Source organism: Melozone crissalis, unplaced genomic scaffold, assembly GCF_028551555.1.
Source record: "Melozone crissalis strain CALT ecotype California unplaced genomic scaffold, PUWL_Pcris_2 ptg000018l_1, whole genome shotgun sequence".
NCBI classification, from domain to species: domain Eukaryota; kingdom Metazoa; phylum Chordata; class Aves; order Passeriformes; family Passerellidae; genus Melozone; species Melozone crissalis.
This window is the reverse complement of record NW_026535796.1, coordinates 31,570,568-31,814,360: the sequence shown is the minus strand read 5'-3', so window position 1 is coordinate 31,814,360 and position 243,793 is coordinate 31,570,568. Positions and strand designations below refer to the sequence as shown.

Below are 243,793 nucleotides of genomic sequence, written 5' to 3'. Positions count from 1 at the left end.
TAAATTTGACTAACTTGAGAGAGGGTTGCTTTCTAGCCTAAGGAATCTCAGAAAGGATTAAATACCTTATGTTCACAACTCTTCATGCCACTGGGTGTCACAAGAGTCAGTTTTCTGGAGGAGGAAACAAACACAATTTGCTGGCAAAAATTGGAAGTCTTGGCTTGTGTATGCTAATCTGCACTGCATACTACGCTGCTAGAGGCTCAGAGAGAAAACTTCATTCCAGAGGCTTGTGGTCCAATGAATGTATCAGTAAGCCCCAATGACAGGTAGGAGACAGCCATGAAATGCATCTGCAGTGCCAGGAAGCTCAGCCACAGCTGGCAGGTTCTAAAAAGAACCAGGAGAAAAACACTATCCCCAAAAAGTGGAAGCACACACTACTTGGAAGATGACTCAGTTCTGCCAAGCAGTTAGCTGGATTTTGATTTAGTGATATGCTGGCTCTATTTATTCAGTAGGTTTATATTGAAGTACCTAAGAGTTACCACATTTAACACTGCAGCACAGAATTTTCATGGAAGATGATGACGTGGGTAAGACCATTACTACAGAAAAGATGAGTATGCTAAGAACATCTTAGTGAAGAGGAGCAAATACTGCAAATAACTGAGGGGTTTGTCAGTCACTTAAAAATGCAAGTTTATCCATATAGATATACTACAAAGGACTGGTTAAAATGTTTCATGGGGTTTTCTAAAACATGAGAACCACAATAAACAAAGTCCAGACTATTTTAAACAGCTTTGCATAAGCATGTGATGATCCTTGTTTTAGTTTGGGCATGAGAGCTTTACTGTTCCAACAGATCCTGAACTACAGGATGTCTTGCATTGTTTCCAAGTAGTTTGGGTTACAGCAAAACAACAGAACAGAACAAAGTGTTACCAGCAAGAACTGGCTGGAACAAGCTGTGACAGTTCAAAAATTTCCCATCTGAAAAAGCAAAAATTCACTGATTATAAAATAAAAAGCAATGTCCCTACCATTACTATCCTGGTAGCTTTTTTTTCCTAGAAGAAAACATGAATACTGCTATGGATGTGCTTCACAAAACTTGATCTCATGACCCAGTAAGGCTACTGTTTTACAAAACTCAAGATAGTAGGCTTTGCTTCTGTGCCAGGGAGAAAAATGGGAAAGTTATGTACTTCTTTTTCTTCAGATGCTAGAAAACGACAGCTATAGTTCTTTGATCTTACTTCCAACAATGTGTGCTGAACCAAAATACTTCTTATTTGGTAAACCTGGACATTGATTTAATGCAAAACAGGACAGAGAAGGTAAAAAAGAATGCTGCATATAATTCCATGTATTAAAATTGCTGTGATCTGTCTGTATGTACTGGCCCTATCTGAACTACCCATCTACCCTTGCCCTCAGACTGTCATCAGCTTTACAGTGAAAAGGTACAGCCAAACATTGTGCATTACACAGTAGCACGTATTGCTCTTAAGATGTACCTGAAATCCTACAGAAGCTCACTACTGCCTGCCTTACCAGGATTGTGTGTAAAGAGAGACTCTTGTGAGTGGAGATTGGCCACAGTGATCACGAGGCGATCGAGTCTAAAATCTGTGCTGACAGGAGGAAAAGTGCCAGCAAAACTTCAGCTCTAGCCACGAGGAGAGCAGACTTCAGGCTGCTCAGGAAGCTAATGAGTAAAATGGGAAAATGCCTTTGAGCACCTAAAGAATGTGGTCATCAATCCCAGCCAGAACAGCTCTGTGAAGGGAAAGTCCTGCTTATCAAACCTGATTTCCTTTTATGACAAGCTAACCCACCCAGCTGATCAGGGGAAGCCAGCTGATCTAATCCTTCTGGATTTCAGTAAAGCTTTCCATACTGTCTCTCACAGGACCCTTCTGGACAAAATGTCCAGCACACAGCTGGATAAACACATCATGGGATGGGTGAGCAACTGGCTCCCCATTGAGCTACTTCTGTTTATAACACATACCATTACTGTCTTGGGGGCTCCATTTGCATGGAGGGAGGAAAATCATCAGAAATCCAGATGATTTTCAGAGTTAATAAACACTGATTTACCTAAGCTGACTGCATGTACTTGGCACTTGCATCCCTACACTACACCAGAGATAAAGAGCACTGGTAATGTCATGTGGACAGTTACAAGGCCGTGCAGAGCCAGTACAGGCAGCACCATTGTGGGTCTGGTATGCAAATAAAACTCAGTCCTATTCCTGTTTAACTACTTGTGCATTCACACTGTAACCGCATCTGCCAGTCTTCAGCACTGGCACAACAAACCACAAACACATGGAGCAATCCCAAGTCTGGTCTCACTCTTTATAAGCTCTACACAAAGGAAGCACCAGGGTTGTACCACACATACTCCAGCTTCTTTTGAAGTGCCAGGTTTGGAACAGCAGGTGATGCTAGCTACAGCTCAGCACCAGCCACAGCTGTACAGCCTGGCTGCAGGTGATACTTGCTCCAGGGTGTGAAGAATGTAATTATGTGTTATGTGTAATACATGGGGGTTTCCCATTCAGTCAGGTAACCCACCTGCATTGCTGCCTTATCTTCAGAAGCAAAAAGCTTTGACTATAAAAGAAAAATCCCCATTATTAATATGAAAAAAGAACCACGAATTTTCTCAAGGAAAAATACTAGCAAAAATGCCATAAAAAAGGGAACATTCACCATTGCCTTTATAAAAAAATAGGCAACGTTCACAGTTAATATATTGTCGACAGCTTATTTCATCATCTCTGAATACAAGATGCGATGCTCTGCATTGCAAAACAGGCAAGGTATGAACAAACACCCACTGCTCTCAGAACCACCACCTGACCCATACAGGCTCCAAAATTTAGAATTAAAGGACTTGCTGGGAATTTTGGTACTGAATACTATGAAAATGTGCTCTAGTCACATGGGTCCCTGATTGCCATCTTCCCTTTAATTTTTGTTCAAGAAGCCATTAGTAATGTTTTCCATACATTATTAAAGCTGATCAAGAACAAACCATCAATGGATGATATTTTGTGGCAGACTAAATAATGACCCAAGCCTACTCAAATTCCAGGTTGTTGTACAACTGAAGTATTAGGAAGAAAGGCCCTAGGGGTTTTCAGAAACTGAGCTATCGCTGGCAGCTGAAATAACACAGACCTTTCTAAATGTGCCATTAGCTGCACAAACGTGCTGATTGTTGCACAAACCCACACAGAATTCTCAGATAACCAACCCAAAACTAAAAGCAGAGGTGCTTATCTTATCTACACTGCACTATCTGACATGAGGGAAGCTGAAATGTGGAGGCATGAACAGAAATTCAAGAAGCTTTGTGAGCTCCACAATTCACTATACATCTGATTCTCCTCAACTCAGTTATCACACAGGGTTAGCATTATCCTTTACTGAAGCCACCAAACACTGAACTGCAGCTTCTTTACTGCAATGAACTTGAAAAATACATATTCAAGGGGCTTTAACTGTAAAGCGCGAAGAAAAAAATTAACCCAATCTCAATTTCTGACAACTTATGAGGCCTTTCCCAAATGCCTTGAAAAAAATCAAAGAGAATTTTGGAATAATTAAAGCCAGTATGAGAAGTGCACAGCAGAGAATGAAGGTAAGGAGTTATGTTGCATTAACTTGGCATTCTTTCAAGAAGACTTGCGTGCAACAACTAAAACTGTCTGGTAATCTCCCCTTTCTCCTCAGTGCCTCCTCCCTCACAACTTCATCATCTCCCTGTTTACTGCTGATGCTGAAACCTCTTCAACTGAAGTAAAACAAAAAGGTTTTTTTTTCACCTTCAAGTTTTTGCAGTCTCACCTCCAAACCCAAAACCTCTGAAGGAATTGCTCCCCAGAGACCTTCCTGTTCAAGGACTTGGTCTATTGGCCTTTTCTAGCCCCAACACTGTCCAGAGCCTCAAAACCTGGTAGGTGACTAAGCCAAAATCCCAAAGTGCACTACACACAGAGTATTTTCCCTAAATAAATGTCAGCTTCAGAGCTGTTTAATTACAGAAGACATCTTTCAAATCCACTACATGCATCACAAATAAATCAGTCCAAAGGACTGGACTCAGACTCACAGCTCAAGCTTTTTCCTTCTGCTTTTGCCCTATATCCTCATATAAACCTGAGCAAATAAGGTCTTCCTAACTTCCCCACAATTAAACCAGTAATGTTGTAAGGCTTTCAACATCAGGCCATGGAGAGAATGAACATGAATGTAGGAATTATCTCAAGACACACACACCACAAAAACTGATATTAACTTTACGCAAAGAGCCAAATAGCTCAGATGGAAAATACAGCTCAGAGCATAAAATTTCTCTTAAAATACAATTAAAAGGCAGGCAATTACCACAGAAACACTAGAAGTCATCAAGCATTTTGATGACAATTTCATAGAATTGGAAGTTTAAAAAATAACATTGAAAGGAGACACCAAGAATTTCAAAAACCTCTGTTTTATTTGTACAGAGTAAAATACATCATATAGTGAACACTGTTTCCCACCCATAATCTAAAACCATTATTAAGTGTTTTCTTTTCACCAAACATCCTGGCCAGAAGCACAGACAATGGAAATGGGAATGCTAATTAGTCTCTCTCTGCCAGAGCTACAAGGTGCACATCAATCTCTGCTTCTGTAAGGATCCTGAAAGAACAAAAAGAAATCTTAAATAGCTTAAATGATTCTTCCCCTTAAGCTCCAATATTACAACCTAATATCTATACAAATAAGTTTTACAGCAATGCATCTTTCTGCCCTTTAAAGCCTTGCTGCCAGTGCCACAGGCTGACATCCCAATTCTCTTGAAAAATAAAGGAAGAATCAAAGGCACTAGAGAGCAAGGAGATAACAAATGATAGAAAAGTAACAGGTAATTCTTCATGAGTAATGCATTTGCAAGTTGAGACCTAGTGAGAAGGTAGCTTTATCCCTTGAGTGGCAGGAGAAAAGGGCTCATGCAGCTCCTGTGTGTTTTCTCACAAACACTGCTGCTCTGTTGTCCTCAGCACACACCACCAGATACAAAACCACCCACCATCACCATGTCCACCTTAAAAACATTAGGAAGGAAACATTTAAAAGACTGAACCTGTAGGACCCAAAGATTTGAAGACTCTCTTCAGTCCCACTTCCCAAGTAGCTAGACTGAAGTAACAGCAGCCTTTACTCCCAATTTTACTTTGTTCCTCTCTTCTTTTTAAATAAAAAACTCAAAAACCCCCTCAGTTAAAGACTAAAGCAGAAATAACTGAATCCCCTGCAGCAAGCCAGACTTACCTAAATTTTAGGTAAGCCATACCTGGAGGGTTCTTTTTGCATTATAAAAACTCCCCAAAGTTTTTCTCCCACATTTCATGCACACTCCTGCAGCTATACAGTGAGCTGTGAGCAGGTACACAAGTACACTGTATCCCAGTGAAACTTTCCTGCCCTTCCTGGCATTGCCTTGATGCACTGCCCAGCTGATGCTGGTGCACAGAGTGTGCTGCAGGCAATATGGAGGAGGGAAGAAATTGCAGGTGCCTTGCTCTCATGCTAGACGGGACTGCAGAGTACTCACAAAGTAGATAGCTCAGCCATTTTCAAATCACTAGTGATTTTTTTAAATCCATGATCTTTTAATCTTACCAAATTTAAATACAGTTTTTCAAACTGTACAAGTCCATAATCTATTAACTACATATTTTAGATGTTAAGAAATGCTAATAAATAAAAGATAAGCACGAATAATTTAAAGATTCATTTTAGAAAAAGAATAAAGAATTTAAGGGTCTTGTAAATATTCCATAATATAAACCAGACTTTACTGCATTAGTTAGTATGGCTATGATTTGGAAGTGGACTCCAGATACCATTACTATGAAAAATTTTTATAAAGCATGAAAGCATGAAAACATGTCTAGACCAGATGTAACTACATTTCAATCATCACAGAAAGCCATACCCTTTTAAGACATGAAAGAGATCACTTTTCTTTGCTAAATCCCTTAACCATGTCACACATTTTAAAACTGCATTATTCTTTTTACACAATGTTTTCTACCCCTACACATTTTGAAGAGTTACAAGTAAAAAGCCCTTCAAAACTTCAATCTCTTAAATTTATCTCTTTTTCTCAATTTACAATTACACAATAAGGTAAAACTAATTGCACATAATCAGAGAAACACACCAAGTTCTATCAACACTGATTGCTTACCTGAACTTAGGATTTTCCACTGTGACTACACCAACTTCTATTTCTGAAGGTTTGAAATCAATGGATAGTACAGTAGACAGGCATGTTATTGCTGTCTGAAAGATGAAAAAAAACCCTGTCATTAGAAAGAAAGCAAAATTTTTTTTTTTTTTTTCTCTTAATAGACATAGCATTAACAACTATCCTTCCTTCTGGTTTAAAGGTACTTCCTCTCACTTCAAAATCTCAGCTGAGAAATTCCAAATAGTTTCCCCTTGCTACAGAATACAGCCCCTCTCCAGTCCTCTCCCTAAAAGCCCAATCTACAAAAAGCAAAGGGACATGTTTTCATAGCAGAAAAAGACACAACAAAACCAAAACCTTTTATCATGCAAAGATACTGTTTGAAATACCTTCTAATATGAAGATTATTTTAAATGTCACTAAAAGTTAAGTCATACTGGTATCCCTAAAATCAAGCACTGTAGTAACCAAACACCAGCTACAGTGGGAGTGCTACAATTATAGAATCTGCTTCAACTAACATAAAGCAAAACAACAGATTCAAATACTTGCAGAATAGCTTCAAATGATCTTCTGGTTGGAACAGCTGTATTTGCTCTGGCAGCAATACAGAACTGTAGGGAAAGAGGAAATGCCTAACAACATTTCTCTGCATTGCAAGCCTACATGCAGCATATTCATTAAAAATACTTTAAACAAATTTTAATTTCCTTCTGCTGGCCTACCTCTACTGTTTGTTCATATGTCCAATCAAATTTCTTCTTTACTTTCTTTTCAAGGAAACTGGTTGACTCTGTCTGTTTAACTCCTGCAGCTGTGGCCTTGAATCCACAATAGTAACCTGCTGGGTCACACTTGTACACCTGAGGGCCGTGCTCCTCATCAATGCCAATCAAAATCATACCTGGAAGAGAAAATTTGTTAATTGATTTATTTTCCCCATTTTAGCAATTTAATTCAACTGAAGAGCAGAATGGATAGTCCTCTCTGTGACAAAACATGCATGTACAGCAGTACATCTTTGGGAATCAGTCCCCATACCTGGAGCTGTGATTTCCTTTTTATCTCTAATTTGCCATTTCTTGCCAGCATCTCCTTACCAGGTGTACAGCCCAGTTCAGCAGAAACTATATTTCTGTCATTCCCAAAGAAGGCGTTCTCATTGAACATACAAACATTTTTGCCATGCTCAGTGTGTAGAGAACCACAAAGTCAGGAAATACAAAAGTTTTATCCTGATAGAAAGTTTACCAAACCACAGCTCACATCCTGTGTTATGTGACACAAATGTGTAAACAATATTTCAATTACCATGTGCCTTTTACTAGAAAGCAACTTTACAAACATACTGAAATGAATGGAAATATTAAAAAGAAATTTAGATTTCTTGTTTGTAACCTTGAAAAACAGTGCATTACATACCTTTTCATCTTTAAATTAAAAAATAAAATCTGAAATGAAAAGTGGAAATATCAGGACATAACTGAGTCCTTGAAGATCATCTGACTAAGTATTGTGAAGCTGGACAGTTTTCAAGTAACACAAACTGACACATCACTGAAATTCATGTGTTCACCCTCACTTCTTGATTTACAGCTGCATTGTCTCAATATGCATATTAAAAAAAAAGTCAAAACCAATACTTGCAATAAAAACCCAAAACAGAACAAGGTCATGGTTTTCAATTATTTTCCCTTTACACTTGTGTAACTTTTAACTAGTAGTTAGAGATGATAAACTTCTGAGCAGCTATTACTAAAACAGAAAAAAAAGTCCCCTCATATTTTCAAAAAGACTAAGTGAAGTAAAGAAAAATGCATTTTTATTAATGCATTTTTAAAAAGGAATTTCCAGCAGTATCAAGGCATGGGAAATGCCAACGGAAGAAAGAAACAATCTTTCCTGAAAATTACAAGCACACAAGCAGAGGAGAATTGCCCCATCATGGAAACTGTGGTGCAACTCTGAATGCTGCTTCTTTAGTGAGAAGTCTTAGTGCCTACTATGATTACGAGAAGTGATTCATCAATTCTGAAACTATTCTCCTTAAAAAAAAAAAACAAAACCCAAAACCCAACCAATCAAAAAGAAACTCAGAATGTTTAATGAAAAAGTAACTGAGGAAACCTGTTAAGCGTTTTACCTCAGTTCCTGAACAGCCTAACAGTTTGTTTATAATTTGCTTACGGCCAAACGCAAGAGAAAACACAAGTCAGAACACAGAGATCACCAGGAGCATCTACAAAAAATGACTCAACACACAACTTCTTTTTAAGCTGCATTTGCTGTTATAAAACAAGACATGTAGAAATATTTGCAGGGGAAATATTTTAGACACTTTTTCCTCTACATTATAGATACAATAGCTAAGTTAGGAGAAAAATTTTTACCTACTACTTAGATAAAAAAGCCCACAAAACCTGCACAAAGACACCTGCACTCTCCATCTCTCTCTTTTACAGTGCTGTTTACCCAGACACAGTGCACTGGGCTTGCATGGCAAGGTTTTGGTGGTGAGAGGGCTGCAGGGCTGGCTGCTGTGAGAAGCTGCCAGAAGCTTCCCCTGTGTCCAAAGGAGCCCAAGCCAAGACCAACCTGCTGCTGGCTGAGGCCAAGCCCATCCACAGTGGTGGTAGTGCCTCTGGGATAACATATTCAAGAAAGAAAAAAAAAAGAAGGAAATTGCAGACAGAGAAGAGACGAGTGAGAATACGTGAGAGGAACAACTTTGCAGGCACTGAGGCAAATGACAGAGGGAAGGAGCTGCCAGAGCTGAGACTCCCCTGCAGCCTGTGGTGTGAGGCAGCTGTGGCCCTGCAGCCCATGGACATCCATGGTGGAGAGACATCCACCTGCAGCCCCTGGAGGAGCCCACCCTGGAGCATGTGGATGCCTGGAGGAGGCTGTGGCCCCACGTGGGGCCTGTCCTGGGACAGGCTTCTGGTAGGACCAGTGGTGCTGTGGAGAAAGGAGCCCACACTGGAGCAGCCTGTTCCTGCAGGACTGCACCCCACATAAGGTGGGCTCCTTGCTGGAGCAGTTTGTGAAGAACTGCAGCCTGTGAGAAGGACTCACTTTGGAGAAGTTCCTGGAGCACTGTCTCCTGTGGGAGACACACTGGAGCATGGGAGGAGTGTGAGGAGTCCTCCCTCTGAGGAAGATGTAGCAGCAGGAAAACAATGTACTATGTACTGACCACAGACCCCCTTCCTATCTCCCTGTGCCACTGTGGGAGAGGTAGAGAACCAGGAATAAAGTTAAATCTGAAGGAGGTAGGGGGCAAGTGTTTTGAAGATTTGGGTTTGCTTGTCAATAATTCAGGTAATCTCCCCAAGGTGAATCTGTTTTGCCATGGTGGTAATTGGTGAGTGATCCCTCCCTGCCCTTATCTTGACCCAAAGGCTTTCCATGGTATTTTTTCTCTTCTATGTGTAGCTGAGGAAAGGAGCGATGGAGAGACTTTGGCAGACCCTTGGCATCCATCCAGGGTCAAACCACCACAAACAGACACAGTTACAAAGAGCATCTCCTGCTCACAGATACCACTGCACAGTGCAAACACATCAGGACCCCCAAAATCTAAGGTGAAATAGTATCAGAGAGGCTACATTATTTCAAATGCTGAGTAAGTGGTAAAATCAGGGCTCCAGTTCAAGACCTACAGCACTGCTCTCTCATTCAGCTGCTCATCCCCCTTACACCCTCAGTTACCCATTTTGAAAATGGGTGAGGATTTCTTCCATACGAATTTGCAAACTTAGAGAAGAAACAGTAAAGATCATTCTCATACACTGTACTTACAGCAACCAAGGGGCCTCATTTCAGCATTCTGTGTATAGACCTGAGAAATATCTGCAATCCTTTTACACAGCATATCCACAGGGATGTCATATCCATACTTGTACTTCCAGTTAGCAGCCTCATAGCGGGCTCTCTGCACCTGGGATCTGCTGTCAGCTAGACAAAGAGAACTAATATTAATTCCACTGAATATGTGCCATCCTTATTTCTAGCACTGCCTGAGAATATAAATTCCAGGTCCAACTTTACATTGTCTTTAAATATATCCATGAGAACTAGGTAAGTTCTCCAAAACCAGATTGGTGAATGAAATACCTGTCATTCCTGTCATCACACAACCGATATTTTCAGTAATCTTGAATAAATGAGTCACTGTGTTGGAATCCAGTAACTTGTCCTAAAGAGGAAACAGAAATAATGCAATAGCAAACACTGTCCTCGAAGTAAAGAGAAAACAAGCAAACAAAAAAACCCCAAACTCTGAATCCTCTGGTTTTTACAGAAGAGCCCAAAAGGACCCATAACAGCTAAAAATTGTCTTTCAGGCTTCCCAATTTTTACTGCTGTAGGAATGCAAAGGAAGAAACTGGAGAACAGGGAAGAATAAAACCACAGATCTGCAGAAGGAGAACAACAAGAACATGATCAACATCACAGTCCTTTTCCCTCTGAAGAAACTCTGAGAACCCACATACAAAAGCTTGCTCTCTTATTGCATGCTGCCCTTCAAACATAAAAGAATTTCCCCCCTTTTTCAACAGTACATCACCACTGAGCTGAAACACTCTCAAAAACCTATGAAAAGCATGCTCTATGTGCTTTTGGTTTTCTCTCTCAGCAGAAATTCAAGGAATCAGGGAACTGCTTATGGACAACTCAGCCTTTACAAGCCAGAGCAATGAATGCATGCTCAATACAGCAGGGTCAACTTATATTTTAGATTTATCCCTTCAACAACTACAGAGAAAACCAATATAGCACTACTTAGTGAGAAAATGTACAGTTGAGCACTACATGGAGCTAGAACTTGTAATAAGCAGAATGATAATTATATATTCAGTTCAAATAACAATTTATGTCAGTGCTAATAAGAATAATATCAATATTGCTGAGTCTCACTCCATCTTTTTTTCTCCTCTCCTTTCAGCCCTCCCCTCAAAACCAGACTACTTACAGGTACTTTCTTCTGTGTTACAATTACTGCAGAGTCTTTCCCACGAACAGCTACAGATGTAAGTCCACCTTGGTTTATGGCCTTAAATGCATATTCTAGAAAAAGATACAAATGTTAATAAAAGACTTGTGTCAGAGACACTAGTACAAGTAACAATTCACCCCAACACATTATCCCACTAATTTCTGGCCTTTTAATACTTTAATACTTGTGCAACACTTTGTGTCCTTAAACTCTTTAGTACAATGTGCATTGACTCTCTTCACAAAACCACTGTCACTCCTTCCTTCAAATGCTTCTTCTAACTTGACTTTTTGTTCAGTTCAAGCTTAACAGCAACAGAATAAGTTTTAGAACAAAAAGGCTGTTCTGAACTTGACCAAAATTGTCCAACCTGAATCTACAGTAACCATAAACTCTTACAGAAGAATTCTTGACATGAATTTTAGTATTTTAAAGGATGTAAAGCTTCTTTTCTAATTTTTTACTGATATAGATGAAAAGTGGTAAGATGACACAGGAGACAGGTTTTAACTATCATATTTTCTGACTTGACATTCAAACACTGCAATGCTTTTCTTCACTTTTTATAGTGAAAGCTACACAGATGCAAGTTAAAGTGTTGTTCATGTAAGTACAATGGATTAAGAAGCAAACACTAAAGTAACAGTAATGAAATTATCCATGAAATAAATTTCTGCTGATTGATGGTTTCAAAAGCCTTAGGCACAAGAACTTTAAGAACCTGGCAATATTTGATAAACATTCAGAAACTCCTAATATCTGGCTGAGTGGCAAGTTTCACACAGCAGCTAAATGTAGGTGAGTTTTTGTGTTAGCCATGCGCGTGAACCCAGAATTCAGAACATGTCTACAAACAGCACAGTAAATTGCTAAAACTATCCTAAAATAACGGGAGCAAGAAACTTGGCTACTTTAAAAGCTTCAGATCTATAGAAGAGATTGCACAACAGAGGAGTAATAATCTGAAGATGAAAAAAACCCCTCAAACCTTGCACATTAATGCTCAATCTGCAGAGTCATTGCTAGGGAAGGGCTCACTGTGGTGTATTTATGGCACTGTATTTACTACTCTCAGACATCAGAGCATTTACTATTTACTTATTTACTATTTATTTATTTTAGCATTTACTATTTCCCTATTTACTGGTTACCCAAATGTGCCATAAGGGATGTTCCCCCTTTCCCCCTGCACAGCTGTGCCCCCCTGGGATGATGAGTGCCAGCCTGCAGCAGAGCACAAAGCCCAGAAGGCAGGAGCCAGCACTGCCTGCAAAAGGGCAATGCCCAAAGCCCCCACAGGCTCTGCACCACTTGTCTGTTTGTCTGTACAACCCCCTGAAGGCAGGGTGGAAAGCAGATGGACAGAGCCAGCCTTTCTGCACTGATGCCAGTGACAGGACCAAATCAGAGGTGACTGGAACAAACTGAAACAGGAGGGTCCACCCAAACACCTAAAACATGTTTTACTGTGATGGTGACTGAGCCCTGGAACAGGTTGCCTGTAAAACCCATCAGAAAACACTCCTGGGCACCCAGCTCTGGGTGGGCCTCCTTGGGCAGGGCTTGGGGCCAGACAATCTCCAGAGGGCCCACCCAATCTCTGTGCTTCTGTGACACTGAGGTGGCAGTAGGGATCGATGCCTATCACAAACTGGGTTTTGCTCACAACTCCCAACAACCAAGCCTGTGAAACTGCAGCCCCTGATTCCCACCTCCACCGCTCAGTTTTCAAGGAAACAAGCCAAAAGGTGAAGTGGCTCTTACAATGTAACAAATCCGTGCTGTTTTAACACTGTTTATTGCTAGGTAAGTATTTCAGCAGCACTGCAGACATTCCCTCTGAAAAGAGCAGTCCCTTTCTGTTCCCTGAGTACATGGCAACGGCCAGAAATTTTACTGTAGTAATTTTTCTTTTCTCCCAAAACTCCACTGAGAAGAAACATCACCTTTGAAGACTGAAATTAATAGGCAGCAATAGAACACTGATGTTTTGAGGGATTTTAACCACAGTAATGTGAAATAACTGTTAAGTTTTCTAATATGAGATCAAAGGCACACGAGTTTTCTGAGCTTTGGAAGCAGAAGACAGACCTAAGACGAAGTATAGGCATTTCAGTCCAATATCACTATGCTGGAAATCTCTGTTCCCATACTGCCAAATTCCAGAAAAAACTCAAGTTTTAAGGCCATCTTAGAGCAACACATGTTGCCCATCCTTGACAGCCCCTAGCTAACCTTAATCCAGCAAAGAGACAAAGACAAATCAAAACCACCTAGATGTGGACATTTGATTGCAAGCAAGCATGAGATTTCTGCCCCTGCTGTGGGTAGATGCTGGCAAACAGAGACACCCATGTGGCACCATGCCCAAGTTACCAGCCTGGCTCTGAGTAAAGTGAGCTCATTCTTGCTTGAAGTTAACATCTACATATTTTTCTTCCTATAGCACATAGCTCCTTAAAATAGCTTTAAGACAGCTTCAGGCTGTGTGCAGAAGCTCTCAAATACACATGCAGGTACTTGTTTCTAAGACACTGTTAAAAGGTATGGAGGTACCACACATTTCTCATACATCAACCTACTGGCTAAATACACCCCAGAGGCAGAAACCCAAGGCTCAGTTTCCTCTCTGCCACAGAATGCAGAAACCATTCCCAACAAGCAGCACTGTGACAGACAGTGGGAAGTGATGAGGACCAACCAGCCTGTTTTGGTGGCAGCTGAAGGTGGGAGCCCAGGAATCCTCTGCCACAGCACCACTGAAACCCTGTGTGAGGAAGCACTGTCCCTACCATCCCTATGTATAAAGGACAATAAACATTACACGTGCTCCAGATACAAGACAGCATTCACATGTAGGTATCTAGTACAGGCACCTTCCTCATTCTTCCTTGCAGAAGGGACTGCTCAAGACTGGGCCACCTGTCCATGAGGCCTAATCCATACAGGCTTCTTCCTGAGAAAAACCCAAGGGCAGTCACAAAAAAACTACATGGCTGCCACAGGCAATTAATGCAATCTGACCCCAGCAAGCTCCTTTCTGGAGAACAGAGGGATTTATGGACATAACATGCAGTGGATGTGCAGTGAAGGCGCTGCAGCTGGGGAAGGCAGGATCAGGATGATGCTGCAGAACAGTTCATGTGTCCCTGTTGAGAGGCTCCTCCAGGGGCACTCCCCAACTACTGTCCTGGCACACTGTGAGCTGACTGTATCCCGCACAATGGCACCAGGATGTGCTTCTGTACAAATCTGGTGCACTGCAAAAATAGGAATAACAGAACCAGTGGCTTACAGAAGAAGCTGAAGCTTGGCTTCAGGTTATTCCAAGAAACCTGAAAACAAAGGATGGTTCTGCTATCTCACAGGCCACAGAACAAGCGGCATTCAGGTGTAACAAGAAAGTGCATGAGTTACAACCAAGAACTGACTTTGTCACTCCGGCATGCAGGGTTGAGCTGTTCAAATCCCATTTCAAACAGCTATCACAGCTCTCAGATCCCAAAACGCAGCGCTCCGAGGCTTGGCAACATTCACTCAAAGAAACACTTAAGGGAGACCGAACAGCCTCTGGAGAGCGGCAGCTTTGGTGTCCAAGCATGGGAGATGGAACACCGGGGGCTGCGAGCAGGCCCTCCCGGCGGCAGGGGACACTCGACAGAGCCACCCTGGCCCGAGGTTTCCTTATCTCATGCGAGGATCCCCTCCCGGCTCCCCACGCCGGCACGACCGGGACCGCCGCCGCTCCACGCTCCCACCAGGTCTTCCCCCACACACGGCGGCACCAGGCCAGGCGGGAGCCGGGGCTCCCGAGCCGCGACAGGCGCCGCGTCCGCCCCTCCGCGCAGGCCGCCGGCCGCGGCCCCGCTCGGCGGGGAGCGCGGGCAGGCCGGGCCCGTGACGGGGCAGTTCGGCGGCGGCCCCGCGGCCGGACACGCACCGACTTGGTAGAGGCGCCCCTCGGGCGAGAAGATGGTGATGTGCCGGTCGAAGCCGGCGCTGGAGCCGCGGGACATGGCGGGAGCGGCGCGGGCCGGGGGGAGCTGTCCGCGTGCAGGGCCCCGCCGCAGCCGCAGCCTCCGCCGGAGCGCTTCCGGGGCACGCGCACACCCCGCGCAGGCGCGCGCCGCTCCCGCACCGTCACGGTTCGGCACCGGCGCTGCGCATGCGCGGGTCCCGCGGCTGCCGCGCAGCAACGCGTCACGGAGGGCGCGAGCGGAAGGCGGGGCTCTGCCGCGGCGGCGGCTGGGGCTGTGACAGTGGCTCTGACAGTGACCGTGAGGTGAGGCTCGGCACGGCTCGGCTCGGCTCGTGAAACCCTGGAAGCCCGCCGGACGTGCCTGAGGGAATGCGCAGGAAACGGAATAAAAGTATCATCGCGGCATCCATCAACGCTGGGTCAAAGTATCACCAGCCAGCCGCGAAAACAAAACCCCTCCTAAAATTCCGAACGAAGTATTTCCGCCTGTGCTCTTGAATGAGAATAATTTTAAAGCAAGTACCTAAAAAAACCATGTTTAAGGTATTCGTAGGTAATTGCTGCCGCCGCTGCAACAATTATAATGCGTTATAATGCGATGTTTAAAAGACTTTTCATCGGTGTCCAGTCCAAAGGGAAATTCCCCAAATTGAAACTCGTGATTATAAGTTTTTTGCCTTTTAACATCTTGGAATTCCCCTGCTCTTTGTGGGAAGGCATTTTTAAAAGCCGGTCATTAAAAGAGTTGGAAAAGCCGCATTCTGGTATCCACACCTCTACTTTGAAGTTATTATTAGGAGAGCTTATTCTTTGTTGAAATAGCAGAATAAAGGTGGGTTTTGTGTATGCCACGCATTAAAAGTCTGTATTCTCAAATTTTTCAAAATACTTCTTGCTCATTAATACTATGGGAGAATAATGTCCTGCTATGCATTACAAGACTCAGTTTGTCCCTTTTGTTAGGGACACACAGAACATGAACACATATAACTGTGTCTGCTGGCTCAGAAGGGAGCCAGTCCTATCCAGTGTCTGTCTCCAAATGTGGCCAAAAGGGGGATACCCGAGGATTTAAGACTAGAGAGCCTTTCATGATACACTCCCTGAATCCTCTCCCAGCCTCCAGCCATCTGGAGGGACTGCCCAAGGCAGGGATAGTGTCTGGTTATTTAGTAACCCTTGCTGCTTCTCTTTCATGAACTTTCTGGTTTCTCCTTGAACCCACCTGTACTTCTTGAATCCACAACGAGCCATGGCAAAGAGCTGGTCAGCAGAACAGCATGTTGTGTGGTTTTACCTGAAACCTCACCTTTTATCTGAACCTTCTATGTGCCACTTGATGCTTTTGCACTGACACAGCCAATGATAGATCCCTAGGCATTGCTTCCACAACATCATTTGTGATTCTCATGATCTCTGTAAGACCTGTTTCTACAAAATGATGATCCATATCTTTACAGTTCTTCCATCTACAGAACTCTTTGATTCTCTGGAATGATTTTTTTTCTCCTGAGATAAAGGGCATGAGAAAATCTAAGTAAATATCAAGTGTTCAGCCTGACTGCCAAACCAAGAAAATCCTTATGTTTGGAATCAAAGATTCAGTATTTGAATTAGATAAAGGGAAGAGTATAGTTGCTCAATACCATGGACATGATGGAGTGGAAGTTATGCTACTTTCAGGATACAGCTTCCAGAGTACAGCATTGTTCCAGAAGAGCAATCATGCTTTTGGTTTAATGTTAAATCTCTTCTGATGAGTTTGGCTATGGAGTCAAATCCTGTGTTGCTGGATCCTGAGGAAAGCTGTTCCCACTGTCATGTTTTTAACATAGTAAGCAGTAAGTGGGAGATCTTGGAGGTGAAAATAGCTGGAGTACAGGCTGAATCAGTTCTTTCTCAACTCTGTCTTGCCAGTGTGTCTGTCTCCATGTAGTATGCACCTGAAGAAGTCTGTAGGGTCATCACTAATGTTTCCCCTTTGGTTCCACAGAGGCCATTATTTCCTGTAAGGATCTACAGAGAAGTGTTTTAGCAGCAAACACAGAAAAAAGAAGTCACAAATCTGACATCAATGTTGTAATACCTTCCAATTGTAAATTCCATATTCTGTTCCATCATCCCCTAAATATACCAGTAATGTGTATTTAGGAAGTATTATTATTTAGAAGGCATTGCAGTATCTCTCTAAGAACAGTTTTTGAGGTGAAACCCGAGTGATTGATTAGGGACATGTCCTGATTAAAAAGGAAGTAGATAATGCATTTATTACAGTTATATGTGGATATTATGCATGCCTGTTAATGACCAGGGTGAGGTAAAATACAGAATTCAATGGCAATGAAATGGGTACCCACCCTGAAGGTGCAGTTTCTGCTCAGCTAGGGCTGACCTAAGGCAGAGCTGCTGCAGGGACCACCTTCTGCAGGCTGACACTTGAACCGCACCCCACACAGGTACCAGCACTTGTGCCGTGGTGCTAGTTGAGTGCAACAATGCCAGTTCTGACCTAGCCAAAACAGTTTTAAGACACATCTCTGCATTGCTTTGGGCTGCAGGACCATCAGAGCTAGGAGGGCTGTAACAGCACAGAGTGACACCAGCTCAGGCCATGCCCAGCTTCATACAGGGGTGTGGGAGCCTTGTACAGAGCAGCAGCTGCTAACTAAGCCCTCCTGCACAGGAGCAGACACCCAATTTAAAAGCACTATTTCCACTTTCAAGGTGATGTGGCAGTTCTCTAACTTAAAGAATTATAAAAGCAATCTTCTGACAAATTAGAAGTATTGGGGAATGAGAGAAGTATATCCAATCCCTCTGCTTTTGCAGCTGGACTCCATAGGAGCTGTCATGTTCTGTCAGGAAAAGGGTCTGTGATGAACACTACCAGCAATATGATGAATTTAAAGCCAAGGTTTTATGTTACCTTAAGAGGCACCCAGCTCCTCTACACTTTCTGCACAGTGTGAAGGACACTTCTGAAGGACATGACTGTATGCAAATCACACCTGCTGGTTTACAAACTCACACCAGAGGTAGAACATGTGTCAGGACTGTCCTGGAAAAAAATAGCAGGGAACATGCTTGAATGCTGAGTCCTGAGGGAGCCTGTCACGGGGCCCTGCAAGAACTCAGAACTGTGACTTCTATACAAAATATCTTAACATTCCATCTCAGTTTTGACCAGAGGATTTTTGTATGAGACAGATGTGACAAGCCCAGGATATTTCATCTGAGATTTATGTGGCATTTCTACATTTTGGGGGGAGAAAGGTTTGCATTAAAGTTGTAAGTGCAATAAACAAACACATTTACCACACACACACTTACAAATAACTCAGAACACTTTTACTGTAATTTATACTATTGGTTTGCTTTATAACTTAGGCCAGATTTTATAGAAATGTACAAGAATCAATTTTGTCCTATTATTGCCTTTAAGAATTTTTAGCTATCCATTTTCATTTAAAAAATCCACGCATTTCCATCAGGAAACTATTGCAGTAATGCCAAATCCTGTCAGAAATGGCAAATTTAGGAGTGTGGAAGAGCCACAAAAAAAAGCCCTACATTCCACTGGTTCTTTCCTTATTCTTCCAAACAAATGATTGCTATATGTTTCTCTAACCAATCTCTTGCATTCTATGTTATCAAACAAACTCTAATTAGAGTGATGAAGTCTTGAGTCTGTGTGTATCTGGTGAATGGTAAATGCACCATTTATCCCCCTTAGCTCCACTGAATAGAGGCAGACATTGTGCAACACTTGTGCAAGCTCAGCACCACAAACCCTGAAGGTACTTTGCAAGTCTTGCTTAATTTCTTTGATGAACAGAGTTTATTCCAATGTAGATGAAAAGCTTTAGAAAAAATAAAAGATAAAAATGCCCAAACTCTAATTCCAACAGGAAAAAGCAAGTTTTAATTCAAATCACAAAAATTGCCAAAAAAATAGAAATAATGGACATAATTCACCCCCACTGGACCACCACTGATGTTAAGAGATGTATGCAGGAATGATTTTGTCAAAAGCAGTCACTCAATCTTCTTTAGTAACACACCTCACCCCATAACTGTCCTGCTCAATTCTCCTAGCCAGCAACAGAGATAGAAAAAAAAAAAAAAAAAAGGCTGCTTCAGCTTATCCAATTACATTCTTCATCATTTCTGGTGAATGCAGAGCCATTTTCTTGGTATTTGATATGAATATTTTTCCTCAAAAACATCTTTATAGGGAATATGCCATGTATCACCTGTAGTCTGTACCACACAGTCATAACGCAAAGCTGGCTGTTGGGAAAAAACACAGGGAAAACATTTTTTTTAGACTTTGTACAAAGTATTACTGAAATATCACTTACAGGTAGTTAGTTACAACTTCCAATGCTTACCTTAGAAGTCTCCACAGTTTTATCTCTTAACAACTCTCATTTTATTTTCTTATACAAAACAAATTCTAAATTTTAGTACTGGAGGAAAAGCTAACCTATCTTCTAGTATTTTGTGGTCTAGGTGCCATTATAAATTCTGTCTTCAATCTGCACTAGATAATAATGATTTCAGGATAATGCACTCAATTACTAGAAATGACAAAATGATTGTTTTTCTGTTCAGTTAAATGAAATCATATGGGAATTACTCAGGATGTGGAGTTTACAGGCTTGAGTGTAGGATTTAATGACATTAATGACATCTTGCATTTGTTCTCCCAGTGTGTCTATTTACAGAGCTGACTTGCTCTGTCCCAAGGAGAAGTAAGAAAAGGGTTTATCACTAACACTTTCAGAAGCATCTGGTTGAACAAATAGAATAAACAATCTTTCAGGTCTATTACTTTGCAGGTACACTAATTCAACATATATAAGACAAATACAAAAGAAACATTACTGGTTGGTAATTATGGTTCCCAGGACATACTATCACTCTATATGTATAGTCTTGGAAGTCTACTTTACTGTGGTAGCTTCCAGAAAAACTTAGAAGACAGCTATGGCTGGGAATATCAATCACCCAAATCTCTTGTATAGGAATTAAGATTTGAAAATTAGTAGTCCCTTTGTACAAGAGAAAGAAACAGCTAAAGCTGTGTTAGCTTAGCTCAGGTGACCCACCATTCATTATTTGGCTTCATAAGAAGGAATGTATGTATGGCAACAAAGAATGAAAGGCTGTCATTCTTACAAACTGCTATCTCTGTTTGTAATCATGAATGTTATTTTACAATTTTAACCAGCAAAGGAAGAAAATTAATCTGCATAGCTGCAGTATTCCTTTAAGCAGGCAGTAACAATACAGACAGAGCAGATAACAAAAGAACTGCATGTGGAATGTCACATGATGGATTTTTCCCTAGAAAAATCTTAACAGCTGCATTCCTGTTACTGCACTGTTCACAAGGATACATATCTTGCTAGACAAAAGTAGTATTCTGCCAAAACATGACATTCCTGCAGTTTCTGTAGCTGAATACTAACTATAAACCTGACTGTTATGGGCTTTCCCTCATGAAACTTTACACCTACGTTAGGTTACTATTACAGTGAATACTGAAATGCCTGTATTTTCCAGCTTCTTTAAAATAAAGATGAAAGAAACTCTGTAATTGGAAGTACGATATTTTATAATAGTGCTGCAGAGGAGAACATGGGATTTCAAAGTGTAAAATAAATTAAAACATTGGCACTCAGGTTTTACTGAGGCCAGTAATGGTTTCCAGCACTGGAAATATTTGTATACATAAACTTTTATTTCCATTTTAAACATTTAGGCAGCATTTCTTGGCTCTCTTACAGTTTTCTGGTTTGTGGCATGCTTTGTGAATCCAGTGGGTTTTCAGTTAACATGGGAGTTTTGAGTGCACTGCTACAAATCCATTTCTTAGGCTTCAACATGATATTTCGGCTTCTAGGGTTTGAAATAATGTATCTTCAATGAATATGCTCTGTGTGTTTTCTGACTGCAGTGGGAAAACTTACCAAGAAATTGATGCTCCTTCCTGGTGCAGCAGGGAAGAACACAATCTGGTGGCCACGCTGCCACTTGCGGAACAGGTGGCGTGTCACGCTGTCGGACAGACAGGCCTTGTGGTCCCGCAGGAAGTCTCTGCTGACGAACCGGCAGTGCTTGCCCGAGCGGAGAGTGGCATACAGCAAGAAGGGGTCATCTTCAGAGCTTCACAAAACAAATGGAAAGGACAGACATCATTCACAAGGCAGTGAGTGCCTGCAGGAAGTGATTCAAATGCTGATCAAGATTTATTCATCAGCAACACTGAAAATTCCCACCACTACTCTAGTTCCCTGTAAAATAAAAAATGGTTTACCGCAGGGCACCAAAAGCTTGAGTGCAATAAAAATTAATCACGTGCTACTTAGAGCACTTTTTCCCTCTTCTCACAATCTGATAATAGAACAATATAATCTCCTGCCACAAAGTTTAACAATACTGTGCTGTGTAGAACAAAACTGCTAAAACTCAACAGTGTACCCCCACACAGCAGCAGACCACAACTGCACACTGATGCTACCAGAAATTCTGTAGTTCAGGGCACTGTGCTCTTGGCAGTGGTTTTATCAGTCATAAATCCTAATAAACCATACAGCTGTCAATATGATTCTAAGTGATGAAAGTCTTCCCAGTGTAACTTTTTATGTACTTTTAAAGCAAGTGTAGCAAGGGATATGTGTCTTTCACAGACACAGATAAAGATACTAGTAATGGTACTAAAAGCTGGAGAAAAATGTACATCAATCAGGCATTGGTCTCTATTTTTTTGAGCTGTTTTCTTCAACTTACATATTTTCAGCAAAGAAGAAGTCTGCCTTACTCTGCATCTCTTTCATAATTTCTCTTTTCCAATTTGAAGAGTTTGTCAGCATATGTTTGCGGCCCAGCACAAGCAACCGGGCATTCTCCTTTGCCAGGCAGTTGATGGCATCAAACAGCTGCAGAAAACAAAGCAAACCCAAAGATTTTCTTAGCTGTAAAAACTGAGTGACATGGAATACTTTCATGTGTCTCACCTAGAGGGACTTCTAGACTACTCTCATTTCACACAGTTCTTAACTGCAATGTGAATTAAGCAGATAAGTAATTAAATTCCCTAATCACAAAGGAAAAAAGACACAACAAATCAATTCATTGAAGGAAGCTGCTCAACCACACAGCAAATACAGTGCTTTCACACAGCTCTTGCAGTTCAAATGACATGAACGACCTCGGGCAGAGCTGTATGGAGATGTCAGAATTTCCAAGTCAGGCGAGGGAATGAATCACGCTGGATTTACGTGATACCCACGGCGATCACGAAGCCCTGAGCACACCGCCTCTCCAGCCCCACCTGCTGGAGCTGGAGACCTCCCCGGCCCTGCGGGGAGGAGGCAGGACATGGAAATCCGTGACCTCGGGACTAAGGCTTTATGAAAACCACATCCAGACCAGCCGCCCGCCTGTGAACCAACACAGCGGTGGTAAACTCAGAGGGACTTTCAGCGTCGCTCAGGGCTGTGCCTGTTCTGCATGAAGTGCCTCTCAGGACAGGCACTTGTGCCTGGGACTTTCCCTCCCTGCTTCACCCAGACTGAGCTCAGGGAGGGCAAAGGTTCTGCCTTTCAGCATCCACGTTATTGCCGTGGACTGCTCACAAAACAGTGGCATTTCAGTTTGACCCAGAAAGACAGAAGAATTGTTTCTTGAGATTCATGCATCTATTGTATTTGAAAGACTAGGACAGTATGCTCAACGACCAGGGAAAGGTATTTTCTAATTTTTACCTGCATTTGTTACCACTATTTGCCAACATACAATCTCCTGATCATTCTTTAATCATTCCTGCTTTTCTAGCTACTTCCCTCTTCCTTGTTACTTCTTCTCCCTTTAATACCTTCAATTGGCCTTCTCTTTCTCTTACTCTTTACCCTCCTTTCCTCCTATTTGTGATCCTTCTCATTTTTTGTTATAATTTGCTTTTGATTCAGGGGCTAGAAAAAATTATTCATGTAACTTTTGTGTGCCATTTTACAATATATTTAGTTTCATCTACCTGCAAGTACCAGCCCTATAACTACTTCTGTTGTGTCAGATCTATATCACAACTACACACGAGCTCACGGATCCAACAAAAGACTTTTGTAGGGCTGAGCACAACCCAGCAGACAGACTTGAGTCAAGGGTTCAATGACTGATGGGAACACATCGCTGGAGGAGGTAAGACGGGAAATGTGGGACTGCCCTTCACAGGAAAGGACCTGCAGATGGCTCAAATGAAACATGCCATGAATCTGGATCTGAGATCTGGGAGAGGAAGCCAGAAGATTTTCAACATTAATTTTAACTGTTGAGCTGTAAGTTGCTGTTGCCAGTATTGATTCTGAGGGACTAAAGGCTCTGTTTTCATACAGACACAGGACCTTGGTGCTAATGAAAAGCACAAACACCTAACAGTACCTATTGGAACTGACTTCCTGCTTCCAGGAGATCACACTGGATATTGGCTACACATGTGTACAATCTACTTTTCCCTGGTTAAAACAAACAAAACATAATGTGAGCAGGAAAAGGCCAAATGCAATAACTTCTCATGCACTGAACCAGTCCTGCAAATAGCTGGATTCAAATACCAAAGGAGAATTAAGCTGGTTAATCTGAGTTCATTAAAGATAATTAAAGTTAGGAATGTAACTACTGCATCCACATTTCTGCACATTTTCATGTACAGAAGTCAACAGTGAAGAAATAATAACAATGAGTAACTTTAGCAAACACTTAAAAATTCCAAATGAAAATATTTTTTCTTTTTGCCTAACATTTTGCTACATTAAGGAAAGGTTAGCAAAAAATCATGTGAAAAAAAATAAGATAAAAACCAGCAGCTCCACATACAGACTGGTCAATAGTAGCTATTCCCAAGTATTCTTGGATTCAGCTCCTGTAGGTCTTTCTTTCTGGAGGTTGTAACTAGTGGTACTTTGTACCTGTTAGTCATGTGGACTTTCTTGTCCTACATATTTTTAGCATATGAGGTTTCCTAGAGTGAAGTGCTTCTGGGAGAAAGTTGAGAGGTTGGTATAAATTAGCTACAGCAATGGAAAAATTCAAAGGCTTAAAATGTAGTGAAATTAAAGGGAGTCAGTACTTCAAAATTTTGAAACTGCTGCTTACATAACAACCCACTGCCCCTCCTCTACTTAACACACCTTACTTACACAACTAAAATACAAAAGATACAAATTACTTTTGTTTTCATAAGATAAAGATAATTTTGTTCTGCCCAAGTTCACTAAAGAGCCTTTTCTCTCATTTTAAGCTTGGGCATTTAATGGGGGCAGTGTACAAGGAGTCACAGAACTTACATGGGGGGTTTCCTAAGTGTGCCTACTCCCACACCTGGCTGCTTCTCAAGAAAGGAAGATGTGAGACACACTAACACTTGTTTCAGTCACACAGGAAAGTAACTGCACATCATGGTGTTAATACAAAAACAGCAGTAGTGATCTCTCATTTAAAAAGTCAAGGGTATTTTATTAATCTAGTATCTCCAGAAGTTGCATGAGTGTACAATGGAGCACAAGGAAGACAGGTTAATTACTCTAACTCATACCAGGAACTATGAGCAGAGAAGGATACAGATTTCCTAAGACTTCACTGCCAGTCCCTTTCTGATCACCAGATCACACTGCACCATGTGTCCCCAGTTTCAAAGCTTACCTTGAGGTAGCTTTCTCATGAGGTACTACTGGTAGATTCCCACTTGTGCAATGGGAAATCCCTACACACTGCTGCTGGGAGGCACACCATTCAGTGATTCAGCAAAAGGTGACTCACCCATTTACGCACAGAGCATGAAGAAGTAAGTAACCACCAAAAATATTTAAATCACATTTTTTATGAATAAATCATGTTTGACATTGCTTAAACATTTGGGTTCACTAAGTGCCATTTAAAAGCAAAACTCACCTACAGGTCATCTGCTAATAAGAGCAACAAACTGCTCTATTACTGCTCTTTTCACCTATTGTTAGTGCTGTCTCCCATCCAACCAAAGCCATAAAAATGCACAAGAAACCCCAACACAGACCACAGGTTCAGAGCTGCTATTGCTGTACTGTCAGGCAGGGCTGGCCATGATCACTGTCTCCAAAGTTTAGTCAGCAATTGGAGCCAGTCAAAAAAGGTGATTGTCCCACTTTACTTTTCACTAGTGTGGCCTCACCTTGAGTCCTGGGTACAGTTTTGGCTGCCACAATATTAAAAAAAATATTAAGCTGTTAGAGAGCATCCAAAAGAGAGCAATGAAGATGGTGGGCTGGAGGTGAAGCTACATGAGCAGCACGGAGGTCACTTGGTCTGTTCAGCCTGGAGGAGACAGAGAGGAGCCCTCACTGCAGCTACAGCTTCCATGGGAGAGGGGGAAGTGGAGGGGCAGACACTGATCTCTTTGGTGACCAGTGACAGGACCCAAGGAATGGCCTGAAACTGGGTAAGGGAGGTTAAGACTGGACATTGGGAAAAGCTTCTTCACCCAGAGGGTGGTTGAGCACTGGAACAGGCTCCCCACGGAAGTGGTCATAGCACCAAGCCTGACAGAGTCCAAAAAGCATTTGGGCTACACTGTCAGAGACAAGGTGCAGTTCTTGGGGTGTCCTGCACCGGGCCAGGAGTTGGGACTTCGATGATCCTTGTAGGTCCCTTCCAACTCAGGGCATTCTATGACTCTATGAATGAATTCCTGTCATGACTACATTTATTTGACTTAAGAGTTTCACCATTTTTGGTCACTTTTTCCATACTGTAGATCAAGAAAATAAGCTCAATAAAAAGCTGTTTACTTCAGTCCCACATACAGGAGAGAGACACGATGAGAAGCCAGAGATTTCTGCCCCAGCCAGCTACTCAAGGAAGGCATGTGTGCTGCTTGCAAGAAAGGCTGGACTTTCTCACTGAGCCTGGTAATTTCACCAATCCACATTCAAGATCATTACCACAGCACCAAACACAAATGCTTCTTATATTCTCTACATCATTATGGACGACACAGTGTAAATTAGTCTCAAGTCCTCTTAACTCAATACAGGGGCAGTATACATGCTTCTTGATTTCTCTGGAGTTTATCTGTCCCTTACTAGCATGGGCATAGCTACTTCAAAGGGAAAGCAGTGAAGGATGAATAAGTAACAGTCACAGAGATTAATCAGCCTGATTTACTTTCTGCTCTTTAGACAGTCAGCAGGTAACTCCTGGGAATTATCCCTTACAACACCAAGGATCTCTGCAATACTGCAGAAACAATATTGTAGGGAATATTTGTGTCCTGTGTCACAGTAAGAGTATTGAAATTGATGTAACACATCATCATGCAAAACTCTCCCAGTGACAGCTCTTCACACATCAGTGATGGCTATCACACAATGTTTAACATGTTTTAACCTGTCTGCATTGACTCTGCACCTGGAATTGACTTATCCTCTCTTGACACATTCACTAGAGATATGTCTTAACTCCCTATCACAATTCATTAAAATTTGCAGTTCACTTTTAGATGTTAGCTTTTACTCTGAACAGTCAGCACTATTAATCAAAGGCAGATTATTGATTGAGCACGAAAATTAAACCACAGAAGCAGATTCTCAAGTTGATTTAATATAGATTGAGGATGGTACAGTAGCCTCAATTTGCTCAGATGAGGCAATTCCCAACTACAGCTGTGCTACTTGCAGAGTAGTCTGTATTCAGAGACTGAAGATGCTTTTGCAGCCAGGTGCAAACTGACTGGTACCAAGTGTGTACCAAGACACCTGGTGCTCCTGCACAATCCAGTGTTCCCACTGCCTGGAGGACTTGGCTCAGTTGTAACACTGGCTGAATGTAAACACATTACTTTCAGGTCAAACTGACTAGAGCAATACTCCATGGACTGTGACCAAGCTAATGAACCATCTTGAATCCTGAGTAGTGGGGAGAATGAACCAAAGTAACTGCAAATATATTCAGGTCAGATACAGAAGCAATAGCACAATTTATATTTTTCTGTATTCATGATACCCTGGCTGTTATGCCAGTAATGGGGATATCTTTAATTACAATTCCATTTGAATTCAATTGAAAATGCAATTTGCTCAAGACAATCCCTGAAACAATTCTGAATGCAGGAGTAACATGTTTGTAAATAGTCCCTGACACTGCATTTTGCTATATTATAAACTGTAGGCAAAGTTTCCGATTTCAAACAATCTTGAAGAGCCACCCCTGTCTTTTACTCTACTCAGAGAACATCACAATACAAACCAAAACTGTGTAAATCAATCTCAGATTTGGTAGGAGTTTTATGAATTTCTCCTGTGCAGATAGGGCGGGATAGGTGCCTATCCTTCCCAGCAGAGCCATATAAAAAAGAAGGCTTTGAAATAGGTATTTTCTATTTAATTACAGTCATATTCTGCTCAGTCTTATTCCCAAAAGGCACAAGAAGTAATCTGATGGACAGTGAAGCAGTATTTCCTAAGAGAATTAACAGAATCACAGTGGGATGCATGCAGAGAGTGAAGACATATACACACAACTTTAACATGGAATTAAAGTGTGTGTATGATATGATGGATGGGGAGGTAGGCAGGGGATCATCATGTGGAAGAGCCATTGGATTTTTGGAATCTGGCATTTTAGAAAGGACTGTCATCTTAAAAAGATCTCAGCCACTATGTCAGACCTTACACCTGAGAAACCTTTTAGTGTGAATATTCTTGCTCACACTTTTTGAATGTCTCTGCTTTTGAATGGTAATATTTTTAACATCATGATGTACAGACAAATGAAGTTCATCCACAAATAAAAAAAGAAAAATGGGTAGTGACAATAGTTAGCATGCTGTTAAATGAATAATGCAAAGAGCTCTAGAAATGATGATTAAGAAGATATGGACATTTGAGGAATTGCTGAATTTCACAGTACAAGTTGCAAAAGAGAAGAACAAGTAATTTTTTCTGACTCTTACAATTCAAGAAATAAACAAATATTCTTCAGTTGAATACTGAAGAAGTTGAATACTGCATTTTTGGAAGTTGAATACTGCAAGTTACTTCAGTGCCAGTGAAGTTTCTAAATCCAAAAGTTTTGTTAAGCAACTACAATACCTTTTTCTTTCCCAATCACTGACTGAAAAAGGTAATGTTGATTTAAATGTACAAGCAGACCCTTTGATGCTGTGTCAGCAATTATGAAGTAGGAATAATGACGGAAGAGAAGGGTGAATCTGAAATCCAAAGCAGCATTTCTCTGGGGTAGCGAGTGGGAAATGTCCAATTCACCATTAACTACAGCCCAGTGCTAACAACTAACTTTTTATATTTTAATTAAAATTTAACTTTTTCTGTTGCAGTTGTGGGTTGGCACTAAAGCATTTTTGTTTATAAATTTGAATTTTCTGAATGTCTTCCTTTCTAGAGTCATGTAAAAGGACAAAGGTATTTGTCATTTTCTGATCTTTGAGATATTTTTTCTCCATAGCTGATTAACACTGTATATACTTTTACCTCTCCTTTTGCTCATCTTCTTTCTTGTAAAAAAGAATAAATACCAAGATCTTGACAATACATAAGGGGCAGCTTATGTGGATTTGATTTTACCCAGATATCTCCTGAGAGACGACTATTTTGTACCAAAACCTGAAGATTTACAAAATATTAAAAGGTCTTAACCCCCCCACACCAAGGAGAGGAGTTAGGTGATACTGCCTACCAGCGATTATACAAAAGTAGGAAAAGAAACATGTAAAACCTGAAAGTGTTCCCTTTGCATTTCCACATATCTATACTATCCTTTGTTCCCATCCTTGAATTCTTTCTGCTTGCACTGCTGTTTCTTTTACAGTATTTTCTTACTGATCACTACACATTGTTTCATTGCACCAATATTACACATACATCATCTCTATATTCTTGAAGAAGAAAGTCAAATAAAAATGAAAAGCTATGAGGTTTTACTTATTCTTGCGTAAGATTCAGATGTGGAACTTTACCTGTCAGAGCCACTGACTGTAAATGGAATAATTTTCCCAACTGAAGTCACAGCTTCAGGGGTCTGCCTTCTTTCACTGGAAATGCAGTGTTTGCAATGACATTGGTACTCTTGCTTTTCTACAATTATCAGAACAGTGTACACAAAGACTTTAAGGAAATAAGGGAGTTTCTCCCAGCATGTTTCATTTTAGAAACAATGTTAAAATGTAGCCATAGGAAATGAACTAGAAACAATGTAGATGTTTAAAGGAACGTTTGTAAGCCCAATGGAGCTGTGCCAGTTTTAAGATTTTCAGCGTGGGTCAGAAGCTGTATTTAAGTGCTGAAAATCCAAAATGTGAGCAGCATCTCTGGGTGGCGGTGGTGGCAGTGGTAATGGGATGTTGCAAAAATGAAAGCACAAGCTTGACTGATCCTTTCCATAGATAGGAAATAACTCGGGGCAGGACTGAAATGGCTTTGTCAGACTGAAACTGACAGTTTAAAAGGTACTAACACTGCAGCTCTCACCACTGTCCTATGCACATGTCTGTACAGAGTGACAGATCTTGTCTGATGCTAAGTGTTTTCCCCATGTCCTAAAGTCCCAGACAATACTTTTGTCCTTTGAGGAAAGTCCTGCAGCAGCTGGGGACATCGCTGTTACAGCAGGCACAGGCATGATGCTGTTATGGTATATTAAACCTGTGCTTCTGCAGAGACATCCCACATTTTAATAAACTTGACAGCTCCAGAAACACTGTAACATAAGGACTATTTCTAAGCTCACAGGACAACAGACATCCAGGTAGAATGACATGATAACCAAGGAAACATCAGTAAACTGACAAGTTGCAGTTGCAAAAAAGCATCAGAGTACAACATGCAGCAAATATTTATAACACAATTTTCACACTATCTTTCTGCTGTTTCTCAGTATTATTTTCCAGTTTCCTGCTGCTGATTATTATACAGAGGTTACCTTCAAAACTTCTATACACCTTTGAAAACAATTGTTTCAATAAGAACCTTTGCAGCTCTTAGCACATAAATACATTAACAAACACTACTGAAATGAGTGGTGATTTCTCTGTGAAGGTCAGAAAGAGGAAAATGTTCTTTAATATGAAAGAGAACATATAAAATGTTATTCTTCAACACTACAAAAATCAGCAGAAGCAAACTAAAGCACAAAGGTCTGAGATGGAGGAGCAGCTGCGTGGTCAGAGTCAGACCTATCTGTCCTGGGCCAACCACGAAAGCAAGGCTTTCAGCAAGGAGGAACCCAGGAGGGAATCTGTTTAATATTGCTGAGAGCATAACTGGTATTTAGCAGACTGGAAAAACCCCAGGGGACGTTCACATCCATCAGCACACCTTGCACTGCCAGTACCATGAGAGAGAAATTCAACTGTCTCAGCTGGATCAAGGCTTACCCTGGCAAGAAACTCACTGTTCCTACAAAACCAACAAAAATCTGATGCAGTGTAATGCAGCTGATGTAAAATGAGGGTCAGCATTATTTATCTTACACAGCCATTAATTTTGATCATTGCAGACTCATGCCATTTTACTACTAGTAGCACTGCCAGCAGTGTCCATGCCTGGACATCCTAGGCAGTGAAGTCTGTGAAAGCCCACCATGATAGCTAAAATTCACAAGATCTAATTTTTGTACTTTGATGCTTTTCATGTAAGTATATTGGCAGCAGTCTGCAATACTCAATAGCTAGACACTGGGCAGGTCACTGTTTTATCTGAAGCATTTTTTGTTAACTTTAAAGATACAGCAATTTGACAAATAGATGATATTGTCAGCTCCCATAAATTAATTATAGATTATCCTTGACATTTGTCAAAAGGCTTGGCCTCCTAGGAACAACGAATTATATGAAAAACTTTGTGTACTTATCCATTTTTTCCCCTTGTCAAGAGAAACAAGCTTGTGAATATGAAAATATGAAAGGCTTGGGCAACAGAAGCCAAGTAGGAACCACTCCCAAGCCCCAGCCCTATTTCATAAAAGGATCTATTTTTCAAAGCAACTTTTAGCTTGGGGACACAGAATTACAGTTTCCAGAATTGCAGTTTTCATCTATGTGACTATATCAGGCAGCACTTTTGAGGAATTATGTTGCATCTTGCCCTCTTTTGTCCATTTCCATGGAAAAGATGCAGATACCCAGCTAACAACTCTGGAGCATCCCCCCAGAACTGAACATCAGTGCTCAAGTTCAAAACAGAACTATAATTTCAGAAGTGTTTTGTTTACCAAATTTATCAGATGGCAAATGGTTAAAATTGTGTTTTATTACTGGTTATGTTAAGGTTATGTTAATTAGGCTGGTAGACTAAATAGGCTTGTGGAAATGAGAGTGGGTGGGATGACAAAAAAGAAATCCCTAACCTATAGCATTCAAATTTCTGAAAGCCCATTTGGGAATGCCCATTCAATGGAAAGTTAAGAGATTTCACTCTTAAAGGCATGATATGCAGATACATACATATAAACTAGAAGTGAAAATGTCAAAACCCTCCAATTCTTTAGGACACTTCCTCTCCCTATTGAGATGTATGGCCATTCCCCACCAACAGATTTACACAGCTCAGTGCAGTGTTTTACAGGGACATGGAGGATGTGACTTCTGATGATGAAAGCAGAGTAGTGACATTAATGATGGACGAGCCCAGGGTAACTGCTCCTCACAGGGAGCATGGCAAAACACCACCAAATCACCTCACTAGGACTGTCTGGTGCTGCTCTATGATTACTTGCAACCCTCTTACTACTACTTCATTTTATTTATCCAAATGTGTGACAACTTAGGGCTGTGGTGGAAGAAAACTCCTATCAACCAAACAATCAATCAATCAAGTAGTAGTACAGGCAGTAGTCAAGAAACAGGTATTCCAGTGTCCTTTTCTTAAGCTTGCACTGAGTGTAGAAGCTCAAACTCCAGAGAACCACAGCTTTAACAAACACCTGCATCATACTTCTTTTTTTTTAGTGTATAGTGTAAGCACTATCTGGTTTACCAAAGTATCACAGAATTAGGAAATAAAAAAGGAGAGAAGGCACCAACAAGATCAGTATTACCACACTGGTAAACCACATAAGTCAGGAAAAATTAATGAATAACAACTACTTCAGAAGCAGTGGAACTGAACAGGCTTTTAGCTGCTGTTAGAGAGCTTAAGGCACACACTGTACACAGCTTGCTCAGACATGTCAACTGGACTCCTTAAAAGCTCAAGAGTCAAAAATTCAAAATATTAGAGGCAGAAGAAATATTACTGCCAACTCACTGCTTCCTTTTTGCCAAGCATAGAAGCGAGCAGGTAAGTGGATAAATGCTGGACAATAAGGACAGGCAAAATCATCACTAATATTTTCTGATTTATCTAAGAGGTAAGTTGGTATTAACCATGTGACAAGCACAGGTTCAGTTTTAACAGTCACTACAGGAAGCACTGTGCAATGAGAGGACAATACAGCAGCTGGAAATGGTAGAAACTATTCAAAAAAATTAGAAGAAGGAATTAATTCTTCATTAAACTGGTTGGAAATAGAGTACCTAATGATTACATAATTTTGACAACCTCTTTAGCTTTTGACTCACTATAATTCAATGCATATATCCAGCTAGAACTGTGAAAAGAACTATTCAGATCATTAAAGAACTGACCAATGAATAACAAATCAGGAAGAAACAGCATCACAAGCTAGCATCTCTGGGTGGAAAGGAAAAATCAGTAGATGCATGTAAAGATTAGCAGTAAATATGTAAAATACTTGAAATAGAGAATTTCTCATTAAGAAAAAGGTTTCCTAACAATGATATGGGGCAAATAACTACAATGCCAGAGATAAAATATTCCAAATGATTTTAAAATGTAATTTTGGGGCATCATATTTAGGAAATAATAACAGTATTATTACTATTATCTTCTACAGAATAGAAGATTTGAATGTTTGCCTTATGGAGATCTACAGAAAAATGAGAACACCAACACAAATTATGCCTTAAAAGGTTGTTCCTTCATCTAATGGTTTTAAGATCTTCAGTTAGGCATTTTTCTTGAAGGATGGGAGTGAAGATTTCTATTGTACAAGAGTTACTTTGTGAAGAACAGCAGCAGCAAAGGTAGCCATAGTCATCTTACTATGTCCCTGGTACTGGTGCTCTTACTGCATCACTCCTGTTCCTCACATGATACCTAGCAACAACACTGTTTCAAGTCTCAGCATGTACAATACCAGTTTAATGGCACAGCTCTGGTAGCAGTCCTCAGAGAAGAGACAGATACCTGAATGAGATCTCCTCCTTATATTAGCACAAGTGAACATATGAGTTTAATCTCATTTGATCTAATTTAGATTAACACCACAGATAAAGGCATAAGCCTGAATTAGCATGGGGACTATTTTATTTTGACCCTAAGGTTTTTTGCCTTGCCTCGTTTCCCCTCCCTTATTTGGAAGAACTGCACAAATGTACCCTGAAACAAAATAAGTAAAAAGTAGAATAGGCATAGCCTCTTCCCTTTTATGTCTGTATCTGATGTACAAAATCAATACCAGCAAAAGGTGAGGTCTACATTAAGAAGTGTTTGATACAGAATGTCACCTCTAATGGGCAATGGTATTTTGAGTAAGAAGAGCTCTTACCATTTTTCAGAAATTGTTTGAAACAGGAATTCTTGTGAATTGGTTTCAAGCAAGAATACTGCCAGCACGATTGTCATCCCTAGAATGGAATTTTAATTCTGGTGAAATCAGTCTCCTAGATTCAAATAGGAGTTCCTATTTCCATGTTCCAGACAACACAAAACAATCAGTTTATGAAGAGATTTAGATTAAAAGCTGTTTACAATTGTACTTGATTTTCTATGAGTCTAGATTAAAAAAATAAAATTACTTTAACCGCAGTTTTAAACTTCATTGCAGGTTATAATAATTTAATAATCTCAATTTAAGTATATTTACTTATACATAAATGTCTCTTCCAATCCTGCTTTACAAATAGAATGTAACTAGAGAAAAAACAACAAATGTAGCTTAATGGAATGTTAGATCATTAAACATCATGTCAATATGTGAAGATCCTTTGGAATAACATACTGTTCAAAAAACTAGGCTTTCACAGCTTCATAGATAATTCCAAATGGACTTTAGGCTTTTGTACCTTTTCACTTTCAGATAACACAACTTTCAAATATGTTTTCTTTCCTACTTTTACTAGAAATAGCTTATTAAATGTGAAAGTCAAGTGTGTACCAAAATTGGTAGCTTTTCAAGTACACAAATAAACCCAGGTGTACATGAATGAACACAATCATCGTCCTGAGGATTACCTATGCTGCTTTTAAGATGACAGTGAAACCAGCACTTCTCACATTCAAATCAAATATTTGTTCTCACAGAGGACTGGACTATAGTAACTCAGCCTTTACATTTTCTGGCCTGCTTCCCATAGCCTCTCACTACTATGGAGATTTTTCATATGAAAATCACTTCTAAAGAAGCAGTTCAGTTCCCCAAAGATCAGGTTTCCAATTTGGAGGCCCAGCACACCTCTTACTGCCACACTAACAATTCATGATTATGTGAAGCAGTTGAGCTGCCCAGAGAAAAGCCCCATCTTGAGGTTTCTAAGGGACAAAGTGAAAACAGCAAGATAGAAACTCATCCAGTTCAGAAGACATGTTCATTTGATTTTATCATCCAGATTTTAGACTTCTCTACAACATACAACAACCAACCTGTTTGCCAGTTACTAAGTTCACTGGGACATGAATCATCAAGGCAGGTTCACTCTGCCCTGCTGAATTTCAAGTTTATATTCCTAGTGATTAGAAGAATCTTATTATGAAAGATGTGATGCAAATTCACTTGGTAAAAAAAGATATGATTGGTGCTTGGGTGCTCCTGTACTACCATTAACTTTTGATTTCTATTATCACCAAATACAAAGGTAAAAATCATAAACACCAGATGGAAACCAATAGAGATAATTAATTTAGCCACATGGGTTTTTATTAATCTTATAGACAGAAACAAATGCTGCAAATAGTAACAGGAGGCAACACCAAGAAGAATCTGACTCTGAGAGAAGGTAACAGGCAGAACCTGTCAAATTGTCTGATAGTCAGATTTCTTTAACTTGATCAATTTCTGCTGCTCTATTCTCACCAGGAAATGGAAAACTAGAGCAGAAACCTCTGAAAAGAAAAATAATTGTTTACAGCCAATTGATGAGGCATTTACTCAGGGAATCCTGTCAGCTTCCCCTCTCCCATTTCACAACGTTGGAAATTTAAAAGTTTTGAGAAAGTTTTCCCTGTATTCACAAGTCTGACCTTGTGTTTCCCTTCTTAAGATGTCCCACCTACCCCCTACTCTCCTGTGGCAGTGCTGCAGAGGCAGTGAGGGACAGTGCTATGGGAAGAGCCAGAGTTGGTGGCTCAAGGTGTGTGGGCAACACAGGCATTTCCTGGGTGGAAGCATCCATGCCAACCAACTGCAGGATACTTCTGGAACCTCTGACACCCTGATGTCCAATACATCTGCACTTACAGTGTACAGGTATACAAAGCTGAATATATTAAATGCCCTCTTATTTCTCTTCTAGCCACAACCAGGAGCTGCCAGGTTTCAGAAGAGCTGCAGGGAGAGGAGAACTTGCAGGCCAGGCCTTCCCTCGAGGTTCCACTGGCAACTGAGTCTATCTCCTTCAGCTCTCTTGGAACAGCCTTGTTCTTCTGCATCTGGTGACCCCAATTCTTGAGCTTGAGCTATGCTATTTTAGGATGGCCCCAACATAGAAGGGACAGATTTCAGCAGGTTAGTATTGATCTCTGAGACGTGCCTTCAGAGAAGAACTGATTTCTTCTGCTGGGATATCCAAGGAACCCTCAGAAAGTAACTGATGAGATATGGATGCAATGCTGAATATTTCACTCATGAATCTCCACCACTAAAAATAGGAGAAGTTTCAAGAATATCCCTTACTGCTTGATCTTCTTTCTCTTCTAAGATCATGTTACACAAACAGCGAAGGTGATTTTCAATGAAAACACCAAAACATCTTTATGGTTTGTGCAGTACTTACAGGAAATGAAAGTACAGGTCTAAAGAATGAAACACATGTTGCAAAGATAAAAATCTCTCCAGTCATGAACAACAGGCCAAATGTTTTGTTATCATGGAAATGCAAACTTGAACCACCAGTAGAAGACAGGGGGAAAAAAAAGAGATGGAAAAGGCAGAGAGCAAGTGAACAAACACGTCTGACTGCTTTGTTGAGTGGTAAGACAAGAGGTGGTCGGAGGCAGAATTGATGAACTGTCACAGTGTGACAAATAAGACCTCTGTTGGATGTATTGATTCTGAACAGAGAATGACTCATGGATCTACTTCATTCTTGCTTCATTTACAGACAGTAAAGTACTTGAACAAATCACAGATGCTGACAAAGGAGTCAGAGAAGAAAAAAATTCTTTCCCATGGATGAGTTTTTGGAGTTAAATTTATTAATAACTGCTTGTTTTGTAGGACAGCTCATGGAGTGGAGCTAATGTTTTGTACAAAGCATCACTCTCTCAATAACTGTACAGATGATTTTTTAGGCATGTTGCACAGTTAAGTCTGACTTGAAGACTCAAAGATTATCTCATGAAAACCTGAGCATACCAGTATGTGTATCTGTCAGCTATAGTTGTGTGCACAGGAGCTGATTTTTTTGCGTGTCTCACGGCCTCAAAAATGGTTTAGTAACTGGAACTCAGGAGAGAAAGTTGTATTCACTATTCTTCTCAAACACTACAAGCTCCAGTATGTTTTTTGTTGTCCTTGTTTCATCACATTATAGGCATTATGCAGAGATTTCAAAGAAGAAAAATTATGTTTTAAAATTGATCTGGGTTATTAAGCTAAGAGAATTTTAAGAGAATTGTGGGTCACAGATGTCCTGTTTTTATTTTTTTCTTCTTTTTAAAATTTTTGCCTTTATTTGAAGAGTTGAGGTTTTCTTGTATTAATAATTGTCCTTATACTTGGAAAATAAGCCTTGCAAATTGAATACAGTACATACCAGAGCAATGGCTCTGAGCTGAATTCACAAAGTGTAATTCATCAAGGTTCTTTAATTCTGTGGCCAAAGCTGGGTTTTTTCAAGAATTTAACAGGACCATTCACCATTTTCCTGTAGACTACTATCCTATGTCCTATTTTTCTTCCTTATCTTGATGGAACTTTTTTTCCACTACCAGCTTTCCTGTCAGAACTGCAACCTCTCTCTACCCACTCTCTTCTCTACTGCTAATGTAGCCAGGAGTCCAGCAATAACTACTACAGAACTACTAGAATAACTAAAAGTAGAATGTGAGTTTTAAACCTTGAATCCTCCTGTTAAATATAATTTTAGATCTTTAACATACAGAAAAAGAAAATGCAGTAATGTTTAGACACATGTATTATTACTGAAAAATTCCCTTCCCCAGTTCAGAGGGCAATCTCCACTCAACAAGCCTGCTGCTCTTTCCCAGGAGGAGACAAGAAAGAGGAACAAAACATGAGGTGTTCCCTGCCCCTGCCACAGAGCACTCCCATTCCAGCAGCCACAGCCTGGCTTTCTGTGCCAGCCTGTGAGGGGTGCAGGGGGCAGCTCTGGTGCCTTTCCTGGCAGGAGCTGACTGCTGCTTCAGGGCAGAGATGTGGAGTGCTGGCCGCTGCCAGCAGACTGGGATGGGAAGGAACAGCAAGGACCTGGCTTCCTCAGCTATTCTACAGGCCTATTGCAATTTATATGGGAATTATAAAAACTCATGTAGTCCATTTATAGATGTGCTGATTAAGTTTAGAAGAGATCACTTTAAATTATCTGGCAAGAGCAAAAACTATTCCTTTGTGCATTGTCAGCCTTGAGTAACTCAGTCTGGAACTATTTCACCAATCATTAGATGTCTGGATTTAATACAGAGATTAGAGAGGGTAAAGTTAGGACAGAGCTGACCCCAACTGCCAAACTGTTTGCAGAAGGGAATAGTGAGTTAGCTTTGATCCAACACACATTTGAAATAAATATTCAGTTACTTCTAACACCAGATGGGCACAGCTAAAAACAAGGGCCTGGCTGCATACTTAATTTAAAACATACCAAACTCATTGTAAATTAAGAATAGCAAAATGCTCTTCAGTCTGTTCCTGCAGATCATGCTCCCTCACCCCTCTTTCACCTCCCACCCTGCTCCTCCACAGCTCAGGGGTAGCTGAAGCAGAGCAAAATGTCTTCACTCCCCTCCTGCAATCCAAGAGCAGTCTCTAGAGCCTAGCTCTCCTGCTTGTACTGGGACTCCCTCTCATTTCAAAGGAATACTTCTGCAGAAAATTGTCATAAACAGGAAAACATCCACTTAAGAACTATGTAACAGTTTGTTCAGCAGGAGAAACGGACAGTTAGTGTGTGGAAATTCCCTCTCTTGACCTTTACAAGGTGAAAGGTGAGAGCACTACAGAGAGTACCAAATGTGATTGTGTTGGGTAAGGATTTATGTAATTAGATACATCTGGAGGAAAGGATAACACGTCATGACACAGCCTGAACCAACCTTGCTTACTTAAACTGCCAGGACAGCTCTGTTTACAAGCCACAAGTTTGCAGAACAGTGACTGACTCAGTCAGGCAAAACCCATCAGGTACAGCAGCAGCAGATGACAAGGCTGAACCATTTTAGACTTTAGGGAGATTTGGAATTTTTTTCTATTGACAATATGGCAAAAATACTTTCCATTCTACAATATCTTTTAATATGGAGTCAACTTTAATGTCTAATTTAAAATGCTATAGTAAGGAAGCAATGGATTGAAAGGAGGTGCTGTCTGGTGTTGCAGTTTTACAGTCACTATCTGTGCAGTGCCTTCAAATCAAATGGGCTCACCATTCCCTAGACCTCAAAAAAATCTTTCTTCTTATCTTCATGCTGCCTCCTTATTTATTTTTTTTTTCAGGAATTGAGTAATTTATGCAGCCACATCATAATTTCTACCAGGAAACAGGCCAAGAATAAAACCCACCTGGACAAAAGGGCAACTGGGGATTATATTTACAAACCAAGAGTGTCGTAAATCAGAGAAACTGCCACAGGATGTTCCAGTACATCTGTCAAGTCAATAATATTCGTAATTATTTGCTAAGTGCTGGCTATGAGGACTGAAGTTGCCTGGGAAGTCACATATCTAGCTTTCTAGAATGTCAGAACACTTTGGGAATTAAATGAGTAAAAATTTTACCTTCAACTTTTGCTTTTTTTTCTGTCTCCTCTTATCCCTCAAGATACCTGTGCCTTGCCACTCCCCAAGATGCCTAAGACATGGAATTACCAATGTTAGGCTGTTTGAAACAGAGAGGAAAATTTCATCAATGTATTCTTATTCTAATCATATGACTAAGAGTTAGCTAGAGTCTTGTTCTTCAGCAGAACAGCTGCAGTTCTGGAAGCTAAGTCATGAAGTTGAACAGCACTTTTTGTTACATTTAAATTTAGACCAGAATGCATTTAAATTACTGTGTTTTTGTCACATAAATCTTAGGCCTTCTCTTGTGTTCAACAACACCCTCTATTTTGCCATTCTCTCTAAATCCCATAAGGGACAGGTTTCAAAGAAACTAATAATTTGCAAATAGTAACACTTCAAAGTGTGTTAGAAACACAGCAACAATCTCATTTTCTCTTTCAACCACACTGCATACTAACTACATCCTCTAACAGAAAAGTTTATAAAACAATATCCTGACTGGGTCTAATAGATGCAGTAATCAACCCTTGAAAAGGACACAGACTGACCCACACTTGGAGACTCAAAATAATTTAGCTTTTTGACAAGTTAAATAATTCAGCTTCTGGCAGGCTGGACAGCTTTAACATAGGTCCTCAGAAACACTGCTCATTTACCACCTCTCTAGTCAAGCAGGAGAAGTCACAGCACACCTCTCTTCAAAATGTTACTCTCATGCTACCCCAGCCAGCTTGACCTCAGTAGCCTTCACTCTTGGCTTTTTCCATCCTTTGTGCTCTGCCTCCCACTTCTCTCACGTTATTTCTGTTCTCCATCTTCTCAGTTCAGCACTGTGCTTCCCTGTGCAGACTGAGGAGCCTCACAAGGCAGGCTGTAAATGCCCCATGTGTGCCACTCCACATTTTCCATCTGGCTGTCACGGTGTGAGGACAGGAGCCTCCAGAAAAGGATGTTTTGTGGCAGAGCCAGCCTCAAAGGACAGACTACAGCATTCAGGGAGGTCAGCATTCACAGAAGGGAGACTGCCTGGCAGCAACACCATAACCAGGAAAGCAACACATCAACAGATCACTGTGGCCTTCCCCTCCCTCGTCTGAAAAGAGTTTGGAGACAGAAGAAAGGATTGCTCTGCTCTGCTTTGTGGGTTTCTTTCTGTTTTTAGCAGTCTTGAAAAAAAAGTCAGAAAACAAGAATGCATGCTTCTTGTTAGAAGGATCCAAAATAAGAACAAAACCAGCCCTTTTTTGACATATTACAACAAAGAAGTTCAGAGTCATGAAGAAATAAAACAGGATCGGCCAGCATCCAGAATGATCTCGCATTTAAACTATGTTTCCACTTGGAAAAACTATAAACTCAGTAGTTAACACTGTTATTGTGTATAATGACATCTAGCATTAAAAAAATTAAAAAGATCCCAGTTAGTTGAGAGGATCAATGCAGGGAAAAGTCTTTAGTAGTCCATGTGTCTAGAAGATTATTTCTTTTGGGTAGTGAAGCAGCTATTTTGTTGTTTAGAGTGCAAATATAAACTTCCCATGCCAAAACAGGAACTATTCAGCCCGTGAGTATCTACAGGTCTATGGCAGAAATAATGGGCTTCTCCAATCTCTCATGTAATGACTCCATACTCCCAAAAAACAGGATCCAGAAAACAGGAGCAGAAAAAGACTGGCAGAAACCCTAATGATTAACATTTTTGGTGCATGACAAAATGTAATAATCATTCACAGCAACTTAACTCATAGGACAAGTAAATTTTAGCTAAGAGAACCCTCTTCTAGATAAGCTGGGGTGAGCCCAAGTTACTGTTCTTTGTGTAGGAAGGAAAGGCAGGTCTTCCCAAAATCCTCCTAATCAGTAAACAGCTGGGATTCAAGAGAAATTTGGCCTGCACCTATATGGAACAACCTAAATGAAAGCTGATGCCTCCACTGAATCCTCCTGGAGCTCTTTGGCATCATGGATCCCAAAGTGCTTCCACTGCAGCCCAAGTTAAGGAGAAACTGAAAGGCAATTTATGCTGTTCAGCATGCTAATACCTCCTAGCAAGATTTCTGATCAGAAATCAGGAGTAATTATCTGCCAAAATCAGGTTGGCTCTTTGTTTGATTGCCTCCAGTTTCCATTCAGAATCCTGTTTCAAGCTCCCACAGCGGGAAAGGCATGCACTGAGCAAGGACATTCTTTTCCCCTCCTCATCTTTGGCAGCACAGATCTGTCTTTCTACATGTTAAAACATTGTGCCACTATGTTCTGCCTGGAATTCTTCTCAGATAATTAAAACTTCCTCCCTGATCCCACCCGAACAAATTGTGAACTTTTTTTGCTATTTTTGTAGTAAGTAAAGTGCTCTCTTTGCGAGACAGTATCTCATGCAACTACACTGCCACTGTGACACACTTTTCAGCAAGTTTTATCTAACCTCCTCAGCTCACTTTTATCTACATAGATCAGTATATATTACTTCCTAACAATAGCTTTAAAGTAATTCTTAGAACTAAAATGTATTTCTTGTAATGAACAAAAGTGAATTTCTTCTTTTATTAACAAGCTCATCTATAAATTAATTTTAATTTTGAGAGTGTGAAAATTTAAATTCTTTGGCTTTGAAATATGTGTGAGCAGCTACTTTGCTACTCCTAATTTAGAGTAAATTTGATTGACAAAAAAACCCAATAATCTTAAGCCAATTCTTAGTGAAGTGCTACAAGGGAGTATCAAGAAGTCTCAAACATAGGTTTCTCACTGACAAAGGAGCAGGATTTTTCTTCTACAAATCAAATGGAAAGAATTGAAACCAGTTTGAGCCACCCTTGTTAAACAGGACTCAAGTCTCAAAGCAATAGGAAATGAAATAATTTTTAAATGTGTACAGGATGTGGTTTGAACTAAGCAAGGGGTTATTTTAATGACAACTTTTACCAGCATAACTATATTAGACTAAATTTTCTACACAGCAGATTTACCCAATTCCCCCAAATCCCTATTACTATGAAAACTTACACAATCACATAGTTTCTGTAATTATGTTATTATTGACACCTTAGCTGTAACTATAAACACTGAATATATGAGGAAATGTATGACATTTTACAGCTAATACAGGCAAATATCTAGAAGAACCATCTTCCCACTAGTAATTTTTAATTTGTGAAACTCAGATAACTCTTTGAACTTCATTGTGAATGTGCGACAAAGTATTTGCTCATTTTCTCTAGAGGATAACTAATAACGAGGCACTCACTGTTTTACAATCAGTATACACAAAACAATGAATATTTAATCAGCACTTACATTTTCACACTGCATCTTTCTGGGTTTTATGTGGGAAACATTGAGTCCATCAATAACAATATCAAACGGAAGTCGATTTTCAACAAATGTTTGAAAGGCCTCCAATTCCTGAAATAAATAAATAAATAAACACAAGGGAATAATATACTGAGTTTAATAGAAATAAATTCCATTCAATTTTTATTTAAAAAGGAAACAAAGCCCAAATGTCTCACTTTTCCTTTGTTGGCTACACTTCACATCATTAACAACCACACCAAAAAAAATCCACCCCATCTTTTAAGCCATAAGTCTTACATTGGATACGTCCCATAAAACCATTACAACCAAAAATTACATTACAACCGAAACCCAAAACCTTGCAGTTATCCAAATTTTCAAAATTACAATCTGAGCTGTGCACTTCCATAAAGTTACATGCTATAGTCACTGTCCCACAGCAGCTGCTGACAAAGCAACTTTACAGTCCAGTAGACAGCTTCACCACTACTAGCTCTTAACATATCCAAATGAAAAATAATGATCATACTTAGGTTCTCTGAAAGAATGATGAAATCTCTGAATGCCAGTCAATATTTAAATAAACATCCATTTAGAAAGACAGTACTCTATCTGTGAGAAACACGTGGCTTTAAGGCTAAAACCATGAACTTTCATACTAGGTCAGAAATGTAATGCACTGATTGAGCAAAACATCCAGTTTTTCCTTCATAAGGAAATCACAACTGCTTTAGGTTTGAGAGTCCATAAAAGAAGAACAGACTACAGAGCTATAATAAAATCCTCAGGAATTTCTCCCTTGATTTTTGGGGAAAGATTTAGTAGCTTTTTTGCAGACACTTGCATAGGAGTTGTACTGTTTGCTTCTGACTGTTTTTCATAAGACCAAGAACTCTGAATTATCCTGATGGGCAGTGACCTAATTGCATAAATTACCTTTCTAGTAACAAGTAAGATTTATTTATCACTGACAGAGCCTTCACAATCCAGGCTATAAATTAACTTTCACAGGAACTCAAGACAATATTTCATGCCTTCTGCAAAGGATTCAAGAAGTATTCTTCTAATCTTGCCTTCTTCCATGTAGCAATATGGCAACATACATCTAAATAAAAGCCACTGCCTCAGCACCCAAAAACATACAGAGCATATACAATTCTTCCTTGGAGAAAGAAATGAAAGAAAGCATTTTTCCAGATATACAATGCTGTCAGGCAGTAACAAATGATCACTTCAAATTTCGTTGGAATGCTTATGACAAATTATACTAGGAAAAGGGCTACTAGTACTAAGAGTACAAACCAAGCAAGATAAGATGGCTCACTCAGCTGATAAAATTTCAGGAATACTTTCCAGGTGAACAGAGGTGCACCAGTCAAAAGCACAGTGGTAAGAACATGGACAACACAGGCCTCAGTCTAGCACCCTGGAAATCAATCACCTGTTATGTATTCTTTCATTTCTCCACAGCTTAAATAAATGTTACTACTGAGAAAGTATAAAACACTGGACAAGGAAATTATCATCTAAAACAAAAATAAGTTGTTGGCACTTGTGAAGCATTTTCCCCACTCCTCTGCCCTAATCTCAATGTATTTTCCATAGATGAATAAAAATTCTCATTGCCATCTGACAGGGACACCAAGACATAGAAGGAAGTCACTAGGAAAGGCAGTGGCAGGGATAGCAAGTACAAACAAGTGCAAAACCAAACAACATGGATTCCTGACTTCTGGGCTTACACCACCCATGGAACTCCATGGTTCAAAATCTGGTGAGCCATCACTGCAATACTGGATGGCTGTCTGAAATGTGGGAGATGAAAAGAAGCAGAACACATGCAGCCTAAATGAAATTAAGATAGAAAAGCTCTGAGGCAAAGATGAGTGAAAACAGAAAAAACAAAAAGTGGAAGCAGGAGAAACATGTGGTAAACATTCCAACACAGCATTATTTTCTCAGTGCTAACAACTGGCAATATTATTTGAAGTAACATAGTTCCAGTCAAGACATTTTTAAGAAGCAAACTGTACAAGTAATCCTGTCTTTATGGACTCAGTTCAATACAAACCAAGCACTTTGCAGAGAGTTTTTCAGGTGGTATTTTGCTTCAAGTGACAATGGTTATAGAGCAGTTCCTGAAAAGGTGGTTTTCCCTGATGGGCAGAGTAGACTGTTTTGTTCAGGGAATACTACAGCATGAGCTGGGGAAGCAGCAGAGGGGTTCAGTAGGTCTGCACTCTCCTCTGCCCACTCTTGGCTTGGATCCCTCTCATCTTCCAGAAGAGCAGATGGTGCAGGGCTGCCAGAAGGGTCCTGCTGAGAGGCACCAGGATAGGCTCGGCACTCCCCAGAAAGCATCTCCGGGCTCTCTGGGGTTTACTCCTGGAGCTGGGTGATGCTGCAGCTTTTTCAGTGTCATTCCCTTGGCCACTGCATGTTCCTGCACCATCTCCTCCTGTCCATGTCTCCCAACATTCTGAACAGATGCCTGCCAGCCAGCGTGCCCTGGCAGCCTCCCAGATCAGCTCAATGCTTTGCTTCTCTAGGCACAATCTGTGCAAAACAGGCAGGGAAGGTTTGCTGGTGGCAAGGAGACTTAATCAGGCAGGGAAGTGAGGAGTTAATAGCAAAGTGCAGAAGACAAATGGCCAACTTTAATTCATGTCACCAACTACAGAAGACTCCAATAAAAAGCCTCAGACAGACTAAAACTCCCAAGGGTCAGTTTATTTTCTCCTCACCACCCATATTTCCCCAGCTGCGCGTGAGAGTGTGTTCTTTCTTTTTTCCAGAAAAAAAAAATACATCAAGAATGACAGAGAAGGTCTCCTCCCCTGAGAGACAGTTTTTGAGCTGCCTTATTTCTCATCCTCTCTGGACACAGGGAAGGAAAAGGGCAAAGCCTGGCAATAAGCAGCAGGCTACCTCATCCAGACACAATATAAATACCCAAAGACTTTCATGGTGTGAGTGTACTGGGTCTGGCTGAGCTGGAGTTAATGCTCCCCACAGCACTAAGGCTGTGTCTCCAACATTCCCCCTCATCAGTAGGCTGGTGGTGGGCAAAATCTTGGGAGGGGACATCCCCAGGACAGCTGACTCAACCTGACCAAAGGGATATTCCATCCATGTGACACCTCCTCAAGGAACACCCAGGAGAAAGAAGGGGGCAAGGGGGGGTGTTTATTATTATGACCATTGTTTTCTGGAGCAACTGCTATGCCTACTGAAGCTCTACTTCCCAGGGAGTGGCTGGACATCACCTGGAATGTGAAGTAGAGAACACATTTTTTTTTTTTTCACTTCTGCATGCAGCCTTTGCTCTTGCTTTAATAAACTGTCTCTATCCTGATTCACAAGTGTTTTTCCATCTCATTTTATACCCCTAACCTTGTCCTGTTGAGAGGAGTGATAGAGCAGCTTGGTGGGCACCTGGTGTCCAACCAAGACCAACCCACTACAAAGAGAGAAAGTAGACAATTCAAAGAATGCTGATCTTTTAAGGATTGGGATTTGTCTGGATTTTATGCATCCCTTACTTCAGGCACAGGAGTAAACAGATGATTCATCCACAGTTCCCTAAAGATATCCCCCCCATTAGCTAACTGCTGTAAGAAATTAAAGGCTTTCTTTCTGAGCAGTAAATGAAGTAGAGCACAGCTGCAGTTAGAGTAGAACTAATCAAGTGAACTCACACACAATGGCTATCAATGCAGTACAACGATGACATGCAGGTTGCAGAATCCTAGAATATGCTGAGTTGAAAGGGACTCACAGGGATCATTGAGCCCAACTCTCTTAGCCCTGCACAGGACCATCCCCAGGAGTCAGGTTGGTTTAGGCAAAAATAAACAAGCTATACACAAAGGCTGACCCTTCCAAATGGAGACTGCAATGTGTGATCTACATACACCCCACAGGTGGTGTATGCCACAGGAGCATTTACTGGAAACATCCTGCTCAACAGGACAGGGGCACTTCTGATGAACTCCTTCAATAAACCAACAAGTAACAAAACACATCTCCCTCTCTCCCTCCCTCCCGGCCCCTCCAGGTAACAGCACCAAAATAAACACAGCAAACCTTACTCTGATTTCGAACTTGGTCTGACTGGGTTCATCTCACAAAGTTTTTAAGGAAAAGTCCATTTTCCTTATGGACTCGAAAACATGACTCAAACTGAAGGAACTAAGCTAAAACCACATTTTGTATTGCTTATTGACATGACCCTCCATGAGGCTCAGGTTCTGCAGAGGAGCACTGCAATACATCAGGGCTGTTACCTCACTGCAGGGCTTCCCCCACACACACAGCACAATGGCTCCAGTGGTATCCTGTTTCACAACATGAACAAAAGAAAAGGGAATTTTAAAAAACCCACCTGATTTCATTCATTGCCTTACTGGGAAAACAGGGGAATGCCAACTATGTGACCTTTAAAAATTAATCACTGCGCCTTTTATTAAAAAATCTTTTCTTCACAAATGGATACACACTTGACCAAATCAACTAAAAGAAAAAGCCAGCTATAACCAAATCCATGATGGAATTTATACTGATGTAAAGAATTTAAGAGTTTTTAAATAATTTCTTGTTTAATCACTAGGGTGTGGGTGGCTCCAGTCCATTCATATCTTGGCAAAAGCACGAAGAGTTGCATTTTTCTGCATTCCACACCAGCTGGGTGGCTCATGCACTATTTCACCACCAGCTTATACTGGTATGTACTGGTGCTGCCCAGAAAGGGGTGTTTCCACCTTCTCCCTTTCCTCAGCCATTCATTCCTGCCTTTGTTCCCTCACCCACCCATGCACACATCTTAGCACATGGAGAAAGACCCAAGTGGATGAACTCAGCCCATACAACAGTTCTTAGGCTCCACCAGTCCCTCTGCTGAGGTTACAACACAGAGGACTGTCCTGGCATGAAAATGCAGCCAGGAAATGGAATGAGATTGGTAGCAGGTGGGAATACTGGGATCACCTCTTCCCACATGTAGCCCTGACTATGCTAACTGGCTAAATGATGAAACAACATTTTATGAAACTAACTCTTAGCCCGGAATATTACAGCAAAGCAAGAGAGGTTGGTTGTAAAAAACCAGAACATTAGGAATTATTGTTTGAAAAGGCAAGCAAGAAAAAAATTACTAGTTTTGCTACTTTAAATAATTAATTTAAAGTTCTTTTAAATAAGTGTACCTCCAGACTTCAAAAGTCTGGTTTACATAGCAAGAAGTATTTGAAAAAGCAGCTGTCATAAATATGAAAATAGTACTATTTGGCAAGACAATACTATTTCAGCTTCTGTAAATACATTTATAGATTTATAGAACAGAAATATAAGTTTTTCTTCCCATTCTAGTGTACATATAGATTACAAGTTCAAGACCACAACAAAAATGAGGGAAAGAATTCATTACTAGTATTTACAGATACTATGTTAAACATGATAACAGATATAAATATTTCAAAACACAGAAAATATAGCTAAACAAGCAGTAAGAGCAATGAGACTAATCCACATGAGTCTTTGGAAATAATTTTAATGTCTGTAACAGTCCTAAGTGCATGACAAGTTTAAAATCACAGAAAAATTGAATCTCTTGAATATTTTTCTTCTTAAGTCTAAATAAGAAATATGTTGGCAACTAGAAATAAAAATCATGGCATTAGCTAAATTCTCAAACCAAAAAGGTCTACTACCTAAATGCCAAAACCCAAAGTAATCTAACACACAAAGGAGATACATGAGCAAATTCACAGAGGACTTACAAATACAAAAAAGGCTATTATATTCCTGCCAATGTACAGAGCTCAGAAATAAGAATTAAAAAACCCCACATTAAAATGTATTCAAATCACTGCAGAAAAGGCTGTTTGTCACTTCCCCTGAACAATAAAGTTTTTGTTCACTTCAGGAATGATGGAGAGACACTAGTTAAATTAAAAAAAGTAAAACTACAATGTTCAACATGTATTTTTTCCAGAAGAAGTTACAATACTTTAAGCTTTGTACAGCAGAAAAAGCAGTGCTTCCTCTCTTGTTTAATGACAACATCCTCAAGTGCAAGAAAACAGCAAATTCTGATTAACAGAATATTATGCTGCACTTAATTATAATGTAACTACCCCTATTATCAAACAGGGTGTATTTTAGAGAAGTGAAAACATTTTAACAGTTTCATAAAATACAATGTTATGGGGATTGCTTTGTTTTTGGCAATGCTTCTTGGTATCAGCAGAAAAACACAGGAATGAATATTAAGTGTGAAATAAAATTCAGCTGTCCAGCTGAAATCCAGCCAGTTCTTTTTTTAAAGGCATCTTGGTGGATCACTCTTAAATCTATCTGTTGCTATGCCTGATGGGTTTGAATATTTCCCCTGCAGTTTCAAAGATTGGAAATCCCCTTGAAACCCTTCTAAACAGGACAGCCTTTCTCAGTATTGTGTCTGGTATCTCTGTGTACTCTGGATTGCACACAATTTGTTTGGCCTCTGAGTTTACAAATAACCCCTGAGCCAGGAACTGCTGTGGCTGCAGCCTTGGGAGGCACTGTGAGGAACAGGAAGGTGCTTGCAGGCGCTCACTGTGACTGTGAGGAACAGGAAGGTGCTTGCAGGTGCTCACTGTGACTGTGAGGAACAGGAAGGTGCTTGCAGGCGCTCACTGTGACTGTGAGGAACAGGAAGGTGCTTGCAGGCACTCACTGTGACTGTGAGGAACAGGAAGGTGCTTGCAGGCACTCACTGTGACTGTGAGGAACAGGAAGGTGCTTGCAGGCGCTCACTGTGACTGTGAGGAACAGGAAGGTGCTTGCAGGCACTCACTGTGATGTGCATGTGCAGCGCTGCCCGCTCACAGCCTGTGCCCACAGCGGGCACTGCTGGCAGGACTCAGCCAACACCCATGGGAACAGAGGTAGAGGAGGGAGATGGCACACTCATCCTGGGCTGACAGAACAGGACTGACACATACCCAAAGCCCCCTTTGGGTCACTTAGGCCTTTGGGGCAAATCATGGAGTTGGAAGGAGAGCCAGAGCTGTACAGAAAAAAAAAGTATCAATCTAAAAGATAAGAGTTAGAGCCCAATGTTCAAGGTTCCTTCCAAATAGCACTGCCTCATTCAGCTGCATAAGAACACTGAGATGAATGGGCTACTTCCTCTTTGTTGTCCCCTATGTGCTAGAAGAATATGAAAAATCCCTGCTTAGCCCAGACCTAGTGTGGGAATTCACATGAGCACAAACCCATCTCTTCCTGCCTTCTTGACAGCACGTACACACCTCCCCTGAGCTTCCCTCCCACTGCACAACAGCCCTTTCAGGCTTATCAGAGGTAAGTGGGAGCCACAAAGGGAATGAAATTACAGCATTTGTGTAAACACCCAGGAGCAGCTGCAACATGAAAGTCATCACAGCAAAAGTTGATTCTGCCTCTCAGCACACCAATTATATCCTCTCAGGCTCAATGGCACAGCTCCCAATTAAATGCAGCCAGGGTAAACAAGCATCTGACAGAAAATACCACACAGAAATTTGGTACAGAAGGTGACAATCTTATTGTAGCTGTCTCCTTTCTATGGCAGCCTGCAAGGTTACAGCTCACTGCATTAGACCATCATATGATATCCTAATAGACCTTCCAGAAGCTATTCATAAGGATCTGAATTGTTTTCAATGTATAACAATTCCTTATCACAGATAATCAGTTTTATAGTTCATGCAAGTCATCTTTTCAACATATTTGTAAATAGTGTTCACTACCATTCTGATGTACAAATCTATGTTTGATTTTTTTTCCTAAAACTAATTACAAAAAAGACTTACTTGTTTTTAATCTCTGCACAACAAATTACTTTTGGGGGATCCTCAACAAACCAATCTTTGCTCCTCATTTTCTACTCTGATCACATTTATTCTTAAGTGACAGAAATAAAATAAAGCAACAATGCTGTTGCAAAAGTAAGACAAATAACTATCCCTTAGTGAAGAAAAAATACAGATTCCAAAAGCATTCATATATTCAATTTGAAACGCTGTTGGAAAATAATATTTAAAGCTCAAAGCAACTCAAACTGTTTCCCTGATTAATCATTTCATTGCAGGAAATATAGATCCACTAAAGAAAACCAGTTAGGAGAAAAGAAGGAATACAAAGCTAAAATTTCCTATTTGAATTACAGCCACTATAAAAAAAGTGACTGACTGGAAAATCCCCTCCACCTTCTCAGATGTATTTACTTACATCCTTATTTAAGCCTCATCACCCAGTTCCCCTCTGGAAGCCCCTGGCTGCAGAAGAAATCCCACAGTCTGACATACCTAAAATGGGCAGCATATTTTCATCACCACATGTCTGCTTTCATAGCACAAAGGCAACTAAAAAGTCCCAATTTTATTTCTGGAAACATCATGATAGATCATGACACTGTTTTGCCACTACCCCTACATCCATGTCCCAATTTCACTGAGGAAGCAGACTTTAAGCTGTACAAACAACAGTAAACACCAAGTTCATCTCCACTCAGGGACTACCTGCTGATACAGAACTGGAATGAGATCAATTTGAAACTAACAAGTAGCTGGCCCCAGAGTGATAAATGATGGAATTTCAGCTATCACACAGTCTAACAGAATCTACTGACATCAAAATTTAATGTAGTGTATTGAGTTTTTGTTTCATTAGATTGTATGCATTTATTCAATCAGGCTCTCCCACAGGGGGAACATAATTTCTACTTCTCTTCAGATTGTGTGTGAAGGTCCTGTTACCCAGAACTCCCTAAATCTCTCCACCTTCAACTGGTACTGCCAATCTAGCTAGCCCTGTCTACTTGACACATTTGAAATTTTCAAGCCATACAGGGTTCAATAAAACACAGCCTTTTGTTTATTTTCTGATATTACAGAACACCAGTACCTATTACATACTTAAAATGACTGCTACATTTTTAAGGAGAATTTTATTCTCCTATACAATTAGCAGCTAGATCAGATCAAAAGTCCTGACCTGATAATAAGATCTGTGTGGAAATCAGATGTCTGCACAATAGGCTGCATGTACTACAAATACCCCAAGACTTTCAAGTATCAAGTTTCTGTAACTGATGAACATGCTCACTGTCTGTGCCTGCAGAAAGCCTGAAGAATAAATCTTGTGTCCTCTTCCATACTTTCAAAGCTGGTGAAGAACTGAGGTGCCAGCTGCAGCAAACAATACTCAAAGATAAAGCAAAGCTGCCCCGAGATGTGGTGTGGGCTCCATCTAGTGGGGCTCAGCTTTGGTCCGTATCTCTACCACCAAATCTGTTATCTCCACTCAAAACACGTCAGAAATAGAACCATGGAATCATTAGAGTTGGAAAAAACCTCCACAATCATCGAGTCCAACCTGTGACTGATCACCACCTTGTCAACTAGGCCAGCACTCAGTGCCCCATCCAGTGGTTTCCTGAACACCTCCAGGGACAGTGACTCTACCACCTCCCCACATTACAAGTTTTACCACCCTTTCAGTCAAGAAATTCTTCCTCATGTCCAACTTCAACCACTGCTGGCACAGCTTGATGCTATGTCCTCTTGCCCTTTTGCCGGTTGCCTGGGAGAAGAGACCAGCCCCCCCTGGCAGCAGGCTCCTTTCAGGCACTGGTAGAGAGCAGTAAGGTCTCCCCTGAGTCTCATTTTCTCCAGGCTGAACAACCCCAGCTCCCTCAGCTATGACTGACTCTCCAGACCCTTGACCAGTTCCACTGTCCTTCTCTGGACATGCTCCAGCACCTCAATGTCCTTCTCATGGTCAGGGACCCAGAGTTGCATGCAGGATTAGGGGTGGGGCCTCACCGGTGCCCAGCACAGGGGGACAATCACTGTCCTGCTCCTGCTGGCCACACTATTTCTGACACAGAATGCCAATGGCATCCTGGCCACCTGGGCACACACTGGATCATGTCCAGCTGCTGTCAAGCAGCACCCCCAGGTCCTTTTCCACTGGGCAGTTTTCCAGCCACTTTGTCCCCAGCCTGTAGCACTGCCTGGGGTTATTGTGACAGAAGTCCAGGACCTGACATTTTGCCTTGTTGAGTTGGCCTTGACCCACTGATCCAGTCTATCCAGATCCATCAGCTGAACCTTTCTGCTTTCCAGCCCATAAACACTCCCACACAACTTGGTGTTGTCTGTGACCTTGCTGAGGGTGCATTTGATCCCCTTGCCCAGATCATGAGCAAAGGTGTCAAACAGGACTGGTCCCACACAGCCCTGGGGAAGCCCTGGTGCCCGGCTGCCAGCTGGGTGCAGCTCCTTGCACAGCCACTCCTGGGCCTGGGCACCCAGACATGTTTTCACCCAGGGGAGAACACACCTGTCCAAGCCATGGGCCACCAGCTTCCCCAGGAGAATGCTTGGGGAGGCAGAGTCAAAAGCTTCACTGAACTGACAGAACTGCAATATACTGCAGTGTCTGAAATTGTGCCCTCTCGTATGTCTACCATGACCTTTGAAAAGCCTGATACTGTAAACTGTATTTATAAATATGAAAGTATATCTTTAAAATTGAGGAGCAGTTGATAGGTTGGTGGGTTATCTTCTGTCAAGATAAGTTGACAGAACGAAACTATAACCAGTTCTTTTACTTTTTTGCAAGCTCAAAGCCTTATTTTGTTCTATTCACTGGGTTTTATTCCATATTTAAAATTTAGCCTTCGGAACATCAAAAGATTTTAATTATTAATGTAAAAACCCCCCATATTTTAATTATCTCAGCATCCATTAACAGTTGGCTGAAAATGTAAGAAAATAAAATATGAAAGATGTTGAGATATAGATGCAAATTATAAACACAACTGAATACTTCACAGGATAAACACAGGATATATAAACACACAGGATACGTCATGGCCTATCTAATGACCTACCAATGTTTAAAGCAAAGGAAAAAATTTCCGGTGTTCTCAAAGTGCCTGAACATTACTTGCATATTATCCTTCTAGCCCATGCACCTGAGAGTGTACAAGACCTACCTGTGGGCTTGTCTTTCTAAAAGTGTCAGCTCCATGTATCACGTCCTTTATTATTCTCTCACTGAGATGACTGTATTCCTCTTCAGTGAGGTTACTGTCCTCCAGCTGATGGTTGCAAACTGGGCATTGTCCACTGCAATAACAGTGAAACAAGAAAATAGAAGGAAAAATGCTATTAAATAAGAAATTCCTTAAATATTACTAACCTATCAAGTGTCTGTATATGAGCACAATTCTTTAAAAGAAGCCCAACACAGTACAATCATCAGCAAATTAGTTGTAGTCTTTCTGTGATACCTGTTAAAATTCACTAAAACCTGTTAAATTCACTAGCTATTATATTCTTTTTATTTTCTTGAAACCATTTCAATTCTATTCAAATACTTATCCAAGTAGGCTACCTCAAACTGATTTAGTTCAAAATAAAGTGTTCTTACTGTTCTAGAAAAATTACTACGGAACCACTTGGCACCATTTTGTTCACAGGTTCTTAACCCATGATAAAATGTGAGGTGATTTAAGTTAGTTTATTTCTCAAAGTCTTTAACTGTTTACAAACAGTATAACAGAAAACAGACTTATCTCTCAGTCAAGACAATTGACTTTAGAATTTTAAAACTCTTTAAGGCTGGAAAAAGCTGTCTAAAATATGATGAATTATTATAACAGAGTACAGTACCACACACATTCTTACATAATAATAATTTATTTTATAGCAAACAACTCTTAAAAGAGTGAGCTATCCTGTTCTTTCAAGGGTTTCAAAAACTGTGGGCTCTACATGTGCTTTTACTTCACAGTATGCAACACAGAGTATTTTTATAAACCACCTAAAACTCCCATAACCCATTGGAGGCATTCTCATAATTAATACATTTATAATTGCCAAACTGCTACAAAAGCATAAAACAAGGTTTCAAATAGAATAACATTTAAAACAGCAATTTACAGAAGTTAAGAAAACTGCACTGTGATAGAAACACACACCAAAATATACCTGTGAAAATCTAAGAAACATTTTGTCTACACTGAAAATAAGATAGGGAGAAATCTTTCATCTGTACAAATTAACTGCAGTTTGCAAATACTATCAGTTTTCAAAAAGAGAAGCTTTTACACACTGCTCTACTATAGATCTTGTTAAACAACAGTATCATAAAGTCAACAAAAAAGAAAGTATTTAAATCCTAAACAGGAGACAAATAAGCCACACAGTAAAATGGCACCTCTTATTTTTTACTGTGTTTTTCTGTCTTGGCTCTGCTAAGCATAATTCTTTTTCAAATGTACATGCTGGGTCTTGATTATTGTACGAGTTGGAAACTGGAGTTTGTGAAATCATATGTCACAACAAAGGTTCATATTCTCAAGGACTGAAATACTTTTGTATATAAGGAAAGCCATTTTTTTATATTTTTGAAGGAAGAGATCAATACAGACTAATCAAGACCTCACTTACAAACAGAATGTTGCATTTACCTGTCTTTAATTTTGGTCAGGCGTCCTCTCCAGTTCCCTCCTGGTAAACTAATATGTACAGAGGGAAAGATAAATAAAAAAATTAGCTAGGCTCTTATTTAACAATATCCAAATTACATGTAAAAATAATTATAGTTTGGTCAAATTTAGAAATAAAAAATCCAGTCAATCATCCACCTTACAAAGAAATTATATAAAAATCCATATTAATTTAGTAACACCTGGAATATTTTCTAAAGAACCAGCATTTAACAACATGCAAAAAACTAACACTGTCACCCTCAGCAGTTTATGCTGTCCTCAAATTTTAAGAGCCACACAAACAATCAGTGTGCACTGACAACTTCTAAGTGACTGCCCTACACATTCATAAGCCATTCCAATAATGGTAGTGCATTCCCACTGCCACATTTTCCATCCAGAAAGACTAACAAGTAAAATGGCTCTGGAGCTCACATGAATGAAAGCCAAAAAATCACAGATGGGCTCACACCCAACCTCATGACAAATATGGAATGGGGGAATGGGGTCAGGTGAACCCCACTGTGCATGTGCACTGTAACTAGCTGTAATCTGTAGAGTCTGACAATCACTACTCATGACAACAAACTGTGTGACCAGCTAAATACTGTGCTAAAACATAGAGCCTCCTATGCAGATTGTACAGAACACTAGGAGATGAACAAAGTCAATGCATTTAATCTTCATTTTACCTAGTGGAATTTGCTGCCTCTTTCCTTTAAAGAAAGAAACTATTTACCTTCCAATTAGCTTACTACATCTACACTCCAATAAATTATAAGAAAAGCCCTCAAACACCAGTCAATATTCCTTATCTAGCACCCCAGAAAGAGATGAAGTCAGCTATTTTGAATTGTTACGACCCAACATAATTTCCTAATTTTTGTACCAAGGAACAATATTTAACAGGTAAAAGAAAAGGTGAAAACAGTAAAAATTTTAAACTTTCACAGTAATTTGTGAGCAAAAATAAAATGCATCTTTTCATGGCAACATGTCTCTTGTGAAGAAGCAAAAATCAAAATGAGATGTTGAGGGATCTCAGAGCTGATCTGTGGGATAATCTGGATCCCTTCTCCTCATGAACTGCATCTTGCAATTGAAACTTTATTTACCTTTCAAACCACAGCTTTATACTCTGCATAAATGTTCTGTGGGGGTATATTTGGTTCTCTCTCAAATATAAGAGGACACCAAAGAGCTCTTTTTGTAGCTCAGCACCTTTCATACCCCTGCTGAAGTCAAAAAACGACTGCAGGACGTGCAAGGTTGGGACCACATCTTTAGCCAACATCTCACTGTACAGTTCAAAGGCCAGTTTCATCTCTTGGTGACGGCTGGCTGCTTTGATACAAGCTTCATAGCACGTCCGTGAGGGAATCATAATCTTTTTTACTTCTTCCAAAACACTCAAGGCCATTCTCCACTGATCTGAATTGCTCAAGCCCCTGATTAGAAGGCTGTAAGCCCCACTTTCTAACATCTTGAACCTGGCCTTCATGATGTCGTACACGTCACGGATCTCTGACACCTGTCCCTGCTGCACGCACAGGGTCAGGTACTTGACCAGCATGTTGTAGGCAATGTCACCGTTGCGCTTTGCCAGGTGCGTCAGCAAGGACTTGGCCACGTCAATGGGGCTGTTGCACCTGATCATACTGTTCAGCATCACCTCTTCAAATATTTCAGGGGATTGGAAATCTCCCTTTAGTTTGTTCCATTCCTCAGCCGGCAAAGGTTTTTCTGGAGGTTGTACATTGCTAAAGCGATGCCTTGACACAACAGGACTCATTGACCATTTCTTTGCAGCTCCAACAGAGGAAGAAAAGAGGAATTTCCCTTCAGGTATTTCTTTAGGCTCCTCATCCCATCCTTTTCCTTCTTTGCAATCAATTTCAGACCTTTTCTTGGCAGGTAAGGCATCAGTTTCTTTGGGGTCCACTGGTAAAGCAGTGCTGGAAGTTGTCATAGAACTGAAAGAGTTAATTTTTTCCCTATTAGGGGTGCTGAAAGAGGCAGCAAACAGTTGTCGGCATCTTGAGATGGGCCAGAACATGTGACATTTCCACAGCAAAGCCTGAAAACCCTGACTTGTTTGAGAAAAGAGTGCCATCACAAGATCAAACTGTCTCACTATTAGCTCACTGTATCTGATGAAGTTATGAAATTAAAAATACAGTTTGCATGGGGATGGTTATTAATAGAAGCCCAAGGGCTGTCAAGCTGTATAAGCTTCTGTTTCCAGATGCTTGTTCTGTGAGTCCTTTTTGTCTCTTATGGACACAAACAATGGTGAAATCTTTTCTCATGAAAGTCAATCTCTTAGACTGTGAGAGCAATCATGCAAAATGAGGGCATCTTTCTTTCTAGAGAAGTTGTTTCACATATTCCTGTTTGTTGGTTACAGCAGTGATGTGTACCGTCAATGTTGTACGCAGAGAGGCAACGTTGATGCAGCCACACAAAAAGCACGGGGTTTTTCTTTCTGCCTTTGTCCAAGTTAAGTCGGGAGATTTCCTAAAAATAAAAATAACACTACAACATCATGACCTGCTCCGTGGTTTCCTGTGATATTTCCACCTGCATGCTAGCAAACACGAAACTCTGGGTAGCTCAGGTGATGATTTCAGGTGAGAAATCCCAACCCCGATCCTTCAGGCAGCCCCAGGACGGGGTTCCTACATTGCTTCCCTCACGTTTTCCACCTGGTGACAAACTTCCATTTAACTTGTTTTCCCAATCCCAAATCCTTGGTAACGCAGCTGCCAAAGAGGCAGAGCAACAGGCAAATTACAGAGGCAGTAATTACACTGAAATGCCAGGGACACGTAAGATTATACAGGTAAATACCGGGAGGTCCGCAGGCTGATCCGCCTTGCGGGGAGACTCCGCAGGATCCCCCGTCCCTCACTCGGTACCCCGCAGGGTCCCCCGTCCCTCACTCGGTGCTCCGCGGGCCGGGCCCGGCCGTACGGCAGAACTCCCGGCTTTCGGGACAGCCATTCCCGCTCGCCCCTCTCTCCCTCATCCCGTCTCTCCCTCAGCCCCGCGCGGGTCCCACCTGACGCAGCGCGCGGCGGCCATGCGCGGCAGGCGCGTGCCCCACGGCAGTGCGGGCCAGCTTCCCATTGGCCCGGAAGCGCGTGGCGGGCCCGTGCCCGCGCGTGGAGCCAATCGCGTCCCAGCGGGAGGGGCGACACGTGATCCGCGCAACCCGTTAGGAGGGACGGGGCCGCTCCGCCATGTCGGATGTGGGCAAAAAAAGCTTCGAAGGGCAGGGGCGCGTCGTGAAGGGCAGCGCGCATGCGCGGGGAGGCGGTGGCGGCGGGCTCGTGCCGATGGAGTGGGAGCGGAGGCTGCGGGCCCGCCTGGCCGCACGCCGTGCGCGTGAGTGCCCGGGAGCGGGATCGGGAGCGGGCGGGGAAGCGCCCCGGGCTGCCCGCAGTCACCGGCGGGACCGGGCGGGACACGGCCGGCGGGGCGAGCGTCGGCCTCTGCGGTGCTGCCGTGCTTCGCCGTGTCCGCGCTGCTGGAGGGGCCGGGCGGGTCCCGGAGTTGCCCTGCGGAGAACCAAACTCCCGCGGTTCAGGGTCCGGGAGCGGTGCGGGCGGTGAGGGCTGGGCTCACGGCCCCGCCGCGGCTGGAAGCGCTTGGCTCGCGGGGCAGCGCGGCCGGCGCAGGTGCGCAGCGGCGGCCCCGAGCCGGTCTGAGGGGGCCCGCAGCTCGCAGCTGTGTCTGAGACAGCGCTGCTGCTCTGCCGGGCAGCCTCACCGAGCTGCTCCGTGAGCTGCTGCACACCTGCAGCGAATCGGGTGTGTGCGGTCATTGAAAGAGAGATGTGCCCATACTCAACATACTTACGGGGCGTATTCTTGTGTAATTTATGAAATTGGTCTGTGTTCCGCTCATTTCCACCTCATATTTGTGTTACCAAACAGCACAACCAGATAAGCCCCAGTATTAACTCTGCTATTCGAGCCCCTGTTTACATTAGAACTCTCTCTGGAGTACAGCGTGAACATTCTTTTCTATGTCAATCAGCCAAAAAGAGCGAACAAGAGCTAAAAGATGAAGAAATGGAATTGTTCACAAAATATTATATGGAATGGAAAGGAGGGAAAAAAAGTGACAACATGTCATATGCAAACATACCGCGATTTTACTACAGGGTAAGTGAAGTGTCTGGATAAACTTTTAACAAGAGGCTGTGTTACAACAAAAAGTTATGCTCACTCACAGGCACCCTGCAGCTTCAGAAGCTAAAGTAGGTTGAAGTCTGAGTGATGTGAATTGCTTAGTCTAATTTTTTGTTTTGTACAATTGGGAATTTCAGCAGTTTTAAATAAGTACTGAGAATCTTATCAGGGTCAGTGAAATATTTTGCTAATCAGTCTGCTTGGTAAAGATAGCAAGCTGTCTTTCAGAGGCACTTAAAGTTCTAAATAAATTTTGATGTACTGGTGTTACATGTGTGCATCTTCTATTTCCTCCTGCTTAGAGGTGGGATGCTGCCTCATGAAAATGGTGGGGCACTGGTCTTGCAGACTAGAGATGGATCTGTTGCTTGCACCATCCATCAGAAATGCTTGGTCCAGCAGCCTAATTGTGAGCATGAATCAGATTGGGATGGGAGCACTTGTTGACATCTTGGTATTGCTGGTACTCATCAACGTGACTGCTCAGCTGCTGCCAAACCTCTCATGGTCACGTATTCCTTAGGGTCTCACATTTCTGCCAGTGCAGTTCTCAAGTACCTGTGTTTCAGCTGATGGGTACATGTGCAACTCTCCAAGTTCCAGTGGTGCTGTACAGTTTGGCATGTAAATATTGGCAGAACTTTCACACTAGGTGTTCTTTCATCTTATTTGTTGGCCAAACAAGTCTAGTAGACTTCCACTCTTTGGAAAGTTTGGTAGACTGGCTATTTCCTGTTAAGTGAGCAACTTCAATTAGAGTGTGTGACTCAAGACTACCTAAGAATACTTGCTGGATGTGTAGTTTTTGAATGCTCCTGTGCTGAAAATTAAAATGCCACAATGTTTGCAGCTGCCAGCTGAAGATGAGGTCTTGCTTCAGAAATTAAGAGAAGAATCTCGAGCTGTCTTTCTGCAAAGAAAAAGTAGAGAACTGTTGGATAATGAAGAGCTGCAGGTAGGAGAGTAATTTCTGTATGTCTTGTAATGGCTTCTGAATGGATTTAGATTATCTCCTGTCTGCCCACAGAATCTTGTGGTAAGGTGCTTTGAATTTGGGCACACAGTACTTGGTAAAGCTGAGGTGCTCCCTAGCCTTGGGCTGGTAATGCCAGTGTGAAGCTTCCTTGTTATGGTGTATGTGAAGACTAAACGGATGGTTTCCAGTTCTCCAGCGTGTTGCATTGATTTCTTGGTGGGCCCAGATGATAAGTTCTGTTTATGTGTCACTGAGAGAGACTCCTAAGATGGATGATTTTATTACACTGCAAAGACAAAAGGGGTGGGACCCTAGAAATGCTAGTGAGGGAGGGAGAGTGTGCATGTGGAGAGTGTGTGTGTGTTTAGCAGCATTTAAGGGAGTGGAAGTAGCACACACTGACTTTTCTGGCTGAATGACCATGTGTCCCGATTAACTGAGAAGCCCTTGCATCAAGCCCACATTTTTGCTGATTTTCTTAAATACTATACCTTAAGCATGTTAACATCTCTGGAGATATCTTCTTAACCAAATATAAATACCTTTTAAGAATCTATGGTTTCTACTGGACAAACATCAGACATCACCAATGATTGGGGAAGAAGCAATGATTAATTATGAGAACTTCTTAAAAGTTGGTGAAAAAGCTGGACCAAAATGCAAGTAAGGCTTTCTTCTCTTGTATGTGCTCATTTTGGCTAAACCTAAGTGCTACTGTAGCTTTCAGTTGCTAAAATAGATGGGAACAGTTTTAAGGTGAGAAAAAAATCATATCCATGTAGTTACTGATGAACTGGTTCCTTTACATCCTTGCCAAGTTGTACTCTGCCTCTCTGAGGTGACTTGTAATAGAGGTAGCTGAAAGAATGGTAGTGCATCCTTTTGAAGAAAAGTTATCATCAACATGAACATTTTTAGATGTCAGTGGTCAGCAAACAGCACGTTATGTAAATGAACTGGAAATCATGTCTCCAGTGGTATTGCCCAACCTTCCCTAATATCTTCTGATGCAGAATTTCCTACCAGATGTGCACAGCATGCAGTGAATGGTAGTTCTTTCTGCTCCTTTTGGAGATGGCTGTTGTGCACATAGCTTTGTGATTGAAATTTGGGCAGAAGCCAGTTATTTGTCAGTACTGGCAATTTCTTTTATGTGCATATTGTTGTAGAAGGTTGGAAGCTACCAAACACATTGTACTAAAGAGAAATTGAATAGAAGCTCTCAAAAGTTCTACATCACTGAAGAGTCTCATGAGCAGAAGAAGTGGCTGCTTTTTATGTTGTTACTTGGTAGGATTCCACCTGATGACTGTAATGTAGCATATTAACACACTCTGTGTTAAAACATTATTTTTCAGGATCTGTAAATGTCAAATACTATAACTGGATCTGTCAGTGCAGTGTAATCAGGTGTGTGGTTTTTTTGCAGGCAATTCTTTACAGCAAAGATCTTTGCTAAATTGCTGCATAATGATCCTTATGGGAGAATCTCTATCATGCAGTTCTTCAATTATGTCATGCGAAAAGGTTAGTGAGGGCTTCTTCTGTGTTAGAAGTTGTTTCATTTTAAGGCTTTTTCAGCTTTATTTGTTACTTGATGTTCCCTTCAACAGCAGTGAGATCTGTCCTTAACTACAAATGCTGTTTATTTTGAGGCTTGGGATGTTTTTCTTGTTACTAGAAGGTGGGAGTCCATCTTACCTCTGAAATCCACCTCTCCCCAGTCAGAGATATGCTTGATCTATTTGTTATATATATTGTCATTCTTTCCTTTTTTCCTTTATTCAGGCAATACTGTGAAGTGCAAAGCAATACAGTTCCATGGCAGGTGTGATCTCAACCACTGTGATCAGGCAGATAGCTTTGTTTGCTGTTTGTCCTTCCACATTGATGTCTATATTTTTTAACTGTGTGTCAGATATGTCAGTATGTTTCTGTGCTTGTCACTTACCATGCTTGCAGCTATTTTTTATTATCAATAGTCACTTGGGCTGAAAAATGCCCTTTTTTTGTTTTAATATGTATTAGATGTTGTTTAAAAATACTGGGCTGGCTAGCAGAATGGAAGATTGTCTCATTGTCTTTTGCCCTGGCTACTGTGTTCTCAGTTCTGCTAAAGCAGATCTAAGAGAACAGCACCTTTCTCAGCCTGCCTAAGTTAAAATCTTGTGGCGCAGGGGATGAGAAATGTGTTGAGCAGGAAGCATGATGTGCAGGTGTGCAGAATATGCAAGGAATGAGTAATAGACCCATTTCCAGCCACAAACCCAAAAGCTGCAGGATAGGAGACTTGTGGCAAAGTCTGTTAGGATTGTATGCATTTCAGAAAGGCCCACCCAGATGGACAGAGGTTTTTCAGGGCTTGTTTCACCCAGAAGTTTTGGGTCCTGTGTATTTAGGATGATGCCTTTCTTCTAAGCAAACAAAGAAAATAGTAATTAAAAAAAAGCCAGCACCGCCAAATCACTTCACGTGTGATATATTTACCTTTAAACTTAAGCCGACAGTGAAACAGCCTCACTGTATAATGCCTGCTCTCTGACTCTCAGCACACCATGAGAAACACTTACCTTGAGGAGTGAATGTTGTGAAGGACAGCTCATATTGCATAAGAGGAACTTTTGAGCTGTTTCGTCAGAAAATGGGAGTTAAATTTAATGTTGAGTATGTGAATAATAGTTTTTATTAATCTAATTTATTAATTTTAATGATTCTTATACTCCATCACTGTTACAGTGTTTTGACAATGGAAGCACATTGTCCTGTAGATTTTCCAGTTAATGTGCCTTCTCATTACAAAGACAGATGCTTGTATGATTCTAATTCTTGTCTTGTAACTCAGAAGTGAGGGCCTGACCTTTGGCTGTAGCTGCAGTGTCTGGTGTTATACAAGGGGTTGTAGCGGTCTATCTGTATATGACATAGTGCAGGTGTTTAGTGCAGTGAAAATGCACTGCTACACATTTCTCAGTCAGTGACAGAGAAGAATCCATATGATTCCATGTCACTAACTGTGTGTGCTTGCAGCCTGGAAAGCCTGAGCTTCATCAAAAGCAGCATGGCCAGCAGGTCAGGGGAGATGATTCTCTCTCTCTGCTCTGAGACTCTTGAGACCCCATCTGGAGTCAGCACAGAAGAGATGTGAGCCTCTCCTGTGGCCACAGGCTGAGAGAGTTGGGGTTGTCCAGCCTGCAGAAGAGAAGGCTTTGGGGGAGCCCTCATTGTGGCCTTTCAGTACTTAAAGGGAGTGTATAAAATGGAGAGAGTGACTTCTCAGCCAGGCAGTGATAGGACAAGGAGAATACAAATTTGCAATAGGTAAGACAGTTCAGTTTTGCAGTAGGTAGGACAACAGTTTTATATTAAAAGAGGAGACATTTAGAGGAGATGTTAGGAAGAAATACTTTACTTAGAGGGGGGTGAGGCACTGGAACAGATTGTCCAGAGAAGTTGTGGATGCTCCATCCCTGGAAGTGTTCAAGGCCAGGCTGGATGGGACTTTGAGCAATCTGGTCTAGTGGGTGGCATCCCTGCCTGTGGCAGGGAGAGGTTGGAACTAGATGGTCTTTAAAGTTGTTTCTAATCCTAGCCATTCTGTGATACACCAAATAAAATGTGGTGTCTGCTCAGCCATTTTTCACATCTAGTTATTATAAGGCAGTCGTGGCAATGGTGTATATTTATATTATAAATAGTATATATTTATGAAGTGTATATTTATAGTACATTGCAAATGACTTAAAAATTTAAAGACTGAAACAGTGTTTCTAAGCAGGACATGACATGGCTTTGCTTAAGGCTGAGAAAAATGGGAAGAAGCACTTAAAATCCAGCTGTGCCTGGCCTCGAGAATAACATCAAATTTTGGCATAAACTCAAAAGCCCCATAGGTTTCTTGCATTGTAATTTTGTTTTCTGTTTCACAGTATGGCTTCATCAGACAAGAATAGGTCTCAGTTTATATGATGTGGCAGGACAAGGCTACCTCAGAGAATCAGTAAGTGAATTTTTGATAAAGTTAATGTCTCTCTTTAAATCAAATGATAGAGCATCAGAAAGATGCCAATTTTTTTCTAGCCTTATCTTGTAAAAGTTTATATCATAACATAGATTTGGGGTGGGCACGTTTGGATAAATTGCAATTCATGTATTCAAGAGATGTGGTGGTGAGAGTGGTGCTAGCCTTTTAAACTTATGGGTAGTTTTCTGAAAAAAGGATTGTACCTACAAAGATTTTGTCATTAGCACTAGATTTAGTAGGATATGATAAAAATCACAAATTATTCTTCAGTGAATTATTCTCCTGTTCTAAAATGAGGTAAATATTACAAAGTAAATAAAAATGTCCTAGTTACCACTCAAAGAAAAAAGATTTATTGAAGAATATTAAGCAATGGGATAATCCAGTGAGGACTTATGCTCCTGATATTTGAAAAAGGTACAGTGGAATGCATTTATATTTACATATAAATATTATGTACTTTGTTAAATTCTGATTCATTAATAGGTTGTTTCAGCCCTACAATAACATCTGCATGTATATGATCTACAATTTCTTGCACATAGACAGAAGCTTTTTTACCTGCTTTCATGCTCTTTTCTGCATTGTTGCAGGACTGTATTTTTAACAAAATACACTTGAAAGCCAGGGAGGAATATAGCAAACATGGAACAATTGTAATGTTCTATGCTTGTTTCCTTTTCTTAATTCTGCAGGATTTAGAAAACTATATTTTGGAACTCATCCCTACTTTGCCACAACTGGATGGCTTAGAAAAATCTTTTTACTCCTTTTATGTCTGCACAGCAGTTAGAAAGTTCTTCTTCTTTCTGGATCCTCTCAGAACAGGTAGGTCTCTTAAAATACTTCCACTGAAGCTACTTGTATTTTCAAAGCAATGTGTAGTTGTCCTGGTAGGCTTTTGTCCAGCATTGAAGGATATTCTCCACTGAAGACCATGACTTGATTGTAGTCTAGTAATCTCCTTTTAGAGCTACTGAATTTCTGTGTGATACCTATCAGCTGAGGTGCTATAGAATTATCTCTCACACACTGACAAATCAGATTCTGTTTCACCACAATGAGCCATTAGCAGTAGCTAATTTTTTAAGTGTTTAGGGTGAATAGAAAACGCAGCAACCAACACAACTGCTTGTCAGAACATCCACAGAGTTGTGGAAATGCTCAGGATGGTTAGAGTGATGTGCTTTTCCTGTGATTAAATCTGTGTGCACCATGTGCACCCACTAGAAGAGGTGTGCAGCTAGGTCTGATAGTGCTTGTTACAAGTGTAGCTCCCTCCTAGGCCCTCGATTTAAGTCACAAACTGCACCTGTTTTCAAGGTCCAGCTGTGCCCCTTGTAAAGGTCAGGATTGTGTGGGCAGCAGCCTCTGGCAGAGGTAATTGCACACGTTTGGAGAGGTGGGTGGGAAGTTTTAAGTGCCATTATTGTGCACAGCTGTTAGCACAGTGTCTGTGCACCAGTCAGAGCTGCACCAGCACAAGTGCATTCTGCTGCCTTAGCTTTGTGTCACAGCTGGAGTTTTGAAGGTGTAAAAATACCTTGTCACTTAGGAGATTACTATTTCATCAAATGATTTAAGCATGCTTTCCTTGAATTTTCATTTTACATTTTGAGTAGTTGATATTGAACACTCACATTTATTTTAATCTAGTTTTCTGGCATTTAAGGCTTCAGGATAGCTCCTGCCAATATCAGTAGTTTTGTCCAAACATTTTAAAAGGTATTTTATTTTATCTCTGAAATTAGAGCCTTAACCTTGATGTTAGACATGGGTTTTGTTTAGCTTTTGTTCCTTAAAAAGACATCTTTTTCTGCTCCAAATAATTCTTTCTTAAGTAGAACCTAAATGAGAATAGTGAAATGGATGTGTTGGCTGAGCAACTGTTAAAATGTATTTTCTTTTTCTTGCTGCAGGGAAGATAAAGATACAGGATATCTTAGCTTGCAGCTTCCTGGATGATTTACTGGAGGTAAAGGTCTCTAACATATACTGTTGTATTTTAATTTACTCTTTCTGAATTCTAACTTTATGTTTCACTTAGTTAAGGGATGAAGAACTTTCTAAAGAAAGTCAGGAAACAAATTGGTTTTCTGCTCCTTCTGCATTAAGAGTTTATGGTAGGTTCCTTTATATGCCAACACTTTTCTTCTCCTCTTTCTTGTATGACTTAGTCACATTATTACTGCTATATTTCCTCTGCTTTTGTCATGTTAAATCCTCCTGCTAACTTGTCTTTTCAAATCCTCTATTCACCCTTTCAGTTTATCTTCCTGACTTGCTTTATAATTTTGGTTCTCTGCTGTTGCTCTTTATTGTGGTGTTAAAATCTGTCACTTTGTTGCACAAGGTACAAGTTTCCTCTGTAACCTTCTCTTCTGGCTCTGTTCATGCCTTTGCATCCTCCTTAGCTCTTTATTAATGCTTACAGCATATTTCTATAAAGTAATATGCTCTTAGCCTTCTGCTCCTCTCTCAGTATCCACAGCTATTAACTTATATCAGAACTGCTAACACCTCATTATGCGAATCCCACTTCTCTCCCTCCATGTTCTATACTTATTTCTGATGCTTTATGAATATTATTGTGAATCTAGTAAATTCTCACTTAACTGCATTAATTTTATCATGGAAATTGGAAAATTTAGCATTTCATTGTTTATTTTTCTCTGTTGAAAGAATTCTTTTCTGATAGAGATCTATTATGGTTGGCTTTTTTTATCTCCTTGCTAGGTCAGTACTTAAACCTTGACAAAGATCACAATGGCATGCTCAGCAAAGAAGAGCTGTCCCGCTATGGAACAGGCACTCTGACCAACATATTCTTGGATCGTGTCTTTCAGGAATGCTTAACTTATGATGGTGAAATGGTAATTACATGTTTTCCCTTTGTCCACAGCATCACATCTTTGGCTTATTGAGTTGAGAAATGTCTAATAGACAGTATCTTTAAAGAGTAGCTTGAGGTGAAGAAACCTGTTTATCATTGTGCACTCAAATGATCATGCAATATATTAGCAAGTTAATTTTCTTAACACCAAAGGGATTGTAGAATGGCCTAAAAAAACTTGGTTATTTGAAAAAGCAGAGGTGATAGAGAATCCAGACAGCCTAGGATAAAGCCACTTGTAGATTCAGTTATAAAAGTGCATGTTGAAAAAATGTATAGATCCAGCAATACTTTTTAGTTAAATGTAATGCTTTAAAGAGAAGCAAAGACAGGTGGCACACTTGTGACTAGTGCAAGTTAGCTAAGCTGTCAGCTTTTTCATGAAGACAACTATGTTTTTCATCTTAAGCTTTCCATAGCTATGAAAAATGAGAAGTCTAACTAATTTAAAGTAACACCTTATATCTATATTGTTTGAAGCTTTACTTAATGTTCAGCCACAATTCTTGTCTGCATCCAGATGACTGGAATGTGAAGTGATAAGTTACAAATTCACCATACAGTCCTTTTGCCACCTGTGCAGTTTTTTTGTTAGAATCACATAATCACTGAGGTCATGAGGGATCCTCTTGGTTGTCCTGTTGTGGACTTGCAGCAGTAGGTTCATCTCTCTTGTATGGGGGAGGCCAGGGCAGGGCCCAGTGCCTGGATGTAGCACCAGCAGTGCTGAGTAGAGAAGGATCCCCTTCCTCAGCTTGCACCAAAGCATTTCCTAGTGCAGCTGAGGGTGCTGGCAGCAGCCTTTGCTGCAGGGGGCTGTTGCAAAGCTGCTTCCTGACAGTGAGCCCCCAGCTCTGCAGGTACAGGGGCTTATTCCTGCCCAGATGCAGGAGTTTGCCTCCCTCTGTTGAACTCGGTGAGGCTCTTGCTAGCCCATTTTTCCAGGCTGACTCTGAATGACAGCACAACTCCCTGGTGTTACAGGTAAACAGGGTAATTATACACACAGGGCTGGAGGAGTTCTGTCCTTGTCACAGCTGTGTCTTGATTGGGAAACCAAGAATCCATACTAATGAAAAAAGAAAGTGTGATACTTATTTGGAGCATTAAATAATGTTTCTTGCATGTAATTTGCCAGACCACTGACTCTGGTTTAAGGATCATGTAATTGGCCATATAGTTCATTATTTGGTACCAGTAGGCTTACTGCCACCAGACATTTAATTTATGGTAATGAAAACATTTTGTGTTTTTTCTTCATTAGTTGGGTATATTCAGCAGTTTAAATATATAGTAAACATTGTGTAAAAGCATATATATGCCATGTTTCATTTGGATTTATACTTGGAATGCTATTCTGCCTCTAAAATGGCAGGATTTCCTGTTATCAGCAGACATTAAAAACTAACTTTTCTGTGCACATTAGTGGTAGCAGCCATTTTCTATTTCATGTTGTCTTTTTCAGAAAATAAACTGATCCCCTAGAATGAAATAGCTGCCAATTATAGAGTTCCTGCTTGCAAAATCAATTTAGAAAGAAGACTGTAATAAACATGATTGTATCTCCTTCTAGGACTATAAAACCTACCTGGACTTTGTGCTTGCATTAGAAAACAGAAAGGAGCCTGCAGCTCTGCAATATATTTTCAAACTGCTTGATATAGAGAACAAAGGACACCTGAATGTCTTTTCCCTTAATTATTTCTTTAGGGTAAGTCTCTTTATAAGTAGGCCATTTTCTGTGTTTATAGTGTTACAGCCTATGTGCTTCTGCATGCAGATCTGCAGGAAATCACTTTAAATTACCAATAGCCACAGGCAGGCTAGTAATGATTTCTAAGAAGATTTAATTTTTTTTTTTAAGACTAAAATTGGAAAGATTTCAAAAGGTATTTTCAGTAGTTTATCTGCAGTTGAAATTAACTGGTTTGATTTTGAGTAGGGAAACTATTTTCTATTGATTTGGGGTTTTTTTTTTAAATTGAAAATTGTCCTAAGATTATGTGATGATTACCTGTTAAAATCTTTTCTCATAGTTCTAATTGATTATTGCCCATGGTTTTAATTTCAACTGTAATACTGAAATTCACTAAAAGAGATGAACATAATGAAATTTATTGATAGGCCTATACAGCTGTGGGATTTTTTCATTCAGTGCTTTGCTTGCAAAAAGCTTATTGCATTTTTCATAGTCTGCGTTTGTACCTATTGCTTCTGAAATAGATTTAAACTAAGCCTAATTTTTTTTTAGTTGCTGTTAAAATTAACTTAAGATTGTCAAATCTTTCTCCAAACTGTGGTTTGTGTGTGATGGTTTTTGTTGTTTTGGGGTTTTTTTCTTCTGACTAGTGGTGATTTTGGTTGGGAAAGGGGGCAGGTGTTTTGTTGTTCCATATTGTTTTTCTCATCGATACCTGAGATATCTTGGGAAGTGCTCTGCAGTAAAACAGTGTTTTTGCTGTGGATGGTTCCAGCTGAGTTATGAGCTTGGTGCTTTATTCATGTGCAGGATTCCCTCAGTAGTATCTATTCAGACACAGGGACAAGCACTCCAAATTTTGTTATATGGATCTTTGTATTATAAAATAATAATGTCCTTGTGCTTAGCTGTCTGCTTGAAGGATGAAGAACAAGGTACAGATTTCATAGAGTCAGTAAAGCATTCAGCTCAAGGCAGGATCCTATACACACCTTATTTCTGTGTTATAACAAGTCTCCTTTTGGACATGGCACATTCAAAGTTTTCCTTGAAATCAGAGCAGTTCCTCTTGGCTCTGTGAATGATTGATTGCTTTTCTGCCAGCATTAAGTGTCAATAGGTCTGCACCTACAGAGGCTGAGCAGCTTGTGCTAGTGAAACAGTTTGCTTTGCAGATGTAGGTTTGGTGATGCAGGTGTGTAAATAGTACCACATTAAAATAACTGATTTGTCTTTCTGCTCATTGGTCATTTTCCTTCTCTCTTTCCCTAGCCTGTAATTCATACTGTGTCAGAAATGGAACCTTATGGTTCAAGTGTATTAATGTCTTAAGTTTTGAGTGTTGAGGGATAATATGCAAATTGCTCAAACACTGGTCATAATAAAAGTGAGATTCATATCATATTCATTAAGAACTGTGAACTTAGAGATGTGTACCATTGATAGTGCCTTAACTCACCCTTGCCTCACATATGGAAGAAAAATTATTGCAAGCTGTACCATGGATGCTTTGTTAGAGGGCAATACAGCTTAAAATGCAGAAGCATTTAATAACTTTTGTACAGTGTCAGTATAACACTGCACTAGCCATTCCTAACTTCTCTTTTTTTCTAGGCTATTCAGGAACAAATGAAAATTCATGGGCAAGAACCAGTTTCTTTTCAGGATGTCAAGGTTAGCTTTACCAAATGGACTACTGTGTAAAATCTGTGAATAAGCATTTAATAATTTAATTGTGTTACATCATAATTTCTAGGTTGCTGTATGTTTACTTGGAGAGTATTAGAAATGAGCTGACTTGTCCTACTCCTAGGTTTGAAAATGCCTTTCTAGTCAGCAGTTGCTCTGTAAAGTAACTGATGTGTTCTAGTAGTTTCCTTAGTAATACACAAATTACCTGTTAAATACATGTTGTTGTTTCTTACACAACATGTGTAAGAAAGGCACTTGCTAAGTCCATTTTACAGTTCTGGGGATCATTCCTTGGGGGGACAGGGGACAGACTGCTGACTGAAACAAACAGCCTATAAAACTGATCACTGCCTACTGCTTATTTAGTTTCAGTACTTAAAAAAAAGTACAAGAGCTTGTACAAAACTTAGCTCATGCAAAATGAATCTCAGTTCACTTGTCACTTTGAGGCTGAAGCCTCCCCAGAAAAGCAAATTCTTACTTGAGATGTGGGAGCTGAGGACACTGCTCTGAACTGTAGCCAGTCAGTCAGTGTGCTTTGTGTCTTAAATGCTTTGGGACTTAACAGCTGCTTTTTGTGAATTGGTGTGGGTGGCACTAGTTACCCAAAGATCATTCTGTATATGGTATGAAATAGCCATTATTCTGCTCATTAATGTGTGGGGCTTTTCTCCCAATTTTGACTTGTCTTTCATAGGATGAAATCTTTGATATGGTGAAGCCTAAGGACCCTTACAAAATCTCCCTTCAAGACTTGATCAATAGCAGCCAAGGAGACACTGTTACCAGCATTCTGATTGATCTCAATGGGTTCTGGACCTACGAGAACAGAGAGGTCCTTGTGGCCAGCGACAGTGACAGCACTGCTGATGGTGATGAAACGTGACTGCCAGTGGGAGCAACTATCCACAGAGATCTCCATTGGATGGGCCAACTGCTGGAAGCTGGAAATGTTCATTATCTGAATTAATTCCTCTTCCATTTTACTTCTCTCCCTTCCTCCTCTGCCCCACATATGATATAAAATGTGGTACATAAACAAATCACAGAACTAATTTCTGAAACCAAAAAAGCAAGTGCTGTTTAAGGGCAAAAAGAACCTTTTTTTTTAATAAATATTTTTGGACTTTTTTCATGTGTACCAAGCCCTGTTTTTATTCAAATACCTTATTCTACATGTGAATTTAACCTGAAAGTAAGAATGTGGTTCTTGGTATCTTCAGCACTGGCCTGTATCCAGTCACCCATCCCAAGCCTCCCTTTCCATCCTGCATGGCTTCCTCTAATGACAGCACTGTTGAGCATTCTGTTGTGAAGGCAAAAGTTTTCAGTAAGAAGTAAAGAATTGAGGCCTTTTTCTTCTATGCATGACCAGCTTTAAAACAGGGAGGATAAGTAAATTATTGAACTGGATAGTTACCTAATTTTAAGAGGTTCATTGACAGAAATAAAACTGCACTAGCTTTAGATCTAGTTAAAACTAAACTACACCTGTACACAGGCTTTCACCAAGTTAACCTCCTGTGCAAGTATTTTATGTAATCTATCTTAATTGTATGACTGAGCTACAGCAGTAGCAGTTACAGCTGTGAAACTCTCTTAATCCTTAAGTAAGCCACAGAAATGTTTCAGCTTTCAGATAGAATTACAATAGCTCCAGGCCAGAAGTGTTTACAATCCTGCATTATTTATTAGTTTGAGGTAGTGCTGAACATGAGAGTCTAAGGAAGGGGTGGGAGTAAAATGATATTTTGAAATCTGGTGTCTGAGTATTCCACTAGGATGTGTGACTTAGTAAAGATGAAAACACTAACCAGGCACACACACCTGTGCACAGGGATAAAGTTTCAAAGACCACACAGTTTTAAAGGAAAATCCATAGCCAACTTCCAGTTCAAAAATTATATTAAATATAAAATAACCAATTAATGCATTTACAGAAAAATTAAACCAATATGAAAGTGACCACTTTCATACAGTTTGGAAAAAAGGAAAGATTAAGTTAAGGCACAGTGAGTAATACAGTATTTCATACAAAGAAGGCAGTGAGAGCATTTGTTATGCAACAAATAGTAGGGAAAGGAAGTAAAAAAAAAACCAAACTGACATTAATTTATTGGAAAAAAAGCAAAGTATCCTTCAGCTGTCAAAGTATTACTCAAGCTATCTGATGTTTTCTTTCTTTGATGCTATATGAACTAACAAGCTGATTTTCTGTGTATTCCCTTGGTGTTGAATCAGGCTCTCCCTTGCAGACATCCAGGGCAAAGGAGTGATTTTACACTATGGTCAGCATCCTCTGTCTTACAATTCAGAAAAGGCAAAGAATGGAGTATCAAAGCAGATGGACTAGAGCTGATGATTGAATCTTCCTCCTTCGATTTTCTGTAGTACTGGAGAGCTACAGACAGATGAGAGGAAGCATTTGTGCTGTACAGGACATTAGTTCAGGCAGAGGGTCATCTGAAATACATGATTAATTCCAGAAACTAAGAGCCAAGGTACCTGGCCTGTGGTGTTACATCAGGCTCCTCAGCTGGCAGTGGGAGCAAGGCCAGGGACATGTCATGATACCCAACAACCCAATTTCATTAAGGACTATTTTAAACATTTTTTTATAAATCTCAAAGACAGAAGTAATGTTCTATATGGTAAATAGTGCAGGTTCTCTGCTCCTTTACCTACAACAGTTGTCCACAGAAAATGACTGAAGCAATGACACCTGATTGTTGCAAAGTAAACTCTTCACCTTTTACAAGCTACAGGTACAGTCACTGCAGTAAAACAGCTTAATTGGTATTAGATGTGGAGCTGCACTTCATTTAGACAAAAATAAAAATTTCTGGTTTTGTAAGTGCAGTATCACAACACATTTATTTAAGAGAAGGAAAGAGTCCTAAGTTTGGTTTTGTTGTTTCTAGTTATGTATGTGTTCTGTGCTAATAGGATGAAAATTATCTGCAGTGGCACATCCCTTACTGGCAATTTAACATTCAACACACAATTTGTTCAGGTTACTCAAGTACACGGACTTGTGTAATCAATGTCCAAAAAAGTTCATAGTTCCAGACTGGTACTACATAGAGTGTACCATGCACTTGATATCATTTAGCAAGACTTTAGTTTCTTTTCCAGACCACTGAGAGCATGCATTCAAGCACATGGGCCTCTTAATTCTTGGGTTTGAGAACATCCTAGACTGATGTTAGTTCTGAACTTTGCTACAACAGCACTGGATGGAGCAGCTGAGCACTACTGGCCTCCAGGAGTGCTGGTACTTGTTAGTAAGTTCTTAAGGATGCTTATAGCCTCCTGGAAGTTGGGATTTTTTTTACTTAATTAACAAAAAGTCAGTGGACCCTTTGATTAACATTAAATCTAACATTATTCTTTTGTGTTAACAACAGAAAAAATACATGCATACAACAGTGACAATAAATAGGGAGAATAAGACTATTATAATTACCTTTGAGTTACAGGATATTAATTCCTATTAATCTATTCATAGAGAGCCAAGTTGCAAACAATGTGCAAATCAGGTTTTTAGAAGTAGGAAACAGCACTGCCTCTGCAATTCACAGGTGTTAGAGACACAGCAATTCAAAGAAAAGACATTTCTACTTACTTTACACAGAAATTAGCTCACACATTCAATTTTAGACCAAATGTTTGTAGTGCAATTTTCATTTTAACTGAAGTGCCAATTTGGCAGAATGCCTCAGCCTTTATTAGGCAGACTGACTGAACAGACATTGCCTAGCTCTCTCCTGATCAATAAGAATGGTAGGAGTTGTATTTCACTGAACAAGCATGATCCTATTTTTCCTGTTTATAGGCAGATTGTGACACCTGACAGTTCTTATTTCCTACATTATACAAAGCTTTGCACTTAAGGAGGGACAGGAACTACATCTTTGTTATTTTCCACAGTGGGTGGGCAATCTGCCTCATTTTCAAAGTTTACATTCACAAATGAAGAGCATGCTGTTGCTCCAGGCTGGTCTGTCTGGACAGGAGCCTCAGCTTGTGGCTTGTTCTGCTGTTCCTGATGCTGCCTTTCTGCTTCTTCTGACATCTTGTTTTCCTGTTCCTCCTCTTCTGCCTAGAAAGAGATAATCAGATTCATATGCTACTATTTACCACTTAGATTAAGTCTTTCCATAAGAGCATAATAGTTACAAGGTAAGGACATTTGTTCCACTAGAAAACAGTCACTAGTTGATCATAAGACCAGGTACATTCCAGAACTCCACTCCCATTATGAAAAAAAAAAAATCCCCAAAAGTGAAGGATTAAACTGTGTTAAACACAGAAAAAAGACACATATCTAAATAAGCAATTTTAGTTAACAGCAACAGTGATAGGTCTACCTCCTCTAAAGTTTTTTCAGCTCTCAATTAAAAAAAAAGTAATAAAGCTTTAAATATGTTTTCAATCTCTTCTAAAGGAAGATTATTAAGGGTTAGGTTATTTTGCCCAAAGCACTGGCTATTTATCAGTATTGCCCCTTTATGCTTTAGAACAAACAGTAACCTCATGTTCAATTTACCCTTGAGACTGTGTTGAACAAGTTTTAGAGCTGGAAAGTGTATTGCTGGCAGCAATACCCCTTTTTCAGTGTTCAGCAGCTGTCCATCCAACTTTCTCACAGTGCTGACTTAAAGAATGCATGGTACAAGAGAAACAGAGCAGAGGTCAGCACCCACCCATTTCTAAGACTGATGAGCTGGAGAGAAAAGGCTGATGGATAAGAAAGCATTAATCATGCATCAAATGAAAACTGGAGGCAAGCTGAAATTGAGGGTCTAAAGCTTCATTTTAATGCTAGAATATAAATTTTATTTTTTAGAGTACCAGGGAAGACATGTTGGGAGAGAAGGAGTGCAAGAACCCTAGCTCCCACACATACCTCTCTCTTCATTCTGTAATACTCATCAATGGCATATTGGTATTTTGGTGTGCTTATTCCCAGAACAGATGCAATCTTTTCCCCCAGGAAATCACACACTAAAAAATAAAGGGAGGTTTACATAGGATTAGTATCTAGAAGAGAATTCTTGTACAACATTTTAGTATAAAAATTATCACCATATTTCCTGAATGGTTTTCTCTAGTCCTACTTCACTCACAAAATACCACAAAAACCTGTGAGGTTAATCTCCTATTAGCTGAATATACTAATAATTGCTTTTTAGGATAAAGAATGAACAAAAGGAGAAGAACATGAAATTCAGTGAAAATATATATGGTGATAGGGTTTGAATTCTTCTAGTTTCAGCTTTGGATCTTTGTTTTGCTAGGAATCAGTGAAAGGGTAAGCCTTGAGCTGAACTGAAACTGAAAATTAAGGTTAGACAAAAGTACATGGGTACCAACTGTACTGGCAGTTCAGTCTGCTGGTAGTAGAAAACCGGACAGGATTTACTGACACAAGCATACCCCAAGTCAGTTTTAACAATGTTCTGTGTTATATAATACTATATAATACTAACAGATTAATAAAATATTTGTTTCAGCTGTCTCAATTTTCAAGCTGTAGGCTACATTCAGTGCTACTTTGCTAAAACACATAGGGCGCAGTCAGAAGCATGGAGCAGAGGTAAGCTTGTGTCAGTCAGTTTCTTTACCATGGTGATGGCTGCAGATAACACTGGTTGAGTAAAGGCAAGCAAGAAGTCAAATATTCTGCACTTCAAATTGTAAATCTGCCCCAAGGATGCAAATGACTTAGTCATCTTCAGGGAAAAAAAACAGAAGTCAGTCACTGACTGCTTCAATGAACATTCAGAAAAATGAACTCTATAGATATCCTGGCAATCCTGAGTGCTGTGCAAAAGACAAGTTCAAATTACAGAGGTAGGAGCCAAAATTGAAATGCTAAGAAGAAAGGACTGATGCTCAAATTCATAAAGGACTTCTAAAAAAGGAAAAGCAGCATCTACCCTTGCATATGAAGAACAGATGCATCAAGGAATATAATTACACTGTATATTAGAGAAAAGGCATTTCTAAAAATAAGGATAGGTTAACTAATACAACAGACTGCCAAAAAATATAAAAATATTCAAAATTATATGTACAATGACAGAAACTCCAAAATAATTGTGGAAGAAACCCAATAAAGATACTTTACCTTGGAAAGAACACAGACTATGACAAGCATTTTTAAAACTTGGCAAAATTTTAAGAGATCCATGAGTCAAATAAATGTCTGTGCAGCACCCTTGACAACAGTCCTGTTTATTTTGTAACCTCAGAAGTTCACAGTATGGCATGCAACCAGATGTGTTCTTGGGATACATTCTCACTGTCTTCAGAAAAACTGTCAGTTTAGTTACACCAGCCAGCATTCTTTACAGGTAACAGCACACAAAATGGTTCCATACAAAATCTAATAGAAAACTGATATATTCCCTTGCCAACATCAATCTATCTCCATATGAAGAAAAAGGGGGGAAAGTGTTCATCAAAAGAGTACTTTCTGTTCATTTTTCCATGCAAGAATTGTTTATTAAAAGTAAAAAGAAAAAAAAATCTATAAATGCCTAAGGCAGGAGAGTACATCTCCACAGATTAAATACAGTTCAATTCCTACTTCTGAAAAAGCAACAAGTAGAAACCAAAGATGATTTACAGTCTGTCAACATGACTTTGTGACTTTCAGTATTCCCCTTCTGGTTTACCCAAGAATTAAATAAAGCAATACCTGATAAGGTGGATGTGGCGACTCGCAGCATGTGAAACCACAAGTAGGGTCCCCATGTGAGTGTTGTCTGCAGGAACAAGAGCAGTGTGAGTATGTACAGCTGTGTGGCCACGGCACAAAACAACACATGCAGAACTGAAAATGGCTGGAGAAGAAAGACCTGCAATGTTTTCTGTTTTCCAGCTACTACCATGTTTTTGCTTTAAAATAAGTATAGACCAGGCAAGTGAAGCAAAGTATCACCATAAGATATAACCATGGTTTACCTCTGGGAAAATTTCTTTCACTGCTTTTTGTTTCCTGCTTCCAGACTTGGGAAATGACAAGCAGCCAACTAAATTCTCGGCTAGAAAAGGCTTTCCACAACGTTCTGCATTCCATCAGGCCAAGAGGAGAAGTGAGGTAACAAAGTAGTCCCTCATTACAATAATGAGTGAACTGCAAAAGATTGTTTAAAATCAAACCAATCCTTCAAACATCTGAGGAAGAGGCTGCCTTAAAACATTTACAACCAAACAGGAATTATCCCTTGAAATCCCACCTGGAAAACAAAGCCAGGAGCCCTGAGGGAGGGGGGAGTTAGAGCAGCTCTGAGGGAGCGATGGAGCCAAGCAAAGCGCCTGGGCTGCTGTGAACCACGAGGAACACAATGGGAATAAACTGGGCTCAGCTGGGGCCACCTCAAACGTTTGCACGTGAGTGAGGAAGTTTCTGTGAGGAGCCTGCACACCAGGGCACACAACATGGGACACAAACATGAGGAACTGGAGATCTGTGTGCAGCTGCAGGGGTAGGATCTCATCAGGATCCAAGGGATGCAGCGAATGCACCGAGTGCTGCTGTGGAGGGATACAGGCTGCTCAGGAAGGGCTGGCCAGGAAGACAAAAGGAATTGCTCTTTGCGTGACTGCTACAGCAAAAATACTGCAGCCCCCACACGAACTCATACATAGATATATACGCAGTAAATTAAAGATTTATAATTAAATTAATTATAAAATAATGGGTGTGCACAGGCTATGCTTTTCATCTAAGGAAGAGACTGTATCTGTTTGAAAAAAAAACAAAACAAACCATGTAATAAAAAGGAAAAAGGGAAAAGCAGATTCCAAGCAAATGGGGAAAAATTGTAGGCTTTCCCATTTGTGAAAAGGCAAATTCAACTTTCACAGTGAACTAAAATATGTCTATAGTTAACAGGCTGTTGTATTCAGGTGAGCTCTTTGATCCATATTTCCCCTCAGAAAAGATCTCTGTAGAAGTACCTTTCTTCTGGAAAGTAGCAATTTAAAGTGTTAGCTTTTATTAAATAAAACACATGAGCTCTACTCAGTTATGTAAGTATTTATAACTTGCTGCTAAGAACTGTTTGGTAGTAACTTTTTTCTATGATCTTCTTTAACAGATATGTGTACAGCAACAACCAATATTATTTTAAATAATACAGCTACAGAAACTATCTGGGATAGCCTCAGTATATATGTACACAAGCACTAGGCTTTGGTGCTTTCCAAGCATCATCTCTACAAATCAGTACAACAAGAAATTGTCTGTCAAGCCACAAACTCAAGTTGGGCAGGCTGACAAAAAGCCAGATGCTATATATTTTTGGCAGTGGATATGGAAAATGTCCTGCCAAGGTAAAAGTGTAAGCAAAACCAGCTGCTATCCTACTTACACAAAAGCACCTCCAGCTCATTGATTATGTGCTCAGTTGGCAGAAAGGCTAACGAGGAGTTTGTTCAGTTGAAGAAGTCAAAAAAAGTGCTGGAAAAGCTTGTTGCCACAGGTGCAAATAATGGCACTGACAGGGCTCTGCACAATCCTTCATGATGAGGTGACAGGGTTAGAAAGCATTCATGCAGGGCACAGGACAAACAAGGGCCTGCTGTGTGCTGTAAGAAAGAACTTACAAGAGCCCTCACAATATTTCAGAGTGAAAGGACAAGCTGAGCTTCAATGTGACAGAAGTAAGTCACACCCAGAACATTCTAACAAGTTTGTGGTAACACAAACGTGGGTAACAGCTGAGGCTCAGCAGACACAGAGGTTCTATTGCCACTCTTCCCCCTCCACAGCTAAAAATCAGTTTGGTACGCTGGAAGCACTTCTAAGTTCAGCTTTGTGGGAGCCTCTGCTTCCTGACAAAGCCCAACCAGACATTTCCTCATCCCTGACAAGCAAGGCTTTGCCAGACTCCTCAGTTCAAAAAGTAACTTTCTTTCCAGCATCTCAAAAGGCAATATAAAGCCATGAGAGAGGCTACTTCACAGGAAATGAAGAGGAGAAAGGAATGGTTTGGAGAGTAAACCACCAGGAACAAGGGAACACATCCAAGGCATCACCTTTTCCTACACATTCCCCCTTTATCTCTCCAGGGTAAATTTGGGTGCCTTCCCAGAGCACCTTGGAGAGGGAAGCGCAAACGGCTGATGTCAGGCAAGAACTGGTACTGGTGAAACTGGAGCCATTCAAGTGACATGAACAGGGCTCTTAAGCAATGGCCCAGTACAAATTAATCAAATTAATCCCTGTCAGTGAAGTAGCTTTAATACACTGAGCTGGAAACTGGAAAACCATACCCAAGTCAGCTCCTGCAGACCCACATACCCAGACACTGCATGTCAGCTTCCTCTGGCCAGCCAGAGAAGCCTTCATCTTCAGTCTTTAATCAGCTCAAGGATGCAGTAATATTGTGTTTCTTGACAGGAAACAAGGGGCAGTATGAAACATATACACTGTTTATAGTATTGCTCCTGCAATCAGTCTCTTCAGTAGATATTTCTACAATGTTTAATTATATTACTCAACTATCCTGACTTTATTTTGTTGTCAAAATGGAAACCATAATGGTTTTTACAACTGATTTTTAAATTACAAAAAATCTTAATGTATCATTTTAATTTAAATAGGAATGCACATAATGGATTCGATCACTGATAAAACCAAGGGGCCTCTGGTTCAATAACAGAACAGGATTTTGTTTCCTAGTGTGGGACTGCTGAAGGGAGCACACATGTTCTCTTGAATTTCCGAGTGCACCAAGTCCCTGAACAACCCACATACGTATTTATGTTTGGCAGATTTCAGCCCTAATAACACTTAAACTTTCAAAGGTATGTAGGGTTTCTTTTAGTCAGAGAAAATGGCAAAATGAGAAAAATAATAATATCCTGATTTAGGAAAAACCAAATCCTGTATTTAATAGTTAATATACACCACCAAATACACACTTTTTCATTTTTTACTGTGCCAAGATAAAGTTTTAATTAATTTGTTAATTAGTTTAATCAATGACTGTTCAATGCTATAATAGGTCTTTTGTGTAAGACCATGTAAAACTGTGGTATCTAAGACAAGCCAGTGAAAACAAGATCAGGAACACACACACCAAACTCCATCAAGAGCTTCTACCATATTATGAGTTACTTGGTCAGTGATTATTTTTCTCCTTCATCCTCAAATTCTTAAAAGAAAACCAGAGTTCGATGGTTCTCAAGAGAGAAATTTTTGCTATTTGAAGTTAAAGCCCTTTTAACTACAGGATATCAAGATAACCTTCCTGCAAGGATGTGTTTCAATCTTTCTGAGCATTGAAGGCCAACAAAATCAAATCCCTCCTGGAGCTTTGTTGCAGATGTCTTCTTGGGATGGATTCCAAAGTTGTCACACCAAAGTCATGCTGGTCACAGTCCCTCTGTGCTGATTTACACTCCACCTTCTGCCCACTCATCTAACAGGTGAACGCAGCAAAGAGTTTACACCAATAAACAGAAGGATTATCTTCTTAATTAATACAAAATAAAGTTTTGGTGGACAAAACCAAAAGAAAATATATATATATAGAGTGCAAATATCTACATTTTAGGACAAAAGAATCAAAAACACATCTATACTATTAAAACATTTGAATTTCAGTGTGAGAACATTCAGATATTACTGAATGCTACTATCTAAAAAATAATATCCTGTGTTCTGGATTAAAAAACCACAAAAGACAATAGAATGGGCACCCCAGTCCAACAATGTTAATGAACTGAGTACTGACCTATTGAAGCACTAGAAGTTCTTTCAAAGAAAATTTAAAACCCAGTTCTTTTTGAGACTTGTTTTGTTGAGAGTAACAGGAATCCACCACACCAAGTGCTCTGGTTATGGTATTACCAGGATATATACATATTACTTTGTTAGTAAGAAACACATTAGTATTGTCTGCTTAGCTGTAAAACACAATTAAACCAAGGTACTTACTGAAGACATTTCTTTACAACACAGCAAAATATTTGTTTCCCTTATACTCCTTCAAAAACTGCCAGGAGGCTAATACCAGCAGAGCTTTGATATTTCATGAAGGAAAGTTTCTATTCAAAATACTGAATGTGCTTTTTCTGAAAGTAAACTGGTCCAGAAACAGCTATTACCTGAAACATACTTTTCTGTATCCCAACTGAGATAACAAGTTTTAGACATGCTGGTCTCAGCAAACTGACTATTTAATTGCTTTTATAGAAATCCTAAAAAAAAAAAACCATTTTAAAAGCAGCTGTTGGCTAAAACACCAAAGCTCAGCTTGGACTAGCATTTCTTCAATTGTCTGGCTCAGCTGGGATACACAAAGCATGCAGGAGATAAAGTAAACCTCACTTAATGGCAACCCCTGCTCTAATCAAGTTCATTCTGTCCGAGGTAAAAGGCAATACATAATAAGGCATAGAGTGCTCCACAATAAACTACCCTGGTTTGGGGGGTGCTTTTATTAAAAAATGTATTCAAAATTAAGGACTTAATAAACTATAAAAGGAGAATAACGCAATCTTAACTCCACCATACAATATGGGTTTTGGCACTCAGAAAAGAAATCTGTGTTGGGAAAGGAGGGGAACAATCATGCAGCATTCCTGGCCGCTGTGCACACTTGAGGGCTCTTTAGTGAAGTGTGCATGTGCACAGCAGCATGCATGTCTCTGTCCCCACAACACCTGCACCAAGGCTTGTGAGCCTTCTGCCACTGCACCACCATGGAACTCTGCTACTGTCAGGAAATGGCACAAAAAATACACACATCTTGTTCCCTGATCATTGTAATTGGGAACAAAAATCTCTCAGACATCCACAGATATGTGACATGACTGCCTAGTGGGGAACAGACCTCACTCTGAAGACACCTGAACATTACCATAACAGTCAGTAAGTTCACAGTTCCTGCTTTGATTTGAGAAGGAGCAAAAACCCACCCTAGTACCCAGCAAGGCAGCTTAACATCTCACTCATTGTTTGTGATTACAGTACAGTTCTTTTCCAACTATATACTTTGTGTGTATTTAATGCTGATAATATCCCACCTGCTATCAAGCTAATGTTATTTTTTTGTTGTATACAATAACTGCCTACCAAGAAAGAGGGCAATGCCATCCATCCATGTAAAATCCATTGCAATAGCTTCACCTATTGGTGGAAACCCCAGTCCCACGTGAATTCCCACAATCTCACTGGAGCTTAGTCCTCAACTCACCTTTTTTCTTCTTCAGAATAAACTAATTTTACAGAGGGGAAGAGAGGTACTGCTTGGCAGTCAAAGCAAAGCTCTTATGGTTCACCAGTTCTTCAGAAGAGCACAAGCAGAAAGTCAAAACCTTCAGTCCCTTCAAGAAAGCCAAGCTCTCCCAGGATGGATACACATCCTAATAAATACAGGGTCTCCTACTCTAGAGTAAATAGAAAGCCTCAATCACAACATTTCTTAATTATGGATTCCCAAACAAGGGTGCAAGAGTCATTTCAGCAGCAGTGTCAGGTAGAAAGCAGGGCACTGTTGTCCATGCATGCAAGGTCTCTTCTCTGAAGTGTGGGAACAAGCATCTCCACAGCAGTGCCTGCCTCCATTCACAGGCTGAGCAACATCCATCAACACAAATGAACATTACTTACATGGACTAGGCAGGTCCTTCAAAATCTGGTCTTTATGTATCATGAATTACACAAGTCTTCCTTTATTTCTGCGAGTCATCTGTTTCTTTCCCTCCTTTACTCTTTTAATTATATAAAATTGTTGTTATGGTGACCCTAAATTACAGGTTTAATTCTTCAGTGTCAACAAACATAAGGAAAAAATGTCTCCTTTGCAAATTTTTTTTTTAAGCAACAGTATAAATAAAGGTATCTACTTGTATCAACACAGCAAGTATTATTAGAAGGGAAATGCAGGAGAGGACAAACTATAACTGTGAAGAAATTAAACCCATTTCTAATTAATAAGGCTACTTTAGTGGAAGTGAACTCCAGGACAAAACTTCCCAGTAATACTTTTCACAGATTTCTGAGTCTGTTAAGCCAATCAAATTATTAGAATATATAATACTAAAGGCTGTATCAGATTTGTGACGCAAAAATTAAGTATAAAATGTTTATAGCTGCCCAGTAAACCAGAAGTAGTTATTTATCAAGTAAAATACCTACAGGATCCACAGGTGGCAACAGGTCTTTTTTCTCTTGTTCATCTTCCTCTTCATCTGTGCTATATTCTTCCATCGTTTCTCCACTTGCAAAATGAATAACCCTCCTTGGAATTTTCTTTTTCTTTCCTATGACACCCAGCTCCACATTCTCAAAGCCACTTTCTCCCTTTGAAAGTTGCTATAAAGGAAAAAAAAATCATTATCTCAAGTGCATGCTTCTGGAACTGGAAAGTTCCCCCTTAACAAACTTCATGAGATATTTAAAATATCTTAGATTAATTAGCATTTACAGTGGACACTTATTAGAGCTTGTCTGTCGATAAAAGACTGAAACATTCTTGTTTGCAGATATGTAAAAACCAATCCCTTCTCTAAAAGTAACAACCAAGTTTCTTCTGAGGGGTTACGTTTCATTAAATAATTGGATAAGCACAGAAATATCAATATTTATTGAATAAATATTTAATATGTACTGTTGGGTTTGGAATGAATACCTAATGAAATTAATGAAGTAGTTCATAGGCTGTAGCTGCCTCTTTGCAAGTTCAGACAGACACCTCTAGCACAAAAGAGAACTGAAAAACCAAGCAGCCAGGCTCAAGCCTTAAAAAGATGCACGGAGGAATCCGCCCCTCTGGGCCTTCATCAGCAACCATGAGTAGTGCAAGGGACCAGGGTAAAAGGACAACACTTGGTTTTGTGGCTAAGAACTTACAAAGTGAGGAGTCTGGCTGTGCCCTCCAACTGCTGAATGCTACAATGCAGCCTTTGGGTCACAAGAATTAAGAATATATACTTCTAGTTCAGAAGCCTGCCGATAAATCCTGAGGCTAGTCACTCCTGCAGGCAGAGAATTTTAGCAAGGTTTTGTATTGCAGCTATCAAAACAGAGCCTTCATCTTGGTAGAGCTTTTAGATGCTGGTGCACCAAATGCACAAAACTGTGCTGGAAACATTCTGCCCTATAGAGAAGGCCAGAAAGGTTAGGAAATGCCAACCACATGTTTTTAACGTACCATGAAGGTTCTTAAAAATGCATGAGCTCAAGTAATTTGAAACTGTATCACAAGGAATGACAGGCACAGTGCGTGCAGAATCCAGGTTGCATAAAATGCATTCCAGTTTCCAGCTTCTTCCCTACACAAACCTAATGATCTCCACAGAGCACAGTTCAAAATTATAAATAAAAATACACATTTTATCACACAGCTGAAAGACATCCCTTTATCACTGCAAGTGCAGCATCACCATCCTCATCCTCATGCTAGATTACACAACACAGCTCTGGAAGGCAAGCAGCTTGGTTAGCCAGGAAAGACTGGGCACGGGGGAGAGAGGCAGCAGAGGGTCCTGGGGAGCAGAGCTGCTTCCTTCATTGCAGCCACGGATCCTTCCCGTGCCCACGGCGAGGAGGGAGGCGGGCAGAGATCACGGGCTGAGCTCCACAGCCGCAGAGGGAGCGCGCCCATCCACCAGAGTGGCTGACTGCCTGCAGCACCGCTCCGCAAATCTGCAAGTCATCTCAGCTCCCCAGCACCTCTCTGGCCAGCCTCGCACGTTCCAGGCATTTTCCTGGAGGAGCACAGCAGAAACCAGCAGCAAGTTTTCAATGGGGTAATTCGGCTGAAACAGTATTTTCAGGCAGAATCACATTTTCACGCAGAAAGACTAAAACTGACTATCTGGGGCCCAGTGCAACCTCTCTGCTATCAGTCTTGGGAACAGAGCAAAGCTACAAAAACACAAATGCTGAAAACAGCGAAGCAACCTGAGCCCAGGGAGCGCTGCTTGCTGCCATTATAAAAGTGCCACTTCCCGGGACTCCGTTCTGTACCTTTTTGTGCAAAAAGCACCACAGAATCAGCTTTTCATGAACATTCCACAATCCTTTATTGGCATCATACAATGACACTGTTTTTATATTTAGGCACAGTACTGAAGAGCACTGTTTCTTGCAAACACATCATAAATATCACTGTGATTAATAATAGCAAGCAATGTGAGCCCCTCCTTAAGAGGTCTTCTAAAAGCACAGTCTCTTAATCTGATTTTGGCTCATTTAGTGCAAATGCTTCAAATATTTTAACTTTAAAAAAATGTGGTTTAATATTTCAAGTTTTAAAAGCAAGCTTTAGTTCTCTAACACCCCTCCCACACTCACACTACCTACAGTAAGCAACTCCACATAGCTGGTACTGGTAGAACATTTCAGACAAATGCAGTAGCTCAAAGCAGTAAGGATTCACTAAGGAACAGTGAATCTGCTTCCCTTAGTAATCTGGCTCAAAGTCCTACATCATTAAATAAAATAATGCATGTCATCTGTTGTTTTGGTTATTACCTAGTCAACAAACCTGTGTGGGTTTTAGTCATCACTGGCCTTTTAAGTTTCATCTGCACAGCAATAAAAACCATCTCTCTCCCAGGTGTGAGCAGAACGTTCAGCACCAATAAATTTTATCTTTCCAAAACTGTGGTAATGCAAATTTATTCTAGAGTTATCAACTAGATTCACTTTATAGCTCAAAGGTTACGGTATTTCTTATTTGACAATTTATACTTTTGATCCTCCTTTACGAATTTGATCTTCTTTTCCAATTTAGGAAATTTTCACAAAGACCTTTCTTCTAGCGCATGGCTTTAGTCAGGTTTCTGACCTCATTTTTTTTCCACAGGCTCCTCCTTCTCTAACACATTATATGGTCTTGAAAGACTCAGCATTTGTGGCCATGTCACAAATGAAGTATTTACTTTGGCTTCTATTCTGGCAATTGTTAGACACCAAGGCTGGTCACTCTTGTGCTTTTGCCACTCTTAAGGCACTCGGTAAACACTGTGAGGCAACTTCCCCTTTCTTTTAAATGTCGCCTTGGAATTTTTCTTGGCTTTATGGCACACATACAAACCTTACCTGCCAGGCAGTCAGGATCTGAAGCTCCTGTTCCTTGTTTACCCTCTTTACACCTACTCTACCTCAGCCTTTGTCCAGAAACAGAGACAGAGCAGGGAACCTTGACAGTGCTGATAAAATACCCAGCACAACAGAATTTTAGTCCACATATAAAATGCCAAAATAAATAAACTACTGTTAAGGATAAGGTGTGCCTGGACACCTGCAGGCAAGCTGGGGGAGCTGACACAAGTAGTATTAGGTGATGCAATAACATAAAGTTTCATGAAGGAGACAAAGAAGAAAAGTAAAATTAAATAGGGAGACTAGGCTATAGACTTTGGCATCTTTTAACCCTGCATTTGACATTTAACCTGTCAAATGCAGAAATCCTTGTAAGAGCTTATGAACCAAAGCACCAAAGTGTGTGATGCCCACTTTCCCAGAGAAAGACGAGTAATTCAATTTGCACAGATCTACAGACCAGATACTGCTAGTCACTAGAAGGCTGGTAACAGCTAATGAAAAATATTTCTACTATGCTATCTTGGCTGTCTTACTGATTTTTTTGATAATTTTTTAGGCTAGGGTTGGGGAGGAGGAGGGTTGTTTAGGCTTGAGCGATTTGGGTGTTTTCATACTGCTGGTTTGACTTTCCACCCTTGTGTTTTAACTGAAATTAAACAGCATAAGTCTTTCAGAAACAAAAGACAAGATGACAGAGCCGGAGGAGGGCTATGAGAAAAGACACCCTCCCAGCAAGGCTCGGAAAGGCACCACGAGCGGGGAAGGGGCAGCGGCAGCGCCCACAGCACCGGGGCGCCGCCGAGGCCGGAGCGAGGAGCGGCAGGACCGGAGCTCGCCGGGCTGCGCTGTAATTAACAGCTGCTGTCCCCGATCGCCTCCCACGCCTTGGCCAACTTGACAGCACGGAGGGAAGTGGAAACCTGTCTCACTCTAATATTTATCAGGCTCGTTTGTCAGAGCCATTGTCCGCTGGCGAGGGAGACACCGGAGACACGCGTGCCCGCCGCGCTGTCTGTAATTACAGCGCGCTGGACGGAAGGGCAGACGGCTGACAGACAGACAGACAGACAGACAGACCTCCTCTCCCGCGGGCGCGCCACGGCAGGGACCGGGGGCTGCCCCAGCCCCGCGCACCCCAGGCCGCGGCCGCCACCCCCGCCCCGGCCGGAGCCGCCGCGCCCTCGCCCCGCTCCGGAAGCGGCTGCGCCCGGTCCCGCCGCCCGCCCGGAGCGGCCGGGGAGCCGCCCGCGGCCCCGCTCACCTGCTCGGGCTCCATGGCGCCGGCGGCGGGCGCGCAGTAGAGGGTGATGGCGGCCAGCCCCTGTTCCATGCTCCCGCCCGCCGCGGCGCCGGGGGAGGGCGGCAGCGGGCCCGCCGCGGCCCGGGGAGGCGAGCGCGGCCGGGCGGCACCGCCCGCCACACCGCCCGCCGGGGCGGTGCCTGCGGCCCGCGGGGCCGGCCGCGAACAGGAGCCGGCGCCCGGCCGGCAGAGACTGGGGCACCGCCGCCACCGGCTTCCGTCATTTCGCTTCTCCCCGCAGCCCGGCATTAACCGGAGCCGGGAGGGAGGCACGGGAGAGCCCAGGGGTGGCCGGGCTGCCGGGGACAGCCGTACCGGCACGGAGGCGGAAACGTACCCTCACTGCGCTGAGGGAAAGGCGCCGTTCTGGGGCAACACGCACATCATCTCCCCAAAACAGCGTGAAAACCTGTAAAATAATAGAATAATATTTTAAGAAGCAGATGGAGTCTCTTGCCAGTAGTTAGGGGGCTTACTGGCCCAGGACCACCCTTGCTCAGCCTTGCAGGACTGGGTGATGGTTCAGGCAAGACGAACGAACCCTTGAATAAGAAAGAAATTCAGACCAAGAGGGCCCTGGCCACTGGGCTGCGGCTGGGTGAGAAAATAACATGTATGCCCAGGAGGGTGGGAGAAGTGCTTGCCAGGTGAGAGATTTGCTCAGCTGCTCCTGGAGAGAGGTGGGAACCCTTCTGCCTCCAGTGTGCGCTGATCCCGGCAAAATGTACATTAGTAAATGTCAGCTACCAGTGAAAAGAGCTGGAGGTGGAAGCATCTGAAACATTCTTTTTATGGGATTGAGAAGGGAGCAGTTTTAAATTTTTTTGGAGGGGGAGGGGGTTGAACCAATGGCTGTAACATGCACTTACATGACAGCAAGAGCCGTCTTTCAATCCTGCATCATTAAGAACAGTTTCCAAAAAATTACACTCTATAGCACAATATGGGCTCTTAGACACTTTCTTAGTCATATCATCAAAGCATAATCCAGAGCCCATGACAAAAGCCCAGGTAAAGCACAGACACCTCAGACTTACACTTATACCAGCATAGGGCAGAAAATGTTCCTTGTGAAAAGGGCTGACATAAAATATATGATTAAGAAACAGAATGATTACAGAATGAAAGGTTAGACTGTTATTTTAGACACTACAGGGCTGAATATCTGCTTAAGGGATTACAACAAACATACATCTCCTAAAGTTCCAAAGAAACAAACTAATGTTAGGATACACAAATATTTCTTACCCTCGACAGAGTATACATTCTGTTTAGTGAAGGACTGGTTGGATACAGTAACAGCTCCTCAAGAGCAGCATTAAATCATCACCCAACCAACTTGCTTTCTTCCACCTCTGCTGTGGTTATAGCAGCTGTACAGTCATATTGAACTTAATCTTTCACCTCCCAGAACAACTGGCATTTGCAACTTGGACAAGTTTAATAAATTTAGCACATTAATGTTGAAAGTCCTATGGAAAGGTAAAGAGTTACCAAATAAAGCCATAGCTGTTTGTGTGTGTGAATAGTTAATTGTCCAGCTTCCATCACACAGCTATCCATGGACCATCATAGCCATTTCCTCTTAGCAGGCTGCTCAGCAGCAGCCTGAGCTCAAACAGCTCAGACAAAAGCTTGTCTGACAGCAGCAACAGCTTTCAGCAGGATATACACAGGAAGACAGACCTCAGTCTTCTAAGCACTTCTAGTGAATTTCGCTTGACCCTAGCTCTTCAAGGTTCTTGTATGCTAGACAAAACTTTTCTGCAGACTTTTCTGAGATGCCATAGAGGGTGAGGACAAAAACCCTAATGCAAGAAAATGGTGCTGGGAGTGTTACACGTTTGCCAGGAAAGTGTTATTTGCATCAAGCTATGAAAGGCCATGTAAGTCACCAATCCATTTAGATGTGCTCCTATATAGCTGAACTCTTGTTCTCAGTGCCTCCATCATGGATGTGTTTTTTTTCCCAGGCTTGAGATCCTCAGGCAATTTTTCTAAGCAGACTCCAAAGTATTTTCTACCCGGCTTCCTAATGTAAGAGCAATATATATACACTTTGTTAATTCCAGCATATATCTCAGAAATACCAATAACACATACTTTAAAGGAAATGCATTCTCAACTTGCCCTTGTCTCTGCCAACACTCAGCTAGTGACAGCTCTCCTTGTATCTGGTTGCAGTTTAGGTACTTTGGAAATGGTGAACTAAAAGTTAAAACTAAATGTAGGCCACAAGCTGAAAATAAGAGTTAAATTGTTGGTAACTTGACAGTCTGACTGAGCCTATCCTGGAGCACAGTGCTTCACTGTTCATCCTCAATATCCCTATTCATGGTTGATTTCCATCAAAAGCATTAACCATCCACTCTCCCCTAGGGACAGCATTTCAAACCAAGATTTCATACTCTTTCCTGCATGGTTTTGCATATTGCTTTGGTTTATACTGCTCAAGAACTGAAAATAGTATAAAAAAGAAAAATCAGGTTTTAGTAAGCACACCACTATCAGCAGCTTGTTGTTCACACACCAACAAGCTGGTGATATGCAAGGACTCATTATTTTGTTATATTTAAAAGACAAAGATTCAAATTAACTGATCATTGTGCAGATTAATGCAGTGCACTTAGGTAGATGGCATATTTGAAGATTTTTCAGCATCCTCCACACCATTAATACACATACCATTAATCAAGCAGGAGACAGTTTCACATTATAAACTACATTACAGCATAGCTCATGTTTTATTAGTGCAAGAGTCTAGTGTCATATATGAGACATTCCCTGTTAGCTGCCATCTCAGAGAACTGGCTGACAGAGGGACCAACTTGTTTTAACTACTGCATTTAACTTTTATCTAGACAGCAGAAATAGGTGTCCATTTACACACTAAACACTGCAGTATATTAAAATTTATAATACACCCTCTTACCCTAAGATAAGGGTACAAGAACTATGCTGGATTTCAAGGTTCATCTTGGTCTACCTAGTTTCTGAATTGTGCCTGTGGATTCTACCCTTTTTATATCAACAGAGTAAACTGAAATAATAAACTGCTATAGGAAATTAAGATTAGAATGTAGCTGAGTTGGGGCAATATGCTCTGATAAATAGAGCTATCTCTGTTTAAAGTTCAGTACCAGCACAGAATTCCACCTAATATGCTTTAGAAATTACCTCCAGAAAAAAGGAACTGCTTAACTGGCAGCCTGGCATGAAGATTATCTTCATTATACAAGACAGTTTGGTATCTGCACACCTGTATTTTTTCAGTCCCTTGATTCTCTGTGTATAGGGGAAGAACGATGAAATTCTATATGACAAAGTCTTGTACAAACCTGAGCACAGCACATCCACATTCTAAAAATGCTCCACAGATGAGCACCAACAGCACATTTTTAGGTACTGAGCTATTCTTATTGTATTTATGCCAAACATGAGTTACAACAGTCTTTAAAAAAAAAAAAACTAACTAAGAAAATCTCATTACACACTAAAAGGACAGTTAAAAGGAACTGAAGAGACAGGCCATTCCCTTGTTTATAACCACTTAAATTTTATTTTACAGTATATTTGTGACATTTTATGTTACTATAACCAAAGATCAGGGTTGTTTACAAATATAATGGCTGCCATTTGATGTAAACAATTAAAAAGTGTCTCTAAATATTAAAATTTTACATCATGATTTTGTTTTATTAAATTGAATTGCTCTTTGTGCCATCAGTTATTAGTGGAGAGGAACTAATTTAAGCAAAAATAGTTTTCAGAAATTAGATGTAGAAACTGAGAAGCCTGGGTAAGATTTCAAAAGACCACTCTCTCATCACTGTAAAAAGGAAGAAAGCAAATTCATTCACTGAAGTTGCAATGAAGAGTCAACCAAGTCCATTTGTATTAAGGCTTCTTTACATATTATTGAATCCCATCATGCCTTTCATATTCCCAGCAGCACCTTGTTGAAATTGTCTCATCATTGACTGCAAACCAGCCATGCCACCTGCAGAAAATAAGTGAGAACATGAAAGTGTTAATGAACTCTGAGGCACAGCTCTCTTGCTTGAGGCATCATTCCTGTACACACACTCTTCCAGTAATATACAAAGGCAGAAGCCCAAACTGTCAAACCAGGTTTAAACAGCTATTGAATATAAAGAATGGAGTGAGTAGCTACAGAAAGGTCTGCAAAACATCAGGCTTTAAGATGATTTGTGCATTAAGAACTAGACAGAAGAAAAAACTTGCTGGAATGACTATTATCAGTCAGTAAGATTCAGTTATGGGAGGCCTTATTTAAAGTTGCTCTTGTAAAATTTAATCACTTGAGCAAATCTTAGAAGAGAAGGGAAGTCTAGGAAGATTTGCTTTACCACAGACATCCTTCACTATTCCAAGTAGTCATTTTGAGAGCTGAATCCAAATGAAAAGCTAGATTAAGCACTGCTAAGTGCAAAGTATTTGGACTCAACTTTCTGATTCTTGTTAGAAAACCCCGGAAATACTTAATACTGATATATACTGCACATAGTCTCTCATCCCCTTCCTCACTTCTGTATCTCAAATGCTCCACTATAACTGACAGTCCTCTCTTGAAGCTATAAAAAGTCAGCACATACCCATATGATGAAGAACTCTTGGATCCATCATCTTTGCCATCTGCTGATTCAGTTTGGCCAGCTGAGATGGGTTTACGTTCTTGGACATATCACCACCTAAATAAAAAGAAAAGAGCAATCATAAGAAAGTGGATTAACAAATGGTGCTAGAAACAAAATAAATCCAAATGTTACCTCCTAATTCTAGATTCATATCCATGAGCCCATTATTAGAAGTTACTACATCAGCCACTAAAAGTCCATTTAGGATGAACACTCCCTGTGCTCCACAAACCAGACTGAAGTGTTAGCATTGTAGTAGCAATCAAGTCTGCATTGACAGAAATACAGTAGCTTTCCTTGCTAAGCTACACACTGGTGTCATGAAGAACAGTGCAGCTCTTACCAGTGAAATAAAAGAAATTTCAAACATTGTGAAAATGAGCAAGCTACAACTCACTTTCTCCCCTCTGTAATCAGTGTTTTCTCATTTCCTCTGTGTACACACCTCAAGTGAACTCCCCCCTTAGTTAATAAATTTTAGAGTGGGGTTTTTGGTATTGGTTTGGAGGTTTTTTTACCTTTGAAAAGCCCTTTGATGCCTCCCATCTTTTTCACCATCTGTGCAAACTTAGTGTATTGGGTCAATAGCTCCTGAACATCTCTGGTAGAAACACCAGAGCCTCTTGCTACTCTTTGGATTCTTCCTGGCTGCTTACTGAAAACTTTGGCACCATCTGTACTGTCAAGTTCTGCAATTACAGTGTGGAAAAGAAAAATCCATTTAGTCACTGACATTAAAAACTGTTACAATTGGTAACAAACAGCAAACCTGTTTTCACTGTTGAGAATTTAATTTTGAGACAGAGAATAAAAACTTAAGTTTTAAAAGTGACAATGCAAAATTTTACATAAATCACTGAGGCATAATATTCTACAAAGTAATACTAAGAAGCTCTTCATATGTTAATCACTGTGATAGAAAAAAAGCTGTATGAATAAATTATGCTCTTGGGATACTTGGTATAAAGCCATATTGACGGTTTTCACACAAGCATAAGAGCATACTGCTAAAGGAATTCTAGGTGGAATAGAAACAACACTGAATTCCAGAGACCAGGCTATGTCACCAAGTAAATTTGAGGGTGAGTAGGAAAAAGACAGCAATGCCAGATTAAAGATTAACATACCTTATCAATTTGCAAGTATAGCATTTATAATTTATGAACAGTTACAATACAATGAATAAAAGTACACTGATTTCCAACAGAATGGAAATTATCTGAAATCCCACCTACTCTGCACAAGACAGAGCAGCAACCGGAAAAGTATCTCTAGATATTTAGATTTATTAAGAAATTTGGAGACACGTGTACTCCTTGCAATTCCCAAGAACATGAAATATTTCTTGTCATTTTCTGTCATTGTACATGCTGCAATATGAATTTTTCCAGAAACATCTCTCTAAATAAGCTTGTTCAACAATCAAGAAAAAAACAGAGGGTGAAATTTGTATTACCTTGATCATTCATACTGTCCATTATAGTCATGAGTTTCTTTAGCCTTGCCATTGATTCCTGTTCATTACCTTTACTCATGAAGTCAGTTCCAAAACCAGGGATCATGCCCTTGTTTCAAGAAAGGAAAACAAAAGCTGTGTCAGAATAGGCAAAGCTAACTTTGTTAAGCAGAAAGAAATATAGACAGCAAGTGTTAATTCAGTAGTTGCATGCTGCAGTAGGCAAATAATTTCACCTTTTTAAAAACAGAACACAGATTATAACAAATTTCAATTAAGAGTTTTAAAACAAAATTATTTTGGGGATAACTAACCAAGATCTGACTGAATGGTCCCATTTTCATGATGTTTTGGAATTGTTCATACATATCTCTTAATGTAAATTGACCTGAAGCACAACAACAAAAGAAAAGTTAGCAGAAGTCACACCAGCATTTTGCTCTTACTCTCCTTTTTTAATTACTCTTTATTCATAAGGTAAATATTATACTACATAGATAAGTAGATAAATAAATCTCTTCACATGGCTAAACAGTTTCAGATGGCACACGCTGAACCATTAAGCTAGTTTTTCTGCAGTTGTAATCTGACAGACTTTTGTTTGAAAAACACAACCCAATTTACTTGGCTGCCACATTTACTGGAGAAAGAAAAACTGTTCTTCACTGAGCATGAACAAGTTGTTTGTGTCCACACATAGCACAAATGAACTCAGTGATCTCTGCCACAGAGCACCTGCCATGGTCAGGTCACTGTAATGCTCCTGCAATTCAGACCTTGGGAATAACTTACCATGTTTTAGCTTTTCTATGAGTGCTTCATTATCATCCAACTTCAACTCATTTACTTTATCTATCAATCCTTCAATATCACCCATACCTGGATAAAGAAAATAGATCTGAAATTAGCATTAAAAAAATACACTTTGACTTTCCATTATCCAATTCTAAGTGTCTTTTAAGTACAGTTGTACACTGGACATACCAAGCAGCTTGCTGATGAAAGGCTGTGTTTTAAAGGGCTCAAAGTCATCTATGTGCTCGCCAGTTCCAATAAAAATAATAGGACTCTTTGTGGCAGCAACTCTGCAATGAAATATATTTTATGAAATGGCCTCTCAAACACCATCCATCTTTTATACTATAATCAGCTAGGTATCATCAACACCATGCATTGTGTCTCAAGGATCTGCCCTACTCCTCACACCATTAAGAAAAAACACCCTGCACTTGGATGTTTAGCTCAGAGTAGTTAAAAAGATTTTTCTCTAATTAGTACTTTATAAAATACAAACTCTGTTTGGAAAAAATCAGAAACAGAATTTGCTAATTTTCATTGCTGACTTTAAGAAACTTGAAAGGAAAGAAAAAAATAAATAATCTCCAGTTTATCCTAATACTGGGCTATTACTGATACTAATGACAATACCGTCAGATGACAGGCACTGATTACAATTTCTTCAAGGTACCTCATACAAAAGACAATCTCATTTTCAACACAGGAAAAAGCTCAAACATAAGAAAACTCAGAACCTTTCCACCACACTGGCATTACCTTTTAAATAAAATTTAGTTTCCAGTCCACAGACAGTACAGGGCAAACACAGCACACTTAAAGCACACAAGCATATGACAACTCAAACAAGAGCAAAATGAAAATACCAAAGGCTTTAGTCTTCCAACATTGTGCTACAGATAAAGCAAAATACATATGGCAGTTTAGGAACTCTAACACTTCAGGTCAAAGACAGACAGGGATTTAGCAAGTCAGGGGCAGTTATTTTGACTGTTTTAACAAAACATCTCAGCTCCAGACAAGCTGTATCATTGAAAGACAGTTGAAACAATCACATAAGGCTGAAGATAAAATGTAGCATTTTTTGGTCAAAACTCTGCCAAGATACAGGACATGGAAGGTCCAACAAGAATGGAATTTGGGTAAGTATGACCGCAGACAACTTTTCATCAAGTTTCTGGACACTGCCACTCCAGAAGTTTGCTCTGCATTATAGTTTTAAGGTCACATAAGATGAGGTACAGTTTTTCCCCTTTTGGAAAAAATCTCTTGAGATGCAAAACTCTTCATTTAAGTCATATCTATTGAGCCCAAATTTATCTTTCTGGAAAAATGCCTAATACACAATAGGCAATGAATACTGCTTCATGCTGACTTCAGAAGACAAAAGTCTGATCTGTGACAATACAAACTACTGTACTGAAAACACATCCTATCACTGAATGCTGATGTTAAGCATCATGAGCAGGTGATCCTGCCCACCAGAAGAAGGATAAGAATCTAAGTGTGACTGTGACTGACTTAGGTTCTGTGCAGTGTGCCAGTGACACTCCCCAGGACAGGTCTCTGTGGGACACTAACACATTTCACAGCTGGCTGTGCACAGCCAAATGTTGGACACTGTTATACCCTATTGGTACTTACGCACTGAGGGCTCCACCTCCTTTGGCATGTCCATCCAGCTTAGTGACAATAACAGAAGCTACATCTACTTTGTCTTTGAAAGCTTTAGCTTGAGCTTCACAAGCTTGGCCAATGGAAGCATCCATCACATAAACGATGTTATCTGGTTGCTAGGAGAAATGAGATACACAAAAGAATAATTTCCTGCTTTACTAAACAATATTCATGCATTATTATTATTATTATATAGGTTCAGTAGCAGAACTTCCTGCAATAACAGTATACTAGAGCTGTACGCTAGGGTTTAAAACAGGACCACTGTTTTATGAACAGTATTATCTAAGAACCATTTAAAAATTCTGATGCTGAATGACTATATGATTCATCTACAACACAAAACATTACAATTTAATAGGTTTGTGTTTATTAGTTATGATTCAAGTGATTTTAGCCAGTATCTTGAGCCAATAAGACAATTAGTATCTACAAGCGCTTATTAGCTAACGTCTTCAATTTGGTTTTACATTCAGATATTTAAGACATCCATTCCTCTAAAAATAAGTAAGCATTACCAGGATTTGTGTGGGAAGTGTCATATTGTTATGCAAGACCACAGAGTCAAACAAATAGCCAGACTTTTTAAACCCATAGAAACAACAGCTTCATTTACATATCAAAACTCTTGAAAGTTATCCAATCATCTTCTCTGTCTCAGTGCAACTATTTGTGACAATCACAGAAAGTTTAGTATTCATAGTTAAAGAAAACCAGACCAGACTGGTTCTTTCATCTAGTTTTTCAATGCAAAGATCCTGAAAAGGAAAAGTTAAAGCAGGAATGGCAGTCTGATTATATGCAAGCATCCTTGAACAGAAGAATAGAAGAATTAAACCATCACAACAGTAACAAGCACTGGTCATTTAGCCTTTGCTTATTCATATCTGTTTGTATATTCTAATATCATCTAGGAGTTAAAGTAAAATGCACACAGAACATTAGGATAAAGATTAATCAACTGCCATCAAATGCCAAATTACTGCATTTCTCAAAACTACTCACTATAGCATTAGCAACTTGTAACATTTCTTCAAACAAAGAGTCTTCTTGTTTGTGACGTCCACTTGTATCAACAATGATGATTTCAAAGTTTTCATTCTTAAATTTCTCAACACCTTCTGAGGCAATTATTACAGGATCCATTTCTGTATAACTGATCACAAAGAGAAACAAAGATTCAGAATTTCATCATTTGACTATAAACTTGTTAACTATAAGTCTATGTGGATTTCAAGAGGGAACTCCTCTTATGTAAAGCAAAAATTGGTTACAAATACGTCTTCCTAAGCCATTTACCCTTACTGCTCAGTGAACTGAAGCACAAAGCCTGAAGTCTGTCTCACCTGCTGGTAGCTGCAGTAAGTTCTACAAGACCCTCTCTCAAACAGGATTTAGCTGAGCACCTAGACAGTTCACCTTCAGTGAATCTTAGGGGAAAGTTATTTACTGCTTTATAAGAAGACATTTCAGGTCCACCTCTGTCTCTATTTGATAATAAAAATTAAGCATCCAAAAATCATATCCTTTGATCTGTGAGATACTTCTCAAAAATCTGGCCATGTCTGGTAAAAGTCTGTGAACTGCTATACATCAATTAAGCACCATAGGGAATTATTCCTGGACACCTGATCTCTTTGTACACTGTCCTACCTGCTATTCCTGGCAATATACTGAACTGGACAGAATTTTCATCTGATCAGAGCAAGTATTACCCAGAATATATTATTAAAATGAAAGCAATTATACCATGCTAGATGGGGTTTAGTGCAAAACGTTCAGAACAGAACAATACATAACTGGAGTTGAATTGTTCTCCAAAGTGTTTCTGGAAGATGCTTACCTCCCATAAAAGGGAATTCTTGCTTTTGTGGCATTCTGCTTTAACTGGTCAAAAGCACCTGTAAGACAGGTATAGTCAAGGGACTACTTAAGGAAATCTTCAAATATTATAGATAGAGAACTACATCATTAAAGTCTGTGTTACCTGCTCTGTATGTGTCTGCACATATTAGACAAGTCTTCCAGCCTTTCCTCTGATAGAAGTATGCTAACTGAAATGAAACCCAAAACAAGTAGTTACACCAAAGTCCCATTGACACGACACTTTTAACAGCCTCAAGTCACACACAGAGGATAAAAACTCAAGCCAGCCCTTCTATAAGTGAGGCCACAGAGTAAGACTGTTCATGCTTAGCATGGCCATTATTTAGGGAAGCATATCATAAATAATTACTAATGGCAAGATGAAAACACCTGCTTGACTCTGCTTCTGATTTTGATTTCTTGAAATGGCAATCTCTAGGAATGACTACAAATAACTTAAGCCCCCATTTTACTAACTCCTGAATTCTTCTTAGTGTTAATACTGCAGATTGGAGTAGCATGTAGAAACTACCCAATGCAATACTTCAATATCCAGTACCATAATGGCTACAACTTGTACAGCTCTATATTTTTGTACTTTCAGAGGAACAAAGATATTTCCATTGAAAGGACATGTTTTAAAGCAGTGGACAGAATCCTAAACCTTCCTACAACACTCAGCTTCATAGCTGCTACATATATTCACAAAACATTGACCAAATACAAACATTCAAAATAAAGTTCACCTACATAAGCACTAAGAAAGTCTTCTGAAATCAGAGCAGGCTATGCTGAATATTTCACTATATGTGCATCTCAAAAGGAGATGACAAAAAACAATGAAGATGTGTCTTTTTTCCACAGGATAATTTTTCCTCACAACTTGGAATGTACCAAGCTCTGTCCTGGGGTGAATGAGTGAGTCAAGAGCTTATGGTTTAAGATAAAAGGGCAGATTGGCGAGGGTGATGCTGTTGTGGGTGTTTGTTACAGGCCACCTGATCAGAAGGAGCAAGTGGATGAGGCTTTCTATGGGCAGCTTGAAGCAGCCTCAAAGTCACAGGCCCTGGTTCTTGAAGGGGACTTTAACTACCCTGACATCTGCTGGAGAAGCACAAACAGTCCAGGAGGTTCCTGGAAAATGGAAAGCAGGGATTATAACCTCCTGTCACAGGAAGGGGGACAATCCCACAAGGAATGGTGTGCTGTTTGACCTCACACCAACAAACAGGGAAGGCCTTGTTGCAGATGTGAACGTATGTGGATTCAGAGCATTCTTTTTTTTAGCCTTAAAAAAATACAAACAAATTTCCTCAACAAATCTGGGGCTGGAACAGGTTTCACATCAACTTACACTTAATTGATACCTTGTATCTAATACAAAGGCCAAATTCCACTGTTTTTCTAAATAAGTAATGGCATTAACACCCATTCTTAGTATTTAGTCTTAAACCTGGAAAGTGAACTACAGTGCTGTGGTTTAACTAAGTACAAGGACAAATAAAGACTCTTATAGGGTACTGTTTCATCAAGAGTTCAGTTTAAAAATCTTTGAAGGAAGTCCTACAAGTCATAAATTGTCCCAAAAGAATTTTACTTTCAACATTCATCTCAGAAATCCCTCTGCAAACGTATCTCTACATGGTAGTGAGTTAGAACTTTCATACTAACAAAACCAGCACAGATCACAAGCCAAACCTACCTAAGGAGCCCAATGACTACCAGCTTCCCCAAGCAAAAACAAAACCAAACCAAAACCAACAAACAAATCAAAAACCATGCAAAGAGATCCACTGCACTTACCTTTGAACAAGTTGTTGTTTTACCACTTCCTTGCAAACCAACAAACATTATAATATTCTGTTTTCCTTTGGTAGGTGTCCATGCCTTGACTCCAGGATCTACAAGCTGAAGAACAAAGCACAGAAAGCACAGAACAGTTGTGTCACAGTAATGCTAGGTGCCTGCTTTCATATTCAAAGGAGAAAAACAGCTTTTGCGCAGTTTCATCTTGGCTTAGATTTTTGCTGATTTACAGTGAACAACAACAGTCCTTACAAGGTATCTATAATATATAAGGTTCTGCATAATAATTCTGCAACAACAACATTGTTAATTTCTTTGTAACACCCAGCACAGTCAGGCTGTGGCCTGTATACATGGCACAAGGGTAACAAGCACCACAGAAAGGTGACCTCCACCCCTCTTGTCACTGCTCAGGATGGGCTTCTTCCAGTGGGAATCCTACAGCACAGAAGGCTTTGTAGGGTTGCTGCCTCACTTGTGAAATGAGTAGAAGGTAGATACATTCCTGAGAGCCACCATATTTGTGGGCACAGACACAGACTACAGAAGAACAAATGACTACACTGTAAATTGGAAAGAGGGCAGAATACACATACTCAAGTCCTGATTTGACCAAGCAGGCAGATTAATGAGAAATGTTGCATTGAGCTGCTGGGTTGTTGTTTATCACTTCTCCAAAGGCTTATCTGTAGTTGGAACATTAGGGTAGCAAAGCTGTATTCTGGGCTAACCAGAAGCAGTCTAGAAGCTAGCAGTACTTCAATCTTGTCTTTACATTTCAGTTGAAGAATAAGAACAATTGAACTCAAAGCTTAAACTGAAGTTAGTTTGAGAAATGCCCAGGATTTCTCAATGCAGTTTCAATGAGAATACTGCTGTTTGCAGTACTGCAGTTGTGCTTTCACATCAGAAGGCCTGACTGCAGGTACCACATAACCACCTAAAAGCTTGCCTTGCTACTGCACTACTGCCAAGCCCAGACTGTTCAAGGAAAGTGATGCAATGCAGAATTTTGAAGTCCTACCTTAACAAGCTCTTTAAAGACCGCATGCTGGATCATTTTTCTTTTGTTAAGGCCAGATGCCATTTCTTCAAGATCAATTGCAGACCTGAGTTTGAGAAAAGCATGGAACACTAGCATAACTTAAAGCATCACTTGAACCTAGTAATAGAGTTTTTGGAACTGCAACAGCACCCTGATTTGTCCTGAGTTTTCAGATAGGATGTACTTAAGAAGTGACATGCATTGGAGACATTCTTATGCAGAGCACAAAAACAGGTTTCTAAAATGCATCTTTCAGACTTGTATTTACTTAAATTAATCTGAAAATAGGCAAAGTAACTGTGCTAGTCACATACACAGATTTATTTATAGCCAGCACAGAACATGTGAAGATTATGTGTCTAGGAAGTAATGAAGAACTTGTTTATCAGACGACTCAACTGATGACAGCAAAAGATTTTTGAAACAAGCCTGCAACACCAATAAATGGCTAAATTTGACCAAAGACTCTTTTGATGGAACTGGCTAAACATTTGGTTCAAACAGCTGTTTTCCTGTTCAAAGTAAACTGTGTGCTTCTAAAAAAACCCCAACATATTAAGTTATAAATTAGCTGTTCTTTTGTAACCTCAAATTACAACTTTTAGAAATATCAAAAGTTAAATGCATTTTGATTATTTCACTTACTTGACATTTTCTCTAAGTTGCTTCACAAGTTTGATATTAACATCAGCTTCCAGTAATGCTGTACATACTTCTTTTAACATAGCATTTAAAACCTTTGGAATATAAAAGAAAAATCAGAAAAATTGTTTTACAATACACAGAGATTAACTAGGCCACTATTAGATCAAAATAAGAATGTGAAAGTCTATTTATGGTATAACCATGGTTTTCACAAATTAAATGCATGTAGTCCTATCATGAAATAAACTGTCACAAAAAAATGTCTGTGCATTTGTTCCTACGTAAAAACAATTTAAATCTGAGAGGGAAAGGTTCTCAATTGTAACAACTGCACACTATAGAACACTAGCACAAAACACTTCCTACTGCATTATGGGCCACAGCTCATATGGCAGCAAGAGTTCCTGAACTCCCCTCTGGGTACTCCTTAGAGAGTACACCAACAAAACCTCAGATCACAACATTCTGTAACAGCATTCCTTAACCAAAGATGGACACCCTGCTACTTGAATTTTCAGACACTGGACTGCTGCTCTGACTGTATGCCTTTTAGGCAAGCAGGTGCCTCAGCTAGAAACCCTGTCTACTCTGAGTTAAGATTTTTCTGAAAGTAACACCTGCATAAATGGCCTCATTTTCACATCTTGAACTCTTGCAGGATGAAAATTTCCATTGCTGAAAAAATTAATTGGGCTGTATTTGATTCAATTAAGGATTTTTTTCCTCCTGGCAGAAGATACATTAAAACATTTTCTCTATGCATAAGTTCTACCACTACAGCTCTCAATTAGCCTATTTTTTAGTTACTTTAAGCCACACATCTTTCCACCTGAAAATAATTTCTAGCAATCTGTGTATTCAGAGACATTTTGAAACCATCACATTAGGTAGTTTTCCATCTTGCATTGAACTCCTATGACAGAACACACTGAGTTCTATTTCCAAACTCTTACTTAGAGAAAATACAGGCCATTCTAAGCCAAACAAAATTCCAGAACCACACACTGGTTTTAACGTAAAGGCAGCAAACACAACACATTCCTCACAATTCAGACAGCAAAGCTTACATTTGTTCTTCCACACTTCAGCTTCTAGCACCTAATACACATCTGCATAGTCTGCCTGTGCCCACACACAAATCAGAGCAGGCACCTACCTTCCATCCACACTTAGGCACTCACTGCCTCCACAGGACACTCATCTCCCTAAACACAGCACCAGGCTCAAGGACCCTTTGACCATGGGACCCACTATGTCTGAGGTGATGACCCACATATAAATCTAGTTTTTAAAACCTTTAGTAGAAATTTTACTTGAAGATAAAGAAAGTCTAGGTAAGCCACTTCAATCTTCTCATCAGCCTGTGAGAACTTTTTCCCAGAACTTTCCCAGTGCTGGTGCCATGACATCTGTACACTACACACCTCTTCATTGATGATTGTGGCATTGCTCAGGGAGCGCAATGCTGAAGTTATTTTTCTTCCAAGATCTGCCAGAACCATTTTGGCGGCTTCAAGTACGACTCAGAAGGATCTGGAAAAAAATTTTTAAATAACATTTTAAACTAGTTGAAGCCATGCTTTCACAAATTAATTATTCAAGTAACTTTTGGGTAAGAATCCTGCTTTGCATCCCAGAAAGTGCATAAGTTTTACCTTTTAAAGTTATTTTTAGGAAATATTGGCCTGAAGTTAATTTTAGGCAATCCTCATGGCCTACTTAAAAACAGAGATACCACACTTCAATTAGGAAGGATTTCACTGTGTAGAATAAATGTGCATTGAATTCACCATGGAAAAACAAACAAAACAGTCCAGACAGACTTCCAGAAAGAATGCCAGCTGCTTTTTATCCTCTTATCAGCAATATGCTACATAACAAAATAAAATCAAGCAGAACAGTCTAGAAACACTGCATCTTGCAAGAACAGTATGACCAGAAGCAAAATATTTTGCTAGCAAAATTCAACATTATTAATCAGTTGCATTTTATCCAGCTTTCATTAATCAAGCTGAATTTCCCATTTCAGTAACCCTAGAAACATACTTGCATTTTAATAAGGAAAATTAATACTGCAGTTTTTAATGGCTGTATTGGAAAAACAGACTATTTTTGTTCACTAGAAACACAAATCTCACATATAAGACTAAATCATACCAAAATTTACACTTAGAAAACAATAAAAAGTTAATTTCTGAAGGGTACATATTCTAGTCAACATGCTAAACCACTCCACCCCCTACATTAGGTGGCAAGATATTCAGGAGCACAAAGGGTAGAATCAGCAATCTAAAATTCTGATTAAGGGCAAATCAAAACTTCTCTGAAGAGCAAAAATTTGGAACACCACAGCTACTGCTGAAATGAAGCACTTCAAATACTTCATGTTTATCTTCCACTTTCAGTGTTGCTTTCCTGTACTCAGCTGAAACTACTTCCTAGCTGATAGCCCAAACTGGAATCTCACATTTGAGCTCCTCCTTTCAGTACTGAAGGCCAAATTCTCAATAATGGGAGTCTCTGTAATCAAAACAGATGAGAGTTTCAAAGACTTTTGGGACTTCCCCCTGCCTCAAGTGAGAAGAAAACAGAGAAGAAAGTCCAGTCCATTTATTGAAATGAAGAATGCACCAGTAGCTATATTCTGATTTTATTTAATATACAGGCCAATGTGGCTAACAAAGCAGCTCAGTGTATACACACATTGAGATTTATCAGCTGCACAAACCCCAAAAAGCACAATTTAAAATGTTTTAAAATGTGAAAATGTTTTATTATTTGTAAATAGTAAAATATATATTCCAAAATAGCTAAACCAAGGCTCCCATGTAAGCCAACCTCCAGATTGCTTTGTCTAATTGAGAGTTACTATTGTTACCAACTTGGTAGGTTAAACCAGCAACAAAACCCCAAAAATACCTGCCAGTCTAACCCACACTCCCCTGACACTAAGGTCACAATGCAGAAAAAAGTCTGCAGGAGCTTCAGAAGATGTAGGATAAATAAATCCAGTGTAAGTACAGGAGTTGGGTATGGCAAATGACACAAATAAATATATTTAATGTACATTTTAGATTTAATGTACATTGAACGTTCAAGCAATAATATCCATTACAATGCTATCTCAATATTCATTTAAAAAACAAGTCTGTGTTTCTTAAGGAGCTCAATGATATCCATTACAATGCCATCTCAAACTCATTTAAAAAACAAGTCTGTGTTTCTTAAGGAGCTCTGCCAGCAGAGTATTTGCAATTACTCTACTGTTCTATTGGTGTACTCTACAGTACACTAATAGAAATTGATGTCCATCTTCTTACATTGCTGGAAGGGGCCTTCTCCATGTTATCTGAAGTGGTAAAACTCCAAGGTTTCCTTACAAGGCATACAAGTCATATTATTGCAGAGTAATTCGAAAAAAGCATTTTAATCATCAATAGGTTCTACCAAACAGTCTCAGCAAAACAGATGTTCAAAACGTTTTCCAGATAATTTTCTGTGATAATCACAATGTGTAAGAAAAAACAAAGCCTCCAAACCTTTAAAAACAGTGCTGCACCTCAGTAAGCTTTGAGCTGCTAAAACAGCAACCAGTGACAGCACTTAACTATAAAACTTGGATATATTAGCTAAGAAATTTGATAGCATGACCAACATACAGTCATGTTAATACTCAATATTTAAAATTAGTTTCCAGAGTTCTACAGATCTCCAAATACAGAAGGTTAATTACATTCTAATACATGAATGTTTCCTCTGCAGAATTCCAAAAGCTTCTTCTGACAGCCTTACAACAGGAATAATTCAAATCCTTTGCTAAGGAGATGAGTTTAAGCATTTTTATATAAACTGCTCTTACTAGCACATTAAAAAATTCTAAGTCATCAGAATTTCTAAGGGCTGCCAAATACAGAAATTAACAGAACTTGTGACAGTCCATCCAAGTTGAGAGACACACTCCAGACAAAAAGACACACAAGATGTTTTAGCAGGTAGCCAGCCTGGGCCGGCAGACAGCCATACGGGCATCAGCAGTACTGCAGTGCAGAAGGTGTGTGTGCTGGGCAGCTGCAGCTCTGGGCAGCTCACCCTGAATGCAGCACCCACAGACACACAGAGCAGGGCAGCACCCACAGGCACACACAGAGCAGGGCTGAGCAGGGCAGCACCCACAGACACACACAGAGCAGGGCTGAGCAGGGCAGCACCCACAGGCACACACAGAGCAGGGCTGAGCAGGGCAGCACCCACAGACACACAGAGCAGGGCTGAGCAGGGCCATGAGCTCTGTGCAGCCTGATCCCCTCCACCAGCAGCAGCCTGGCACCGCCACACTGAGCTCCCAGGCCATGCTCTGCTGCAGCCCCAAGTCCCTGGGCATTCCAGGGACAAAGGCACAGCAGGAATAGCGCATGTCTTACAATGGCACAGCAAGCCAGCAGCGAAGCGATTCTGAGGAGACAGACTGCCCACCCCTGCCCACACACCCAGCATAAACCTCCAACCAGATCACTCTACCTAAACTAGCAATATCTAATGTACACGGTTTTGGAAAAAAATATAGGCTTAACAGGTAACAGCAGTTTAAACAGCTGCTTTAAAAGACGGCAGCTGTTTAAAAAGATACGAAGCAAAAGGAACACTTAAAAACTGTACAATGAACTTGTATTCATGAGTCAAGACATACAACACATAAATGGATCAAGACCAACTGCAAGTCTAACACTGTAAGGGAGAAGCGGCTGTTTCACAGTCGGGAATGCCCTGAGCTACGGCAGCTCCGCTCAACCTCAACTTACGAGTTTCCACCTTCTAAAATTACCCGGCTGACGACGGGAAGGCGCCCCCAAGGCAGCAGCCGGGAGCGGCTGTCTCACTTGCGGCCCAATGCCCTCGTTTTCTCGGGAAAAGTGATGAAGGCAGAGCCCGGATGGACGGGCCCGGCCGCTGCCTTTGCCCTGGGCTGGCCCGGACAGCGGGCGGACCCCGGCTGGGCGCGTCCCGTCCCGGTGCTGTGGGCGGCAGCGGCCGGGTCCGTGAGGCCCAGAACTGCTCCCGCGGAGCCCCGGTGGGCTGAGGGCACCTCTCGGCCCGGGCTGCCGCAGGACAGGCCACTGCCGCTCCCCGGGGTCGGCAGGCACGGGTGCCTCCTCCTTCCCCGCCGGGACCGGGCCGGGGGCTCTCCGCGTCACGAAACACCGCGGCGGGTGGCGGTCCCGCTTACGGAGTGGCTACGGCGGTAGCGCGAGCACTCACCGGGAGCGCGGCGCGGGGCCCGCGGCGGAGCCGTGCGCAGCCCAGCCCGCCGGGGCGAGGCTGCCCAACGAGACTCCCTCCGCTGGATCGCGAGGAGTGGCGGCCGCCGCCGACCAGGGAAACGTCAGCACTGGCCGTCGCCCCACAGGCCTCCGTTGGCTTCCGTTTCCGGGGCGCGCGCGGGACCGCTGCGTCGTTAAGGTGGCGCCGTGTAAACGTGCCTCGCGCACCCCGCGCGGCACAGGCGGGAATTGCGCCGGGCCGCCTTAGGGCGGTGCGGGAGGGGCGGCCGTGGGCGGGGCAGGGAGGGCGGAGCTCGGAGGGCGGAGCTCGGAGGGCGGAGCTCCTCGCCCGCGGCCGCGCCTTCAGCGGGGGGCGGGGGGCGGGGCCGGGCGCGGAGCCAAGCGGTCGCGCGAGCACGCGCCGGGAGGGTGCGGCGAAGGGCGGGGCCGAGCATGCGCACAGTGCCTCTTCCGGTCGGTGTCGCCCTCCCGCATGCGCGCGTGCGGGTGGGCGGGCACGCGGAGGGCGCGGTTCGTCCCGCGGCGCGCACGTGCGTGGTTCGGCGCGCGTGGCGCCCCCCCGCGGCGGCGCGCGATGGAGCTGGCGGCAGCGCGGCGCGCGGTGCTGGCGGCCGTGCGGGGCACGCGCGCCGCCGACCTGCCGCGCCTGCTGCACTGGATGCGCAACACCCGTAAGCGCCGCACAGCGGGGCCGCGACCGCACCGCACAGCGGGCCTGGATCGCCCCGCCGTGCGGCAGCCGGGGCCGGGGGAGGGGGGAGCGGACCCTGGGCGAGGGGCGGCGTGCCCGGACCGGGGTACCGCCCCCTTCCGGGGGCACGCGGCTCTCTGGGTACCGGCGGGTGCCGGCCCGGCGGCTCGGCTGGAGCAGAGCGCGGCCGGGGCCGCCCGCCCTGCTCGGCTCCCATCGGGGGCGGCCGCGCTCGCCCGTCCGGGGCTGCCGTGCCCTGCCGTGCCACGGGTGCCGTGCCACGGGTGCCGTGCCACGGGTGCCGTGCCACGGGTGCCGTGCCACGGGTGCCGTGCCGTTGCACGGTGCCGTGGCGGCGCGGGCGCGGCCGGCAGCGGGGCAGGACGGGCTGCCCCTCAGAGCCCGCGGCGCACCGGGCGTGCGGAGCCAGCCTGCTCCTGCTGCTGCCGCGCCGAGACGGCTTTGGGTCCTAGGCTTGTGTTCTGCAGCAGCTTCACACGCGTACACAGCAGCCTTTCAGGAGTTTGGATATAGCGGTTTGAGCTCTTTTACAAACGCTGCTTTCCGCACTTGATGTCACCTTAAGTGAACATAGCTTTCTGTTTACTCCCTTGTTTATGCCTGGATGTACTTTCATCAGGGTACTGCAGTCAAGCGTTCTGTGGCAGATGAAGAAAGGAAATATGGGTCAGTGCAGAAGCTGTAAATTTGCAACTGAACCCAAAGGATGACACGGAAAACCTCATCATAGGCAGTGCGTTAAAGCGATAGTCACATAGTGCTCTGCTGAATAAAGTCTAAACCCTGCTTAGTCTCAGGAGGTATGTGCATTTTTCCATTGCAGACAGGAATCTGGAAGACCCCTCCAATTTTGTGGCCCAGTCTCAAGATCCAGTATGTGTGTGTCCTGTTTATTAATGATTGTCTCCTGGGGTGGTAAACCTCCCCTGATGATCGTGTGTTGGCAGAAATTCATCATATTATTCAGTACTTCCCCTGCTTTGCTCAGGTTATGCTTCTTGTTTGGGTCTTTGCTCCAGCACGTCCACCTTTGGGCGAAAACAACTTCCTAAGACAGCCTAGGGACCGTGGCACAAAGGGCAGCTCTGACACCCAGGACTTGTCCAGCTGTCCGGGTACTTGGAGCTGCAAGCTCACTCCGTGTTGCCCTGTGGTTTGTGGCTCCCGCGGTCACTCGGATGGAGAGGCAGGACAGATCCTTCTCAGGGGGAGCAGGCCCTCTGCTGGATTTGCGGGAAGAGAAGCGGCTGGGAACAGCCTTTGCTGCCTGTGACAGGCACGCAGCCCTCCCACCCCAGGCGGGCTCTTTCCTAGGAGAGACATTGCCAAATGTTCCAGAGCATCTGGGAGTCAGCCTCCACGACTAGAGCAGACATGGGCCTCCCTACAACGTGAAGGCTGAATTTTGATGGAAGTAGTTAGTGTTACTTGCAATTAAACATTCTTACTTTCTGTGTGTGTATGTTCACATACCTATGTGTATATCTATCTACACGTGCATATGTTTGCATGTGTATAGACATAATGCTAGAGCAGTCTGCTATAAGCAGTACTGCATCCTTCCAGTTCTCAGGTCTTCTCTGGACACTTCCTTAACAGTGCTTGGGTTACTGTAAATAATCTTGTTAGAAATGGTTTTCTTCTATCCCATATACTCTAATATATAAAAATCTCGTTGAATTTCTCATGCAATCATTCATATTGATTATTCACTTAACATAAATCATTGCAGCTCCTACACACTGTATTAGTTTGTGTGGTGGTGTGCATATAGAGCTTTCTCAGCTTCCTGACCCCTTTACAGATACAGCAAAGCACATGCGAGCTTACTAGTGAAACTTGAAATTGCTAAACTGTTTCAGTTAGGAAACTAATACTTATTATTTTCTCTGTTTCAGTTCTATGATCGTGTTTTACTTCTGCCATAGGAATTTTTAGCCAATGTTTGAGAATAGTTTATGTAGACTCCAAAATCCTTTGTCAGTGAACACATTTTAATATTTTTTTTAATGTTACAGCTTCCAAACTTTCTATAGATGGTTTCTGTGAAAGATGATATGCTATGGTCACTAGCCTTTATTATGATCTCTCAAATATTTTTTCTGAATTTTAATGATTTAGCTTTTTGCCTAGGTCTTTCAGTGAAAGGATTCATGTATTCGTGCCTCATATTTGCTCTTCATAATTAAGATGCAACCTAAAGAGCAGATTAGGTTCCAAATCTTGAACTACTCTGTGTGTGTGGTAGATCTGAGCAATCTGTGTCCTTCTATTTTTATACTGTTTGCATCAATAGTGATGGCTGCTGCTTCACTATCTGCATCATCTTTAAACATAATTAGCTTTACAGTTGCCATTCAATGGCTTTTCAGCTCATATGCTGCAGATCAGGGAACAGTGGACAGGGCAGTCAGGATCAAGCAGCTGGAGTAATGAATATAATTTCATTTCTGTAGTCTCCTTGTCAGGCCATCTTCAGAATCTTTTTTGGTTTAGGATTCTTTGCTTACAGGCTTGTGCTCTGATAATATTTTATGCTAATTTTCTCTTCAAAAAATGCTCATTGTTAATATCCTGGCTGTATGCTATTAATTAGTATTCTGAGAAATCAAGTTGTACTTTAGTAATCTGCATCCTCGGCATTTGCTTACATGTTGCGATTGTATTTTGTGAATTGCTGATGCAGTATAGAACTGTAGGCAACCACATTTGTTGCAATTGTAATTTAGAATGTGTGACTTAAGCTAATCTTGTTTCCCTGATTGCCACATTTGTGGAGACATTTCGAGCCTGTAGAATTTGGCCTCATGCTAATGCTTGTAGAAGTTGCCAGTGGAAAAATATCAATGTTTACCCAGTTCTTGTGCTCTCTCAAGGTGCTGCAGTCTCCCTCTCTAACACACATATATGTTTACATGTAGATATATGATAAAAGAGTGGAAATTAGAAAGCTTTATCCCTATGTGTAAAAACTTTTCATTGTTAAACAATCAATATATGTTTCACTGCCTCTTTGGGTCATTAACCTGTTCCTGTTTTTCTGATCTCTTTTGTCTGGATGGCTATGTCCTGCTTTATTTCTAGCTTTCATCCTGATGACAGGACTAGAATGCAAGATCAGTATCTGTACCTAACTGGTTTTATTTTCTTGCAGCATTGGACAGTAAGTGAGCATTTGTCCTGCAGGTCACATTCCTTTAGCTTTTTTGCATTTTCCTCAGAGATGCAAATATTTTCTGTGATGTCCCTAGCATAGCACTCTTGATGATGCTTCTCTTAGTATTGTTTGTCTGAGCTGCTTCTGTGGCTGCATACTGGCAGTAACTTTTAGTGTGGCTTTTTTTTCCCTCTCAGAATTGTTGCATTTGAATAATTATACTGCCCATTTTAATGCCTAGCTAGTCCTGTGATAATTAATAGTGCTTGGACTGGGGCTAGTGAGGAGCTGGTAGAGGTTTCTGTTGCTGGACCCTGAATACAGCTAGGGAATGTGGTGTTCTGTCTGTGCATAAAGAGGACTGTTTTATGGGAGACATAAAAAGTTAGCAGATCTCTGTGCCACACAGAAATAAAAGCCTAGTCTTTGGTGATACAGATAGGAAGGAAACAAACCTCTGATGAGCAAAAGAAAAAAAAAAAGTGGCAGGGATGGGGAGATAATATTGTGAATGAAAACTAGGATAGGATAAATGGAAATAAAAATGGTATCTCCACAGACAAACTGTTTTTCTGAGAGGTGTCAGTTCCCTGCCTTTTCCTCCTGTATCCCATTCCTGTTTCTGTCAAGATGTTGAGCTTATACTTTTACCTCCAGCTGAGGAGAACTGGGCATAATTCCAGTGTTGGCTGGAGTCAGGCTTTTTCCTTCTTCACACCTCTCTCTAATTAAAGTGTACATGCACCCTTAGAGTAAAGTCCTGCATGAGGTGGATGACCTTTAAGATCAGTGTTGTTGCAAAGACAGCCTTAGTTATTACTGTAACTTGGTTGGTGTTTTCTGACTCACACACTGAAGGCATGAAATGCTACTGACAAACTTGCATGGAAGATGTGAATTGTTTATAGTAAAGTGAGTTATCTTACCTAAAGTAAAGCCTTACATATTTTGAACTGAAAGAACATTGAACATATTCTCACTCCAATGATTTTTGACTAACCTTACTTGGTAATTACAGGAATGTAAGTGAATGAAATATTCTATTCGGTTTTTTTTTCTTTTCTATTTGGGTTTTTTTTTCTTTTCTTATGAATGTGGGGTTTTTTTTTATTGAGAATTTTAGAAATTCCAAATCTTTATGTGTGATGGAAGAAGACGTTAGTGTTTTAAGGCAGCTGCTTAGCAACACTGCTTGGCTGTTTCACAATCAGCCAGCTCTTCCCACACACTGCAGTGAGATGTACGTCATTTCACGGTGACTTGCATTCCAGCTTTTCTTTTGAGTTTGTCTTAGATCTTAAAGAAAATTAAATAATAAGAGCTGGAAAAAGGAACAGGAACCTTTCGTGTTTTAGCTTTTTTATAATAGCATGATTAATGCTTTAATATCCTTTTGCAATAACCGTGTTCCAGAAGTTCCGGCTAAGAAAACCTGGGTGAAGCCCAAGAGCTAATTCAAACCACTTGGGAAACCCCCCTGACAATCCCCCTCAGCTGGGTCCCAGCATTTGATGTAGAGCTGGGGCAAATTCCCACGTGAGCCTCCACTGCCCAGATTTCTAAAATTTTCAGTAGCAGAAAAGGTTACATTTGGTAAGAATGAATGCTGGAGAAGATAACCAGTGAATTGACCAAGCTATCTGTTTACATGAGCAGCACCACAGGAATCAGGGGAAGGAAATACAGGAATCTGAATCTTGAGTTTGAGATTGAAGTCACCAAACCACTCTACCTACTGGCACCCACTGAATGCTTTTGCTGTACTTAGCGCTTGAATGCAGATTACAAAGCTGTCCCTCAGTCAGTGTCAGTGAAGCACAGATAAGGTGGTAAGACCCTTTACACTTTTTGTGTTCTGTCATGGGGTCTAAGGTTGAAATATTTTTCCATCATGGGTAAATATTACTGTTGTGATACTAACTTCTAAATTTTTTTCAGTTCATGCAACAGTGTAATAAAACACTCTACAAACCGTTTCCAGTCTAAGCATTTCCTGAGAGAATATGAAGCTAAGATTTCAAAGTGATATACTGGTCTGAATTGTTGATTGTTCCTGCAGTACTCAAAATATTCAATATCAAGAGTATCACTCAAAATAGTAATTGAATAATAATCATTGCAAATCTTCTGATTTAAGGATAAACAACATATAATTAAGTACCATTTTTTTTAATGGATTCACTTGTACTGGGAGCAAACCAGCTTTTTAAGAGGTTGGAGTACAATTTAGTCTTGTAACTTGAAAGTTGAGGGCAGTTAGTGCTGTAAATTCAGGTTGTTAACAGGCAGTGAGGGAAGAGTATCTGATAAAGTCAACCTAACTGATACTGGAGGATGTGCTGCTTTAGTACAGTGTTCTGCATACAGAGAAGAAACTTTTCATCATACTCTTAGGAGCAGACCAAGTGTGTCCAGCATTTTCTTGTACTTTATTATCTAGGAATTGTCATATTCTCTGACCTGCTAGGTAAAGTTATCAGATGATAATTTTCACAAGACAAGAATAGGAAACAGGATAAGAAAAAACTTGATTCTTTAAATGTTTCCTTTCAGTCTGCAGATGAAACTAAAGTGGAACGAGTATCTTTAAAAAGGATGAAAATGTGGGTTTCTGCGATGTGACAAGTATAGTCTGTGGTTTTGTGTTTGTGTGAAAAAGTAATTTAGTAAAAGGCTTCATATCCAAATTTGTAGAAGTGATTTATTCAACTGAAATATCCTTTCAGAAGAGATAAAAATAGCATTGCATTTTCACATTGACATTTATTTGTTGAAATGATACCATACCAAAAATCTTTTCCACTGTTCTGTTTGATAAACTAAAATGGGATGTTACCTATAATTGGATGAATCATCAACTGTGGGAATTGGCATTAATTTCCTTTGTTGTGACAAGTGATACTGGTGTGAGAGAGGTCTCAAGAAGAATACCAAATACTTCTAAGTTGTTAGTCATTGAAACGTAATAATGGTGGGGGAAACTAGGGATTGTGAAACAGTATGAGACTTACCTTGTTTAAAATTGAACTTCAAAGCTTCTTTCAATTAACCAGTGCAAAAGACTTAAACTAATAAAATGAACTCTGGTTATATTTCTGTTGGAAAAAGCCAATTACTTTCTACCACTAACTATGTATGCTTTGGGACAGAAATAATATTTAGAGTTCCTGAGGTACTTGGTATACTGAGGTCACATATTGCTTCTCAAATTATTTAGCAAAAAAGGGCAATACTAAATTTTATGGATGTGGTGCTTCTTCCTTGACTTGGTTCTCCAGTATTATTAAAAATGCTGAATTACTAAATCAACCTTGTTTTAAGTAACAAAGCTGTTAATATGTGCTTTTCTCTTCTGTGAGTTGGAGTATATATCTAGAAGACCATAAGGTGCTTGCTGCTATGGTTGCCTTTGCTAAATTCTCTTCTTTCCTTCAGGGACATGTAATCTTCTGTTGTCATTTGGAAATCACACATTGCTTGTCTTCAATCCTGTATTTTGCAGTGCCAGGGTGTTCAGATGTTGGTGTAGCGGTGCTCTCTATCTGGTGTGAGGCTTTATGATGTTTTCTTAGCTTCTGTAGAAAGGCTGACTAGCACCAGGGTGATAATGAGGCTTTTTGCAACGTGTTAATTAAATTTTATAAATGCATGTTGAGTAAATCCAGTGGAACCGGTTTTTGAAGTAAAATACAAACACTACACACTCAGACTTCCTCCATAAACAAATGATTGTGATTCATCTTGCAGTGTTTCATGAACTGTACATTTCTTTCCTCGTTAGTTGTCCGTGCAATGAACACAGGTTGGCTTGCACACTCTCCATTTCATGTTGTATACATTTCAGGTATGTTCGTGTATGTAACAGGTACTAAAATGATATATAAAATACTTTTCTAGTTTTGTTTCTTCTTTGAAGATTCCTTTTAAGGCGATACTGAGATTTTCAAGAGTGAACAATTTGTTAAACACGAGGGTGGAGTTGATAAAACTGTACCAGCAGAGATGCATATTTTCATATTTGGCACTGGTGTTTCCTACTTGATGGCAATCTACAAATATTTACATACTGCAAAAGCAAATGAGTTATTGTGGTAGCTGTTGCTGTTTCGTGCTTTGACAGGAAGGAGTCCTGACTCTGTGTGTCAGAGTTCAGTCACAGACTATACACACAGGTGTGGAGTGTTGCACACACAGCTTCTGCTCCAGCTGCCATTTTGTCATCTCAGATGAAGTCTGTTCAGATCTCCTTCTCCTTTTTTCTTCCTGCTTATTGTGCTTTAGAGTATTAACTGCTAGTTAGAAAGGAGCACTTCCATTTGTCATTTATTTTTCAGGGTCAGTGTTTCAACATTTTTTTCTTTGAGATGCATATGTGTTGTCCTTAGGACTTGTTTTGTACAGAGCATACAAGAACTCGTGTGTGTCATACTTTGTGTCACAAGGAGAGATCAGAGGGCCCTATGCAAGGTGGTCAGCATTGTGCCAGGTACTGCACAGATTGAACTCAGGGCAGGGAAGGATATTCTGGGTTAGAGGAAGATGGATGTGCTGCCTGTGTCCCACTGAAGGTGTGTGTTTCTGTTCTGTGGAGCTGGAACACTGAATGCTCTGGAGAGCTCTCCATCACTAATGTTGGCCAGGAAAGGTCACCCAGGGCATGAGGGAGCAGATCCTATTGACACACTAGATCTGGGAGCAAGAGAGTTGAAGTTCTGTATTTGCAGTGTGATGTGGCTGGTCTGGTGGTCTAGGAACACTTCCTGCATTTCATTAAATGCTATATATGAATTTGATACTCTTAACAGGCACTATAACAGCTGGATGAGCTCTCTTGCATAGTAATAGTATTGTTTTAAAGCAAGTGCCAGATGTAGAGGCTTATTGCCCACAGGCACTGATCTGTTCAGCTGCCAATATCAGCTTTCTACTCTCTTGTTCTGTCTGTAGCATGACTTTTCCCCTTGCTCTTTCAGAGGTTATCCACCTCAGCAAACTGGTGCCTTGGCACTCTGAGGGCATGTCGGGGTGCTGATGGTGTCAGTTAAGCTACAGTTAGATTTGCCCACCTTCCCTTCCCATAAAATCTGGGTTTACTTCTGTGCTGTGTCACATCCATAGAAATCTTCCCTGAGCTGGTTGGAAAGATCTCTGTGCTTCTGGGATGTTCATAACAAATCTGCAAATTGTTGGATGGGCTGTGTGTTTAACAGAATGGGTGCTCATTAGAGGTTTCAAATTAAAATGCTGCCAAGCTGGAGCTGCTGCATTGCACCTGTTGTGTTGGTGTTGCTGCTGTTGCAGCTGCTGCCTCTGTCTGTGTTCCTTGCTGCAAAGTGTGCATCTCTCTAGGAGCTGAAGTTCTGGAGAACCGAACTGTGAGCACTTTGGAGCAGTAAATTGCCTTCCTGAAGCATAACAACTGCCAGTGGTAATGGCCCATCAGGGCTTTGGAGCATTACTACTGTACGTTTAATAAATTATAAACCAAATAGATCTTAGGGAAATACAGATAATTTAAAGTTTCTGCCGCTTACTACAGGGGATTCAGGATTGTCTGTTTGGGTCCATTTTTGGATGTGTTGAAAGAACCATTTACATTTGCAGTCTAAAGAAGAGAGCCTTTTGCTCCAATGAATGATGCTTTCTTTAATCATATTGTTCTCACTACAGTGCTTAAGCAAAAACCATTTCAGAAGCATTTAGTTTAAAGTATCATAGTTTAAAGGTTTGCAGGTTTCTGATTCCTATACTAGCCTTAAAATTTCTCAGTCTTTCTAGCATTTCCTGTGATCCACAGGAAAGAGTAAATATATTAGCATAGAGAAACTTGTAGTGTGTTCTGTAGATTTATTTTGAACCTGTTTTCCATCAAGCTTTTCTGTACTATTATTCCCACCTGGAACAGCAATGCTAGCAAACATTGCCTTTTTTTAAAACACCTGTAAAAGCTGTCAGATTTTCTTTTTGTGAGTGATGCAGCAGTCTAAATAAAACAAGAAGCAAACCAGAAGGGGTGGAGAAGAGGGGACATACATACTCGTCTCACTTTTAGACAAGACTCAATGGATGGGTTTGGTATATTTTTTCAGGATTAGATTAGTGGCTGCTTTTTGGTGGTGGTGGTTGTCTTTGACAGGTTTGTAGCTTTGAGCTGAGATGTGCCTTTGTTTAGAACCAGTTGAACATCCTTCAAGCAGTGAGATATCCAGACAAAAAGGAATTTCATCTAATCCTTCTTTTGAGGAAAACATAACAAGAAAAGAGCAGAGTACAGGCATAAAGCATATCTTGTGCTAATGCCAGTTAGGAACATCATACTCTTAACAAGAAATTGGGGGATATAAGCAGGATGTTGGCTGCAAGATGTGAAAACTCTGGTATGAGCAAGTAAACCTTTAGCTGGAGTTCTCAATACTGCAGGGCAGAAAGGATGGGAGTCCAGGAGATCCAGAGGGAAGTGTTGAGAATCCTCACACACTAGGAAAGAAAAAAAAACCCAGGAACAGTCTGGGTAGGCAAATCTTGGTTTTTCTTGGAAAGGAGACTGATGTGACATGTGATGAGTCTTCAGGGAAGTAAATAGTTACTGTATAATAGAAAGCAACAAAGTTTGCTATTTCCATTGTGAGTGGGGCAGAAAATACTAGGTAGTGGGTGGCAGAGGACATGAAAATCAGTAATTAAGAAGGGTTTTCCTTTCTAATATTAAGGGTAGTCAAGCACTGGAATAGATGGCTAAGGGTGGTTGTAGAGTCCCCAGCATTACCAGTCATTTTTAAAAGAGCAGTTTGAAGAAGTAATGACACTTACTATTGATTGAGCCTTGGAAGAAAAAAGGATTAGTGTCTTCACATGGTTTCCTTCTGAATCTTTTTTCTAGATGTCTTTTAAAAAAATGAGCTAAAGTAATGTAGGAATATCCTGGGAAAATAGCAAAAAAATTACTCTGTGGCTTTGCAAAATTGTGTTGGTTTACATTTATTCCTATTTTCCTTCTCATTTGAAATATTTTGATAGTTTAGGTGATGTAAAATGTATTGTGAGTTGCACTGTTGAACTGTGCATTATCCCCAATTTTTTGTACGTTTATTAGAAAGATCATACATATAAAAAGAAACTTGTATTAAAAAAAAAGCCTGCATTCAGGCAACTATTGAGTTTTGTAATTTCTCCAATAGTTCAAAAACATCTTTGATGTTTTTTATATCTTAAACTGAAACAATATCACTTTGGTGGCAGCCCAGACCATCATATGTGAGTTATAAATTTATAAATATGAAAATAATTTGAGATCTCAGAAAAGCAGTGCATTTATTTTACGTGGCAAAGTTATTACAATCCAAATCAGTCATTGGCTGGAAAAGCTAACAAAAATGCATGTGAATAAAAAACCTTATCCATCTGGTGTTGTTTATGTCTTGCAACTGTATTGTACTGGTCATCACTTAGTCCACATGATCTGCATATGATTGTTCAGGGGTTTTTGTTTGTCTTGATTTATAGATGACTTTGATGAGCTTGTGGTGAGTAACAATGATGTTGTGCTCAGAAATATCGCTGAAGATTTGCGGAATCGTTTACCCATTGAGGCAATGTTCACTTCAGAACATCAAGCTGTTCAGAAAGTAAGCTAATTGTTATGGTCTGATTTTACTGAACCACATCATTTATTCTGATGGCATTTTAGCAGTAGTTTATAATAGAAAATGAGCATGGATTGAAGTATAGGAAATCTCAGTTTGGTTCTCAGGTCTGTTGCTCTATGTTTGCATGACTCCAAGAAAGTTGTTTCATAGTTTTTAATGCCTTGATCATGTGTTATTTGGGATAGCTTTCATTCTGTGTGGTATGGCACCTGTCACAGTGATTCTTCAGTGCTAGCTCCATAATAGACTCTTAACAGCCCCCTTAAAGACAGCAGGAACACAAGGCCAGTGTTTGCTGTTGCCATAATGTGGGCAGCCCTGAGATGATATCCAGCTCTTTTCAGATTCTCATGGCTCAGAAACAGGTGGGCTGTGAGTCCTGTGGGAGGAGAGTGCACCTTTCCTACTTGACCTGTCAGTGTGCAAGGAAAGTTAATGCATTTCCCAGAAAAGTGATGTGTGGCTCTTCAGTGGGAGAAGTGGATTGGCCACATGCAGAAAGCCTGGAAAAGGGAGGAAAGATAAGTAGGAGGATGAAGATTATGCCTCTTGAAATGATGAGAGGGCAGGCATCTCAACTGGTATACTTTTGATTAAAAGTGACACCCATGTTAATTAGGGGTGCTTCTAGATAGAGGCATAAGGCACAATGATGAAAACAGTCAGTTGAGGCTGAGAAGCAGAATTGACCTTTCTGCTAAGTTTAAGTTACATTCTCCTCATTAAAAGAGGAGGAAAAGCTTCTTTTACCCTGTATGTTCTCTAGCCAAGCAAGCACTAAAGAGACAAAATTCACATAGGGCTCCCTACTCAGATATCAAAACCAGCTTGCTTTTGTTTGTTGACCACCACTTACTGGTTATCTCAGTGGAATTTGATAACCCAGTTTACATGCAGGATTTCTGTAGCTTAATTTTTTTTTTTTTTTTTTTGGTAATTGTTGCATAGGGAAAAGCGTGGATCTCGGGGATTTTGGGAAAGGTAGGATGGTGGGACAGTTAACATGTGACAGTGTAACTGAAGTTAAGAGACTTGGTTATGCCTTTCTAAAGTTTTGTTCCTCTTCTCAGATACACCAGCATCCACTGCCCATGATTCATGTTGATGCATTCCTTTATGATGATGATGATGTTGATTCATTGTGTGAGGAGGGGAAAATGAGTAGGAGCTACTGCACAGAGTGTGGCTCATACAAAACTGCATCTTTAGGTAAGTGTTCTTTCGGGAACATGAGAAACAAATTGAGTTTAACTAAACTGGTTTGTGCAGTGACTCAGCTGGACATGACAACATTCAGCTGATGGGGGACTTTGTCCAGACTGCTGCAATATACAGGCCAGAATTATTTCTCATAACCAGTGGAAGGAGGCTCCTACACATGTAAGTTGAATTAATTTGCAGTGTGAGTGACAACTGTTGCCCACAAAAACTGGGCAGGTTAGAGGCAGGCTATGTACCACTGGAGAGGAAGATGCAAGAGGAAGACAATACTGTAGAGTCCATGCAGTAGCCTGCATCTCCTCTCACATGCTGAAGAACAGTGGAAAGCACCATCTGTCTTGGAGCTTGTGTGTGGTGGTACAGATAAGTGCTGTTGCCAGTAGAGCACAGCCATTGAAGGAATGGTTTATATGGAGAACATTCCATTCATTAAAACTTTGGAGTTGAAATTAAAGCTTAATATGTCTGCCCACAAAAAGTTTTGCACAAATTGTGTTTGCTACGTTTCCTTTTTCAGTTAAACAGTTCCAAGATACTTTGTTTTGTATTCTTTAACATACTGTGCAGAAAAAGGTAATTCAGTTTCATGAAGGATTTCAAAATTCTCTATGTAAGGCAAGGAATCCTCAGACTTGGGACAGGCTTCTTGGCTGATTACCTCTGATCTGCAAACCCTGCCCTAGTGCACTAGTGCAGGCAAGAAACCACACAAGTTTTCAGTGAAGATAATACTTCAGGTTACTATTTCAGTGGTTAATTACACAGTAGTTAGTACTGCCCACCCAACACCTTTGTTCTGTTCTTATTTCCCAGAGTTTATTTCGCATTCCTTTTCCCTCATGGAACTGAAGTTTCTTTATCACCATGTACTGCCTGACCTGACAGGAAAGGTAGTGGTTGACGTTGGCTCCAGGCTTGGTGCAGTGCTATTTGCGGTAACTTCCAGCACAGGAATTCATATTTTATTACTGTGACAAACATTTTCCCTCTTTTCTGACTGCCTACTCTCATTACTCAATATTGGATGGGTCATTCTGAGAGGCACCTCTGATCTGCCTCTCTGAATAGTGTAAGGTGCTGTTTACTAGCAATTTCAGTTCTTCCTCTGTTCCTCACAAGAGGGAATAGAAATGATCCTGCTTATGGAGAGGAAAAGTCTGTTGTCCAACAGAGTAGCATATTGCTGTCACACATGCTGCTCTTTTGCTCATTCCTGCTGTCTCTTTCATAAGTCAGTTTGTCCTCTTATGTCTTGACCATGCCTATATATAGATTAGTTATGTTAAATTCCTTTATGAAGCTGATAAACTGTTAAAATATACAAAGGAAGACTTTGATATGAATTTGTCTCCAAAAACATATTGTCCTGCTCTGCATTTTAAAATGCACATAAAATCCTTCATCAAGAAACTTGAGTGCAATTTTGATTGCTTTTGGCATGGCTGGTACAACATATGGCCAACAGCAATGCAAAACACACATTACTACTTTCTTAAAAAAGTCAATGTGTGTTTAGGGCTCAATCTTGCAAACACTTGAGCATGTGATTTTACTCATTTGAATAGTCTAATTTTGGGATCACTCAAATGAGGAAAGTTACTCCCATTTGTAAATATTTGCAGCATTGGGTCCTTAAATGGTAACACTTTGGCTAGGCTGATTTTTATTTGAAGTATTCAAATGCTTGTATTATTATAGTAGAAGATACTTTCAAAGCACTCTTTCACAAAAAGAGTTCTGCTTTGTAATATGGTCTTGCCTTGGAGGAGGGTGACTTCACAGGTTGCTTTTCTACTCTCTGAGTAGAATGGTTTCAGAAAACCTTAATAATGAAGTTGTAGTACATGTGGATCTCCCATATTCTGTATCTTCAGCATTGTTTGTCTTTGCCATTGTTGGCAAAGTGTAATTATTCTGCTCAATGGAGACAGTGGCACCTAAAGCAGTATCTTTGTTAGGGCACTGTACACTCAAGTATTTGTACGTTTTTTCTCTAACATTTCCAATGGCTTCCCCAAATCTAATCCCCAAATCTTAGCCCAAAACTGAACCATTTTTTGGGCTTAATATTGAGTGATAATTTAGCTTTTTGTTTTTTGCATATATACCTGTATGAAGCATCTGAAAATGTCAGTAATACAGTAACTTAGAAAAGCTGACAAAGACTTGGTATCAAAATATCCCACTATATTATTGGTATATTGTCCTCCATTTTCACTGATTTTGGCTCTGTTATGTCTCATGTTTTTTTTCTTTTCTCTTGATATTTTCTTCTTCAATTCCCCCAAGTAACAAAAATGACATGTAGAGTCTTTTCCCTTCACACTATTTTCGTAATTTATTTTGTACACCTTTTTTCTTTCTTAGACTATTTTCCATCTGTTTTGCAGTTCAAGTGAACTTGGAGCTTTCCCTTTCTTGTTTTTTTGATGTGTCATTTTGGATCTCTTACTAACATTTGTGAGGCTTAAGTAGGAATTGCCAAATCAGGAGCTTAGCTTTGAAAAATATTTCACATCCATTGAAAGACATTTCTCAACTCACTATTTTAAAATGTTTCTCTAATCTTAACTCGTGTTTAATTCTCTTCTTTTTAAATGACAAATTTGAACTTGTTTTAAAGGAATCACAGTTACTAAATTTCCTTTTCCTAATGTAGGGTTATCTTTATAGCTCAGCTTCCCAGCTGTATGGAGTAGAAATGAATGCAGACTTTTGCCAGTTGCAAGAAATTATGATTACAAAGTACGAGTTCATTGACAGAATAAAGGTAACCAAATATATGTTTTAGTTTTTGTATTTTTAACCACTGGGTACAAGGTATTTGGTCTAAGTGAGTGGCTGGTAAATCAGCATTTTGAGAAGTTTCTGCCTTTGCTTGTTTTGATCCTAAACAAAGGCTTTGCATTAGGAAATAAAAACCTTATAGTAAAGAGGAAGAGGGAAATTATCAAAATGTCAATCACTTAGCCTTTTTCCTGACTGGACTTACCCGTTGGCTCACACAAAACAGATAAATCTTAGCCAATTCTCCCAGTGAAATCAATGACATCATTGCCACTCACTTCTGTGAAACTGAGTGTATAAAGAATTTCTGTCACAAACACTAAAGTAAATGTCTGTGATTCACTTTTGTTAGCAGAAAAATGTTTGTAGGATTTGCAAATTTGCATCTAAGGATACCTAAAGGAACTTAGAATTATTCATATTTCCTTTCATAGAATGCCAGTGTATATGCACCTTTCACAAACAAAATGGGTTTCAAAGAAAGTGCTATCATTATGGGAATCACTTCTATAGTTTCATTATGGAATAGCTACTAATATTTTAAAGAGGAAAAAAAAATTCCTTTCTGGACCAGACCCATGATTTTATTACCAGCCAAAGTTGGTAAGTAGAGTATGCTGAATAGAATACTGGCTTTAATCCTGTGTTGTATGCATGTGCTCTTGAATGGAGTCACACAAACTGCTGAGTATGGTAATTTCTTGGGTATTAAGGTAACCCAATTTTAACCTAGAAATAAATAATAGACATATTTAACACAGGGTAAGCAGTAGCAGTGGGTTGCTCAATTCAGTCACAGTTGCTGACAGTTTATCCATAACCTTTGGGTTTTGTGTATGTTTTATGTTCATAACACTTTACTGTGATGAAACCGAAAGTCAAGTTAATTCAGTGGAGCTGGAGATCTGTAGGCATGCTTTTCAGCCCTGTATATTTTTTATTATAAGCTTTTATGTATTTTCTTCACACCTTGTAATTCTGCTGAAGTATTCATTTTGGAGCATAAAGATAAGATAATAGGTTTTCAAAGCAGTGCTGGAGGACTTAGCTATTTAAGTCTCATTAAATGCTAATTTAGTCATGTGACTCCTGCTTTGAACATTTCAATCTTATATTTTTATTTCACCCCCAAATGAATTCTCTCTAGAGGTACATATCAGGTTGAAAAATTGTGAGAATCCAGATGCTGGTCATAATTCATGGCACAAGTTTGAAAAACATTTTAGAGGCTCTTCTAAATAGAGATTTTTTTTTTCAAGATATTCTGAATTTTTATTAGAATATGCTCCTAAAGGATAGCAAAGTGAAATGGTATCTTTAGTGGCTAAATCTCTGAGTGAACCTTGTGTTTCTTTGGTCAACACTTGGTTTGTTAAAGTACATAGAGGGTTGCTCAGCATCTTTTGCCATTTGGGGAAACATTCAGCTACTGGGAGGAAAGTAAACAGTTCAACAGATCTTAGGAAACTTGAGACCTCAATTCAGAAATTGACTGTAGTCATGAAAGGCTTGGTGTGTATTCCACTGGATGACAGGGCAGTTTTAAAATCAGTTGCTGCCTCCTCTGTTGTGCCAGCACACAGCCAAGCAGATCAGAGAGCTGGTTCAGCTGAAACCAAACCCAGCAATATTGGGGTTTTGAGTGGAGCAGTATCTGGGTCTGGCTCACTGTGCAGCCAGACATGCTTATGTGGTCCCAAAGTCCCCAAGAGGAATGAGGATATGGGCAGAATGAGGTGCTTAGGTCACTTTGGTCAGTATGGTCACCTACTCTGTAAATGCAGAGTAATTTTAGGTCAAGTCTTAAGTCAATCATTCAGGTCAAGGAAACATCGACATATGTTGAAAGTTTTCCAGTAGTTTAAGCATCTTTCTGAATTGTGGTTTAAAATAGTAGGACTGCCATCAGTATCCTATCCTGTGCATGGGGTTATTCTTCCCCAGATGTAGGACCCTGCATTTGCCTTTGCTGAATTTCAGAAGGTTCCTCTCTGCCCATCCCTCCATAGTATCAGCCACACCTCCCAGCTCTGTGTCATCAGTGAACTTACAGGGGAGGCATCTCCCCTTCATCCCAGTCATGTGTGGATAAATTAAACAATACTGGACCCAGTACTGAGCCTTGGGGGACACCGGTAGTGACAGGCTTCCAAGTAGACTCTGTGCCAGTGTTTATGACCCTCTGGGATCTGCCATTCAGTCAATTCTCAGTCCTCTCTGTCCATTCATCCAGCCCTCACACCCTGACTGTGCCTGTGAGGATGTTGTGAGAAACAGAGCTGAGAGCCTTGCTGAAGTCAAAATAGACAGAATCCACTGATCTCCCCTCACCCATGCAGGTAGTTGGTTCATCACACAAGTCAATCAGATTTGGTAAGCAGGACTTTAGTGAATCCATGCTGACTACTACTTATCCCTTCAAAAGATATTGCAGTTTGCATTTCTCATTAGATTTGGGATGCATAATAATAGAATATCCTGAGTTGAAAAGGACCCACATGGATCATTGAGTCAGATTGATAAGATTTCTCCGTCTTTAAGAGGAAATCAAACACATCAGAGTGTTAATGAGCATCCATATTCTCCTGTCTCACTTGTTTTGAAAAATGACATGATGTGCTAATATCCTTTTTGGTAGGTGAAAGTAGATGAAATCAAAACAGTCAGCTCCTCTTGTGCTGACTGGAGAGGCAGTTGATTAGTAGGATCCTGCAGTGCCACTGAGCATCCTGCCTTTCCAACATTCCCAGTCCCAATATGCATTGTGAGAATTCAGCTGTCAAATCTGGGTCTGTAGTGTCTTTTCTAGCTATAATCCTTCAGTAACCCACTGACCCTGTGAGATGCCTTTTATTATCCTCAAAATAGCTTCACCTAGCTTAACTTCTTTCCTGAAGTCACTGGACATTTGTGATAAAATATAGGGAAGTTGAATGTAACAGCCATCTCCTCTTTTATGGCACACAGTTCTAAACCAAAATTCAGATGTACTTTATTTTACTTAGCATAATGGATTGAGTATCTTAATTAGAAGAGTTAAATCTGATTTAAAAAAAAAATTGAAGGGTTATTATGGTTGTATATGTCAGTTTTATCTACTGTGAAGCCAGTGAAATACCTGGTTTTGTGACTGGTTCAAAAGGGTGGTAGCAGCTGCTGTATTAGGCTGACAGGCTTCATGACTTCTCAAAGGCTGTATTTGTCTCTTAATTTATGCCTTGGGAAATTTCTCTCCTTCAGGTGGTTCATGCAGACATCTGTACTCAGCCCTCACTTCTGCAGAAGGCTGATGTTGTTGTAATGAATAATGTCTTTGAATATTTTCTTGACAGACAGGAACAGGCCAGGTAAGCTCTGTGTCCAAACAAGTTACCTATTTCTTTGTAAATATCTGTGTTACCTTGTGAATAATGGAAAACCTTAAGGTTGTGCTTTTTGAAGGCATATACATAATTTATATAAGGAAATTGTTTCATACTGTCTACTTCTAATTGTTATACTTAACTGCTAAGGTGTTCTGGCAGTTGTTTATTGTTGAACCCACTGAACACTGCTGCTTTGTTTACCCAAACCTTGGCTTGAATCCTTGCCCTGATATGTTAAAATAGTATCTTGCTGCTAAAGAACCTGAGACTACTGTATCAGCATAAAGCTTAATCTTCAGAAGTAAGAGTCACTGACTCGCTGATGTCAGAGCTTTAATATATACAGACAACAAAGCATGGTTCTGAATGATACTGCTAAGAGATATTTGTAAGGATGTGGTAGCAAACAAACATGTGGCTGAGGTTCTCTTTCAGGTACAAGGCACTCACAGATGAGCTTTTGCTAAGCCAGCAGCATCCGTTTAAAGTGTAAATAACTTGATCATCCTAAGTTTAGAATGGGCAGTCAGAAAAAAGGAGTACCTGTGTCTCCACTTGGTCCCAGCCAAGTCTGTCATTCCGTACCAGCTTCAGCTAAGGCTTGCCCTGCTGCCCTGGATCCCAGGTGATAATACCAACCAGATGGGCACAGAGTGGATGGGTGAAGGACAGTGGGGGTTTCAAAATGCCAGGAGATATATTTCTAGGCACAGGACTGAGAATTCATTTGATTCTGTCATAACTTGGGAATAGTGGTTTAGTGTTGCATTAGTAGCATGAAGACAAATGACATTTGAAGAATGCTGGAAATTAAATTCTTTTTAGTCTGAATTGCTGTGCTGCGATAAATGATCTTACTTGCAAAATCAAAAAAAAAAAATTAAAAAAGGGAATGCTGGAGGCTATATTTAAGTACTCTGACTACTGATGCCTTAAGAGAAGTACTTTGTCACGACTGTGCACGAACTTTGTGTATAAAGAGAAGCTTGTTGTGAAGGTTAATAAAGGACTGCACTTCAGGACTGGATTTTCTTCAAACCAAAGGGGCCAAATGTCAATGTTTAATCCTTGTTCATAGTGAAAATCTTGACAATACCAAATGATATGCATGTATGTATGAGAATTATAAAGTTACAAAATCTAACATTGTAAGACCGTATATGTCCTGTGTTTTTGATCCAAAGCTTGATTTTATTCCTGCAAATACATTTGCTTAGTTATTAATAATGACTGATAAGCATGTATTGCAAGTCTTTAAGCTTAGACTACCTCTAGCCAATAAACTGCAAGTGTTAGATTCACTGTATATCAAATATGTGTGTTTTTTCCCAAAAAAACCTGGTCACCTGCCTTTAAATATGTTTCAGAGCTTGGGAATTTATTGCTTGTAATGTAAGGAAAAGAGGGTCCTTATTAGTGACAGTTCCAAGTCTTGAGGAATCACTTTCAAAGCTCCAGGTAAGTTCCCTCACCCTATTTCAGCTGACACATTTTGTTATTTTCTGTTAAAGTGGCATTTCTGTAGTTGAAGTTAGCTGCTTGCCAGTATTGCTGTAAGGAAGGATAAGTAATTTTGTGCAGAGATTAAAAGGTGGAAGACTCAGGATTCCGTTTTGAGGTTGACCACCAGCACATCTCCCTGTATGTAGATTGTCCTCAAGTGAAAAGGAAAATCCCAGCCTCTATCAGTAGGCTGCATGAATCATTCTATTAACATGTGTATTAATATGGCACTGTGAGCTTTTGGAAGTACAGATTAGTGAGAGATGTGGTCTCTCAACTAGCCAAGTGACTGCCATCAGGCATCTTGGATCAGTTACACGGCTTTAAATTGCAGCTGGAAGCAAACATAACAGCAGTGCCTCTTTCAGAGATGTTGAATGCTCTGTTCTGGGCCATGCTCTGCCCTCTGTCTGTGCTGCCATCAGTCATCTTAGAGCATGTGTGTGATACCTGGGCAAATTATGTGGCCTAGCTTTAGTTAGGAAACAAAACACTGATCAGACATGACAAGGTTATGTATATAGTGATTTTCTCACAACAGTAGTTAGTTTTGGAGAAATTGAATCATTTGTTGCCTGGATGCTGATGGGTGAAGTAGATCCTCAGCCTCAAAACCAGCAGTGGTGTCATTTGAACTTTTCTTGGAGCAGGCTGTAGTCACAGAGCAGCTGAGAAGCCCTTTGTAGCCTTAATACAATGCTCCCTGTGTGTAAAACAAGAAAATACCTGTGATTCTTCCATGATACTATTAGCTGTTCCCTCAGCACATCTGTCAGAATGTCACCCTTTGAATTAGGATGCTTGAGGCTTACACAAATGCATAAAGAAAGGCAGTTGTAATATGCTGACAAAATATCTAGACTATTGACTGAGATAATTTTTAAAGTTATCTTTATTATGTCCTATTTGAGTTAAAATGGCTTTTCCAGAAATAAATTTACCATTGCCATATAATTTGGAATGACTAATCTCTCATATTATGTCTTGCCTTCTTAATGTTGAAACTCCTTAACCTTGAAACTCCTGCTGTTTCTTAACATGGTGTTGATTTAAGGATCTGCTTTCCTTGTTTCAGGCAGATGTACATCTCAGTCAATGGGTTGAAGAGGTGCAGCTGAACTATGATGTGTATATGGAAAAGGATGTTGACAGAGAAGCGCTCGAACAGATTCATTTATACAAGATTCTCTAGTACCTGGAAAAATTTACTAGTATTCTAATGATATATATTTTGGGCCTAAAATTAACTTGGATTGATTTGTGTGAATAAATCAGGTCAAAATTAATATTGTGGTTAATTTGAGTGATGTATGTGGTTTTTAATGAAAAAGAGTCTTTTGAAACAGGTTTTCTTACTGAGGCATTTTGTCTCAACAGGATATTTTGACTTTTAATTTAGGAGATATCCTCATGGTTTATTTTTTTGCAGAAATGTTAAAAAGAGCATCTATATAGCAAAGCTAAAAGAACTTTTGGTCATCGGTAGCATTATGCACTGCCAATATTTGCTAAATATATCAAACCTAGGAGCAGTGAATCCTTATTGATGTGAATGATAAGAACGCATTTAGCGTAATGTTACATAAAAGCTGTAGTGCTGTTTCATTTTGATATAAAGTATTTATTCTTATCAGTAACAATATTTATTAACAGCATTATCTTTGCTGTTCCTCCTGTGGAATTTTTAGGTTTTCTCTCCAGGTTCTGCTTGATAACCAGATTATCTACTGGCATATGTTATGAGGAAGACAAGTTCATCCATTTAGTTAGTTGTCCTTAAGGTGGGTATTAATATAAAGCACTGAAGGACACCGAGGAGCCATGGAGAATTAATACAGCAAATCCAGGATGATGGAACTCTTTTCCTGCACTTCTTCTGTGGATGGTAGGAAGTGTAATAAGGGGTTAAGAAACTGAAAATTCTGAACAGGTGTCATGGCTTAGCAGAGGCTTGGTGGTGGCGTAAAACAGTGGAAATTCGTAACAGAGCCTCCTCAGAGAGAAAAGATCCACATACGCCCACCACATTTATATTTAGATTTTACGTTCTAAGGATGTAAAGCTTTTAGTCAGCTGAAGAATGTTTTGGGTTTTAGCAAACATTAACAATCCCAAGTGCAAAAATACTGTCTTCAGGAGTTTTGGACTAAGCATGTTGTGAATTTAGAAGCATTGTTAAAAAGTTTGCTGCACAACTTAAGTCTATTGCAAATGGGGAAACATTAAATTGGATTTCAGTCTTCAAGTGATGTACAGGTCTGTTACTTTGATAATATGTGCTGTAAGCAAAAAGGATCAGTGGCCTTTAGGCACTCACCAACTCAGTAAATAAATGGGACTGTAGAAAGGATAGTGAGTTTTAAGAAGTCTTACTTTCATGTCCTATTCAGAGTGGCAGAGGATGTTTTAACTTGAGTGATGCTGAACTGCTGCTCAAATACTGTGTTGAATCTATTCTTCATGTGTTTAAAAACATAAAAAGATGGAAAGCTTTTCTTAAAACATTTATTTTATTGGTTACTTGGTTGTCAGTGAGACAAGTGCCCCTAGAATAGAAGTCTAGGAGAGGCCAAGCAGCAGCATGGAGGGGTAATGCAAGGCTAACAGATCTGATAAGGAGAGAATAAAAAAGAAGAAAAGAAATGCATGCACAGTTCAGAATGAGGAAATGAGCACTGTAGTAATCAGTACAGTGGAAGCTGTGACTGAATTGGAGTATATAAATAGGCTGCTATAAAAGGAAAACTGAATGGGTCATGAAAAGCTACTTCATAACCCTACTACCATGTGAGAAGAAAACACCATGTTGGAATGTTTTTTACTTTTTCCAGAGGTCCTGAAAGATCTCTTGAATCAATTGTCAGGACTTGGGGCTCGTGGTACTGGGTATGATCTGTGCCCTGCACCTTGTTTTAGTAATATGGGAACTACAACTTTCATTGCAGTTGTTTCTCCTCTTCATGCTGAGTTTTCAAATACTTTTTTTGGGTGTTGATCTCAGATTAAAAGAATTTCAATAGACTGGAGCAGATCACCAGCATATTTAATGACATCTGTATCCTCTGACTGAAAATAGCATGCACACATCTGGAGCTCATATGCAGCAGAGGGAGCAAAAGGGAAGCTCCCCCTGTCTTTTTTAGACATCAGGAGAAACTCAAGAGGTGAGTTCAAGCTGCTGAAATACATGTTTTCATCTCCTGCCCTTGATGGGTCCTCGGTGAAAACCCTCACATTGACACGTTCACTGAGAAGAGGTGGTGGTAATTCAGTTTGGTTTTATCAAACTCATATTAAGAGATATATCTCCTCTGTCCTTTTAGAAGCCTCTTCTTAACGTGACTTCCTAGGGCCAGAGATCACAGGGCCATTCTTCGGGATGTTATGAGCTGCCTAACTCCCCTACTGAAGAGCTAGAAACAACGAGTGTATCAACAAGGTGGTAATCGTCTCTTTTCCAGCTGGCCCCTTTCAGTCCTGTTACACATTCCCACACACAAGGGCAGCAAAGGTAAATTGTGATGTAGTTTGCAAAACCTCATGTGAAAGGGGGCAAATCAGTCCTCCCTATGCAGGCTCAGAGGACCTCAGACATCAGCAGAAATCCTCTCAAGGGTGTGTGTATTGCCTCAACTAAGGTTTTGCTGTTTCAGCTTGAGGAAGCTGCCAGAGTATATTCAGCATGTTGAGTCCTTGTTCTTAGTTCTGCTACTGCTGAATTGGTATTTGGCCAGTGATTGAACTTTTCTCTTCCTTGGTGTCTACAGTGAAAATGAGAACAACTAATCGAAAATCAGAGCAAGGTTGTGAATTAATTGAGTATCAGTTGCTTTGAGATTGTCATATAAAAAATGTTAAACAGCAGAGCTCTTCTTTGTAAAGTGACCTAATTTAAAAAAACTGAAAGGCAAAGATAATACCAGTACCTCTCTGAGATACTTTCTGGCTCTTTCCTTCACCTTACAGCACTGAAAAGGAAGCACAGCTTAACCACAGTCCAGTGTTGAAAATGCATAAATAATTGTTTCCTAGAGCTCTGTTTTTACGCTGCCCTTGCTGTTAGCTGGCCCCTGATGTTGGGAGGAAGGGAGAGGGGAGTATCTGGCACCCAGATTTGTGGGCCTGCGTGCAGGGCAGCCCTGTGACAGCTGCTGGAGATGTCACGGTGGCTGCCACAAGCTGCCAGCCCTCGCTGCCCCGCACAGCTCTGGGGCTACACAGCTGGTGTGTGCTGCCACTGCCTGTGAAACACAGCTCTGTATGGCCTGACAGAGGTCCCAACCCCTGCTGCAGCAGCAGTACACTGAGCAACTGTAAATCCAAAAATTTCACTTTTGTAGGCCTGAATTAAAAAAAATTAATAAGGGAGATGAATATCTGCAGCACTTATAATAGCCAGGAGTTCCTGTCACACATGGAAAGCAGCTTTGCTATTCCCCAGTAGCATAACTTCCCATGCAGTACCCTGGTTTCTGTAGAAAGAGACATCTGAAATTTGAACCCATCAAGAACTAGTAGTAAAAGAAGTACTCTCTAGTAGTAAAAGAAGGAAAAAAATACTCTGGATCCACTGTAGTAGTACAAAAAAATGTTGAGCTATAAGAATGATAGATTCACTTTGCAGACAGGACATGTTGCAAATATCTTTACTTGAGATTGTTTTCAAAAAATCACCAAATGCCTAGTGAGAACAGCCTGGCTCTCATTTTCCATGTGCCTTTTTTCACAGTAAGCAATACTGGAAGGGGCTAATGGCCCATGCTTAGGAAAACTTGACAGTGGAACAAGCTTGAAAAAACCCAAATCCAGCTCCTTCATTCCTCACCATCTGTATCCTCCTCTCTTTCCTAGGTTTTCCTGTCTCTTGTCTCTTCTCAGCTGTCTTTTCTCTCGCTGCTGCTAGTGCCAGGACCAGCCATGGTGCAGCAGGAGTGTGCCTGAGTGTGGCTGCAGCCTGCACGTTTTCTCTGTTACTGGAAGACAATTATAGAAAATATGACTGGTAACTTCAGCTGAACAGCTTCTAGGACTCGCTGCAGGCTGGAAAAATGACAGAAACATTTTTAAGGGGTTGCTTTGGACTCTCCAGGAATTCCTGGTGGGGACTCCAGTGAAAAGAGCAGACTCTGCTCCATCTCATCTCTGAGGCCTCACAACAGACTCAGACTCTGGCTGCCCCCTGCCCACCCTTGGTAAAGCAGGAATTGACATGCACAATGCCAGTACTCTTTGCCAGCATTTTAACAAATGGCCTCTCATATGCCCTTGGGCTGTCACAAGCCCTCTGCAGTAGAGGGAATTGTATTTGTAGAAATAAGTGGGAGAAGAAGGGAGTGCTGCTTTTCCAACAAATGCATGTTAAATGCTCCTGGAAATGTCTATACTTCCACACATTCATTATTTGAGAGCAGATTAATGTGGCACAGTGTTTTGGGGAAGGAAGAGAGATGGAACATCATGCTTAAGTGCACATGTTTTTTAAATACCTTTGCAGAAACTCAGTGCAGCTTGTATATCTTAAAAAATTGACATGTTTGTGTCACCCTAGGGGTGAGTCTTTTCCAACAGGAACAAGGTAGCAGTATGTTGGAAGGCTTAGTTAGAACTGATCACCTCCAGTATCCCTTGTAGCTTGTAATGTAGGAGTTCTCTATGTGAAAACATGCTGGAGTCATTCCCCATGCAAGAAAGAGATATTAAAACCCCGAACCCAGAAGTTCACTATTAGTTGTAAGTCTTTTGTACTAAGTTTTTGCTTCCCCCCTTTATTTCTGCTGCATGACTTGTGTGATGTCCCAGCTCCTCTGGCAGTTGTGGTTCCACTTTACCTGGACACCCTGTCTTGGGGATTTTTGCATTCATGCTTCTCTGGAGACTCCTCTTCTTCCACTTGGTGGGACAGGAGAACAAAAGAGTTTTCATTCTTCATCACAGGGTGCATCAGAGGTCCGGGTTCTCCTGACCTGCCCCTCTCTGTGAAAGAGGCTGTGATGGCTTACTTTCCATCACCTGGCTCAAGCCCCACCAAACACCTATGGGGCAGGGGGGGAGAGGGAAGGTTCTGAATCTTTGCTCAGCTGTGCTTCCAGGGGTTTACCCAAGCAGGGAAGGCAGCCAGCCAAAACTGTCAGCCTGAGCTGGAAGTAGCAAGGATGGGCAAAGTAGGCAAGAAATTTCATGCCAAAATTTGCAGTACAATAACTGACCAGAGTTGCTAGCAGCTCCAACAGAAATCAGGCCCCAATTATCTGCAGCATTGTGTGAGCATATGTATTGTGTATGTGTGTATATATATCCACCAACATAGTGAGACTCTGCTTATCCTTGAGAGTCAGCCATGTACGCAGACAAAGGTAGAAGAAAGGAAATAATATTTCCTATCTTCCAGATGGGGCATTGAATTTTGTGTGGTTATTGTGATTGTGTAAATGAGGTAATTGCACACACATGGTCTGCTGTAGGATTGCTGAGTGCACTCTTTGTGGTCAGTATTTTTAAGGACTTAACGAGCATGAAAATACATAGCCGTTAAATAATCTCTATTTTAAAAATGACATTAAGAAGATAAGTAGTACACAGTTTACTGTGGGGGGGCAGTGGTAAAGGAGGGGAACAGAACATTACTGATGGCTTCCTGGCAAAACAATTTAAGACACAAGCACCAAGCTGACACACAGATAAACATTTTAAGGGCACTGGTGTAATGAAGAATTTGGGTGGAGCTGCCTGCTTCCATTTGCTTGAACAAAGAAACTAACAAAGAAAAAATTACTAATTTTGATAGTAAGCTAAACAGAAAGTTAACAAAACATCAGGCTTAGCATCTTAAAATGAGACTAAGCATGAAGTATTTGCTGACTAACTAGGGTTGGATGCTGAGGAGCAGTATTCTCTACTAGAGATCACAGATGCCTACATGTTTTCTTTCAGCCCTGTGTAAGGTGTTCATGCTGAGAATGTAAATAAACAAGTATATCAGCTTTGTCATTTTGAAAGCATTTTGAATAGTAAGTACATTTCAGTTAGGAGCTGTGGCAATTAGGGAAAACAATTATTTGAGCTAGTAAGCTCAAGTAATCTTGACCTACTATGCTACACATATGCACTAGGGGTGTCACTCTCAGAGGCCTACACAGGAGCATCTTGGACATTGCCACTGATTCTTTCCCACTTGTGTATGTTAGAAAGACTGAACCAGTGACTGGTAGGTCATTGTCAGCTCTCCATTTTTGCCAGGGCAATAACCCAAAAGGTCATCAGCAAAAACATCCAAACCAGAGCCAGGCAATGAGGGGGTTGCCAAGCATTCAAGGATTTTATGGTCAAAACTGCCGCATGTGTGAGCACAGCATGGGGTGTTGCAATGCTGTGAGTCTGTGTTTCTTAATGCACTTACTGAAATTAGTAAGGACCACCACTGTCTGTTTAAAATCTCTGTGTCATAGTCTGACTCTCTATTTCAGTGTCATCAAGGTGTCAGCCAAAAATTCTGAGGTGGCAGTAAGATTTGCTATGGAGGAATCCAAAATATGTATAGCTTTTGGCCTCCTTTTGGGAAGGGGCTGATTGAGGAGTACGGTACATGTTGTTGGCCTTTATTTCTTTTTAATGACTCATATTTTGGACCTTATTCCTGTTTGTCTTTCAATGCCAAACAGAAATTACTATTTAGGTCAAGCTGCTGTGTGGTACTAATAGAAGCAGACATCAGTTTTGTCGATGGATTTCACAGCTATGCGTTTTGCAGAATGAAGTTCTCTCTCTAGGCTACTTCTGACATTTAGCTGTGATGCTGTTAATACCAGCTTCCAGTGCTACTTCTGCTATTTTACTTGCACATGCTCAGCTGGGGAATATAGCTGGGAAGTTACCTTTCACCTATAGCTTTTTTTTTCCATGCAGACTCTGAGTACAGCATCTTCTGCTCCCAGATCCAGCTTTCAGGCCACTTCATGCTGCTGCTGCATGGTCCCAGCTCTTCCCTTTTCAGCTCTTCCTCTGCACTGCTGTGATCTGTGATCCTCTTGGCCTGCCCGTGGGCTGCTGCCAACTTTGCTGTGTTCTGCTTCTTTTACAGGGTTGTTTTCTAACTCTGACTCCCCTGGCTCTTGCTTAATGCTTCCTGATTAGTGACAGCTTTGGAGAGGAGCCTCAGCTCATGCCCTGAGGTTTTCAGCCTGTGTTCTGGTCCATGCCTCGACTCAGATGCTGGTGTGTCTCTGCAGTGAGGTTTGCTGCACTGCTGCCCTGGAACCAGTGCCTTGGGCATGCATGGAAACAGAAGACCTGCTAGCTCAGGTGCCAGAAGGCTGGCACCAGCAAATGGGGGTGCTGCAGGCCTCTCATCCCTTCCCATCAGGTAACAGAGTCAATTGAAGTATCTCTGCAGTACAAAGCTGACACAACTTAAGAGCCACCATGACCCATTAGATGGTCCATGGGAATTGTTAGATAAAATTAAAGAGGGGTGGTTTGGCTGACTGCTGGTGTAACTCTCTGTGTGCAAGACTTCACTGAATTTCCTCCAGTTCTCATCATCTGAGTATTGATCTTCAACTTTGAGCATCAGGATTTCTGAAGACGGATCTTTAAACCAATTTATGCACAGAGCTACAGCCAAAGATATGAGTTGAGAGAGAAAGTATAAAAATGGATCTAAGGTACCTTTGAATTTCTGCATTATCTGTATTACTTTGCTTGCTCTGATTAAATGATACATTAACTTGCAGAATAGCCAAACATGAACTGGTTAGCAGTCCTGGGGCCTCTACTACCAGCTAATGTCTAGAAGGCTGAATGTACCTCTTAAGGCTATTTTCTTCCTTTCCATCCTCAGATTTTTCTGCAGGTAAGAGGAAGCCTAAAATCACTTGATTTTTATTCACTTTCTGAGAGGGCTGTGCTAACAGGAACAGCATGACTGAGCACAGCCTGATAATTAGGTCTGGTTTTACTTGCATAGATAACAAGATGGTTTGTGTGAAATTTCCCAATCCCTTTCAAACAGATCCTCTTTTACAGTACATGTATGATATAAAATCCAACACTGCATTAATTTTCTCTTCCTGGTTTTGTCTCTTGTTTTTGTATTTGGTTTTGTTCAGTGGAGTTTTCTTTCCTGGTCAATTGTTTCACCCAAACTTTGCATGCAAAGTTGATGCCACCCTGAAACTCTCATAACAGAAGGATGTTCTTACCACTCACTGCTTTGAGTTGATAGTCCTGCTCTGAACTAACAGAAGTTAGTTGCAGCACCCACATTTAATCATAACTGTGCATATGGTTCAGCTCTCACAGATAATAGGGATGAGTAGCTAGAAAGATGTATTTTACTGCGACTTCAAAGCAGACCATTCAACCCAGAGCTAATGGCCTTTCAGAAATAAGGATTTATTTTATTTTACTGTTTTGTAGCTACAGTGATAACGTATCCAGACTTGGGATTATCCCTTCATCCTTCCTGCAAGTGGCTGCAAAGGACATGGAGGGAGTGGAGAAGACAGAGCTGGTCAGAAACTAATTCTGTCCCCTCCCCATGTAGGCCTTAATAGTAATGAAGGACCTTGGCAGAGAGGAGAGCAGACAAACATCCTGGATTTGTGGATGACATCCCTGCTCACAGCCTAAATTAACTGTCAGAGATACCTAGGCTCCAAGACAAGTATTTCCAGTGCATGGGAATGGGCTCACCTTACTGCCGTGATCACAGCACAGGAGAAACAAGGTGCAAACTTCTCAGCATGACCAGAGCAGGCTCGTGGCTGTCTGGTGGGAAAAGTAGTCATACACTGCTCTGTGCCCCAGAGAGGAGGTAAAGCCTCCAGACCCAGCAATGACCTGAGCCTGGTGCTAAACCCTTTCTAAACAGGGTGCACTGCACCACACCTGAGCCCTTTCCATCACTCCCAGCCCTGAGCAGCCATCTGTCTGTTCCTGCAGCCATTGGGTTTGCTAAGTCAGTGAGGACTTCTCCCCATAAATTCCCACTTTGCTTCTGGCATGACCTGGACTGTTTTCTCTGCCCTGCCTTGCAGAACCATCCCACCTCTCCCAGTCATGTTTCCTTTATTCTTCCTACAATGTTTTGAGAAATGTATATGAGCTATCCAATTACCTCACCCCTTGGTGAGGGAAGTTGGAGAGTACAGAGGTCAATAGACTGGGATCTCTTTCTGCCCAAACTGGTTCACCTCGATATTGGTTCCCAACCAGTCTTCCTCTGAGGTGGGAAAGGGGCAAGGCAAGAGGAAAGAAGGAGAAATCAGGAGCAGAAGGGCTTGTTCTGAAAGAATTAGGGGAAGATTGCTCCAGGAAAGAAGTCTACCTATCTGTCCCTGGGAACTGGGGTGATGCACAGCTGATGGACAGCCATCCCTTTCTCCTCTGCGTGCTCCACATTTCCAGGACAGTTTTAGGGCACTGGGCATCCAGTCAAGAGGAAGAGGTGGATTTGGGGGAAGAGGAAGCAAGGAGCCAGCAAAGGACTGGCAGCACCTAAGGAGTGTGTAGCATGGGATATCAGTTAACACTCCTTCCATGGGGAACAGCTCTCTATGAAGTTCTGGTCTTCCACTGCTATGCTCATTGCCCATAGAAGATCCTGAGCTGGAAGAGACCCATAAGAACCCTTGGATGCACTTGTCACCTGTGTTTTCCAGAGAAAGGCTTTTCAGACTGGCTGTCAAGAAGGCTCTTTCCCATCTACACTGCACTCAGACCCTGGTTTTTGAAGGAGCTCTCTCTGCAAAGCCAAGGCTCAGCCTAATACTTTGAACCACTCCTTTTAACCACTCAGCATTTTTTTCAGAAGCCATATTTATGACAATGTATACATTAGATACAGATTGCTTAATTTGCATAGGTGCCAGACACAGAGTTGCACGAAATTTGGCAGGTAAGCCCAGACACAGAGGGTGTGAGTGTTGCAAGAGGGAGGAGACAGGGCCCTTGTTTGTGTTCCTGTGAGGATTGCTGCTGGCAGAGCAAAATGGGTTTAACTGGAAACCAAAAGGTTTCAGATCAAAGCTGTGAAAAGGCTTTAAAAAACATTCTGCTCTCCTCCTGCACTGCACCAGCACTCTCTTATTCTTTGCTTTAAGCAAAAACTTCGACTGTGGTCAAATTATTATGCGTGTGAAGAAGGTGCCACACGAGGCAGCTGCAGCAGGTTTTGGCAAATCAGGGAAGTGTGAGACATCCTGGTGGAACCTTGTCAGGTTTAGCAGTGATGGTTTCACATTGCCTGCCATCTCCCCCACCTCCCTGCCGGGGTCCTTGCCCGGGCAGTGGCCAAAGCAGGGGCTTGCTGCCTCAGCCTGTGGAGAAATTGCCCTTCTCAGCATCTGCTCGCTTCCCCGGCCGCTGGGACAGACGGCACTGGAGAGGGCACTGCAGACACGGGGGAGCTAAAGCGTTACAGATTGCTGCTGTTCAGGCCGGCAGAGCCCATCTGTCAGGGCCTTTAAAATGCATCAGTCCCAAGATGGAGCTTTCCAGTTCAAATCAAGCGGCTTTACTTTGATGCTATTTAGTAGGATCTGCTCATAATGAACCAAAACCTTGGATAGGCACCACTGCCTAATCTAGCCAGGCAGTTCTGTGCATTAGCACAGGCAGCTTGCTGCTCTTCCCTGCAGAGTGGAGCAAGGTGGGGAACACACCTCATCCCTTCCTGTTCACAGCCCTGGGCTTTGTCTTAAGCCAATAACAATGGTGGGCTTGTGCAAAAACACCCAGCTGTAAATGAGAATATCCCTCGCAAATGCTCAAATCTTGCTCTGCTACCTGGCAAAAGAGATTAATATTCTGTGACTATGATACCTCAAGAAGGGGAGATATGTTAGAGTTTTGCAGACCCTTTGCTCATGAAGGAGAGGATCTATGTAGAGTTTAAGATGTCTCAAATTGTACACATTTTATGAGTTTTCCAAGTGGAGACATGGCAGAAATTTGCTAAAAAGCTAATTGAAATTTTGCTTGTTGGCAAAAGGCCAACTACAAGTAATTATATTGAAGGCACCTGTTGACAAGTGAGGTTACTTAAACCCTCTTTGATTTGATCACTTGTCTTTGGTAAGCAGAAGGCACATCATTGGACATTCTGCTGTCTGAGGATGACAGCAGATTGGAGATGTGGTTATCCGCCTTCACTTACTCCACTCTGAACGCTCCCTCTCAGAGGCTGAGGGATGGCCAGAAAATAGGGAGGATGTGGTTTCTGAATTCTGAATCATGACAGTTTTCCCCCAATACTCTTATCTGTAGTAATGTAAAAATTACAGCCTGGTAATTAGACTGCACTTGGTCTCAGGCTCTATGGGCCTTGACACTAGCTTTTGAAATTTCAGGACTAACCAGACTAATCAAATTTAATTTTTTAATTAAAAGTTCTCCTAAACTGATACTCAATTGGAGGTCAAGCTGAGCAACAGCGTTTTGGAAGTCATTCTGTTACTTACACTTCTGTTTGCATGATTCAGCTGGTGCTTGGGTCACTTCTCTTCTGCATCTGGGTAACAAGATGCAGTTCACAAGCAAGTGAACAAGTGGTTCGTGCAGGACCCCAAGAGGTGGCTTTTAGAGATCTCTCAGCAGACTTCAGTTCTGCCCGGTGACAGGATTGATTGTCTTGGTCCCTGATCAGGACAAAACAGGGATGTAGTACATGCCACAGATATTCCCCATGAGAACTTGTGCTTACAGCCTGAATTCTGCTGCACTAAGCACCAACTCCAGTAGTACGTACAGGATTAGATATTGGTGTAGTACCTGACCCTCTATGTAGTTTAACACCAAACTCAAATTCATTCATATATTCAAGCTTCACTTGATTTTATGATCACCTCTTCTAGTCTTTTCCCAAGTTAGCTGACTCATATAAACCTGTTACTACTGTGATATTAACCTTTTTCCTGGCTACTTTTCAGTTTATCTCTGAAATTCATCTTCAGGCTTTAGACCACTCTTGCTGTGAAACCTGAGCAATACTAAAATGCAGAAATCTGACCATCACAGTACATCATAAAGTGCCTACACCTCATGGAAAAATCTGACAGATGCCTTACTTAGAAATGCTTTGGTTTAGGTGTGTCATTCTATTTGGTTTCCTTAATATGTTGCTATGAAAACAGGGTCATGGTTTAGAATTTAATCTTCTCTCTATTCCTGACTTCAATTGTAACCTCTGTCCACGTCAAAATTAGCTGGAACTTCATCTTTACAACACACACACCAGGTTTGAAAGAGATCTTTTAATCTTTTTTTTCCCTGTAAAGATCTGAAACCTAAGCAGAAAAATAATCAAAGTTTTCTCATCCTTTTAAATTATTCTTAGTGTGAATTGATTTTGTGGTATTGATTTTAGGACTACTATCTGTAAGCAGTTATATTTTGTGCAATATACTAAATAGTAAAAAAATGGAGTGCATGCATTTATAAAAAATAGAATACTTCATTTATACATATAACACATGCTCCTGTGTACACAGACGTAATCATAGAAATTCTGTAAATCAATGTAGCTGCTGGTTACATTATTTCATTTATTTACTATTCTATGTTCTCATGAGAAAAGATGATAATAACCTTGCAGTTGTTTTTTTCAGTGTAGAACAGCATATACATTTGAAACTTACTGGGAAAAAACACCCCATGAATTTCCATGCACAGCTGAAAAGGTGAGTAAGAAAATCAGTGAAAGATGCATTGCAGCATCACACAGAATAAACCAGGCAGCACTTTAAAGTTCCATATTCACTACAGGAAGGTGGATTTAAATTCAATGTCACAATGCCATCACCTCCCCTAGCAGAAATGATGCCTTGTTTTGTTTTAAGGTGGTTGCATTTAAGCTATTAAAAAAAGAATCCCCAAAAAAGCAAACTTTCCCTGGAAATTTTCTGCTTCTTCCTTGCTTCAAAAGGATCCAGGAAATGGTAGACATAGACATACTTCAAATCCAAGTTCAGAATAGGCTGCTGCCCTTTGCCAGGGAGACACAGCAGGGAGGGCTGGACAGGGCTGGTGCAGGGATTAAGGGCTCCTCGGGGCTCTCCCTGGTTGGGGCAAGAGCTGCATTTATGCATAATCATTTCTGAACTGCATATTTTACACTCTTTTATCAGTTGTCTGCTATTGCTTAAGGGTTCACCTACATGCTGGTTTTGGGATTCATTTACCTGTAGATAGGTTCAGAAAGAGGTATTGATATAATTCTGTGGGTATAAGCTATAGTGCTAAAAGCACTGTTAGCCTAGCAGAACTATGTTCACCCTAGCAGGGCAGGCAGTCACTTTATTTATATTCTTAAGTTTAAAACATTACAAAAACATTACAAAAAATTAAAGCATTGCTGAGAGCAAAGAGATCAGATGAATGAGCTATATTGCAAAACCTGGTTGGTATACTTTAGTGTTTATAGTGCTAATGTTGGTACTTTAGAATACTCTGCTTTGTAACTTAAAAATAAATTCATAAATATTTCTGTTTATTTTAATTGTGATTATTTTGTCTTCAGCTCCCTTGTCAATGTGTGGCTGCTTAACAATAATTAAACTGCACCTTATGAAATGCATTCATCCAAGATGGTTTCTTAGAAATCTTAACTTGCCATGAATTGCTTTAGTCCACTTGGTATTGCAGGTTGGGACTCATTTGCCTCACCATAGCAAGGAGAACAATTTAAGTAATTTCACTTGAGGTCTTGGTTAGCATTTTTACCACCGTGAAATGATGTAAGAATTAAAGGATAACAGGAAACTCCCTCAAATCACATTTTCAAAGGCATTTTCCAAAAGTGGCCATGTTAGTAGACTTTATTGTCACCAGAAAGCCTCTGGTAATCTTACAAAGCATCTGCAATGAATAATCTTCTCCTCCCCCATCCTTATTTGTTGCCAGAAACAGCTTATAAATGCTCAGTTGAAGACGGTGCCAAATTTTGCTTTTAGGCACACTTGTAAATAGAAAATATTTCCATTGATTTTGGTAGAATTATTCCAGATTTACGCAGATGCAAGTGGAAGCCAAATTTTGCCTCAAAAGGTCTTCCCTCATGGGTGCCACTTGGTGCCCTGATCAGCTCCAGAGCTGCTGCCTCTGGTGTCAGTGGAAGGCAAGTGCTTCAGCTGAATCTGACAATAATCTGACAAATTATTATAAACAGATTTGAACAAATATTTCTTTACAAAACAAACTGGTCAGCAGGCTCCAGGCTTTAGTCTCCTGATGCATTTTACAGGAAATAATATCAAGTTAGCTATTATGAAACTACCCCCTCCTCACACACGCATAATTGCTTCCAGCTTGCTGATTATTACCCTTTCTTTAACTGATAGAGTGAGAAGAGAAATAAAAATATCTCCATACAGTAGGCCAAATCCTCATCTGGTATAAATCCACATAGCTCCATCAAAGTCAATAAAACCATCTTGATTTACACCAGTCAAAGAGCTGATGCACTATAATTTTTTTACTTGCTTTTAAAAATAAAACCTTATGTGATTGTGTAACCAACATTACAACAGAAACCAGCATTTTCTTTTGTGAAGTTAAACGTGCCCTCCCATTGACTTGCAAACATTTTCACTTAGATAGTCCTTCTATAGCTTTTTTTTCTTTTGCCTTCTGGCAGAATGCTCCTACCACCCTTGTGTCACGAGTGAGGTACAAACCGGACTGAAAGATAATCACATACAGAATAATCATTTCATGGAGTAATGAGGACAAAGAATGAAATGCTACCACTACTCTTTCACCCAAAAGAGGAAAGACAGCTAAGCGAAGCACAAGAATTTAAAAAAATTTTTTCTGACATTCTCTCTGATCACCGTTCTCCAATTAACAAACATATATTAACAGCACCAAGAAATTAGTAATTCTTACTCAGGAATGACAGTACTGTAAACTACTATTATAGATTAAGTTTCTTAAATAATCTTTAAAATAATACAATGAGACTTATTACAAGGTTTACTGAAGCTGACAGAAACTCTCTATGTGCTCTCTCTGGACAAACATTTCTAAAGTCTTTTTTTGGTGTTCTCTAGGGGCTGTGAAACACATGGTGATTTTTTTAGGAATACTCTTTGTCTCTTGTACTTCTCAAAAGCAAAGCAAGCTGTTCAAGCAAATCTTTTACATGCATTTCAGAGAGTTCTAAGCATTTCCGTGAAGTATATTGTCAAATAAAGGTCTGGTCTTTCCCAAGGCCTCATTTTTTTGGCTGGTTGTTTTGATTGATGTGTATATTCAGAAATTCATGATAATTTCAACAACATCCTGAAAATTTTGGAATGATTTCATTGTTAATGCTGACACAGTTTTGTACTGCTTCAGCAAAGACTTTTAAGAAAATGTACATTTATTAATTCTTGGTATTTAGCAGCCCCTAACAGCATGCTGGTAGTTTTATTAAAGTTAATGGTGATATTTGCAGGATTGCAGCCTTTAATTTCCAATTGGTTTTTTGAATACTGTAAAAAATTAAAGTGTAATAAAAAAATGCATTAGCATGAATTTCCAAATGTTTCCATTCAAAATGCAGTCAAGATTAAGCTTGCTTTTAAATACATATTCCATTGCTTTGAATAACATCTTGAAAATCATTCTATGATGTCTGGAATTCAGTTGCAAAGACTGAATTGGAATTCAGTCACACATTCTAGTCTCTGTTTTAATACATATTTTTTGATTCATAGACCAGTCTGAAACACATTCAGAACTGACTGGAAAAGTTTTTATAGTAAGACTTGAAAATCTGCATATCATATTTGGTGGATATCACTACACTACTTATTTGGATTTTGAAAAGATTGCTTATCTCCATTACACTGTGAGCCCTTTAGCTTTGGGATCCTGCTTTCTCTGAAACCATCACTTTAGACTGCAACCCTTATTTTGTGATGAGGCTTTTCCACCTGGTGAAATGAATGAATGACTGAGAGGCTGATGCAGAAAAATTAAATTCAGGTCCTTCATTCCCCCTCTGTAAAATATGACTTGAAACATGATCCCTGTAGAAGACAGGAGTTTCCCAAGTTCTCTATAAGCAGGTATTTATAGGCAGGGACTCTCCAGATCTGTGCAGAGGAAGTTAAAAGAAAACAGAAATTGACAGTTGGCATTGAAAGAGTGGCCCTGATGGAAAGAAAGGTGGTGGTAGTTCTTGGCAGACAATTCTGTCACATGCAGGGTAGGCCAGCCTTGGGTATATGGGCAAGGAGTATCAAGGCTGTTGGGGACAAACAAAAGCTGTTCAAAAAGTCAGGTCCTGTCCTCCCTGGTACTGATGCAGACAAGTTGCTACAAAATGTAGACAATGATTCAAAAATATTTTACTTAGCTAGAAAGTGCAGTCTTTCACAGGGCCACGGTTCAGGCTTGCAGGCTCTCAGGACATTTCTGGGGCTGTGGGAGCTTGGCTTTCAAGCTGATGGTTCAATGACCCAAAGCAGGAAAGAGGCTGCTCTCTACAAAGCTGGTCCCATTTCCTACGTAACCATGGAGCAACAGTCTCATGCCAGTATGGGCACTGGCAAGGGTGGAGCTTTTCCTAGAAAAATCATAATTATTCTTTGAGGAAGTTATGCCTGCTGATATTGATATGGATGCTCTATGCACAGGCCATTTTCCAGCAGGTTGAAGACCAGAGACCTGGTGGTTGTGGTGCCCCATTTTGGGGAGACTTCAGTCAGACTTCAGCTCTGATTGCTGAAAATTTGTCAGAGCAGGGTGCTTCCAATGACGTGCTTCAAGTTCAGAACTTGTTTCAGCAGAAAACACAAATGTAACCAGTTCCAACTCAGGGTTCTTTCCTCTAAGCATAAATCACATAGGAAATAAGTGTAGGGGATTTAGGTAACATCTTAGACTGCTTTTATTTTATACACTATGGCAAAACTTTTATTTTATTCCAAAGTGTAGCAACAAAGATTGAAAAAGAACACAGCACCGTCTTGCCTTAAGCATGCTGAAGCTTTGTGGCATCTTTAGACTGGATTCTTGGCTTTGGAGACTAGAGAAACCAGAAAGTGTACTGGAAGTGAAGTCAAAACAGCTTGTTACCCAACTTGCTTTTTCCACAAAGTATTGAAATATTAAGAACTCAGGCAAATAATGCTTGGATGCAACTCTGTTTGTGTTGAGTTCCATTTGTTTGTCTGAAGCCAAACTGGGTGAATAATTTTCCATTCTTTATCTTAGCAGTCAATTGTGTGGTTCTGAAATTTGAGTAAGATAAGATCACAAACAAGTAAAAGCATGTGTAGGCTGAAAAATCAATATGTTTCAAAGTAACAATTGAGAAACAAATTATTCCTGTACTAATAGGCTGAAAACTGGGCTTAGAGATTCTGCTAGAGCTGATAGTATTGCTAACAGTAAAGCAGTTTAAAATAAATTTGAGCTGCCTCCATAGCTATGTTAATCATGCCATCACCTATCAATAAGGTGGCCAGAAGACTAAAAATGGTAACTGTAGCATTAAGGATTGTTTAAGCTTCTCAGTTTTTGCATAATAATCAAATCTTGACAACTGTAGTTCTTTTTAACTACTCATCCTGAGGTCTGCCCTTCCCATTTATCCTGAAATTTTCTAATATTTTACTTCATTTATTCAGAGTACTCTCTTGCTAAGATGTTCTTATCTTTCAGTTCTGGACTCAAGGTCATTGTCAGCAAAGAGTGGCAGAATTCCTGCTAACTTAATCACATTCAGATCTATACCATGCCCAACGTCAGAAAGCCATTAATAACTAGCTTATACCAACCCAAGTTCTCTGAGTGATGATACATCTCAAAAATAGTTTCCTGTAAATGAAATCTACATTTCTGTACTTAATTGTTACTTTCTAGGAGTCACACTTTTGGTAACCTTTACACTTTGCTGAAACAAAACACTCATTGCCCTTGAGAACCACCTGAATAAGCAATACCTAATATACAATTCAAGAATAATCAAAGGCAATAAGTGAAAACTGTAGGCTAGCAGCAATATAAAGGTTCCCTTTGTCACCAGAATCTGCCTTTTCCAGCCCCTGCTTCATCTACAGCATTTAAAATGGTGTAGAATTCAAACACCTGTTCAAAAATAGAACTTCCAGTCTGGTACATAATTCACCAGGACAGGACTAACATCACCTGTTTGTATTTCTATCTATATGCTGAAGTCTCCTGAGTGCTGACTTTGTCTACAAGCAAGCCATACAAGTATGTACTGTAAACATCCGTGTATTTATAACACAGAACCCCCAAATTCTCATCACCTCAGCAAATGACTGACTTTTTAAAAAAGCTACACATGCAATAGCAGTCTCATCCTCTTTGAAGGTATTTGTTTGGATAACAGCATTTTTGAGAGAAAAGCTGTGTTGACAGGAAAAAGGACAGGCTGTTGAGTTATGGGCCTGTGGAATGGTTGCGGTAGGGAGGACTCAGCAGCAACAAGTAGAACTGTAAACTAAGATGAGTGTCAATTCAGTGCTTTGATTAAGCCAACTGACTCAAGTGGCATGTTGAGGCAACCACACAGAGTCTTATCTGCTTAGTTCTACATAAATGTATTAAAATAAAAAAAAACCAAACCAACAAACAAACAAGCCAAAAAAAAAAAATCAAGGAAAAAACCCCTCAGAAATCAGCAGAGCTACATCTTCCCAGTGTGGATCCTACTAACAGTGCTTAAGATGGAGTTTGGACTAGAGGCCTCATCATGTCAGAAGCTCCCAGTCCAGACTCTTTGATTTTTATGAGAGGGGGAGAACTGCTGATAAAGGGATCTGTGTAACTTAGAAAAATCAAAATCCTCTCATGTGATGTTAAATGGCTGAGGAAAGAGTAGAAATGAAAGAAGACTGATCTATTTTTTTAACCTGTTTAACAATGACTGTAAATAGTTTGATCTACATGCCCCTGAAGTTCTGAATTTATTTTCTTGGAAGTTTTTCAACAGTTGTGAAACCACTCATTACTTGCCAATTACAGTGTAACTTAGAATAATGAATGACCACAGACATTCTAGAAGAAAAGCTGGCCATTGAGTGTACATATTTAAAGGGAAGATTATGACTGGATGGTGAGAAGCAGAAGTTGGGAGGGATCAGGACTGGCAGAAAAGGTAAGGCCAGGCAGGGACAGCAAGTGGGACAGGTGCATACAGGACAAAAATGTGTTGTGTGAAGATGAAAACCCTTGTAGTAGTACTAGGAGCCTCACACATACTGTGTGAGAAGCCACTGCCATTTCCAAGGGAGCCGGGCTTGCTGATCTGGAGAAACCAGAATGAAATGTCCAATCTTACCAAACTTGGCAATTTCTGTTAGAATGTGGCCTACTCCTGTTCTAGGAAGAGTTGTGGTGTTGTGAATTGATCCTATCACTTACAGGTTAGTAATTTCTAACTTTGTCTTTCTAGCACATTGAAAACTTTTAACTCCGTGACTGGGATCCTTCTGGACCAGTGACTGGAGCTTGTTTAGATTCTAGAACTGGTATCCCAGCCCTTCTGAGGTCCCAATGGTCCTTCAAGTCCCTCTCGCTTTTCCAATCCAAGCCAGGTTGCACTGTATCCCTCTCAGTGTTTGCAGGGGCAGCAATCCCCAGCCACATACCCTGGGGGAAGAGAATGGGGAGAGGCTGTGGGTAGAGATAGCAGGAGGCACCTGTGGAAGGAAGATGGGAGCCAGCACTGGGAAGAGCAGGACTCTTCCTCTGCAGGCCTGCTGCCCGAGCCATCCAAGGGTCAGTTCTGTGTAACAAGCCCATTATCTACCTGATGGGAACACCATTTAGCCTGTGCCATTGGTACCTGGGTTGGAGCTTTAGGTCTAGTCCAATGAAACCATCATGAAGTCCCTACAATCAAATTGATGGCTAAAAACCCCTCTTTGGAGCTGTATTCAAAACAAAAAACACAACATGGCATTAACAAGATCCAAATGGAATTCTTACAGTAATACAGACATGGTCTTTATTTTTTCTACCAAGTTTAATGTGGGCCTGGTTTGAAATGTACTACAATATGCATTACTTGTTCTGAATAAGGAAACCATTTATGACAGAGTACCCAATGGCATCTGCCATTACAAGTGACTTAAAAGCATTCTTAAATACTATAAATATCCCAAGGAATTGTGAATTCTGTCTCCCACAAAAACTTTTTATAACATCAGAGCAAGCTAACTTTTGATGTACACTACTGCTGTGAAGCTGGATATGACAGTTCAATGCCAAACTGTGTTTCTAATTGATAAGGATGCAGTTAAAGTAACATTAACAATTGATTTTTCCTCATGATCTAAACTATTCTGGAACTATATGTTCTAGGCAACTGTAACAAGTTCAGAGATAAAAGAAAACAAAACCAAAACCAAGCTGAAAAGGGTGACATTAACAGAAATGTTATAAATCTATAACTTTTGAAATTAAGTGATGAAAGGCAAGGTGAAGTTCACCTTGTACAGATAACATCTATACACCACTTTCTTTGCAAGGTGTCAGAATAGGGAGTCATCTGAATCATCTGGTGTGTAACACTTTTCTTATCTTTTTCTGAGACAAGGTGCACATCAAGTGATAAAAAGATGGAGCAAATTAGAAGGTGAATGTTGAAACACTGAAAAGAGTAATTTCAAACAGGCACCTGTGTTGCCTTTTAATTTTTTGGTTGTCGTGTGTTCGTCCCTGTTGCTACCTAACCTTCCAAAACAGGATACAGAGGAAAATCTTTCTTTGACCCAGGGTTTCATGCACCTGCAGAAAAAGAGGACAGAATGTGATCATTTACAGCAGTGAAGCAGCTTTGAACAGGCTGAAATCAGCATCTTTCTCAGGTGTCTTTGATCAGTTTCCTTCCCAGTCAAACACAGAAAGAGACAAGCCTGAGTCTGGAGAACCTTAGCCATCATTTCATTTTGCTAAGCGTGCCATACAAGTTTATGGTGTCTCTAGATAAGGGGTTTTATGTATTACCTACTACACTCCAAATTATTATAATCCTATCCCTGCACTGTTCAGGCTGCTTACTGCACTGGCAACCAAACAGGTTTAGTTTGAGGGTGTGAAGTCCTCTTTTTCTCATAACTGGCATCACCTATCTCTTGGATGCACATTGACCGTTCCTCCCACTAAACATCTGATTGTTGTAAAAGGAAAAATAACATTTTCTTCCTGGCATAAGAAGTTTTTATTGGAATGTTTGAATTAATTTGTCTATTGGGAGGATAATAAGGCAGTATGAACTCTATACCTTCATTTCAAGTTTTTTAAATAAACAGATGGTAAGAAATGTCTTCTTCTCAAACCCTGTGCTTGGTCCTCAGGTCCATTCACTGCCCCAAAGGACTCTTTCTCTCTTTTCTTTCTTCTTCCTTCTCACACAGTGTAATACACAGTCAGCCCCAGGATTTGTTGCTAGTTATAAAAGGGCAAAGGTTTTACATAACTCTAGGCAACAAGAACACAAAACCAAAATTTCCATCCCCTGCTCTAGGCAACTGCTAGACAGAGGGTTGGAGTTTTTGTTCTGTTTTGTTTTGGGACTGGTGGGGTTTTTTGCTCCTCGAGGCAGTGTCTTTGCTCTTAATTCATTCACATCAACCTGGGAAAATCACAGGTATTGCCTGGACTACTTCTTGCTCAGGCCTTCAGCAATGGCTCAGCCCCTTGCTTTGGAGAGCTGCTACCTCCATGTTTCCAGAGTAAGCACTGTACAAAGACACACAGCTCAGAGCAGACTCCAGTTAGCCTGAAAGAAGAGATAGAAGGGCAGCCAGATGCATAAACAAGTAGATGACTGTCAACAGATTAAAACTTTTTGATATTGATTATTAACAATTTTCAACATTGTAAAATGTTGACTCCTTTTTATTACTCCACAAATTGTCATTACTTCCTCATCAGACAGAAGCTTGAGAGCATGTTTGTATAAAACAAGCAACAGGAATTCTAAAATTATATCTTGGAGAAAAGCAAACATGCCCCAACCTATTAGCTATCCTTAAATAGTTTTTCAATGCTTATTCTATCCTATCTCCAAAGATGAAGAATTAAAAAATACAAACCAAAACAAAAACCAAAATAAAACAAAATGGAGGCTAGGAGAAGAAAGATATGACAAACATTTTCTTTAATTATCTTGGAGTTTGTTTTGTTGTTTAAAGAATTAATCAGCTGTTCTTAGCCCAGGGGGAGCATTCTGGTGGCAGATACACTGCAGAGCAGGTCCCTGCTTCCCATGCTTTTTGTTTCTACGTTCTGGGAGTCAGAGTTCAGAAGCAGGGAAGTGCACCCTGTCTCAACAGGCCTTAGCCTGGCAGAGCTGTTTCTGGAGAAGTGAAAATACTTATGGCTGGGGCAGTTAAGCTGGCTCTAGACCTGTTTTGAACTATTGGAGTTGTGCCAAGGACCTGGCTCAACTGATAGATTTTGTTTTGAAGTTGCATAAGCACAAACCTGCAAGACTTGATTATTTTTTTTTTGTACAGTGGTGCAGTTCAGATAGGATTATTTAAATAGCAACTACAATGGAACCCATATAACCACCTTTTATTTTACCTTAATTACATTCCTGGGTGCTGCATGCATCCTTGCTTGTTGGCCTTTGTGTTCTGATCTTACAGCTGCTCCAGTGGTTTGACATACTGAGCACCACTGAATCTTTAAAGATTCTGCCCATGTTCCTTCAGAAAAATTGTAGATTTTAATAATCCATATTATTTTTATTGGGAAAAGATAATCAGGTTTCATAATGAACACAAGGGAAATTTTAGTATGATTGAACTTATGTGGGTAGCATTCCATCCTTCTGAATACTTTTTCATCTTACTGTGGACTCTTCATTCAATTTCTTTAGAAGTTCTAACATTTTCCCCCTTGTAGACAAAGTTCAAAGCTTTTCCCTTTGCAGACATTTTGCAAAGGCTTTAAAACATACTCATCTGGAGAAAATAATTATCTCTTGAAATACATAGTTATTGATTGCCAAAGGAATTAATACATTACATTAGTGTAAAGGAAACAGCGTGAAAGTCAGCTGACAGAGATGGATTTTTATCTTCACTACTACTGTAGGAGGGAAACATACTAGGACACATATTTCAGATACTTCAAGGCAAATCTTCCTTTGGTGGGACAGGCATATACTTATACCAGTCATCTGATGCAGAATTAAGCAAAGTTCCTACACAAGCCAAATCTAGATAAAAGGAAAAAGCAGTCTATGCACAAAGCTTTCTCTGGCTCATCTAGACCCCTTTTTACTCCTACTTAACTAAATACCTTTAAAACTCTGTGTTAATGTGCTAATGTAGTGTTTACACCTTGTTTCTCAATGTGTCCACCTGACAGTTCTCAGCAGAGCCACTAAACTGATGCCAGAATAACTCTAGTTAAACAAGTTCATGGTCTGGTCTGCATGCAAAGCTTATGATACATCTAAGAGTAGGATTTAGGAGTAGAATGTGTTAAAAAAATCAAGAAAGTTCTGTTCTGCGTTCCCTAACACTGTGAAACCGTAACAATTTACAGGAGCTTTTATCTTTCCCTAAATCCTTATGAACTGATAGTTTACAAAATAAAGAGAGAGAAGGGACAGACTTAATTTTAGAACAAAGGATGGTTACATGCACAAGGTCTATACCCCATTGAAATATGAATCACTAGTAGATTCATTCTGGTTAACTGAAGAAACAAAGTCCAAATTATTCCCAGGAGCATTTTGTTGTTTGACCCCCACTGGAACTGATTACATTTTATGACTCCCAGCAGAAGGACCTCTTAATTTCCGTGAGGTTTTATATATAGCACGCAGCGATGCGAGCGCTGGACACGATCTGGCTGGTGCAGGGGAGCAGCAGAGCCGGCAGCGCTGAACCCAGCGCTGTTTCTTACCCTGTTGGCTAAAGGGGTGGCCAAACCCAGCACCCACAACCCACAGGCTTCAAAGCTTTTACCTGGCTTGGAGCCAAGAGACACTTCCTACCCAATTTTGGCCATGAAGTTGGGGAGGGCCGTGGGCCTCCCTGGAGCAGGTGGTGAGCTGTTCCATGGTGTGCTGGTGGCGCAGGCCTGCTGTGCAGGGGCCAGCAGCAGCCCCAGCGCTGCCTGGGCTCCCGACACACCATCTGGGGACATGCTGGACAGACGGACCTGTGGAGGAGGCCAAGGGGATGGACTTCCCATGGCAGCCACAGCGCCGAGCCTGCTCTTCAGGCAGCAGGCCTGGGCAATGGTGGCCTCCAGCCCTGCATACCCCTGTGAGATGGTGAGTGAGCTGTGGGGCTGTCCCTGCTCCTCAGCCCGCTCTGGTTAAGCTCCAACTGTCCTCCTCACCCAGGGGTGAGCGAGTGGGTGCTCCACTCCACCTGCCACGAGGCCAGCCCTAATGGGCAGCTTGAGGGCCTTCCCCTGTATGGCTGCCATGGCTCACTACAGCCCTGCCATGGATGTCACAGACCACTAGAGACCCCCAAACTGCTCCTGGTTTAGGCACAAAATATGTAGCTCCTGAAAGTGTTTTTTTTCCAGATCTCACCATTAGTACCAAAGTCCATCCAAATCCCACTGACAGGCCAGCCTGTGGAACGGTGCCCGCCAGGGTGGCAACGTCAGCCTAACAGAAACAAATTAATGGCAGCAAACAAAACTCCTCTGGCAGCATTTCCTCATTCACACAGTTGGACTGAGCTTCACCAGATGAAGAGCACTGCTTCTGTTTGATTCTACAAAGCTGTTTGGAAAGCCACCACTTTTTGTAACCAGGTTTTACATGAACGTTAGAAGAATCCATATGTGTTGGACTCAGAGATGGGCTATACCCACAGCCTGTTGTGGAACTCATTGAGAATCCCACCACGGACACAGACAGGAGCTGTGTTTCCTGGCATACCTTTCCCTTTCCTCCTCCTGACTTTTTGACAAACTGTCCTCCTGCCAAGGATATTCTTTTAGACGGTGTGAAAGAATTATTATTGGGGGCGGGGGGAGGAAGTGTTTTATTTCAACTTGTGTCAGCTGCTAAACATTTTTATCCAAGCATGTGTGCATGCAATATGCACAAGTATTAGATAATGCTGAGGGTTGTAACTCCTTTTGCTGCTAAGCTCTCAGTTGCACAACAGACAAGAAATGGAGAATTGAGGTCATGCATATACCTTGCATGGTTGAAAACCTATCTCTGAAGCAGGAAATTCTCTCACTGAACTTCACTTTTGTCACAGAGGCACAACACAACCACTCATAAACATTAGAAAATAAAAATCAAGGCAATTCAGGGCAGTAATGGGAAGGCATGGGCATTTTTAAACTTCATCTGACCTTTTAAACCTTTCTTCTTGGTACTGATTTAGTGGGGATACTTACTGGTATAAGGTGTAAAAGAAATATCTTGCACATTTTCTCCTTTTTTCTCATTATCAGCTGCACTTACTTCACTGTACCTCAAATGAGTCAGTGGTACGGAGCGTAAGTGAAAGTTATTTTAAGGAGGGGCCTTGTCCATTGCATCCAATAAGGACTAGACAGAGCTGTAGATGACTCTTTCTTTTTGCACTAAAGGAAGATTGCAGTTATAACTAACTTTCTGATTTCTGGGGACAACACAGTGGTTAATATGCTGGTTTAAGTGTTCTTGTCTCTGTAAATCTGGATTTACATGCAATGTTTTCCAACATCCTGTAATTATAACAAGGATGAAAACTTTTAAAATGTATTTTAGGCTGAGATATTTATGCCAATTTAACCTTAAACATGCATACATTTAGAGATATATTATGATACATTGAATCACTAGAAAGTGTTCCTATAGAACAATAAACTGTGTGGATATAAGCATTTTTGCAACTTTATATCTATGTCCACACTGTAGTCTATAAGTTCTATGTGTGAAGGCAATCTTAGGATTGCCCTTGTCTTTGCTTTTTGTCTAAGAGCTTCTTGGATGACTGGAAATTACAACTGAAATAATTGTTGCTTCTTAATTCATAAGTTTCTGAAACTAGCAATTTCATTCTTTCAATGTTTACATTTTCCTCCTTGCTATGAATGCTTAGCAACTGTATGGTAACAATCCAAATAACTTTCCAGCTGTCCTAAGTCTGCCAAAGAGAGCAAGACTAACGTATGCACTGGATTTACCACCTTTAAATTTGTTTCCTTTAGTTCTGCTCTACATGCACGCTTTATATAAAACATATTTATGAGTGCTTGACTTTTAAGAAATTTAGAAATTCTGTCAGTATCTCACTTTCCCTTGGGTGTGAGGCACCAGCATGGGTATTGTGGGCGGTGGTGTCCACCTAAAACATGTCCATCCCTGGATCTGTGGGAGAAGGGAGAATGATCATTTGGGTTGAGCCTGAGGAGCTTTTCTTTCAGAGGATTTCCATGGAGTATAGCATTCCCCAAGGACTATATTCTGTGGCTGTGATGTAGTATGGTTGGCTTCCCTCAAGGTATAGGACTCAGCAGGCTTGGAGCATCCTGTAAAAGCTCAAAACCAAAACTGAAGCTTGCTTTGTATGCAGAGCAAGCTACCAGCTAACTCCAGCCCCCATCTGCCTTGGCTGAAGTGCTCTGAGCATCAGCAGAAGCATCGTGGTAGGGCTGTTCCACCTGTACACACCCTGACTCACTGTGTGTGGTCAACTGGGGAGACATCCAGAGTCTTTTTCAGCCAGCTACTCTCTCCTTCCAATTCTGCTCTTGTCTGGGATCTACCATCAGAAGAGTGCCTGGATAGTTAACCTCTTTGCCTTACCTTTGAAGGTCTTCTGTTAGAGATGAGTAGCAGGACAGAAGAAAATAAGGTGGAGGCCAAAGGAGTCTCATATTAAAGGGATAAGTCAGAATACTGGTCACGGTTGTGAGTCATCACATTTGTCAAATGAATGACTCAAAGAAAATCCAGCATGGTCTGTATTTGATTGAGCAGATGTATATGCTTCAGATTGACTCATCACTGTACACTCTGACTAAATAACCCAGATCAGCTACTGGGCCAACTTCTCTTCATGTGCTCCTCAACAGAAATTGCACTGCATGGCATCATTTCAATGTGCAAGAGGGTTTGTCTAATCTCAGTATTAGTGACCAAAAACCCCACAAAAACTAAAAGCAAACAAACTAAAAAGTTGGGACTGTACAGTCATATAATAAAATCATAAAGCAACATCCTTGAAATTATTTGTTCTACTCATCAACTAGACAGAGAGGTGTTCAATGTAAGAAATTCAAATAAGATTAATGCAAACTTAGTAAAGGGTAGGTTAGAATTATTCAGCTTGAGAGATTCCAATCTTAAATTTGATTGTACAAAGAATATCTTAATCATACAGATCCAGGTTTCAAGCACACTGATTCAGGATATTTAAGTCTATTGTAAAATTGCTCCAGTAGTGACAATGTACGTATGTAGCAAAAATTAACAAATCTGCCCATCATTCATTCATTCAAAATCCTTAATCAGCCATCATTCATTCTAAATATTAGTTAGCAATAGAAATTCAGCATATTTTAGTGTAAGAAAATTACAGTAGTGTCAATGCTCTGTGTCAATCCAGTGCACTACAACTGTAAGAGAGAAAACGCGGTAGCAATCCTCTCAGAGCTTAAGCTGGTTTCAGAGACACTATTAGGAAACGAATAGTGGTTTCACAACTTCATTTTATCATTTTGTAACCAGGTTAGAGGCCAATCATACATGGTCATTGCTGTAAAGCAGATAAGGTCAGAGTTCCTCCCACTAGTATAAAGTTATCAGCTTAAATACCTTTAATAGTATTTTCTGAGAGAGAAAAAATAGGATGTGATTAAAATTTAAAGGAACGTATCTCTTAATTTCTAGAGTTGCACAGATATTAAACATGCAATATCTGTTAAAAGCAGTGAGAACCATATGTCTAAATCCTATTAAACTGTGAAAAAAAAAATAAGAATGTGGAATGCCTTTTCACAGAATGAATCCAATGACATGAGAAACATCCCAGTGCTCCCCAGGGCTTTGTGGAAGGATGGGCTCTGCTGTACTGGGTGTTATTTAAGCTTAACAAGAGCCAAAGCAGATTCTGGCCATGACTTACTGCCCTCTATGATAGCAACAGACCCAACAATTATGCCTGCATTTGCAACTGTGGAATGCCTGTCTTAAGGTTATTAAGAAACTACCAAAAATTGTGACCACACCAAAAATCCACTGTCAACAGATTTTGGTTCTTTACCTTTATTTGTGGCTCATGAAAGCAACAAAGTAATGAATGCATCCAGCAGCTGCAGAATAAGGAACCTCCTGTTCTTGTGATTACAGAACTACTTTAAAAGTATGTTGAAATATAACTGCACCAGAATGACAGAAAGATTAAATGTGTTGTGAAAAATCATGTGTACTTCTTCCATGGCTTCTTTTTTTGACTGAAGAATGTTATTTATAAGTGAGTATGATATTAAACACTGAACATAGTGCTTTACAGCCAGTAAAAGACAATAGACCAAATGTTACTGCTACCCACAGCTGGAGTGGATTGATAAAACCAGCACATTGTCTTTGTTCACATAGTTTAAAGTCTAAATAAAGATATATGATCAAAAGAGTGAATTGACTTAGCAAGGTGACAGAGAAAGGGCAAAAGGTGAAAAAAAAGCTGTATCAGTAAGTTATAAAATGAATAAATGGGTAAATATTTTGCTGGCTGCCCTAAGCTTTAAAAAAGTGATCTAGGGTTAATGTTTACATTACAGAAATTAAGCATTTTCAAAACAGCATTTGGAATGGGAAGGGGTGGCACTAGTCCCCCAAAATCTACTCAGTGCATTAAAAAGAGTCAATGCTTGCATATATGTTATACTTCTCCCTTTATATATGATCCAGTAAACTGTGAAAAAGGTAGGTGTCATTGCTATCATGTCATTTGACAGAAGAACCTACTAGCAATCTATCATTTACACATTTTCACATTTATCTTTTCAACCATATGGTTTTTTACCAAAATTATAGTTGAGAACCTAGCATACCATTCAAGGTCCAAGGATATTCTTCATTAAGAAATCCAATTATTTTTTTCTCTAAATTCAGCAAAACCTTGAGAGAACTAAGTGGCAACTTTGGGGAAAAAATTAAAAAGAACAAAAAAGCAAGAGAGCTAGTGGTTAAACACACTGCAGAATATACTCTCCCAGTTGCATGATAATATAAATAAAACTGAGTAAAAATTCTCCTTTTGCACTGTTCCAAATATATGATTTGGACAAGTATTAGTTATTCCAACATAAATTCAAGTGTGATTTTTAAACTGACAACCCTTTTGTAAAATATTGCATGGGCTCTACTTTCTTTCAGAATAACAACAGTCACATATGGAATTATTTTGTAATGGACATAGTTGAATAAAAATTTTGGAGCATCTTTGTGCAAAGCAGCTCCTGGTAGTTTAAAGAGGGGAAGAAATAGGATAAGGAAATGAATCTGTAATACTGGAAAGATCCAGTGAAAAGAAATTTTAAAAAATTTAAAATTGTGGGCACTTTGAAGGAGCAGCAGGGCAGGGGTGGGGGAGGCTGCCCCAAGCCTGGGTTGACTCTGTCCCTAGGAAATTGTTCTACCCTTGTAAAGCATAGAGACCAAGTGCTTTATAAGATTTTATGTTTCAAACACAACTAAAGTTCTGTGAGTGAGAACTGCAATCTCCCTGACTAGGGAACTATGTTTAATATATCTGTTAGTGTATAAGTCATCTTCTAAAAGGAAAGCAGCTTCATTTTTGCTGTTTTGTGGTAAAATCCACATCAACAACCCCACTGAATGTTACCAATCATCCCATTCCTGCATCTTGAATTAAAGCTACTTTCAGTGATTTGTAAAAGAGTGCCAAATTATTGTAAAGACTAAGCATTGTGTTAAAATAGAAGAAATATTCCTGAGGAAGGAAACTAAGCTTTTTCTGATGTTTCAGAATTATTTTATGTTGATTTCTCAATGCCCACTTAGTAGACATTTAGCTGGCATCATAAAAACCTGTTCTAGGTCCTGCTGACCTTATTGGAAGAAGATCCAGAGCCTGGATTTGTAGATTTCAAAGAACAAAGGTGAAAACTAAATTAACTGCTCCTCTCTGTCCTAAGAACATGAAAACACAGTGCAACCCTATTACTCAGTGAGGATCTGTTCACTGGAAAATCACTGAGGGAATAATGAGGGGGGAAGAACATGAGGAGGAGGAAAAGGTGAGAAGAAAAGAGAAAGAGGGCAAGAGAGAGTGAAGAGGAAAGGGGAATTTGCTTTTGATGTCACAGTTCTATCAGCTCATGCATTTTTCATGGATACCAACTAGTGCTAAAATAATGCTGTGCTGACAATACAAGCATGAAAAAAAGCAGCCAGGTTCCCAAATATCAGGACATTGGCTTAAAAAAATTTACAAAAATTTGTAACTCAAAGCTTTCTTTCCCTTCTAATTCGTAAGCCTTTTGGGGCTGCCTATTACAGCATTTCTCTCAAACTTGAGATTTATTATTTTTAAGGTGACCTGAGGTTCCAATTTAATTGCAGTTGCTGAAGAGCTTAAAACAAAGCTAAGTGTTGCAAAATCGCTGCAACCCTGAGCTGGCAACACTAAATGTCATAAGCATGGTGTACTATACAGTTTTGAGCAAAGTTGACTAAAAATTACCAGATGTTAGATACAAGTGCATTAATTAAAGTAGCATTTGTGCCCTTTGCTAGAAAGAAAATAAAAACTGAAAGGGAAGCCAGCTGGTAAAGGAAAATAAACTGGTAGGACTCAGGAGTTAACCTGGTTTGCAGTTCAAGCTTTGTAAACTTAATTTGAGGAAGTGAACATTAACATTTTTCAGTGTTTTTGATTAAAACCCGACCTTTTAAAATAAAGTAATTAATGGATTGCATGTATACATTCTTTTAGGTTTTAGTCACACATGCTACAGCAGCACCGATTGCTGCCTTTACTTGCAGAAGAAGAAAAACCATGCACAGGTGCGGGAAACAGCACCGGACCTTTATTTGCAGGAACGGCATTTTCAGTTGAATTATTTAGGTATCAGCCTTCAGATATTAACCTCCTCAATAGTTCTAGGGACTTTCTGCAGTTACTCTGTAGATTTTTTTAATATAAACACTTCACTTAGTTCTGGTTAATTACAATGGATGTGGACTTTCTGTGGTTTTTGTCTCCCAACCTGGAGAGCACTCTTAGGAACGCAATTAATTTAATACTCCAGTTTTAATTACCAGTGACACTGTAAATGCATTAGTGTTTTAAAAAAAGGTAATGAAAAATGAATACATTAATGAAACCATTTAATGATATTTCTGGTGAACTGGAAGGAAAAGCGATCTTAGGGGGCCAACGTACAACCCTCACGCTCATCTTAATTATACACAATCGCACTTTCTGCAAAATACACCCGCACGCCCCCGCCCGCGCCGATAGCACCGTGGCTCGGGGGCTGTAACTGAGAGCAACGTGCCCGGCCCTGCGCTGTCAAACGCCGAAATCCGCCGGGATCGGCCCCGCAGGAGACGCGCCGGGGCCCCGCTCGCAGGGCAGGTACGAAGGGCAGAGAGGGGTGGCTCCGGGTCCCTCTGGGGCCGGCGGTTTCACAGCTGCTCGGCGGCCCCTCGGCACCGGCTGCTGCCGCCGCGGGCGGAGGCGCGGGCGGGCAGCACCGCCCGCCGCAGGCTCGGCCGCCCCGCCGAGCCGTGACCGCCGTGCCGGGGTCGCCGCGCTAAAGCCGCCCGCAGCCCGGCCCGGCCCGGCCCGGCCCGGCCGCAGCGCCGCGCCGAGAGAGCCGCCTTCCCCCCCGGCAGCGGGGCTGCGCGCACCCCCCGCACCGGAGGTCTCCGCTGATAATTCAAAAATGGAGGATGCGCCCTCTCAGCCATTAATTAATAATGTAGCTCGCTGTCTTCCTGTGTGACACACGCTGGAAGGCACCGAGCGGCCAATAAAGATGTAGGGGAGAGCAGGGGAAGGCTCCTCCCCGCAGCTCTTCCTGATTGAGGGCTTGAAGAAGTAGATCAAAAACTTCCCAGGAGCCGGCAGGGGGGGGCGGGGGGGGGCTGAGGAAAGGGAAGAAACGCGGCGAGGGGGACCGCGCTCCGCACCGACCGAGCAGCGAGCAGAGCCTGCGGCCGCACCAGGTAGGCAGGGGGGGAGAGAGCCCCGCAGCCCCCGCCGGACAGGCCGGAGGCCGGGCTGCCCCCCGCGCCGCGGCCGCGCTGTCCCGCGGCGGCGCAGCCCGGCAGGCGGCGGGCCGGGGCGAGGCGCGGGGCGGGAAGGGCGAGGACCCTAGTTGGGCAGCGACCCGGCAGGAAGGGAAGGAGGGAAATAAGTGGTCGGCGCTGCCCCTCCTGGGTGTTTGCTTTGCGGAGAGGAGGAGGAGGAGGCGGAGGCGGCGGGGGAGTGGAAGTTGGTGTCCGGCCCGGCGTGTGTGGGTCAGAGGCGGGGGAAGGGGGTGACCCGAAGGCAGGGGCGCCGCAGGAGACAAAGCGCGGCCGGGGTATCCCCGAGCCGAGCACGTTGCGCGGCTGGCGCGGGGGTTGCCGCCTCCGCCCGCCGCTCGGCGTCATGGCCCCATTGTGAGGCGGGCGGAGGCGGAGGAAGGTGCCGCCGTTGGTCCGCGCGCAGTCCCAGGCAGGCAACGGCGTGTCGGGCACACAAAAGGCTCCGCCGAGCCGCCACCGCCGCTCCTGCTCGCTCCTGCCTTGGCTCCCCCGGGAGGAGGGACACGCCGGGCCCGTTCCCTCCTCCCCGGGCTGGTGGGCGCCTCTGCCTCGCTTAATCCCTCTGTGTTTTTTATTCTCCCCCGTACCCTCTGAAGCCGATCCTGGGGCAGGAAGAGAGCCGGGAGCAGGGCAATGCCGCTGCTGCACCGAAAGCCCTTCGTGAGGGTGAAGCCCCCCGCCGACCTCCGGCCGGACGAGCGTGTTTTCTACTGCAGGGTCACTAACGAGATCTTCAGGAACTACGAGTAAGAAACAGCCCCGCGTCGGTGTCCGCGTCCCTATGTCCGTCCTGCACTCCCCCGCCAACCCCCCCGCGCTCCGGCGGCGGCGGGCAGGGAGCGGCTGGAGCCCCCAACGCTCTGACACCTGGGCGGGCAGGGAGGGAGGAGAGGGGATTCCCCGGCTCGCTGCGGGGAGCCTTGCCGGGGGGTGTGAGTGGGGGACCGCGGCTGGCGCCGAGCCTGTGCCCTCGCGAGGGGGATGGGAGAAGAGAGGGCGGATCTCTCGCCTGGGGCAGGGATTCCCCTGCCCCTCCTCGCCGGGGGTACCCCGCAGCCCCCTTCGCCCTCGGGGAAGGAAGACAGTCGGCTCCTTCCCCCTTCCTTCTCTCGCTCCTTCCGCGGTGTCGCCCCTGCCCCCGCCGGGGAAGTGAAAGTTGCGCGTGTGGGAGGCGGCGGGCGGCAACGAGCGTCTGCCGGGCTCGGGCTCTCCCTCCCGTCCGCCCCCGCCGGCAGCCGCGTGTCGGCGGCGCTCGGCGCTAGGCCGCCTGCGGAAGGGGCCGCGCCGGGCCCGCGTTCAGCCGGCGCAGCGGGGCCGCCCGCCCGGCGTGTGCCGGTGCCCTATTGTTGTGCTGACGGCCGGGCGGGGGTCACTGGCTGCCGGGCCCGCCGGGCTGCTCCGGGCTGGGCTCCCCGGCCGGCTCCCGCCGCGGTTAACCCCTTGCTGGCGGCCCTCGCCGCGCCGCCCAGGGCCGCGCTCGCCCCGCCTCCGCGGGGAGCTGCCGGCTGCTCCGGTTGGAAATGGCCGGCGGGCAGCGCGGCGCGGCGCGGGGTCGCTGCACCTGTCCGGCGGGGCAGGGGTCCCGCCGCCGGAGCTCTCCAGTGCGGCACAGCCGAGGGTTAAACCCCGCCTGAAGCCCAGCGAGCGCACCTGTCGCCTTAGGAGCTTTTTTCCTAGCGAGGCTTTTATCGCTTCTTCTATCGCTCTCATATCCTTTATATATTTTTCTTCTTTTTTTTTTTTTTTTCCCCCGCGTGTACAAAATTGAACAGGATAGGTAAAATTCCCGTTAACGAGTGAAGGCGGATGGCACGGGTAGTCCCGAACTTGCAGCCACTCACTTCACCGCTTGTAAGAACAATGGACAGAAAGTATTAGCAAGACGTTTTTCAAAAGCCGATAAATTACAGGTTTTCACCACCGGTCTGATCCAGCAACATTCCCACCTACAAAAGGCCCCCACATCCAAACTATAATTTTTTAAAGATGTGCAGACTAACGAGGTTAAATCTAAAATGCTTTTAGTTTGCACATATGAAATAAAAGCACACCTAAATCTTTTTCATGTTTAGACTTGTTTTTGTTGTTCAAATACACTCAGCTTAATAAAATTTTAAAGAAGCTGGATTAGGTAACTTTGAAGGGTAATGCCTTACTTTTCCCTGAACTATATACTCTCAGGGTCCTGATTATGTTTTTGGGAGTTCTGTAAGGAGTATTTTCCTTATAGGGTGTATAAGAACCCAACAAGGGAGAGGTGACAGCCTCCTGTTTCTGTAGGAATTAAGTCACCCTCCCCCAGCTTCTGATATTGCTTTGCTTATATTGATATTGATTTGTTTATTCTGATAAGCTACTTTTCTGGATACAATTATTATCACATCATTAGATGACACTAATGTATTTGTTGACACAGGGAAATATGTTTCAGGTACATGTAGTTTTACTACAATTTCGGTTATGAAAAGTATCCTTTTAAAATGGCTCAAAATGTTTGGTGACTATTTGAAGTATTCTGACAGGCATATTTATACTGCAGAGGTGTTGTCAATAAGTATGAAAGACCAAATTCCTTGCTTAACCAAAGTTCAGGAATTAAGGAGTAAATTTAGATGTGTTCACACAGGCAATCCCTAGAAATGTCAGGAGGTGGTTAGCTGAGAGGTCAGGCCTTAGAATGTGGTATTTGGGAAGACTCCACAGAAAACTCTGCTGTGCTTGTTTTTTGTGTATGGGGGTGTGTGTGTTTTTGGTAATGGGTTTGTTTTTGTTGGTTTTGTTTTCTGACCCTTTTGTTAGGTTGGATAAAATTGGTGCATTGGTTTGAAAAACGTAGTACTTTCTTTACCTAGCAAAGTGTTCTGGCACAGATGGGTTGTACGTTTAGGTTACTGTTAGTTATGGCATAATCTGCTGGAGAACATAAGGTTGGTCATCTTTTAGACAGCTTTAAAGGTTCTGATCCTTTAAAACATCAGCTTTCTCTGCTGATTGATAATGCCTTCTGAAAATAATATTACCTATTTCTTTGCCTAAGCAAGGGCAAGTAGATTAATAGGGATAGGGAGGGCCCACTTCTTTAAAATTGTATTAGCTGTTTCATGAAAGAAAGCCATTGTCTAAGTCAGACTTCTCTGAATCTACTATTTGAGGGGAGAATTTAAAAATTCCATAGTCCAACTAGATGAAGAGTGCTGTACAGATATATATATATGATAATCTGAATTCACCCCCTACATCAACTGTATGAATGCTTTTAACTATTACAAACAGTTAAGACTCAAGCTGGTTTTGTGTTTGTTTTTTGTTGGGTTGTCTGGTGGGTTTTTGGCAGAGCACAAACTTAGTGGTGCAAAGCTGCTTTCATGCATGTGTCAGCTTTAGTAGAGTTGATTAGAAATCACACATTAGTATTACTCTTTTCTATATAAGAAATGGTTATACTAATATGAGAAAAATTTGGCAAGACTAGTATTTTGTAAAGTGACTTTCCTGTAAAGAATGTATTTCCTCTTTAATTCGAAATACAATCACATAATTTTGTAATCCTTTCAGAAGGGAGAGCCACGTCCAGTTGTATTTATCCTCAGTAACAGAAACTGGGAAAGCTGATGTTTTCCATGCTTGGTTACATTCCTGGTTAGAGGGACAGACCAGCAAGGAGAGTCTGTGGGGTCAGAGTAGGAAAATCAAGTACGGATGTGCATGAGATATATGGAATGCATGAAAAACATATTGAACCAGTGGGATGCTACCACCAGTCTTTGACACCTTGTCTGTGACAGTTAATAGCTGATAGAAATGTGCAGAGAAAGCTACTGCTAAAGTGTGGGAAATCTTGTATATGAAGATAGTTTGAAAAAGACAATGATGAGTAGTATAGACACAGTGGTGGGAACGTTTCTCATTCTAGAATGTGAGAGCAGGGGAAGAGCAGTTTCTCCTTACCTTCAAAACTTAGTGAAACTTCTTTAGAGGCTGACCTGTAGAGCTCTTGGTTACAGTCAAATAGAGATCTTTCAAAAGGCTTTTTAAAAGCCCTTAGTTAAATTAGGTGAATTTTCCTCTTTTCTTGGAGAGAAATTCATCACTTAAAATGTATTCCTTAATGCATAATTAACCTACAAATGTTAAGGAATAAATGCATTTATGATGGGTTTTTGTTTGTTTTGTGCATTATTTGTAATGCTAGTTCTTGACTGCTTCTGAGACCAAAAGTATAAGAAAACTCTGATCCAGAATGGCAGTTAGTCTTCTCTGATTACCCTCCTGTTATACACTACATTACTTGTTCTAACATATGCTAAGAAAATGAATGGAAGTAAATATTAGCAATAAATGCTCTCGAAGCACACTAAAAATATAGTCAGTCTTAAAATCAAGAGGAATATTTGGTTAGTTCAAGAAAAAGCTGTAATTACGAGGCTGATTTTTATATCCATTGCAAATGCAGTCAGCACAGAGGTTGCCAGTAATTTATTTCTTGCTTCTGTTAATGACCTGCCTCCTATCAAATACCTACTGAGTAGTGGCATTAAACTACTACTCAATGATTTGATGATAATTTTACAGTTTGCCTTACCTTGCATAGAAAACTAACTAATTAAATGAAAAGAGGCATCCAGCTGAGAAGTTGGTGTTAATTACAACTACAAAGACAAATTAGTTTTTAGTCCATGCTGCTCGAGTAGTTGAGTTGGTGTGGACATCACCAGGGTGCTGCAGTTGCATTGGACATCTCGAATGCAGATGCATCCATGCAAGTGACCTTTGTGGATGTGTTTTGTATGAACTTCTCCCTCCATGTTGCCAAGAGCCACAGAGATCTTGAACCAGCAAGGAAGCCCCAGAAACCATAATACCCTAGATAAAGACATAGGTAACGCTTGAGATGTGATGTAGCAGCAGATGCTCTTGCTGTTGTGAGGTTAAGTTGGGTGTAGAATATGATCAAGGGCATTATCACCCTTCAAGTAAAGGGAAAGAGTATCACTGCTGCTGCTGCTTCCTTGGTTTGGTAGATGTTGTGTCTTTGTCAAGTGTTTTGTGATAACTGATGTCCCCTGGAGAGAGACAGGGACAGAAGGAGTATATTTAGTGGTATACTGTGGGATTTTGTTTTCTTTCAAACCAAGTTAAAGTGAGATCCTTAAAACATTGCAGTGAAACTCTCCTAACAGACTAAGCCACAGATGGTTTTGATGTACTGTAGGTAAAGATAGCTAAATAATGCTTTCAAAATGGAATGTAGCTGTTTTTCACACTATTTTTTTTCTTCCCTGTAAACTCACAGGGGAAAAATCTACACAAAACAAAAGAGGAAATGAGGGAGAATGAAACTAGATACACAAAATATGCTCATGTGTAAATGGAACATATTTACTTCAAATATGTTTCAGTTCAAGTAATCTTAGCATTTTGTACTTGTAATAATCATGGATCAGGAATTTTTAGAAAGAGGTTTGTTGACTGGGATTTTTAAATTTTTTTTTCATTGTTTTTTTAATTTTTTTTCTCCTTTAAGTTCAGTGCTGCTGCTTTAAATAGCATGACTGCCTGGTGTCCCCTCACAAAGAATAACAGCAGCTCTTAAAGGGACACTGTCTCTGTCTCTCCCTTGCTCTCTGATGCTCCCTTGCCTTTTTTTTTTAGTTTTACTTTTGTAGTTTTAAAAAAATTATATTCTGGTACATTTTTAGTAACTCTTTAGAGTGTTTTTCTATTTCCTGGCTAAAGATAGTTATCAAGAGCCTCTTGGGTAAGTGAGACACAAAAATATATTTAGAAATACAGCTGAATGAAGATTGAAGTAGGTGCTACTTTATCCATTGAATATCCATCCATAAAAATTACTTCATTCTAATACAGAAATATTGAAATGTAGGGCAAGACAAGACCTGAAGAGATCACATTTCATCTATTCTGTCACCTCACAGAAAAACCCATCTAAATCTAAACTCATGAAACAGATTTTTGTCTAACCTGTTCTTTAATATGTTTAAATAAGTATAATACACAATAAAGATGCACAAAGAATGACTGACAGCCATCTGTTCTTCATATCTTGAAGAATAGTTTATCTAATTCTCTCTCCTTTGTTCTTGTCCTTTTTGTCTTTAGAGTAAACAGCCCCACATTATCCATATACTGTCAAATATATTAAATAGATAGCAGGATAGCAGATGATACAAAAATCTGAAATTCTGTAGCTATTAAATATTATTCAGATAATTTATCTATCCCTTCCTCTTCTGTCCTTCTTGCAGCTGATGGTTCTTCCTAAAGCATATCTTGCTCAGAGGAATCCTGTGCTCATACAGAAAGGATTATCTGAGCCAAGACCCTTCATTGTCCTCAATCTGAAATTTCCATTTTCATTTACAAAATGTTATGGTTCATCTGTCCATCTGCAGTGAACACTGTCATCTGCATCAGTGTCACCGATGAACATTTGCCAGCTTGAGTTTGCAGGGAGACTGCAAGAAAAAACTGACTGTGAACTGTCCAATTCTCTTAACCTCATTACTAGAAATTATTTGAACAGGTCTATCCTTTTAAAAATGGGAACAGTGTGGTTTAGTTTTGGTTTTTTTGTGAAGGGAATGAAATGAAACTTCAGTATAGGCATCTGATGTAGCATGCAATTGACTGAAAGTACTGTGTGCTTTGAAATAGCTATGTTGGACTGATAAAGCTTTCTGAGCTTGGTTTGTCATGGGTATTCAGTAGTTATCAATACTAGTCCATTAATATTTGTAAAGGCACCTAAAAGCATTGTCTGAACTGGGGCATATTGAAAGATTGCTTTGCTGTCTGATCACTGATCCATAGTATATGATATGTTTTAACATGGCTTTGTGAGTTGATGCATCATCTACTTCATTTAGAAAATGTTTTAATAAGCTGCTGTTCTTCTGACACCTGTCAAAAATGGGCAGATTTTGACTAATGAAAGCTCTTCATTCTTGATTCCAATATAATAGCTAGTAAGCAAGCAGTAACAACAATGCAATTTTAGCCTTAATTGGAAATGTGTGGAAGGAGGAGAATCAATATTTACTAACGGAACTAGGGAGGAAAAGAATCTGTAGGAAAAAATATTTCAGTGCTTTTTTGTAAGAGCTATGCAAACAGTGAAGGAATAAAAACTATTTAGAGAACTACTTGACATTAATTTTTTGCCTCTCCCATCTTTTAGTTTGTGAGTTAAGGCACTCAAAATCTGGAACTTATTCAAGTTGCAACATGTTTCTGTGATCTTAAAGTTATTTCGTGTTTGAACAGTTTTAGGCGCTCGTCTTACAAATATTTGTGGAAATGGGGGATATGCAAGTATGATATGACACCTATTAAACCCAGTGTGCTGATTATTATGCAAAAGGCTTCTTGTACACGAATATTTGTCTGCAGCATGTCTAAGTCTTGATTCTCTTACTGTAGTCTGTAATGAGAGGAGACTTTGGTTGTACAATAGCAATTTACCATGCCTGAAAAACGTCAAATACCCCTTGATATCTACAAACTGTAGAGGAGTAGAGCTGCTTTTGCATTTCATGCTGTAAAAGATATTTGCAATTTGCTGCTATATTAACTGTGAGCAAGTTTAAAATATTAGTCAGAACTCAACTGGTTTCTTTTTTTCTTCCCCCTCCGACCTTTCTTCCTTTCCAGTGATTTTTTTGAACGCACCATTCTGTGCAACAGCCTTGTGTGGAGCTGTGCTGTCACAGGTAAACCAGGACTCACATATCAGGAAGCTCTGGAATCAGAGAAGAAAGCCAGACATAATCTTCAAAGTTTTCCAGAAGCACTCATCATTCCAGTTCTCTACTTGGCCACCCTTACCCATCGCACCCGCCTGCATGAGATCTGTGATGAAATCTTTGCTTATGTCAAGGATCGGTATTTTGTGGATGAAATAGTGGAAGTACTTAGAAATAATGGTGCAAGGTAAGTATATTTAAAAACACTAATTTTTGTTTGTGTGTGCATTTTTGAACCCAAACCCCAGGGTAATAAACTCCATCAAACAAATACATCCAAGCGAGGTGTGATGCTTCAGTTGGCGATACTATTACTGCGCTTCCCTAGTTTAATTAAGGGCAGGATTGCGTTGCTTGCTTGATACCTTCCCTCAGCTTTGAAGCAGCTGTGGAGACATGACAGTGTTCTCAGGTCTTGACACTGCATGTTTTTTGGTCTGTGTGGTGGATTTGCAAAGGAATGTTGGTTTTTGTGAAAGGTGGTTTGTTTGTAGAATAAGATTTAGTGAGAAATTAGGGGAAGATACAAATTTAAAAAGCACACAACAATTTTGATGAATCATTCAGAATTAATGGCCAAACTACTGAAAGCTTAAAATAACTGATAAATGTTGGATTTTTACTTCTTAGGTAGTGCAAAAATTGTGATTGCATTTTCAGTGAAGTTGGGAATTAATTGTATAATATTTATAATAGTTGATTATCTGGAATTTTGGTTGATAGGAGTTTCTTCCCACTCATAGTTAATGTTATTCTTACTGTTATACTGGTGTATTTACTGCAAATGTTTTTATTGCTGTCTTGGACCGATTAAAACCTTGGAAGAATTTTAAGCTTCAGATGCATTCTTTCTCATATCATTGGTACATATGCTCTATAGCAGAAATAAGCTTGAGTCTTTGTTTAAAGCAGCTTCTAGGGGAGGTCTAGAAAAGGTTCATATTTTGTCTAAATGAGTTTACTGTTTTACCTGATTGAGGCTTAAGATGTGAAAAAACATGCTTAGCTTGGATGTACCTGCAGAATGGGTGCTAAAGCCTTTGTGGGTTCAGCTGTTGCTGCTGGGGTTTTTGTTGTTTGTAGGGTCATTGTATTTTGCTTTTTTTCAGGAGGTAGGTGACAGCTTACACTTCAGAGTAGAAGGCACTCCTCTGGGTAACCTGATACTTAGTGCATAGACTGGTGTTTGTTGGGTGACAGGAGCAGGCTGCTTCAAAGGGATCATTGGAGAACAGTTATTCTCAGTTTTTGTAGTGGCTGATCCAGATATTATTTATGGCAAATTTTGTACTACATCAGGGAGAAAAATCTCAATGCACTGCAGGAGATAAGTTGTAAGGGAATTGGTATGGTTATGTACATAAGGTCAGTGCTTAGAGAAAAGCTTTCCTTCTCTTCACTGCTCTATTCTTTTCAACCAGTGAAGTGCCAGTCTGCAAAGCCAGGATGAGAGCAGCTTCAGTAGAGTTACTGCCTTCTGTATGGAAAACCTATATCCAAAGTTTCTTTCTCTCTTTCTCATCTTTATACTTGTCAAATGACTAGACTCAGGATACCACTGGTATTGCAGTATTTTGCTTAGAGAATAAGGTGTTTGTTTGTTTCATTTGTTTATTTAGGAACCCAAATATTATGAACTGTCAGTATTGTTCAGCTGTTCTTTTTCTTTTGCTCAATGAAATGCCTTAATATCTTCAAATGTAGAAAACAGTTAGTTTCCAAAACAACAGCAAAAAAATTATTGTTCTTCTAAAAGGTTTTTCCCCTCAAGAATAACTCTTTCTGTTACTTTTCTAAAATATTTGCATGTGTGCATTGTAGCTTTCCAAAGATGTTTCCAAAGGTATAGCTGTGATATCACCTTAAGAGAGTGCTGCGGGTTTTTTACCAGCTTTTAATTCAAACATCTTGTTTACTTGAACTTGTGTTGAGATAAACACAAAATTGTTAGATGTGTATGTTCTACTTTCACTGATCAGTGCATGTATAGGATATAAGTTAAATTTCTTGAGCCTCTGAGATGGATACCTTTCAAAAGATTTAAAGTTTCAAATAAAATTTATTTCCATCACAAATTAGCCTGCTAGAGATTGTATGTTTTAAACTACATAAGTATAAATTGGTGTAAAATGAAGAATAAAAAGCTTTCCTTAGCTGATTGTATGCCACTGATATTGCAGACAAAGGTATAGCAGGGAACTAGTTCCGACCTTTAATACTAAATCCAGGAAACACTGCAAATAGCATGGTAATGCAGAGGGACTTTCATGCTCAGAGGTACATAATTAAAGAATACCAAGTGGGAGGAGGTGAGGTGTAGTTATTTGTGTGCCAATTAACAGTTGACTTTGCCCTGCATGTTGGAGTACTGCATTGGGGATTAAGTGTACCAGCTCACGTTACTTGTACATAAGACGGCTTTCAGCAGAGCTGTTAGCATGCATTTGTCATTTGCAGCTACGGTTTTGGGATCTTTTCTAGAAAAAGTTACCACAGTCCATCTGTATTGTAATAGCATCCTATGAGAGCAACAGAATTTGGCAGATCATGAAAACCCAGTTGTTTTGTGGTGTTGTAAATTCTTCCGCTGCTTTTAAAGTTTTTTGCACATGTAATGTCAGCGGGATTTTTTGGTTTTCTGAGATCTGTGCATCATTTAATTCCAAGCCTGCTACATAATGCATATGTAACTAAAGCTTGTTCAAACAATTTAAATATTGATATTTTATAACTCCTGACTTTGCATGTGTAATATACTCATAAGATAGACTGCAGCTTTCTAGATTTTGAACGAAATAAGCATTAGGGAGCCCAATCACTAGAAGGCTTAGCATTTTGGCTTATTATAAATGTTTTTTATCCTTGAGCATATGAAGTTGTCTATAACACTGCAAGACATGACAGCTGATTTGCAAAGAGAGGACAAGTTCTTTGTTCAGAGTCTAGAAAGATGATGGGTTTTTTGATTGTATGAAACCTGTGTGTTCTGGTTTTTGCAGAGTCTAATGCTCCATTATTTTTTCTGGTCTTATGTCTCTTCTGGTTTCTAGCCTTTTGCTATGGTGCTCAGTTTTGAATTTGGCTAATTCTGCCTTGTTACTGAGGTCTGGTAAGAGGAACTCAGGAGAGTTTGGGATATACTGTCCTCTTCTTGTTTTGGTATGTCTGGTGTCTCCAGCAGCTGTTGTCAACCAGAAACAAATTGCAGAGAAAGCCCCCCCAATCCTGCCTTGTTCAGGTGGTCTCTAAAAATTATGGGTGCATTTTGGTAATCTGTTAGAAGCAACAAGGAGATAATTCTGCTTGCTCTTTAACCCTTTCAAGTGATGCATTGATTAAAAATGGCCATCTTTCTTGGTTTGTGTCTGACTTTTCTGGCCAAACTGTGGCTGACTTTTCTCCAAAGTGTGCTATGCTTTCAAACACAAGGTGCTCAGATTTCCAGTTAAAGAAACTTAGGAATTGAGTAACAACATTTTCCTAATACTACCTTCACAAAAGACAAAATTACTATTTGAAATATTGGTCAGAAACATTATAGAATAAAAAGACAAAACTTCATCTAAAATAAAGTTTGAGTTGCTAAAGAATTGAAACTAGTTGATATTGCAGAATATTGTTCATTAGAATGTCACATGGCAGTTTATGGAAAGTAGTTTATTGAAAAAGACATGGAAATTATTTGAGATTTTATTGGGGGGAGGTTTAGAGCAATATTTCATATTAGCCATAGTCAATTAAGATGTAAAATAAGCAGCAAATGTTTTAGCTCACACTGTATTGAAGGAGAGGAAATATGTTGATCACATTACTGGAATTGCTTCCTATGTTTGACATTCAAAACTGGAAGTTCAAGACCCATCATGTACCTGTTGGTCTTTTGGTTTTCCACAAGGAATAGTGTCTCTTGCAGGAACCTGTCCATTTGTTGCTGTCTCAGTACTGTGTTTTATTATTGATACTTGAAACTTGTGAAATTGATTTTCAGCATTTTGACATCTGAAGACAGTTACCTGAAAGCTGAAACTATGTGATATGGAAGGCCCACCTGAAAATAGTAACCTCAGCTAATGCCTCAGACATACTAAAAAAAAACCAACTCTTGAACAGCTTAACTTGCTCAGCAGTAAGACCTGTTCTTTTCTGCCTGAAGTCAGCAGCACGCTTTTTGGATTTTACAACTGTTTTAATTTGTTGGAGGAAAAACTTCATTTACAGCCCATGTAAACAACATATTGTCATTTATCACCAGTATTCTGAGTCTGGGTGCTATCACAAGAAGTAATGTCCTGCTTTATGAGGATATATAAGTGAGCAGTTTGATAATTAGTTAATTAAACTATAAGCTTTTGGTCTGACTTGAGCAGTGAGGAGATGTGACAACTCTACCTCCACTCTTGAAAATAGCTTATGTGGTGATGTCTTCCCTTCCCCATGGGGAGGCTGGAGCACAACCAGTTCTTGTCCATCAGTTAGTTTGGCACTTAAGTAAAAAGTCAGCCACTTACAGACTGAAATAGATGGCTTAAAGGTCAGTGTGTAAGAAGGAAGAAAATAATACAGAAAGGAATATCTTTTTTTCATTGAATTTGACCACTAGATGACACCACTGCAAAAGAATACTTGCCTAATGTCTGTGACCAAGCAGCACCAGAATGCTTTTAAAAATGAGCGTACTTGCAGAAGTAAGTAGTAGATGATGTTCTGTTAGGAAGATTGCTGCATCTGATCATACATTTGAATAGGTTAAGATCCTTTCTCTGCTTTGAATGATCTGATGCTGACAATTGTCAGGCTGCAGGAAACAGATAATCAGAGATCAAACTTCTTTTCACTCATCAGTTGTTTTCACTGGTGTCCCAGTGCTTTAGGAGTGCTCATTTAGGAGTGGATTAACCATTGCATTAGGCCAATTAAAAGATTTGCATACTGTTTTCATCTCTGTAAGTCTTAACTGGGGCACAGGAAGCATGTTGCTGGTCAAGACTGTAGCTGATAAGGAGTTAGGATGGTGGAAGATAATCCTTGCAAGAGATAAAGTTATAGCTAATTTTCCAACTTTTCTATTCAAACTGGCAAGTTGCTTATATCTATCTGTCTATATCTCTATATCTGTAGTTGTCTTCTGAGTGCTAGGATGAGTTATTATATAATAAGACCGCTAGGTAGTGAGTGACAGTGTCTTGCCTGTTTAGACTAATGAGTTACAGAGAATTTAAATTATTTAAATTATAATTACTAATTGTGTGGCTTTTTAGTGGTAATGCTTAAATGTAAGTTCCTGTATACAAAGGAAGTTTACTACTTTATTTTGAAAGGTGAATTTGAAATTCCAGAAAGTATCAAAACTAGCATGGTGTCTGTGAAACAGCATCTCTGATAGTACTGGAGAGCAGCTTACCTATTCATAAAGGAAATACAATATGCATTTTCTCAGCATAGCTGTTTAAGGATCAGTCACCTTCTGGCCTGGAAAAATCACGTGTAAGGAATTTACTTTCCACTACCCTTAAATCCTTTGGGATGTAAATGTAAATTTTTTGACTAATAAATATATTTGTATTTGAGTCGTGGAAGCTATGAGAAGATGATTTATGGGAAAGAACCTGCAGCTCCTTTCTTATGGGTTGTTAAAACAGCTGTTACAACAATTGGCACTGCCAGTCTCTGTTAGCTCTCATTCTCACACTCTGTATTTTATAAGTATAAATTCAAAGGTAAAGGTTTTGGTTTGTTTTATTGCTTACTTGTTTTTAATGCTATGAAACAAATGCTGGGCAGTCAAAATGATACATATACCAGTGTAGTACTGTCCTAATTCTGCAGGAGACAGCTGATACAGCTAGTCTGTACTTGCTCTTTTCCTAAGCAAAACCGTGTTTCCTACTAGTTTCTTGGAAACATACAATCTTAATTATAACTTGAATAAAGATGCTAAAACCCAAAAGCAGAAGCTCTTTCTGTACTTTAGGAAGCTGTTATTTGCATAAAACCTGTCTCTTTGTTGTGTGCTTTTGTTTGTGTGTGCATTAAACAGTATCAGTTAGCTTAGTAAAAGATGTCACTTATTCCTTCAGATCTTGTCTTTTACCTCCTTAATTACTCTCAAGCGTATGAAAACTGTTAGGACGAGGATATGAGTGACTGCACTTACTTGACATTTGCTTCTTAAAAACTTCCTTAAAGCTGACAAAACAGAATGGTGCTATAGCTTTTTTTTTGGTGCTTTTTAGCACTTGCTACTACAGCTTCTTGTATTACTCTTATGGGGGTTTCTGTATTCAACTAACTTTATATATTGTTAGAAAAAGTGTGCTTTTTTAATTTTGGCATTTGAAAAACATTACTTTCATTCGTGTGTCTTAAAAAGTGAATTTGCTTCTGATTCACTGATCATTGTGGGTTTTATTTTAAAAGCTGACTTCAAAGTATTGCAGTGTTCCCCCACTGTCTCATTTGAAACAGCCATGTGCCATCCAAGGGATAGTTTTTGTCTGCTTATCATAAAGCATAAAGAGACACATTTACAACTCATCTGAGCCTTCAGGGTATCTTGTTTTTTTGACTTGAAATGGGGACATAGCTGAATACCAGACTATTATTTCTGTCAGAGTAATTAGTGCCAGCCAGATCAGAAGCTGGTGTGCAGAATGCTCAATTGAGGAGCTGTGAGAAGTGGTCTCTCCTCTCAGAGCCTCTCTAATGGCAGCCTTGGTTGGATGTAAAGGCCTGCTTGGCATTTGGGAAGAACTTTACTGGGAAGCAAAAGTGCTGATAGTTGCAGGGTTTTTCAGTTGGTATCCTGTAATGGTTTGGGCCTGTTACATAGTAGAGTGCAGATACTCTTCTCTTGTTTAAACTGTGTTCTTCTACTTCTCCAGCAGCAGTAGTTGGAGGTACCTGGCCTGTTGCAACTCCTTATAGCTTGTACGTGTATGTGTCTTTGAGTTGCTGAGATGAAGGAAAGAATTTGTTCTGGTTTGTTTCATTCTAAAGAGGAAGGGAAAAGGCTGAGGAGTACCAGGAAGTGTGAGAGAAAACAGACTGGTGGAGTCACATCCTCCAGTCCCTGAGAGAAAGAGAAATGCAGTGGATGGAAGCTTGGCAAGAGTCAGAGAAACTCTGATCCTCTCACCATCAGGGAGAAGGGGGGACCTAAAAGGTGTGGGTCAATGGAAACAGGTCCTTGCCCAGGGAGATAGGACAACTCCCCCCAGCCTCCCTTTCCTTTCCAAGTGGCCTTGCAGAAAATGTATGAAGGTCTGCAGTATCAGGGTCAGACAGAAAATAGTGTGGATGAAGTTCTCTCTTGGAGCTTGCCCAGAACAAGTCAGTCAGCCAGATGGATCAAAACTTTGGGTGTTAAGAAAGAAAGAAAGGTGATTGTAGGTGATTCCCTTTGCAGGGAAACTGAGGGCACCATATGCCAGCTGGATCCATTCCACAGGCAAGTCTGCTGCATCCTTGGGACTTGGGTAAGGGATGTCATCAGGAGACTCCCAGGACTAATTGAGCCCTCTGATTATTACTGACTTCTAGTTGTGCAGGTTGGCAGTGACAAGGTTGAGGAGAGAAATCTCATGGCAGTCAAAAAGAACTTCAGGGCACTGGGGCAACAGATTGAAAGAACAAGAGCACAGGTGGTGTTTTCCTCAAATCCTTTGATAGCAGGGAGGAAAATGGTGAAAGGAACAGGAGAACTCACCTGATCAATATGTGGCTTAAAGGCCATCAGTGGTGTTCTGGCTTTTGCAATCATGGGACAGTTTCTATGGCACCAGGCCTGCTGTAGACAAATGGGGCTTGCCTGTCTAAAAGTCCATGAGTTGGCAGGGATGATTGAAAAGGCTTAAAATTAGGTTTGAAGGAGGAAAGGGATAAGACCAGGCTTGCCAGCGTTGGGGGTGAAATCAGTAGCCCAGCTGAAGTGCATCTATATTATACTGACTCTGAAATGTGTGAGCCATGTTGGAACATGCAGTGTTAGGGAGATGAGCCAGGGTCTCCTAAGGTATTATAAACCAAAAGGGAAACCACTGGAGAATTATCTCTAAGGAATTCAGGGGTGTGCTCCTCCAGGAAGGTGACACAGCTGACAGCCCAGCTGAGGGTGCCTTTGCATCAAAGCACACAGCATCAGCAACAAACAGTAGTTGGAAAGCATTTTGCTGCTAGAAAGCTATGACCTTGTTGCCATTACTGAAATATGGTGGGGCAAATCCCATGACTGGACTGTGACCATTGATGGCTACAGGCTGTTCAGAAGAGATGGGAGGAAGAGAGGAGGAGGGGTTGCCCCCTACATCAAGAGGTGCAATGAGTGTAAAGAGTTGTCTCTGAAGAACAGCCATGAGCAGGTTGAAAGCCTGTGGGTAAAAATCAGACACTGAGGCAACAAAAGGAAGCAATGTTGGTAACAAAGGTTGGTAACTGCTACAGACATCCCGATCAAGGTGTCTGTATTGACAAAGCCTTATTGCTTTGTCAGGAACTATTGCTGACTACAGGAACCATTGCACTCACGGGCTCTTGTCCTTCTTGGTGTCTTCAACCACCCTGACATCTGCTGGAAAATAGCACAGTGGCCTGGCTGAGTAGGGACCTGATGTTCAAACTAAAGAGAAAGAAGCAAATACACAGACAGATGAAGACAGGACTGACAGGTGACCTGGGAAGAGCAAGGCAAAGCTGGAATTGAACCTTGCAGGGGATGCAAAGAATAACAGAAAGAGTTTTAACACGTGCATTAACCAGAAAAGGAAGGTCAAGAGGGTGTAACCCCCTGATAAACAGTGCTGGAAAACTGGTGACAATGGATGAGTAGAAGGCTGAGGTAATCAAAAACTTATTTGCCTTGGTCTTCAATGGCAGCCCCTCTTCTCCCATCTCTTGAGTAGATGGACAGCTCTCCAGCCTCCTCTGCATTTATTTATCTGTGGTCAGTGTTTGTAACTTGCCTATGCCCTAGTTCTCATCCATCCTTCAGTGAGCTGCTTGAAGTAGGTAATAATGACACAAGTTTACCCAGCATTTCACATTGGTTTAGGGATTTTTGGTTTTTTTTTTTTTTTAATACATATTCTTTTGTTTAGTTTTTTATTAGGTAGTTGAATCCAGTTTCATGACAATTAATAAATGAAAGTGATTGCCAGAGCTGCAAAAAGCAAGCACCATGTATGTGGCTGGAAAGAGGAGCGGCAAAGGAAGATCTCCCCATTTGACAGGAGCTGTTAAGTCATCTCTGTATCTTGTGGAGCAGCAGCCTAGGCTGCAAGTGCAGTTTGCTTTTGTGTAACTTCAATCTACTTCAACTTCCTTAGAGTCCCGGGAGGGACAAGGTTCGGTCAGACTTTAGTTTTCTGTTAGATGTAGGCTCTTCTAAGCACAGCCCAGAATAGTTTCTGCAGAAGGAGACTGAGTTTGGGTTTCCTAGGAGCTGTCCTGTGCCCCAGTCTGTAGTCCCTAGCCCTTGGGTTGCTGGAGTTAATTCTGTTCTTTTGCTTGTGCAGCTGACCAACCCTACATAACATTCATGGAAATCAGTGGGAGTTCTCAGACTTCTTCATTTGAGAGAGAAGATACATTTTAAAAATAAATTATGTTTGTGATACTGAACTCTGGCTTTGTGTTGAAAACCTTTGGACTCCTGTGTTGTTCTTTGTTGTTTTGGGTTTTTTTAAAGAATAAAGATAAAACCATAAGGCTAAGCGTTTATTGGAGCCCTTACCATAACAGACCTCAAAGATCTTAGTTTCTGAGCCTAACAAAAATTAGATCTGTAAGCACGAGGCCATCCTTTCAATGAGCCAGAAGACTCCACTGTGGATAACAGCCTGTAGTGCAGAAATAGGTAAGCAAAATTGTTTTAAGTAGTGTCTGAGCTAGAGTTGCTGGGACTGTTGTGTGCAAGTTCCTAATGGTTCTATTCTCAATTTATTTTGAAAGCCTTTGAGATTCACTCAGTGTGACTGTAATCTTTATTGTAATTTGAAGAAAGTGCTTCCTGACTGATGGGGATAGTTGGGGTACATATTTATGTTGATGCTGCTGTCTTTTTAGATTGAGTTGCCCCCAAATGTTATTTTATGGGAATAGTGAGCATGGTTTGACATAAGCTGGGTAAAGATCTTGAAGTATCTTTTTTAGGAAGTAATTCAAGTAGTATGCTTCATTTAAATGTCTTGCTTCAGCTTTCAGCTATGTTGTTTTATGTGCCTTATATTATAAAATAGGAGTTGTAGTGAGTGAACTCAGGGAATTGTTAAGTTATTGAGAAGAGCAGAACACTTGCACTAGAAACTGTGTTTTTGCCACTTAGTCCAGGGAATTGATGCTATTAGCCATGACTTGACTACAAGCTAAAAAAATCATTCATAGATTATTTCTTTAATGCCAGAAGGAATGGTTGCATCACTGTCTTTAATCTCCTGTCCATCAGTAAGCATTAAATTGCACAGGATTGTGCTTTTATTGCACCAGGTAATGTGTTTCACTTGATTCCTTCCCCAAAGGTTTCTGGTAATGATTTGAACGGCATAGAAGATGGAGTATCACTTCCTTTCTGAGATAGCTTAGTCTGTTAGTCATTCTTCCTGCTGAAAAATAAAGGGGAAAGGGGCGGGAGTGGAATGCAGCTGTTATTGGGGATTTGGCTGCTTATTGAATCAAGCGTATAGAATATGTAATTTCCATTCTTAGAAAAAGAGATGCGATGCCCTGTAAATGACGGGGCGCTCGATGGATGAGCAGGTAAAGCCAGAGCTGGAAAGCCCCTCGGTGAGTGGAACGTGAAGTGTTTTTGTGCGGGAGCACGGCCCGGGCCGGGCGTGCGCTGAGGCCGCTTTGTCAGCGGGGGCCGCGCCGTGTGCGCCCCCCCTGGTGGGGAGCGCCGGAACTGCACCAGCGTGTGGCAGCCTCCGCTGGGTTCCCTGAGAAGCTGAGGTGTGTCTTCATCTGAGTTGGACTCATTGGAAATGTATTTCATAATCTCAAACAAAACTAATTCTACTGAGAACTTTGTTTAGGAGACGATCTTTATTGGATTTTAAAAAACCCAGCCTAATAATACACATTCTGTCATGCAGTTGGTTCCATATTATTTAATATGAAGAGGTAACTGTGATGTTCCAAATATTGGAAAACCAAGTTACTAGTAATAGACTTTACTTATAGGGCTCAGAGTCTGGTGTGGACCAGGCCTTAATAAGCCTTGTTGGACTTGCACTGACTTTGTGAGCAGTCACCAGGTTCTACCTCCACCATACTTGGACACTCTCGGTTCTTCACACAGAATCCATTTAGATTTTTTACAGTTAATGAGCTTGGTCTCCACTGTCTGGGAGGACGTGTCTTCCAGGCCAGCCAGCTTTGGAAACATACAGGCTGCATTGGAATGGCAGTGTGCCTGTGGCCAGCAATTCCAAGGGGGCTCAGGCTGCCTCTGCATGCAAGCAGCTCTCATGTCCCCATGGACGCTGTAAGCATTGGTCATATTGTTGTCTCTAGGAGTATATAAGGATGTAAATAGTCTTGATGGTTTTTTAAAATTAGATTATTTTCATATTTTTTAAATAACGTGCTGGAGCATCCTGGACCTTCCTTCCTATTGGAGGGAGCAGCTACAGAGTCTAACTGCATTACTGATCCCTGATAATGTCACAGGAATACTACCTAGGATATTTTAAAGTCATTACATTATTTTAATTCTTTGGGGTTTTCTCAGGCTACCAGCATCTTATCTTTCCCTTTTCTCTATCCCCAGTCTTTTCCATGTGTGCAAGTTTTCAGCAGTACTGTCTGCTTGCAGAAAGATGTGTTCAAGAAATATTTTGACATTGCTTCCTTTTTGCCAATGTTCCATTCAGAAAGAAGAACTTTTAGATTTTGTCATGGATTTTGTGAGGTTTATTTGTTTTTAGCCTAAGTGTGACACCACTAGTTCAAGCCCAGAACTTGATGTATTCTTCATTTTACATATTTCAAGTGGGACTACTTGGTGCCCTGAGGAGAAAATTATTATGTGTTCTTTTCCTCCATGCTTTGAGCTTTTAGTGGTAGAATGTGACAACATCCATTGGCTACAGCAGTTAATTTTCATGAATCAGACAAAGCTTTTGGATGTTAAACTAAATAATAGGAACCATGGAATTCTGGAAAGGGGTGGAAGTTAGTGGTTAAGAACCAGCTACAGTACAGTTACCCAGCATGAAGTGTTGATTAATCATACTTTTTGATGTGTAGTTAATTCTCCCTTTTATAACTAGCATTCAGGATGGCAAAGGAATAGGCTTGTTTTGTCAATTGTGTGCATGCCAGATGGAGCCTTAATATGTGTCAGCAGATAAATGGGCCATTATTAAGATTAGATGCATAATGATCATTTCAGCCTTGTTTATTTAGGTCATCAACAGTAGTAGATGATGATCTCTTACAAGTAAAAATACTTTGGGATCTCAAAATCTTTTGCTTTTCTTAGACTACTATGAAAATAACATAGGAGTTTTGTTGTCTAGTTTTAAAGTAATACATTAAGTTAACTTTTTAGTTTACTTAAATGAGAACTGAAGAAAAACCTCAGAACCACAAGTAACTTGATTTGTTTCCTGAGAAGTGAAGCTGATGGCTGTGTAAGCAGATGAATTTGTCCATTTATTAGGTGGTGCTTACAAAATTAATATTTTACCTAGTATTTCCGTTCAAGGCTCTTGGTTGCTTACTTAGTAGACGGTACAATTTTCAGTTATGTATGTATTCTTAAAATAACATCCGCTACAATTTTAGGCTCCTTGTACTAGTGAAAGACTTTTGCCATTAATAAATGTCTGTGTTTTATTGCAGGTTGCAGTGTAAGGTTTTGGAAGTCATAGCTCCAGCTCATCACAATGGAATGGCGAATGGGCACACCAGCAGTGCTGATGGGGACACCATTGTCATCAGCGACAGTGACGACTCAGAAACGCACAACAGCTCTGCACAAAACGGGTACAGGATGCTTTTACTGTGTGTCATTCTGACTGGCTGGAAGGAGATTAAAGCCAGATGTGTCAGAGTCTGACTGAAACAAATTACTTGATCTGTATGTATTGTGAGCGTTCAGACAGCTGAAGGTGACAAGCTGAACCTTCAGGGGTGCAGGCTCTGCTAACGCACCAGAAAACTGCATTATGAGAAGTGCAATACCTACAGGTTAATCATTGTTTATCACTTTGCAGTGGCTGGTTTTGCTGAGCGATGGTGGAAGAGCTGTGTGTACCTCTTGGTGGTTTTCTGTGCTGGCACATCTATGCTGCTGTAGCAGAAAGTGCAGCCTGTGCTGCAGTTGTGCAGTTTGGTATCACTTCACTTCCATTGTGGGGCTCAGAGTTGAGATTACTGTATGACAGGAGGACACGCTGTTACTGGAGCTCTCTGAAAAGTTTTCCCGGAGACTTGTTGTGTCAAAAAACCCAAAAACATAACAAGCTTTCTTCATTGTGCATGTGTCCATATAAATACATTGTCGTATTTGATGGATTTGGTTATGATGTTAGGTGCAGTGAAACTGTGTGTCTTGTCTTGAGGAACTTTCTGTGGGCTGGAGTAGCCTAATAACATTGAATAGGAGAGCTTCTTGCTTGTAACTGTGTTGTTTATTGTGTTGGACTGTCCCCTTACTGAGCAGTAATTGAGCCTATCCTAGCAGTATAATGAGAAGAAAGACTTCTATGTTTCATAGGCATGATGATGAAAGAGGAGTGTTTGAAGTGGGCCCTAATCTAGCATCTAGCAACATAGAGGCTTTGCATGAACTGTTACTGACTTTAAGATGTCACATGGATGCAGAAGTTAATCTTGTTGATTGCTTTATGATGAAGTCGTGTCCTGACATGCCTAGAATAACTAGGGTAGAGCTCCTCACTTGGTTAAGAAAATAACATGGGATAAATAATTTTTAAATTTCTTTGCTGTCTCTTGAAGGCAGTGTCTAAGTTGTTCATGAAAATGTCCTATGTATTTGAAAAAATAAATGCATTTTCAGTATTCCAAAAGGCATGTGGCATTTGAAAGGAGGCTATTGGAATTAGGCAAGCATGCACAGAGCTGACTGCAGGGTTGATCCATTATAGTGCTGTCACTTCCATGCATGCAGAGCTGGTGGTAAGACTAAGTCTTGCACTCCCAGTCAATCTGTTGTTCTCCCCAGCTGATTACTTATTTTGACAGTGCAGAGAAGGGAGGGAAAATAATTTCTTTCTCTTAGAAGGGGAGTTCTTGTGAGAATATACAGGCTTTTGAAGCAGTGTTCTGGGACATATCTAACATGCTGCAAGTTAAATTGCAAACCTCTTGTGTCTTTAAAATGCTTGCTGTAACTTTTAAGTGAGTCTGTTTATAACAAATGTGAGAGTGTAGTAACAGTAATTTTCTGGATATATTCTGGGTATATGCAGACTTGAAAAGTATAATTTGCAGTATGTGTAAAACCTATCTGTAAGTAGAGCATTGTCATGAATTTTCGTATGCTAGCATATAAGATTCTTTGTACCATTGCTCAAAACAATGAAATCCCACTGAACTGAATGACATGGTTTTGCATCCCTAGTCTTTCAGAGACTATATTTTGCTGTTTATAGAGAGACTTGCATGTGGAGAGTATGGATGTTAGTCACCTTGGGACCAATGTCAAATTGATGTGTGCAGGACAGCTCTGCCTCAGCCTGCACACAAATCTGCAGGTTTTGAGACCGTCTTTGTGCAAAGCTGCAGTGCTGTTAAACAATGGTACAGCAGATGCTCAGGGTGTTTGTGAGGGAGGGGGAGGGGAGCACAGCACAGATTGATGGGCCATCTGCAAATATTTTTCCTAAAGAATCTGTAAGGCTGGAGAATCTTAACTGAAAATAGATGTCATTAGAGATCTCAGCCTTTCTGTGACCCTACTCCTCCTGTCTGTGTGGGGCAGAAATAGCTGTGTAGTCTGTACAAATGTTGCTGCTGACCTTTTCTGTTGTGTTCTTCAGTAAAAGTTGGGGTGGTACAGGAAGAAAGAGGCTATGATGCTCTTACTTTCCCTCAGAAAAACGGGCTGTGCTCTAAGGCCTGGCTTACATAGCAAAAGGTAGCAAATCTGAGTTCTTAAAACATTTCTGTGCCCTGGGAGCCTCTGGTACCATAGGATAGTGGTCACATGGAATAGTAATGTTCACACCTTAAACTGATAGACTTTTAAAGGTAAGGTTGAACTCTTGCATTGGCTTCAGCACTCAGCAGCAGCCTGGAGGTTGGGGGGCTTTTGCTGCCAAATGCAGACAATTCAGCTGCAACTTAATTATTCATGTCATTCCTTTTGTCAGGCCTGTGAGTAGTGTGAATCATCAAGCATCATCAGAAATACTAGAAAAAAAGTTATTGGTTTGCTGGCTGGTTTATGGCAGTAAATTTGGGTGTTTGTTCAGTTGGAATTGAAGATTAATTTTGGGGAAGGGCTAATTGTTTCTGCAAGTTTTGGGATATAAGAGGTAACAGTTTTTGGAAATAATGTCAGTGTAACCTTACCATCCAGGCCTTTTACCATCTTCAAATGAGTTTTTAAATTTATTTGGAGGAAAAAAATTATTAACTGGATACATTAAAATGTGGGCATAGCTTGTCATTAAAGCTATATAATATCTTCAGTACAGTAAAATCTTTCTTCATCTGTAATTCTTATCTTTCCTTTCTTCCTCTCTCATTCCTACACTGCTTGAATCCAAGAATAATGATGATGGGTAGTCCTCTTTTTATGTTATAAGGAAAAACCAAAGTACCTGGATCAAAGGCACCTTAAAATCTGCACCAAAAAGTTAAAAGTCAGTTGTCTTGTCCCTAGAATGTTCTTAACAGTCTTCAAGTTGCTCTGTTTTGTTGTTGAAAATACTTGCAGAAAATATTTGCAATTCCAAGTGGGCAGTTGTTGTTATTGCTCAGTACAGAGTTCCTTGTCAGTGGCACCCTTCAGAGATGTCAGAGGCAGCCGTGCCTTGGGGATCAGTTTGCTGACAGGTTACCTGTGCAAGGCTTGCACTGGAGCGTGATGAGACCACAAATGATTGTGTTATTTACCTAGCATTCTTCAAGGGATTTTTGTCCATTCCCAAATTGAGTGAAAGAGAAAAAAAGCCACTGCCTTTTTTGGGAAAAGTGGGACAGCAGTCATTTTAGCACTTCAGGACAACATTCTGGATCCTCCAACTTCAGTATTTTTTGGTGCAGTTTTTCGATTTCTGTTAAATACAGTAAGATACAGGTAGCTGTGGCAAGACTCAGACCAGATGGTGCAGATAGGTGTCCTGGACAAGGTAATTCAGGAGGATAAGGTTGAAGGAGCAGGGTTTATTTAGCCTGGAGAAGAGGAGGAGGTTCAAGGGGGGACCTTAGCACCCCGTACAACCACCTGAAATGAGGGTGTAGTTGGTCTCTTCTCACAGCTTGCAGGTGACAGGATGAAGTGGCCTCAGATTGTGCCAGGGAAGGTTTATATTGGATAGTAGGAAAAATTTCTCCACTGAAACATCAGGCATTGGAATAGGCTGCCCAGGGATATCATGAAATCATCATCCCTGGGAGTGTTCAAAAGGCCATGTGGATGTGGCACTTGAAAATGTGATTTAGTGATGAGCATGATGGGGCCAGGTTGGTAGCTGGACTCAGTCCTAGAGGCCTTTTCCAACATTAACAATTCCATGCTTCTGAGGTCTCAGGGGTTACTTGGTACTGCTCCCTTAGTACTGTGCTGTCAGAGTGTAGCATAGCTGCAGTGTAAGAAGAAATTCACGTTCAGGTCATGTGGGCAACGTGCCAAAGTAATTGAAGGCCTGGTGAGATTATTACCTGTCAGTGGTTCACTATAAGCTTATTAAAAATGCAAGATTCTCACACAAGTACTAACCACATTCACTTGACTGCAGTAGAAACTAGTGTGATATGGGTGAGTCAGTTGTAGTTTTTACCTACTAAGTTACAAAATACTCTGTATTTTTTCCTGGATTTGTGTGTCAGAGCTGTGCTGAGAAGATTTTTTGTAAGGGATCTCTGCAGTGAAGTGGATCTAACCCTTGCGAACTCCAATGTGTTTTATATAATGCTTTACAAAATAAAATATAAGCAAAAATAACAATATTTTTGTGCTAAAGCTGCTAGATAATCTATATAATTTTTAAAGCTTGCTTTGTGTATTGAATTACCTTTTTCTTCCTCTTTTGTGCTAAGCAAAATTTTTACTCTAAATTTGGCTAGGGTTTTCAGGAATATATTTACTTCTTTGGATAATAATTAGAAACTCAGAAACTAAGCAGAAAAATTTAGTGTTTTGAAATTACATTTGGGCTATTATATATGATCCACTGAAATTGAGAAAGATTTACACAAACTAAGAAGAAAAGATTAATGATAAAGAGTTGAAAATTTTATTATTCTTTGGGCCCTGAATTTGATTGCAGACAGTATTGAAGCTTAGAACCTATTCAATATGTATAAATAAGCTGATATACTTTTGGTTTCATATTGGTACTCTGATGCCTTTTATTTTGTATCTGAACATTATCTGTTTGGGCTGTTCTTCAGCTTACTAGATCAAAGGCCTGGAGAGGCAATGGTGTGTGATGAGGTGCAAGTTTGTCTTTCATACTATCCAAAAATTCCTGGGGACAGCCTTCATTACTTTAGCTTTCCTGTCTTGAGACTGAAGGTGGTCATGGAAGACCAAGTCATGGTATGAGCAGAATATGAAGGCTCTTCTAACAAACTTATGTAAATATGTTAAAATCTTGTTCTCTGTTTTGCTAATAGGAATGGCTGGGTGGACTTTTTTCTGTTATATTTCTTAAACTGTGTTTGGTCTGACTGACTTAACTTTAGACTTCAGCTGTGATGTGCATGAAGTATCGTGCAAGACACTGCATGCAAATCACAGCACTTACCTGTAGGTCTGTTGCTGTTTCCAAGTCTGTCTTTTTTTTTTTGTCAGTCCATTTATTATTAACTATGCTGATAATTTAATAATTATAAACTATTTTTCTTGAGAACTTCGCGAATTATTCTCATCTGAAATGATACTAATGGTGAATAAGTACTGTTTTGTTTAATCTGTAGTTAATAATGTATTTATTAGACATTGGAAGGTTAACATTTCTTGTATTTCTCTTTCACAGAGTTAGTGGGGAAAAACAAGAATTGTAGCAAATTTTCTTTTCAGAGCATTGCAAAGTACAGTTTTCAACATCATGTGCATGTTTTTCACAAGGCTGAAGAACATCAAGTGATGTACTGGTTTATTTTTTCAAACTCCACCTGAAAGCATTTTGTAAATGCTGGAAGGAGTGACAATGATGAAATGCATAGTTTTAAATCTCCTAGTTCATCTACATAGCTGCTTCAACTTTCCTTCTTGATGAAATAAGACGATGACTGAATTCTTCCTTACAAAGCAGTACAAGTCTTGATTACAAATTCTCACCTCAGGAGAAATTAGTTCTGTTGTTTAATGCCAAAATGCAACATTATTTAAATAAAGTCTTATTAGTTCAGCTCTGTTCATAAATACACTACTCTTCTTAAAGCATAAAGAGCCCCTCTCTTTCTTGTAAAGGAGTGGATTTTGGTAGCACACCAGACCTGGGTGTTATCCACCTAGGAAGAGGTGTAACAAAACAGTTAATGTTATGTTAAAACTGAAGAAATATTTTTCTATGGGGGGGAAAAATCCAGGTCTCTGTAGGAATACCTGCAAAAGGGAAGTGCACTTTGGCTAATAAAGCATGTAACCTGATGAGCATTTATTTTGAAGTGTAGATATGTTATGGTTTCTGTTACTTCCTGGTATTTTATGCTGTTGGTAAAGTGTTTGATTTGTTTTTTTTTTTCCTAAAGTGTTATTTTTGAAAAATATTTTAGGTGTTTTTTACTTGTTTCGTAACACAATTGGTAGATCAAGGACTACTGGTTTTATTAATTTTATTTATTTCTGTCCTTTGGTCTCCTTTCTCACCATCTTTTTCTCCTTTTTCCTGTCTTCCTGTTACCATCATGAGTACTTAAGAGTATTAAGGAGACAATTTTCTGAAGTGTAGGGATGTATCATTACTTCTCTCTCTCTCTCTCTCTCTCTTCCTTCCCTTCTTATCTTCCATTTCCTTACTAAGAAAAGATCCCTCATTGTTGTTCCTGTTCCTTGCAGGAACTGCTTTTAATGCAGATTTAAATATATTAGCACAAAAGTTGGCATAAATTAATGGGCTCTCTTTGGTCCTGGAGGAAGTTACAAGTTGGCTATTTTTAAGAAGTCCATTGTATAGGCATAGAAATATATTAAATGTGTAAAATATGAGGCTGATGATATGTGAATGTAAACTTTTAATTTTTAATTTTTTTTCCCTAGGGAGAAGAAAGCCATAATTGATCCTTCTTTGTTCAAATACAAAGTCCAACCTATTAAAAAACACCTATATGAAGCTGTTATTGTTAAAGCATCTCAACTAAGGTAAAAATTAGTGTGTGGAAGTTAAAACTATACTTTATAACTGTGAATTGTTGAAGATTTTTGATATAAAATGACATTTTAAAACAATGTTAGAGCTGTTAATTAAAAGCACTGGAACAGAATACTGTAATACAGACCTTCTGTATCAAGGAGCCCAAGCTTTGCTAGCATTAACACAGGTACCAACTCCTTGCAGGTCTCTGCTTTCATTGGCACACAGATGAGACCTGCTGTTGTTGTCTGCAAAAATCAGATTAGTTACCCAGTGTGCACTGAGCCAATAATTACACACTCGAGAGAGACAGAGGTTTTTATTTCACAAGCCTAGGTGATCAATGGTATTCCATAAATCAAACATGTTTTAGCAAGAAAAGGAATGAGTGTTCATTGGCTATAAGTTACATAAGTTGTCCTACTAATTACTTTTCTATTTTCTATTTGTTAATGATTCCAATTAATTTATTAATTCCTACATCTTATGGTAATTAGTCCACTTGCTCAGTCTTTCTCTTTTGAGTCAGTGAGTTTCTTGTGTCAGTGGTCCTGAGTCGGTGGCCACAGATTTTCCCCTGCAGAATTACTTTTACCCAGTTGGAGCTGGTTTGGTATAGTTGCTTGGTTGGGTTTCCTAACCCTGGGAATTCTGCTAGATGTCTTTGTCTGTGTTCTTGTCTGTAAATTCTGTGTTCTTTGTGACCACTGTCAGTGGGCATTCTTATTCCCAAGCTTTGTTAACCTCCCTGCAGGTCTGAGACCACTGAAGTATGTCCAGCCCTAAACCTTAACATGGCAATTCTACCAGCAAATAATTTATTTTTCTAACACCTGGACATCACTTACAGTGGCCAACAACCAAGCTCTCTGTTTCATGCATTAAATTTCCATTTGTGTTGATTAGGCTTGAAAGTATACAAAGATCAAACATCAAAGAACGTCCTTTCTTAAGGAAATTTTTATATATTCCACATTTTGCAAGACTGTGACTTCTGATACCTTGGCTACTGTTGTCATTGATGGAGTAGATGGAAAAGAGTGTGTGAACTCTAATAATGATAATAATGAGCTATTGGTGTTGTGAGCACTCTGGTAGCGTTGCTGGTTTGAAATGTTAGAGCAGACACGGGCAATCAGATTAATTTAAAATAGAAAGCTGTAGAGGTTTTGCTTCTTAAGTAGCAATTTTGTCTTAAATTTAGTTAAAATATCTGTTCAGAGTAGATTGTTTGAAGCATCCCGTTTATATAAAGTTTTGATGCACAAACTTCAGTTTATGTGATTGCAAGTAATTTAGTTCCAGCACAAATCAGGATTTATTTTTCCATTAGCTACTCCTATGCAATGAAGCCTTTTCCTTCCCATGAAGTAATGCAGGTTCCCTGGAATGCCAGGAGCCAGTAGAGTGCACACTGTCCTGTAGGGAGAAGTGTGTGAATTCACCTTGTCACTTGTTGGCTTGCCTCCCTGCTTGAGAGATGTGAATGCTGCTTTCCTGCTGTCCCTGTTTGTTGTCCTCCCTCTCTTCTGACACAGTCAGACTTGAGTTTTAGTTAGGAATTTTAAGAACTATTTGGAGGATCTACTGTGGATCAAAGGGTGTTTATAAAAGAGGACATAACAGAATCTTCAAAATTAAAATTGCAGATGCATAAACCAACTCTTTATAAACTACTTGTGTTTTGTTTTATTCATAAGGAAAATTTTAATTCAGTTGTGCTTTCAAAGAAATATAATGAAGAAAATAAGAAAAAGTTCAATCACATGATCTATCACATGTATTCTTGCACATACTTTTGGCTGTACTTAAATACTAATTAAAGATGTTAGTTGATAATACTACCTTTCTTTCCTAATCCAGCCGGAGGAAACATCTCTTTTCTCGTGATAGACTTAAACTTTTTCTGAAACAACACTGTGAACCACATGATGGAGTCATTAAAGCTAAGGTAAGCAAGAAGACATAATTTATGGGATAGAATATTGACACTCTTTGGTATTTTTTTGCTCTTCTCTACTAGCTGCTCAGAGCTCCTTTTAAATACTACATCACATTTAGGTTTTTGTAAGTATAATATACTTTTGATTAGTCAAGCACATGAGTTGTTTTCATTCTTCAAGGTATGCAGCTGATACTTCTAAGTTGAATAAAAATGAACTGGTTTTGTGTTGGTACAGTAAACCAATATTACTCTGTTCTAATTCTTTTAACTGGAAAATATTTTATAATAGATGGAATTCAGTCTCCATATCTTCAGTGAGACCAGAGTTTAGGTGGCTGGAATGGATTTTTGATAAGGTTTTAGTTTTTGATTGTGCATGTGTTTGCAATTTTAGATATACAGTGATACTTAGAACAACTCAGACTGAGTTCACATCTAAGTAGGCACCAGAGGACTGAGAATTTGAGCAGCTTTTTCCACAAGGCAGCAATTTCCCTTGTTTTGCTTGCTGAACCACAAGAGATCCTGGACACCTTCCCTGTGTATTGCAGCCTTGACCCTGAAATCCTTGCTATCTTCTTGTTTTTAGAAAGTAGCAGGGATTTTTATCGTGTCTGTTATTTTCTCATACAGCTGTGTAACTGCTCATTCTGCACAGGAAAGCTCGGAGAGATGAGAGTCAGTGAGTCTTGCCTCTGAAAATAACAAAGGCAATGAATTTCTAAATAAATTTGTAACTCCTAAGAGTCTGTCTCTTCTAAAGAAATGGAAATAGAAGAAAATAGAGCTGAAAGGGATAAACCACCCCATTCCTTGGGCTTATTAGTGGTCATTTTGACCCAGCTCACTGTATCACATTAAGGACTAGTCATCTATTAGTGATGCTTTCTGAAGCTTCAGGAAAATTGTTATATTCTATATATGTTTATTTGTCATCTTGTCTTTATTTGGGCTTTCTGTGGAGTGTCTTCTTGTCCTCTTGCTGATTGCCTTGCATTTCAGTTACGTGAACATGTCCTATTTGGAATGTCTCCTTTGTATCCTCATCTGTATTGTCCAGTAAGGGTGAATTTCCTGAAGTCATGGTTGAGAAAGTAGACTTGAAAAGAACTTTTGACAATTTGGAAAAATCTTCCTCTAGAAATAAGTACCTGTGTAATAGAGAATTATATAACTCTTCAATAAGTTAAGTTTCTGCTTATATCTGTCAAAATTTATTCTTCACACACTTCAGTAACGTGCTAGGAAGACACCGATGAGCTGTGTTTGCTGAAAGGCATATACCAAATGAAGCCAAATTGTAATTTCAGATGGGTGCTGCATACATTGCTATCATAACATGGTAGATTAACTCTTCACTTACACTATTTCAGAGTTGTATTTCTTATCCTCAGTTAAGTAGTTGTGGATATGGTTGCTCTTACTGTCTTCTTTTGTGAATTAATGATTGATTAGTTAGCTTATATTTAGATTATTTAGCTTATATTTATAAAAAGGTTAAGAATTTCACCATGAATATCTATCTTCATCTTTCTTACTAAGGCAACATCAATTGAAAAATATAATCTAGCAGAACAAAACTTCTCCTATTTCTTTCCTGATGAACCGCCCACGTTTATCTTCAGTCCTGCAAGCAGACGGCGAGGGCGACCTCCAAAGAGGGCATCTGCAAGTCTTGTAAGTAATAACATTTCTGATCCCAGATAAGGACACCTCAGCATAGTCTAGGAAGTACTTCTGTTTGTCTGACTCTTCAGATCATTTGAAATACAGGGTTGACATTGTGCTTCTTTTATTTTGAGGGCAATTGGGATATATTCCACAATTGCTTTAAAGTAATTGCTTTATAGTCAAGCTGGTAAAAGGGATCATAATTGATATGTTATCATCTTATTTTTGTTATTATTTCTGGGATCCTATCAAGAAACTAGTTTCTCAGTGTGTTGTGATGACAAACAGAGAACTTTTCCATTCTGGGATTAATAAATAATTTACTAAAAAGCTTTAATTTGAACTCTCATATAAAATGATGTCACTTGCCCTCAGATACAGGCATGTCACTTGCCTGTATTTAAACACTGAGACTCTTAGTCACTATAGTACTTCATTATGTTCTACAGAACAGTTGAAAAATTTGGAATATCTTTTGCTGGTCATTTCACTGTAGTTATTATGCTCTTTTTTTTCCTCTCTACCTCCAAATTCTCTATCAGGAGGACAATATTAAACCTAAACAAAACACCGCAGGAAATAAAAGTAAAGTATCAAGGGAAAGAGCAAGGTTCCAGAAGCAAAAAGAAGATGTGCAGGCCATAGGTAAGTTGAAGTTTACTCATATGACCAGTAGAACTAGTTTTTGCAGATTTGAGAGCATAGCCATAATTAGGGTGCTTTTGGGGTTGTACCTTTCAAAGGGAAAATGTATTAAGAGTGTACTGCCACACCACTGTGGCCAAGTGCTCCTTTCAATAGTTAGCATGCTTGTTTCCTGGTTTTATTTTTTTTTCCATGTTAGACGATTAAACTGGGGAAATGTAGGAAGCTTGTGGTCCAACTGTGTTGATTTCTCTCTCAGATAAATAAAGAGCTAAATAATTTTTTGTATAAGCTTGGCTGGTGAAGTCATGTGTAAATTTTACCAGCTGAAGGTGTATCAAAGCACGAATGTGTAACACAAATCTGTTAGTTTTTCCATTTATGCATTTTCCTCATACAACAATCTCAAAATTCAAAAGAACTGAAATATATTTTGATTTTTTGGGGGTTTAAAAGATCCAGAGATTTTTAGTTTGGACTGATTGAATTATTTTGGCTTAGTTTTAACCTATTCCTGATCAATTTAAATTTGATTTTAAATGAAGTAAGGGGATCCATATGCCTTTTCTTTGTGTTTAACTAGATAAATTGGTGTGCCTTCTTGAGGACAAAGGTCAGACAGGGACATATTCTTCTGGATTGTAAGGATTGTTTTTCCTAAGGAAAGGCTTTCATCTGTGGAAGTATTTCAGTGAACTTTTGGTTCCAGCCTCTCATCTTCTTGAAGACAGAATTTTTTAAGATGCCAAGGATATTTAGAAATTACCTAATCTAATATCTGCTTAAATAACAGACAGTTGTCTGACACTGCTTTGGGCCTTTCCTTTATAGGAGATGGGGACACTAGAATTTCATGGGTTCCATTAAACTTGTTCTTCCGTGTTCTTACACAACAAGCATCTATTTGTTTATGTGCTGGGAATGACAGCACAGACCAAGCTAACAGCTGATCAGTGTCCAAGCTGCTTCCTCTCTTGTGTGGACAGAAACTGCAGCTTCTAGAAGGGTAGTTAAGACACATTTTCACAATGTGAAAAGGTAGCAAGTTACCAAGTACCTTGACAATTTAACCTTCTGAGTGTGTAGCCAGATTCATATATTGCTGCTGTGTGCAGTAGCTATCTGTAGAAGGAACCTAGCCCATTTTCAGAATGTTATAGGAAAATATAATATAAGTTTTTCTTGTTAGTACTATCCACTTGGTAAGAGTGAGGATCTTTTTTCATTTCATTCACATATGATTCTAGCTTTCCTGTTTATTCAGTTAAAACAGTAAGACCCCCTTTTATTTGTTAGCCTGTGTGTGGGTTGATGGCCGCTGTCTGCCCACAGAAAGTGGAAATTTGTATCCTGTTCTTCTTTTACACATGCCTGCAAAGAAACCTGCATCTCTTCAGACAGTAGCATTTATTATTATTTAAAGTTCAGCTTAAATTGTGTAACTGAAGTAAAATTTGAGCAAAACACACTGAAATACTACATAGATTTCAAATGTATGAAATGTAATTACTGAAGTAATTACAAATGTAATTACTGAAGTAATTCAGTAAGAACTAAATATTTAAAGATCGCTTATTTAAAGGGTTTTACTATCACAGATATTTCATGGTTGTGTGCCACACCTGGTTGTGACATGCTTTTATTAACCAGTCGTTACTAAATATGTTGCTGTAATTATATGTTCGAATCAGTTCTCATCTTTATATGTCAATTGATGGAAACCAATAAACAAGTAATAACCTTCTGTATCCTCATAAAACTAGATATATTTAACTTTATTACCTGTTGACAACTTCGTAAAACATGTCTAATACATAGGCTTGAAACTCTGATTCTGTAAAGAACTTCCAAGTGTTTGAATTTCTGGTTGGTGTGGAAACAGTTCAGCTTTCAAAACCATATTTTTCTGATATGATAATTATAAAATTACAGTCTATTTATTGGTTAAAACTAACGTTTTACAAAAGAAAAATAACTCAGGTTTGTCATTTTCCTTTATAGCTTTTGAAAAAGCTAAATTAAAACAAGAGAAGGCGAATGCTATAGAAGCTAGGAAAAAGGAGAAAGAAGATAAGGAAAAGAAGAGAGAAGAATTAAAGAAAATTGTGGAGGAAGAAAGGATGAAAAAGAAAGAAGAGAAAGAGAGACTCAAAATAGAAAAGGAAAAAGTAATGCTTTTGAAGTATCTGTGTTTCATATAGGAACAGTATAATGGCTTTCTAGTATTAATGGAACAGTATAATGGCTTTTTGTTTCTTAGTCTCTGTTTGAAGTTATTTTCCATAATCATTTTCATTTTCTAGAAATGCACTTTAGAAAAATAGGCAGTTACAAGATTTGATGATGGATTGTATTTCTGGTTAACATTCTCTATAATTTTAGTTTACCAAAAGTTCATTTTGAATTTGAATTTACTTAGGAAGTTATGTGGTGGGTTTAGCGTTTTTTTTTTTTGCCAATAATGCATAAAACTATTTGATTTAATGGTTGTCTTCTTTTTGAAGTATCTGTTCTGCATCAGATTGACAGCATATCTAATGGTTGTGGATTTCTGTGTGGATTTTTTTTGGATGTAAATTGTTAAATAACTTTTTTGTCAAGTTGAATATGAAGAAATTATAGATTCCACTATATTTTACCACAGCCATATTCACTGTGGTTGAATGGATGTTGGAGATGGTCTTTTTTGAGGCAACGTTCATCAATGCTGTCTAATTTTTGATATTTTTTCTTTAGCCATTTCCATTAAAAAGAAAACAAAACACAAAACACCCCCCAGCAAAAGCAACAACTAATCCAACAATGTATCACCTCATTTAAATATTTTTGCTAGTATCATTTTATACAAAATAAAATTAATAGATTACTCTCTTCTCATGAAATGTGATGTTTTACTTTTCAGTGTGATTGAGTAGTAAATGATGCAGTTTTAGAAACTGCAGTAAGACCATGTAACAATATTTATATACAATTGTGACTGTTTTTTTCAGGAAAGAGAGAAACTGCGTGAGGAAAAAAGGAAATATGTGGAATACCTCAAACAGTGGAGTAAGCCTAGAGAAGATATGGAGTGTGATGACCTTAAGGTATGATTGAATTTGGGATAGCTCAAGATTGTAGTTTGCAGAGTTCCCAGATGGATTAGATTCCCTAATGCAGGGACAAATCTAGATCTGATTGGAATGCTAGAGGCTGTGAGTCACATGCAGTGTGTAATACATATTTCCCAGTGGCAATGCTAATGGGATCATCTGCATCTGCATTCTCAACCTCCAGAAAAGCTTTACAGCCTGTGCTCAGTCTGCAGTGGAGTATGTTCAATTTTCTGGCATTACTGAGTGAGGGGTATTGAGTATACCTGATTTTTCTGTGAAGAATACAAAATGAACTCACTTATAAAAATGTGAGTTACATAAAAGATTTGAGTAATGAAAAAAACTAAAGTTTTGGCTGCAAAAGTTAGAGAAGACATTGACTTGTTACTTCCTGAGACATTCTTTTGATTTAAACTGTAGTAATATAATATAAATATCATGTTTAATTAACATCTTTCATGATGATATTGGAAACCTGTAGAAAGTAGCAAGAATTTGCTTCTCAAAGAACTTAGGATTCACACAAGAGTATAATGTGGCTGTGTACCACAGAAGATTTTCAAGTGTTATATGTTTATGTATGCTTTACTGGGATTCATTCTGGCAGGGGATTGCAAAAGGAGGCAAATAGTCAGAAATGCAAGGTTGAGAGTTTGAGGTACACAGGGAATTGTAACAAGTGCAAGGAGGGCGAGTGGAAATAAAGGAGAGTGTTAAATTAATTCAAGTGAAATCGCGGATTGGGAGGAATATGAGAGCTGAACATATTTGCAAGGAGAGCTGTATGGCCATTGAAGATGGGAGTGAAAACTCCTAGCTATGTAGAAAGGGAAAAAAAGCTGAGGAAAGGGAAAAAGGCCATTGCTGAAAGGGGAGAGCAAGCTGTGAAAACAGTTCTGCTGTATTTCTACTGGAAAGAAAAAGGAGGGGTGGAAAAGCAGTGTCATCACTACACTTGAGACTCTGCTACTCACTCTGTGCCTGGTGCAGCCTCACCTGGAGTACTGTGTGAGTCTTTGGTCACTGCAATAAAACAAAGACATTAAGCTATTAGAGAGTGTTCAAAGGAGGGAAAAAAGGATGGTGAAGGACCTGGAGAAGAAACCGTATCAGGAGTGGCTGAGATCACTTGGTCTGTTCAGCCTGGAGGAGACTGAGGGGACACCTCATCACAGTCTACAGCATCCTTGTGAGAGGAAGAGGAGGGGCAGGCACTGAACTCTGCTCTGTGGTGACAGTGACAGGACCCAAGGGAATGGCCTGAAGCTGGGCCAGGGAAGGGTTTGGTTGGATGTTAGCAAAAGCTTCTTCACCAAGAGAGTGGTTGGGCACTGCAACTGGCTTCCAGGGGAAGTGGTCAAAGCACCAAGTCTGATGGAGTTCAAGAACCTTTTGGACAATGCTCTCAGGCACAGGATGGTTCACATGGGTGGTTCTGTGCAGGGCCTGGAGCTGGAAGTGAAGGTCCTTGTGGTTCCCTTAGAACTTAAAATAACCTGTTAAGTTGTAATTCTGTGATTCTGTGAATTGACAAGAATATAAATAAAGATGAATTTAGGTGGGGACTGCTTTTGAAAAGATTCCCATCTCTGGAAATTTATTGTGTCCTTTTGAAGCACAATATTTGGCTTTCTTCTTTATAATATTTGTGAACTACCACATTTGTGGAAAATAGACATAATTCTGAAAATTATTCAACTATGTGTGCTAAGAAACAGTAAATGAAGACAAATCTTGAAGGATTACATGAAAATAGTAATTTCAAAATCAATCTTGATGTTAGGTACCGTTATCTGTGGTTTGGAGGTGGTGTCTCTGTTAAGTGGTCTTGTTATGTGGTTACATCAGCTCCCTTTAATGTCTTCAGCTACCATAAATGCCTTAAAAATGCAAAAAACTCAGTGCCAGAACACACAGTTGTTAGACATGATCTTGCATATCCTAGTATTAGAAGGGTGCATTTTATGTCAACGTGTTGGGGTTCTGGTTTACTTGTCTTTGCAAGCAATCATAAGTAACTTCTAAGAGTATGTTTATTTTGGCTTGTTTGGATAGTTCAGGAAACTGAAATTCAAAACTCTTGTGAAATAATACAGGTATAAAGGAAAAAGCTTGACAGCCAATGTTTTTAACTTGTAGTGGGATTAACTTCATTTAATAAAGATACAAACTTCATGGACATGAGTAAACTTTTCTCAAAAATTTTACATTCAAGTTGCATGCTCTTTGGTTTCCAAAGTTAATACTATCATCAGTGTTACCATGATAACTGGTCATGTGTCCTGTGGGACTCATTTTAGTAAAACACATGGTAATTCAACTAATACATTCCTTAGAATAACATCTCTTTGGTTTTAATGACTTGTGTACTTTGCACAAATCAAATACTGTATTAAGTGGTCCCATTTGGTTTGCAGGAACTTCCCATTCCGGTGCCAGTGAAGACAAGACTTCCTCCTGAGATCTTTGGTGATGCTCTGATGGTTTTGGAGTTTTTACATGCTTTTGGGGAACTTTTTGATCTTCAAGATGAATTTCCTGAAGGAGTGACTTTAGGCAAGTTGTGGCTTATGTGTCAAGGTGCCCCACTTCAGTGGTTTCCCTTCTACCAAACAACCAACATCTTAAGTGTGCACAAGTGTGCACCACTGCTTCAGAATTTTCTGTGTGGCTTTAACCTGTCAGTGCCAACACGTGTATCAATCCAATTTTCAGTTCGCGGTCAACTCCAAGGACTTGTAAAATCAAAATTAGTTTTGGTGTACAAGTTGTTATTCTGCTTATCAAAAGATCTAAAAAAGAACTGTACTTTTTTCTTGCAGTTCTCTATTAAGAAAACAATGTTTGGTCAACACTTTTTCTGACACCATCATTCTAGGAATCTATGCAGTAAATTATGGAAACGTAATTTAATTATCATACCTGAAGGGAAAAAAATGTTTTCATTCTTCAGTACATAATTTTTTTTCCAACTTTGCGGCAAAAGTGACGCTTCTTAAACTTTATTCACAGAGGTTTTAGAGGAAGCTCTTGTAGGAAATGACACTGAAGGCCCACTATGTGAATTGCTGTTTTTCTTCCTGACTGCCATCTTTCAGGCAATGGCCGAAGAGGAAGAGGAAGTGGCCAAAGATCAAATAGCTGATGCTGAGACCAAAGGTCAGATCTTTAATTTTACTGCTGAAAAGCTGAAGTTGCACTGGAATTAACTTTAAGCTGCATGATTTATGGCACTCCTTTGTTTAACCTTGTCTTATTATGCATGGATATTTTATATAAATGGGCTTGGTTTTTCTCTTTTATATGAAATTAAAGCCTTAAACTGGGCACGGACCACAGGGTCTGGGGGGAATAGAGAAAAAGGAAGCTCATTGTTACTATGATTGTATCCAGCAAAGCATAATAAGTTCTTAACAGCATTGCTTGTGTTTTGGAGGTACAGGAAGCGTCTTTACCTTCCTCCTCTTCCTCCAGCACTGTTACATGTTTCTCCTGAGGGTCAGGAAACAAGTCATATTCCTAAGTCTTCTCCAAGATAGCTGTATCTATAAAAAAAGCTGTACCTAACTAGATGAAAAACTAAAACTCCCCAGCACAACTGTAATGGTGAATTGAATATTCATTGTCCTCCAAGGCTTGAAGTTATGCATCCACATCTCCTGGATACTACTGTGTGTGTTCTTTCACTAAAGACTCTCACAGTCACTCTGACTTTGGTCTTTGCTCTAAAGCTGATGTCCCCATTTTTAGAGGCATTCAGTATATACTAACCACTGATCAGAAGGAAGTGCAGGCTTTGTTACAAATTTGTAGTCCTGTGTTTATGGACTGCCAAATTTGCTGGCTAAAGGAGAAGCTTTGGCCCATCCTACTAGCCTTCATTTTATTAGAGGTAGGTACATAAGAGCACTCCCTCTTTGAGGTCAAGTGAATTCCATGGTGCCCCTCCAAGCCAGGTATGTGAGTTAAACAAAAGTTCCTTTAACCCCTCTCTTGAACATTGTTTATTTTCATGCTTAAGATTGATGTCCAGTCTATAAATTATCTTTATATAAAGCATGGGCACTGTTTTCAATAACAGTGGCTGCTCTTGTTAATTGAATAGAGATTTGAGAGAGTGTTAATAAATTTAGACTGTATTTTAATTACTGTTGAATTTAGCTATTAAACTGTATTTGTTAACTACTGAGAGTATTGCTTTGGCAATACAAACAAGGATTATCAGGTAATAATGGAATAGTTGATTAGAGTCTATATTATTTGTATGGCTGATCAGAAAAAACATAATGTAACTTTCATATTTTAATTTGACATAATGGGGCTGATAATTGCAAAAGTCTGCCATTTTGTTTCTAGTTTAGCAGAGTTGTGGGTAAGGCACTTCATTTATTGTGTTTTACTTGCCTCAGAACTTTCATTTCTTGTCACACTTGTTTAGACATCTTTCCCATAAAAGATCTACAGTCTTGCCTTTGTAATTCTGGCTAACCAAACTAGCACTAGTCAGCATGTTTGCTCAGTTAAATTCTGTGCAGGCAGCGTTTCTGCAACAGAGAACACCACAGATATGTGGTTTGGGGGTGTACAGTTCTTTCTCAAAGTGTGTTATATAGTTAAAGTGAAAGGGGAGGTGCAGAGATTCATTTTGCTGTGTCTGGGTGACAGTTTTCAAACAACATCCTAGAGGACTGTTGTGGATTTGCATTTATGTATTGTTTGTACAGTTTGTGGTTTTATTTTGACTTGGTGACTTTAAGTGCTTAATAATTTGGATTTGAATAAAGTGAAATTGTTGAAACAGCATACATTGCTGAAAATACTCTGCCAACCCTCTGGAGAAATACCTGTAAGTGCTGAGGAAACCTTTGTTTAAGAAACAGGAACTTGCTGTTTCTGCCTTTCACTTGCCTGCTTTCCTGGTCAGTTTGCTTATGTTTGATGGTCATTAAGTGCAGGTGCTTGATTTGGTGAAATATGATCTATTTGTAATGTCTTAGTAATTGTGTTTGTGCAGAACAGGCTGTATGTGAGTTATAGATAGAAAGTATAAAGTGAATGGTGATAGCCAGTATCAAAGTACCTTATTGGTTTGAGTTATGCTTCCTAAAAACAAAATTATGATAAGAAAAACAGTTTGTTTGAGGAAAGGAAATACAGGTGTTCTTGCATTGCTACTTGTCTGCACTTTCAAGTGTGTTCCTAGATTTGTCCTTGCTGCCTTTTATGTTGCTGTTGTGCATGTTCTGCGTGTTGCGGTTGCTTTAACAGCTTAGATGGTGTTCTCCCTATATAGCATGTGGTGCATGTCCTTAGCTTTTAGTTGGATTTTTTTAGTTGCATTTCAAGATCTGTAAATTTTTGTCTGGATGTTGAATTGAGTTTTGAATACATTGATGCATCTGTAAATACCATCCCTCTTTTTGCTTTGTCTGCAATTCTCAAAACGCAGCTTCCTTTCCTCCCCTCCACAGTACAAGTTTTAATTTGCACTAGAATAAAGTGTTTATTTCCTTAAAGATTTAACAGAGGCTTTGGATGAAGATGCAGACCCCACAAAATCTGCACTGTCTGCAGTTGCAACTTTGGCAGCTGCATGGCCCCAGTTACATCAGGGTATGTGTGGGTTTCACTTCTTGTTTTGTTACTGTTATTATTTTGCTCTGTATTTTAAAGAACTATTTTTATATTTATGTACATTTAAATATCTGTACAACATAACTGTTCATTCTTCTCAACTGTAGGCTGCAATTTGAAAAACTTGGACCTTGATAGCTGCACTCTTTCTGAGATTCTCAGACTTCACATTCTAGCATCAGGTGCTGATATAACATCAGCCAATGCAAAATACCGTTACCAGAAACGAGGAGGGTTTGATACTACTGATGATGCTTGCATGGAGCTGAGATTAAGTAATCCTGGTCTCTTGAAGAAGCTTTCAAGTACCTCAGTATATGATTTGTTGCCAGGTAATAAAAGAATACATGTTAGGGATTATTAGATTGCTCAATAAGTGATTAATTTTGCAGCTGCTTTACACCAATAATACAATTTATTGTATCATAGAATAATTGAGTTTGGAAAGGATCTCTGGGGGTTTTATGTAGACCAACGCTCACTCCCTATGCTTCAGTCCTCACAAGCACATCCCGCCACATCAGAGATTGCAGAGCTAGGCAGTTTCATTACTTCTGAGTAGCTTTTCTTTCATCTCATTAAAAACGTTAGTGTTACTTGAATAAGGGGATCTCTCTGGAAGAAGCATTGGTGTGTTTGATTCAGCCCCTGCTTTTTTTTCTCTCTGTTTGTATTTGGGTCTTTTGTTCATTACTTGGAAATGGAGAAAAATTTCTGTCAATTCTTCCTTTGTCTCTACTTTGAAGATAATACTGCATTTTACTAATTTTGGTGGTAAAAGTTAATAAATTAAAAATAAAGGCTCGCGTGTCTGAACAAAGCAGATACGCTTTTAGGAAGTGTCTCTGCGAGTCCACCTAGTGTGCTACAAATGTTTGTTCACTTGTTCTTAAGTGAGAACAAATTCCAGTTTGGAGTCTGTAAGACTTAGGCTTATTATCAGTTACATAGTGAAATATAAACATTGGTCCAAATTTTATTAGGAGAAAAGATGAAGATCCTTCATGCTCTCTGTGGGAAACTTCTGACTCTGGTCTCCACTCGAGATTTCATTGAGGACTCTGTTGATGTGCTACGACAAGCAAAACAGGAGTTCCGGGAGCTAAAGGCAGAACAGCATCGCAAGGAACGAGAGGCAGCAGCAGCCAGGTAGAACTAGGATGTGGAAAACCAAATTTTGGTGCTACGATTGAGATTCATGTCTCAGCTGCAGAAGGCATATGAGAAACAGTAGTAATGTTTCTGTTCTGTGCTGGTGTCCTGGGACAGTGGACAGGACTGAAACTTAGTTCTGCTATATGTTGTTTTCCCATGTTTATGCTATTTTTGGATGATCTTTTAGTATAAAAGAAAACTATCTGGTGGACAGACTAGATAGTAGATTAATTGTAACTGGTTTTTTATATCCTTCTTCCTATTAGGATACGTAAGAGAAGAGAAGAAAGGTTAAAAGAACAAGAGTTAAAAATGAAAGAGAAACAAGAAAAGCTGAAAGAAGAGGAGCAAAGAATTCCTGCTGTAGAAATATCTGTTGGGTATGATACATATTACTGTGATGTATAGCATAGAGCACTTTTCAGCTTTGTGGTCAGACCTCACATGTGTAGTTTCATTGACTAGATCATATGCAAAGCTGTATTTTAAGAATATTATCCTTAATGTTGATTTTATTTTTTTTTCATAGTGGTGTAGAATTGGTAAAAAAGTTACTTGTAAAAACTGCCTGTTTTTCTGTAGGGAATTAATTATATTTGCTAGATGAGGCAAAAATGTATAACAAGCATTTTACAGAATGGTACATACCTTCTGGGAAGGAAACTTTACTTAGACATGAAAAAAACTCACAGAAATAGAACTACACTAAGATGTCTCCAAAAATGGTCTGAATATTATAATAATGCTCTTCAAATGAAAGTGTGGGCACCAAAGAACAGGTTTTAGTCCTTAATATAGAACTTCACATTTACAGTTCAGTGAGTTTCTTTTGGGCTTTAATATAGTCTGTGATTTACAGTTGATTTTTTTATGAGCATTATAGGTATTTTACTAGTTAAGTACTTGGTAGATAAAAGTACTCTTTGTGTCAAAGATGCCATGTTTCATTGTGTATTTCTTATGGTTGGTTAGTCACAGTTTGTTTATTTTGCTGTGTCAGGGAGGAGGAACGGGAAGAGCTTGATACTAGCACAGAGAGCAAGGAGATGGAACGTAAAGAGCAAGACGTGGACACAGTCACAGAGGATGAAGAAGAGCTGGGACCAAACAAAAAACGCCGGAGAGGTAAAGCTAGAATGGATTTGTTTGTGTACCTGTGCACCTGCATGCATGCACCTGGCAAGCTCCTGTGTTTTCTAGTAAAAACATCAATCTTTGCTGTAATTTTATTTTAAGGAAACAAACCCGCACTACAATATGATCATAATGGGCTCTTAAGTACATTGAGCCGGTCTGGTGTAGTTCTAGTCAGCTGTATGTTCTTTCACACTTCTGTTTCTTCTTGTTTTCCATACATGGATTCCTCTGTTGTCTAAAAAATGTTATGGTGTTGCCATTACAAGTACTTGCCCTCATAGAGAGAGTTGTAGGAGTTTCATCTAATAGGAAGTGGTATGGGTTTGATATTTTTAATTTTTTTTTAGTAAAATGCAAAACCAGCTGATATTTCAGAAGAAGATGTTAGATCATGCAATTAGGTATAGTTTTCCTTTGTTAATGAAGCAGCATGCCTCCTATACAAGAATAAAACCAGACTTATGCCTAGATTTAATTTCCTCAGCAGTGTGCTAGTAGGAACTGGAGTGCAGTAAATGGTGCTGCCTGCTGTTCCTAACTAAACATAGATGGCACCACAGGAGGAAGAATGGTTGATGGCTTTGGGCTGCTAGATCATCTTTTTCTTTCTGCTGGGAAGGCTTCATGCTGGTGTCTGTGCCAGTGAAAGTCCTGGATGATTGTGGTCTTAAGTTGCAAACTTGTACAGTTCCTAACAGTACCTGGGAATTCAGAGTCATTCAATAATACAGATTTACATGTTTGTTAGAGCTTTGCCATGAAAAAGCAATGAGATCTTAAAACAGAATTTCAGGTTTCTCAAATACCCATGTGTGAAACATTGTGACTGGATGACAAACTAGTGTTATTATTTCATTCATGCAGCTAGGGAACTGAAGGTCACACTGGAAACATGCAGAACTTGATTGTTGACTGCACCTTTCAGGTTGCATGCATCAATTATGAGACATACTGGTCTAGATGACAACCAGGACTTTAATACTTTGGTGTAAACGAAAGATGTGAACTGAAATGTTTTCAGCTGGTACAAATTGAGTGGGGAAAATAATAGTAAATACTTGATCACTTTAATTTTTAAATGTGAGATACCTGAGTTTGCCATAGAAGCTGCTATGTAGGGATTGTGGTCTTTCTTCAGACCTTTGGTGGTTTAAGATCATCATTTTGAGTATAGTAAATAAAGTCTGGATCATAGTTTGTATTCAGTACTGAAATTTCTAGAATTCTACTTTATATAAGATGTTTCTATTATACATTTTTGCATTTTTAAAATTTTGGTTCTTTTTGTATGATATTGAAGATGACAGTGTCAGTAAGGGAGACTTAGTCTAGTTTCTGCAAAGTGAGGGTGTATTTAAAGTGGTTACCTGTTCAAGGGAATGGGGGTTAATCACTTGAGTTTTTCTTTAATAAAGCCAGTATTGTCTCTTGACTGAGCTGATGGTCTTTGACAGTGTAAGTTTGGATAACCAAAAAAGAACAGAACTAAAACCTGCCCTTTACTTGAGTTTTTGGTTTAAAAAATATGTAAATTAATTGCTATCATACTTCTTTTGACTTTAGGAAGGAGAGGGCAAAATGGATTTAAAGAGTTTACAAGACAAGAAGAGACCACTTGTGAAAAGAGCGAACCTCTTACTGCTGAAGATGAAGAAGCTTTAAAACAGGAACAACAAAAGAAAGAGAAGGAACTGTTAGAAAAGATTCAGAATGCAACAGCCTGCACAAATATCACCCCGTTGGGTCGTGACCGCCTGTACCGACGTTACTGGATTTTCCCTTCTGTTCCTGGATTGTTTGTCGAGGAGGACTATTCTGGTCTCACAGAAGACATGTTGTTGCCTCGAACCTCTTCCTTTCAGAATAGTGGACAGTCTTGCACAAATGAACCTCAGGTATTCAGTAAAACTGGAGAGTCTTTGAAATCCTCTGAATCTACCTCCAATGTTGACCAAGATTCACGTACCAGTGTTGTCGTAGAGGTGCCAAGGCCAGTATACAAACCAAACCGTTGGTGCTTTTACAGTTCTCGGGAACAACTGGACCAACTCCTCGAGGCTCTCAATTCCCGAGGACATAGGGAGAGTGCCTTAAAAGAAACTCTTTTACAAGAGAAAAGTAGAATATATGAACAACTAAGCAGTTTTCCTGTGGAGAAATTCCATATTCCAGGTAAATGAAAGGCTCTTGCTCTTAATTTGATTCTATGGATTAAACTTCTATATAAGATTATAGAAACATTGGTTTTAATTTAACTGTAATTTCTAAGATCTAAGAATTCTCCTTAAGCTTTTTTTTCACTCAATGGAAGACAAGTTTGGTTTTTTCCCTGCCTTCCATTTCTTTTTTCTTCCTGCTTGACAGACCTTTGTGGTATTTTCTGGTGTTTCATGCTAAAAAAAAACCCAATAATTTTTCTGTGATCTTACTGCTCAGTAAACCGGGATTGGCTTTTAAACAGACAACTTTAGGAAGTAATTTTAGCTTTGGAAAAAGATTAACTGAGGAATAGAAGTTAATACATGCTAAAAAGCCTTGTAGCTGGGTTGGTTGTTAGATGGATTTACATCAGTGCAGTGGCATTTTGTGATATTATTCTTTCCTGAGTTTTGTTTCCCTTTTCTTCCTTTGGCAGACACTCAGTGCAGAAGGAAGCAGCAGGATAGCAGATGTTTTTATAGCTTTTTAAACACAGAAGTGTACTGAACACCATCCTAGACCTAGGGTTTGGGGCTTTTTCTCCTAGCCAAGTATTTTGGCATTTATTGGCAAGGCATTGGCTCCAATCACTGATAAAATTCTGCACATACAGACTTACAGCTGGCTTGTTTATAGCGTGTTGGTGGGTAGACAGTGTTACCAAAGTGAGACTCCCTAGGGTGATGTTTAAGAAATTGCATTTTATTTTTAATTATGACAAATTACCTTGAGGATTTGGGGTTATCTGTATTGGGGCAAGGGAATATTATTCACAGCAGACACAAATCCTGTTTTCCTGGAGTGGGTATGCTAGGACACACTGTGAGCACATCAGATACTGCTAAATTTATGACTGATCTACCATCTCTTTCGGTGGAAACTAGCACAGGACAGAGTTTTTGCATAGTCATTAAGCTTTTTTTTGAGGCCATTTTTCTATATTGGATTCTTTTTTGTGCAAAAATCTCTATCATCTTCTGATATGTTTGAGTTTGTATGTGTGGTTCCCTATTTTCTTGATCGCTGCACCTTTATTTGTATTTTGTGTGTTGCTTTCTGCTCTGAAGCAACTTGATGACCATAGTCACAGATTTTTCTTCTGTTTTAATTAAGTTAGAACTGTTGAATAATATTGATTTTCGTTTTAAAAAAAGAGAGGCAGCTTTGAACTTCACTTTGTTAGAGATCAAGAAAATTCAAATGCCAGCAGTCCAATACCGATGGTGCCACACCACTGTGTGATAAGCAGGGATAAACAGCCTCGTGTAGCTGTACTGGGTTGGGAGCTTTTCTGCTGTGGACTCCAGATGCTGCCCCATTGCCTTCACTCAAATGACTTGTAGGACAAGAGGGATTCTCCTGCAGTGTGGGCTGCTCTTCTGCCTTTTCAAGTTCCTGCTCAAAAGAGCATGGAAATAAAATTGGTATATGCTATTACTTGATTTTATTCCAGTATCCACTAAATGCTCCTTGTCAATTATTTGAAAAGCAGTTGCTGCTTTTCTACTTCTGCTCAAGAAAAAATATTATATTTTATTTCTGCTTTTAAACCAAAAAGGACTTTTCCCACACCCAGGCAGTAGAGTTGCTAGTCTACATTTTGAGAGTATTTGCATGATTGCTTTCAGTTTCAGGGAATTCTTTTAGCAATTGAGAGTGCCTTAGAAATTCATCCTGTGCTTTCTTAGCAGCTGCTTTATTTATATTATTTATTAAATACCTCTTAAATTGTTGCATGTACCTTCTTATCACTGCACTCAAAGGTTTTAAGGTAAATCCTGTGAACAAAAATGTTCACCACCTATGCAGACTTGCAAGCATTAATTTAGGATTTGGGCAGACTTTCTGCTCTTTCCTGTGGCTTTTGAGTTTTTGCATGAACTTTGAGTTCTCTTGGGAGTAGGTTTTTACTTGAAAGCCCATCATCATCAGCTCTCACCTTGTTTTCATAAATTAGCATGTTGTCTTGCTCCTTTTTCCCTGCCTTTAATTAGAGGACACAGTCAGTCTTGTCTGTGCCTGCATCATCTTATCTTTTTGTTTTGTTCTAAGGTTAGGTTTTTGAGAGATTTTATCTTGTCTTGTTCTGTTAGGTTTTATGTTTTTCAATTGCACATGCTTATTTTAAGTGTTTCTATTATAAAGATACATGCAGGAAGGACAGTTGAAGAGTTCTCTTGTAAAGTAAGAGCAATCAAATAACAGAAATGTGACTTTATTCTCTTTCTTTTTGTTCTCCTCCTAAAGTAAGGTTGATGTTACTTATCTACTACTTTTGAAAGAATTTTAAGACAAAAGAACTACTTTTAAATTAGCAAAGGTTTCTCTCATGAGTTGTTCTGAGTGGATGCCAATCATCTATTGGCCATCTCTTGGTCATCATTACCCTGCCTGGCTGAATCAGATTCCTTAGCTGGCACAGATGTTGGTGTTGGCACCTAGTTACAAGAAGGGAATTTTGAACCCATGCGTTCAGCTTGTTCTGTCTTGTACTATTGTTCCCTCTCCCAACAGCTGCTTTAAAGGAACAAGGTCTGCTAACACCAAATTACTTGCTGTTCTTGCAGAAAAACCTCAAAGTGATGTCAGACCTCCTGTAGGAAGGGGAAGGATGCAGAATGTCCATGATGGATCTCACCCATCTGCAGAGAAGCAACTTGAACTGAGACTTAGGGACTTTCTTTTGGACATTGAAGACAGGATCTATCAAGGAACATTGGGGGCCATTAAGGTATTTGTAAATGGTAGAATGTGGGAACTTCATGGTGCCATCAAGTCTGTAACTTAAATGAGAACTCTTGCATGCAATGGTTTTAGTGAAAGCATAATTAAATTAAATGCAGATTGTAATGGGTACTAAAAGCTTGTGTCCTTTGATTCTTTAGAAACCTCAAATTTGTATATTTGCTTCAGGTTACAGACAGACAGGCTTGGAGAGCAGCCCTAGAACATGGGCGATATGAGTTTCTGAATGATGAAAATAAAGAAAATGGCATTATTAAAACTGTGAATGAAGAATCTGAAGAAATGGAAACTGATGATCATGATAAGTTTATTGTGAAAGACAGGTAAGAGCTATAGTTTAAATAATGGTTCTTCTCTCTGAGTTTTATCGCAGTGCTCTGGCTTTGTTTGGCTGGGGACTTTTTCACCTTCAAGTTATTGTTACCCTCAAATTCTTCCACATGGTGATTTTTAAAACTGTGGATCTTAAAATGCAGGATTTTACTTTGGCTTATAGTCTGTAAATGATGCTGTTCTATTACCATGTAAGACTAAGGCACCAATTTTTACATCTTTCAGTATTCAGATATTACACTGCTCAAAGTAAACATTAATTATCAAAGAAGGAACATGTGGATTCATTTTGAAGTAATTTTAAATGCAGGGAAAAAATTACACTGGCAATTGATGATGTGTTTCCCAGAAGAACCTACCCCCCCAAAAAAAACCTAAACCAAAAAAACCTCACACAAACAAAAAACCTCCAATAAGACACAAAACCAAAACCCACCAAACAAAACAACAAAATCAAACCACTTCAATTTCTGAGAAGAGTATAGGGGTATTGAAAAGGAAAAATGGTAATAGTAACAAATCTCTGGTTGAACTGGCTGTTCACTTACCTGTGAGTCATGGTAAAGACCACTGGGGCAGCAGGCCATGGTCTGGATTAACTTTAAGCTTAGCAGCAAAATGGAGATGTGATCTTACAACTTTGGGAATGATAATACTTCTGTGGAGCAAGCTGCAACATAATGAAAGGGAGGAAACCTCAAATCCTACAGTGTTGTAGCTGTAAAGTGTTTTGTGGTGTTTAGTTTTTAAACATTTGAGACAGATGTGGCTCTCTGATAGCAGTTCTTGTTGTAAATCCAACTTGAGAAATCACAGAAATGGTGAAGATTTCCAAATTTTTAATTCTCCAAAGTTGCATACTTGTCAAAAATAAATGTCTACCTTAATATAGTTAATGCATATGAAATGTTATCTCTTGATAGGATGTGAATATTGAAATACATCAGGAAAAAAGATTCATTTGAGACAGTCATTGTACTAACATATTGTTTGACTTACATATTTTGTGAGGCATTTCTGCTGTTAGACTTCTATAAAAGCTGTATTTCTGAGTGGACTAATGAATGCTGTGTTAGATGTTAGGAATTTGAAGTTCTTCAGGTATTTTTCTCATTTTATTTCAGTTCTCATTCATCACTCTGAATTAGAATTTTCCTGTTAGACTGTCCTTTGAGTCAGAGTTCTCTAGTTCCATGCAAAATGGATGGGATCATCCTTTATATTAATTATGCAATATACAGACATTTAGTTCCTGAAAACCACAATATAGAAGTATTCCACTGTTTTAACTAAGAAGCTGAAATTTATCTGTTTCCACTTAATGTTGGGTACTTGTTCCATTGCCAACTCTTAATTCAACTGCAGAACTCTGTAGCTTAATTTTTTTTCCATTTGATACTGACTCCATCATAGTTTCTGCATAAAGTCTACTCTAATACAGTCTTGCATATTAAATCAGTGTATGGGATTCTGAAATCATGTGACAGATTGCTTTTGATGTGGGGCTTTTTATCCACCTCAGAGCAAGTGACATCTCATTAAGACCTTGGAGTTTGACTAGTGAAATGTAAATAACTCTGCAGCTTTCTTTCTGTTTGCTTTCAGGCTCTCAAAATGTGTGTGACTGCAAAATATAATGAACAGCTTTTAAGTGTGAAAAAAGAACAGGGACAACCAAAAGCATTGCTTATTCACGAGAATAAGGCTGAATCCAGACAGTTTTAATTAGTTAATTTTTTATAAACCCCAAGTAGAAATGGAATTTTACTTTCAGTAGTGTGAGGTGCTCTCCTACGCATTATTTAATGTTTGTGGTTCAGAAAGATTAGCTACATTTTGAAATGATTACTTAGTGTTTTGGTCCTGTTTTGTTGGAAAACTGCCTCTTTGGTGGTCTGCTTGTTTGTTTGTGGGGTTTCTGTGGTTGGTTTCAGGGGTTTTTGGGGTTGTTTTTTATTGTTTGGGAGGTTATAAAAGTTAGTATTTTATAAAGATCCTCCAAGCATGAGGACATACAAGTTAACAATTCTTGATTTACATTTAAAATTACTTTGGTTTTATTTTTTATTTTCTTTTCAAAAATCTTTTGAATTGTAGGGATCTATGTAATTGAACTTCTGCAGGTGGATGTGTTCTAAAAGACTACATTTTGCCACTGGAAGTGTCTTCACTGAAGAATTGTTGGGACTACATTCTTCACAGAAATCTATCATAAACTAGCTGATGGATGTCACATCAGATTTTCTGGAAATCTTAATTGTTTGGAAATTTGTCATCCATATTTCTTACAATTTATCATTATTTATCTGTTACCTAAAGATGAATTGTCTAGATCAGCCAGGCTAGCTGAGCAAACATAAGCATTAGGATAGCTCATCACACTGTGTACTATCTGTTCATGTCAGTAGCTTCTGTCGATAGATTTGCAAGAATCTCTGGTATTAGCTTCAGAGACTTTAAAAGATAATTTAATACATTTCTCTTTTAGACTTGTTGGGTTAAAAACCGAAGCTCCAAGTGCTGCATCAACAAGCACAAGTACTCCTCAGCCAGTCAGTAATGTGGTCCACTACTTGGCATCTGCACTGCTTCAGATAGAACAAGGAATTGAACGCAGGTTCCTCAAAGCGCCTCTTGGTAAGTCTCAGAATTGAAACTCTGTCTCTAGTCTTGTGTGAGATTTTGTAACTAACAAACCAAACACATCCACCCCAGCACTGCAGTAATACCCCTGACCCCAAACCCACTTGCTTGTTTTGTAAGACTGGATGCTTTAGAAGGACATCTTGGGGAAAAGAACAAAAAGTTAACACACCCACATATATATTGATATATATATAAAATGTATTAATTAACAAGCAAATTCTTAAATTCATGCTTATTGAACATAGATTTTTTTTTTCCAGTGACCTTGTTTATGTGGTGCTACAGTTACACTGATGCATTGGCAGACAAATTGTACCCTTAGGCAGAAATGATCAAGCTTTCTGGGGGAACACTATAGTTCAGAATTACTGTTGAGGCCAGTATATCATGCAGCTCTTCTGTTTTGTTTTGTTTGCTTCTTTTTATACTGTTTCAATGAAAGCAATATAGACCTAGTTTACCTGGATCACCCTGTTCAGCAATAACAGAATACTTACAGTAAAGTGTAGGAAATACTTAGATTGCAAACATTAAGATTCCCTGGTTTTGTGTTTGTGCTGTAAAACTTGAAAATAAAAAGTTGCAAGAAAAATTTAAACCAAAGCAGGATTGCAGCTTGACTTTGACACGTATTTCTTACTTGGCTTCCTCTGATGAGGCTCCAGAGGTGAGAGAGAGGATCCAAAGTGCATGAAGTCAGTTTGTTTGCCCGTGATCCCTCAGGTCTGGATTCCTTAGGATCCTTTTGCAATTCAGAAGTGGACTTTGATCTTAGAGAAATATGTAAAGGTAGTTCCTGCTTCCCAAGGTGGCTGTCTTGGTCAGACTTTTGTCTTGATGGCACACTGGGGATGTGCTGTGCTCTGTGCTTGCTGACCTGCTTTACCTTTCAATTCTGGTTTGCCAGTGCAGCACATTCCAGAGCAGCAACTGCTACACTCTGGTAGACTGATACTCTTCTGAAAGTCACTGTGTATAAAATCCTTCTGCTCTGGCAGACTCTGCTGTAGTAGTTGAAAACAAAAGTGCAGGTTTTGGTGTTATAACACAAAATGATTTCAGGTCAACTGTGCAACCCTGTTGCACAGTTGACCTGAAATTTTTTCTGCATCTTGGCTGCTCCTGTATGGAGCCTGCTGTCTGGGTATCAGTTGCCACTGAAGATGGCTTTGAGCTAGATTTGTGCCAGAGACTGACTCATGGGCATGGGTTCCCTTCCACAAGCTTTAGATATCAGTGTGATGACCTCTAGAAGAGGGAAGTGCAGCAAATGATTGAGATGCAAGGGGAGAGCACAGGAATAGTTGAAACCGCAGCTGTTTAAAAGCTTTACTTGGCTGAGTGTTTGGTCAACTCAAATATGTCTGCACTTTCCAAGCCAGGCATGATACAGCTTATTTCCTGCTATATGACTAGATTGCAACCTGTGCAACAGTTAATTGACAGTGTCTCTAGCATTTGTCCTACTTTTCATGTACAAGTTGTAAATACATTGTGCATTATATGCCTCCATTTCCATACAAGGTCTGTGAGTATTTTGCTGACAGCCCCTTGCTGACAGTTGTAAGTTTACTATTCTCCAAGGGGAAAAATGTGGTTATTAGCAGGCTGTGGCCATTGATCGTGCATCCTGAGTTAGAGGAAAAAGACTAAAAGAAGAAAAATGCCCCAGAAGTATTGGAGAGAAAGTTTTTTAGCAGTCTTCTGTCTTCTTTTTGGTGGTTTCAACTCTGCCATAATCTTATGTTGGTTCATGTTTTTGCCTTACCTTTGGAATGATGGTGGGTTGGCTTTTTTTTAACTTGGAAATCCTGTTCTCATAGGTGTTTTATACTGAGTGGCAAAGGGAGTATATAAGGAAAGCAAATAGATGTGTTTTGCATGTCTTAAATCTCTGATGTTTGTTTACTGTAATGTGCCCGTGCATCTCTTCTGCTGTGAAAAATGCTACTGCTCTAAAATGACAGTAATGTATAGAATAACCTACATTGCTGAGGAGCAGGAAAGATCCCAGGTGTCCTCTGGCCTGGCTTGCTGCCCTGATCATTAAGTGACAGTGTCAGGTTCCCTCTTGCTTTTTGGTGCCAAATGTCTCATGTTTTCAGTTGTGTAATGGGCTGCTTTTAACAGGAGGTGAATCTGAATGAAGGCAAGATTGTAGATGTACGACAGACATAGAAAAGTTCTCTACTCAGCTTGACAAGGAGATGTTTGTAGTGCTTTTAATGACAAGTGGAACACTTGTTTTTCAGGACTGCTCTGTGCTCAGAGCTGTGATGCATTTTTTCCCCGACCCCTCTAAAGTGTGACCAACAGTTTTGTGATGATAGAAATTAACTCAAAGTTTGTAACCACTGGGGTTTAGTTTGAGGAGTTTTTAGTTTTGTTTTACTGTTCTTATATAGATTCTGTGTCTCTGCACTCATTTGTTTTGGGTTTTTTTCCTAACAGGAGGAATTTTTTTTTTAATAGTTGTTCCAATTATTGAAGGGACCTCCCCCCCCCCCCCCCCCGAACAAAATGCCTTGCATATCTGTTTCTCATGTTAAATCTGATAATTGGCTAATTGAGTTACCATTGAAGTAAAAATATTGGAAGTCGAGCAAGTGCTTGGGAGTTCTGTTTTTGTAGCAGTACAGGGGGAACACTTGCAGTAAAAAGAGTGCCCTTGCATTTCTGCTTTAAACCACACTGAAAATGCTCTTTGTCATTATTTCAGTTCTTGCTTTCACTGCAAAGTTTATTTGCCCTCTCTATCCCTCCCTTTACTTTGCTCTGTTCCTATTAGGGAATGGAGCTATACTTAACAATTTTTAGTTTTCATTTATGGCTGCTAGTCCTAAAGCCAGCACGCTGAAATTCCCTGCAGTCACTGGCAGGTTTATGCTGGTGGCCTCCAGGGTGCAGAGCAGACAAAGGGACCCAGCACAGCAATAAAAGGACCAGCTGCTCCTCTCAGCTCCGTTTTTGTTTGAGGCTCTATCAGGCTGCCAAGAGCCTTGCTGGTGATTCTGATAGGTTTAGAGTTGAGGTGCATACCAAATGTTCAAGTGGAAGAGCAAGAAAAGACTGACAGAGAAGATAGCGATGTGAAAAGAGATCTGGAAACCCCAGAAATGGCCCCCTCAGCCTCACAGAGCTGCTAGATGCCCACTAATCTTCTGTTGTCTGGTGATGAAATGTCACATGATTTAAATTGTATGCATTTCTTAATTATGAACTGTCTTTTTAAAATCTTTTCATTAAATATTACTATGAAAATTTGGTTTTTCTTCCTTCAGTGCAGCCCAAGGTAATGTTACAGGAGACTTATGGAAAGGAGGGAGTGCAGTTGCAGTACATTGTTTTCTTGCAAAATTTTCAGAGTTAAGATGTAAAAAAGCCTTTTTCTTTTTTGAATAGTTGTTTGAAGGAAGCTCTGAAGTCCTGCTTCTCAGAAAAAAAATTGTTTGAGAAGGAAGAAATACAAGCGGTTTTTATTATGAATTTTGCTTCTTTTTTGATATAAATTTACTCTTCCTTGCATTTCAAAATACTTCGCAGTGCAGTAATAGGTCTCATCATTCCTTTTACAGAGATGTGAAAGTTGAGGTATAAAATGATGAAGTGATTTGGTTGCCCTGGAGTTCAGTGAGGCATCCACAAAAAAGTCTGCCTTCTGCACTAGTTCAGGACTTCAGTCATTTAAGCATCCTTCAGATTTCCATGCAAAAGGTTGGATTCTAATTCATGGGAGCACCTTTGAGACTGATGGAGGGAACCATTTGCCTGCTTTGTAACTTGTGCCGTGCACTTCTTGCATGACAAAAAAAACCCAAACCAACTTTTTTGTTCCTTTTTGCTTGTCTTTATTCAGTTCCTTTCTTTTTAGATTTTATCTTTGTTTCCTGTACTCCCATAGCTGTTTCCTTTCCTATTTATAATTGTCCTCATAATAGCATCAGACATCTTCCAACAGTATCCTGGATATGATAGGTATATACACATACTTTTTTCTTATGCTTCCATTACTTCCCTGCAGAGTTTCATGAGCAGAGGCAGCAAAGGTGGAAATGGGCTTTTTTTATGATACAGAATTTTTGTTTGCTCTTCAGAGAAGACAGTCAAAGGTGCTTTGTAATTGGAGTAGATGAGGTTGACCATGGCTCTTCCTTCCTGAGAGGTTAATTTGATCATTTTAATACTCCAGAACACACCTGCACAAAACCATCCAAAATACATTGTTTCAAGTGGACAGATGAACTAATTCTCTTGGTCCTTGAGAACTGTGCCCATAACCTGGCTACATTTTTTGAGCTGTGAGGAGGTTTGTGGTACCACAGACCAAACAAATTGTTTGCTGAGAAAAACCTGTGGTCAGTATCTGCTCCTGTGGCCATTTGCACCAGAGTTGGACAGAAAGGTAAGGCAGGGTAGGATTCAGAGCTTTTAGTTCAAGCATTCTGTTTGTAGTGGGAGTCAGATTAAACACTGGGATGTGCAATTCCTCCATGCACAGCATTCCCCTACCCTTCACTGTCTGCACATATTGAGAACCACTGTTCACTGTTCAAGTCATGTTTTTAGACTACACATTTATGGAATATAAAAATTAATTAAAAAATAATCTGCCATGCTTCAAAAAGGTATTTGAAATAACTCTATGAATTTAATGTTAGGTAATGCAGAAGATGATGAAAGGCACCACTGGGGGTATAAAAGGAGGAAGAGAGTGAAAGACAAGACTAGTCAGAGAGATGGTAAATTTTAAATGTTACTTGTATTGCTAAGAATTAGAAAGCACTGAATATTTTATCAAGTTTTCTTTTTTCGTTGGTTTTTGCTTAATTAATTTTGTAGCCAGTTCCTTACATTGAAGGTATTGAAGCCAAAGGTTTAAGCATGAAACAAATACAGCTCAAATATTTAAAACTAAGAAAAAGGTTTCTGCAACCAGAAATAAAGAACTGTATTTTTTTTTTCACTTTGGGACCAAAATCTGCCTCTTCACATAATCCTGGGATTTTTTCCCCCTTTCTTTTAATGTCCCCATTTTTTTCTAAAACTTCACACCATTGTGCAACTCCATATCCTTTCTAGAAAAACTAAAATGGAAAACCCTTCCCTGAACTCAATTAGCTATTGATAGATGAGTGCATAGATCTGTCAAATGACTTCATTTGCATTGTAGCAAGGCTTGGAGGACTTAGCTGACAGAAGGGTATCCCACTGCGCAGTGTAGAGCTGCTCAGACACAAAGAAAGAGGCCATTTCTCCCTCTGAGTTAACAATATAAATGAGAAAGATGATGGATGGAAGAAAAAAGTGTTATTCTTATTTTACAAATTGGGATCTGAAACAGTGAGTGTTGTTTGGCTTGCTTGTTTCAGCAGCAGGACATGCTGAAGCAGGTTGTGGTCAGGAATTTTCATCTCTACTTGCTCTGCAAATTCACAGTTGCAATATATTTGTTGTGCTGTGTGATGAGCTATATTGGTAAGCCAATCCAGGCTGAAAATAACCTCCAAATAAAAGTAATAATGCTCAAGCTGTCATTGTTAGCCAAAGAAATGCTTGCCAGACTTATATATATGCCTAAGATAAAGTGTCTTTAAGAGTAAGAGTTATAGTACAAATCTGATTTAAGCAATTTTAACTTTCTTACTGAATTAAAAAAAATACAGGGAGATATACTACAGTACTGTGAAAAGGACCTTGTCCACTGTCTTCAGAAGACTGAATTTAACACAGCAAGCCTAAGGCCTAAGTAATAGGAAATGTTAGGAAATACAGGTTTGCAGTTCAGGAGTGGCTGTATTTTATTTATGAAGCTGTGTTGCCTGTTTATCCTCTGCCTTCTCCCATCACTTCTCTTGTGCTGCTTGCTGCTAATGCAAATGTATGCAAGATTAGACAAATCCTGGCAGCCAGTTGATGAGAAGGCAGAAGGGCTTTGCCAGGAGAGCAATTAGTCTCATTTTTGTTCTTTCATTTTATTTGTTATTAGATATTTTCTCTTCCTAGTCCTGGGAATAAATCATTTGGCAGCCAGGTGCATCACAGGCCATTCATGTGCCCGCTGTCAGTATTCCAGCAGGCAGGGCGGCATTATGTACTGGAGTGCATCATTAATCAACTGAGATCACACAGTAGTAGCTGGACTATCACTTTTAGAAAGGAAGTCTGCAGACATCTCCATAACCACAAGCGCTGTGGTATGGTCTCTTCCTGTCCTCAAACCCTCTTACTTTAAAATGCAAGAAATAACTTTCGGCTTCAATAAAGAAATCAGCTTTCTGCTCAGGAGCAGCAGTGCAGGCTATCATTCATACCTTCTATTTTCTCTCAGGTTCTCAAACAGCCTATTTGCTTCTCTAGTTCCCAGCTGCCCACTCCCATTCAGTACTGTCCCCCTCATTACTCAGTGTGTGTCTTTGTGTAGCTGCTTTCATGGCCTGGATTGCAAACCAAAACTATTTGAAAATACCATCTAATTTCTCACCCTTGTTCCCTCCCGCGTTTATTTTTAACTTAATTAGAGACTCAGGTGTTACTTGGTTTGACACTTGATGTGTACCACGGGTCCCTCCTGTGTGTTACATTGCTTAAAAGGTATTAAGGAAACAGTTACATTTCATCCAGGTCAGTCATCCAACCTGGTCAGCCACACAGGGATGCAGGTGCTTGTGAAGGCAGAGTGCAGGGCAGGAATGAAGGCAGTGAGGCATGGGCAGAGGGCTGAAAGGCTCTCTGGTAGACTGTACTGGAGCAAGTGTGGGTGAAAAGTGCCCTTCAAGCTGTTCTTTGCCTGTGAAGTTTCAGGTACTTTCTTTAAACATTTTGGGATTTCCAGATGTAAATACAAAGGAAGGTAAATTGGATATGTGATCCTTTTTTCATGATCTTAAGTTATGTTTTATACTTTATAAATTGAATCAAATTAGGTTTCCGGGTTTAGATCTGAGTTTACTGTCTTATTAATGACCTATGTATGTGCAAGTTCTAAGCTTAATAGGTATTGAAGAGTAAAATATTAAAGCTCCGGCACCTTAGAAACTATGTAGAAAATACTTCAGTACTGAAGAGATAAGACAAAGGTTGAATTATTATTTCGGTTTGCTGCTTGCTGTCTGTTTGAAAGAGTATTACCTCTGACTCTAGAATAACCTGGATCTTTGAAAAAGAAGTTTGATAATTCTGTGGGGGTTTGTCATTTTTCTTATTTTTTTAAATCCCCTTCTCCAATGGAAGATGCCAGTGATGGTGGACGGTCCTACAAAACAGTTCTGGATCGCTGGAGAGAGTCACTTCTTTCTTCTACCAGCTTGTCCCAAGTCTTCCTTCACCTGTCGACGTTGGACCGCAGCGTCATCTGGTCCAAGTCCATCCTCAATGCTCGCTGCAAGGTGTGCCGGAAGAAAGGCGACGCGGAAAGCATGGTGCTGTGCGATGGCTGCGACCGAGGCTATCACACCTACTGCATCAGGCCCAAGCTGAAGGTACCTTGGGAGAAAGGACTGCTTCCTTCTCACACACAGCTTGAATAGTTCTTATAATGCTAATGCTTTTTCATTTCCCCTTCTGTTCCTAGGTCATTCCTGAAGGAGATTGGTTTTGCCCAGAGTGCCGACCAAAACAGCGCTCTAGACGCCTCTCCTCCAGACAGAGACCTTCTGTGGAAAGTGATGAGGAGACTGCTGAGCAACTAGAAGGGGAAGAAGAGGCAAACTATGATGAGATGGGACAAAGTGACGAGGAGCATTATGAAGAAGAGCAAGATGAGGAGGATGAATCGCAAGAGGAGGAAGAGATAAGGTAAACAGACTTGTTAAAATTTCGCCTTGATCGTTATTTGGAGTAGTTGTTCACATAAGCATGTATCTTGAAACTCTAGTTTAAAAAAAATGTTTATTTCTAGAAAAATGGCAGCTTGTTGCAAATTTGGCTCTTACCAAAATATTTAATACTGAATACAAAAGCTAGGGCCTCTGGACTTGGGTTCATTTTCAGGATAAAAATTCCAGCTTTGAATGTATGGGTGAGAGAAGGCCATCAGAGCTTCAGTTCTGTACAGCTGATGTGTGAATGTGAAGTGGAAAGAGTTTCAAACAGTAAAGGTTTTCTGGAGAAAATCTAGAGTTATTTTTGTCCACTTTTGAATTTTGGAGGACTAGATGCTTACACTATTAGAACATTAGAGAAAACAATCCGTTGAAGGCCACTTGGACATCACAGGACATTGGGAATCCCTGAGGACTAATGCAGTAGCTGTTCAAAAAGGCCAACAAACAAACCAAACCACCCTTACCCCCTGAAAAAGCCCCCCAAAACCATAACAACACCAAAACAAACAAAACCCAAACAAACAACCCAAGAAAATATCTTTGAAAAACAGCCAACCAAAAAACGCTATACAATCAACTAAATAATACAAAGTGGTAATTTCAATAAAAATTTTATTTGATGCACATGTCAGCAACATAAAAATTGAAGGAAATTTTTCTGATCTCAGAGTATTTTTCGTCTCTTTTTTGTACAGTCTTTTGAATTGACTAAAGCAAGCAGCTCTGACAGTTGAGATTCAGTAGTTGGAGAGAATTGGCCTGTCCTTGGGAAATGAATTTATTTCTGGGATCTTGTCTCTTCCGTGTACAGGAAGGGCAGTCTTAAATATTAGTTACAAAACCTGACCAGAGCCTAACTCTTATAAGTAGCATTTTACAACTGTGCTTTATTTATCTGGCTGATAATGATGTTCAGAAATCTTAGTAGTTAACACTTGCTGTGAGAAATAAGGTATTTAAAGAAATAGATAGCTGGTGCTCCAGTTAATGTATTCTTATTGCATAAGCTGCAAAGGTGATCAGAATTCTGAAAATTTCTTTAAGGTATGTACTCCACATAATATTTCACTAAGAGACCCCAGAGGAGTATTTAAGATAATGGTAATTTTGGGTGACTGACTGCATCAAGTTGTAAGCCAGCTGCTTACCAGTTCAACCTTGAATGGCTGGGTTTTTTAAATGCTGAATTAGAAAACAGGGAAGAGAGACGAATGGAATTTTGGAATAAATAAACATAACTGTTCACTTTGTAGCCCATCAAAACAAGGAAGATCTCAGGTCAAGTTTCCATTAAAAATGAGAGCAGCCAAGCTCAACAATCCATTCTCAAGTCAGAACAGCCAGCGTCAGGCAAGATACGCTTCTCGGAGCCAGCCAATTGAATCTTCATCAAAAATGACCAGAAGGGGTTTAAGAAACATAAAATCAGCCTCCTCAGCAGTGACTAAGCCCACTTTAAGGCTCCATAGCCGGACCACTCGTCAGAGCCAAAGTTCATTGCCAGCAGATGTTTTTGTGGAGCTGCTCGGTCCTCGAAGAAGACGAAGAGGGCGGAAGAGCGCCGGGAGCTCACTGGGAAGCAGCTCCTCCAACTCACTCAGGTTCCGAGTTGTGGATACTGCAGAGCCCGCCGAGCGCCTCAGGAAACTGCCAGTTGCTGCTTCAAAGCTTTCCCTTCCTGTTGCTGAACCCAAGAGAAGAGGCAGAAAACGACAATCTACAGGTTAGAGAAATGTGTTTACCACAGCAAAATCCACATTCTGTTCCTTGATAAAATAATTGTGTGGTAGAGCATGGAGATCATGAGTAGTGGTTGAAGGCAGTTTTGCCACTTCCAATGAGACAGTTTTTCTTTCACACTGACAGAACCTTAAAATTGTCAGCCATCTGAGATTTATTGTATCCATATTTGAAATTTCATATTTGCACACAATATGCTCTATACTAAGTGGATTGAAAGTTTGGAAGTGCCTTAACCCACACAAATGGAAATGTTTACTTGTAGCTTTTATTATTTTATTTTACTAAAGAATTAAACAGTGAAGAGCACAGATAGAGGGAACATAGTGAAATTGGGAATATACACACAGAACAAGAAACTGCTTCCAGAAGAAAAATGTAGTCTGCCTGGTATAGGGCTAACAGTGTCTGTGCTTGTTAAGGTAATACTTTGATGGTAAGGAAATACTTGGAAAGGTACAATAACTTTTAAAAACAAAAAGGACCCAGTGTGAGACTGAAGAGTGTAAAAGAGTTTGCACTCCAGTGTAGCAGCCTTGTATTCTTCACCATTTCTGTCTGTCACTATTCAGAATGTCTGAGCTTTTCCTTTAACTACCCTGCTGACTACTGTTGAAAGCAGATATAACCAATCTGAATAGAGGTTTTTGTGAAAGTAAAAGTTAGAAGCAGGCAGCTTATTCTTGTTTTTCTCTAACAGGGCTTTTCTTCAAGTGTTTAACAAATTGTTTTAATATTGAAATCAGTGAAAAAAATCACGTCCAAAATTAATGCAATGGAGGAGGCACCCAGCTAAGGCCTGGTACTTGGCATTCTGTATGACAAGAGAGACATTTTGGTAGTAAATGACAAGACTGGAGTATAGTTACTACTGTAGCTCACAAACTACATGCCTTGTGCTTTTAAACTACAGTTTTAGTACCCCAAAATAATGGTGTTTCAGCTTTTTATTAATTTAAAAAAATATTTTATTTGTCAGGCTTTTAATCTTTATCTGGGGGGATGTTGGGTTGGTTTTCTTTCCAGAATCATCTCCTCCAGTATTGAGCAGGAGAAGTTCAGGACGTCAGGGCGGAGTCCATGAACTCTCAGCTTTTGAGCAGCTGATAGTGGAGCTGGTGCGGCACGATGACAGCTGGCCTTTCATGAAACTGGTTTCCAAAATCCAGGTAACTGACACAACTCTACAGGCAGCAGGAATGGCTGAGAGCCCTGCTTGCTGCTGGCGAACCAGGGGAATTTACAGCATGGTGCAAACAGCAGGATAGAGCCAAGCAGTGGGATTCAGGAGAACTCTTGCATTTCAGCTCAGATATTTGGTGTCAGAAATAACTTCCACGATTGATGTAGTATTGGCAAAATTTTACATAAACTTTTCACTGGGCATTTTAAAATGTGAAATGCTTTGGTTTTAAAAAACCCAACCAAATAAGTAGAGCACAGGACTGCTAAAGGTAAGCTTGTGATTATTAATTAATTAGTTGAATTAATGTTTCATTTATGCACAGACATTCTGAGACGAGACCTGTGATAAATAATAAGATAGAAACCAACTTCATGCTGATCTTAATTATAATGCAGTAAAAAGATGATTCTGTAGCTTCATTCTTAATTTCCCTCTTGTTCAAATTTCAAAATACTGGATGATAATGTGGATACCCAAAGTAAGTGCTGCTCTAGAGGTTTTTATTACAATAAAACTTGCCAAAGCTGCTTTCTACAGGCTGCACTGGCTTGTCCACTGTAAGGCACTGCTGGCCCTATCTGACCCTGCCAAAGTGCCTGTCCTTTCCAAGCAACTCTGCACAGGCATTCTTGGGGATCTAGAGTTTGGTGTTTAAGGCTTTGCTAAAATTAGCAATGATAGCTGTTTAATAAAGACCTGAAATGCTGAATTCAGAGTCTCAAATAGTTGGAAGGCTAATCTGTCTGGACAAAGAGAATGATGTACAAATGTGAATGAACAAAGTAAGCGTAGAGGAGGAGAGGAATATTGAATGAAATGGAGAATAGTGACTGGCTAATAATAGAGTATTGGAATTATGTTGGGAAGGGCAAGAATCTGGTGAATGCAAAGAAAGATGGAGAATTCAGCTTAGTTTTGGTGCTGAAACTAAACTGCTAGAATTCAGTGCATTCTGGTTTGCCTGAATCAATCACTAAGGGATAGTCTCTATATAGTTGAAAGGAGAAATCCATACCTGACCCAGATTTTCTTCATCATGATGAATATTTTGGTTTAAACTTTTAGCTGCCTTTAAGACAATGTAAAGGATACATTGAATGGTCAGTGCACAGCAAGCTAGAAAGAGAAAAATACTTTTCTTTTTAGTAATTACACAAACAGCACTCCTAAAGGAAAAGGAATGAAAAATATGTCAGTTTAATTCTGTTTCTTTACTGATTCTTCCTTTAGGTTTGTTTGCAGGTTGCACTTGATCTAGAGTAAAATTGCAGGCCATAACCAAAACCTAGTTTTTAAAATATCCAGGATAGTGCATGTGGGTATCTTTCTTTGGAGGAGAGAAAGGCATGTTTGGATCAGATACCTTTTTCTTTTGCTTCCCCCACCCCACTTTGTGAGACAGGCACCCTAGGCTTGGTGCTTACTGGAATTCAAAACTGGATCCAAATGATCAGTACACTTAAGGGTTAGGCAGTCCTTTTCCTCCCCTTGATCCCATAGTACTTTGTAGAGTCTCCTGCTTGCTGCTCTTACACAAGTGAATGGAATCTCTGCATTTTAAATGAATAGTGGTGGAGTCAAAATGATTATTACTCATGATTAAAGAGCTTTTAACATTGTAATATATTGCAGGAAAAATAAAAAATTTAAAATATTGCAAATAATTTTTGTACTTGACAGATGGGAATAGCTGGAACAGCACAATGCTTATCTGCTCATGCAATTTTCTTATAGTTGTTCACAGGACATTTAGGAGTAGATTTATTTATTAAATTGCTGGCTAATGTTTGTTGTAATCTGCTACTTGAATGATAGAAAAAAAAAAGCAGTGCCTGAAAACTAGTATTCAGTTCAGGGAATGAAGGTAGTTGTTTATTTAAAAGCAAAACATAAATGCCTTTTGCTGTTACATTATTTGTTTTAATGTTTTACATAGACAGAATTTAAGCTTCCCTTTGTTTGTCCATTAATCTTTTTGTTTGGATTTTTTTTTTTTAGGTACCAGACTACTATGATATAATCAAAAAACCTATTGCCTTAAATATAATCCGTGAAAAAGTGAATAAATGTGAATATAAGTTAGCATGTAAGTATTGTTTATTGAAAGGGGTATATTGTACCATCTTCTCTCACTTTAAATCCTTGTCCTAAAATAGAACTGTGTTGGATGATTAGAAAGCTGAAATTGTGTTTGCTTTGGGGTTTTGTGGTGTTTTGGGTTTTTTAAAAGAGCAATTACTAATATTTTTTTAAAATAAAATCTGTTGAACATAGTTCCTTTCCTACTAACATACATGATGCATAGATGAGAAATGGGCAGCTATGAAACTTCTGGTAGTTCTTAAGCCTTTAATATCAAAGAGTGACACTGATGGAATAATTAGAAAAGGTACTGTTGTTCTTGTTTCTGATTTGTATTTCCTGTATTGATAATCAGAGAAACTGAAGAATGTTGACATGGAACAGCACCGATACAAGGATAGAAACTCGATACACGTAAAGACATTTTTGTGTTGCGGCTCTGCATAGGATCACTGTACTGATTTATTGGTGTCAAACTGTTTGTCAGACTGCTGATGACTTGAAACGTGCTAATTTTATTTATTTTATGCCCTAGCTGAATTCATTGAAGATATTGAGCTGATGTTTTCGAACTGCTTTGAATACAACCCTCGTAACACAAGTGAAGCAAAAGCTGGAACTAGACTTCAGGCTTTCTTCCACATTCAGGCTCAAAAGCTTGGACTTCCCATCACATCTGGTAACGTGGACCACAGCGCTCCCGCAGCGAAGAAGTCTCGAATCTAACCTCTGCCTTCCAAAGGAGTTCTTGAGGGAATTTATTACATTCATTAAAATGGATTGTTAAATTACCCAGTCGTCATGTCTATTTAAAGCAATAACAACTGTTTAACCACCTTGAAGTGTGGCCTGCACTATATTCTCAATATAATATTAAGCACTCAGGAGAATGTAGGAAAGATTACCTTTGCTACAGTTTTATTCAGTGTCTAATAATTTTGATAGATGTACTGGATACAGTACTGGTTTACAGAGGTTTTGTACATTTTTAATACATTCATGTGTCCAGATATCTTCCAGAAGTACTTTGTTTTTTCCTGCACAAAATAACGTTGTTTCATCCTCTAGATTTTGTAGGAGCTGTGGTATTGAGGGCTTTATCAACTCAGAGAAAATCTTCTGCTGTAGCACAGTTGAAGAAACTGTGTGTGTTGTTAAAACTTGTTTGAGCATATCTTCTCAACACTAATGAGTACAACTGCATATCTTTTCAAGTACTGTACCAGTGCTGGCTGGAGGTATTCAGTCTGAGTTTATTAAGTAGATATTTATTTAGCATTCAAAGTAATTTGTGAATTTGTTTTGTATTTATAAAATTTGTACTTGGGGCAAAAAAAAAAGTCCCATAACTTTTTAAATTTTGGAGGGTGGGGTTTTGTTTGTTTGTTTGTTTTTTCCCCTCTGACTTGATGATCAATCAATAAATACCTTCTTGTGTCCCTGGCAGTTATTCTAGCAATGAGTAAATTTGCAGGACTGTACTCTTAAATTTCTACATTCAACTTTGGAAGTGTACAAATAAAATGACACATTTTTTCAAAGTATGTTGAGCTTGGACTTCCTCTTGAGTTGTACTGCTGCACCACCTTTCCAATAATTTCTGAGGACAGTGTGCTGGAGGCAACACAGCAGAATGTGGTTCCAGTATGAGTACCCAGCCAGCACTCTGGGCAGCTGCAGCCACTGTGGTTCCTGGTCTCAGAGGGATGTCCATCAGTTTGTCTGGAGTAATGTGAGTAGTGTAAGTTGTATGGATCTTTAATTTGCATCTCTACTGTGTAAAACCTCACAGATTTGTTCAGTTGATCAGCAGCTTCTTTAAAGTATCCTTAGTATGCTTGATAGTTTTATTTTCAATATTTATTAATGTAAATTTATTAAGCTCAGTTTGAGTTAATAGGTTTAAATCAGTCCTGTCCTCTTGGAGATATGCCATAATCTGAGAAAAAACTATAGAGTGCAAGTCTGGGGATAGGAAGCGGCTGTAGGAAAAACGAACATGAGGCTTGCTGCTGCAGTAGCATCTTTCCCCTGTGTTCATGCAGCTTGTGTTAAAGGGTTTTTAAAATTATTTAAAAATTTAAATAATTCTAAAAATTATTTTAAAATAATTTTTAAAAATTATAAGAATGAGAAGGGGGAGGGATGTTGTTCAGAAATGTCTGCTAATACTTCTGAGTTTCTGTGAAAGCTTTCCACAGAAAGCTGTCAGTTCAGAGCTGACATCTCTGCCTAGATTTAAGACACATTTTTTGTTCCCACGAAAGAAATGCTCCCAGTAAAGAATGCTAAATTCTGCAAGGAATATGAGCAAGCAGAAGACTTGGTTGCAGGGTGTAAGCTGTACTTGATACCCCTGCATCTGTCCAGTCCTGAGAGGCTGTCAAAGTCCTGACTAGTAGGTTGCACAACAGTTGTGTTCATTCTTGTTCACATGAATAATCCCCATTGACTTGAGTGTGAATACTTTTTGAGGAGGGGCACAGTGAGCTGAGTAAGTCTATGTGTGGCAGATGTAAGTTAAATAATTTCTGTTCCAAACCTACTCCCAGCTGTTCATTCCTATCACTCTTTTTCCAGGGTTATTTCCTTCAGTAGCATCCCCTTAACAATGCAGCTATAATTTTGGGTTTGGATAGAGCAAGTGGGAATAGTCCAACCCAAATCTCTGCTTGACAGTGGTGTTTGTAGCTTGTGCTCGGCAAAGTTACTCATTTCCCTTTAAGTCTGCAAGCCTGAGGCCTCACTTACATACACTGAAGGTGAGATACAGGAGGTGCTATTCTGCTTTGAACAGCTGTGCTTAAAATACTCCTGTCTGCCATATGTGCAGTTTAGCTCTGACTGTCCTTGGCTTTAGTGGTAATTGTGAGGCATGAACCAAGTCCTCAGAGCAGACTGCCTGATCTGGTACTTTCTTTGTTGCTTTTTCAGACTTCAGTGATGCTTTTTCTTAGCTGTGTCAGGATATCTTTTTTATGGCCTTTCGGAAAAGGGAAGTTACTTCTATCTCCCTCCTTGTCTTAGGGGCTGAAATATTCATGCTCCTCATCCATCTTTTCTCCCTGAAAGTGTGTTACCATGATCAGCCATCCCACCTGATGTTACCATCAGAGTAAGATCTGTACAGTATCTGTCAGGGCTTCAGGCAAGTTTTTCACAAAGGTGTCAAAATGGAGAGGGTGAACAGCTTCGTTTTGGATTCAGACTGATGAGGCTGTACCAGACTCTTACAGAAAAGAGGCAGTAGGCTTAGTTGAGTGTAAGTGTAGCATCTAGTGTAGCATCTGTGCTCCAAGCATTTTAACAAGATGCAACAGTGAAAGTCTTGCCCTTCTTGGTAGCTTCCATAGATCTTAGCCCTGGCATGTATCCAGATACTGCAACACCAGCTGCTTTTCCTGCTGTGCAAATTCTGCCCCTTTCATTCATTTCAGAGCTGAGTAACTACCCTAGGCAATTTCTTCTGATGGTTTTTTTTTTTTTGTACATTACTCTTCAGTAGCCAAGGGACCAGTTGCTTTGGGCTCCCAACCCAAAGGATTCTCTTGTCCAGGAAACACCAGCATTTCCTCAAAGAAAGCTTGCTCACCTCCTGGCCACCACAGGCTGCCAAAGATGCCGAAGACCAATTCCCACAGTGACTGCTGGTACTAGAAGCAGCTCTTCCACCCATGCAGGATGAGGTCACAAGGTGAAGGCCACTTCAAATGCTGGCTGTAGCCTTCTGTGATGATTGCAGTCAAGCTGATACTGGCTGTTTAGGTGTCAACACCAGGGACTTGTTGTATCAAGTCCCTTCACCTGTATTAGGAGGCAGGTGATGACCTTGACTGGCATATCCAGTGTCAGATTCAATTGTTGGAAGTCTGATTTCTGGAAGCCTGTAACAATACTGGAAAGCTTGTGTTGCTTTGCTGTGGCAGCCATGACAGATGTGAGCTAGCACTCTTCTTTGTGAAGGGTATGAGTTGGGGCCAGTGCCCCAGCAGCCACTACTGGATGCCTCTTTTGTGGAGGATGAGGTTTAAACACTTAGCACGGAGCACTTAAACTAGTATTAACAATAAAAATATTATCTTAGCATAATCTTAGCAAATATGGGCATTAGAAACTGGTACGTAGCAGCTGAAAACCAGCTTGAATGTGCATATATAGCTTTAGGGAGGCAGGCCCTGAACAGCCCCACTGCAGTCACCAGCTGCCCCAGAAGCAGCTGTCCCTGCATCTGTCACAGTGCAGAAGGGAAGAGCCTTCAAGGGACATGTGCAGGGAGCAGGTCTCTGGGGACAGCGGGCCCTGCCAGAGTCCTACCCAGCACCATGTTTGTGCTGCACTGGTAATCTGGTGCTTTAGGATTTAGGAGATTACATTTGTGGTTTATGAATCATTGATGTAACCACTGAGTTAACCCTTACCCTGCAGTGATCTTGTCTCTTCCAAGTTTTATCTGTTTGTATTCAATAAATAACATCTAACACAAGTCACGTTACCTATTGGGGATCCCTGTTGTAACTGATCACAGTGATTCTAGATAACACTTCTTGAGGCTAGCAAGGACTATTTCTGTCCTCCAAGAGCCTTCTCACTCTAAAGAAGTTGTCAGTGTCCAGACAACTGCAGGAAGTTTCTTGTACAGCATTTGGCTGTAACTCTGAGGGATCTTTCTTTCCCTTGCACTGCTCAAGTGCTTTGATCTTCCCAACATGACACAGTCTAGTTCTGCAGGGCTGCTCCTGGTGCTTTACCCAGCCTGCTGCAAGGGCATATTCTGAGATTTCTCAGCCTGCTACCAAGTGATGAATTCTTCCTCCTGCCCTTCATCAGCCACCCACTTCCCTTAGTTTGGTGCTTCCTTAGGCAGTGCTATTAAAAGCTTGCCTTTGAAGTGCTCAATTGAGTATATGTCCAGTATTAGGCCTGTGTAAAAACTCCTCATCTCCAACTACCACCAATAAGAAACTTCCCATTTCAGGGCGCTCAGGTTTGAAGACGATGTCTGGATGAAGACTGATGCAAAAGGTAAAATAACTTGTGCTGCAAATCAGAATTACAAAGGCAGGTAAGTAAATGATTACCTTGTTTTCCAATAGGGAATGCTGATGTAGCTCCATCCCTAAAACACGTTTGTATATTTGTGGATGTATTTGTATATACTTAGGCAAAGTTTGGGATTTTTAACTGCTCTAAGTCACTGACTATTAAAACAATGGTTATCATTCATGAATCCTAGAACTTAGAAAATGGCTTGGGTTAGAAGGGACCTCAAAAAACCATCTTGTTCCAACCCTGTGGCCATAGGCAGGGACACCTTCTATTCGACCAGGATGCTCACAGACCCATCCAACATGGCCTTGAACTCTGCCACAACTTTTCTGGACAAGCTGTTCCAGTGCCTCACCAACCTCACAGTGAAGAATTTCTTCCTCTTACATAATCTAAACCTGCTCTCTGGTAGTGGGAAGCCATTCTCCCTTGTCCTGTCACTCCATGTCCTTGTAAAAAGAGCCTCTCTAGCTTTCTTGTAAGCTTCCTTCAGGTATTGGAAGGCATTTTTTGGAGTGCATTAAAATGCACATCAATACAAGCTACACCTGAAATGTTCTTGGGGCAGAAAGCCACAGATTGCATGTGTTTTCCAAAAAGTGCACTGAGACAAACTTTAGGTTTGTTTCTTTACCGTAATATATCAGGTTCCTGGGTTTGTAGTGCTTCTTTCCTGGAAAACTGCTGAAATTATTTTGAATATATATTTTTAAGGTGCAAATCAACCTTTAAAATTTTTTTAGGGGTGAAAGAAGGGAAAAAAGTGTTCCTGGGTCTCCAAAGACAGGGCTGTATCAGCGGCTGCCCTGCGAGCGGCTCTGGGTACGCAGCAGCCGGCCAGGCTGGAGGTGCTCAGCCCACACCATGTCCTGCAGCCTTTGCCAGAGGGGGGAGAAGGCAGCAAAGCTCCAGCATTCTGCCTGAGCCTCCCTGCTTGCTCACAACGTTTATCCAGCTGTTCAGGTCACTCGCTTTTGATGAGAGAAATGTTTGATTGGGCCAAGTTTCCTACAAGGATGTTACATGACAGCATACTCTCCAAAACGCTGGCCCATGGCCATGGAAGATCAGCTTTCACTTCTGTCTTCTCTGCTGTTGTTCATCTCTTTCCTTAGATTGATTTCAAAGAACCACGAAAGAAAGGGTCTTTATTTGAATAACACAGAGCTGCTGCACCAGCACTGTGTCACAGCATCGTGGTCTGGCGTTATTCTGGTGCTTGTGCTGCCTGGTTTAACCATGCCGTGTGGAGGGACTGAAAACGGCATGCTTGTCCCAGAATTTCCCTGTAACAAGGTTAGAAGGAATCCTCTACAAGGATTACCTTGCTCTGCTAGGATAGCACACAGTCCAACTTCAGCTTTATCAATTTGCTAGTCTTGTCTTACCAACATATTTAGGATTTATATTGATAGTTCCTAGGTTAACAGTCCTACAAGAATGTGTATTATAATCTACGTGGTTTCCAATTTTTCTCCTTCGAGCACTCTACAGATAAAATTAGCTTGGAGAGGAAAGGACTTTGAAGAGACAGGCAGTGCTGTGGCTCAGCTGCTGTGAATTCTGTGTTCAGAATGGCAGAAATGGGAGCCAGGACGTTAAAATGCTTGGGGTTTGGATGGCAGTTCTGCATTCGACACTGGACAGTGTGGGGCTTCATAGTTGCTTTTCATGAGCATTCCTGTGCAGATCCCACCATCAGTCACATGCTGGGCTCTGCAATCCTGGCACAGCTTGTGAATGCTGCTGTCACCAGAGGACACTTCTGCACTGACCGACAGGCCCCACGATCCAGCAATGGTTATAAATATTCCTGGGCCTCAGTCATCCTAAAGCCCATCCTCAACCACCAGAAAGTGATCTCAACTCATGTATTTAGCATGTTAGGCTGAGCTAAAGTTCTATTTTTAGATTGCTGTCTGAAAAAGAAAAACTTTGTGGTTTTAAAAGGCACTATCAACTTTTTAAGCACTGTATCTTGTGCAGGGTCTTTGAAATACTTGAATACATTTAGAGACGGTGCATCTTCTGTTTCCATAGTTGTTGCTTTTAAGAGGTTTCTTAGAACCAACCCTTAAGGTCAACCTTCATCAAACAGAATTTCCTTTCATTCAGATGCAATGCTGCAAACTGGATGTGAGATCTGTCTGGAGTAACTTTAAGAGTATTAAAACTCCAGAACCAAAAATGTCTGTCCTCCTTTTTGTCTGACCTTTAAAACTTCCAATCAAAACAAGCCATTTGAATTAACCTCTGCCATCTTCACACTTTAGTCGTGGCTTTATCTATCTCCTGAAGAGTATTTGATCCTATACTAGTGATTCTTTTTTTGTATTTAAAAGATGTCTCCTTAAATCAGACCTGCAATGCCATAGAAGTGCTGATCATGACTAGAAACAGTCCATTTTCCAAGGACTTTAACCAACGTGATGACATAACCCCAGCAGGAAAAGAGGCACAGAGCAATGAAGGTCAGTAGCAGAATCAGGCCAAACCTGGAAGACTCCTTTAATGCCTGAAAGATCTGTACAATCTGTGTACAGTGCTGCTTTGCACTTGTCCAGGCACAGAAGAACAAGGATTCCTTGTCCTACCAGGAACCCTGTCTCAGGGGGGGCTCTCCTGTAAAAAAGAACCTAACAAAATTGAATCATTACACAGGTTATGTGCCAGCCAGCCCCAGCAACTCAAAGGTCTGCACGCACCTATCCTAAAGGAAAAGAGCTTTTGGAAACCATTGCCACTTTTTCCTGGAGGTGCACCAGTTTAAACTGTGCCATCTGCTGAGATGGCTGGCTGTATCCTAACTTTTGGCAGTTGTCCTGCAAACCAGGCTGAGGCTGTTCAAGAAATGACCCTTTCCAGCTGTCATGCTCGTCTGCTGAGAGGAGTCACTGCTCTGTGGCTCAACAGGTTTTCAGAAACATAAACAAGATGAACTCACTGCTAAGAGAATTGTAGATGTGCACTTCAGTAACACTACTGCTGTCCTTACTCCTTCTTTGTGTAAGATCTATTATATTTAGATACTAAATATAATATAATATGTAATAGAATATAATTAATATAATATTGTGAGCAAAGAACCAACTGTTGAGCCACAATACAGAGTAAGGAAAGAAACCACACTTTTATCTCTCATCTGATTTTAAAAAGAAACAAAAACTTCTGCTTCTGTGCTGTGGTAAGTCTACTAAAATCCTAGCATAAGAGGCAGCAGAATTTGACTTTCTAAGCTTGAGGATAGAAACTTGGAGACTGCCAGCATATGGACTATCACTCATTTTGTAAGACATGGGGAAACTGTAAAAATTGCTGAGTGCTGTTTATGCATGTGCATAGCAAAAGGGCACTGCAGCATTTGGAGACACATTTTGTAGGGCATACAGGAATTACAAAGGCTAGCAGGATAAACAGTAGCAATTTCTTCTAGTGCTACAAATGTGTAAACCCTTATAGAAGTCGAATATGTGCTAATTATGTAAAGGTGATTTTTATCTTCTGTTTTTATTAATAAGGCTGAGTGAAGTTTCCCTGTATTTTAAACTGTAGAGGAATTTTTTGTTCTGTTCTGCCATTATTTTTCATGTTTCTCTCACAGGACGAATTTTTATTTCGTTTTTTTTGCTGTGCTTAAATACCATCCTTAACACCACGTCATTACAAGACATAACATTTTAATTAAATCTCTCTTTTGCTGTCCATTGCCAGGCCCGTGGCTGCCCGGCGTTGTGATTCAGTGACACGTGTGAGAGGGGGAATTCCACCGTGCCCCTAACAACGTGTGGCTGCTGCTCCTCGAGCATCCCTGCCGGGCTCACGCTGGTGCCGCTCCCTGCTGCCTCCTCCCGCCTGCCCTGCTGGCATCCGGCATCAGGTCAGCTCCTCCAGGGACCGCGGGTGGCTGACGAGCTTTACAAGCGAGGAGGGGAAAAAGGAGCTTTTCCTCGGCCGCATCCCTACACGGGCTGGAAAGGGCCTTCCCCACCTGGCAGGGGAAGAGGCTGCTTAACCCCAGTGAGGCATCGCAGCTCTCGGCCGGCATCACCGCCCGGGACCGCGCTCGCCGCCCCTCCCGGGCACCCCGCGCCGCAGCCAGCGCTGGGGCGGCGGGAAAGGCTCCGGGAGCCGCGGGCAAGGCGGCGGCAGGGCGGGCAGCGCTCCCAGCCCTGGGGCAGCAGCTGGCAGGCCGCGCTGCGAGGCGGCGGCGGCGGGAGCAGCCGGGCCGTGACTCAGCCCGGGAATGTCCTGGCACGGGCGGCCGCGGCTCCCGGTGAGGGTGACGCAAGGGGCTCGGCCGAGAGCAGAGCCCCCGGGCGTGACCGGCCCCGGCAGGAGCCGCTGCGCTGCCCGCTGCCCTGCCCGCTGCCCTGCCCGCTGCCCTGCCCGCTGTCCTGCCCGCTGCCCTGCCCGCTGCCCTGCCCTGCCCGCTGCCCTGCCCGCTGTCCTGCCCGGTGCCCTGCCCGCTGCCCTGTCCTCTGCCCTGCCCCGCCCTGCCCGCTCCCTGCCCGCTGTCCTGTCCGCTGCCCTGCCCTGCCCGCTGCGCTGCCCGCTGCCCTGCCCGCTGCCCGCTGTCCTGCCCGCTGCCCGCTGCCCTGCCCGCTGCCCTGCCCGCTGCGCTGCCCTGCCCTGCCCGCTGCCCGGTGCGCTGGGAGCTCGGGGAGCCCGAGGGGGATTTGGGGATCGCTCCGCTGGACGAGGCTGCTTAAACCTGCAGAAGTGTGAAAAGGGATAGTGGAGTCTGGAGCTGCCCTGATGGGGCTGGCTGCGGATCCGCGCCTCACACCAGCACACGCACACTGCCCCTCGCTTCAGGCTCCGCAATTAGCTCACAGGGAGGCATTGCAGGTCTTCCTAACTTGCCGCAAAATCGTGCCAGGATCCACAACTTAAGAGACAAATATATTTAGTGTTGGTTTTTTGCTTGTGTGTTTGTTTGTTTGTTTGTCTGTTTTGGGGGGTTTTTTTGTTTTTGTTTTTTTTTTGTGTGTGTATTTTTTTTGGGGTGGTTTTTTATGTTTTTTTTTTTTTTTGAGTAATGTATCTGCAATGTAAGGAGAGAGAAAAACTCAGTGTTAGCATTTCACAGCTTTTCTCTAATGCTCTCTTACATTACCAAAAGTTAGACTTTGTCTGGCTTTCTTTGCACTCCCACTGAAAATACAGAATTGTTAGAGGAAAATTTGGTATTTTGCATGGGTACACAGGACAGCAAAGGAAAAAAAGAAGTGTCCTGAGCAAAAGATCACATCAGATGCAGTTTCCTATGCATTTCTCTTCCTTGACAGGTTGATTTTTTGAACTGAATGGTATTAAGACTCTCTGTCATTTCAGTGTGCACCTATGCAAGCTCCTCTGCTTTTCCTTTCCCTCTGCTCAGTCCTCTTGAAGGTAATCTGGCTACACTGTAACAGCTCCAATGCCCCCAGCAGAAACCAACAGGTTCCTGAATTGGACTGGTAGACATATAGCCTCACTTTCTTCTATCTCAAATGGATTATTTTATAAAATTTAATTACTTAATTATGGATCTTAATTACTTTTGTGACCTCTATTCTTGTGTCAGATTTAACTCAAACAAGCTAACAAGTCAAAAAGTCACTGAGATAAGGACTAGCCCAGGTCAGAGAGGATGCCTGAGGAAGCCAAGCAGAGGCCTTGCTTCCACGGGAAATGAAGCTGAAGTTGCAACACTGAGCTCAGCGAGGACCACAGAAAAACAAATAGGATGCACAGAGCACTAAAGGAAAGGACTGTGATACCAAAGAGCTTCAGTGCAGAAGGCAGCTCAGTCGATTCTAATAATTTCTCACTAATGAGCATCCAGGAGCTGAATCCAAACAAAGAGTGCCTCCTGCTCCACGGTGAGTCATTGCTTCCATCCACAGAGGGTGAAGGGAGCCTTGGAGGGCTTCCTCAGAGGCATGTGCTCCACAGAGGGTATCATTCACAAAGCTTTTAGTGCTGCTGCTGCTGCTGCTGCTGCTGCTGCTGGGCTCTCTGAATCATTGGGCTATTTCGGTGGTGCCTGGTGGGATGCAGGTCTTGTGGCACAGGGTGGTGAAACTCGATGCTTCCCGATGCAGTGAGATGCCGAAGCAAGGAAACAGCTTTGTCTGGGTGTGCTTCAGCAGTAAGATTTGCTTGGTCATTACTGCTTTTGGCTGGATACTGGCCATTTCTGTGGCCTCCAAAGTTCACCAGTGGGCTCTGTCACAAATTCCTTCTCTGATCACTGCAGTCACCGGGAGTTCAAAATTAATTTCCTTGAAAATGAGAAGCCCCTTTCTGTTTACCTGTGACATGTTTTTCACCTCTAAGAAATGCTCTCAAATTCTGGCAAACTCATTTCTGTCTCAGAGATTTCTGTAAAGTCACACTCCTCCAGTCTGTGCTGCTTCTGTACTCTGGTGACTGCCAAGTATCAGTCAGTGATGTGCAGCAGCAGAAGCAGCAGCCCTTGGTGCCTGGGTACCTCAAGTATGCACCTTGTGAGATGAAGAGAGTATCAAGCACTCCTGATTCATTATTCAGTTTCCATGGTGTTAAAAACGGAGGGTGAGTCATGCACAGTGTTGCAGTTGTCATCCCTGGAGCACCTATCCAGCCACACAACTCTGGAGCTGGTAACTCCACACCTTTCATTTTAGGAGCCTGGAACATGCAGTGCAGAGGCCCCATGTAGGTGGCTCAGGGTGCTCTGCAAGGACACAAGACTAGGGCACTCACACACAGCAGATTCCTGCTCCTGTGCACATGTTAGAAGTTTGCTGAGCCCATGGCAGCAAGTGTGGTCAGCAGCACCAGAGGATGTAGTGCACATGAGCACAGCTACACCTGCTTGCCAAATACACAATAAAGGTACTCCTTCCAGAGTCCCACATTGCTGGCTCTTACACAGGCAGTAAAAGTAATCGAGTAATCAGGAAAAAAAGACTTGAGTCAAACAGAGCTCAGTGGCAGCAGGAAGTCCGGAATGTGTGGCTGTAAGGAGTTGAGGGGTAAATACAGCTCCAGATTAGTGATTTCAAGGCTGATGAATCTAATTTTGAATATTGATTATGCAAATCAGTCTTGAATTCTGCATCCAGAGGGCAGGATATACCCAGAGGGTCGGGTGTAACTCAAAAAGGATATTGGAAACATAGTGTCTCAGCTGATCAACAAGGTAATGTATAGTAATGGAGAATGGGGGCAGAAATGTCAACACATCCCTCACACAATGCAGTATGAAGATACGAATATATATGTATCTAAAACACATAGAGGAACCTAATACACATTCACACGCGCTGACAAACACTGGCTTGTCGGTTTCTGCCACCATGCTGGTAGCAGTTCAAGTGTTTGGGGGAGAGAGAGCTGGCTGGTCACAGCACAGGTTGGAGGCTCACAGGTACAGCTCCTTGAGGTACTCAATGTTTAGGATTCCTTGGTGTTCAAACACACCAGTTCAGGGCGAAGAGTCACACAGGACTGAGAATCCTCTTGTCCAGTTGGAAGGGCTAGAGATAAAATGCTCTGTGTTTGTTGCCCTGCGCCTGAAGCCCTGTCCAGCTTAGTATGGAACAGTAAAACACTGTCGGGAGAGCTGTCCTTGTCATTTTTTCATCTTTTCATGCACCTTCCACCCTACGTGCTGCGTCCCGCCCCACTGTCTGAGCAGCTCTGCCAAGACGGCAGAAAGAGCACTCTTTGTGCCCAGGGCCTTTCGCTGCACAGCCCGGGGCGGCCGCAGCACAGATCCCTTCCAGCGGGGACAGGGCGGCGTGGCACACGGCAGCGGCACAATGCCGCCCGTGCCGCCTGCTGGGGCAGCCTGGCAGCGCCGAGCCGTGAGCAGGGGGCAAACCCTTCGGAGCAGCACAGAGCGCCTCGGCCCAGGGAGCGGCGCCGGGCGGTGCGGGGCAGGGCGGGCAGGGCGGCTGGCTCCGAGCGGCCGCGCCGCCATCGTGCCCCGGCCTGACGCTGCTGCTCCGGGCCCAGCCGAGGGGCCGCCTCTCCCCTCGCAGCCAGCCGGCCGCTGCCGGGGCCCGCTGAAGGGGCCGCCCGGGCCTGCGGGGCCCAGGCCAAGCACCCGCAGTCCGGCGTTGGCGCTGCCTCGACCGGGCGGCGAGCGGGCCCCGCCGCCTGCGGGCCCTTCCCGGCGGGGGCCGGCCCAGCGCGGCCCGGCGGCGGCACGTGGTGGCGGCGCGGCCCATGTGACCGGCCCTCCCCGGCCGCTGCGGCTCATCCCCCGCCCGGCCGAGTCCCCGCCCGCCTCGCCCCCAGCGCAGCGCAGCGCTCTCTGCGTGCAGCAGCCCCGCACCGCAGGCAGCCGCCGCCGCCCCGGGACCCGGCGCCATGGTAAGGGCGGCGCGGCGCGGACGGGCGGGGAGGGCGGTGCGGGCGGCTGGCGCGGCCCGGAGGAGCCGAGCGAGGCTGAGCGGAGCAGGCCCGGCCCGGCGCGGCCCCGCGGCCTCCGGCGGCCATTTTAGTCTAATTTTAGCCGGGTGCGGGGGGAAGGGGACGCGGGAGCGGCCGCGGGGCAGCTGCGGGCGGCGGGGCTGGGGCCGGGCCCGGGGCCTGGCCGGGCGGGCGGCGCAGCGCTCCCTGCGGCACCGCCCGGGCGTGCGATACCCGACGGGGCGGTGAGGGGCGGTGGGCGCGGAGAGAGGGGTCCCGCACTCCTCCCGAGGAGCCGCCCGGTGCCCGGGCCCGAGGGGCGGCCGGGAGCGGCCGCGGGGGAGCGCTGGGGCCGGGCGGGGCTGCCGGCGCGCGCGGACGGGGGCGCGGGGCGGCGGGGCTCCTCCGGCCCCGCGAACAAAGCGGGGAGAGGGGCCCGCGGCTCTGCCCCCGGGGACAAAGCCGGCGGCTCCCTGCGAGCACCTGCCTTCCCTCCCGGCAGCCTGCGCTGGCAGCGCTGCCTCGGCAGATGTAGTTGCTGGACCGAGAGCAAGGGCGCTGCAGATGGGCTGAGCTCGCTTGCTCACTCGCAGCGGGGTTTGCTAAATTATTTTCATTTTGCCTGGAGCTGCCCGTTTGCCCTGCCGGTGTTTTGTTTCCTTGCTGTTTTAGGCTCTTATTTTGAGCGGCTTGCGAGCCTGATGGGGAGCTGTACAGTTGTAATCGGTGTTTTTATATGAACGAAGAGCAGTCAAACAATACTCCCGCAGCAGTATGAAGTAAAATTCGGGAGTTCTTAAGGCGCGGTGTTGAAGCTGACACAATGCAGAAAACATTTGTGCTGCTTGTAGAGCCTTACCTCACGCAACAAAATGAGAGTCATGACACTGCTGGATGTGAGCTGCTGCTGTAGTGTTTGCTCTACTAGAAAAAAAAAAGCCAACAAAAATCTATCCCCCAAAACCCCACCCCCTCCCATCCCAACCGAAAATTACAAACTCCTCTCCTGTGTTCAGTTCCTACCCCCCCATCCTCCCTCTTCCCCTCCCCCCAAGTAAGCCAAATGCATAAGGTAAAGAAAACTGTTTGAGCAGTACAGTTGTGTGACTAGTTGGATGAAACTGCTATCCAGAACTGCTGAGCTGAAAATGCTGAGATCTACAACAAGAAACTACTGAATTCACGCCTCCTTTGTATCCTCTGCTCCAGTCCTACAAATATTACTAAATCCATAGTGTGTTCAGGTTGAGTATAGTATTTATATTCTTACGGGGGCAGGCAGACTTCTTTATCTAGCACTGTGGGCTATCATCTTCTTCTAGTGAGTGTTAATTTTTGCTGTTTAAATTATTCCTTTGATCTCATTTTACAGGCTTCTGGAGTAACAGTGAATGATGAAGTCATAAAGGTTTTTAATGACATGAAAGTAAGGAAATCTTCAACCCCTGAAGAGATTAAAAAAAGAAAGAAAGCTGTTCTCTTCTGCTTAAGTGATGACAAAAAACAAATAATTGTAGAGGAGGCAAAGCAGATATTGGTTGGTGACATTGGTGATACTGTGGAGGACCCCTACACAGCCTTTGTGAAGTTGCTACCTTTGAATGATTGCCGATACGCTTTGTACGATGCCACATACGAGACAAAGGAATCTAAGAAAGAAGACCTGGTATTTATATTCTGGTGTGTGAAAGCAAAGCTCGCTGTCAAAATTGAATATTCTGGAGCTACCACTGGATGACTTAGTAACTGTTTGTTGTTGGCTTTTTTCTTTAAAGGGCTCCTGAAAGTGCACCTTTAAAAAGCAAGATGATCTACGCAAGCTCTAAAGATGCCATTAAAAAGAAATTTACAGGTATGGACCTAAAAATGCTTTTCTCATTAACCACTGTACCATTTAGATGTTGAGGTTCTCATAAGTACATTGTTGTCCATCTGTCTTTCAGGTATTAAACATGAGTGGCAAGTAAATGGTTTGGATGATATTAAGGACCGTTCAACACTTGGAGAGAAATTGGGAGGCAACGTGGTAGTTTCACTTGAAGGAAAACCCTTATAAAAAGACAGACAAGTGCCATCTGGATCTAAGGAGCTTCCATTTCTGCAGCTCGTTCAATTGGAATAGTATTAGTCTCCCCATCCCCTCCCCTCCTCAAAAAATAAGCCCCTTCCCCACCGCCCTGAAGGAGATGTCATTGTTAAGCAGTCTACCAGTGATTGCCATTAGACTGTTTGATCCTGGTAGTTTTATGTAGGATCCAAGGAATGCTTTCACGTCATACTCTTGGCCAAAACTGACGTTGCAGGCATTCCTTGCAACATGTTCAATGAATGTGATAGTTAATGTAAATAGTCTAGCAGACAGCAAAGGGTAAGCTAATCGAATGCCTTGAAAGTATTGTCCACTGGTCGGATGGTAGACTCTCTACAGTATTACTTACAGTTGCACTTGATTGCAGTTCCATGAGGCTCTTGTGCATTCATACACCTCACCTGCCTTGACAAGCCTATTTTTGTGACATGGCAGCACACAACACTATGCATTTAAAGCACTTTTTTGTAATATGTTTGACCCGCCCCCTCCCCAAGGAATGCCAATTAAGTTGCTGTAACTGTGTCATCAAATTATTGTAGTACCTCAGTTTCATTCCTGTTACATGCATATCTTTATAAATGAAGTAGCTGTTACGATGCCTTTCGTTTTCCATTGAATGTACACTACTGAACAGGAGTAGAAGTTATCTGTTTACCATGAGTCTTGAAACACTAAAGTTTTGTGAAACATCAGTCATGGTGGCAATTTCTGTATTAAAAAGAGCCTTAAATGGAACATTGTTCTTTGAGATCAAAAACTGGCCACGTTGCAATAAAACTTGTGGCTTATTACAGAACGTTGCCTTGTTTTCATTGGAAAATATAGTTTTTAAGTGTTTAAGCATATTTCAAATAACTTCTGTGGAAAGTATTGTAAAGGTAAACAATCATTAATCTCATATTGAATAATGCAAGTTTTTAATACTGATTTAGGCACTGCTTTACAATACTTTGTGGCTCTGTTCTGGCCGTTCTATAAAGGACCTGCTCCTAGTTTACCGTAAAGTAAAGAAGCTACCACTATTGGAGACCATTAGTTCCATGAAACACGTGTGTCAGAAACTCAAAAATACAAAGTAATTAACCATGCAGTGTATTTTTGTACCTGAATGTTCTTAAAGTTCTACATGCCAGAGTAAAACCTTGCAGGAGTTTTTACAGCTCGCCGTCTTTCTGGGTAAGATGATGTGTAATAACAGCTACATGCAGAGTTCGAAGCGGGCAAAGAGTTTTTGTTTCTTGTGGGTTATAGTTAGACCGACCCAGTACAAGAATTAGCCTAAATGAACTGTTCTACTTGTTAGCTTCTATGTAAATAGAACTGGAAAGTGTTTGCCACTACTGAGGCTTGCATAGGGGACGTGTTTTGGCTGGGAGCCAAATAATGCTCTCCTTATAGAGAATTTGATCTGCTCTGTGTGAGCAATCCTCCGTTAGCCAGAGCTATTTATGGCAAACACATGCTTTTGTATCTTGTCATCGTTATCCACAAATGGCAAAACTGGACATGATTCTCCTGGTATGCATAAAGGAGCGCTGTTAGGCAGCCACTGGCAGCTGAACTGTACATGCTGCTGAAGGAATGCTCTTTTATCATTACCTTATTTTAAAAAGTTGGTAGAGTTGAACTGTGGAGCTTTTAAATGCAGGCTCTTTATGTTCAGTTCATAGCCCTTTTTCAACAAGGAAGCAGATAATAATCCAAATACTTTCTGTCTTTTTTTCCCCCCTCCAATAGTTTAAGTAACCTAGTGGTACTGTGTTTAGGCTCTCTTGTCCTGTAGAACTTTAAGACTTTATTTCAGGCTTCTGGCTATCCCTATGACTTGCACACTTCCTTGTGTTTGCTGTTCTAGGTAGACTAAACTTTACTAGAATTTAAGTAAAAAGGCATGATGACCACTGACTTACTAAGTGTATTAATGAGTCTTGGTTTTGTTCTACAAAACTCTCCTTTCAGGTACCTTTTAAGATTGCAAAATAACTGATGGTATGCATGTTGTCTAGGTGAAAAAAAAAACCCCACAACTTCTTATTCCTCAAAATAGTCTATTTCTGATCATTCATATTGTATGCAAAGCCCAGTTTAATGTAAAGATATCTGTGCTTTATGTTTAACTTGACTTCAGTACAGTAAAATGAAGTTATCTTTTAACTGATTTTTCACAAGGAATAAATTGTTTCTTTAGAAAAAGCCAAAATGGAAAATGTTAAATTTTAATAAACCATTTGAATTTTCATTTTAGACAGTAAACTTTTTTAAGGAGTATTGTGTTTAAATTTATTGTTTGTTTTTGCTGCAGTCCGGAAAAAATGTCTGTGGCTTTTTAGTTTAATATTATAGGTTGTTTTTTTTTTCTTTTTTTTTAACTAGCTTAGGTGTATATTCACTCAGTCCAACTAGCTATGAAATTGAAGCACAAACTGTCTTTATGTAAGATTCCTACCAAATTTAAGTTTTGGATCCAAAAGGATCAGCCTGCCTTCAGTTTGTTCTTGAAATGAATGACTGACTGACTGATGTGAGGTCCAATTCAGATGGCTTGCTTTTTAAAAAAACAAAAACAAAAAAACAAAAACCAATAAAGTGCTACAGAACTGTTACTGTTTGAATTATAAAACAAATGAGAGACAGCTGGCATCTGTTCCAAAATGGTTTGTCAGCTGTTGTTTTCTGTCATTATGCAAAACGGTGAGGGCCTCATTGTAATCGAGAAATGGAGGAAAATCCTCTCAAGTTGAGTATCTTCTGTGTATTTCTGTGTAGACGTGACTTTTGGATATCTTGGCTATTGATAAATGTTAAATTTTTCATGAGAGTAGCTTGTGCAGAAATGGCATTTTTCTTCTAAAATAATGTTTCAAAGCCAGCGGTTTTGTTTGATTTGGTAAATCCTGGAAGAGGTATAGATAGATGGGTTTGATTTCTCTGAGAAGGGAAACCAATCCAAGACTAGAGTGTGCAAGTGAGGTTTATGCTTGTGGTGAATTTAGAAGTGCAAAGCTTAAATTTGTATGGACTTGACTGTAAAAATGACTCCTGGCCAGATCATGAAGCAGAGTTTGAGTATGCTCTGTTAAACCCAAAGTGTTTCGCTAAGGGGAAGACTTTTCCTTCTCTACCATTCCCTCAGAACAAGTGATGGAATACAGCAATTGCCACAATTTGATAATAAGCTTTACTCTCTTATGCCAATTCCAGTATAAACCAAATTTTCATGTCTGCCTATTTTTTATAAACTTCTGTAAGTCCCCTTTAGTTTGTGGTGGCGAGTTAATGATTGTAGAGTGAAAACACGGCACTAATGGTGGATCAAAGATCATCAATGTAGCACCTGTCTATTGAACTTCTTTGAAATATTTCTGATTTTGAAAACCTGGTATAAATAAAATTAATTTAAATGTCTTCAGTTGTTGAGTTTGTTTGTGTGCTAGACATCACCTGCGTTAATCCCTTTGTTGTCTTTGTACTGGGAGCAGTCCAGATACTGTGAAAGTTGTGGAATACCTGGAATTTTTGTAACAGGTTTGTTCTGCTGCCCACTCAGATCAATATCCAACTATAGCAAAAGCCAGCGCTACTGGCTCTGGAGATGGATATAAAGAAATTTTTAGTGAGCTGGTTCTAGATAGCCTTTTTCTTTTGTTGGATCCCAGCTCGTGTGTTCAGAAAATTAGATGGCTTTCATATAGAAAATGTAAAATGTATGTTTACACTGGCAAATCATTTCTAGTACAGGGAAGGAAGTGAACTGATGTGTGAAAAAACTGACTCCATGAAGAAAGATCAAAATATTACCATTTTGGTATCAGTGGCCTGTCTCTTGTTAATATAAGATTCCTTGGATCTAGGAATATGTTATCTGGAAGAGTTAATTTTGTAAACAAAGCTGTGAAGAAACAGCTTCATTGAATTCTCTGGAGAAGGCAGACTTTAACAATGTGCATTAAAAAACCCTTTACTGTTTATCTAACACAAGCCTTCTCTA

The 243,793-nt window shown here is 40.6% G+C and overlaps 7 protein-coding genes across 12 annotated transcripts; 4 read left to right on the top strand and 3 right to left on the bottom strand.

Moving 5' to 3' along the window:
- Positions 1-4,440: 4,440 nt before the first annotated feature.
- On the bottom strand, positions 4,441-15,294 carry PSMA6 (proteasome 20S subunit alpha 6). The gene is made up of 7 exons (XM_054276205.1): positions 15,145-15,294; positions 11,181-11,275; positions 10,322-10,403; positions 10,007-10,162; positions 6,931-7,109; positions 6,203-6,297; positions 4,441-4,647 (listed from the first exon to the last, which is right to left on the bottom strand). Exons 1-7 carry the CDS (start codon positions 15,218-15,220, stop codon positions 4,590-4,592), a joined length of 741 nt encoding a protein of 246 aa, XP_054132180.1. The 5' UTR covers positions 15,221-15,294; the 3' UTR covers positions 4,441-4,589.
- Positions 15,295-18,998: 3,704 nt separating this feature from the next.
- On the bottom strand, positions 18,999-58,399 carry PRORP (protein only RNase P catalytic subunit). 4 transcript variants are annotated; one of them, XM_054275699.1, is made up of 8 exons: positions 58,356-58,399; positions 56,410-57,811; positions 55,274-55,321; positions 53,795-53,927; positions 42,769-42,876; positions 21,979-22,127; positions 21,159-21,354; positions 18,999-19,473 (listed from the first exon to the last, which is right to left on the bottom strand). In XM_054275699.1, exons 2-8 carry the CDS (start codon positions 57,405-57,407, stop codon positions 19,345-19,347), a joined length of 1,761 nt encoding a protein of 586 aa, XP_054131674.1. In that variant the 5' UTR covers positions 57,408-57,811; positions 58,356-58,399; the 3' UTR covers positions 18,999-19,344. The 4 variants fall into 4 exon arrangements, with proteins under 4 accessions (XP_054131674.1, XP_054131675.1, XP_054131677.1 ...); XM_054275700.1 differs by lacking the exon at positions 58,356-58,399 and adding an exon at positions 58,145-58,195; XM_054275702.1 differs by lacking the exon at positions 56,410-57,811 and having other exon boundaries at positions 58,356-58,386.
- Positions 58,400-58,615: 216 nt separating this feature from the next.
- PPP2R3C (protein phosphatase 2 regulatory subunit B''gamma) lies at positions 58,616-72,109 on the top strand. The gene is made up of 13 exons (XM_054275475.1): positions 58,616-58,681; positions 59,336-59,463; positions 60,341-60,445; positions 61,017-61,129; positions 61,896-61,993; positions 64,393-64,463; positions 65,183-65,315; positions 66,407-66,462; positions 66,535-66,610; positions 67,224-67,360; positions 68,954-69,091; positions 70,694-70,753; positions 71,469-72,109. The coding sequence occupies exons 1-13, from the start codon at positions 58,633-58,635 to the stop codon at positions 71,655-71,657; spliced, it is 1,353 nt and encodes a 450-aa protein (XP_054131450.1). The 5' UTR covers positions 58,616-58,632; the 3' UTR covers positions 71,658-72,109.
- Positions 72,110-72,658: 549 nt separating this feature from the next.
- On the bottom strand, positions 72,659-107,479 carry LOC128936377 (signal recognition particle subunit SRP54). Of its 2 annotated transcripts, XM_054275274.1 has the most exons (17): positions 107,354-107,479; positions 103,522-103,630; positions 102,098-102,189; positions 101,432-101,516; positions 100,405-100,509; positions 98,723-98,789; positions 98,579-98,636; positions 97,741-97,891; positions 96,703-96,851; positions 95,248-95,348; positions 95,056-95,142; positions 94,578-94,651; positions 94,264-94,372; positions 93,326-93,496; positions 92,766-92,861; positions 75,681-75,778; positions 72,659-74,873 (listed from the first exon to the last, which is right to left on the bottom strand). In XM_054275274.1, exons 2-17 carry the CDS (start codon positions 103,597-103,599, stop codon positions 74,661-74,663), a joined length of 1,734 nt encoding a protein of 577 aa, XP_054131249.1. In that variant the 5' UTR covers positions 103,600-103,630; positions 107,354-107,479; the 3' UTR covers positions 72,659-74,660. The 2 variants fall into 2 exon arrangements, with proteins under 2 accessions (XP_054131249.1, XP_054131248.1); XM_054275273.1 differs by lacking the exons at positions 72,659-74,873; positions 75,681-75,778 and adding an exon at positions 91,670-92,149 and having other exon boundaries at positions 107,354-107,476.
- Positions 107,480-107,848: 369 nt separating this feature from the next.
- Positions 107,849-130,280, top strand: LOC128936438 (uncharacterized). The gene is made up of 8 exons (XM_054275373.1): positions 107,849-108,047; positions 118,749-118,870; positions 119,962-120,100; positions 120,926-121,047; positions 122,772-122,882; positions 126,140-126,246; positions 127,632-127,722; positions 128,843-130,280. The coding sequence occupies exons 1-8, from the start codon at positions 107,849-107,851 to the stop codon at positions 128,957-128,959; spliced, it is 1,008 nt and encodes a 335-aa protein (XP_054131348.1). The 3' UTR covers positions 128,960-130,280.
- Positions 130,281-160,224: 29,944 nt separating this feature from the next.
- Positions 160,225-225,801, top strand: BAZ1A (bromodomain adjacent to zinc finger domain 1A). 2 transcript variants are annotated; one of them, XM_054275879.1, is made up of 27 exons: positions 160,225-160,319; positions 161,593-161,742; positions 168,668-168,946; positions 181,597-181,740; positions 188,153-188,254; positions 190,110-190,197; positions 191,734-191,868; positions 192,405-192,507; positions 194,509-194,675; positions 195,498-195,593; positions 198,020-198,158; positions 198,615-198,761; positions 201,120-201,215; positions 201,344-201,568; positions 202,220-202,385; positions 202,658-202,771; positions 203,392-203,516; positions 205,092-205,700; positions 208,295-208,458; positions 208,641-208,795; positions 211,294-211,442; positions 218,682-218,929; positions 219,022-219,245; positions 220,528-220,997; positions 222,041-222,183; positions 224,199-224,286; positions 224,818-225,801. In XM_054275879.1, the coding sequence occupies exons 2-27, from the start codon at positions 161,630-161,632 to the stop codon at positions 225,006-225,008; spliced, it is 4,680 nt and encodes a 1,559-aa protein (XP_054131854.1). In that variant the 5' UTR covers positions 160,225-160,319; positions 161,593-161,629; the 3' UTR covers positions 225,009-225,801. The 2 variants fall into 2 exon arrangements, with proteins under 2 accessions (XP_054131854.1, XP_054131855.1); XM_054275880.1 differs by lacking the exon at positions 160,225-160,319 and adding an exon at positions 160,884-160,912.
- Positions 225,802-237,577: 11,776 nt separating this feature from the next.
- On the top strand, positions 237,578-240,601 carry CFL2 (cofilin 2). Its single transcript, XM_054276159.1, has 4 exons — positions 237,578-237,674; positions 239,086-239,393; positions 239,489-239,565; positions 239,657-240,601. The coding sequence occupies exons 1-4, from the start codon at positions 237,672-237,674 to the stop codon at positions 239,767-239,769; spliced, it is 501 nt and encodes a 166-aa protein (XP_054132134.1). The 5' UTR covers positions 237,578-237,671; the 3' UTR covers positions 239,770-240,601.
- Positions 240,602-243,793: the final 3,192 nt, after the last annotated feature.

Bases quoted from the DNA above. Each gene is read 5' to 3' on its own strand.
- PSMA6 (XM_054276205.1), bottom strand. From the start codon at position 15,220: ATGTCCCGCGGCTCCAGCGCCGGCTTCGACCGGCACATCACCATCTTC. The intron at 11,276-15,144 runs GTGCGTGTCCGG...ATCTTTTTCTAG, and splicing joins GGGGCGCCTCTACCAAGTCG to AATATGCATTTAAGGCCATA. The intron at 10,163-10,321 runs GTATTTCATTCA...CTCTTTGTCTAG, and splicing joins TGTGATGACAGGAATGACAG to CTGACAGCAGATCCCAGGTG.
- PRORP (XM_054275699.1), bottom strand. From the start codon at position 57,407: ATGGCACTCTTTTCTCAAACAAGTCAGGGTTTTCAGGCTTTGCTGTGG. The intron at 53,928-55,273 runs GTAAATGCAACA...CTGTTATTGCAG, and splicing joins CTGACCAAAATTAAAGACAG to TGGACAATGCCCAGTTTGCA. The intron at 42,877-53,794 runs GTAGGTCTTGTA...TATTTATTTCAG, and splicing joins TTAGAAAGACAAGCCCACAG to GAATTGGAGGCCTTTCAAAC.
- PPP2R3C (XM_054275475.1), top strand. From the start codon at position 58,633: ATGGAGTGGGAGCGGAGGCTGCGGGCCCGCCTGGCCGCACGCCGTGCG. The intron at 59,464-60,340 runs GTAAGTGAAGTG...CAATGTTTGCAG, and splicing joins TACCGCGATTTTACTACAGG to CTGCCAGCTGAAGATGAGGT. The intron at 70,754-71,468 runs GTTAGCTTTACC...TGTCTTTCATAG, and splicing joins TTTCTTTTCAGGATGTCAAG to GATGAAATCTTTGATATGGT.
- LOC128936377 (XM_054275274.1), bottom strand. From the start codon at position 103,599: ATGGTTCTGGCAGATCTTGGAAGAAAAATAACTTCAGCATTGCGCTCC. The intron at 97,892-98,578 runs GTAAGCATCTTC...CTTTGTGATCAG, and splicing joins AGAATTCCCTTTTATGGGAG to TTATACAGAAATGGATCCTG. The intron at 94,373-94,577 runs GTTAGTTATCCC...TCTTGAAACAAG, and splicing joins GACCATTCAGTCAGATCTTG to GGCATGATCCCTGGTTTTGG.
- LOC128936438 (XM_054275373.1), top strand. From the start codon at position 107,849: ATGCGCGCGTGCGGGTGGGCGGGCACGCGGAGGGCGCGGTTCGTCCCG. The intron at 108,048-118,748 runs GTAAGCGCCGCA...CTTGATTTATAG, and splicing joins GCACTGGATGCGCAACACCC to ATGACTTTGATGAGCTTGTG. The intron at 121,048-122,771 runs GTAACTTCCAGC...TTCCTAATGTAG, and splicing joins TTGGTGCAGTGCTATTTGCG to GGTTATCTTTATAGCTCAGC.
- BAZ1A (XM_054275879.1), top strand. From the start codon at position 161,630: ATGCCGCTGCTGCACCGAAAGCCCTTCGTGAGGGTGAAGCCCCCCGCC. The intron at 195,594-198,019 runs GTATGATTGAAT...TTTGGTTTGCAG, and splicing joins TGGAGTGTGATGACCTTAAG to GAACTTCCCATTCCGGTGCC. The intron at 211,443-218,681 runs GTAAGTCTCAGA...CTCCAATGGAAG, and splicing joins GTTCCTCAAAGCGCCTCTTG to ATGCCAGTGATGGTGGACGG.
- CFL2 (XM_054276159.1), top strand. The intron at 239,394-239,488 runs GTGTGTGAAAGC...TTTTCTTTAAAG, and splicing joins GACCTGGTATTTATATTCTG to GGCTCCTGAAAGTGCACCTT. The intron at 239,566-239,656 runs GTATGGACCTAA...TCTGTCTTTCAG, and splicing joins CATTAAAAAGAAATTTACAG to GTATTAAACATGAGTGGCAA.